The sequence below is a fragment of the Camelus ferus genome, chromosome 8 (assembly GCF_009834535.1).
Source record: "Camelus ferus isolate YT-003-E chromosome 8, BCGSAC_Cfer_1.0, whole genome shotgun sequence".
Taxonomy (NCBI): Eukaryota; Metazoa; Chordata; class Mammalia; order Artiodactyla; family Camelidae; genus Camelus; species Camelus ferus.
The window spans coordinates 66,415,358-66,703,715 of NC_045703.1; the positions used below are offsets into that span (position 1 = coordinate 66,415,358).

At 45.4% G+C, this 288,358-nt stretch overlaps 4 protein-coding genes, 1 long non-coding RNA gene and 1 pseudogene across 16 annotated transcripts; 3 read left to right on the top strand and 3 right to left on the bottom strand.

The window, feature by feature from the left end:
* Nucleotides 1–5,665: 5,665 nt before the first annotated feature.
* On the top strand, nt 5,666–75,956 carry TMEM181 (transmembrane protein 181). Of its 2 annotated transcripts, none has more exons than XM_032485269.1 (17): nt 5,666–5,811; nt 37,072–37,175; nt 44,950–45,005; nt 46,802–46,892; nt 48,164–48,279; nt 51,832–51,942; nt 61,140–61,220; nt 62,992–63,091; nt 63,493–63,623; nt 63,875–63,966; nt 64,768–64,825; nt 67,624–67,726; nt 68,282–68,333; nt 70,098–70,180; nt 71,244–71,333; nt 72,138–72,204; nt 72,614–75,956. In XM_032485269.1, the coding sequence occupies exons 1-17, from the start codon at nt 5,681–5,683 to the stop codon at nt 72,690–72,692; spliced, it is 1,545 nt and encodes a 514-aa protein (XP_032341160.1). In that variant the 5' UTR covers nt 5,666–5,680; the 3' UTR covers nt 72,693–75,956. The 2 variants fall into 2 exon arrangements, with proteins under 2 accessions (XP_032341160.1, XP_032341161.1); XM_032485270.1 differs by lacking the exon at nt 5,666–5,811 and adding an exon at nt 25,274–25,427.
* Nucleotides 75,957–76,957: 1,001 nt separating this feature from the next.
* DYNLT1 (dynein light chain Tctex-type 1) lies at nt 76,958–84,209 on the bottom strand. The gene is made up of 5 exons (XM_032485271.1): nt 84,095–84,209; nt 81,273–81,314; nt 78,166–78,289; nt 77,693–77,770; nt 76,958–77,401 (listed from the first exon to the last, which is right to left on the bottom strand). The coding sequence occupies exons 1-5, from the start codon at nt 84,119–84,121 to the stop codon at nt 77,331–77,333; spliced, it is 342 nt and encodes a 113-aa protein (XP_032341162.1). The 5' UTR covers nt 84,122–84,209; the 3' UTR covers nt 76,958–77,330.
* A 143-nt stretch (nt 84,210–84,352) lies between these two features.
* SYTL3 (synaptotagmin like 3) lies at nt 84,353–162,599 on the top strand. 8 transcript variants are annotated; one of them, XM_032485261.1, is made up of 16 exons: nt 84,361–84,617; nt 99,996–100,625; nt 102,361–102,579; nt 112,293–112,357; nt 128,470–128,521; nt 129,552–129,621; nt 131,008–131,086; nt 132,391–132,515; nt 138,943–139,077; nt 148,792–148,970; nt 153,896–153,998; nt 156,509–156,679; nt 158,906–159,011; nt 160,004–160,109; nt 161,035–161,240; nt 162,275–162,599. In XM_032485261.1, exons 2-16 carry the CDS (start codon nt 100,516–100,518, stop codon nt 162,382–162,384), a joined length of 1,836 nt encoding a protein of 611 aa, XP_032341152.1. In that variant the 5' UTR covers nt 84,361–84,617; nt 99,996–100,515; the 3' UTR covers nt 162,385–162,599. The 8 variants fall into 8 exon arrangements, with proteins under 8 accessions (XP_032341157.1, XP_032341152.1, XP_032341156.1 ...); XM_032485265.1 differs by having other exon boundaries at nt 138,946–139,077; XM_032485262.1 differs by lacking the exon at nt 84,361–84,617 and adding an exon at nt 87,012–87,028.
* Nucleotides 162,600–162,889: 290 nt separating this feature from the next.
* EZR (ezrin) lies at nt 162,890–209,530 on the bottom strand. The gene is made up of 14 exons (XM_032485272.1): nt 209,377–209,530; nt 208,305–208,394; nt 184,975–185,058; nt 180,373–180,468; nt 179,247–179,521; nt 178,670–178,753; nt 177,536–177,682; nt 172,449–172,545; nt 167,868–168,031; nt 167,368–167,498; nt 166,515–166,675; nt 166,135–166,227; nt 164,417–164,668; nt 162,890–164,284 (listed from the first exon to the last, which is right to left on the bottom strand). Exons 2-14 carry the CDS (start codon nt 208,314–208,316, stop codon nt 164,120–164,122), a joined length of 1,761 nt encoding a protein of 586 aa, XP_032341163.1. The 5' UTR covers nt 208,317–208,394; nt 209,377–209,530; the 3' UTR covers nt 162,890–164,119.
* Nucleotides 209,531–214,604: 5,074 nt separating this feature from the next.
* LOC102523134 lies at nt 214,605–215,612 on the top strand (annotated as a pseudogene).
* Nucleotides 215,613–215,747: 135 nt separating this feature from the next.
* LOC116665459 lies at nt 215,748–254,857 on the bottom strand. Of its 4 annotated transcripts, none has more exons than XR_004322093.1 (6): nt 254,306–254,857; nt 253,244–253,357; nt 251,168–251,323; nt 244,710–244,888; nt 218,467–218,703; nt 215,748–218,092 (listed from the first exon to the last, which is right to left on the bottom strand). It is a non-coding gene; the product is annotated as an uncharacterized LOC116665459 (long non-coding RNA). The 4 variants fall into 4 exon arrangements; XR_004322091.1 differs by having other exon boundaries at nt 215,748–218,098; XR_004322092.1 differs by lacking the exon at nt 244,710–244,888 and having other exon boundaries at nt 215,748–218,098.
* Between the last annotated feature and the right edge of the window lie 33,501 nt (nt 254,858–288,358).

The following is a 288,358-nucleotide window of genomic DNA, read 5'->3' on the forward strand; positions in this document are numbered from 1 at the left end:
CTTATTGTGGGGTTTCTTTGAAGAGAAGAGAAAGAATTGTGTATTTGTGATTCAGCAGTAATAAATTATACCAACCATATTCATTGTCCTTCTCATCTCATCCTCTAAATAGACTTTCTTATGACTATTTTATTCCTCTCAGAGGATGAAAATGATCTGAAGAGTATTTTTGATTTGATGATTCGTTGCCAAGTCCCTTATGCTCTCAGAGGAAACAATGCCCTTTAAAATCTAATTAGCAAATAAACAACCCAGTAACCACTGGGAAGCCTTACAGAATGTAAATGCATGTCACTCAGAGGTCTCTTATGATCTCATATTTCAAAAGACAAGGATGCAAAGAATTAATTTTAATAGATATTTCTTCTTTTTTGCTACCAACCTTTTAAAGAGACATCAAAAATGAAGATTTACAAACTGTAAATTCAGTTAATTTTCATATAGATGAACGATGTATTTCACTTAGACAATGTATAAAAAGTTGCTGGCTTCAAATCTTTTTTCAAAATCTCATTAGCATCCTGATTTTTAGAAGTTAAACATTGGGGCAGAAAGGGAGCACTTTTAATTTTAATTTTAATTTTAATTTTAATTTTAATTTTAATAAACACTAAATACCCATGATGTCCCAGGCAGCCGTAGGTACTGAAAATTCAAAATTGAGTAAGAATCAGTTCCTGCCTTCTAGGAGTTCATAGTCTTGTGGGAGAGACACATATGTAAAGAGATCCCAAAGATGTGATTAAGTCTAGAGGTCTCCCCTGTCACTATCATAGGATATTTTCACCAGGTTTAACCAAATCAAGAAAGGAGCCCAGTAACTTCCTAAAAGTCTTCAAGAAAGCACTTGTGATTGATGATATCGTAATTGGTGAGTCTGTGTCGGTGGGTGAAGCCTGTTGCTGGATCTCCCCATCCCAAACGTGAGGCTTGAGTGTTGTCTGGGTGGAAAGAAAGCTTATGGCTTTGTACATACTCTTACGTGCTTCTGTGCTCAACTTCCTGGAGTGGACTTGAGTTCCTTTTAATTATATTACAAGTTAGATACTAATCAAATTTGACTTTCTTTATGCCTACAGACTAATTTTCATTGGTGTTTGCATAATTCCTTTTTGTCTTATTCCTGGCTGGTTGTCTCTTTTCAGGTAAAGTTCAAAGCATGTTATATTATTTTTTTCTTTCTGAAAGCACATAGGAGCTTCATTTTGCCCACAGTATGACGTTTCAAGATTATTTGGTGATGTTCTTATCCATTGGACCTGACTTTTAGAGCAAATCTCCCCCTATCAATCCAATACTTCAGTTTGGGGAGATTTTCTTGATTGTTTCCCTGCAAAGTCTCTTCCCGCTGTTTTCTCTATTATTTCTTTCTGGGACTCCTATTAGTTGAAAGCTGGTCATGCTGAACCAGTCCTCTAATTTCTTTACTAGTTTTCATTTCTTTATTTTTACTTTTCATTTCTACTTTTATTCAACATTGTATTCCAAGTTTTCTGTTAAGATTTCTGTTTCTACTGTGATGCTTTTAATTTCCAAGAGCTTTGACTAGTTCACTGAATATTAATTCTTATAGATCATCCTGTTCTTGTTTCATGGATGCAGTGTTTTCCCTCCCTCCATCTCCTTCTCCTCCTACTCTCCCTCCCTCTCTCCTGCTCTTTCTCTAATATTCATGACAGTTCAAAATATGTATCCTTCTCCCTTTATAATCTACTTTCTCCAAGTTGCTCTTTACTGCTTTGTTACGTCTCTTTCACATTAGAAGCTTTTTTCAGACGTCCAGTGACTCACTTTAATGCTCCTGTTTGAGACTGGAGCACTAACATGCTTGGAAGGGGCGTGTGTGTGTGTGTGTGTGTGTGTGTGTGTGTGTGTGTGTGTGTGCACTTACTTAGGGAGGGAGGGGACTTTGTTGGACATAATATGGCTGAGCTATTTCCTTGAGGAATCCCTGATGTCAATACTGTCAGGTCTTTTCTCTTAGATTGGACTCCAAAAGGGCACCCTTTTGTCATGTGACTGAGCCCCTTCTCCCATCAAGGGACAGAATCCATTTCTCCTTACCTTGAATCTGGGCTGGTTGTGTAATTTGCTTGGACAAGTCAAATGGGTTGGGAGTTACAGTATGTCTTCTGGCCCTAGGCCTAAGAGGTATTGCACCTTCTGTTTTTTCTTGAAAGCCAGCCTGTGGAAGCCAGTCTGAGCTTTCCTGTTGGAGGCTGTGTGGAGGGAACCCTGGAGGATGTGAACTATAGGGAGAAGAGCTGAGCTGCTTCTGCCAACAACCAGCACCAACTGCAGATGGGTGAGCAAGGCCATCTTGAAAGTTCTCAGCCCCAGCCCAGCTCTCAACTAGAGGCAACCACATGAATAAGACTGAACAACATATGGAGCAGAAGAAATGCCCATCTCAGCCCATTATACTGACAGACTCATGGTATGTTGATGTTTTAAGCTATTAAGTTTTGAGATGTTTTGTTTTGCAATAGAAAACTAACACAACCAGTCCAACTCCATAGAGAAGGATTCTTCCTTACTGGAAAGAGAAGAACTGGTTGCCAGTATTCTGGGGGCAGAATGGAGGAAGAAGGATGGGAGGGGCCCTTATGCATTTAATATTCATATTCACCTCATCCCCCTTATTTTATCTATCTATTGCTATGCTGCAAAATTAGTGGCTTAAAATAAACAATCATATATTCACTTATGATATTGCAATTTGAGCTAAGCTTAGCAAAGAAAGCTTATGTTGTTCCATGTGACATTAACCTGGGTGGCTCACCCAGCTGAAGGACCCAGGTCCATGATGGCGCATTCACATGGCTGGCAATATGATGCTGAGAACTCAGCTGAGTGTTGACAAAGGGTCCAACTCCCTTCCATGTGGCCCTCTCTGTGCAGGTGCTTGGGCTTCCTCACAGCATGGCAGTAGGTTCTCAGAAGGAGACAGTGGACCTGACAGGCCTTCTTAATGTCAGTGCTCGGAAGTCCCAGGACAGCACTTTCTTTGTATCCTATAGGATGAAGCCGTATAGATCCAGCCCAGATTAATGGAATTCACAGGACTCAGTCTCTTGACGGGACCTGCATCATGCCCCTATAGGGAGGGGGGATTGTTTGGGGCCATTTTTAAGATTATCTTCTAACTTAAATATAAAACAGAAACAGACTCACAGACATAGAATACAAACTTGTGGTTACCAGGGAGGTGGGGGGTGGGAAGGGAAAGAGTGGGAGTTTGAGATTTGTAGATACTGACAGGTATATATAGAATAGATAAACAAGTTTATACTGTATAGCACAGGGAAATAGATACAATTATATAAAAAGGATCAGGATTTCTAATGGCTTCAGACTTCTCAATAGTAACTCTAGAATCTGAGAGACAATGGAGAAATGCCTTCAAAATTTAGAGGGAAAACTATTTCCAATCTAGAGTTCTAGTCCTAGCCATACTATCAAGAACGTGTAAGGGTAAAAGAATGACATTTTTCTACATTTAAGACCTCAAAAATTTTTCCTTGCATGCCTTCTTTCTCAGAAGTCCCCTAGAAGATATGTTCCACCAATAAAGAGAGAAACATGGGATCCAAAGAACAGAGGGTAGAGAACCCCCAAGATGGTGGTGAAGAGATCGCTCAGATGACAGCCCTGTGCCAGGCATAGGGCAACCAGTTCATAGCTGGTCAGAAGACAAAGAGAGATTTCACAAAGATGAAACTGATAGAATGCATTGTTTAGAGGGGAATTAGACAATTGGTGGGGTACCTGATGTTGAATTAATAATCATACATAGAAAACTAAGCAATAACAAATACAATTATTAATTCTAGAGGAAATAAAATGTACAGAAAAGGAAAAGTAATGACAGTATACTATACCGTTTCAGTGTGCATAACATCTACACAGTTGTTACATATGTGTATGCACATATGTGCATGTGATATTTTATCTAGCATTTTCAGCTCTTTGTGATGAAAGAGGTAACAAAGTAGATTAGTACCCCCACAGTACTGGAGCCAGAAGATTTACATTGTCTTCTACGGGCTACAGTGGTTCAAAGTGGGGAAAGAGCTTAGGCTGGAGAGGCTAGGGGAGGATTCCTGGAGATTTTTAAAGTGTTCTGGGATATCTTTGGGGTTAGTGAATATTTCCCCTAATGATAATCTCTCTGTAGCCAGTCATGAAATAATTGAAATATGGCATATGCTGGTCTCATAATTTCTACTACATTACAGAAAACAAATCTGCACATATGTTTTCTGAAGGATCTCTTCTTAGTGTGTCTCTCTTCACTGTATTTTGGATATAGCAAGCTGTGAGCCCCTTTCTTTGTCTTCCTGAGATGATTAAATACTATGCTCATAATATTGAATTAGGGCTAAAACCTAACTGTGCATAGTGCACGATGATCAGAAGTTACGGAAATATTGCAAGGCCAGCCTGGAGAGCTTGGCTAGCAGAAAAAAGTTGTTCCAAAATGCACGGGGAAGGGGGGAATAAAACGTGATGGTAAGAATAAAGAGAAAGGAAGAATGAGTGAAATTAGAGCATAGGTAAAAGCAGGAAATACGGAAATTCTGAGAATATCTAAACGTGAGTGATCATTAGACTCACCTGAGGAGCTTTGAAAAGTACAGATTCCTGGGAACCATATTCTATAATTTAGAGTCAATAGTGTAATTTAGGCCCCCAAAATGTGTATTTGTAGAAGGCTCCTCTAGCACATACAAGATCAACCTCATATGGAAACCTGTACTAGATTCAGGTGGAAACTCACAGACATCATCTGGAACAACTGTTTCTCCACTTGTTTTTGGAAAAAATCACAAGACTAGATGACACCATCTTTGGATAAGTAGTCTCATGGAAGACTGTTGATTTGTGAGTTTTATTTTACACACCAGTGTTGAGCTTTGTAGAGGATGAGAAACTCCTTTGTTTGGAATTTTTGTTTTGTTTTGATGGCTATAGAACATGTGAGAAGAGGTATCTCATTCGGACACGTTCCTTTATCGTTAAAAAAATTTATTATGACAACCGTAATGGGTTTCGTTTAAAATATTTTTGCGAGTGGAACACAAAGGGAGGGAAAGCATTCTGGGAGCTGTCCGTGGTGCTGAGCGTGATAACCGGTTCCAGCCTTTGACCTTCCCAGCAAAAAGGAGCTCTCGGTCGGTCCCCAAGTCCCATTTTCCTTTCTTCTCTCACCTCCAGTTTCTTCCCTTTCCCAAAGCGAGCAGTAGCAAGGGTGGTCCTTTATATTTTTGCCCTGGGCGGCAGATGACCTTGTGTGGGACTCCCCACCCCCCACCCTTGCCCGCTCCCTGGGCGGCGACTGCTGGGCGCGGCACCCTTTCCTCCTTAGGCCTCCCTCGGCGGGGCGGGGCAGCGGGGCGGGGACCCCCATCCCCACCCTCCCAGGGGCCGGCTCCCGGAGTTGCCGCGGCGGAGCTCTGCGTGCGCGGTACCCCACCTTCCTCTGCGCCCCCTTCCCACCTCCCCCGCCACCTGCTCTTCCTTCTCCTTGGTCCCGCCCAGCGCGCTGGCAGCCCCGATCCCCGGAGCTGGCAAGAGAGAAGGGGCGAAGGAAGCAATACAAAGGGCGGAGCGGAGGGAGGAGGGGACGCCCGGGCTTGCGAAGGCGGCGGCGTCTGGCGCGGGCGGGCGCGGCGCGGGCATGGACGCCGAGTACCCTGCCTTCGAGCCCCCGCTCTGCAGCGAGCTCAAGCATCTGTGCAAGCGGCTCCAGGAGGCATACCGAGAGCTGAAGGAGGACCTCACGCCTTTCAAAGATGACCGCTACTACAGGTAGGGGCGGCGCGGGCTGCATGGCCCCCGGTGGGCCAGGCTGCGGGGAGCCGGGGCGCAGAGCCGGGCTTTGGGCCGCCCCACCCCTGCCGTCCTCGTCCCGGGCCAAGCGAGGGTGGGGGGTGGGGAACGCGGCAGGTCCTCTGTTTCTGGCAGCGGCGCTCGCATTCTGGGTGTCAAGGGCAGATCCGGGGAGCTTGGGCGAAGAGCTGTTTTCCATGCCCTAGAAACCTGAGCGAGATTCTCAAATCCTGAGAAAGGAATCCAGGGAGTTTCCTTCTTTCTTTGCTCCTCCCTTTCTCCCTTCCCTTCCTGTCGCAACCACCCCCCCCCCACCTCCACGCATTACCGCCCCCCCATGCCTACCGCCCCCTAGGTCTTCTCTCAGGCCTTGCTGAGTGGGACCTAATCTGAGGGGACATCACTCCCCCTCGAGCATAGCATGGGCAGGGCGGGCCTTGGCCTCTCCTCTAAGATACTCAGGCCTCTGGGCTTCTGTGAAAATCTCCCAGGCTGGGCTGCTGCCGAGGGTTGGGGTCAGATGGCCTCAGGGCTAAGCGGCACCATGGGGAGATGCTGGGGGTAGCTATGAATCAGCACCCCAAGGAGCTGTTGGTTTAGGCTTGTCTTTGTTCATCTCTGTCTCCTTCTCCTGTAGCCAAAGTGAGAGCTGTGGGGCCCTGCACTCCCTTAGCACCCGCACCTTCCTCCCTGTACTTTGCTGTTCTGATGGGAAAATATATCCATTGCAAATGTCTGCACCTACCTGGCCTATTGCAGGGTGATGAAAGGACCCTTCAGGAGTCCTGAGCCTGGAGCCTAGATTGGTTTTGTTACTAACTATCTTTGTGACCCTGAGAAAGTTAATTGCTAACTCTGCACTTCAAGCTCCCTCATCTGTAAAATGGGAAGCTTGAACCAAAATGTCTGTTTAAAGCAAAGGTCCTAGTGATGATTCACTCACTCTGTGCTCAAGGATGGCAAGCATATTACACAGGTATCTTTGAAGTGGTGGTGGTCATTTCTGTGCAGTCCACCCTGGGCTAATAGTAGTATGTGTGTACGTACTCAGAAGAACATGTGTCACACTTGTCATCAGACTTTTTTCAAAAGTTTAATGGCTTCCTTGGGGCTAGTCACCAATATATTGCTGACCAATATATTCATCAGTATCTTGCTGACCAATAATTGCTGACCAATATATTGGTCACTATTATTACTGAGTGAAATATTACTGAGTGAAAATTCCATTTAAAGAGTATAATCTCAAGACCACATGGTGTAGCTTTTAGATGAACCTCACAAACTATGGAATTCAGCCCCCTAGGAGACTTGACAGTATGGTACAAACAAACACTGATAGTTTCAAATCTTATTTTTGATGTATGTTCTCACTAATTTTTCCCTGCTTTTTTTTCCTCTATATTTTGTTCTCTTGGGAACACTTCTTTGGCAAAGGAGCTATTGAATAGCAAAGTGGTCTTAAATCAGGTAGCAGAGAAGAAAACAAAAACTCATCATTGTTTAATCCATAATTAGGTCATCCTTATTCATTCACCTATTTATTCAACCAATAGTTACCGAGCACCTACTTCATTCTAGGTGTTGAGGATACAGGGTCCCTGATGTCATGGGGCTTATAAGCAAGTGATTACATATTGTGATGCATGCTAGGAAGATAATAAACCAAGTGACATGCTAGAGGGATGGGTTGCTACTTCAGAGAAGGTGGTCAAGGAAGGCTCTTAGAAAAGGTGATATTTGAGAGGTGAAGAATGAATTGCCTACTATATAATGATCTGGGGAGGAAAGTTCCAGCAGAGGAAGAAAAAGTGCAAAGCCTGAGGCCATAGTAACACAGCATGTACAAGGGACAGACAGAAGACCAGTGTGTCTGGAGCATAACGGTCAGAGAAATAGGCAAGACCAGTCCTATAGAGCCTTGAAGGCAGGACTAAGGGATATGGATTTCATTAGAGTTCCAATGTGAAGCCTATCAGAGGGTGTAAGTGGGGTGGTGACATGAGCAGTTTGGTTGCCTGCCCTATACAAGTATTTGAATCTTTGCTCCAGGAGCAACTTCATTAGTTGAGTTGGATCTTAAAGACTATGAATTCACTATAGGTGGAAGGGGACCCCTCCTGCCCCATTGGCCTGAGAACAAGTTGACTGCAGAATGTTTTATCATCTTGTGAGTCAGCAGAGCACTTAGGCTGAATCACAAAGATTCTTTTATAGTGAGGAAATGTTTTAGGTCATTGAACTATCTTCCGCTGCTCCATTGAATTTTTATATCAATGGGTTGTACCTTTACAAATCTAGGTGAAATTCTCCTGGGTTTCTAAGTTGGGAAGCTGATGGTTACAGTTCCTGCATCTGTCTAGCTGGAAGATGAACTTGCTACTATAATTTTTGCTCCTGCTTTTCTCACCATCTTCATTTCCTCATTAGTGATTTATGACTAAAAATCACCAGCTCATTTTTCCCTGGAGGACCAGGGATTTGCCTCATGTAGTTGACAGTTTCCTCATAACATGGTATAGAAAGGAGACAGCTGCTAATGCTCTATTTTCAAAAGATGGCTAGGTGGCATGGCTATTTGCATATTAGCTACATAATTTGGCATCACTGAAAAATGGCAGCTGTGTAATCAAAGGACTCACAGTCATTTTCATGAAATGAGAGATGACAGTTGTACTGCCTGCGAGGAAAGGGGGTGCCATGCGTGCAAGTGGAAAAACTGGAGGTTGGGCGTCTGAAATCCCAACTCTTCACTTCACTAACTCCCTGGCCTTGGGGAAATCATCGAATTTCACTGGTGATCAGTTTTCACATCAGAAAAATGAGACAAGGGTGTTGTGAGGCTCAGGTGCTTTATGAAGATAACACTAAAGATGGCTTTCCAAAACCGATAACAGAAGTACCAAAGCAACCGGCCTAAGCAATAAGGTAACAGACTGAGTTGCTGATCCAGCAGCTTAATGACATCACTAAGTCCTTTCTTTTTCACTGGATAGCAATTGGCTGCAATTGGCCACTAATAACCATTTGGGCTATTGCTTCTCATTCATATTCATGGGGAGAACTGGGTGGCTTTCTAAAGCTCTCTAAAAGAGAAGGAACGACTTGAAGTCCACAGCAAAACTCCTTGAATCTCCTCTATAACCCCACCAAATGGTGTCAATGAAGAAGACAGACATGTTAACAAGGACATGAAACTTCCCCACACTGCAGATGGAGAGTAAATTAGTACAATCACCATGGAAAATATTTGCGGTAACTACTAACATTGAACATACACATCCCCTTTGGCCCAGCCACTCCTCTTAGGTATGTCTGTACACATGTCTTGTCAACAGACATGCACTAAAATGTTCATAGCAGCCCAACTTGTAATAGTCCTAACTGGAAGGCAGCCAAATATTCATCAACAGTAGAATGGATAAATTTGGCTTCTTCCGTAATGGAATATGATACAATAATAAAAGTGAACGGCTTACAACTACACACATCAATAAGGATGAGTCTCACACACACAATGTGCAAGCAAAAGAGGCTGAGTACAAAGAATACACACAGTTTGATTCCACTTATATAAAGAAATTTGAAACAGGCAGAATGACTACGCTGTTGGAAGTCAGGGTAGTGGTTCCCCTTGAGGGGACAATGACTAGAAAGGGGCAATGACTGGAAAGCCGGCATGTTGGCTCCCATGTTGTTTGTTTCTTCACTTATTTCATAAGGGGGGCAGGACCTGCTCTGGTCATACCATGACTTCTAAGAACTCCTGCTTTTTGTTTTGGTTTTGGGACAGTGTCTTGATGCCAGCTCAGCTTTCTGGGTGCTTGTTACACAGGTCAACTCAAGCTGTACACATGACACATGTACTTTTCTGTATTTGTGGTATGCCTTATTAGACAGATTTAAGGAACACCAGCTACTGTGCCTCTGACTAGATGGAGGCCACTTGTCCTTTCTAGAGCACAAGCTGGCAAAAGGATGGAATTAGACTCAGGCAAATCAGAGTGCCTCAGGAGCTGAGGGTGGAGCCAGTTTGCCGAAGACACAGGTCTTCAAGGGAGGAGGGGTAATTAGCTGAACCAAACTGGGGTTCTGTTAGGAAGAAGATATAAGGAATGGATGTTGGATAGGCAGTCAACTATGTCCATGGCATACATGAAAAAGAGCTAAAGAAACATGAAAGACAAGAGATACGTTCATTTAGAGCTCAGCTCTTGGAAAATATGTGGCTGGCCATTTTTCTGATCCATTTTTTTTTCTCAGGTTATTAATTTATCTTTGTGAAATATAGGAGCAATCAAGTTGGGCTTGAATTTTCTTGGCCAGTGAAGTGATCGCAGGGGTGTCCTCACCCAAGAGTCTTCTAGAAGCAACATTTCATCACCTTGGTGAATTTGTCACCTTGGTTAATTCGTCAGGGCTCTGCAGCTGGCCCTCATTCTTGCTGGCTTCTTTTAACCAACTCATTGAGAGAAGAACTAGTTTTCAGTGAGGCCTTCACATTAACCAAGTTCTGGACTGCTGTACAGAATCCAGATGCCAGTTTATTTAGTTAGCTGATGCAGACCCATGAGAACACAGGCAATGGTGGGCCTGGTATCAGAGCCAGGTGAATTAGTTAGATCAGAGACTCTCAATGCTGGCTGCACATCAGAATCACCTTGGGGAGATTTTGAAAATTGAGATGCCCAGGCTCCAGCCTCAAGGATTCTGATTTAACTGGTCTAGGCTGCTTCTCAGCCAGGATGCAGAACCCATGGGTGTGAGGGGACTGTTGATGAGCATCAGGCTGAGAGAGCCTGGTGCCGGCATCTCTTCAAAATTTGAAGTCTTAGGTCAAGGTTCCCTCTCCCCTACACAAAGCTGAGTGGCTTAAATACATAAATATGTAAAGTGCCCAGCAGAAAACAAACAAACAAACAAAAAACAAAGCTGAGAGGCTGCCGTCAACAGTCACCTTGGCTGATTCTCCATTTACCAGGCGCCCAGGCTGACCATCCTTCCTCTTGGGATTAATACCTCTGGTCAGGTTGCTGTCAGGTTTAAACCATTTCTTCTATTTAAGGCAAATCTGCATATCTTTATCCTGTCCCATCTGTCCTGATTTTAATGTTAATGTTTCAGCAGGCTGACTTTCTCCTTGTTTTCAAGTTCCTGGAGACAACTCTGTGACTTCTGAGCACTGATGTCTCTGTCTTTTCTTTTTTGGTGGGAGGAAGTTATAAATATCCCTGATGAGGTTGTGAGTTTTAGAACTAGCTTCTCTGTCTCTATTATTTCAAAGGTAAAAAAATAATTTCATTACACTCACATGCTTGAGAACTTGGAATTTGGCACAAATCTGGCTCAGTGAGGGAGGCGGTGGTGTTGTGTTCCATCTGGGACAAGATGCAGGCACCAGGTGGGCCATGGGTCAAGGACCCAAGCAAGCACAGATATGAGAGGCCAGAGGTGGACGCTGGGGCAGGTCAGCTACCCCCAGGCTCACCCCTACGGCTCCATGCAACTTCCCCAGGCAGCACCCCTCCCCCATGACTCCTGATGGCTCTCCTCTCCCTGCTCTGGGATCTTCCTCCATCAATGATCCCCTCTTGTTCTCAGGTCATCTTCCCCTCCACTCTTGACTCCTTCCAATCTGCTTAAACAGACTTCCCTCAGCCCATCCTCCTTTGGGAGCAACCAGGCTATCTTCTTCCACATCTGTTGGTCTGGCTTCTACCCCTGCCCCCTGCCCATGTTGTTATATAAATGTGTTAAAGGTTAAAGGTGGTCTCGGCATGTTGGCTCCTGTGTTGTTTGTTTCTTCACTTATTTCATAAGGGGGGCAGGACCTGCTTCTGGTCATACCATGCCTTCTAAGAATTCCTGCTTTTTGTTTTGGCTTTGGAACAGTATCTTGATGCCAGCTCAGCTTCAGGGACATTTGGGGGTGTTCTCAATAAGTGAAAAAAAGGTAAAATATACCAAAACATATGGGGTACAGCTAAAATAGTGCTTAGAGGGAAATTAATAATTGTAAATGCCTGCCTTAAACAAGATGATCTCATCAATACTTAACCTTCCACCTTAAAGCACTAAGGAAAAAAAGAGCCAGCTAAACCCAAAGCAAGCAGAAGAAAAGAAATAATAGAGATCATGGTGAAAATTAATGAAATAAAAATATAAAAACAATGGGAAAAATAAGTAAAACTAAACATTGGTTCTATGGAAAGATCAACTAGTTTTATAAACCTTTAGCTTGACTTATAAAAAAAGATTCAAATTACAAAATTCAGGAATAAAAGAGGAGACATTAGTATTGCCCTTACAGAAATGAAAAAGGATTGCAAGGGAATGCTATGAACAACTATGTGTCAACAAATTAGACATCTGATTATATGGACAAATTCCTAGAAAGACACAAACTACTGAAACTTACTCAAGAAGAAGTGGAAAATCTGAAAAAGACTCGTAATAAGAAAAGAAATTGAACTAGTAATCAAAAAGCTACCTACAAACAAAAGCTCAGAGCCAGATGGCTTCACTACCAAATTTTTAAATGATTAGTATCTGTTCTTCATGAACTCTTCCAAAAATTAGAAGTGGAGAAAGTACTTCCCAACTCATTCTATGAGACAATATTACCCTGACACCAAATCAAAGACATCATAGGAAAACTACAGATCAATATCTCTAGTGGATAGAGACACAACATTCCAAAAAAAAAAAAAAAAAAAAAAAAAAAAAGAGAGAGAAGGGGAAGGAGAAGGAGAAAAAAATCTCCCAAACCAAAAAACTAGCAAACTGGATCCAGCAATAGGATTATTGGGGGAAAAAAAAGACTATTCACCACTACCAAGTGGGATTTAACCCAGGAATTCAAGATTGTTTTAACATTAAAAAATCAGTTCATATATAATACATTATATTGATAGAATAAAGGGTGAAAATCATATGAGCATCTCAATAGACGCAGAAAAAGCATCTGACAAAATTCAATACCCATTCATGATAAAAGCATCAAATTTGTAACAGAAGGGAACATCTTCAACCTGATAAGGGGCATCTGTGAAAAACCCACAGCTAACATACTTAGTGGGGGAAGACTGAATACTTTCTCCCTAACATCAGGACGTCCACTCTTGCCACGTCTATTTAACATTGTACTGGAGGTGCTAGCCAAGGAAGTTAGGCAAGAAAATTAAGATTGAAAAGGAAGAAGTAAATTTGCGGATGACATGATTTTGGGTATAGAAAATCCTAAGGAATCCACTAAATAACTATTAGAATAATGCAAATGAAAACCATAATGACATACCGCTTCACACCCACCCAAATAAAAGTGACAGATAATAAAAAACATCGTTGAGGACGTCGAGAAATTGGAATCTTCATCTCCTGTTGGCAGGAATGTAAGATGGTGCATCTGTTTTGTACAACAGTCTGGCAGTCCCTCAAAGATTAAACATCGAGTTGCTATGTGACCCAGCAATTCCACTCCTAAGTATATACCCCAAATAAATGGAAACTTGTCTACACAAAAATTTGTACATGAAGGTTTGTAATAGCATTGATAATAATCAAAGAGTAGGAACAACCCAAATGTCTATCAACTGATGGATGGTTGAACAAATGTGGTATATCCATACAATGGAGTATTTACAGCCATAAAAAGCAAAGCACTGATACATGCTACAACATGGATGAGGTTAGAAAACTATGTTTAATGAAAGAAGCCACTCTCCCAAATCCGCATATTGTATGATTCCACTTATATGAAATATCCAGAAGACACAAATCCATGGAGACAGAAAATAGATGAGTGACTGCCAGGGTCTAGGAAGAGGGGATACAAAGAGATACTGCTAATGGGTAGTTTCTTTTGGGGTGTGATGAAAATGTTGTAAAATTAAATAGTAACACAGCTTTGTGAATGTAATAACAAACACTGAATTGTACATCTTAAAATAGTGAATTTTATGATGTATGAATTACAGAGCTGTTATTTAAACAATAAAGAACAAGAATAAGAGTAAAGAGAAGGGCTTTTCATGTACTCTAAGGCCGTGACAATAAACACATATGGTTTTGGTCAAAAATAAACACATAGGCAAACAAAAGTAGAGTCTAGACATTGACCCATGTATACATGAGTGTAATATTCAATTAAGGTAGCATCACGTATCAATGATGAAAGGGAGGATTGTTTTGGATGGTGCTGGGGAATCTTGCCCAAAACATGGAGAAAAATGAAACTCAATCCCTACCTCACACCTGTGCAAAGGCGGAGTCAAGGAGAAAGCCCTGAATGGGAAAAGTAGCGCTCTGAAGTAAATGGAGGAAAAGGTAGGAGACTGTCTTTGACACCTCCAGGGAGGAAGATACTTCTTAAAACTATGAAGTCACAATTCACATGGCAAAGGGAGTGGTGGGTCTGATCATACCACAATTGGGAATTTTTGTTCCGCTTAGGACCCTATGAGACAAAGTTTTAAAACAGTGAACTGGAAAATACAAGGTGTTTTCAAGATCGATTCTTTATAAAGAAACACTATGTAGAATATATGAAGAAATCCTATACCACCACCGCCACCACTTCCCTTGGCAAAATATCCCCAAGTGGGCAAAGCATCAGGATTAGGAAATGCAAAAGGCATATGAAGAGATGCTCCAACTCAGGACACAGGGAAATGCCACTTAAGAAATTAAAACTAAGAAGTGGGATGGACAGTCAGTCTGGTAAATACAGCACTGGAAGCTCTGCTTTTAAGCATCACCAGGATCCTGGTTGACACCTGATGCACGAAGGCCCAGGGGCTGTGTCCCAGCAAGGGGCTGACGCCACCCCGCCAAGCCCAGTCTCTCCCTGGCCAGCCATGGGCGACGTCTCCCACCATCACATCACGGCCACTTTGTTCCTCTCCCCGTCACGCTCTGCACCTTCGTTATGGATTTCCAAACATGTAAGGGTACCTCCTTAGCTGCAGGGTTAAGCCCCCCTTGCTTTAATATTGGAAGAATGATTCCTTTCCACAGAGCACAGGTTTCCCTCAGGTGCTTGAGTGCAACCCCAGGAGGCCTAAGAGAGGGGCAGCTTGCTGGCGGTGTGAGGGCTCATCCCCGTGCTGTGCATGTCTACACGTCCTGCCCCCTGCTTCTCGCTTTCTTAGCTGGGACTTCTCTGCTGAACAGCTGTCTGCTCTGTCCCCGTCACTGAGGTACGATGAAGGTGTGATTAGGCCCCGGGGGAACGGTAGCCTTGTTGGACGCACAACACCCACCAGTCCCGTCTCACCACGCTTTGTTCATTCATCATTTGGTGTTTCCAGGTGGCACAACTCTGTGCCTGAGGGACGTCCAAAATGCCTTGAATGGGCTGCCCATGCTTGTGGAGGTGCTATATGCTTGTCAGGGCTCTTCCTGGTGGCTCCCCCAGGCCTAATGGTTTTTATGTAGGTCTTAATGTAAACAGAGCTGTGGCCCATGCAGCAGAGTTGTTTGGTTCTTTTTTCTTCACTGCTACATCTCATTCTGAACCAAGAAGAAAAGATAAAGCCACTCATTTCCCAAAGAGCAGAGCAGGTGTAAGCACCCCATCTGTTCTCTGGGCCCCAGAGTAACAGGGCTGCAGCGATGACCCAGCTTTGCAGCAGAAAAGCACCCCTTGCCCGGTGAGCCTCCGAGCTGGGGCAGGACACCCCAAACCTGAAGCCTCGTCCCCGAAATATGAAAGCTGGGGCTCTGGGTTAGTGTCCAGGGCCATCATGACAAAGCGCCACAAGCTGGGGGCCTTAAACTACAGACATTTTATTGTCTCACAGTTCTGGAGGCCATAATTCTGAGATCATGATATTGGGGGGTTGTTTCCTCTGCAGGCTGTGAAGGAGGACCTGTCCAGGCCTCTGTCCCAGCTTCTGGTGGCCTCACATGTCCCTTGGCTCATAGGTGGCTGTCTGCCTTCTATGCATGTCTGTCTCTGCATCCATGTTTCCCTTTGTTATAAGGACACCAGTCGGATTGGATCAGGGCCCACTCTTGACCTCATCTTAACTTGATCATCTGCAAAAACGCTATTTCCAAAAGACTATGTTCACGGGCACTGGGGGTTAGGACTTCAACATCTTTGGGGGAGCACGATTGCCAGAGGGCTATGGATTTAGGTTCCTCTCTGAGAATACTTTCTAAACTAGCAGCAGAATGTTTGATGAAAAGAGTCAGGAGGACTGAGTCCTGACGCGGAGCCATTGCTACCGTTTTGGAAGTTAGGTCTGTGCATCTTGCTGAATGATCTCAGGCCCCTCCTGGCTCTAAAGCCAAGACAGCTGTGGGTCTGACGCAGGTGGCCAGTGACCGTCTCCCCAGCAAAGCTATCCATGATCTGTTCTGTGTTACCTGAGCTGCCTGGGGTTTATCCTGTTCAGGTTGGGAAAGGTGTGTGTGTGTGGTGTGTGTTTATGGTGTGTGGTATGTGCACAGGGCAAAGGAGGATGTGGGACACTGGCAGAGGACACAGGCTCTGGCCCGGCCTTCCAGCAGAGGAGGAAGCCAGCTCGCTCAGGGGCTGTTGGGTTAAAGGTAGGATGACCAAATCGTCTTGGCTTTAGCACCGAAAGTCCAGTGTCCTGGGTGATGCCTTAGTCCCAGCAAAATTGAGCCAACTGGTCACCCTAGAGGTGAGAAACGGCCTGGAAGTGACCAGTCCACAGGGAGTGACTCCAGGTGGAGCTGAAGGAGGCAGGGCTGGAGGCTCTGTAGATGCGCTGTCCTCTGGGAGTCGCCTGTGTGAGAGCTGGGGTCACTGCGGGGTGGTGGGCAGAGGTGACAGGGGCACACACCCCCTTGTACCTCTCCACTCTGGAATGGTTTTCCCTCCTCGTTAGGCTCTCTCATCCTCTTGGCCTTCTTTTTGCCTCAGCCCTCGCCCAGCCTCCCCATTCAATAGAGACAGCATGGCATCCGAGCCTTTGGGCCGTGGTTCTCGAAGGAGAATCCCCACAGGGCAAAACCCCTCGAGGCCCTTTCTTTAACAACAACTCTTTTGGAGCACTTCCTTTCTGATCCTGAAACAAAATTCCTTGATACTATCTTATCTGCTCCGTAACTTAAGAAAAAATAACTACCCTAAATGGAATCTAATGAAAATAGCCCGAGAATGCTCCGGCAGTTCTCTCAAAGGAAATGCATCAGGAGGTGGGATTTTCAGAAGCTGCTGCTTCAGGCCCCTCCCAGCTCCTCCCAGGATGGGTGGGTGCCTGGCGGCCCCTCTCAGGGCCTCTCTCTGCAGGTCCTCCTGCCCCCACTCCGGGGTTGCTCAGCCCAGACTGCAGGGCACTGCTTCCTGTCTTTTCTATACCAGCCTCCCTGCCTCTTCCTGCCCTGCTCCGTATTTACTTGAGTTGTGTAGTTTAGGTCACACCTAGGAAATCAGGATAAACCCCCTTGCCCTGTATATTCAAAGCCAAAGCAGAAGATTTCTGTAGCCCAGTGACCCCTGACCTGCAGCTGGACAAGGACAGCCCCATCGTGGGTCCGAGACTGACCCACGCGGCATTTACCCTAACTTGCAATTAATGGCAAATTGTGGACCTTATTTGAGCAGCTTGGTCTGTTGTGTGGGGCGCGGCTTGGGTGGAGGGTGGTTCCCTCTGGAAGCCGAGCTCTGAAAGTGAGAGGTGAGCCATGCACCCCCAGCACGTGCTGCACACGGATGTGGGGAGTGTGGGCAGGTGGAGCCTGGCCTGCCCGCTCTGTCCCCGAGGCAATGAGGCAACCTGGGAACAACATTGCTCAACCCGGGCCAGCTGTGCCCTTTCAGTCCTTCAGACACCCACGTGGCTGGGAGAGTGCCCTGTAGCTGTATCTGCTGGCGGTGCAGCACACCAACAAAGTCACGCTGATGTCTAACCACCAAGCCTGTGAGGACTGGAAGACAGGGCTATGTTTCTATGTGCAGATTGGTTTCCCCTGGTTGATCCATCCAGCATGATGGTGGATCTAGTGTAACTCGATGCCTTGAGTGAAGAGAGCCCTCAACTTTGGATTCAGGCCAACAAAGATTACTTAACAGTCAACTTGGAGAGGGCAGGCATGCCTACTGCCCAGCAGTGAATGATTCAGGCGCCCAGGACTGGGCATCCTCCCAACAGCGGGCAGGCCTCAGCTCCTTCCTGCAGGGCTACAGGCAAAATCAAACACCATTCCTTCCGGCCGCAGTAAGAATAATAACTTTACTGTAGTTCTCTTTGTTGAGAGCAATGTCAAGGACACTCAGAGACATTAATGGTTACTCTATTGAGATACGGCATTAAAGCATTTAATATTGTTGGTTGCAAGTATTAATTTCAGCCAAAAAGAGGGAATTTATTACAAAGATACAGAGGTAATTCATGGAAACAAAGAGCAAAAATGAAACTGGATCTCAGGAAGGAGCTGGAACTGATTCTGCATAGATTCCATTTTCTTAATCTCTCTTCCCAGTGCCCCAAACCACTGGTTATCAACTTTGCTGCACTTTGGAATCCTTTAGAGAGCCTTAAAAATGACTGATGCCTACAGCGCCCTACTTCAGATTCTGATTTAATTGGTTTGGGGTTCAGCCTTGGCACTGCAACTTTATAAAGCTCCCCCCCAAGTGATTTTGACTTCAGCAAATTTTGAGACCCATTGTCTTAAATTAATTTGTTCCTCTGTCCCTTTGTCTCAGCTGCCTGGGAGCCCCTAGTCTGATCAATACCAAAATAGTCTGTGCTCACATTGCTCATTTGCAGGAGGAAACCACATCAGGCAGGCATTAAAGGAAGTCACTGTTAGTATGAGATCACGGGCCTTAGCTGGGGCCTCAACAAAGCCCCCAGATCCTGCTAGGTTTCCCAGGCTGCTCATTTCCCTAGTCTTTGCAGCAATGATTTGAAACCTTGTCCATCTCTTTGTACTGAATGTGGTTGACAGGTCCCCCAGATCGGTGAGCCCTGCCCCAAAGCCACCATCCCACCCCAACTGTGGCCCCTGGACTTGCTTCCCCACCTGAGCTGTCCTGTGAAGGTTCACAGAGTTCCCTACCCCGCTCCCTCTGCCCCCTAGACTAAGGAGCCCCGGGACTGGCAAGGGAGGCTCCGCTGACTGGACAGGTGCCCCCACGCTCTGGCTCCCGGTGGCTGCTTGCAGGGCCCAGAACATAACCTGGATGTGTAGGTCAGACTCTGGCCTGTGGGAGACAGATGGCAGGACAGAGCCAACGGGTTCTTCCCAGACATGGTCAGACCGCCCATCTCCCCGGAGCTAACCTGCAAGACAGCTTGTGCTCCCTTGAATTTATCCTCCTGAGTCCCTGCCGCACTTAATTCTCTCTTCTTGTCTCCCAGAGGTTGTACCGGCTCCCCACCATGTTAGCATGGAAACTTGTGCCTCAGGTTCTGTTTTCGAGGGAACCAAGCTAAGATATTCTTTAAACATTAAAACAGTTTTGCCCAGTAACTCAGAACATGTACAGGCCAGAAGCTGGGTGACCCACTGTCCTGGGCTGCCAGGAAAGTCTCAGGAGAACTTAGGCCAGCAATTTGCTTAAGCCAGAAGGCATCCCACCCCCCAAGGGATACACTCACTGCCCCTGTAGCCCCCTTCCCTTTCCTTCCCCCAAGTCTCTCAACTATTAGAAAACACCCTGGTGTATTACCCATCAGCTAACAAATCCCACTGAGTCATTTGTTCAGTACATGTGTGCAGTTGTCTTTCTGTCCCAGGCTGGGTGCCAGGTCCTGGAAAGCTGAGGACAAACAAAGGCCAGCAAGGTGAAGTCCTAGGAGATGGTGGTGGGCAGGCTTTGCTGGAACAGTGAGAATAAATTTCTGTCTAATCAATTGGGGCTGATTCTTAACAACTCTCAATCTATCAAAGGCAGAGGATGTGAAGGGTAAGGTATACTGGATGCTAATTCCTGGTAAGTGGGAACACGTGGGGCCTGTGCGTGATGGCTGTGTGGTGTGAGAGCAGGGCTGGGCACCGGCAGGCTCGCTCGCCTCCGTTATTGCAAGGACCAAGAGGTACCGAGGCATAAGAGGGCTTTTGTTTTACTCGTTGCTTAGAGGGCAGAATGAGATAATGTATGTCAACTCCTTAACCCAGCAGTAAACTCTAATGTGACTCTGAAAACTCTGTGCATAGTTTTCTTACCTTTGGAGACGAAGAAAAGAGAGGAAGCAAACATTTTCATTTATGGACTTCAAGACGATGGTAGCCAGTCTCCAAAGATGGTACCTCAAAGAGCCACTCCTCCCAGGATTCACACTGTTCTGTTGTTTCTTGCTCTTGGAAGTGGGCTGGCGCTGGCTTTCTTTTTACCAACAGGACGTGGGGTAGTAATGCTGAATGATGCCCGAGGCTAGGTGGTGGCAGCCCTGCAGCTTCTGCTTAGGTATCTCAGAGCATCTGTCCCAGGAGAAACCAGCCGTCACGTGTGAAGTCCGACTTCCCTGAGACTGTGAGGAAGCCCAGGCTAGCCATGTGGAGAAGCCAGCCCCCAGCTTCCCAGCCATCCCAGCTCAGGCCCCAGACATGCAAGTGCAGATGCCATTCTGGATGTCCAACACAGTCAAGCCTTCATATGACTGCAGCCCCAGATGTCATCTGACTGCATTTGTAAGGGAGGACCCCCCCCCTGCAGCAAGAACTGCCCAACTGGGCTCAGGCAACACGCAGAACCATGAGAGAATCGACTGCTGTTTCAAGCCACTGTAGGAGGCAGCTTCTACAATGGCTCCCAGTGACCTCCCACCTCCTGGTATTCACACCCTAGTGTGATCCTCACTCCTTGAGTGTGGGATGGACCTATGATTTGCTTCTAAAGAAAAGAATAGACTCAAAGGGATGGGATCTTGCTCATGAGATTAGGTTACAAAAGACTGTGCCTTCCATCTTTCTCTCACCCTCTTGGGTTCTCACGTGCTCACTCGATGAAGCAAAGCTACGTGTTGTAAGTTGCCCGCTGGGGAGGCCCACGTAACAAGGAACAGAGAGCAATGTCTAGATCCTGCCAACAACCACAATGTGAGCCTGGGCGCAGATCCTTCCCCAGTCGAGCCTCGAGAAAACTTCAGCACCGGCTGACACCTTGACTGTGAGAGAGCCCAGGCCAAAGGACCCAGGTAAGCTGCACCCAGATTCCCGACCCACAGAAACTGAGAGATAATAAGTACCGTCTCAAGCCACAAAGTTCTGGGGTGACTTGGGATGTGGCAATACATAACTGATACAGTTACCCCATGTTGGGGCAGTTTACTATGCAGCAATAAAAACAGGAACCGTACAACGATAAGAAAGCAACAACAACAGCCTTATGTTATCAATACCTGCCAAGCAGAAGAATGTGCTCCAGGTGTCCTTGAACTTGATAAGCAAGATAAAGCATCTGAACCAAAAAGAGTCAGACTCTTGCTTCTAATGATCAGTTCTTAGGAGTTAAGACGACAAAGGTAAGTAAGCTCCCACATGTGATGCATTACGTGGGCTGGGAAGGCATGAGCCCTCCTGCAAATGACGGGAGGGGGCCCTGGAAGGCAGCATGGTGACAGGACTGAACCGCTGGTGGAAGTACCTCTGCTTGTTGAGAGAAGATGAGGCAACAGCACGTGGCTGTCCAGGGCTGTCAAAACCACAGGCCAAGAGATGTCATGAACAGCAACTGTCATCAACTGTGATCATGCTTAAAGCAAAGTCAAGACTAAGATCTGCCTGCCTTGGAAAAAAGAATAGGCAATTAGAGCTGGCACTGAATTCTTCCATATTCTCTGCACTTGCTACTTCAGTTTTCCTTTTTAAGAAACCTTCCACTGAGGACAGTTATGGAGCGGATTTGTGTATTCCCCCCAAATTCATATGTTGACGTCTTAACCCCCAGCATGGCTGTACTTGAAGTAAGGAAGTAATTAAGGTTAAATGAGGTCATAAGGGTGGGCCCTGATCTGAAAGGATTATGTCTTTGGGAGAAGATACAGGAGAGAGCCTGTGATCTCTACCCCTGAGGACACAGCAGGAGGGTGGCTGTCTGCAAGCCAGGAAGAGAGCCCTCACCAGAAACTAAATTGGCCAGAGCTTTAATCTCGGACTTCTAGCCTCTAGAGCTGTGAGGAAATAGACTTCTACTGTATAAGCCACTCACTCTGTGCTTTTTGTTACGGCAGCTGGAACTGCCTAAGACAATAGGTTAGGGAGAATTAGGATAAGCTGTGGAACAAGCTGTTTCTGTTGTTTAACTCTGCCCAACCGGAGCACGAGTACTCAAATTAGTCTTATTAATAAGATAGGAGAGAAAGTCACAAGAGTATACCTACAGAATGCTGGATGAACGTCAGTTGCTAAATTGGGAAGTGAGTTTGAGTCTCTTGGAACAGACAGCTGGTTTCATGGCATATCAGCATTTACAGCTGTTGCCGTCAACTTTGAAAAAGAGCTGTGACTAGGAGTCAGCAAGCTGCAGGTGGGCTTGACTTTGGTCTTATTCTAGAAGGAAATTATTTAAGAGGATGGTTTGTCGGCCTTTTGAAAATGAAATGAACATTAGACATGAGTAGGGTTTTTCTAAGAATAAGTGGTGTCAGACCAATTCTATTCCTGACATCTTATCCTTTTTGAAACAAGGCAGGGTTTCAAATACATACCTTCTCACTTACCCATGGGTCAGACTTCCCAGTTAAATGGGATTGCTGGGGAATACTGTGGATGCAGTAGAACTGGATTTTAGAAGGTTTTTAAATAAGAACAAAGTTGATAAATGTGGGCTGAGTGTCTTTGTGGTTAGACTACAGCTGGTGGCCCATTTGCATCTGCAGTTCTCTGTGGTTAGAGAGACTCGAGCTGGTGGCCCACCTGCATCCAACCTCAGCTCGTCACCATATCCCTGTCATATTCATCAACACCAGCATGGTGACACCAACACTGGAGGTCCTAGGTTAGGGTCAGGTCATCCTGGGTTCTTCCCAGTAGTTCCTGAGAAAATCACTTAACCTCTTTAGTCCTCAGTTTCCTACTATAATTGAGGACAGTGACCACAGATGATTCAAGTTGTTAAGAGAATTCATCGGCTCAGGCCTTGGGCTTTGCAGGGTGCTCAGCAACTGCTGGTTTTCCTCACTGGAGAGCACGACCCTGAGCGGAGAGCCGAGGGCACGATGTGAGAATAAAAAAATGGGCTGAATGGGCTGAAGGTGCCAGCAGACGAACTCACTCTCAGGCTGATGCGGACCTCACCTGGAGCATGTTCCGTTCTGAGCACGATGAGGAAGCTTGCCAAACAGAAGCATGCTTAGGGGAGGGGAGCCTGGAGGTGGACGTGGAAGAGCCTCACATGGGAGATGGTGATGGATCAGACCAGTGTCCTTGGAACCCCAGAATACATGGGTCCCCCTCCCTTGGTCACACACACTGTCACAGCCCCGTCACACAGTTGTAACTGTGTAATTATTTGGTTAATATTTGTTTGCTGGCTGTGTCCTTCATTAGAAAGTTAGTCCCAGGAGGATGGGGACTTGTCCATGAATTCACCTGGTGTTTCCAGCACTGAGAAGAGTGCCTGGCACATGCTGAGAGCTCAGTTCATGTTGAAAAAACAAATCAATCGGGACAAGAGTGATTTAAGTGATGTGAGGCAGTGGCTCAAGGGAGGCCCAACTTCCTGGAGAAGTTACCAGGAGGCTGATTGGGCCTCAAAGATGTCAACTCTTTTAAAACCTGGAGTCATATGAAAACAGCAAGGGGTCTGTGGGGATGTCTCGGGAGGGGCCAGGCGTCTGGCACAGTCCTTGGAGCAGGCATTTCTATACCAGATAAGCCTGCTTCAGATGGGCAGTAAAAACTGACTGCCTGTGGGCAAATGCAGCCAGCAAGTATGTTTTGTTTAGTCCTCAGAGTTTCAAATCTTTTTTTAATTCGTCTTCCATGTCTTAGAATCGGAAGGATGTCACATGAAAGGTCATATCTGAGTTCAGACTTGTTCAAAGCGCTGAGTGACAGTTGCCCCTTCAGATGTTGCACTCCCTGGTCCACAGTGCCCGCCCGTCCCCCAGGTGCTGGCTTTTATGTTCCCTGGACTTGTCATGAAGAGCCCTTTGCCTCTAAGGTTCTAGGAAAAGAATTCAAGAAATAATCTTTTGTTATTCCTTTAGGAATTGCTATTTTGGATTCAGAATGTGAATGGAATTTCTTGTTACAATTACTTGGTATTCAGGCTGTTGCTTTGCCTGGTTTCCCCTGCCCTCTCCAACTTCCTAACCTCCACTTCACCCCGAGATCAGCCGAGACATTACACATCCTCTCCCGCCTTCCCCCCTCCCCACCCCAGGTGAGGTGGGTGCCCTAACCTCCACCTCACCCCAGATCAGCCCAGATATCATGCATTCTCTCCTGCCTTCCACCTTCCCCACCCCAGGTGAGGTGGGTGCCCTTCCTCCAGGCCCCTATAGCAATCTGTGCTTGTCACACCGCGCTCTGGTACCTTACTCTGCCTGTAAATTTGCTGTTTGTTGTTCATGTTGGTATCTTCCCGCTAGTTCCAAGCTTGTTAACAGCTTAGTGAGTGAATGTGAATACACAAGGAAGGCAGCTGGACTTTTATTCCCCTCATTCAGATGGACTTCAAATAAACCCACAGTAACATTTCAGGACCTGCAGGGGACAGGGGACACTTCAACCAATGCTCCAAAGAGAATCGAAATATCCAAACTGTGGCTTCACATCTGTTCTTGATTATAGAAATTTAGAACTGTGAGCCAAGATGCTAAATCTAGAAAGTGCTTTAGGTCAGCTGGTGTCTTCACCCAGCATAGACACAACTGCTCGGTAATTGGTTACAGATACTTGCTCCTGCTGCAGAACCTTCGAAGAACCATGACCTGCCCCATCAGTTGTCAGCCCTGTGGGTTGGGGGATGTGGGATGCGCACCACATCCTTCCTGAGGGACAGAGCTTGGATGGGGACAGAAAATCTGCACGCTATGGTAGCTGTAGTTTAGAAAAGGTTTGCAGGTGAAGCTACCAGAAAGAGCTGGGAAAGCGCTCCTGCCGTCAGCACTTGGGGGTGTCCGAGGTTTGTGTCCTGGCTTTTCATGTCTTTGGGAATATGGAAAGTGGTAGATCCTCTCCCCTACAAAATGCAGACAACTGTAGGCCTTTCAGACAACGGCAGGGCACTCATGGACTCCCAAGGCTGTTCCAATGCCCTGATTAAGACGCTCTGGGAGCGGGAGGCTGAATGAATTAACGCACTATCCCCTGGGCTAGGGACGGGGAGTGAGTCAGGCCCTTCGTTCTATCGTGAACCCTTTTCTGACACCACCGCCCCTCCCCAGGGCCGGCCTCCGTGCTCTCGGGGCGCAGGGGAGGTGGGTGCCTTCCCCAAGGCCACGAAGCCCGGCCTGCCCGGCGCGCCCCCTCCCCCCGCTTGGACCCCTCCCCCGCCGCGCGGGCCTCTTCCGTGCACGTGACCGCGGCCGCGCGTCGCGCTCTGACGAGTTTCAGGGAGCCGGCCGCTCCTGGGCCGCTGTCGCTCCGGCTCGGCTGCGGCTGCTGTGCGGCGCCGGGCGGGCTCGGGCGCGGGCCGGGCCGAGGCGGGGCGCCGCCATGGAACCGTGAGTGCCGGCCTGGAGAGGCGGGCGAGGCGGGCGAGGCGGGCGGGGCGGGCTGGGGTCCCCCGGGCGCCCCGGCCCAGAGTTGGGGCTCCGGCGTCCCGCTCCCGGGAGTCCTGCCGCGGGGCCCTCCGCCCACGTGGAACTCGGGGGACCCGGGAGGGAGCGCCGCCGGGCTTCGTGGGGGTGGCTCGGCGCAGGGACCCCCGACGGGCCTGCCAGCCCCGCAGGAGTTAGCAGTGGAGACGGCGTCCGGGTTCCAGGATGGGCCTCGGCCCGAGCTCATCCCAGGAAGGCCCTGCGAGGCCAACTCTGGCCCTGCTCGCTCCGGGGAGCCGAGTGACCCTCGTCCTTCCCCAGGGCAGCTCCATGGAGCTGGCTGAGGAATGGTCCGTCTCTCCTGAAGTCCATCCTCCCCGCCCCGCACAGCCTCCTGGGTGGAAAGACGGTGACCCCTGCCCCTGGCAGTGGCCCTGTTCATCACCTCTTTATTAAAAGCCCCCTAGGCGCCTCACTGCTTTTTGTGACCTAGCCCAGCGCCAGGTAGAGAGAGGCGCTCTCCGAAGAGTTTTTGATGATGTTGGCACCTTGGGAGCCTGCCACACACAGCCTGGTTAGAGCTCGTGGACACCAAGGTTTATGAGTTTTACTGTCTGCTGACTTTGGGCCTATTACCTTTGTGAAGTTCAGGGGTTTTATTGAGGAAAAACCTGTCCAGGGCCTCATAGACGCCGTCCCTAAAGCTTGCTTTTGACACAACAGTCACCTGGGTGTCCCCCCCAGGGGACGTCCAGAAAAGGAGAGAGAATTAAAGAGAAGTTTAGCACCTGAGTTACAAAAGAGTTGAGGGAAGGGATGTCTGAAGTCTCTCTGCCAGGTGGAGCAGCGCCTGTGATTGGAGATTTGGAGGGCAGATTCCCACAATTGAACGCAGCCTTAAGACAGGACTGTGAGTTTCTCTGTGTATTTGGGGTTTTAGAGGCTGAAAGGGTTTGCCTTGGATTTCTGCTGATTTCTCTGACTGTAGACATAGAGACACAAGATCCGGGGATGTTGCCTGAATGCAGACAATTGTGATGGAAAGGAAGTTTTTTCCTCCTGCTTCTAAAGACATTTCTGACTTCAGCTGATCACTTTTGCACAACATAGGAAACCAGACTTGGATAAAATGTCAGACCCAGGTGGATGCTTTAATGGTCTTTTTAGTGAAGTTCCAGACGGAGGTAGGCTAGCAGTACTGCCTCTGCACAACTCCGGGGGACACCGTTCACTTGTGGTACGTGTGAATAGCACTGCTTCGAATACCACATGAAGGGCGCCATCTGGAGTTGTGCTAAGCGGTGACCCTGTAGCAGAGGGATAAGTTGCATGTTTTAGGAAGTCCTCACATACCGAATCTCCTTTAGGCCCGCACGGCACGGCAGCCCTGTCGTGTTTGGTGATGTTACTCCTGGTCCTAGGACTGAGAGCAGAGAGTTTGAAGTGGTGTGGGCGTTAGTCCACGTCTCCTGCAGGAATCCTGTGCTGTCTGTTACATGGCAGAAGCAGACCAGGCAAGAACTAAACAAGTAGCTGCAGAACCACTGCTTGAGTGAAGGGCCTTGGTGGAGTATTCCAGTCGCTCCAGCTGTGGAGGGTCGGCCGTGGGGATGCCCTCCTGTTGAGCAGGGGCGGAGGTGGTGAGATGAGCTTATCTAGAGGTCAGCCAGCCACCATCGTCCGGCACTCAAAACGGCACAGACCTGGAAATCAGAAAGTCTTTGGCAGCAAATACAAATCCTACCAGAAAAACAAAACAAAAAACCCTGACTAAGGCTAAAAACCTGGAGCGTGCATGGGACTTAGGCCCCCGGTAGGGTCAAAGTGCTCTTGGCCTACGTGACAGGGAGCCCCGTTGTGACAAGGAAGCGGGCAGAGAAGCCAGGAGAAAGTGGGCCTGGAGGAGCACGCTGAGGGGGAGCGGGACTAATGCGGTCTGTCCCACGGACCTCCCTGCCCAGCCTGTACTTTTTAAAAGAGCAGGAGAGATTGCCATCAAAGCCAGTCAGAATAGGGGGAGGGAATCGCTCAGTGGTGGAGTGTGTGCTTAGCATGCATGAGGTCCTGGGTTCAATCCTCAGTACCTCCATTAAAATAAATAAGTAAACCTAAATGACCTCCCTCACTCAGAATTTTTTTTAATTAAAAAAAAATGACTTCTAAAAAAACAGCGAGAATAAAGAGTTCCCAGTTCTAAAAACTTTATGCTTTAGTTTCCTGCAGACTCCTTTCCTTTTCTGAAAATGCTGGGGAAGTGAGAGATGCCGGGAGTTCAGGGGGAGGACGGAGTAGGGTCTGTCTCAGACGGTTGCTGCCATGACTAACAGGAACGCCTGTTTGTGCTGCCGGGCTCCTCGTAGTTGAGGTTTCTCAGGGCCACTTGTTGCTTAGCTCTCACGGCAGAATTTCTCTGCAAACGTCTATCAGGTTGCCTTTTGCGTGCAGCTCGCCTGGTACTTAGAACCAGTTTTTACAGAGTGTACTTTACATGTCTCTCTCATCCTGGGTGCGCTGAAGTATAAAAATATATTATTTAGCCTCCTTTTCTGCAGCAGCAGAGGAGTGGCACAAATTAGCACAGTGGGGCCCTGCTGTGGTTTCTGTGTCCCAGGCCTTCTGAGTGTCCCGGTGCTTGAGGGGACAGCAGACCTAGGTCAGTATCCTGTTCTTGCAACCACAGAGTTATTTAGGATTGCATCTCTTAGAATAATTTTTTTTTTCCTGAACCAGAGTGATCTCTAGAGTTAATGAAAGATAACAGAGCGTTTACCGCGTGGCAGGTACTGCTCTGAGCACTTTGCGCACATCATTTCATGCAACCTCATAGCCGCCCTTCCCGTGAAAAAGTTTCTCTTAGTTTTACATATGAGGAAGCTGAGGTGCAGAGAAGTCAAGTGAATTTCTCCAGGTCACAGCTGGCATGTCACACAGATAGAAAGGAGGATGGAAGCCCGGGAGTCGGCTCCAGAGCCCACAGTCTTGAGGTAGACATCCTCTCCTGCCTCTCAGTAACAGCTGGCCATGGCCGAGCATTAGCACGGCTTCCATGTCATAACTCACTTCACTGTCACAGCATCCCTTGGCCCTGGGCTCCCTCAGTTTCCTGAAATTTATAGTTCAAGAGCGAGAGGCCCTAGGAGGTGAAGTGGTTCCCCCAAGGTCACCCTGGTGGAGGGGCCTTCCAGCCCAGGCAGTTGGCCCCCCAGAGCCTGCCTTCTTGACCACCGGACTGCACTGCCCTGAGCTGGGCTGGGCGCCGCCCAGAGTGGGGCCTCCTTTGCTGTTCTGTTTGCCATGGGACAGGTTTTCAATGACCTGACTAGCGTGCTCCTGGCTGTGAGTCATTGGGCTCGCGGCCTGGCAAGGATACACATGAATTCGTGGTTCCTCTGGAGCTTAGGATGGCGTTCATTAAAATACATGTTGAGGTTTGAGCCTTGAATGTTTGCATCATGGCGTTTTTGAAGAACTGAAGATACATTTTTGTGATGTATTCAGGTTGGTTAATGGAAATTTCAGAATTCTTATTCTGTTCTTTAGAGTTTCTCCTTCTCAAAACCTATTAAATGGTAGGTTATTTTAAAAGGAAAGTTTGGTGAGGGGGCCAGAGTGAGGGCGTGGTGGGCCTCCTTTCTGCCCCCGACCTTGTGGGTTTCAATCCCACCCCCATCTCCTGCTGACTGAGAACTCAGTGGGTGTATACTTCCCCCAGCCTCTATTTTCCCATATGAAAAATGGGCTGATAATACTTGTCTCACAGAAAAGCGCCTGGCCAGGTACTAAGTAGATGCTTAGGGAATGTGGACTTCTGTCCTTCCCTTCAGTTGGTTGGATTCTAAACCAGAGGAGGGGAGATTTTACACAGTGGATCTTCAGGGTTAGAGGTTGGATGAAAACTGAGATTTTTTTCAAAAAAAGAAAAAGTAGGGGGAGGGGGCAAGCACAACCACTACTATGAAGGACTAGCTCAATTGCGTTCTTCCTGTGCACTTACTACACTGTTCTCAGCACTTCAGTTTTCGTTTGTGCTCCCACCGGCCCTGGGGATTATTCTGCCCATCTCTGGTTGGCACCAGGACTCCGAGGCCCTGAGAAGTTAGCTGTTTGCCCACAGGCATCTGTCTAGGAAGTGGGGGAGTCGGATTTGAATCCAGCCCGACAGGCACCAGGCCAGCACTTTAGGCCACGGGAGATGAGTTGATTTTTATACAGATTATGAGAAAAAGAAAATCTAAAATATGAGAATAGACTGAGAGATCTGAACTGCTTTCCACTGCCCAGATTCTCATGTTTTAATTCTAAAGTGGGAAATCTGGGTTTGAGGTGAACAAATAGCAAAATGTGTAATCCTGAACTAGTTTCAGTCTTATCTGCCTGCTGTACTGTGACTTTCTGAGCTGAGATAAAATATGTAATTCTTTGGTGTCACAAAGATGCATCAAAACTGGACAAGATCCATTATGGCATTTTCTGGGGAAGCAGTCTTCAAACTGAATATATATCAGTGCTTGCTTTGGCTTTCAAATAGGAAAGAAATTTGATTCTGAGAGCCCTGCAGCTTTTCTGTTGTTTTTCCCTCCTGGCTGCGTGTGCTCGTGGCCGGAGGGGCTTGGTCAAAGGCAAAGGTTGTTGGTGCTGGTTTCCGCCATCTGTCTCTCCCCATCACTTAGGGATGGCCCCTCCAGGAGTTTTCTCTGGTTCTCTGCTCACCCAGGTTCTATCCATTTCCAGGTCTTTCCGCTCCAGGCCCATAAAGAGGCTCATTGAGTGCTCGCCTCCCCCACGGTTCTTTCTAGTGCTGTTTTATGAACTCTTATGAGGCTCGTGTGGGAGGGAGAAGTGCTGAGTGGGAGAAGGAGTGTTGGCTAGAGGCAGTTGGGAGCTCCCGGTGGCCCTAATGGGGACACGGGCTTTCCGGCTGGCTGAGCGGAGGCAGGAGCATCTGACCCAGGGTACGCAGCCCAGGGGAGTGCGGTGCTGGGGGAAGACCCTTGCTAGGGGCTGTTTTGGGCAGTTCACAGACGGCAAAGGCTAGAGCCACAGAAAACATTATAAGATAACATTGGAGGAAAAAGTGAAATTTTGATAGTTGATCATAGCAGGGAAAATGTTAGAACATTGGGGAAACCAGGGTGAAGCCAGGGAAGAACCAATAGTCATTGCATACCTGCCATTTGTCAGGCACAGCACTGGGCACCAGGAGGCCCTAGGGGAGCTCCAGGTAGGGGGAGGCGTGGAGGTGTATGAACAATTGTCACCCATGGTGACATCTGGGAACGGGTGTGTGCCTCCCGTCCTGCAGAGAGGAGACAGTTGCTTCCTTGGAGTGGTTGGGGGCGGCCTCACCAGAGCCAGGACCTCAGCTGGGCCAGGAAGGGTGGGCGCTTGGGGGCTGTAGGGAGCGGGGAGGGGACAGATGGAGTGGCAGAAGTAGGATGGCAGTAGAAAGGGCAGCGCCTGAGTGGCATGGATGGCTGGTGACTGTCTCACATTGTGAAAGGACAGTTCTAGATGCCTTGAACCAGAAGTTTTCCCTGTCTTCATGACTTAGTACCTTGAATTTTGTTTTTAAATATTTTGGTTTATTTAGGTGTGTGTATCAATGAGAAGCTTTTAGTTCTAATAGGCTATCTCATGGAAAGTGGCCTAGACAAGGGGGCGGTGGGGGCCAAAAGCTGAGGCAGGCATGTCCAAGGTTGACTGGGCGGCTCCGTGGCCCAGGTGACCCTCCGTCTTTCTGCTCTCCATCCTGGACCTGTAGGCAGTGTCCACCCACGTACGAGTGTTGTCACTGCAGCCGCTTGGGCCACGCTTACGTACACCGTTATGTCCATCGGAGACAGGTCTTTCCTCTCATCCACCTCTTCGTTAGGCAAGGAAACCTTTTCTAGCAGCACTCGGCTGATGTCTCTCAGATTCTGCACCGCAGCAGGGAGAAGGGCTGGGAAGATGAGGATCTGACATTTTCGGCCTCTGTTTCCGGGCCTGGTCTCGCTGGCAGGGGACCAGGGTGGGAGGGGCAGAGAACAGTGGTGCTGCAGCCCTAACCCAGAGACAGTCCCTTCATCTCCTGCGGCTGCTCTTCCTCCTTTAGAAGCGGGGGTGGGGGGAGGGCTGGGGGAGAGTTGTGTCCCAACAGATACATGCCCATAAATGTGGAACAGGCGTGCCGACGACAGTTGGTTGTGAAGTGCTTGGCTGTTACTCTGAGTGACAGGGGAGTCACCAGAGACTTGAGAACGAACACCCGTGGCTTTCATGGGAGTGACTGGGAGGGGAGCAGAGTGTGGGGACCGAGGGTGTAAGCAGGAAGATGGGGGTGTGCAATCCAGTGAAAGGTGGCTGAGGCTCAACCAGTGAAGTGAGAAGGGCTGAAGTCTCGATATATTTGGAAGGTTTTGTTGATCATCAGATATGGGGAGTAAGGGAAAGACTCCATAGTTTTTGGCCTGAGCACTACGGTTGGAGCTGCTGTTTCCTGAGGTGGGAAGACTGCAGGACGGGCTCAGTGGGAGATCAGGAGTCTGGGTTTTAGATGCATCGCACTTTGAGATGCCTACCAGATACCCCAGCGGAGATGTCGAGTAGGCGTTTCCTGTAAGTCAGAGTCCAGCTGGGCTGAGATATGAACGTGGAATCTCATGTGCTTTGTCTCTAAAGCCTCAACCAGGATGAGATTACCCAGGGAATGAGAGCAGAGAAGAGAGAAGGGAGGATGCCAAGAGCAGCATCATGTGGATGAGCCCCTGTAAGGTGAGAATGCTATTCGCCTGGAGAGACCCCTACAGAATAGTTTTCTAGCCATTTTCTCATGAGAATTGCTGTCTTCACAGACTTCACCTTCCTTGGAAGCGGTCCCTGGGAGCTGCTTATGAATATGCATAATGAAGGGAAGGCAGGGCTTCCAGCGATTGGGATTAAGGCTGCGATTTTGAGGGTTGGCTTTCCAAGAAAGGTGTTTTTAGTTTCTCTAGGAAATATGTCTATGCTATTTTAAATCACACATGAAACTGAGATTAATTTAGAAGGGACCTAAAGAGTCCAGGCTGATGCTAAGGTGACAGTCTGTTCCATTGCATTTGAGAGGTCTTCCAAGGGCCTGGGGCTCCAAAGAGACCAGAATTTTTGAGTGTGTGTTTTAGATGCCTGAGTGTGAGAAGATACGTGGACCTGGAGAGGAAGGCTGATGTATGGGTCCCCTCAAGAAAAGACGAAGAGACACTGGTCATGGGCTGGCAGGGTTGTGTAGGAAGTCTTCCTGCCCTAGGGTTCATCGGCTGCTGTGCCGACGTGGCCAGGGTGTGTGGGGAGATGGGGAGCCTTTTCCCTGTCCCTAGTGTCTCCCCACCAATTTGAGGGAACTACTCACTTTTGAGGAAACGATGAAAGTTGAGTGGAACAGATGTTTTCTGAGTGCATGCTATGTGTCTGGAGTCCATGAAGATAGATTGATACTTTGTCTTCAGGCACTCAGCTATGTAGTGCGGGCCGCACGTGTTGTAATGTTTTAAAAGGTGGGCAGCCACGAGAGGTGGGGAAGTGAGGGAAAACCTCATGGGGAAGGTGGGACATTCAGGTGAGCCATAAATACTGGGCCAGATTTAGATGATTTGGTGGGGAGAAGAGAGAGCATTTCAGACCAGGAAAGCAGTATATGAGTGGGCTAGTCTGGAGCCTGGCTGGACCATGTTGGGAAGCTTTATAGAACTTAAGCCCTAAGCCCTGGAGTCTGATGCTTGTGTTTGAATGCTGCCTCTGCCAGCATTAGTAGCTTTCTAATCAGGCCTTTCTAAGCCTGAGCTTTTTCATCTGTGAAATGGAAATGTTAATATTCCCTACTTCAGAAGGCTGTTGTGATGACTAAGGGAGGTTGTGATTCATGTAGGATACGTGCAGGGTGTTAGGAATTGTAGGGGAAGATTTGGGAGGGCCTTGAGAGCCAGAGGAGGAGTTTAAACTCAGTCGAGTTGGCTGTGGGAACCACCTAGGCTTTCTGTGTAGGGGAGTGTGTGAACAGTGCCATAAAACCCGCAGAGGAGGCTGCCTCTGGAAGGCTGCTGCAGTAGTTGTGTGGGAGGTGTTGAGGCTGGACTGCAAGACCGGCGTGCTGGGAATGGGGGGGAAGGTAGGAAGCTGTGTGGGACGAATGAGAGCAGGACATCAGGGTGACTCTGAGGCTTCTGGATGTGGGGGTGGACAAAGGGGAGAGGCAGGAGACGGGCAGTGGAAGCGGGATTTTCATTTTTGTTGTTTCGTTTTTTAATGGATTCTGTCTTAAACCTATTGACCATAAAGTGATGTGGGACTTCTAAGTGAAAATGTCTTGGGAGCCACGATTTTTGAGTGGGGTCTGGGGCAGGCGGGAGGTTGGGGATGGTCCTGGAGGCGGGAAGGACTGTTAGAGAGGAAGCAGGTCTGTGAGTGTTGGAGGGTCCAGAGCGTGGGGTCCCTAGTCTGGGCTGGAGAGTGCTCAGAAGAGGATGGGCGACAGTAGAGGAGGCGGGTCCGAGGGTCCAAGGCCCCTCGGTGGTCGGCTGCATCTGTTTTCTGCACCACAGTCCTGCCTCTGAGCATTGGCAGAGATACTTCTGTGGGTGACCTGATCGCAGGACATAAGGGCTGTCTGCTCAGTGAGACTTGCCCAGCAGGGGGATCGTTTAGGGTAGCTGGGTTGTTAGGGCCAGGCTGGCATTTCAGCAGGGAGGTGGAATGGGAAGTAGGCAGAGGAACTACTGGGTGTCTGGAGGCCTGCCAGAAGGCCGTTGTTGCGTTGGGGGTGAAATGAAACCCGTGGGCGGGGGTAGGGGCCGCCCGAGCTGAGTTTGCTCTGGTAAACTGCTTTTCCTGGCTTTTAGTGACACGTTGTGAGCAGGACCATGGAGAGGGAGGCGTTGTCAGCCAGATGCTGTGGTCTGGGCACTGTCCCCCATGCACACATGACACCAGTGTCTTCCCAGAGTGAGGATGCCTGGACGGGTGTCCTGCTCGTCAGGCCGAGAAGGACAGAGGGAAGCGAGACCTGCTGCCCTGTCCCCAGCAAGCCTCGGTCAGCGGGGGTGGTTGTGATGCTGTTTTCTCAAGCAGGGGCTTAGCTCGCCTTCTCTGTGTCTTTTTTCCATCTGGTTGGGTGAGGCCTGATGGCTGAACCAAGAACATTTCTAATAAAATGGGAGTTTTAAGGAAGGGGAAACGCTAGGTCTTTATTCCGTCCCCAAGGAGAAGGTTGGAGAAGCACCCTGGGTGGCTTGTGTGTTGCTGGAATTTGATCTTGTGCTGTCATCCCCTTTCTTCACCCTCGTTTCTCAGCATTCCTTCTCACCTGCTAAACAAGTGCTTTTATAACGAAACATTGATAATGTGTTTTATTTACAAGATGTTTTAAACATCATATTTTAAGTATAACTATTCCTATTCTGTTTTCCTTTGCTTCCAAGTCACCTGTTCTGTCCTTTCCCGCTGCTGGGGAGCCCTGGGTGCTCCTCAGAGCCCCGAGTGGCCCGAGACCAGCAGAGTTGGAGTGCTGTGAGGGACTTGGTAATTTTTTTAAGCGACTTTAGATTTACAGAAGAGTGACCAAGACAGTGCAGTGTTTCTGCACAAGCTTTGCCAGGCTTCCCTCGCGACAGCGTCCTGGACCCCTGCACACTTGTCGGAGCGAGGTCGGCATCGGGGCAGTGCTGCGAACTCCCGACCCTGTTCGTGTCCCCGGCGTCTAGTCCATTCAGCTTTGCATTGCTGTTCACAGTGAGGATGCCCAGCGTAGCTAGGAGCATGCCTTCCCTCTGCAGGGTGTGCCGAGGCCTCTCACCCGGGGGTGACAGGGAAGTGACACCGGAGACCTTCTCCTGCCAGCCCACCCGGCTTCCCCAGAGGCCTTCACAGAGGGGCCCCTGCTCCGTCCTGCTCCCAGAGCCGCCTCCTGGCAGTGGTGGTTACTGCCAAGGGCAGAGCTGTGGCATCTTGGCCAAGAGTCCTGAGGTCTCTGGATCTCGGTTTCCCCAGGTGCACGTCCAAGGGGCGGGGCTTCCTCCTGGAGGTGATGACCAGTTCTCATGTTTTAAGACTCTCAGGCCTCTTATGATCTTTTGGGTCCAAAATCTGAGTTGGGATCAGGCCACTTAATTCATGAGCTCTCACTGCCCATGCACAGTAGTGTCTTTGGTGGTTCGGCCTTCAGACCTGGGTCCCCGAGGGAAAGATGGAGGCACTCATGCCTTTATTTCTTCACTAGTCTCATCGTTCTGTGAAACATGGGGATCTGACAGTTCACTGGCGCAGGCTGGGCAGTTCCTGCTGGAGAGTGCTGACTTCGTGTAAGCAAAGCCACGTCAGAGTGACTAGGGCCACCTTTGCCCTGAGATGCCACCCAGCTGGTTTCCTGCCTGGGAGCAGGGCTCTCCAGCCCAGGAAGAGAGAGGGTGTGCGTGCGTGCAGGGCCATGTGAGCTTCATACTGCAAGAGCAAACAGCCTCTCCCTCCCTTTCCGGTCCCAAACCTGTTTCTCTCCCTTCCTGGGGGTGCTGTCTCCTGCCTGGGAGGCATGAGAAATTCCTTCCTGCCCTCTAAGCTCCCCAGACCAGGAAATGCTGGGCAATTTAAAAAAACAAAGCAAAACAGAAAACCCCACTGGCTCTCATCTCTGGGTTTGTGGGTCTCCTGGCCAGGTCGTAGTGTGGGGGCTGGTCTCCCTTGTAGCAGCTGAATTGGAGCTTGGTCAGGCAGCTGCCTTACAGCCTGTCTGGGGCTGCTGGTCGGGGCAGCAGTGAGGGCTTGAGACCTGCCCCACCTCGAGCACTCAGCATCTGGTACTTCACAGGTTTCTCTGTGGTTTGCCGGCCCCTGGGGTAGGGAGTTCTGAAAGAGAAGTGATACCTACCCCACCACCGTATTATTCTGACCAAAGGATAAAGTAGGGGTGAACAGGAGGGATCTGATGGGGTGGGCATTAGGACGGATCTCCTGAATTCATTTCCATGCCAGTGTCCGTCACAGAAAGCTGCTTAGTTGCATCAAAACCAGACCCCACAGGCAAGGCCTGGCTGAGCTTCACCAGGATGGGTGACGCAAGTGAGGGGCCTTAAGCTGCGAGGAGCCCTGGGCAGGAAACTCCAAGCTGGATAGCCAGAAGTTCAGACAGAAAATGTGGAGCTGGTGGCGCCTGGAACCCCCCATTCTGGACCGGACTGTGGCTGCCAGCCTGCGTCTGTGTGTCTTCGTGTGATCACTTAGGGTCCTCCACGCACTTGGGCTCTACTCTGGCCGCTGAAGGTGGGGTGTGGCAGGCTTGGGCCCCCACTGCTGTGGACTGGTGATGTGTGCCACAGCGCATTCTCCTGCCGCGAGGAGTGGGTTCTTTCTGGCCCCGTGCAGAGCTGGGGAGCCATGTCCACAGAGTGCTGGGCCCAGGACATACCGGGGTGGCACCCACCCCAGCAGTGGTCATTGAGGTTATTTAGACGGTTTTGTCAGGCGAGTCACCTGGTTTGAGACTAGGTCCTCCCCTGAGGTGAGGGCTCACAGGGGCAGGGAGGCCTGCTGCAGCCTGTGCATGGCTGATGGGGAGGCCTTGGCCCTGCCCGCCCACCGCTCACCCGGTTTCTCCCCACAGGCTGGCGCCCATGCGGCTGTACACGCTCTCCAAGCGCCACTTCGTGCTCGTGTTTGTCGTCTTCTTTGTCTGCTTCGGCCTGACCGTCTTCGTCGGGATCAGAGGTGAGGAGCAGTTTTTGCACCTTGTCATTTACAGTTACCTGGGGCAGCGCCAGTCCGCCCTCGCAGCTGTACCCACTCACTCTCACCCGCCAAGGGACCCATGGCGGAGGGGGACGCCTGGAGGGGTGGCCCTGGTCCTGCCGTGCACAGCGGCCGGGGCCTGCGCTCAGCTTGGCAACGCCGGGTGGCCTGGACCGAATACCTTCTGTTGGGAGAGTCCATTGTGCTCCAGGACCTGCCTGAACGCTGGGGAATCCAGAACATGCTGGCAGATCGGGGAGACAGGCCACGCGAACGGTTCCAGGGCAGCAGGTTCCGGGAGGGCGCAAGACAGCGGTGAGCCCAAGGCTGGGGTGGCCTCTGCTGTGGTAACACTCTGGGCTCTCGGCAGGAAGGAGTCTGCAGATGCTGTTTGAGGGAAAGAGCCACACCGTGAGGATGTGAGAGTCCAGAATGCCTTTGAAACCGTCCAGAACAGCCCCCTTTCACCCAGATGGGAAACGGAGAACCCAAGTCCGCTTCCCAGAAACCTGAGTCTCTTCAGTCCCACCCAAGGGCTAGGAGACCCGGAGTTTCCTTAGGCTGTTTCTTCTTTCCTTTCTCCTAAGTGTCTTTTCAGTGAGGCTGGTTTCTGGCAGGTGTTTATTTAATTAAGGCACTTAACAGTAAAGTGTGATGACAGTTGGGCTTAGCCTGTCCCAGGGGGCACTTGTGCCTAAGAAGGCTGGTTTCTCAGCCTAAACTGAAACTTGGGTGGTGCCTGGGCTGAGGGGCCGGGGGAGAGGGTGGAGGTTTAGGTGCTATTTGCCTGCTGATGAAGATGATGATGGTGACAATAGCAACTGTAGCCAGCCCCCAAGGGGTCACAGTTACAGGCAGCACACTGTCCTTTAAGATCCGTAGGGAAGGCATGAGTATTCTCGTGGTCTCCAGTCTCACGGGACTTCAGCCAACTCTTGTTTCCTTAAGTCACTGTCTGTCACAAACATCCATGATTACATTCAACCCTCTCCACTCTTGCAGAAATGAAAAGTGATGTACTAAGGCTGAGATGAGGAAAAATATGTCAAGATTTCCAACCCCCTTTCCTTCTTCCCTAGGGCACTAGTGTTAGCAGGTTCTCCAGAGAAATAGAATAATATCTATACATGGAACAGAACCCATAGGGCACGTGTAGGTACAGAGATACAGATTCGTCATGAGGAATTGGCTCACATGATTATGGAGGCTGAGAAGTCCCCAGATCTGCAGTCAGCAAGCTGGAGACCCAGGATTGCTGGGGTGTAAGTTCAATCTGAGTCCAAGTCCGAATGCAGGAGCAGAGGAATGTCCCAGCTGGAAGCCAGTCAGGGAAGGAGAGCAAATTCTCACTTACTCAGCCTTTTTCGCTCTGTTCAGTGGATTGCCCACCCACACTGGGAGAGCAGTCGGCTTTACTCAGCTACCGTTCAAACATAAATCTCATCCAGAGACACCCTCAGGACACAATTAGAATAATGTTTAACCAAATTATCTGGGCATCCCATGGCCCAGTTGACACATAAAATTAACTATAACAAGTCCATCACCTGTCAACTTGGCATCTGTACGCATCTCCTTAAACCACACATAATCTCCAAATAAAGACCATAACAAGGTCATTAGTCCTTCTGATGTGGTACAGCTATCCTGCATGTAACCAAAAATTCACTACCCTTCCCCAGAAGAGGAGGTAAGGTCCTTGAGTGATGTTAATTCTTCTCCTCTGTATCCTGTAACTTACACACTATGATATAAAGTCAGTAATACATCTTATGTTACTTGGTAGGGGAATGAGAGAGGGAAGACAACAAAGATGTTAGCTTAGTGTATATCTTTATGCACACACAGAGGCCTGTTCAAGACGAAATGAGGAGGAGATACTCATGAGCGTTAAAGTCCTCTTTTCTGTAACTAGTTGCGTGGTCACAACAGGTGTTCATAACTGACTCATTCCACCGCCTGTTCCGTACTCCCTGTGCCTTCAGCAGGCACCTCAGGCGGTCATGGTTCTTCACCTGGTGGGATGACCCGAACCTGCACCCCTGAGGAGCCTGGGCTGTTAGTGTTCCTGCCCTGACCTGGGTTGTCATTTTCCACTGACCTTAATCCCAGGTCCTGGTAATACTGAGAGATGCCCTAAGGGACCTCCTCAGGTGTACTCCTCCCTACCCCAGCGTGGAGTAGAGTCCAGTTCCCCGTGGTGGTCAGGGTCAGCCACCCCAGCCAGCACAGGAACCCCCTTCTTTGCCTGTTGATTCTGAGGCACAAGGAGCCCAAAGTGGCGGGGTGGCGGTGTTAACTTCCAGTTCCGTGAGATCATTGCCGTGTCTTGGGGTGGAAGCCTTCCTCCCTGTGGAACTAAGACCTCTAGGCCAGCAGAGCACAAGATCACAGGGACAGGAGTCGGTATTTTGCTAGTCACTGCGGGTAATAGTGAGGGGCACCACGCCCATTTCCGCCCCTTGACTCTTGGATCTGGGGATCAGGCTCTGGGAAAATCAGCACCACATATTGGATGCTGACTCGGAGCATATGCAGCGTCCAGGGAGCCCTGCCCCAGCCTGCAAGGTATTGCCACTTAGCTGGCGCTGTCACTGAGTCTTCTAAAGGCCATTCCACCATTCCATCAAACCAGCTGCTCAGGATGGTGGGGAACGTCGTAAGAGCAGTGAATTTCATGACTGTGGGCCCATTGCCACAGCTCTTTTGCTGTGAAGTGAGTTCCTTGATCAGGAACAATGCTGTGTGGAATAGCTTGACTATGGATAAGGTGTTTGGTAAATCCATGAATGGTAGTTTTGACAAGAGCACTGGGTGCAGGGAAGGCAAATCCATACCCAGAGAAAGTGTCTATTGCAGTCAGGACGAAACGCTGCCCCTTCCACAATGGAAGTGGTCCCGTGTCATCAACCCTGCCACCAGGTAGCTGGCTGATGGCCCTAGGGTATGGTGCAGCGTCTCTGCTGCTGGCAGTTGGGCAGCTCAGGTCACATGGTGACTTGTTGGTCATGGGCACGCGTTCAGTCTCTCCCAAGGCCTGGTAGCAGGCCAAGAGGTGTTTCTCGAAAGGAGAGTAGTTGTGGAGGGTGGCAGGCTTTGCTCCAAACCCTAAGGGCCTGCCCTGAGATCCACCTGTGGGGCCTGCCAAAGGCTCCAGGCAGCACCCCTTTCTGCCACTGATGCTTCAGGCACCACTGGATCTGCTGGACCACGTGAGCCGAGCGGCGGAGCAGCTCCCGCGGCAGCCTGACCTGTGGGCCGCCTTCTCTTGTTCTGGGCCCCACTCACAACCAGCAGCTTTTTGGATCACTAGGTAAATAGGCCACTGTGTCACACCCGAATTAGGAATATATTGCCTCCAAAGCCCATAGAGGCCCCCTAGGTGTCATACCTCCCTTTTGGTTGTAGGGTGGGCCAGATGCAGCAACTTACCTGTCACCTGAGAAGGCGCCCACCACGGGACCCCTAGAAATTTTGCCAAGGTGGAAGGTACCTGAATTTTAATTGAATTTATTTTCTACCCTCCTGACACCAAATATTATGCCAATAAGTTTAGAGTAGTTGCTACTTCTTGCTCACTAGGTCCAGTCAGCCTCATCTCATCAGGGTAACGGCCCAGTGTGATAGCTTGTGGAAGGGAAAGATGACCAAGAGCTCTGTGAACTAAGTTGTGGTGTGGGGCTGGATAGTTGATACACCCCTGAGGTAGGGTAGTGAAGGTGAATTACTGGCCTTGCCAGCTGAAAGCAAAGAGCTTCTGGTGAGCCTTGTTGTTAGGGATGGAGAAAAAGTCATTTGCCAGGTCAGTAGCTTCGCATCAGTTACCGGAGGATGTGTGAATTTGCCCAAGCAACGAAACCCATCTGGTACAGCAGCTGCAGTTGGAGTCACCACCTGGTTAAGCTTACGATTATCTACCGTCATTCTCCAAGATCCACCTGTCCTCTGCACAGGCCAAATAAGTGAGTTGAGTGGGGATGTGGTGGGCGTCTTTCAGGTCCTTGATGGTCACACTCATGTCCACAATCCCTCCAGGAGCATGATGCTGTTTGGTTGACTGTTTTCGTAGGTAGAGACAGTTCAAATGGCTTCCACTTGGCCTTTCCTACCGTAATGGCCCTCAGTTCACAAGTCAGGGAACTAATGCAGGGATTCTGACAGCTGCTGAATATATCTGTTCAAATTGTGCATTCTGGAACTGGGGAATTAGCATTAGAATTAGAATGGGTTTGCGGACCCACTGGGCGCATTGTGACACATCCCTGCGCTAAAACCCCATTATCACCTGACTTCTATAGGTCTCTCCTCTGGTAGACTACAGTGATTTTTTTTTTTAAATGGAAGTATGAACCCAGGACCTCGTGCATGCTCAGCATGTGCTTTACCACTGAGCTGTACCCTTCCCCCAGCAGTGATGTTTTGAGTCCCTGGAAATTAGCGTCAGTTCAGAGCCAGTGTCCAGCAGTTCCCAAAATGTCTGATTTTATTCTCCCGGTGCAGTTGCCCTGGTAGAAGGCCATAGATTCCTTTGGGAGGATGATTAACAGTATAAATTTTCAGCAGTGTACTGGGGTGCTTTCTTAAGGGGACCCAACCTTCCTTTCATTCAAGGGCCTTTATGTCTGTAAACTGGCTTAAATCTGGAAACTGTTGATGGGTTGTGACTCTCTGTTTTTATGATGCAGGTTAGACTTTTGTTCACTTGACCTAGAACTTTTCTGCTTATGCAGATCAAGTAAGAATTTAGTAGGCAGCCTGTGTGTTTCACTTCTAGGAACAGCGTGATCGATTAGCTGAGGCCGTAGGTCTGTGCGGATCAGACTGTTCTGCTTGCTGCTTTAACTACTGTGCGTTCCGGTGACCACACCCACCTTGCCTTTGGCAGTTGCACGCCACCACCTGGCCCCTGCCACCTGTTAGATCCAGTTACTCCTGTTGCATTTTGTTTTCCGAATTCAGTGGCCGTAGTTCCCACTGTAAGGCCTGGGCTGCAGAGAAGGCAGCCACAGAGCTCTTTAAGGATGCTAGGGACTCCCCTCACAGATTTATTTCTCATGGTGGTGAAAAGTTTGTCTTCTGGAATCTCCTAGTAGGTCTTAAATGACACATCCACCCTAGCATACGTCTCCCCAAGCCTCCTCTGCGTTAAACCTAAGCAGGGGCAGCATTCACTCATGGAACCACCTTTTAGTCCATGTTTTAGCTAATCAACCAGCCAAACTATTACGATCCTTTCCGACTCCCTGAGCTACAACTGTCAAGGCAGAATCTCTGCCTTGTGAGCCCACAGCCATGTATTTGGCCTCATTCAGCTTTATGTTCCTTCCACCATTATCCCACACATGTTCCCTGGGTTTCAGTCTGCATAAGTCAGAAAACTCGGGAAAACACCTCCTTTTGGGTCACAATCTGTGTGTCACCTCTGGGGTCTGCTGGGACTTGAGCTGGGTTTAGGTCTAGAGGCCAGAGGGGTGCTGGGGTGGGTCCTGAGGAGAATCAGCATTGTCCTGTGTGGCAGCTGCCTTCCATGGGCAGTGCAGGGTTAATCCCTCAGAAGAGGGTGGAAAGGCCACTTCCCCCAGGAATGGGGAGGACTCTTCCCCTGGGAGAGATGCCTCCTGAGAGTTTAGCGGCTCTGTGTCCGCAGCTTCATGGGGATCTTCCTGCACGTCCCAGCAACAGGATCCCGCTCTTTCCCCGTCAGCTCACTCACTTCAGCAGTGAGACGCCCTGCCAGGCTGGGAGTTCAACTCGTGTTGTAATTCAGCCAGTTACAGGAGGAGATTCAGTTTGATTTTCAGCAGTCTCAGCCCTGTGGCTGGAGGAAGTAAGGGCCTCCTTCAGGGCACACTTAGAAGCTTTCAGATTTTCTCTGCAGCCCTGGAGCTGGGAATTCAAACCCCTGAGCTCGTCCTTTTCTTTCACCACTTTGTCCAGCTGCAGTAGGAGCAGCCAGCCAGCCTCGGTACGTTTATAGTTTTCCAAGAATGTTCTAAAGGACTGTACACAGGGCCGCTTAGCTCCTCGCTTCTCCTCGGTGGTTGAGGAGGAGTATCCAGGGAAGGTATGGTGTGTATTTTCACGGACTTTCCGTGTTCTCTTTGCTTTTGGACATACGGTCATTAGCATCTTTAATCAGATTAGAGAGCAGGTTCCAGCGAGCCCAGAACCAATATAGAAAACTCATCCTTAGCATGCTGCGCCTCTAGAACCACTCTCAGCACCAAAACCTGTGCTAGCCAGGGTTCTCCAGAGAAACTGAACTGATAGGAGATACACACATATACAGGGAGAGACAGAGACAGAGACAGAGACACATGGTGGGGGGAGGGGAGAGAGAGAGCAATTCATTACGAGGAATTGGCTCTCATGACTGTGGAGGCTGAGAAGGTCCGCAGTCTGCGGCAGGCGAGCTGGAGACATGGGAGGGCCTGTGGTGTAAGTTCTGGTCTGTGTGTGAAGGCCAGAAGGTCAGGTGGAGACTGAGGGGCCGGCCCGAAGGTGGAGAGCCCAGGCAAGGAGAGCAGATTGTCCCTCCCTCAGCTTTTGCTCTATTCAGACCTTCAACAGTTTGGATGCGGCCCACCCACACTGGGGAAGGCAGTCTGCTTTACGTTAGTCTACTGATTCAAAAAGTGATCTCACCCAGAACCACACTTACAGACACCCCAGAATAATGTTTAGCCAAATATCTGGGTACCCTGTGGCCCAGTCAACTTGACACAAAGTCACCATCACAAGTCCTCTGCTCCCAGTTACTTTATATGGTAAAGTTATTAGGATTTCAGAGTTAGGAGTGCCTTAGGGACCACTGGGATAGTCACCCTCACTTTGCAAATGAGGAGGTGGAGATCTGAGAAGCTGTACTGGCTGAGGCTAGAATCTGGGCTTTCCTGACTCCTAGTTCTTAGTTCTTTCTGGGAAACCAGACTGCCTTACCTCCTGGGCCGGGCGTGCACTCAGATTGAGAATCTGTGGGTACAAGCCTCCTTCCTACGCAGAGATGTGTCTGCTCAGCGTGCGTAACATGCTCCAGAGACGTGCTCCTGCCCCGTTGGCGTGTGCGCTTGTGTAGCTCCTCCAGGGGGAGGGTCGTGGGCAGCAGCCTGGGCGTGGCCACTGAGGCAGCCCCGAAAACTGGCGCTATGAGCTGAGGGGACTTTGCTTTAGAACAAACCCAGTTCTAAATTAAATTAAAAGCAGGTTCACAGTGTTTCCTTTGACTACTTCTTATAAGACCAAAGCGCTGAAACATTGCTAAGGTTCTGTGAATATTTCCAGAAAAGCCTTGAGTGTATATTGTGTATGTAATGCTTTTTTTTTTCAATATCCTCAACTTAATATTTTTGGAAGACTGGATTAATTGGATGAATAGATCGTGTTTTTTTAGCAGAAATCTTCATACTTTACAAAATGTATAGACAGTGTCTGTGTCTTGAATGTTTTTTGGATCCATGCACTACAGCGAGAGCCGTCCCGGAGAGCAGAGGAGAGGGTCTGCACGTGCAGAATCCCATGGAAACAGTGCATTGTGTTGGGTCATGTGAGGTGCAGCAGAGTAGATACTGTGTATCTGTGTTTGTATGTTTATATATTTTACATATTTATGTATATAACCTCCAGAGACAGACCAGGAAAATAAGACCACATCCATCTAATGTATGAGTCTTCCTTGGCATTTGGAAAAAAAAATCAATACATTAATTATCAATGTACTTATAACTTGCTTTTTTCTTTCTCTGTTACACTTTAGGGCCCAGAGTGATCCAGACTTCTGCAGCTAATTTTTCACTAAATAATAGCAAAAAGGTAAGTCAGTCTGGGTCTAAGTGGTAGCCGGTGAGTCCTGTAAAGTTCTGGGTCACTGAGAAATGGTCCTGCTTTGAGGGTCATTAAGGTAGACACCCCCTTGCCCTGCAGCTCGCTTCTCAGGCAACGTACATTTCTTACTCCACTGTTAGCCGCTGGCCACTGAGTCCTTGTTTGCTAAAATTACCTTTTCTGCTGTAATGGTTACCTCAGTACTGAGAAAGGGTGGTGGTGTTACCTCTTAAGGAACCACAGTTCCCTTCCAGTGCCTGGTTAACTAGTCCTGCTTCCTCACGTGTGCAAGTCTTAGTAGATTTTAAGTTCTGACAATGCTCACTTAAGTATCTGACCCTTTCTTCTTATATTGGCCCAAGTTAAGACGTGGTCTCCCTGCCAGGTTTCTAACAGTAACAGTTCTTTCTAGTGATTGTTTGGTATTTCTTACATGCACTCAGTTTAAATGGAAAATCCTGTTTCTTTCCTTTTTTTTTTTTTTATATGTGCCTTGATTCTTTACCATCTTTAGAGAAAAACAAAGAACCTTCAGTTGGAGAATTTTGGTATTTAATAAATGCTGACTTGTGAGAGCCCAAACAACTGAACCTTTTCTTTTTCTTTGCATCAAACATAGTATCTTTGTTGTAGACTGAACACGATTGTCCCACATTCTCACTGTATCATAACGTGTGTGGCTTAAATTTAATTACTTGACCCTAAATGCTCCCTTGTCTTCTTCATTCTCCTGGCCCCCTGCTTGGTTTCCTCCTACAATTCTCAAAAAGGCAAAAAGGAGAACAAGGAAAACTTAACTCTGTTTTTTTGCTACTGCTAGTTTGAGAGGGCCCTCGCTTAGCCTTTCATCACTTTTTTTTTTTTTTTTTTGCATTTCTTTATTTTCTTTAACTCTCAGGCTAAGGATCTATTTGAAGAGGTGCTACCATTGGGTTTCCTGACCATAGTTTGGTCTTTTAAAATTTCTGTCTCTGGCTGTAAGTCCTTGTTTGACACCAAAAATAACACCTGTCCCATGGAACTAACTTGTTTTCAAAAGATCATCCTCACTTCTGAAAGGTGATGGGTCATCCTCCAGTAGGGTTTCAGCACCTCAGTGGCTTTTGGGCAAGTCTTCGGTCACAGGGCATTTCACTGAGGCCTCCCAGAAGCATTGAAACACAAACCCCACCCATTTATGTTCAAAGACTCTGCATTCAGATAGTGCTGGTCTTTGGAGCTAGGGATGGGCTCAGACCCCTTCTGTGTCCAGTGTTGTTTTGGACCAGTGTTGTGTTTTTCAGCAGACACCACAGAAGCATCCCTGGCAACATGGTCTCCTCTAATTTTTCTCTTTAGGGGTGTTAAAGCTGAAAATACCAGATGTCAAACAGTGACATGCCTGGCGTATTGTTAGTGAAAAAATGATTCTTGTGCATATGAAAATATTTTTGTGTTCTTCATTATCTTATTATATGTATCATCATATACTGTTTAATTTTTTCCCCTTTTCTTGGTATTTAAGTAAATGTATTGTCCCAAGGCTGTAGGTGGTGGAAACTACCTGCTTAGAGATTTTCATGAGAGACAGAAGTGAATTGCAGAGGAAAGTTAGTCCTTTCTTTTTCTGGAAGGTGGAGTTTCACTTATATCATCTAAAGGAAAACTGCATGGTTCTGTCTCAGAGCTGACACTCAGACCTTTTTTGTAAATGTAAACTTTGTCTGTGAAGCGGAGGCATTTGGTGGACTCAGTTAAAATGGTCACGTGGATTATGTAACTTCTTTTTTTTCTTTCTGTCTCAGCTAAAACCAATTCAAATACTTGGAAAACCACTGTCTACATACAACCAGCAGCTGTGGCTGACATGTGTTGTCGAGTTGGATCAGTCAAAAGGTATGAAGCCTGACATTTTAGAATGAGTTTTCTTTGTACAGAGCACCGCATTTTAAAGGTCGAAAGAGCTTTAAAATCTTTCAGCAAGTGCGCAGAGATAGATTATAGGGATGGTCATTATTCTTTTTAGTAACAACTTGGAAGCTGCTTCAGTGCCCGCCAGGGTAGGTTATGATGCTGTGCTCAGGGCACCCCGTCATTGCTCAGGGACCTCCAGTCGGCCCTCGGGGATACTGGCCATCCTTCAGGGTGCCGGTCAGCTTAGCTTAGCGGCTGCGTGGTGTAGGGGCTGCAGTCGCAGCCTTTTTCAGTGGGGTTCTGGGAGAGAATTAAGTCCCGGTGCCCTAAGGCAGTGGTTCTGTCCCCCAGGGACACTTGGCAGTGTCTAGTGACGTTGTGACATTTTGGCTGTCGCAACTGGGGAGGAGGGGATGCTAGTAATATCCCGTGGGTGGAGATCAAAGATGCTGCAAAACATCCTAAAATGCAGCATTCCGCACAGTCATGAATCGTCTGGCCTCAAAATACCAGTGGTGCTGAGGCTGAGAAACCCTGCCCAGAGCACCCACCGTTGGTAATCACCTATTCTGTCTGTCTCGAGCAGCGCTGGTCCAACATCTTCTCTGAGAAGATGCCCCACGTCATGTTCTGTGTTCTGTGATTCAGACGAGACACTTTGGTTGAAAGAATTTGGAAAGATAACGCAATGACTGCAGTAAATTAAAGGGAAAAAATTGCACATTACAAAAAAAAAAACACCCTTTTCCCAACATTTTAAAGAGCACAAATAAACTGATATCACTATATACTTGTATGTCTATAAATGGTCTGGAAGGAGGGGCCCGAACATGAAATTACAGTTTTTCCAGGTGGTGGATTATAAATGTTTACTACCATCTTTGTATTTTTTTGTTCTCTGACTTTTATTTTTTAGCAATGAGCATATAATCAGAAAAATAATAAATTATATAATCACAAAAAATAAACCTATTTTTATTTTGGTACAAAATTAATAAAAATTTGTGTGGGAAATCAAAAAATAAAACTTTCTTAGCCATGAAATAGTTGCCCTTTTGTGAAATGAACTTTTATGGAGGGTCAGAAGCGGAAGTGCATGGAAGGGCTTGACTTTGCCACCAAGCGTGAGGCTCGCAGATGTGCAGAGGCTGCTGGGTCGCGGGGCCCTCCTGGATAACACACGGCCAGGCAGGCGCTTTTGCAGATGTGACAGCCTCTCGTGGTCTCTGACACTGGATTTCTTTCTTTTGTAGAAACATCTCTTCAGACGAACTTCCTCATGACTGTTAAGGTCGATGGTGTAGCTCAGGATGGAACCACCATTCATAACAAAGTTCACAATCGGACAAGGACCCTCACATGTGCAGAGGTGAGCGCCTCCGCCTGGTCTGTGATTACTCACCTTGCTGCACTGTCGCCGAGCTGCTTTCTGAGGCAAAAAAATTGAGTCACACCAGCAATGGCATGGGAAGCCCATCTAACTGTACACACCGATAACATAAATTCTTATGCATGTGCACACGCAGTACACACATGCACACTCATGCACACACGCACATACACCTGCACCCTGGTGCCAGTTGGCACTGTCTGTGTAACCTTCTGCATGGGTGTCCACAGATGACTGTTGATGGGCTGCCTGTCTCACGTGAAGGTCTGCCTACTGCTGTCCCATGGTCTTTCCTGACTGCTGAGGCCTTGGGTCGTTTGCAGCTGTGGGATGAACGCCCCGATCTGTCTGGGGGGCCCTGGGACCCAGGCCTCTTAGGAAGAGTGCCTGCTTTTTTGAGTCTACTCCAGGGTACATTGTGTGGCCCTGGGGTAGGAAACCGGATGGCACACAGTGGGAGAGGAGCCCTCACTCACTCCAGATTTTGTTAGCGCCATATTCCGCCAGCACCGATGATCAGAGCCAGGTCCCTGCTCTAGCAAAGAGGCTCCGTCGAGACTAAATGGGTCTTGGGTAGTCTAGACAGCACCGGGTGCATCCAGAGAGAAGGCGTTGGTTAAGGGACTAGGAACGTGGCTCCCTGCCAGGTACTCTCCATATATGGTCTTGTTCAGTCCCCGGAGCAAGCCCACAACCAGGAACTGTCATCCGAGCCTCATTTTATACAATAAGAGACTAGACAGCTCAAAACACTTGTCCAAAGTGACAGATCATAAGCAGGAGGGCTGTGATCTTTTATTCTGGAGCTTCTGCCCTTAATACCCACACACACACTGCCTAGTTAATCCCGGTGAGATACTAGGCAGTTTTTCCTGGTGAGAAGGACAGCAGATAGGAAAGGATTCCTGTCCAGAGGCTGGCTCTGGTCCCACTTGATTGACGTCTGCTAGAAGATCCTGAAATGGGTCAGAACCATAGCCCAAGGGGGTTGGGCTATAGGAAGGGTGTGCCGGCAGTGCCCCCTCCCAGCACAGTCATCGCAGCGTCTCCTTCCCACCCTGAGCTGTGCCTATGCCCACCTGCCCTCCAGGGCCTGTGGGATGGGCCTTGCAGGTGGCTCTGGGAAGCCCCAGAAGTGACGGGACTCTCATTCTGCCTCCCCCGTTTATCACCCAGGTGAGCAGGGCTGGGCCAGTTTCTCAAGTGTGTTTTCCTTGTCCTTAAAGCGGAGGTTACACCTTCTCAGGGTGTCTGCAGAGAGTGGTGAGGATCAGGTTGGATCAAGCCTGTGAGACTTGCACTGTTCGAGCCAGTGGGAGGGTCCGTGGACCCCCAGTGCCCGGGGGTACAGTAGGTGCGCTGTCAGTTCTGCTGAATAAATGGGAGGGATGACAGGCGTGGGGTCTGAAAGGACCACTGTGCATGCTGCATCCTTCTCCATCCCCGGGCCGACTGGGCCTGGAGTCCAGCCTCAGCTGGTATTTCAGCACCTGACATTGCTGGTTCTCAGACCGAGCAGGTGATGAACAGGTGCTTAGTGACTTTATCCTGAGACCAGTGTGACTGATCTGCCTGGTTTGCCCAGGCAGAGGGATTTTCCAAGGTGGAAGATTTTGTTTTAAACCAGGGGAAGTCTCAAGCCAGCTGAGATGAGGCGGTTGCCCCACGTACAACCTGTGCTTGAATAGGGCCAGGCTGCCCGAGAGGCCACTTGTCCTTCCTTCTCGGAAGCGCCTGCCATACTGTGCACCTTGACGGTGGCCCTTCATGGCTTCTCCGCGCCCCTGTTGGTGGCCCTACTTCAGTTTACTCTGTGCCACCCTTGGGGACTTCTCTGTTCTGTTTGTCCCTCTCTGCTCCAGTCTCTCCTTGACCATTCAAGGAACATTGCCCTGACTTTAAAAAAAGATGGAATTTTTGTTGCAGGGATATTGGCCTCCCTTTCATATTGCCTTTCCTTTTTGTTTTTTTGATGTAAAGAAGAAACTTTGTTTACTGTAGGTAGCAAGGAGGTCTGACCTTCAGGTGAGGAAGCTAAGGTGCTCTCGTGAAGTGATTCTCTAAGGTGCATTGTAATCAGTGCCCAAACCACGGCTTGAACTTGGGATCCCCAAACTCTCAGGTGCTTTCACTGTAATTTTTTCAAACTTGAAGATACATATATTCTGAGGTGTAACTCTTTTGTTAATTAAAACATCCCCTGAAAATCCAGATTCTTATCTTGTAAGAAGTACTTATCTGAGCAGCACAAATCTATTTACTAATGTAAACCTAAATCCTTCCTGGTCACACTGGGTCCTCGGCTGCCCCTCTGCACATCGTCCTGTGACCAGCTGCAGAGGTGAAAGGTGGATTCGGTTTTGCTGAGACCCGGGCCCCACACTCATGTGCCCTGAGGGCTGGTGGCACAGCCGGGGAAGGCTGAGCGGGTGGGAGAGAAACCACAGCTCAGATGTGATAAAAACAGCAGTTGGCTCGTGCGTCAGCCGGGAGAGCAGGGCCTGTGGTCGCCAGAGCCCCCAGCCTCTCCATGCCTATCGCCGAGGGCCTCCCACTCACCTCTCCCACTCTCTCCTGTCCCCTAGATCAGTGCCTTCTCCCCGCCGGCCACCCTCCTGTCTTTTTAAGCCTTCTCATGTGACACCGAGCTCTGTTTTCCTGCCCTGACCTCAGACATTCCTGGCTCGGGAAGCCTTTGATCATCGGTAGGGTGACTCTGCACAATTTAGAGCCACGGCTCCAGCAAGTGCCACGGAGCGGCCGGGTGGTTGTGGGCAGTGGCCGGACTCCTGTGGCGCAGGGTGGGCACGTTCTGTCAGATCCCGAGGAGGCTCTGAGGGGTGTGCTGGCCTGGCTACTGAGTACGGTCCACGTCTGCACTGAGGCTTGGTGCCCCTCTCCTCTCTGAATAGAAAAGACCCGAGTCTTCATTCTAAAGGACAGAAGAGAGGCTGGGCCGACCAGTGAATGCACACACCACACGCCTACAGAGCCTCGCCAGCTCCTGTCCACACAGCCTGTGCCCTGGATGTGATCCTGACCTCCTAACAGGCTGCAGGGGGCTCCCCGTGGGCAATAGGATAGTGGAGAGACGGAAAATCCATAATCCACTCCATGTCGTTACAGCAAGTGCAGGAGTGGGCCAGGAAGCACAGTGTGGCCAGGGCTGGGGTTTGTTGTGTCTCAGCCAGGGTGCCCCGCCCACCTCGCACAAGTGTGTTTGTGGAAACATCAGGTTTGTGTTTCATTAACTTACCTTTTTATGCAGGTGATGTACTATTTTGAATCTTCCGAAGTAGAAAGGTTTTAATGACTGTAAATCATGTATTATTTGTTTCTAAAAATACTCATTTGGTTCTTTCTTTCTAAGAACTGTTTTTGGCTGGCATCTGAATTTTTCTGGGCTTCTGGCTGGTTCCCTGGAGATGATCGGTCCTGATCATCTGTTGTTGGAACATGTTACTTCATGGGTCAGTTGGTGGGAGAGTCTTGCTTGCTTTAAAGACACAGATCCTCCTTGTGTATTTGCAGAAATGTGCAGAAATCATTGTGGTTCACCTTGGCTACTTGAATTACACTCAGTATACGGTGATTGTGGGATTCGAGCACCTGAGTCCACCCATCAAGGAAATGAACTTCACCGTAAGTATACCACAGTGTTTCCATGGCTCATTTGTTTACTTCCATTCGATGCTGGAATGGCTGAAATAGTCACAGCGTCGAAATCACGTTACTTTGGCCAGTGGACGACATGTACGGTCTAAAACTATGGAAAAACCATAGTTTCTTACGTATATGGAACCAGAAAGAGCTTACAGAAACAGCATGGAGTTGGAAAACCGTGGTGTTCTCTGAGATTTAGAAGAGAGAAGAGCAGCCTTCTTCCAGCTAGAAGGTAGCCCGGCATGTGCTCCTTGAAAGCCAGGACTCCCTTCTCCGGTACCTTCTGCAATGGGCGGTCTTCAGACCCTGCCAGACCTCTGGTGAGGGGCCTGCCCGTGGTCACACAGCTCTGGTGGTCAGACTTCCCTGTCTCGCGTCCAGCTGAAATCAGCCTCCTTGTTCCTGCCACTTGCTGGGAGTCAGACTGATAAGCCTGGTGACTAGGAATGTGGGTTTTGGATCTGACAGAAGAGCTGGTTCAGATCCTGGCACCACGATTAACTGTTTGACATTATTGCACCTCCATTTCCTTATTGAAAAACCACTCCCTCATGTAGCTGGGGCTATTAAATGCTGGTGCCTGTGCATTTATTAAACTACACTTTGTTGAGATGTCATTCACACACGAGGGAAGCCTGTTATGCAGCCATGTCCCGCTCCTCCCTCCCCTGGCCCCCCAGGCAGTCACTAATCTGCCCTCTATGTCTGTGGGTTTGCCTGTGTTGGGCATTTCGTAGGAAAGGAATCACTTAGCATGTGAATGACGTCTTTCACGAAGCAGTGCTCTCAAAGTTCACCGTGCTTTGCAGGTATCAGTACTTCATTCCTCTTTTCGCCAAATAGTATCTCATTGTGTGTTTGCGGCCTTTGTGTATCCAAGCATCAGTTGATAGGCATTTGGGTTGTTTTCGTTTTTTTGACTCTGATGAATAATGCTGCTTGAACAGGTTTTTATTTGGACATGTGTGTCCCCTGTCCCACGAGGTCATGGTGTCTGGTTCCCTCCTGTGCCCTCTGTGGTTTTCCCCATTTCTGGGAGACCCGGCAGGGTTGGTGCCCAGCACCTGCTTGCTGTAGGTGCTCAGCAAACGGCAGCTGTTGTTAGGGTCACACTGCTTTTTTCCATCCTCTGTCTCTAGACTACCTCACACGAGCTTTTCCTTTGTCTGCCTGACACCTGTGCAATGTCGGAAGATGACCGTCTCATCCCCTTCTGTCCTTCACGACGCCCTGGGGGCCTCCAGGTTTCCTCCCCAACCCCTCCGGCAGCCAGGCCAAGGTGGGGGCCCACCGTGGAGGGAGCAGGCGGCCCCCCCAGGTGTCGCTGGAGCCCTGACAGCCGGCTCCCGTGGAAGCTGCAGCGCCCTCGGACCCCCCCGGACTTGTCCTCTGTCACTGTGCGGTTTGGGCCCCTTCGCTCCCTGCCTCTGTGCCTGGCCGCTCTTGAACTTCCTCTTTGCTTTTGGCTTCCTGCCCTAGCCTCTCCGGATCTTTGAGTTTGGCTCTGGATTCTGTTCTTTGTTGTACGAATGGTTTCCTCGAACTTTGTCCTCAGAAAATCTGATCGGCGTTCTGCCTGTGTCCTCAGGGTCTTGACGCAGCAGTGGAACCCCGGCAGGGCCTCAGACATGTGCCCTGAGCGCAGGCGCACTTTGGTCTCACCCTGTGCCAACCGCCCTGGCTGTAGACTTTGCTCTTTGCTCATCCTTCTGATGGAGAATGCAGGACCTCTCCTTCCTGTCCTCCCAGTCAGAACACCATCTCCTGAAAGCCCTCTATCAGAGTTCTCAGCAGTTCCCCCTCAAGGTTTGTTTCCTGGGTTTGTTTGTTTTTGATTGGGTTCTCTCCTTCCATCTTCTATATCTGTTTACATTTCTTCTTAAACTTATTCCTAAGTAGTTTTATATGCATTTCAGATCAACTTGTCTCGTGCCATTTTGCTGTTGCTAACGGAAGGCAGGTGAAGCGGTCTTAGTCTGGGCACAGTAGGGAGGCTGCCGTCAGAACAGCTCGCCTGAGTTATGCCAGCCCCCAGAGCTTCACTTTGGTAGCCCTCTGCAGCATCCAGAAAGCTCAGACTCAGGACCCTTGGGATTTGCGAGATTTTTCTTTTTTCTTTTTTTTTTTTTTGGTATATTCCTGTATCCCCAGTACCCAGCAGAGTGCCTGGCAGCAGTTATGTTTGTAATAAATAGTTATTGGTTGAATTGAAGAATAAACACCGTAGCACTTCACAAAATAAGGAATTCAGATGGCCAACAGACCTATGAAATGATGTTTTTCTTTGCTAAGAACCAAAGATGTAGAGAGTACAAGACGGAATGTCTTTTTTTTTTTTTTTTTCCGCCTATCAAACAGTCAAAATACCAACAAGAAAAATAACATCTAGGGTTGAGGAAATGTAAGTTCTCTCACACAGGTGAATGGGGATATAAATTGAACTTCTGAGACCAATTCAGCAATATACCAAAGCCTCTGTGGGTAAATTCTTTTTGACCCCGTCATTCAGCTTCTGGGAGTTTATTCTAAAGAAATAATTAGAAAGGTAGATTTATTTTCAAAAGTGTTCCTCATAGCAGGAAGTTGGGAGCAATCCGTATTTCAGCAGTAAAGCTCTGTTTAAATAAATAAATTAGGTCTTCTGTGGCTGGTAAAATAATAAACTGGTCACAAAGCAGGATGGATAGAACAAAACACATACTGATTTTTTAAAAAAGGAAAGAAAATGTATGAATTAAAAGTGTTAATTAAAATTTTATATGATAGAAAACTGAAGGCTATCTCTGGGTGGTGGCATTAATGTTTAATTTCTTTTTTTCTCCTCTTTTTCATAAGGAGCTTTTATTAATTACATTTATCATCAGGAGAGAAAATTATTTGTTTTTCAAAAAGCTCCTAAGAAAATTGATATTTGAAAGGGGAAGTCTAACATACAGTCTAGCCGCTCACTCCAAAAAGTTCGGTTATCCAAGAGCTGCCTCAGAGATTCACAAGGTAACATTATGTCTAGAAAGGAATTTAGATATTAGAGAACCTTCTGTAAAGTGTTTCAATGTTTTTTATAAAATTGCTGCTGAAGACAGTATCCCTTACGCTGCTAACTCTGATCTAAACCCGCAAACAGGATTCCTCTGACCATTTGTTATGGCTCCATTTATTAGCTGTGCAGTCATCACATTTCTCTTTTGGTATTAGCTGCTAGACATTTTCGAAATAAGTTTTATGCTGAATTGTAGTAATTACTAACATCCTGGTATGTAGGTTGCTGGTATAATTACCCTCTTTCTTTATTGTTTTACCTTTTTAGAATCCTTTAAGATTGTTTCTGTCAAATCTGGCTTTTTATTATAAGCTACCTTCATTCCTTTTTGGAAGTAAACAAAATATAATTAGTAAAATATATCTTCAGAGTATTTTAGTGATACTATCATACACCCACCAGAATGGTTAAAATAAAAAATGCAAAAAAAAAATGCCAAAGTTGGTAAGGATGTGGAGCAGCCAGAGCTCTGTACCCTGCTAGTGAAAGTGTAAGTTGGTGCAATGGAAATGCAAAATATAGACCAAACATTTAAATTTTCATATCATAGCAACACAATTCTAAATAGCTCCCAACTGTAAACTACCCATCGACAGTAGAATGAGTACATAAATTGTGGCATCTTCCTGTAATGGAATATTATACAGCAGTGAGAGTGAGTGAGGACAGCAACATGCAACATTGAGGATGACTTTTGTGAATGTAATTGTTGAATAAAATATGCCAAATACAAGATAGAACATAGTGTGTGATTCCATGTGTATAAATCACAAAACCAGGCAAAATGAATGAATCCATGCTGTTACTTCCGGATCAGTATTACTCTTGGGTGGGTAGTGACTTAGAGGGGGCGTACAGGGAGGGGCTTCTGGGGGGATGTGATGGTATTTTTGAGCTCAGGTTTTGACCGTGAGAAGCGTGCTTCCTCTCTCCTTTTTCTCTCAGCCCCGTGTTCTGTGGACTTCCAGTTCATGGACTTCTGTGTACATGTTTATCTTTCTGAAGGACAGTGGCAGTCCTTCTGTCTCTTCTGTCAGTCTGCTCCTTTTGGCTGTGTCTTGCCCACCTCCCATTGCCAGTCAAGTCAAGACCACCTTCCAGGTCCTGCAGGGACTTACCAGGTACTGCTTGTCTCCTGTGTTTTCAAAGACGTTTGTTCCCTTGGCCAGGCTCCGCACATGTGATGGAGTGGAGACTTCAGACCCCCGCCGACTGCTTGCACTCACTTTTCCATCATTTTCTTCTGAGCGTTGCGAGCACCTTCTCTGCACATGTCACATCAGCCCCCTGTGTTGTCACAGCTGATCTGGGCATTGTCCCCTCTGATAAGTGATTGATCTGTTCAGGTCAATTCTTGAATAACATCCTGTAGACATTGTCCATTTTTCATTTCTTCCTTTTTATTCCTAAGCTGTGACTTTTCACTGGGGGATGAGATCAAAACCACAACCCACGTTCCCGAGTGCTCTGGTCTTCTGTCGGATGGCTCCTCCACTCTGCTCCACTGGGAGTGAGAGGCCTGGTGGCAGGCAGTGCTTTGAGAAGGACCAGTGGCTTCTTGGCTCAAACCTGATACGTCGTCGTCACAGGACAGATTACAGGGCCGTGTGCTAGGCTCTTCCTCCCCTAACATTTCTGTGTGGCATCTTTCACATCGTGTTTCAAGCCTTGGAAACCAGGCTGTGAGTCTGGCTGGGGACCTCATTCTGGGGTCGCTTCATGCTGTGCAGGTTTCTGTGCACGGTGCGGGGCTGAGCAGCCCGCACCCGGTCCTCCCTCCCCTGTGTTCTGCGGCTTTCCCATTCAGGGGACTTGCTGAGGATGGCACAGAGTACTTGTTCTCTGCCCCCAAGTTAGTCAGCTCCTGGAGTTGTTTCTACTGTTTTTTTCCTCCCCTAAGTTCAATTGTGTCACGTCCACACAGGGTCTAACATTGTATTTGCTTGCACATGGTCAAAGTAGGTGCTCAGCGAATGTTGAATGGATGTGTGGAGGAGCTGGACCCCAAACCTGTAGCTTGTAACGAGGGGGAAATGACCCAGGGCATGAAAGGGGCCCTCGTTCCCAAGGTCAATTCACGAATGACAGGTGAGCCCATCTCTGGAGGGACAGAGGCGGCTTTGTGAACACTGCGGGGTCGTGATGCAAAAGCCATGAAGGGATTGATAGCTCTTAAGACTTCAAAGAAAATGTCTAAAACCCAAGGGTTTCCTGGGATTATACTGTTCTCTTTTACTTACTTACTTTTTAGTTTCAGATGCACACTTTGGCACCTAAGAATAAGTGCGCAGACAAGCCCCCGTAGTCTGTGTTGGGTCCGTACAGCGGCCACTCTGGTTACGCCACTGCCTGACAGTCCCTGGGACTGTTACCCCCCGCCCCAGCCCAGGCATCACCGGACCCATGGCGGCTGGAGGGCCGCTGTCTGTAGCAGGGGGGCCCAGGCCCTGTTCTCCAAGCTTCACACCTTCTTCTTGGGCTCACTCAAGGAAAAGATAGACTTTCAAACCCTTGGCACAGGTGAATGCCAGGTGGAGCCGTGAGGCTGGTCTGGCCTCAGAGGACACAGAGGTGATTCTGCTCAGCTGCTGCAGACAAAGACGGCCTCCCAAGTGCTCGTGGTGGGAAGTTTCCCGTGTCAGGAAAGGCGGTGGAAGGTACCACAGGAGCAAAGTAAGACAGGGTCCCGGGTGCCCGCTGAGCGCCAGGCCCCAGCTCGAGGCCCAGCACTGGGAGCCAAGCGCAAGCTTTGTTTTTCTTCTGGGTCTCAACTGCTCATCTTTCTCCTCTCCTCCTATTAACTCACATTTTAGAGTTAAAATATGGATTTTAGGTTAAGCTATTCATTTATTGAATAGAGCATTATTTTCTAGTGCTGATTTTGTAAGTGAGCGAGTTGATTGTTTTGTACTCCTGAGACAGTATCCCCTCCTCCTGGGGGTCCGTGGTTATTTTCTTTCCCAAGACTTACAGTCCCTTGAGGGTAGAAATACATACTTTCTTCACTGTTACTTTAAACATATTTTGTGAGTCTTTTTCTTGTAGTAACTATTCTTTTTTCTCTTCTTGATTATGCCTTAGAATTTGTTTTTTTAAACTAAGGTATTAGACTTCTTTAAATATTATGTTCACATCATCGCTCATAATCACTACTGTGATCATTTTGTAAATAATACTGTTGTAAAATGTAAACAATATGGCAGTAGTCACAATAGCTGTATGGCTTCGGATTTAGAAGAACAGCATTATTGTTTACTGGACTTTCATGTTTGCCAGGCGCTGTGCTACAAACTTCTTCCATGCATCATCTTATTTCATTGTTATGAGAATTCTACAAAGTAGCTAACAGTATCCCTACTTTATGGAGGAGAAATCTGAGGTTTGATGAGATTGTCAGTTGCCCAACCAGAAGATGGAAGAGCAGGGATTTGAACCTGAACCTCTGACTTCACGATGTGTGTGCTCTTCATCCCTGTGGTCCCTGCTTTCCCGTGAGCATCAACTGTTAATAGTTGGTTTCTGTTTGATAGGTTGATTTGGATGTAATTGACATAGAGTGAAGTGCACATGTTTAAAACATAAAATCTGATATATTTTGACATGTGTGAATACCTGGGAAGCCACCACCATGATCCAGAGTACAGCCTCCCACCCCTAAAAGTTTCCTTGCAGCCCTTCCTCCTGTTAGGTTCTCATCCCCAGGACCCCTTCCTCCTGTTGGGGTCTCATCCCCAGGCCAGCACCAATCTGCTTGCACTGCGGATTCATTTGTATAAAGGAGTCATACAGCACGTCTGCGTTCTTTCGCTCAGCATAGTTATTTTGAGATTGATTGACGATGTATCAGTAGTTCCTTTCTTGGTGGTGCTGGGTCATGCTCCAGTGCGTGGACATAGCACAGTTTATCCCCTCATCTGCTCGTGGACATCTGGGTGGCTTCCAGTTTGGGGCTGCTATAAATAAAGCTGCTGTGAACTTCTGAGTACAAGTCTGTGTGGACATGAGCTTTCACTTCTCTTGGGTAAATACCTACGAATACCCTGGCTGGTCACACGGTAGGGGTCGTGTAACTGTTTAAGAAGCTGACACACTGGGTCCCAGGGTGGCTGTCTTGTTCCACGTTCCTGTCAGCAGTGCCAGAGCCCCGGTTGCTTCACATCCTCGTCCCTCGGTAGCTTGGCCTTTGTAATTCTGGCCGTTCTAATAGGTGTGTAGCGGTATTGCATTGTTAACAGTACTGTGAAAATAGTGGTCTTCCTGGCTTGCATTTTTTGACCAGAAATCTATCATCCTTATTTTTATCCTTTAATAATACCCCTCCCCTCCTGCCCGCTCCCTTACTCCCACTTTTAAGATTTTTCTTTTACTTATGAAAACAGTTTGATTATGGTGTTCCCTGGTGACTTTTCTTCATATTTATTGTACTTAGGGTCCACTGAGCTTCTTTGGTTTGTGAGTTTATAGTTTTCATCAAATTTGGGAAAATTTTGGCCATTGTTTCTGCAAAGATTTTTTTCTATCCTCCTGCCCTCTCCCTGCCAATAGAAATTCGAGGACTCCACTTGTACACCTGTTAGGCCACCTGAAGTTGTCTCACAGCTTACTGATGCTCTGTTCATTTTTGTTTCATTTTAGATCATTTCTTCTGCTCACCTTCATGTTTGTTACCCTCTGTAATGTCTCCCTCGAGGTCTCTGTCTCACCTGTTCAGTCTCTCCTCTGCCCCCTTGGTGTCCTCATCCACTAATTCTGTCGTCTGTGATTTCTGGGTCAGTTTCGATTGATTAGTTTTTTCCTCATTAGGGTTTATATTTTGTTGCTTTTTTACATGCCTGGCATTTCTGATTCAGTGCCAGACATAATATTGACTGTTAGAGTTTTGTATTCTGATAAACATGAGCTTTGTTCTGGGATGTTGTTACGTTACTTGGAAGTGGTTTGATCTTTTCAGGCCTGATTTTGAAGTTTACTAGATGAGACCAAAGCAGCATTGAGTCTAAGGCTGATTTTTCCCCACCACTGAGGTAAAAGCATTTGGAGTATGCTGCACAGTACCCATTTGTGTGTTTCTTCTCACCGCTGTTACTGGCCCTCTGTGAGTGCTGGTGACCCTTTGAGGGTGGTTTGCAAATGCTCCTGCACTGCTCAGCATTCAGGTGAGGATGGGGAGAGGGCGGTGTTTGGCAGGTGTCCGGAGCTCGCTCTGTGCTGCCCTTAGTGCTTGTCCTGTGGGTCGTAGCTGGTGGACTGTGGCCCTGCACTCACAGCGGTGTGTTCACGACTTGGGGAGACCACTGGGTTCTGCTTGGGGTTCCCCAGGGCTTGGGGTGACCAGAGGGTACACCTCTCCCCCATCAGCCAGAGATTGTGGCCTGTCATTGCCTTGTGTCCTCTGTGTGTGTGTGTGTGTACATTTAATGTTTCAGGCAAGTAAAATCTAGTGTCTGTAGCTTTCTCTGCTCTGCACAATTTTTAAATTGCTCAGATGATTTTAATTCAATGCATATTCAGTCCATGGAAATGATGGGGCTTACTGGCCTGGTGCAGAGTGGATGAATCTGGCTCGAGACCGAAGCTGGAAGGGCTGCCCTCCGCCTGTGGTCAGCACGTGGGGCATCTCCGCTCTGTTAGGTGTGTACTTGATGTGAGTCACGCTCCGCACGAGAACTGACAACTGTCACTCCACTGTGGTTTTTTGATGTCAGATTTATGTTTTTATGTTTCACTTAGTCTTTTTTAACAACATCACACCTGTGCACATTTTTGCATCTTTTAAAAATCTGTTTCTTTTAATGGAAAGTATGGCTTTCTAATTAAGGGATTGACAGTGTTGATCTTTGATATGAGATTTAAAAGCGAAATGCTCTTATTATTATTTTAGAATAATTTATCTGCCAGATTCGTCATTAGTATGCCATTATTTAAAACTATTTTCAATTTTGGTACGATGTGTGTGTTCCTAAATATAAAACTAAAATGTACTAAGTGTTAAAATTTTAGAATATGTAAGAAAAGTATAGGGAAAGAGAACATTTTAAATTACATGTTGTCCTGTGCTTAGAGGTAACCGTTACTGATCTGGCGTACTTCCTTTCAGATGCATTTTTCCAATTTGTTCTCCTGCTTTCCATTTTAGTGGAAGACTTATGACCCTGCATTTTCCAAGTTGGAAATTTGGTTCCGATTCGTCTTTGTGGTGCTTACCTTCATTGTCACTGTAAGTACCTTTCACCTGCCAGAATATGTCGGAAACCTAAGAAGGGCAAAGTTAGTTTATGAATTATGATTATTGAAGTGTGAACTACACAGGAGATTTATCTGAACTTGGAGACACTCCACCCAATGAGCCGACTCCATGTTATTAAATATCCTGTATTTCTGCTAGGGTGCTGGGTGCAGGAAGAATGCTGTGGTAGCTTTAGTAAGGACTTCTGCGTAGTACATAGTAATTACAGATCACTGACTTGTAAGTAAATTCTCGTCGATGTGTAATGACAAATGTCATTAACCTATGCGGAAGGAATTCTGCCTTGTTTGAATGACCTTCTTTGAGTGCAGAGTACAGCACATTCTTGGGTTTTTACCTTGGAAAATGGGATCAGACCTTTCAGTCTTTGGGCTTTTTCTGGAGTGAGGCCACAAATGAGGGGGAGTGGACATGCAGGCTGTTGGCTCATTTGGGATCCGAGGTCTCTGTCCACAAGTGCACTGTGACTCTGGGGGATGGTTACCCATGGAGTACAAGTGGTTTCCACAGAAGCCGAGCCGGAGAAGGTGGGAACTTATAAATTGGAGGAGGTGTACCTGAAGGGTGGTATCCTGCCCTCATCGGCTGCTTGCCCCATGCCAACACAGAGGGTGTGACATTTAGGAGATATGTCCACTCTCTGTAGGGGTGGCCACTCCAGTTGCCACCCAAGGAACTTGTTGCTCCGCCGACTAATTGTATACAGAAGGAGCCAGGCTCACAGGGGACACATGAGGAAAGTGCCTGATGGCAGTGATCTGGGGCCTGAGTGTGGACGGAGGGCAGGACGTGGCCACAGAATACGCAGAGAGCTGGGCTTGCCCGGGGCTTCCCCTCAAGAACTTACTAAGGGAATGTGGAAAACTGCCATTCATATTTGGTCTGTCAGAAATCCTTGCTGTTTCTTGAGGGATTTCTGTGGCCTGGGAGTCTGCTGTCACACTCTGGGGCCCCAAGACCTGGCCCCCAGGGCACCATGTTCTCAAATAAGGGAAGTGGGCCCTACCATGCATCAGGTCCTGGGTTCAATCTCCAGTGCCTCCATTAAAATAAATAAATAAATGAATGATTGAATGAATGAATAAATGTAATTCCAACCCCCTCCAAAAAACAAAAAAAGCTCAAGAGAAGTGGGCCTGATCCTGACAGACTAGAGGAAATGGCCCATCAGCCCAGGACGTCCAAACTGCCTAGAAAATTATTGGCTTATGTTAGATTGCAGAAAAAACAAGAAAGCAAAACAAAACAACTCCTAAAAATCACAAATTGTATGTTTTAAAGAGTCTAAAGAAATTTCTCCTAGAGGCCAGTTCAGCTTCAGGAAGGCATTTGAAAATAAACACATTGTCTGACCATGGTTGTAAGCCTCGTTCCCTTGGCTTATCCTCGGGGAGCCCTGGTGCCTCCATCTGTGAAAGTTGCCCCTCGAGGAGCGTGGGGCCTGTGCCCGCAGACGTCCTAACCTGCGGCCCCATGGGGACCTGGCCAGGAGGAGGTGGGGTGGTGGCCGTTACACCCCTTGTCCCCTCCAGCCCTGGGGAGGACAGCTGTGACCGTCTCCTCCGTGGCTCCTCGGCAGCAGTTCAGCACCGTTTCCCAGTTGTCACTGATGGTGTCGGGATAGTTCAGCCAGGAGTTAACTCAGCAGGTCTTGGCTGGCACCTAGATGGTGGGTTCAGGGAGAGGGAACGTGGCGCATGAGGGGTGTGGCGGACAGTGACGGGCCTGGTCTGGTTCGCAGTGCCTGTTCGCCCACTCCCTGCGGAAGTTCTCCATGAGAGACTGGGGGATCGAGCAGAAGTGGATGTCCATCCTGCTGCCTCTGCTGCTGCTTTACAACGGTAGGTGCCATTTTCACTTTGGAGCCTTCCCCTTTAACATTTAAAGCTGGAAAGCATCCTAGAGGTGGCCTGGTCCTGGCGTCTCCAGAAGCTCCCAGGGACCCCTGGAGGAGTAGGTGGCAGCGCTCCCATGTGGCGTGAGTGATGCGGTACCAGGAGACGGCAGACACGGCCACTGGGGACGCGGCTGAAGGGAGCAGATGGCGCTCCGTTGGGATCACTGGAGCCACCTGTTCATTGGCTTTTAGGTTTTAAAAAATAAAACAGCCTTCATTCACTCCCTTCCCTTTGGCTCTGACCGGGGAGAAGGCGATCTGAGTTCCGCTCTCACACGGGACGGGCGCCTCGCTGGGTGCTGGCGAGCCTGCCTTCAACAGGCCTGTCTGCCTTTCGCCTTGCAGACCCCTTCTTCCCCCTCTCCTTCCTGGTGAACAGCTGGTTCCCGGGGATGCTGGACGACCTCTTCCAGTCGGTGTTCCTGTGTGCGCTGCTGCTCTTCTGGCTGTGTGTGTACCACGGCATCCGGGTCCAGGTGAGCCGACAGCCCTCAGCACTGCTGGGGGAGTCAGGGACTCAGTCCTTCCGTTCCGGACTCTGGTGGTAATCCTTAAGATGAACTTGCCTTTGAGGACTGTCTTCAGCCTCGTGGTCAGCAGAACGCGTGCTGTGTAGAAGTGATTTCAGTACCTGTGATCCAGTGTGGTCTACTGGGGGGAATGGTTTGCTAGAATTACTAACTTCTCTATTTCTTACTCTTTTTTTTTTTTTTTTTTGCTTTTTTAGGGAGAAAGGAAGTGCTTGACTTTCTATTTGCCTAAATTCTTCATTGTTGGACTATTGTGGTTGGCCTCTGTTACTCTTGGAATATGGCAGACGTGAGTAATTTTACTGTGTGTGGAACTTCAGTCTTAGCGTTTAACAAGGGCAGATAGACCCAAAGTTGACTGTTTTGTGAACTCAATCGGAAAGGAATCTGTCACTTAGTGTTTCAAGACTTGGTAGTGTGACTTGAGCTGAGGATTCATTTTCGCTTGAATGGCATGCAGAGATGTACACGATTCTTCTAGTCTAGGGTGGACAATGAAGAAGACCAGGTCGTTTCAGATTTCTCCTCCCAAGAGGCAGAGACTTCACGTGCAGGAATGACACTCAGGTCTGCTCCTGGCTCACCACTGTCCCCAGGCGTGGTTTCTCCTTTGGCTGCATCTGTAAACTTCCTCTTCCTTTCACTAGCTTTTCCACGTGCCTCTCCCCACCCACCTGTCATCTCTGCAACCCAGTGTCATTTTGAAATGAGCTTCGTGAAGTTTGTACTTACTTTTATTTGTTTCTTTGTGTGCTCATCTATTTCTTAGTGCCCATGTACGCCATTGAAAAGTGCTTGGAAGACATCTCTTAAAACTGCCAGAGAAATAATAGTATAGGGGTTTTCATAACGAAAAATACTGCAGCTTCACAATACTGATGCCTGTGGGCAGTTAAGCTTCGTTATGTGCTCTTTCAATATGAAATTAGGGTGTCTCATAAAGTTAGGATCACTTTTTAAAAATCTTTTACTCTTGGTCAGCAAGTAGTTTATGTTAATAAGTTTTTTTTTAAAGCCAAGTGAGAGAAAGTGTAAAATAAAAAGTAAACTAGTTATTAACCTATGTTTTTTTATAACATCTTATTTTTAGAGTTAATGAATTACATGATCCAATGTACCAGTATCGAGTTGACACAGGAAATTTTCAGGTAAGGATTGTTGGTGAAGCCTGACGATTTTTTTTAAAATGCTGTTTTAAAAAAATTACTGAATTCAGTAACTTAAATTGTACTGTTGACACAAGCTTGCTAACTGGTTGTTTGGGAAGGACTGTAGAAAGTTCATGGGTGGAAAATTTGGAAAAATGTATTTGAATAGTGTGAAAAATAAAATTTTAGATACTATGTTGTTGCTCCCCGCCCTTGGTTTATGGATGCAGTGCCAGGGCGCAGACGTTGTGTCAAATTCTAGGAACCTTGCAGAACAATTAGGAACACGTTTTGTTCATGTAATTCTGTGAAGTAGTGGGAAGGTGTCCTGGGGCCGGGGCCGGCTTCGTGGGCCTGCAAGGCCTGCGGCCACAGGGCCCTGCGCTCGAGGTGAAGCTCTGCTGTCACCGTCCTGAAATTTTTGGTCCTTTTTAAATGAGGCATCCAGCATCTTTATTTTACGTGGAGGCCCACGAATGGCAATCAGCCATGAGTGAGGCCTCCTCTCGACCGTCCAGAGTGTGTCCCATCCCTCTATGCCTCACAGGCAGCCCCCTCTGGGCGCAGCACGCTGCCGGGCCCAGGCGTGGAGGTGCCCAGTGCCAAGGGGCAAGGGGGCCCTGCCAGGAGTCTAGGAGTCATGCTCCCAGCGCAGGGCAGTCCCAGAGGCACAAAGGTGAATCCTGACCTTGGGTGACATCCAGCGTTTTTCTGTATGGCTTTGCAGAGAGTGAGCAAATCTGTAGTTCTTTGTGGGAATGGCCTCTGAAAAAGAGGGGAGTTTAGTGAGTGATGGTTTGTTGAAAAGCTGTGTGTCATAGGAAGCGGTGTAGGCGCCTGGTTCTTAACTGGAGTGCGCTAGCCCAGGGCCTGTGGCCTCTCCATTCCATTATTTATCAACGTGAGGAGTTGGCAGGTCACTGAATGTTTGCCTTATGAACATGCTATCGTGACCTTTGCCCTCAGAATATGTGACCTTGTCAGGGAGAAAAGACATAGAAAATAGAGACCGATATTCCAGGGTGCAGGGCCCTGCCAGGTGTGTCTTTGTGGACCTCGTGCCCAAGTTCCTGGGGGGTGGCGGGGAGGGGCGTCTTTCTTTGTGTTTTGTCCTCTGTTTTTGTCTTTGAATTAGCCTCATAATGCTTTCATAAGTTTGTGGGAGGGGCTGCACCTTGAGCTGGAGAGGAGGGGCAGGCATCCTGGGCCAGGGAAGAGATGCTGTTCCGAGAAGCGTGGGGACGACTCTGAGCAGGGAGACCTGAGTCAGGGTGTACCCTGTGGGGGGCTGTGCTGGGAGGGAAATATGGACGTCCTGTGAAGGCTCTGGGCCACATCATGTGAGGGATGAGGCCTCAGGGGAGGCTGTTCTTCTTGGGGACAGGGACACAGAAGGAAGGGAGAGGAAGGCACACATTCTCAAGGAAGATTCTGCAGACCCCAGTGACAGATCACATAGGATGGTGTTGGTTGAGTGTAACTCCCAGATTTAGATAAAATAACACAGATTCCTGCTAATCTACTGTTATCAGAGCTTCTGTCCAGCACAGACCACTCATTTTTCATGGGAGGACACAGGTGGTGACAGTCTTGCCTGAGGTCACACTCCAGGACCTGTGCTGTGATGAGGCTCTCTGGCCTGAGGGTAAAGCCCATGGTCCTGGGTGGCAGCCATCCCTCTTTCCTGTCTTTTTCGTCTGTGAGGTAGGGTAATAATGGACTCTTCCCTAAAGAGTTGCTGTGAGGGTCGAGTTAGAGAAGGAGGGTGAAGAATTTAGCTGGACAAGGAGCAGGGCAGGGTCACCACGGCTGTGGTTGTCTGTCCCCTTCTCAACCTGGTGGTTGGGGACACCAGCCACAGGGGCTCAGGAATCCTTGCAGCCTCCCTGGGAAGGACAGATGGAGTGGCTGAGTCTGTGACTACAAGAAACCTATGAAAACGTTGACTTCTAGAAAGCCGAAAATAGCTAAAGAACCCCACGACTGATCAAGTGCAGCCCCTTTACATCACAGATGAGGAGACTGAACCCAGACTTCAGTCACAGGTTCCGACGAGGTAGAGGCAGGTTCCTGGCTTCCTGACCATGGAGGGGTTCTGGCTCTGAGAAGAAGCAAGGGCAGGGACGGGAAGACGGGATGGGGTGGGATGTCCGTGCACAGAGACAGCCTCGAACTCCAGCGAAGGTTCTGCGAGAGCAGCATGTCTCTCACTGGCAGGGCACCCGGTGGGGCCTGGCCTTCGTCAGCCTCCTTCCCTCTCACTGCTGACGGCAGAGGAAAGTCTTCTGTGTTTTCTGTAACAAAATTACAGAACCGTGTGACTTTAGACCCACTGTCTTCTCGATGATCTAGTTTAATTCCTTCATTTCACAGAAAAGAAAACCAAGGTCCAGCAAAGTTGAGATCCAGGCCTGGACACATACCACTGTCCTCATGAGGGGAGCCAAGCCCTCACCCCCGGGAGAGACAGGGAGGAGCCATTGCCATTAATTGAGCATGTGCTATGTTCCAGGCCCTGTGCTCAGAGCTTCCTGGGTGCCCTGGGAGGCATCTGCTCGTCTGATTAGCAGGGCTGGGTGTCCTGCAGGGGGAGCCGGCCACCTGTGCCCACAGAGAGGCTAAGCCCCATCAGGAAGGTCAGAGCACGATCTGGTGCCATTTGAGCCATTTGAGGCTGTGACCTCCAGGGCTCCAGCTCCCTTTTGGAAAGGGTTGGCTTTCCTGCCTGCAGTGGTGTTGGAGGAAGAGGCGGCGCTCAGACCCGGTGGTTATTCACGTGCTGTCTGGTGTCGCTGCAGGGAATGAAGGTTTTCTTCATGGTGGTGGCCGCCGTGTACATCTTGTACCTTTTGTTCCTGATAGTGCGGGCCTGCTCCGAGCTGCGGCACATGCCGTACGTAGGTAAGTGCCACTTCACAGCCCCCGCACCTGCTGCAGGCTTGTGGGGGGCGGTGGTTGGAGCCACCAAGCTGGTGGCCTGACCCCGAGGGGAGACCCAGGGCCTGGGCCCGTTCCCACAGGCTGGGGACCAGCATCTCTGGGCCCTGGGGAGCCGCAGCAGGGCTGCAAGGGTGACTCTGGGCCATTCGGACAGGGCCTTGGCCAGTGCTGGAGGGAGGCCTGCAGGGTGGAAGCCAGCTGGGACCCTGGGTGCCAATGTGGCCGCTGGAGCTGCCTGGGTCCTTCTGGAATCGCACCTTACAAGTCACTTGACCTCATAGGATCTTGTCCCCCAGTCTGTCACAACCAAATAATAATGGCCATGGGCTCTCTGGGGGACCCCAGACTCTGGGAGGTGAGCCGGCATTTCTCCTGGGCTCCAGGTACTAACAGCTTTAAAGTCCAGAGGGAAGAAGGGCTTTGTTCAATGTTTGCTTTATTTCCAAGGTCTCTGGGATGATGGTGGGATTTACTTCCAGTCTGGCGGCTTAATGGGAATGTTTATTTCTTTTTCAGATCTCAGGTTAAAATTCTTGACCGCACTGACTTTTGTAGTGCTTGTCATTAGGTAAGAAGACTTTATCTCTTGAAAGAAGCAAAATGTGAATTTTAATTTTACTGTCATGAATATATTTTGTTCCCTTTTATGGGGTTAATTTGGTGCTTCTAGCCAGTGTATCCATTAGGGGGAGACTTCCTCCCCAGGGCGGGGCCCCGACGTGTATGGTGGCTGAGGGAGTGCCCGGGGGAGGGAGGAGTGTTAATAAAGACATACTTCCAGCGCTGGTTGTGTCTTTGGATGAATTCCAGGTAGTTTTTTGGTTGTTTATGGTTTGTCTCTTTCTGCTAAAATCAGAACTCAGAGGAGGAAAAGCATGTAGTTACCTGCATTTCTTTCTTCATTGTTCGGGTGGCAGATAAATGGCTGTCAGCCCTTTTCCTTGGTGGGTGCACCCAGTGCTCTGCGGTCCCAGCCTTGTTGACTGGAGGACCCTCGCAGGCACCTGGGTTCGTTCCTCGCCCTCCAGGAGTCGTGTGCCTCGCTCAGCAAAGCACGCGAACCCCCCCTGGACTGCAGATGAGCTTGAGTTTTATTCAGCGTCTAAATTCACCTGAAAATAGAGGTGCATGTGTTGTAACTTAGTCTCTCTTCAGCACTAAGTGTGCCCTCACCTGCTTTTACACATGCAGCACTCCTCCCATCTCCTCACAGCCCTCCTCTCTCTCACACGCCCCCTCACACACTCCCACACACCCTCTCTCTTACACACCTTCACCTTCGCCCCACACACACACCCTCACGCACCCCGGTCCACGGGGGGAGCTGCCGGCTCCTTGTGATGACCTCTGTACAGTCTGTCTGGAAGCGGTTAGGCTTTTGTGATCTTTCTTCATAGACGTTTCAAGGGGACTCATTCATTCATGCAGTAAATACTTACGGAGTGGCTGCGCTGGTCAGCCGGCAGACAGGCTTCTCCTTGTGGCGGCACTGATATTCCAGTGGAGGAAGATAAAGAAGTAAATAAATAACATGAGTGCCATGGTGAAATCAGTCGGATGTGAGGACAGCAGGAGGGAAGTGGCTGTTTCAGTAGGGTGGGTGGGGGCACCTCTCTGAGGAAGTGACCTTTGGCCTGGGGCCTGAAGGAGGGCCTGAAGCTGGGGCTCGGGGACAGCAGCATCACAGGAGATAGGGACGTGAGGGAGGGTGACCGCTGGCTGGGAGGTCAGGTTGGGCCTCGTAGGCCACCGTGAAAAGCCTGGGTTCTTTTCTCAGCGATGGGAATCCTTGCAGGGTTTTCAGCTGGGAGGTGAAGGGATCTGATTTACATTTGATTAAACACTCAGTCTGGCTGTGACTGGGGAGTGGATCACAGGGAAGGGAGGGGGCTTCCTGTTACCAGAGCCGTCTGTCGTCACGCGCATCAGTGGGCGGGTGTCAGAGCAGAGGTGTGTGGGCCCCTGCGCGAGGAGGGGAAGTAGGGCCAGGAGGAGCAGACCCTCCCCGGGGAGCTGGTGATGTGTTGGAGGAGGTGGTCCTGACAACATGACTGAGGGAGTAAGAGACAAGGAGGGGCCTGTGCCCGGGGGGCCGCAGGGCCCCGATGCCAGGCTGTGACAAGGTCCACATCCCAGCAGCTGGGCCGCCTGGATCTGAGACCAGGAACCAGCGGCAGAGGCTGTGTGTGCACGTGTGTGTGTATGTGTGTTTGCAGGCGCACGAGTCTCCATGCAGAAATAATTGTGACTGGACTAAGTGAATGTAACAAGTTCTGTGAAGCTGGTGCTGTTTCTTGGTATATTTTGACATGTTGGCCCCTCTTTTTTCCAGCATCGTCATCCTCTATTTAAGGTTCGGAGCACAAGTATTACAAGACAATTTTGTAGCCGAACTGTCCACTCACTACCAGAATTATATCCTTTTGTGGAAAGACGTCAGGCACACACCCTAGTGGAGGGGGCAGCGTTCCAGGCCTGAGAACATCAGGAAGCGGCAGGTCACCTGTACGGCGTGCCCTGGGGGCTCCACAGCTGTCGGTGCTGAGCAGGAGGTGGGCTTGCTGTCTGGCCCTCTGAGACCCCGCAGGGCACGGCAGTGCCCGAGGTCTCACCAGGTGGGGCCAAGCCTGCAGCGCCCACAGCTGCTCTCCGCACTGTGCTCTCGCTCAGTGGCCCGGGGACTGGAAAGGACATTCCAAGCCTCATGTCGGGCCAGGGCTGCCCGCCCCTCTCTGCAGAGCATGAGGAGAGGCTGAGGCCTGCTTCCAGGGTCCTGTCTCCCCCAGATGGCATCTCTTACTGTCCCCCAGGTGTGTCCAGCGGTGGTTTACCTGTGTCTCCAGAGAGGGGAGGCGAACAGCGGGACCTCCTTCGGTTCCTCGAGGCCTGGTGCCTGGGCAGGAAACCCTTTCAGATGCTTGATCAGGTTGAGTGCATGGCCCCTACCTCCCTTCCAGTGATGGCTTCCATCAGGGGATGCTTTGGGGCTAATCCTTCACATCTTGGGTTCTTTCCATGGGGCGCCTTACCTTACTTACATCCATAGAATTAATGCACAATTTTTCACATATTTGTGACTGCATTTCACACTAAACTTTTATCAGTTTCTTGAAGGGGTTTGTAACCCAGAAAATGTGAAGAATGATTAAGAGTCTGTTTCCAGTTCTCTGTTTCATTCTTTATTCACCCGTATCCATGTGGCCTTCCTGCCCTTTGCGTATAACTTGATCACATCAGGTTCTGCCACCCCAGAGGTCTCCATGGATAGGAGAGAGCACAGTTCACCTGTGATTTACAGGTGCCCATGAACGGTCACTGTAACCTCTGGCAGGGGGCTTGCCCTGTGGCATCCTGACGTCCGGGTGTGGACCCTGGGTCCTGGTGGGCGGTTCACAGTCACTGATGTTAGGAGCAGTGGCCGGCTGGCGTGTCCACACAGACCATGTTCTGGGACAGCTTATTCCCTTGACTGTGTCACCAGCTGAATTCTTATCTTTCTATGGCTTGTTGAACTTTTACCTCTACACTTTGGCCTTTGTGTACTCACCCTCGAAGAACGCCCTTTATGGTAAGCTGCCCCGGGGCCGGCTGAGGTTCAGGACCCACTTCCCGGGTTCCCATTAGTGCTGGCGCTGTAATCCGCAGTCCTGCTCTTTAGCAGAGAGAGACAAGGTAGGTTTAAACAGCGAGCTCTGAGCTGCAGTTAGAACACAGCATGTGTTGTCATAACAGCCCAGGATGGAAGGATGTCTTGTGCCGGGGTCCTGACCCAAGCATTACATCTGTCAGCCCCACGAATAAAGTCTGTTGAATACTAGTGCTGGGACCGTTCAAAAGAAAACCAAATGGACCCCCCACCCCGCCCCGAGCAAACCCCAAACAAAGCAGAGCAGCCCCCGTGCAGCGGGGTGAGAACTCCTGGAACCTGGGTGGTGCGTCGCATGTCAGGGCCACCTGGCTTTCCGTTCAGGGAGTTCCCAGAGCACCTGCATGGAGGGTCCTCTCGAGCCTCACAGCCCCTCCTAGTGAAGGTCATTACTCCCATTCACAAATGATGGACCAGAGGCCAAGAAGCTTCCTCAGGCCCAAGGGTGGGAGGGAGCAGGTGGGCAGATCCAGGTGTCTGACCTGTTTGTCAGCCCTGCCCCTGGGGTGGACCTGGGAGGAGGTAGCTGCTCCCACTCCTCATCATGGCCCCGGCTTGTGGACAGGAGAACACGCTCAGGGACAGAGTGACTCGTTCTGGTCACACGGATCATAAATGGTAGAAGCTAGGATTTGAATCCAGCTCTTTCCAACTCTTGTCGTTTTTCTGGGACAGCCTCCTGCCTCTCCCGGGTAGTGACATAAAAATGCTTGCGTTGGTTTTCAGAGTCCCAGCTGAAAGACAATCCTGCGTTCTCCATGCTGAATGACTCAGATGATGATGTCATCTATGGGTAGGTCACTGTCTCCTTGAAGGCTGCCCTCTGGGGGGTGCTCAGCCTGATTCTGCATGTTTATGGAAAAGGCTGTTAATCATTCTGAAATGATTTTCAAGGTATTGTCGCGTTTCTTTCACCTGGGAGCATCACGTGAGCCCCTGGTTTTCTGTTTGCTCATGACTCTGGCTTAGATGGGGTGGTGTCCCTTCTTGCTGGACACCGGCAGTGAGTGGTGACCATGGGAAGAACAGTTCCTTCTGGATGACAGGCCCCGGAGATCAGTGGGTTGAAGGAGTGGGTGGTATCAGTTGGTGATAGAAATGGAGATCGTGAAGCTGGGAAACGAGCTCATGTCAGTGTGAAGAGAAGCCTAAATCAAGTGCTGTCGAAAGCCGAATGGTATCAAAGTTCTCTTTTGTAACAGGAGTGACTACGAAGAAATGCCCCTGCAGAACGGCCAGGCCATCCGGGCCCAGTACAAGGAGGGGTCTGAGAGTGACTGAGCCCCCGGCCGCCCTGCTGTGACCGACCGCTTCCTGGCCTCCCCTCTACCTGCCTGTCTGCAGACTTGTCTTATAAGCAGAGATTTCGTGGTCCTTATTTGTTTACGTTTGTTTGAAGGAAAACTGAAACTGAGGACAAATTTAAATATTAGGCCAAATTTATTGTTAGACTGACTGCATTTATTTGGGAAGAGAGGCACTGACAAGTTTAAACAGCCAAATCGTTTTTCAAAGATTTAAGATGAGAGAGAGCATATCCTCAGTGGCGAGGGAGAAATTACTCCTGTTTTCAATAGAGAAATTACGTACTTTAAAAAATTTACTAATTCCAAGTTCCTGGAAAGCCCTTATGAATAAGGGCCTCAGCATGGTGGCATTTCTCTTCCTCCTCCTTTTCTTCTCTGCCCCATGGAATCAGTTTTTGACCCTTACACTCAAAGGGAAGCCCATTTCTGTGGCTGCCTCACAAAGGCAGTCCTTCCCCACTGAGTGGCCTGTGGTCTGGATGACCCCGCATCTCAAGTGATGGGTAACTGCTGTGAAATGCGTGCAGGGGTAATGGCACTTTAGGAAAAGGGAGATGGGTGGGCAGGTTGTAGCCTTTCCCCGCCATCAGAGCAGAGCCAGTGTCTGGAGTTCTGAGGAGGGTTTGGTAAGGCTCATAAGGAAAGGGTGAGGGTGATTGACAAGTTGTCAGCTCCAGTGGGGAGTGTTGCTCCCACACAGTTTTCCAAGGCCTATGTGTGTGCACATATGTGCATGGGTTTACTGTGTGTGAGCATTACATACATGAACATGAATGATGTCCCTGTGGCTGGGGAGGAGGGTACCCGTTACTATCCCAGTAAGCAGTAGTTTCTGCAGCTCTGTTAAAGGTGATACCCCGTAGAGCTCTATTTTTTTTTTTTTTTAAATAAAAGCTAAACAAGTGATTGATGTAACAATTTTTTCATTATTGCCAAGTTTTTCAGTTTCACATTTGGAAACTAGATGAAAGAAAGTAACACGTTGTAGATGGCTTACGGAGGAACATCTCTGGCAGAAGGTAACTTGCTGGGAATCATTCCCGCCCGTGGTGGTCGAGTGACCAGATGAATTGCTCTGTGGAAGTCTCCTGGAGCCGCTGAATCTGCAGCATTGTAGAAAGCCCTGGAGATTTCCACTTCCTTTCTTTTCATTGACTAAGTATAGGAGTCTGGTATAGATACCTCCTTTGCTTTTCCTTGGACAGGCACAATAGTACCCCTCTTGAATTGTTTACATGTGATGGTTGCAGACATCCTGATCAATGCCATCTTGGCAGAAACAAAGGTATGGGATGTGATTATTCCCCTCTGCAAACAGCACCTGCATTTTCTCCATCTATGCATTAACTCTCAAGTCACCACTCATACCTAAAGGTTCTGTTCCACTGTTGGTAGTGCTGGGAACTCCTGGAGGTTCATGAGAGACTACTCATTATGACTTCGTATCTTTCTTTTTAATTAAAATTTTAATGCTAATGTACCTTTAATATGAATTCCATTTATATTTGTTTTTAAAACCTTGTAAATAAGAATGTTTGAATTAAAACAACTGTATTATTGCAAGGGTAATTCAAGTTTACATGGTTTTTACATTTGCAATGATGTGATTACGTTTTTTGATTCTGTGCATCCAGAGGTATTGAAAAAATTTTCCATTACCAAATTTTACAGCTTATATTAACTATAAATAACTATGTAAATTGATGAAGACTTACTTGTGCTGATTAATGTATTCTAGTATAATATAGTTTACAAGTTTTAATCATTATAAAATAATTGTCCATAATTTGGAATGCTGTTACCAGTAAATGTAAATATCTGAGGCATTTAGCTGTACTCACTAGGCATTTTTAAAGCTTGTCCTTGTCCTGTAGTGTAATTATTAACTGATGACTGATATCTTCACACATTAATTCTTAATGGTATCAAGTCAGTGAAATGAAAAATACAGGTGTATTTATTTACTTTTTGTAACTAAGTTGGAAACAATGAAAAATTCACAAAAGAAAGTAAGGGGGGAATGTTTTTTTATTAAGTCATGCATTTTCAGTTTCTCTTCTCTGGTGTATCATATGTATCAACAGATTACACCTTCCATGTAAAAATTTGCTTAAAGTATATAGCATTTAGCATGTATTACATGTGCCATAGATATTAGGTTAGAACACTAAAGTCTGCCAGAAACTTCAGATAGTAGCAAGAATTTTTTTTTTTGTCTTGCAGGGTATCAAAGTTTTGCAAAGTTAAGTTATAAATTCAAAGGGCTGACTTTAGTTCTTCCATGGTAATGGCTTGAATAACATCATCTTTGGGATAATTTTTATGCTGGTCCAGTCTAGGGGAACCTGGAAGATGACCAGAGGCATTTCAGTTTCCCTAGGGAGAGCTTCATTATCCATGTGGATAAAGGTCCTCTTGATTTATTATTAAATCTTTAAAGCAGTGAAATGATGGCAGTTTTCTCTTTTAAACCCCATTTGAAAGGCTAAAGAAGGGGGTATAAAAAAACATATTCAAGGTTTGTAAGACTGCTCCTGTACATAATTACAGATTGCAATAAAAGTTTCAATATATTATGTAAACCCAACCTGCTACACGAGCAGGTTACAGGATGAATGTCACCAGCCTCAGGTAGTCCATGGACTGTTTACTGAAGGTGCAGTTATGTTCAACAGGTTAAAATGTGGTCACTTCTTTCCTGGAATCCTTCTCACAGGGGAAAACACAGACGCTCATAGAAGGGATGATTAAGAGGGACGTTCAGTGAAGACAACTTAAAACACTAAAGTATGTTTATTTATTTTGAGGGTTTTAGAAACCAGTTGCCTTAGAGGCTAGACTTTTGAAAAACAAAGGTACAACTCTTTTCTGCAGGCCAAGGGGAAGTTGCTGGAGTCTGTCACATCTTATTACCCTGTTTATCTTGATTTGACATGTTTCAGATAAACTGGTAACACAACCATACTATGAAAGAGGATTTTCTGCTACTGAAAACTGCCTTTTTACAAAAAAAACTGTAAATATTTGTAAAGTAACTCTGAACTTTAAGCTCAAAAGGAAAGATATGCTATGTATGAAATCTTGGAACTGTGTCAGTGAGCACAGTAACACTTGATCACAGAATGATCATTATAATCAAAGTAAATAAATGTTTATTTATGGCAAATTTACACTTTGGGAATGGCTTCATTAGGAGACTAATTTTCTGGTAGGTGTTAATAAAATGTTTAATATTTGATCTTTATGTATCTTATTTTTGTCTGCTCTCTGTACATGGAGTTAATTCGACCATCCAGGCAGCAAGAGCAGGGCTTTTTTCACTTTTGCACGTGGATGCAAAAGTGAGTTACTGCTGTGTTAACATGACCCATGGACAAGCATAGAAGATGAGGTCACAGACCCACCTCCCCACTCACTGGGATGTGCCTTCTTTAATTGAAGTATGTAGTTGATTTACAATGTAGTTTCTGCTGTACAGCATAGTGATTCAGTTATACATATGTATATATTCTTCTTCATTGTTGGTTATTACAAACGAATATAGTTCCCTGTGTTACACAGGTAGGACCTTGTTTATTTTATATATAGTAGTTTGTATCTGCTAATCCCGAACTCCCAATTTATCTCTCCCACTTTGGTAACTGTAAATTTGTTTTCAATGTCTATGGGTCTGTTTCTGTTTTGTAAGTAAGTTCACTGGTGTCATTTTCTTCGATTCCACATGTAAGTGATATACTTGTATGTTACTTTAAATCAGTCAAGTAACCTCTAGACACCTTTTCTGATGCATAAATAATGGCCTAATTGTTGTGGACACAAAATGAATGATTGTGAAAGCACTTTGTAAGCCCTAAAGTACCAAAAATTTTTTTTTAACTGAAAATTAGAGAACGTGGGAATAGAGGTTATAGTGTTGCAGGTCTGGGTTGAGTGTGTGGGTTAGCGTGCTCCAGCTAACGGAACACAGCCAGCTTGTCCACTTCCCAGCCCTTAAGCTCTGGAAGAGAGGCACTTGAGAGTGAAAGGTACTATGTCCAGGGGCAGAAATCCGACCAGAACACAGCCAAGCAGTCAGGATCTGGTCCCATGGGTGAATTAGCAAATCACTGTATTGGAACGGACCAAAGCTGAATTGTAACTTTTCTTTTCCTGTTTTTTAGTTTTATAGATTCTAAAGCCAGTAACTAAATATGGAGAGTTCATTTGTGACACTATTCAGACTATGAAGAAAACACAAACTTTAAATTGGAATAATTTATTATTCTAACAAAAGTACAAAGTATGGAAAATTAGTGTATTTGAATCATTTCAGAAAGTAGAGAAAGTCCACACTAGCAGATGTCGGCTTTTAGCACCTTTGGAGAGAGATAATCAGAGTTAAGACGAGCGGCAGTCAAGGCTCCGGCCTGCCTCCAGTGAGCCAGTCCTCTGACGTAGCTGTGCTGCTCACAGAACAGTGCAGTTATTTGGTTTTTTCTCTACATTTTGAGAGTGCCCAAAAACACACTTAAAGAGAATGAGAAAGGGGTTCAGTGAATAGATGGCTGGTGGTTAGAAGGTGGAGGAGAAAGGCTGAGACAAAAGGAGAGCGGTCACGGGCTGGGCGAGGCGGTCAGATAGACAGTCCGAAGGCGCTGACGATGCAGTACATGGTCTTGTTCTCCCATCGCACGGTGCAGCTCCCTGCGGGGAAGAGGCGGGCGGGCTGAGAACTGGGAAGAGCGGGGACTTCAGATCTCTCACAGGCTAAGCATTCAAGCACCTACCTCTCTGTGGCAAAGACTGGCCAGTCTCTTCAGTAAAATGTTTTAAAAGGTGACTCTAATTAACATACATTCAAAGACATGAAACATCCAAGCACACACTTCATAAAACACTGCTTTGAATAATCTAGACCTCAGCAAGGTCCAGGCACTGCAGAGCCTCCAGGGAAATGCCCACGACAAGCCGCCACAATAGGAATGAAAACCGTACCGTCAGTAGAGCTGTCCCAGAAGCAGGAACTTGCCGTGTGTAACCCCGCTCCGTTCTTCTGCATGATAACACAGGTCACTTCAATTAAAACAAACTTTTATTAGAGAAATCTACTTGGCAACACAAATTTCTTTTTGTCCACTTTCAGGGTGTACGTGTAGATCACGTGGCTGACATTCATGCTAAAAATGCTAGGGGTAGAATGCCTGGTCCTACGACATTGACATGTCACCACACTTGTTCTAAAAGCACCTGATCTGAAATGCCGCGGAATCCAGCAACGTGCCCTGCGGTGGTTCCAGCAGCCACACGGGCGGTGGTCGTGTGCACAAGACAAGTGACCTGCTCCTACCAGGAGCTTCCTTTGAGGTCAGGCCCTGTGCTGCCACACTGCTGTCTCCTGACACCACACACTCCTCTGACCAGTATTTAAGCACCACCACCAATACAAATGAGAAGCAACATTTCATTACCGATGTATTTGAATGGTTTCCCCAGCTTGGTGAGTTGGCTTAAAGTTTGTTCTACTACATTTGTGGTCCATTGATTCACTTTGCTGTGTTGATAGGCATTGCCACCGATGGCACTTTCTATGGCCTAGAAGACAAAGCACGGACATCCCCGTTAGGAGGACACACCCAAACTCTGACCTTGCAGTGAGGACTGCGGGCGGTACACTTGGCATCGCCCCCAGAACTGCTCCAGCACAATTTGCATACAGTGTAAGGTGCTTTGTAGCTGTGAGGACTCCTTCACAAATACACCTTTTTCAACAGTGCTGTATTTTATTTAAGTTTTATATTCATTTTTGAAACACATAATTATATAGCATCTGTCATTTTTTAAACATTTTGACTATTTAATTTTCACTGTTGTGATTAGTATCTGGAGATAAGCAATGCATTTTCTTCCTACTGAGGCTAGAAAATATTTTCCTTTGCCCAGTCTTTTCTTAAAAGTACAGTAGAAAGAGGAATCTTTATTGGTTGTACAACTAACCATGTACAAATCTATCCGAATAATCTTGTATTTACAAATACTTCCTTTATCTAGCATTTTCTGGGAATATGTTATCACAAAAGTACATTTTTCAGAAAACTAAAGAACTTCTCTACACATTCCAAAACTTATTTTAAGTTGGTGATGATCTTCTTCTTTGTTATGAAGTTCCTTGTCTTCCTTTCTGTGCTGCATTCTGGGGAGGGTTCACACTGTACCACTGTACGCTTCAAGAGTTATTGAGGAATACACGTGGTTCCTTGCCGTACTCCTAGTTCAGTTGGTAGTGACAATATTCCCATTTTATGATTTTCTGGGCCTTTTATGTTGATGCCAGTGTGCCTGCTTCTAAGCAGCTTTCTTCTCTACCCCTTTTCTAACTTGTGCTGAAGCTGGAAAATAGTTTTTAATGATAATTATGACCTAAAATAACAACATTCAGTGAGGGCCATGTTCTGTCCTCAGACATGTAGAAAAAAAGTCCCAGGATCTGAGTTGTACACTATGGTGATAGATTGGGGTCTACAGCTTGGGGCCTGAGCCCAGTGATCTGGGTTTTGAGGAACAAAAAGCTACCTACAGTCACACCCTGATTTTTACCTGTAAAAATTCCTAGTCATCCTGGGACTCTGAGTGGTCTCTGGCTCTCCATCCCCCATTATCACAGCTCCTTCTTCCCCTTCTTTGCCTGTCTCGCCCCCTCCCCAGCTCGGAGCTTACCGTGGGGCTGGGGCACAGGAGCTCCAGGTTCCAAGGGACCAGGGTATGCACTCAGGCTAAACCTCTAACTGGCAACTCTCTCCACACACACTTCGGAATGATTGTTTTTCAGGGAGGGAAGAAAACCCTCCTCTAATTTTGGACCCATCCGAATTTACTATTACCCAACACTTAAAATAGTACAGAATTAATCTATTGCCAGGAGCCAAAAAAAAAAAAAAAAGCTGTTGAGGCTGGTGATCATGTGAAAGTAACACTGCAGTATTACTCCATGCTTCCATGGAGACTTGGAAGGTCTGCTCGCGACTGTACTTGCTGCCTGGGAACCAAGTCAAAGATAATTCAAAACAAGTGAGGCCCGAGGAGATGTCGCAACCAACCAACTCTACTTCTCCCAGGCCTGGTGCAATTCACCCATCCTCCTGCTGTGTTTGCATGAAACACCAGTTTTTGTTTGTTTTGTTTTGAATATTTATTATCATAATTTATTTATTATTTTTAACACCTTTTTTTTGTGGTATGATTCCTGTACAGTAAACTACACATATTTCAGATGTACAATCTGATGGATTTTGATAGATGTATACACCAATGAAACCACCACCACAATCAAGATAGCTAACACTTCCATCACTCTCCCAGAGGTGGAAATTTCAAATTCCCAATTTATCCCTTCCCACCAGAAACACTGTTTTTTGAAAAACAATGAAAAGGAAATGTTACAGACCCTACAAAGCAACTAGAAAATCATGCCTGATGTTGAATACATATGGTAGAACAAAACCACTCTGCTTTTTGATGATATTCACAAAAGTAGGTTGTGGTTCTTTATTACTCTGGCATTAGTCAATAGTTTGTATTAATAATAATCTGCATTAAAGTCAATTCCAAATCACATACATAACCTCAAATGGTACTGTTAACCTTAGATCATCTAAGGGCTATCTTTTAGCCACTGGCTTCACTGTGCTCAGACTTCACTATCTGTGGTCAATGTAGGGATGGGGGGGACTGACTAGGAAAATGTTTCTGGCCACGTTCCTGCCCCAGGCTCCCCCAGCGCTCTGCACTAGTCCAGCCACATCTACCTCGTTCCAGTCCCTCACACACACCAGGCACACTCCGGACCACAGGGCCTTTGCATTTGTCCACTGCCCGGAATGTCTGTCCCCCTCTTTTCACTGAGTTAACACTACTTCTATTTTCTCCAGATTTCAGCTCTGAACTAACTAGCTGGGTTAACCCCTCAAAGCACCATATACTGTGCCAGTTACCATCAGGGAATGCAGGTTTACATTTTTGAGTGTAATTATTTGATAAACGTTGGCCCTCCCCTCCCCTATTCTGTAAACTCCCTGCACGACAGCCTCCTGCATGTCCTCTTGATACATATTTTTGAATGAGTGAACAACAGCCTTTTTTGACTCCTTCTCATCATCTAAGGGAGGCACCATGTTCGATAAAGTGGGTGGTTTAGGAATGTAAGAAAAATAGGCCCCAACTGATCATGGGTCTTGAGTAAATGGAAGTTGTTCAGTTTTTTAATAGTCACTTTTCATTAAGCACTAAGAACATTTATTTGTATACCATGCACCTTTTATGCTAAGAGGTTATAGAATCAAGCCTTAGTAACATTCAGCAATAATGCTAGCAAAATTTCCTGTCTCATTTAAAATATATAATTTACATAATATGGGAGTAATTCTTATCTAGATATTCACTGAAATAAAAACTGTTATTTGAAATGACAAAACACAGGCTCAGTTGAAACAATTCCAAGACAGTATTTAAAACACATTATTTTCACTCATACAAGCCATTAATCAAACACTCCTTTTTTAGGAAGCGTTTCTTCTCTTACCTCTTTTACAATGTTGCTCACTTCATCAACAACAAAAGCGGTCTGTAAGGAAGAAAAGTAGTTCAGCTTGATTGATCTAAAAGATCCTTTTCCACTGCATTGATCAATGCAAATTTAGGTAATGAACATAATTTAGAAATTAAGACCTTTGAAATAATCTAACCAGGCTGTTCATTTTACTGAGGAAAACATTACAAAGAGACTCAAAAACATTAAAGCAGCTCTGAGGACCACAGAGCTAGTGAGAGGCAGTCAGGAGACTTAGAATACATATATATAATTTAAATGGTTTTTGTTTTGTTTTAATCATTCCATGACCCCAAAGACTGACTTCACTTTAAACTAAAATTCAATCCCTCTGTCCATTTCAACTGGCTGCTAGGATCACTGATACAGAAGTTTAATGAGTTACTTGACTTTTGCATAAATTACTTTCTTTCCCTGATGTAAACTGATCAGGAAGCTTGAAACTTAAGATGTTTGGGTTTTTTGTTTGTTTGTTTTTAACCACTATTAGTAGTAAAATTCACAATGATTTTACTATTTGCTGTTAATATTTTCCTTCTCAGTGCTGTCCTACTTGAGGGCCACACAACCAAAGGCCAGCACAGCAGTTTCGCACCAGCGCGTCAAGATGAGTTGGACTGCCAGCAGAAATCTGGTGCCAAGAGTTTATAAACAGTTTTTTTTTCCTTTCTTTTTACATATGGTACATCTGAGTGGGTACAAGGTACCTGGAGTCGTGGGAACTTCCTTTCCTGAGCTCTGGAAATGCCTTTCAAGGGGCAGCCCCAGGCCCTCAGTCAATGTGCATCCAGGTAGAATACAGGCAGAGAGCCCCACTTCTGGTGGGGGTTTTCCTTCCTGCTGGGCTGCTGAACACTGTGGCCTGGTTCTAGCCATGCCCCTTTCTTTCCAGGAGGAGCAAGAGCTGACTGCCTGAAGCCCCCTCGCTTGCTATACTCAGAAGTCATACTTGGGAGACAAAGCCAGCATACCAAGTTAATGAAAATTAGCATTATCTTAAAGAAATTGCATTATTTCTTGAAGTTTAAAGGATCCTCCCAAGAGGCTTCAGTGATCCTAAACTATACAGGAAAGCCCCTATAACTTTCCATGTGGTTAAAACATGGAAAAGGGGTGAGGGGCATTCCTATAGACAAAAGTGGAAAGTACGGCAGCGGTACAGAATCCACTGGGCAGTTTCAGCTTCTACAGGAAAGATGAGCAATGAGCCGAGAGTACAGTTACAAAGATCCAGGCATCTACCTGAAGTCAGAGGACGCAGAGGCTGTTAGGAGGAGTGGCGTGAACTAGCAAATACCTAAGGCAGGACTACTAGAAAGGTAATCATGGTCTCAGTCTCCCAGGGCTTTATCTTGTGTAAAACACCGATCACTCTGTTCAGCCCCTTCATTTCTCAGATACTCAACTGAGATCTGGAATAATGAAGTCACTTAGCCACCTCATTGGTCAGAGCCAGAATTAGAATGCAGAGTATTAAAATGCCGGTGTTAAGGGCTTCCTCTACATTGCCATTTCCTTTCTTAAAGTTTTATTCAATATTCCTAAAATACAAGCCATTTTCCAATATTATATTCGTTTACAGGGAAAAGCTTTTCCTTAGCTAGTTGCTCCGGAACCATGGTTTCTCCTAATTATTCACTTGGTTGCTACCAGTATTCAAACACTGATGCCACTGCCAAAGAAAGTCTGTGCTAGTTAGGAAATTAGATTAAAAATGAAACTCTAAGATCAATTCTTAAGCTATACATATATGTGTATATATGTATATTATATATATATATATTTCCCCCCTGCAAAACATTCCTGCTTAAACTAAATTTCAAAAATAGTAAAATATCAAACCTTATCAAATGATCTACGGCTTTTATTTCTTACAGGCTGCATAATACCTAGGACTGAATTTGTATTTCAACAACAAGTATTTATTTAGCAAGAAGAAAATGGGCAACTATCCTGCAGGACCCATCAACTATATTCCCTGAATGCTCGTAAGCTTGAAGGAAAGCCATTTAGCAGCACTGTTACCATGAATGTATTCCGCTTGAGGCAATAAGAGATTATTTTTTTCCTCCACAAATAGGAGCTATCTTACTGACATCTCAAACTCAACTGAAATGTAAGTGATGGGGCCTTGGTGGGAGTGAACACAGTGCTGGAGAACAGGTGTGGGATCCAAGACAAAGGCAGGTTCTCCTACCGTACACTTCTGCACTTTGCCCACAGCCTGAGCATCAAACCCGTGACTGAAGGGACTTGAGATGTAACTGTACGTGTGGGTCCCGCATGCATGTCACTCGAGAGTCGCGTGAAGGTATCTACCAGCAGACGCACGAGCGGCCTTGAGTCTCCCCAACCCAAGGCGGGGTCTGCACCGCGGAATAAAGGGAGCGAGTGACGGCGCTCCGCCGGGGTCGGGGGCGCCGCTGGCCGGGGGCCCCGGGGGCGCGAGAGGGCGCGGCTGGGGGTGCTCCCGCCCGGGACCCCGGAAGATCGCGTCCCAGGGCTGCGGAGCCGCCTCCTGGAGGAACCAGGGGCGGGCACTGCCGCGCAGGGAGACCCCTGCACGCCCCGCCCCCGAGCCCCGCCCCGGGCAGGGCGACGACGCCCTGAGCCGGCCGGGCTGGGGGTCACCGCGAAGCGCCTGGCAGGGAGCGGGTGCCGTCAGCCTGCGCCGGGGACGGCCGCCGCCCTCGGCCGGACGCGGCTCGGGTGCCTGCACACGCCCCTGGCTGCCGCCGCCCACCGCACCCGGAACTCCTGGCCTCCACCCTTCCCGTCGCCGACCCGGCAGTTACCTCCTCGGTAGCCTGGTAGTCTTCCATCTTTCCTCCTGCGCGTCGCCGCCGCCTCCCTGAGTAGAGCCCACTGCGCAGGCGCACTCAGACCCCGCCTCTCGTGCGCGAGGCGGGCCCCGCCCCCCCAGGGCCCCGCCCACCCCCTCTAGGGCACCGCCCTTCCCTTGAAGGCGGTGCTGCCCGGGCGGGTCCCGGCGGGACCGCGGGATTAACTCCTCCCTTTTCGGTCTCCCGGGCGGAAAGTTCCGGCGGGAACCCGCCTGGGTGTCCCGGCAGCTCACGAGACAGCAGCAACTAAAACAAAACAAATGGACAAAGCGAGTCCGGGAGAGAAAGGGTCGTCTATGGCCCCTCCCTCCAGTTTGTACTGTGCGGATTAATTTGAACATTCAAGCGGGTTTGGACACCTAGTAACAAATTGTAAAGAGATTTCTGAACCTGATGGGCAGTCTGAGATATTTGCAGTTCTTTGGGGATCCAGGATTAGGAAACTTTAGCTCTGAACGAAACGTTTCTTATGGAGGTAAGTTTTCCATATAAATGAAATTTTATTTTTCCTTCAAGCACCATTAAAAAACTCATTTTGGATGGAAAATTTTGTAAAATGCTGCACACTTCCTGGCTACCTTAACCAGAATGCCATAGACTTAACTTGTCCACAAGGGTTTTTATAAAATTAGTAATTGCACTGGTCTCTGGTACAGCGCTCTCCAAGAAGGGCAGAGTTAAGTGTGCTGCCTGTATGTGATCTGAGTCTAAGACCTTTGACTTTGTGAGCTACTTTTTCTGGTTTTACCACGCCCACGAAGTAAGCTTTGTTACTTATTACCTCTCCAAAACCTAGCAGGTAAAATCCACTTCCCATCCTCCCAAGATGGGCTGACCATAGGATCCCCAGATACGGTAGAAATAAACTGCAGAGACCGCATTCAGTCTATCCGCAGCCCTTGCTTCTACCGTATAGAAACTAAGTTCCATGCTGGAAGAATCCGTTTTATTCGCTAGTTTATCTCCTGCCTCTTCAGTTGTACATGGCACCTAGTAAGTGCACAGTTAAAAATTACTGAATGATTGAATGATTTCCCCACATATTATTTCTGCCTCATACTCTGTTGCAGAGAACTGGGAGTAGAGGGAGATGCAATCGCCTGCCCCCTTGTGGGAAGGAAGAGGGGCAGAGGAACACAGGGTGAAAGACACAGGGCTGCCCTGCCCTGGACACCTGACCTGAGCAGGGGGACCTGCTGAGTGGGGACAGGCTGCTCTCCCACACCTGGTTTCTGCTCCTCAGATTCTAAACTCTCTTTACCTTTTGAGTTTGGGTGTATTTATTTTTTAAATTTCTTCCTTAATGGAGATACTGGGGATTGAACCCAGGATCTGGTGCATGCTAAGCACATGCTCTACTTCTGACCAGTATCCCCCCTTTACCTTTTGAGTTTTGTTCCCTTCCTAGTGTTTCAGCCTTGAGCTTCAGTCTACATGTGATTCTATGTCTGGCATTTCTGTTTCATCTTCCTGACATTCCCAACTTCACCTGAAAATCCCATTTTAGGTGTTCTCGGTCACTTGACCCTGCCTGCCCGGTTCCAGGCCCTCAGTGACACCACACTCCAAGCCAAGCAGGGGCCTTCTCATTCTCTTCTCATTTTCTTCTGCTCCCCTGTGGTGGCCCTGGAGGCCCACTAGCTAGGCATCTTAGAATTACGTGCAAAGCAAGAGTGAACAGGTTCTGAGTGGACACCTGGAATTGAAGACTGTGAGGTTTGGGACATCTTTTCTAAATTGCTTCAGCCTTTAAGGAATATCGTAATTCAAATGAGTGTCCTGAATGGCTGCTGGGATAGTGCGTTAGTAATGCTTAGACCTTAAATTATATTGTGACTGAAAATCACCAGCATGTGTGTAAATCAACAGAAAACATGTAAATGTAAATTTAAAAAAATTTTTACGTAACTTTGTCTACATTGGGTATCACTCTCCAATTTTAACTATCAAATGATCATGATACATGTCATTTTGACTCTGCCCCAGAAGTGGATGAATTGGTCTGTTTATCTTCAGAACAATTTGTTCCTTACTCAGTGTGCATATGGTGAGCACTCACTTTGCAGCAGCCTCTGAGCTGGAGCAGAGGCTACAAAGTTGACTAAGATATGGTCTCTATGAAAAAATTTGAAAAGCAAATTTCAGTCAGTGGGAGGATTTGAATTCTCTAGGCTCAGTGATGCTGCAGTGCTTGTTAAAATGCAGTGCTGTGGTCTTGTATTCTGCCGAATTGATGTATGCCCTGGAGGGCTAAGGAACTTAAATCACTAGGACGTTTGGCAGTTCACTAACTGCCATTCCAGCATCTCCGCTCTGCCAAGAATGACTGCCCCTCAGCAGTCCTGGGGTATACGCACACCGACTCAGAACTGCTCACGACTCTCCAGGATTCAACCAGATTTTGGAATAATGTTTCGTTTCTGTGTAGCGAGTCAGTGGAGTGGATCTTGGGTTTGTTTTTCAATTTGGGTCTTACCTGTAGCTTGGCAGGTGTTGGGTGCTTACTTTCTTCGAGTTGAGTCTCTTAAATACACTCTTTAGAAATGGGATTGGTGTTGTCAATGCCTTTATTTAGCAAATGTGGGCCTCATAATTGTAGCCTTGTCGCCTCCACAAATGATATCCCCAGCCCCAGTGGGGTCTGCCAGTGCTGGCCGTGCTCTGTAGCTCTTTACCCCCTAAATCCAGCCCCGTGGATGCTCGAGTTTTCCTTCCTTTCCCTGTGCTTAGGAGTGTGTTGCTGAGTTGTACCATGGAGACATGCTAAGCTGACAATAATAATGATGATACGGTGATGAAGATGGCAGTTGCAAAACACTCAAGTCCGAGAAATTTAATCTCGTAATGGAAAAGAAAATAAACTGTGGCTGACACATATCTAAAGTGGTAAGAAATTACATGCTCAGGAGATTAGCTAAGAAATGCCTATATTTAAGTCTGCTGTCAGCTGGGACGCACAGGCACAGTGGGGCTGAAATACGTCTGTACCAACTGGAAATGGCTATTACTCTGAGCCCTTTAGGTCCCTCTTCTTCCCAATCCTGGTTCCCCCACCCCTTCCCTGGAGCCTCATCCCCAAGATCCAACAACTAAAGGATAACTCAGGGCACAGCAGGGGCATTTCTTCTGATTGGTTGGTTTTCATGCTGTGGTAGTGATTAAATGGTTTATCAGTTCTGTTTCTATGAAAAAGACGCACACCCTACATCAGTCAGCATAGGCTAGGTTAGTTGCTGAAACAAATGACGCTAGACTCTTGGTGGTTGACGACAACAAAGGTGTATGTGTTGCTACATGACCATTGAGGGTCCGCTATGGCTCTGCCCCATGTCTTCTCCACACAGGGACCAGGTTGGTGGAGCATCTTGACTCTGAAGACTTTGAGGGAGAGGGAAGGGCTGGGGGATGGTGGCCCGGGTCCTGGTTAGGAAGGTGCTGCTACCAGTAACACAGATATAGAAACAGAAAGAAAACTTGTAAAGAGTAACACCCTGACAACAAGTGCTTTTTTCTAGCAGTACTGTTAACATTTTGTAAGTTTGACAGTATTTGTTGTTGGGTTTTTATTTGGTTTTAGTTGTGTGCTTTTAATTTACCGAAATTAGTAGCTGCAGCTTACCAACTGCACCAACGTTCTCGATTCTAGGGGCCCAGCTTTAGTCATTTGCACATGCTTCTGAATAAAACAAAGCAAAAAAACCAAAGCTATACTTTTGATCTATAATAGCTCAATAACTTTGTCAAGGAAAGCTCTGATATAGGCAGTGATGGTTTTTGGAAGGGTGTGGCAATTTTAAATTTATGTTGTCTGTGATGTTCCAATAAAGTGATATCTACATCCATGTGATGAAAAAAACAAACAAAAAAATGTGCTCACATTTCATTGTCCAGAGCAAGTCTTGGCCAGCCCCAGTTTACAGGGCAGGGACATTTCCTGGAGAAGAATGCCACAACCTGCCACACACAGCTTTCTGAAGGTTTCCCCTGGTAATTTATCTTGTTCACTCTCTCTTTGCCTGACTCCTGCCCCCTCAGCAACTTGGCCACTTTCCTCTTCCACTGCTACTCTGCTCTAACCCCCAGGCCAGCCCTGGGTCACCTCACTTCAATTTCAGCTGTGATCTAATTTATGCCTGCTCAATTTCAACACCCAGGCATCTTTGCCAACTCTTCCCTGCTGTCGCCACTGTAGCCTGGGGCCTTAGGTCACTGGTCTCCAAACTTCTTTAATTACGCCCTTCTGGCAGGAACCATTTTTGTGCAGGTGTCCCAAAGGTATGTTTGTTTCAACTATGACGTATTAAACTATGAACCCATTATTAAATAGTAATAAAGTTTAGGTTTTAGCTTTTTAAAAAATAAATGTAGATAGAAGTTCTAATGCTAGCATGCCCTACTGTTATGGGCTGAATTGTGTCTCTCTCCATATTTATATGTTGAAACCCTAACCCCCTTGGACTTCAGAATGTGACATTCTCTATTTGGAAATAGGGTGTGTTTGGAGACAGGGTCTTTAAATAGGTGGTTAGGTTAAAATGAGGTCATTAAGGTGATCCTGATCCAATACAGCTGATGTTCTTATAAGAAGAAGAGATTAGGGCACAGACAGGCGCAGAGAAATCATGGGAAGACACAGAGGTAAGACAGCTGCCTACGGGCCAAGGGGCAAGCCTCCAGAGAAAACCAGTCCTAGAAACACCTTGCTCTTGAACTTCTCGGCTCTGGAATTGCGAGAGCACACACTTCTGTTGTTTAAGCCACACAGTCTATGACATTTCGTATTTGTTGTAGTAGCCGTAGCAAAGTCGTACCTGCTTTGGAAATGATCCTTCTGGCACACCCTCATCTGAAAACATTTTCCTCCAAATATCCCTAAGTGGAGTCACTGAGTATCTTATGCTACAAAACAGTAAGGCTACTGCTAAATTGACAGCAGTTACCATTTATTAAGGATCTTCTTAGGCCGAGGGTCCTCTACCACGATCACCCTGGCCTGACGAAAAAGGTGCACAATCAATGTTTGTGAGTGAGTTGAGTGAACTGTAACGTAAGAGGGAACCCTCGGAGAGGCCAAGTGCTTTGCTCAGGGCGACTCAGGTCTGTCTCACCCCAAAGCCTGCCCTCTTAATTCACTCTTCCCACTTGTCATTTTAACCCTCCCGCCCACGCCTGCTCCGCACCTGGTAGAGTTCCCCATCCCCTGAGTCATCATCCTCAGGTCACGGAGGAATGAGATTTCAGAACCAAAGAGCCAAAGGGATGATCAAAGTGAATGTCATTTACAGCCAAGGAAACTGAGGCCCAGGAATATTCTGAGAGATCTAGTGACTCCCAAGGCCACACAGGGCACCTTAATCTTGGTCAACAGCTGACTTGCCTGAATCATAGTCTCTCAATTAGAGTTCATACTAGTTCACCATCACGAGTGAGTCTGAGGGCCTCAAAAGAGCCCTTTGGGGGGGGCGTATAGCTCAAGTGGTAGAGTGCATGCTTAGCATGCAGGAGGTCCTGGGTTCAATCCCCAGTACCTTCTCTAAAAGTAAACAAATAAATAAACCTAATTACCTCCTCTCCCCCCCAAAAAAGAGCCCATTAAATAGCTGACAAAGGACTCTTATCCTGAATATATAAAAAACCTCTACAGATCAATAACAGAAAGATAACCCAATAGCAAAACAGACAAAAGATGTCAACAAGTCCTACATCAAAGTAGATATCCAAATGACCAATAAACATATAAAATGATGCCGAATTGCTCAGCTACTCTATACATCAGGGAAATGAAAATTAAAACCATAATATGATACCACCACGTACCCACCGGAATGGATAAAGTAAGAAAGGCAGATAAAATCAAGGGTTGGGGAGGACAAGGAGCCCCCAGAACTTGTTGGTGGGATGTAAATCGTTCAACAGCTTTGGGAAACGGTTTGGCAGCATCTGCTAGTGTTGAAGATACACCTAACCTGTGACCAGCAGTTCCACTCCCAGGCACGGAACCAGCAGAAACCTGTGCAGATATTCACAAAAGAGACTATATGAGGAAGTTTGTAGCAACACTATTCATAGTAGCCAACCATCATAAATAACACAAAGGCTCGTTATCAGTATGATAAACAAACACATTTTTATTTATTCATACAATGAAATAAGACAGCAATGAGAATGAACAAACTGTAACTCCATGCAGTAGTGGGCATAAATCTCATAAACATGCTGAACAAAAGAAGCCAGGCACAAAAGAGTTAACATTGTATGATTCCATTTACAAAATGTGCAAAATCAGGAGACCTAATGACCGACATTAGAGGCCAGGATAATCGTTCTCTTTGGGGTGAAGGCATTGACTGGAAGGCGTGCGAGGGGCCCCTGGTTTGCTGCCTAAGTTTTGTTTCCGGGTAGGGAGGTGCTCACTTTGGGGAAATTTATCAATCTGTGCTTGTGGTTTGTGTCATACTCCATATGTAGGCTGTACTTCAGTGAAATGTACCCCAAAAGAGTCCAGGTCAGTCTTCCTATAAATCGATTCTTGAGTTAGCAGCTGTTCTTTGAGACTCAGTTAGTCATTTACACTTGAGGTCAGTGAGAAAGCCCTTGCAAATGTGGGAACATTTGAATATCTGAAGCCTCTGGTCTCTTGGGGTTTCCTTGTCAGGGTGAAACAGTGCAGTAGCGTCGGTTTGGTCTTTCTAAAGAGAAGACCTCTAAAAACGCAAACTGTTGGCAGACCAGAGCTCCTGGGTGTGGTTTCGGGTGGCTTGCCCCCCCACCTCGCCCCGGTCCTTGATGATGTGGGGTACTAGTCACAGAGGCACACAGGGCCCACCCACCCGACAGGAAGAAAAGAGAAAGACGTCAGTTGTTCTAACATGAAGAAAAGTTGACTTCCTTCTCCAGAACGAGCTCTCCTCTCTTGAAGCTGAGGCACAGGTAGGCTGAGCATCCACGTCTAGCCGTTCTGGCAGGTTGTCTTGAGGGTGGGGTGGGTAGAGATTACAGTTACTATAACTTCTCTTAAACTAATAACTTTGAAAAGGTGGGAAATAAGAGCAATGATACATTAGACAAAGGATGGCTTGTAATTTTATTGAATAGCATACATTTTAAGTGTAGGGTAAGAATGATTTACATGGAATGAAGGAAGTACTTTAGAGTTAGTTAAAAAACCAAACCAAGCCAAAAAAACACTATCCAAAAGTGATAATGGTGTGAATTTTTTCTAAGGCGGTGGTGAGTGTTGTTTGATTTCTTTTTTGGTTTGTAAATTCTTATACGCACAGTTTATTTCTGTTTTGCTCTGAATCTGCTTTACAGATTCAGATTTTTTTGATCAGCCATAGTCTCGAGTTTGGAGGTAGAACATAAATGCGATTTAAAAATTTTTTAAATTAAGTTAGCTAGGGTCTAATTTAAATTTCTTTCAATTTAGCCTCCTTAACTCCCTAACAAAATTTCATGACAAGAGAAGAGGTTATGAGAAGAAAATGCAAATTAGAGATTAAGGATCTACTAAGAAGTTAGAATTGGTATAGAGAAAGACTTTTTTAATATGTATTTTTATTGAAGTATCATCAGTTTATGATGTTGTGTCAATTTAGAGAAAGATTATTTAGCCAGGATAGTGGAAGATTCTAACTTCTTAACTTTTCTGCCTAAACGAAGCTTAAGGCTTTGGAGTTAATCAGGCCCAGTTTAGAGTGTGACTTTAGGTAAATTACTTAATTGTTCCAAGCCTCACTCTCCTCATCTGTAAAATGGGTGTCCTTACTTCACCATGCTGTAATGAGGACTGAGGTAATATGTGCAGAGTCCATGTCAAACTGGCCCAGAGTAAGTGCTAAATAAACAGTAACAGTTGGTACAACAAAAAGTATAGCAACAATTATGTGTAGTACCATATATATAAAACAATATATTAATTCTCATTTCTTTACCCTTCCATGAGAAAAGGTCAAGTTTAAACCTGAAAAATCATGGATTTCTATTTTACTTTAACTTTGATTGTAAAAAGGCATTTTGGGGTTTTTTTTGGTGGCGAGATATCTACCTGAATGAGAAAGAATAATTGGAATCTACAATTTCAGGGATCTTTCTGGAAGAAGCACTCTTTTGACCTTCTATCTTGGGTTAAGTGTCAAGTTTTCTAGACTTAAGCCCACATACACGCAACGTCACATATTAAGGACAGAATTTTGAGGGACCTGAAGCTTGTACGACATCTGGAGACTTCTTTAAGAAAGTAATCAAAAACCAGGTATGGGTCAATCATGTGAGGGGTCCCAAAGCCGGAGTACACTGGCATCCCAGGAAATTCACCTCTGGTTCAATGACCAGACAAATAAGTTGTAAAAGTTCATGTCTACTTCCGTGTCACATTTCCTGATGGACACACAGGCAAGTTATCTCACCTTAGCGAGAAGGAATCAGCCAAACCTGTGGGTATGCGCCTGCCTTGAGCTGGGACCACAGAGACAAGAGCCATCCTTGGTTTGCCTCCTTCCTTAGGTGGATGGGCTGGTGGTCCTCGTGGCTGTTCCAGGCGTCCATATGGAAGGTAACGGAGCAAAAAAAGAGGTGACCTTTTCAAGTAGAGCTTCAAGGTCCGTGTAGTCACTCAGCTTTTCCCCTGTGTTCTAGGCAGAAAGCATTTTGGCTGCACCCTGAAAAAACCTGCAGTTTCTCAAGGAAATGGCTGTGGTAAAACAGCACAGCAGCGGGGGATGCTCTGAAGCGACCTGGGCTGTGAGCGTTGCTAGGCTGTGGCTTTCAGCCTCCAGCACGCTCCGTCATCTGCCTCGAAAGTCTGGGCGGCGGCGACAGTCCTGTCCACACACACGCACATCCTGCGATCTGCTGCATTGCCTCTCATCACAGACAGGTGGTGAAGCAGTTAGTCCTTTGATCTGATGACCAGCTGCTGAGATGAGAGATAATTAGATGAAAGGATGAGAGGACTCCGCCTGCAGATAAAGAGCGTCTCCTTTCCTGTCCTTTTCTCGCCCTCCATTTCATGTTTCTTGGACTTTTTTCTTCCTGGTCAGATCTAGAAAGCCACAGTCAATCTTTGCAGTTAGGCTAGGAGAGCAAGCAAGTGTTGTTTCGAAATTCCAGCACAAGATTGAATATTTTCATTCCCCTGGCAGAGTGGTCCCACATATTTTTCCCCTGCCCCCTGCTTTCTCCGTATGGAGTGAATCATTCTCCTCTGTAGGTGCTTGTGTTTTTAAACTCATCCTACCGTGTTGTAATTTATTTGTTCGCATGTCCATTTTCTGGCTAGAATGTGAACTTTTTGAATGCAGAGATTGGCTCCCATTTATTTTATGTCCTCAATACCTGGCACATACTTGGCACACAGAAGGCCAATGAAATTGGTACCGTGAGTCAATGCTCTAACCACCACAACCAAACTGTGTTTGTCTGGATGCAGAGTTCCACTGGCATACAGCATGGCTGGATGCAGACAAAATGGAAATACATGGATTGAAGCTCTGTGCTGGGTTTAGGACGGGACCCCCACCCCTGCTGCCTGCGTCCCTGCTGGTCCCAGAGAGATGGCTTGGAGTCCTGCTTTGGGGCCTGCCTGAAGGGGAAGGCAGAGAGCAGAGGGGACTAGTTCTGAGTCCTACTGGCTTTGATCCAGCTGTTGCTCTAGGGCTGGACCCAGATGATTCTGCAGTTGGGGTTTGATCCCATATTGTCCAACACCCAGACCAATACTGAGATGGAACACTTTGCTGTGGAATGCTTCTCTAAGTGGGAGACTTCTTCCTTCTGAGTGATGCTATGGTGTAGGTTTTATTTATTTTTTTAATTGTTAAATGAAATTAGACGGGGTAGGTGGGATGTGGTAAAACAAAGGCAGTCACTGGTACAAAATCACAAAAATGCAATCGAAGAGAGGTAGGGTAGTTCCATGTGGGTGAGGACAGAGCCTGAGTCCAGTGCTTGGGACAAACTAAAGATAATTTAAGAATTTGTTGGTTGTATAAGAGAGTGACTAAGTGTCATCACAGAAAAATGAATCTAGATTTCATTATTCAAGCTTTGAAATTGTGAATTTCTGCATGAGATCATTAAGACAAAATACTTTTGAGTGTGCTCCTCGAATTCTGAAACGACTTAGATTTCTCTATGCTTTCCAGATTTCTGAAGGCTGGAGCTTTCTGGAGCGAGGGCTTGCTCACCTGACTAACCTCACTTCTGACTCTGCTTGAATTCATACTTCCTGCTTTGGCAAGTAAACCCGCATGTCGCAATATTCAGGTTTCTCAATTCCAGCCAGACATGAAGGATCTGTTTGCTGGGTGATAAGGAAACACTAAGATCCGATGTCACCACTAGAAAGGACACTTGAATACCAGCTGGAAAGAAGTCGGAGTCATGATAGAGAAATGTACAAAGGACAAAGGGGTTATAATGAAGGAGCAATTCACTTTGATCGTAAGTAAGGAGAAAGGTCCTGAATCAGGTAGCAGTTAATCTGGACCTTGAAAGATTAACAACAATAATAATGATACTATGACTACTACCATCAATTACAGGTAACATTTATCCCTGGAGTATCATATGCTCGCCACTGTGATCTGAGAACTTCATATGTATCAACACATTCAATCCTCACGACGGCTCTAAGAAGTGGGTGCTATATTCCTGTCTACTTTATAAAGAAGGAAATTAAATCCTGGGGGCTTCTGTGACTTGCCCAGCGTCTCTGTAGTTAGTCAGGGGCAGAGCAGAGCTAATCACCCAGTCAGGCTCCAAACCCTGCTTTCTGGACTGTTCCCCTCACTGCCTTCAAGTTAATTCGATTGGGGTCGGGGGGAGGGAGAGCAGGGGTGAATGCATGGAAAAAGAAAAGTGTGTGATGTGCTCAGGGAATAGTCTAGAATGTGTTCAATACAAGTGCATTGGAGCGTTTTGTGGGAATTAAGGATGGACAGTCAGATCAGGGACCAGTCTGTACTTTAGAATTTGTTTGCAGGCAGTGGCGAACCTGGGCTTCTTTACTAGGGGAGGAATGACATATTCCCCGCTCAGTGGGGTTAAATGTACTGTCCTTCACCCAAGATGTCCTCTCACTCCCATTCCTCAGACCAACAACTCTTCTTCCAGTCTCAGCCGGTGTCATCTCTGCCATGAAGACTTTCCTGTCTTTTGTCACGAGTCTCTCTCTCACTCACCACCCTTTCAGTGCTATCCCCACTGTTCCGTCGGTTGCCCGCAGCCATCTGCATGCAAGCTAATGGGTACAGCCAGCACTGGACCCCATCAGTTGCCCCTGCTACCCACTTTGTGAGTGTGACGGATGCCATGATCACACTCACTCTGTCATCCCAGACAGTAGTACATAGCGTAGTGCAAGGCACACGCAAACTGACTTTAATAGGTGTCATGTAATTCTCTTACAACCTCCATTTTTGACTCAAAAACATTACAGAAATCTAAAGCCTCCAAGAGAGAAGTATATTTGTTCTATCTATGTTTTGAAGAATTTGAAAAATAATCCAATGTGGCTTCTAATTTCTTGTGAGTGTGGGTGACCAGAAATGGAATCTGTAAAGGTGTACCTTGGTTTGCTAGTCCACCAGCTGAATGGCATTCTGTCTGACTTTCTTGGTATTTACCGTGGGTCTGTGCTGCTTGCTAATTAACTTCACCTGGTGCCCTAGAAGCCTCTATTGACTAGGAAGAAGTTTACTAAATTAATTAATTAAATTAAAAAATAGTAAGTCATTGCCATGGTCTGGGGGCACCTTGTCTTGGATAAATAGATTATAGGCTAAGAATAATTTTACTGAATCATTTTTGAGTGATTTGAAAGATGGATTTCAGCGCAGAATCTCCAAATTGGCTGTTGATATAAAACTTACAAGAATTCAAATGCCAGCCTAACAGAGATAAAGTGAAGAAAAAGCTCCAGATTCTGTTCAAGATCCAGTTGAAATAAATTAAATAATTGTTATTGAAAGAGAAACTCTGAGCTCTCAATTATGACCTGGAAATCAGACCTGGAACTGCATAAGCAAACAAACCCACAGTTAAACCCAAATCTCCATACAACTTAAAACAACAAAAACAACAGCCAATCCTCTATTTTCCCCACTCCATTCTCTTAAAACCCAATAGCATGTTGAAAAATGAGCAAGAGAATAATACACGTCGTTTGATTTGTAAGTGACCTGAGAAATTACTGGACGTGGACAAATGCAGACTTTTTCAGTATATGGCCTTAGTGATTCAAATACTATAAGAAATGGTGCCCTCAGTCATGCAAATTTCTGAAATGATAAACAGCTTTTGTTAAAGTTCTAAACAAAAACTTCCTTCAAATTATACAATAGTTGCATTCTAGAAAAGTCAGAGTATATTAAAACCCTGAAAAACATACTTTATGCTTATATGAGTTAAATTCTATTATCAGATAATTATAATTTTCCCCTTGTTGAATTATCTGGTAACATAGGGTAACATAACATTTGTAGGGGAATGCAAGATAATTCTTTGTCACTGTGACAACTGAAAACACCCCACAAATTTCTAGAGGGAAGTATGGTGCTGACCCCCCACCTTGAAAATACTGAACCAGTCCCAATATGATGAAGCATATGTGGCTCAAACGTGTGGAATGTCTAAGCCACCAAGCCAGATGGGTTACCAGGACACAGGAAACCAAAGAGAAAACATCCCCCCAGGTGTTTGTTAAATCTCACCACGAACCACCCTGGGTGCTGCTCGCTGCAGTGCTGATTGCATCAATTCGAAAAGTCACCCTTGTTTAGAGAGCATCTGAACACAGATCCTCCAAGTTACAGAAAAAGGTACATTTCAATCCAACAATCGAAGGATTTACTCTTAGTAGTGATCAACGAAATGCTCGAGTAACTGAAGGTTTATAGAAGCCAGAGTGAAAATCTCTCGGTCAAGAATAAAAGCACAGAGGGATGGACCTCTAGTTTTCTGAGCTTTATCCCTGTATCACCTTGGAATACCAGAAAGCACCATGTTTTGGTCTCTGAAATGCTTTCGATGAGTTACAGTCTGGTGCTGCATCCTTAGTTAAAGGGAGTCAATATAATGATGCTACATGAAGCACAGTTTTGCATGTTCTGCCAAACCACTGCTCAGGTGATCGACTACCTTTACACCCTGAGAATGTCCTTGTTTTCAGTTCACTGGGACTAGACACTCCACCGTGATTTTTGGTTTTGTTTCGATCTGTTTCGTTTTGCCTTGGTTACTAGGAAGGTCAGAGATACATCTGATGCCCAAGTATAGTGACTGTTTCACTGAAGGTTCCTTGTAGAAATTGTCTGCCCCTTTCACTCTGGCTGCTGCCGTTTCTCTGACTTTAATTGTCCTCTGTCTGTTTTTATTGTGAACTACGTCATATTTCTGTTACAAGTAGGATAGGGTGTAAACTAACAGTCACTAAGTCAGGTACCCTAAGCACCTGAACAGTGCCTGGCACATTTGGGTGCTTAGTCAATATTTACTGTATAAATGGATGATGCATGAATCCCAGAAAGGAACTGATTTTCACTTTTCTAGGACTAGCAGTGGATGGCCACTAGGGGGAGGAAGAGCTCCCACTCATCCCTGCAAAGGGCTTGCTGAGGCCACAGGCATGGGTTTGGTAGAGGATAGCAGTGTTTTTAAATAACTGAATCTTGTATTTCTGGAATAGGTAAGGCCTAGACACCTGAAGGAGTGAACACTGAGTACCCCAGGGGTCGCCCAGTGAGGCGTCATTTCCAGCCCAGTGCTGCACTGGTCCTGCCTCACTGTGGAGCGGAAGACCAGGGCCGGACAGCAGAGCCCAAAGGCCATGTGGAGAGAAGGCTCAGTGCACAGATCGCATGTTCTGAGCCAAGTGCAAAACTTTTCATTTAAAATACTTAAGATACAGGGAGAGGGTATAGCTCAGTGGTAGAGTGCATGCTTAGCATGCACGAGGTCCTGGGGTTAATCCCCAGTACCTCCATTAAAAAATAAATAAATAAACCTAATTACCCCCTCCCCAAATACTTAAGATAGAAACAGGATAGTTCTTGGCCCAGCAAGTATAGTTACTAGATTAGAAATAAGAAAAAACCAAGAAGAACCAAGGGGCATGTTTAGAAGAAATAGACTCATGCAGTTGTTGACGTGGTGGCAGTTTGCACGTTACCACTTAGCACTTGGGTGCACCCCGTTTCATTTCACTTTCCTCTTTCCCAGAGGCTCAGAGCCTCGGGGAACTACAATCTGCATGTTCTGTCTGTTCCTCTGGAATCCGGGGCCCGAGGAGGGATGAGCCTTTGTCCCTGACTGGCTGGAGCCCCAAGTCCTTGTCACTGTCATTTTCCCACCGTCTACACAGGAAGCCTTTTGGGATTGCTTGGGATTGCTTTCCTGAAGATCAGAGACCAGCCCTGGCTTCCCTCCTCTTGGGCAACCTTGGCAATTTGAGTGAGCCGTGTATTTCCACTTTATCCTACAACAGAGAAACTGACGAAGTTCAATCCCTTACACCAGGGGTCCTTAGCCTTTAGGCCCATGAACTTGGACATGAGAACAATTTACATCTTTATTTTCATTAACCTGTAACTAAAATTTAGCATTTCCTTCCAGTCTTTTTTTTTCTTTTTATTTATTTATTTGCTTATTTATTTTATTGAAGTATAGTCAGTTACAATGTGTCAATTTCTGGTGGAAGCATTTCCTTCCACTTGGAATATAAGCATCAAACCACAGTAGAACTATCAGGACTTGTGGCTGATACCAACCAAAATTGCAGATGTTTTCATGTCACATTGTATGTTGCAGGTACCTCAAACTATTGTTTACAATCATCGCTACTCTGAAGTTACGGTAGTTGTTAGATTCCTGCTGGATCTTACGCGTCCATGAACGCGTATATTACCATATTATAATTTTTTAAAATTTCAGTATAATCAGTTTTCTTTGTAGCTAATGTATTTTATTTTACGCGTTTAAATATACAGGCTTAGCAGATGACCAAAGATTAAGGGAAAAAGGTTAAGAATCTCTGCTTAAAGAAAATGATCCCTTAGGGCTCTATTAACCTCTCATTCGCTGATTTACTATGGATCATAAATTAATATAATGTGGGTTTCTGTTGATGCTGAACAAAGGGAGTTTAGCTTCTGAAGCATTGAAATGAGGTATTATTACTAAAGGAGTCATGTAGATTTGATGACAAAATGTCTCTATAGGAAAGTATATCGATTAGATCTACATTTTCTGCTTTTCATTGATATGCATCTATCCAGTGTTTTATTAATTCAGTGCTGTCTTCTTGGTTGCGGGGAAGAGCAGATTGGAGGTGATGTGTGTCCAATGTCACCAATGGAAAAGAAAGTAGGAGGCAAGTATGCAGAACCGGCCAATGAGCCTTAAACAGAAGCAAGATCCCCATGCAGGAGGCGCTTGCTGAAAACCATTAAACACCATAAATAGTTGGTAGATTGAAGTTGTGGTGACATCCTTTTATACATCCCTAATTGATTAAAAATTTTTTTTGAGTTTTGAAGTTAATAGTAAAAATAACAGCAGTTGAGAACATGATTCTTCTAATGTATTTTCAATGAAGATGATGTACACTAAACCTGGACCTTTATGCATCTGGTCACTCAAGGTACAGAATTTGTATTAGAAAAATTCAAGTGTGGGAGCTTGATGCTTTTAGAAACATGAGAAAGCCAATTTAATAAAATTTAAAATCCGATGTTATCATCATGGCAGAAAATGCAAAGACCTGTCCGTGTAGAACATTTTGTCTTTTCTGAACAAACACTGCGGAGATGCACAAGCCAGGGGAATGCTGCCATGCTTGTTGTCTTTTCCACAGGTATTGACCTGGCTGGGCTTTTCATGATCATCACTGCTGACCTGAAAACATCTAAAGGAGAAGTTTAGCTTCTGGAAGTCGTCGATACTCTTCTGACTGCTGTTTGTAAAATCGCCTCAGATTGGGGATTATTTTTGCTTTGCAGAAATTATCTGCTTGGAGCCCTGCATAATTTGTAACAATCTCTGGGAAAACCTCAGGAAAAAAGATATGCTTTTGACTTAGACGGATGTCAGAGGGTGCGGCAGGACCCAGTGAAAGGGCTCCTCAGGTGGCGGGAGGCTCTGAGAGCGACAGTTTCAGCCGAGGGACAGCTTCTTGGGGACTTTCTTCTCCCAGGAAGGTGACAGTCTAAAAGAAAAAAAAAAAAAAAACAAAACCACAAGCAACATAGTTGCCAGTGAAATAAGAGAGGGAGTGCTTCACGCGGAGCTGCTGCTGGACTCTCGGCGCTCACCCGCGGGGCAGGAGCACAAGACCATGGAGTGACCGTCAGCGTGGGTCTGAGGAGAGACAGGAGATGGCTCACGAAGTCACCCTGAATTCCCTCCAGGAGTCAGAGCGCGAGGTGATTCTCCAGGTCCTGTACCGGGACCGGGTGGTTCAAAACATCGAGGAGGAAAGGATACGGTAGGCTGCCATTCAAATGGGTGGAATTCTTGGGGACTTTGGCTTTTCCTGCTCAGAAGCTGCTTCTGATCGGCACATTGCTCCTTGCTGACAGCACTGCCGGCCTCCCACTCAGCCTCTCGGCTGACAGGTGTGGGAAGGGAGGGCTGTGGGGGGGAGATGAGCTCTGCTGTGTAACTTAGCATCGGGGATGGTGAGGGAAATCCTGCCTTTGTTTTTCCTTAAAAACAATGCCTTTTGGTGATAAGGTTGCTGCCTGCCTGTGTGCCTGTCCAATTGCCTACTTTGCAGGAATAATTCAAGGGACACTTTCAGACTTCTCATACCCCCTTCCAGGGAAAGCCCTCTGGCTGAGGATTTTCCTAAATTATTTTTGGTGGTAACTGAAGGCGCAAAGAAAGCACCTTAAAAACAGCAAATCTGCTGGAGTCCCTTCCTGTCTTTTTCTTCGCTCACTTTTGGTTCCCAGCCGGCTTTGAGGGAAGGAGGGGATAAAGTCTGAACCTGCCCAGCCTGCTCCCTGACCGATGTGTCAACAGAGAGCTTCTTTCCTCTCTGCCTCTAAGCTGCACCCGCTGTTTGACATTGGTTAACCCTTAGTAAAGCAGGGCTGGACCATCAAAACGGTGTCTGTTGTTAGCTGTCAAGATTTGTCTTTAATATGGTGATGGTTTTGTTTATCGTGTTTGTGGAGGATGGGTGGGCTAGAAAATAAGTAAACAGAGTAGGCTTTTTGGTTTGCTTTTTTTTTTAACGGCAGAACTCTCTCAGAGTCTGCCAGGAAAAGTAAACATGTAAAAGGAAACTTTGGACAACTAAATGTTTGAGGACTGAGAGAAAATTTCTGGTTAACCAGAAGGTACAATCTATCCTCCCCAGTTATCCCAAAGCTCTCTAAGTGTACTTAGAATTTTAATCCACTAAAAAAAATAAAATACACTGAACAAAATGGAATTTTCTTTGATGAGTAACAATCTTTCAGTGACTTAAAAACACCATTTTCATTATTAACAAAGAAACATGGATACTGTGGTAAAAGGTTTTGCTCCAAAGGGTACTGATTCTAGGGCAAATCCTGAAAGTTGGATGTCAGTGTGTTTCTTGGGATTAACTTCTCTCTTCTAAAAGTGAGTAACAGAGACATTTCATGAGAGAGTATTTTGTTAATGATACCTTTTGGGGTCCAATGTGTGTCCCTCTGCACTAGGGCTGTTGTCCTGGGGAAATGGGGACTGAAAGTAACTGACTACCCTTAAAAAACAGTAGCAAGCATAGCATCACTTAAATAACTTTAGGGGGTAACTTACAACAACAGCAGGCGTGTGTACTGTGTATTTACAGATCTTTCCCTGCCTTGCATATTAGAATTGATGCCATTATCTGTGTTTGTCCTCTTTTCCTGTTCTTGCTTACCATTATAATGCCCTTTGGGCATGAAGGGATGAACAGCAGCTAACTCCTGTGCCAGGCGTAGTGCTTATGCTTTGCCAGTTAATCCTTACAGCAACACTGGGAGGTAAGGCTTTCACAGTCGAGAGGACCTCTGAGCCTCGGCTCCGAGAGGTCGTGTGAGATCCTGGTCCACACGGCCGTGTTGGAACCTGGGGATGTTGGATGCCAAAGTCTTTCTCTTTTGCCACACATGGTGCTGTTGGGGCCCTTGCCACGTGGGAGTTTATCTGGCGTCTGTCCTCCCTCTCAGTCGTACCTTATTATTTAACTCCCGGGGCCACAGGAAACTGAAGACGCACCTGCAGCATCTCAGGTGGAAAGGCTCGAAGGGCGCCAGCCAGGAGTACAAAGAGGAGTCCTGTGCCCGCTGCCAGCGGGGCCTGGGGCTCCTGCTGAACCGGGGGGCTGTGTGCCAGGGCTGCAGCCACCGCGTGTGCTCCGAGTGCCGAGTGTTCCTGAGGAGGACCCGCGCCTGGAAGTGCACCGTGTGCTTTGAGGACAGGTGAGGATGGGGGGCGTGGAGATGTGGGGACAAACCGTTGAGAACGACAGCTGTCCCCGTCAAACTCTCTCGCTACAGTTTTACCCAGAGCTAAATATGGAGCTGCCTTTCTAGATGTGGAAGTTATTGTAATTCAAAATACATTTGGTTATATGAAAAAATGTTTTTTTTTAATTTACAAAAGTTTGTAATGGCTAAGGATCAGCTAACCTAGGAGTTAAAATTCATTTCAATTTCTTAACTAGGTGTCTTATTTTCTTAGAGCTTAATTTATCTCTTTCAGGAAAAGTGGAATGAATTGTAACATAGGGAGTATCAGAGTGGTCCTGGGCAGTTTTTTATAAAGCTTCATAAAATAAGGCTGTTTTGAAGAAGGCAAGCTGACCTGTATTGGATGCTCTAATAAAGAAATGGATGTGCTTTTTTTTTTTAATTTGCACTCTTTTTTATTGAAGTATAGTCAGTTTACAATGTTGTGTCAGTTGCTGGTGTACAGCATAATGCTTCAGTCATACATATATTCATTTTCATATTCTTTTTCATTAGGGGTTACTACAAGATATTGAATATGGTTCCTTGTGCTATACAGTAGAAACTTGTTTATCTATTTTATATGTACTAGTTAGTATCTGCAAATATCGAACTCCCAATTTATCCCTTCCCACCCTCTTTACCCTCTGGTAACCATAAGTTTGTTCTTTATGTCTGTGAGTCTATTTCTGTTTTGTAAATAAGTTCATTTGTGTCTTTTTTTAGATTCCACGTTAAAGTGATATCATATGGTATTTTTCTTTCTCTTTCTGGCTTACTTAGAATGACGATCTCCAGGTCCATCCATGTTGCTGCAAATAACATTGTTTCATTCTTTTTATGGCTGAGTAGTATTCCATTGTGTATATGTGCCACATCTTCTTTATCCAGTCATCTGTTGATGGACCTTTAAGTTGTTTCCATGTCTTGGCTATTGTAAACAGTGCTGCTATAAACATTGGGGTGCATGTATCTTTTTGAATTATAGTTTTCTCTGGCTAAATGCCCAGGAGTGGCATTGCTGGATCATATGGTAAGTCTATTTTTAGTTTTTTAAAGAACCTCTGTACTGTCCTCCATAGTGGCTGCACCAATTTACATTCCCACTAACAGTGTAGAAGGGTTCCTTTTTCTCCATACCTTCTCCAGCATTTATTATTTGTAGGCTTTTTGATGATGGCCATTCTGACTGGTGTGAGGTGAAGCCTCATTGTAGTTTGATTTGCATTTCTCTAATAATTAGCTATGTTGAACATCTTTTCATGTGCCTGTTGGCCGTCTGGAGAGATGTCTATTTAGTTCTTTTGCCCATTTTTGGATTGGGTTGTTTGTTTTTTTGATACTAAGCTGTATGAGCTATTTGTATATTTTGAAAATTAGTCCCTTGTCAGTTGCATCATTTGCAAATATTTTCTCCCAAGGAAATGGGTGTGCTTTCTATTAGTGATCGACTCAGTCTACATTTATTCTAATCTTTTGGTGTTGTGAGGTTTGAAAAATTTTTTGAACATGGCATTGGTTTTTTTAACTACCCATTTTGAAAATGATAAAGAACATATTTGGCTTGATCTCACAGTGTTTGGGCTGGTCACTGACTGCCTGAAAACACGGGCGGTGTTTCTGTTTGTTGGGGAAGCGTGTGTACAAGGACATCACGTTACTTGTGGGAAGGGAGAGACGTTTGCCTGCTGCAAGTCCAGGAGAGTAATCAGAGACCCTGCCATCTGAAAACAGCTTCTACATGTTGCTGCAGATGCAGAGTGCCCCAGGGGACAGAGACTGTGAGGGGTGCTGACACAGTGTGTGCCTAGCTGCTGGGTTTTCTCTCCCCCTAAATCAGGAGAACTGTGTTTATCAGCACCCTGATGTTAATCTCCTTAAATTTCCCAGCCCTTTGCAGGGCTTCATGGATCTCAATCAGTCACTCATTCAAAGGTGAGTCAGTCAAGCAGATTTCCTTGCTCCTGATGGGGAGGCCTCCCATCATGAAACAGGCCAAGCCCCACCCACGTGTATCAAGGTTACCTCTGGGCATCTCATGTTTCCCCGGTTTGCCAGAGCCAACGCCAGTCAGGCTTTTCTTTGCTTGAGAGGAAAAGACAAAGGCAATACTGTTGTGCTCAGGCAGTTCTGGGCTCTGGAGAGAGTAGGGAAGGCCCTGAGATCTTCATCCCCTATTTCAGTCAACCAAATGTATTTGCTGTCTAATGATAAACAGTGCGTGATAAGGTATTAAACTCTTCAGCCTTTTTTCTTCTTCTAACTATAACTTCTATATTCTTCTAGTTAACTATAAGCTAAAGATCAAAACAGGAGGACAGGGCTGAGGCCACCTCCCAGGAACCCAGTCCTGTTGATACCTCCACGCCGGAGGGCACGGTGCCTGGAGCGTTGTAACTTCACCCCTGTCAGCACACAGTGTGATTTCTAAAACCCCAGCTTCCTTATGTTGAAATAAGGATGCTTTTCAAAATACCTAAGATAATTGCGTTGCTCTGAGTGAACTGGCACAGGAAACCATGTGGGAGAGAGCTCATATATAATTTATAACAGCACATACCCCCTGTCTTTTTTCTCTGTTTCCTTTCTTTGAAGCTCCCTGCTCTCTGTCCAGTGTCCGCTCTGGGCTGCCAAACCAAAGAAAAGGCTTAGTAAACTTCAGGGTGTTTGAATATATGTATGTATATACATATATATATTTTATATATATATGCATGCCTGGGACATTGTGCTGTATGCCAGAAATTGACACATTGTAACTGACTGTACTTCAATTAAAAAAAAGAAAGAAACTTTAGGGTGTTTGACTGTCACAAATGAGCAGCAACCTGGATGGGGTTTTGACCCATTTTCCTCCCTCTTCTTTCTCAGCTGGAGGCTTGTTCCTTAAGAAACAGATTTGTTATGGGAACAGGAGGAGAAAATAGGTTTTAAAATCAAGAAAGAGGAAGCTCTAGGGTAGCTTTTTTTTTTTTTTTTTTTTTAATCAAAACCGATGTAGAGATTGCTGCAGTCAGTGTGAAAGGCCTGTGACCAGCGCTGGCCTTGAGCTTGTGTTGGGGTCCAGGAGGCCCCCTAGGTTTCTGCTAAGGGTCACGGGAGCCCAGGGGAGGGAGAGGTGAGGGAGGGCTGACTTGAGGTGACTTCCCAGATCACCCACGGTGGGAACGTTGCTGGAAGTGGGCCGGGGTTAGAGAGGAGACGGGCATCGTCAGGAAGAGGGAGCACCATGGGGAAGATGTGGACCACTCACCACGTGGGAGGCTGTGCTAAGCATTTCTTTACATAAGTGTTTTATTTAAATCTGAAAACAATCGTACATGACAGCTATTACTATTACCCCAGTTTTCCAGGGGAAGAAATTGAGGCTTAGAGACACAGGCTAGATAGTCCAAGACCACGTAGTCAGTGAGACTAGAACCAGATCTCCCTTCTCCGCCCTCTCCTGCCTGCTGGGAGACTCGCCCCAGGGGACAAGGTCTTAAAAGTCACTCAGAAGAGATTGGATTGGAGGCTGTGGGAAATGGGGCGGGGGTGGGGCGAGCATACACACTTCACCAGAAGAAAGCCACAGAGAAGTCCCCCCGTGCTCTGCAGGGTGGACTCAGGAGGGGACAAGGGAGGTGGACTAGGCAGGTGAAAGTCTAATTGTCTTTGAAGCCTTACATTACCAAACACAGAGTAAAAAAGAAATTTCAAGGATGCTTTTTGAAAAAGTTTATTTTTGAAAGGTGTATCTTGTGCTTGCTAACAGAAATGTTTTCACAGTAGTTTGAGTATCATTCCTTTTGTTGAAGCTGAAATTTCTTCTGTGGTCAGCACTTGATTCGTCACTGCGGGTCTTGCTTTTAAAACCTTTTTGAGATGAGTAAGCTTTCCGCATCCCGAAGTCTTTTGTTCATACTTGAAGTTGTCCCCTTACTCAGTTCAGTGGAAACGCTTTGCCCTGCAGGAAGGTCATTGCCAGGAGGCCGATTCCCCAGGCTGGCACTGGGCGTGGTGGTGAAGTCCCACCTTCGTAAATGCTCTGGGCTGAAATAGAGGCGAGAGTTGAGGGCACTGGGGGTGTCGGGGTACCAGACAGACTTGTAGGTTCTTTCCAGTCGTTTGTTCATAGAATTTCTGCAACAACAGACCCATGTCCACAGACCAGATCAAGAGTGTACTCCAGTGCCAGACAGAAGTCACGGGTGGATTTACTGTCGTTAGATGATTCAGCTCCCGTACTGTCTCACGAGTGCAGATACCTCTGAGACCATGATTTCCCAAATTGCAGGTTCTTTATTCTGATTCATTTTCTGTCAACTAAAGTGCCTCGCCAAAGAATTTTTTCCCGGAAGAGCACATGGGTAGCATGTGTTCTAAGCCGTTGCCTATTTGAGGCACCTCCCTCAGGTGCCTTCCCTCCTGAGTAATGACTCTGCTGGGTTTTAAAATCTCGGGGCCCCAACTTTTCATCTCAAAGTTCAGTTAATGCATATTGTTGTCTTTTACAATTTAATGTGACAGAGACATCTGAGGCTAGTTTTATTTTTATTTCTTTATTGATCATGTGGATTTTGTGGGGTTTTGTGGGGGGAGGGAATTAATTAGGTTTGTTTGTTTGTTTTTTATTTAATGGAGGTACTGAACCCAGGACCTCGTGCATGCCGAGCATGCTCTCTACCACTGAGCTATACCCCCACCCCGATCATCTGGATTTTATGTACTAGATTCATTGTTTTTTTCGTATCCTTGTAATTAAAAACAGTTTCTAATACACTCCTGGGTCTGAGTTTCTCCACATTGATTTGTATGTAATAAGGAAAGTTCCTTTGAGCTGCCTGTCTCTTGGATTTGCTTGTTTTATTTTTTTAAAAAATCATTTTTAATTGTGGCTAAGTAGGCATAACAAGAAATTTGCCATCTTAGCCATTGTTAAGTGTACAGTTGAGCAGCATTAAATACATTTAAGACTGTGGGTAATCATTGGTCAAATCCATTTCACCTGCTAATCAAGGTCCTTTACAAAAGACTCGCATGTCCTTCAAACAGCAAGTGGCTTAAACAGTAAGATGCTTGCCCGAGTTGTTTTCCAGGAACTTGGAGTCAGCTGCATCTAGTTTTAGCTGAGCTGGTTAAGACTGGATGCGACCACTGCCCCTTCAGCTGGGCATGCATGTGTGTCTGCTCCGTGACTGTTCGACATCAGAGGGCAGAAAACTCCACCCTCGGGTCAGGCCGAGCACCTGTTTTCCAGCGTGCAGAGGCCTGTAGCCCAGTGACGCCTGCGCAGAACGAGGATGCCAGGCACCTTTTTCCAGTCACTTTTCCCCAAGCTCCCCTCGCTCAGACCTGCCCTTCTTCTTTATTCTTCATCCCATCAATACCCTGAGCCCCTTGCTTTGGGAAGTGGGTCTCAGACCCACTCCCTGTCGTTGCTGCAAACCTGGGCGTCTCAGCGTTTCAGCTTGCTGTGCTTGGGGCAAACGAACCTGGCTTGGTAATACATTCATATTGTTGTGCTTGTTCTTTTATGAGGGGGTAATTGGGTTTATTCATTTATTTCTATTTGGAGGAGGTACTGGGGATTGAACCTGGGGCCTCGTGCGTGTAAAGCATCCGCCCTACCACTTGAGCTGTACCCTCCCCCCCAGAACTTCTTCATCCTGCAGAACTGAGGCTCTGTACCTGTTAGACAACTCCCTGTTCCTCCCTCCAGGCCCCTGGCAGTACCCATTCTACTTTCTGTCTCTATGAATATGACTACTTTATGTCCCTCATATAAGTGGAATCACACAGTTCCATCTTTTTGTGACTGGCTTATTTCACTGAGAGTACTGTTTTCAGGGTGCATGGACCCCCGCTCCCACCCGCTTAGAGGGAAAGACGCCATCAGACCTCATTGCCACCTTGGCTCCACCGATGTCGGTCCTGCCTTATCCCTTCTGTCCTCACGGTGCTCCCTGCAGCGGTGGGAATATTCACTCACCAACCCACAGGTATTCGCCAGCCCCACCCTGTGCCTCAGTTGTGCTCGGGGCTGTAGGATGCAGCACTGAATATGGTGCGGGTGGGAGGGGGACCCGCCTCCCCTCTGTGGTCAAGTAAAGGAGTTATTCATGTTTTGCAAGAAATGGTGGTAGCAGCTTGATAAAAATCATTTCTTTATCTTCATCTTGATTCAGACTCCTCTGCTCGTTGCCTCGGATTTAATCACAATGATCAGTCTTTTTTCCTGTAAGAACATTGAAATCAGATCAACAGAACTGGTTGGGGTGGAAAGAAACCTCAACTGTTTTGTCTGTAACTAAAAACCGTCTTAGATGCAAAATTATTTGAAGTAAAACAAATTTGTTTCAGTTGTTTGGGTGCACAGGACTGTTTTAGCTGAGAATTACCAAGCGGTTGGACAAGCTAGTTAGAAGTTGGGTTGATCTCAGTTGTATAATATTTGGCTTCTTCATTTGGAGCTTCTGCAGCTTGTTGGTAAGCCACCAAGGCTTTCTTGAGACTTCTCTGCCATCAGGGCACTGGTTGGAGAGCAAATCTACGTGGGAGATGTGTGTCTTTAGGCTTTCAAAGAATCCTGGTGTGCAGACCAACTTTTCTACCTCTTGTTCATTGAGTGGTGGAAATACATTAAGTAACTCTAGAGAATCATGCTGACTTTTCTTGGAGCATAAAGCATGGGTATGATAGCGTACCCACCTGCAGAAGCCAGTACTTTGGATGCAGAGTAACAATGCATTCCAGCAGGCTTACTTGGCTCACTGCTTGCTGATAGTAATGAGGTCAAACTATCTTTCTGTTAGGGTCCTCCACTCATCGTATTACTACTGAACATTTGTATGCTAGAATTTGCAAAGTGCTTTTCAACAGTTATTTCTCTTTTGCTAATGGAATGACAGCATTAGCAAAGTTCAGGGCTATGAACATGGATGCTGGAATCTCCAGAAGTAAGAGCCATTGATGCACTGAGAGCTTGGCATTGATAGTGATGACTCAAGCAGAGTCAGTGGAAAGTCAGACACAGAACTCAAGTCTCTGACTGTATCTTCTGCTCTCTCCACCACTCTTGGATTTTGCTTTCTGGATGTATTTATCAATTGATAAAAAACGTTTTAAAGAAGCCAGTCCTGATTCTACTTGAGAAATTTTAAGACATTAATCTGTTGCTGAGCTCAGAAAAATTTCCAAGAAGTTTTTGTAGCCAAATTCTGATTGAGTCGTCAGGAAAGAAATAATGCTTCCTTTGGTCCCTGGGAGTCAGGCTACCCTGTGTTGGCCATAATGAGGACAGAGACACTGCAAGGGGCACCACTGCAAGATCGGCTCACCTCTGGCTTAGACAGTTAGCCATAAATGATCCTCCTTATAAGACTTGGGATCTGTGTGGACAGGGAGCCCTTGTGAATGCTTATGAAGCAGCTGATTCTGCAGGAAGGATTTATGGGGAGCAAATCTAGTTCTCAAAGGAAAGAGCCTCAAATGCAAAAAGTGCTTGTCATTGTGTAGTTGAGGACCGGGGTGCTTTCATCCTTCCATCCTTTCGTCACAGATAAGCCCAAGAGACTTGTGGGTTTGTGTCCAAATCTGTCGCTGCTGAGTCAGCTCCTGCTTGAATTTCACAGGTAATCAGTTGGGATTCAATTAGATGATTAGATGGTTACGTCAGATGATCAGCACTAGGAGACCAATATTTTAATTTGCCTGCTTCTTGGATAGGCTCTGAAACCTGGGCTAGAGGACTTTGCAGTAAAATGTTGATTTATTCAGGTGTTTTCACCTTCCTCTCTCCCCGCCCCTTAGCGGTTCCACTCTTCCGTGACTGTGTATTTCAAAAACAGGTGTGTTTACTCCTCCGTGGTGGCCTGTGTCTGCCTAGCTCAGCTGACCATAGAGAGAGTCATGGTTTGCTTGGCTGCTGAATTCTTAGCTCGGATCCCTTTTCCGATCTGAGACCTTGCCCCCTCCTAGCACCTGTCTCATATATGGAAGCTGTGGTCACAGGGTAACGGGCTGGAGCGTGTGAGAGAGTCGATTCGTTGAAAGGGTCACCACCCCCAGGGAAAAAAATCAGAAAGTGAAGTTTATTATCAGATGGAGGCCTCCTTGTTTCCACATTTGATCTTGCTCTCCTGATGTAATTCTTAGACTTTGTCGTGCTTATAAGGATGGATGGAGCATCCTCAGAAACAGAGCAGTTGGCAGGAGTGGTGCTTCAGAGGAGCATGAATTCACCACCCTGTTAATCTCGCCAAACTTTCTTGGTTTTTGATCCTCTGCTTGTCTTCAAGTACCAGAGGGGAAAATGTCCGTTGAGATGCTGAATTCTCCTTCAAGGGTTTTGTGTCAATTCAGTGGATTAGATATCCAAGTTTCTGATTTTATGGATGGAAAATTTTCCCTGTCTCTCTGGAGACATATCACAGTTGCACATTTTATGTATTTTTGACTCTGAATGATAGTGACTGATTATCAGAATTCATTTATCAGAATTAATAAATGCTCTGCATATGTTTTCCTTGTTCTAGTCACTAGGCACCGAGAATAATCACTCACATACTAATCAGAGAATGTAAAAGTTTCTAAGCAGATAAAGGGGAGGATGTTGGTTGATGTCTTTTGACAACTACTAAAGCCCCACAGAGAGATAGGATACTTCTTTTAAAAAAAATGTAGATTGGCATATATTTGTAAACTTACCACTTTGTAAGCATTTAAAAATTCCATTTGAGTTCATATATGGCCTAAAAGAACCTAATGGAGAGTGTATTTTAGTAAGTACTTTATAGAAGAGAATTTGCCATAAGTTGAAGTTTTAATTTTTCTTAAACTTGCATAACCTAGGAATGGACAAGTTTTATGGCACATTATTTTAAGGGTGTTAATAATTTATAGTATCTCTGTGTTTAACTATTTATGTCCCGAAAGACTGTTGACAGTTCTGCCTTTCTGAAGTTCTTTGAGGTTGAGGGGGGATTTCTTCAGAAATTTGGAAACTCTCAAGAGTAAAACATGTTTGGGAAGTTCAGTTTCAAGCAGTGAGCTCACAAAGGGCTCAGCAGGGCTCTGCCTCTTACTTCAACGGGAGGGGATGCAGGGATGGAGCGATGCCCAGGGAGCCACTGTCAGACCGGCTGCCCCACATGAGGTCCCCTGTTTCTCAAGTGGCCCCTGAATCTCCAGTGAAGCACTTTGATCCCATACTCCAGAGCTCAGGTCCTCCCAGGAACCTTCTTAGGTGAATCTGCTCTGTTGGCTTTTGGTAAGTGTTGCGGTTAACTCCACCTGACCTTGACCCAGCCCGAGGATGCTCTCCCTCTTAACCAAGCAGACAGCAGTGAGTTTTTGTTGATTATCCTTCATGCCGTTGCTCCCCACCATAAACGTAAGTTGATCATTTTGATGGCAGTTTTGTTTCTCCTCATATGTTTATTATGTCGGGCACACACACAGGTTAATATGTATGTTATATACATATTACCTCTGGGGTAAGGTGTGCCCAAGCAGAACCTCCCAGGTTCGCTACTTACCAGGCAGATCGCTCAGCCTCTATGGGAATCTGTCAGGATAGGGATTGGAACTCTGAGGCCCTTTGCCAGACTAATATTTCGTGGTATTATCTCCCCACCTCTTATGCGCCAAATACAGCCCCGCCCATCTCTCTCTCTCAGGCCTCCTTTCTGCTTGTTTTCCAGAAATGTGAAAATAAAAACTGGAGAATGGTTCTTTGAGGAACGAGCCAAGAAATTTCCAACTGAAGGTAAATGCTCTTAAAAGTTTACTAAAGTAAAATGATATAGCCCCAGTTTAAAAATACTTGGTGTTGAGATTTTTGAATGTGAAAAACTTAACAAGGCGAGGTATATGGGCCTCTGCCTCTGGTCAGTCCTCCTCTGGTCAGTCCTCCTGTTCCTTTTGTTTAAACTGTCCTATCTCTGCTCCTCAGCTCATGCAGTCACCATCTTTGCTTTGGGGGCTCCCTCTGTACCCCCATTTCTACCTGCTGAAATGCTTCTGTTCTCCGTGAAGTTTCCCTGACTTCCTGCCTCTGGAAGTGACGACTCCTTCCTCTGAAACACCGCTTTGTACATCTCTTCCACAGTTGTTGAAAGTTCCTCATATTATATCATTACTTATGCCTTTCTCTTTTTCTTCACAAGCAGAAACTGCGCTTTTAAAATCTTGTTAGCTCCTTTCAGCACAAAACCTTGTTCATGATCAAAATGATTGAATAACCGAAGACCACAGTGAGTGAACTGTGTTAGGGTTTAGCAGATATTGATGATTATGAAGTGAAGCACATATGATTATGTGGGTGGAAGCATGTATTTGGTCTGTGTACCACCAATGTCTTATGAAGTATTTGCAAAGTTGATATAACGGTGTGATTAGTCGCTGGGCCCCAAGGCCATGGAGAGGATACAGAAGTGCCGTGTCGGAGGATGTGAACTGGACAGATAAGAGAATGACTTATCCCCCAAAGGTGCACACCCGTGTTATCACAATCAAGTGGAGCCTGCATGCTCTGTAGTCCCATCTGTTCATGGTGGTGACATGGGTAGCCACCTCCTCTGTGTTGTGTGACAGTGGGGACTGCACACAGGAGAGCCTAGACTGACTCAGATGGAATGGGGTGGCTGGAAACACCTTTAAAAATAGTGACAGTTTAAGATGAAGAAATAAGCTATTTTGCCTCAACCATAAATGTGTGTTGGCACAGAAAGGAAGCCATTCATTTGAATGTCGATGTCCAGCTTTTATAAAAACACTGTTAATCGAGGTCTGTGCTTAGTCGGTGGTGAATTCTCCCCTGGACTATAGCCCTGACTCTTTCTTACTCAAGGAGAGTGATGTTTCTGCTGAATTTATTAGGAATCTGGAGGGATGCTGAAGACTGATGGGAGTGCTCAAGCAAAAAAAAACAACAACAAAAAAAAAACAAACCAGCAAGTGTGTATGATTTTATCCAGATCTGTGCTTCTTAATCCTTTTTTTCATTAGTTCCCTCTCTCTGGTCTCCAGTCTTGTTAACACTTTTTGCCTAAATATTACCTGTCCATGAAAGTTTCACATCCCAGATGTCTTATATACCTGTTTATGTTTTGAGGCCTTTTGGAGCATACCACAGACCATTGCGACATCTAAGATTTCTTTTATTGAAATGTAATTGGTTTACAATGTTGTATTAATTTCTGGTGTATAGCTAAGTGATTCAGTTATAAACATATATCTTTTTTGATATTCTTTTTCATGTAATAGTCTATTATAATTCATTGAGTATAGTTCCCTGTACTATGCAGTAGGACCTTGTTGTTTATCTACTTTATATATGGGTTTATCTGTAAATCCCAAACTCCCAGTTTATCCCTCCCTACCCCCTCCCCCCCATAACCATACATTTGTTTTCAATGTCTGTGAGTCTGTTTCTGTTTTGTAAATAATTTCATTTGTGTCATTTTTTAAAAGATAGCACATATAAGAGATACCATATGGTATTTTTCTTTCTGGCTTACTTCACATAGTATGACAATCTCTAGGTCCATCCATGTAGCTGCAAATGGCATTATTTTATTCTTTTTCATGGCTGAGTAGTATTCCTGTGTGTGTTTGTGTGTGTGTGTGTGTGTATACCACAACTTCTTATCCAGTCATCTGTCGATGGACATTTAGGTTGCTTTCAAGTCTTGCCTGGGTCTTGGCTAGTATAAATAGTGCTAATATGAACATTGAGGTGCATGTATCTTTTTGAATTAGTTTCCTCTAGAGATATTCCCAGGAGTGGGATTGCTGGATCATAGGGTAAGTCTACTTTTAGTTTAAAGAATGTCCAAACTGTTTTCCATAGTGGCAGCACCAAACTACATTCCCACCAACAGTGTAGGAGGGTTCCCTTTTCTCCACAGCCTCTCCAGCATTTATAGTTTGTGGGTTTTTGAATGATGGCCATTCTGACTGGTGTGAGGTGATACCTCATTGTAGTTTTGATTTGCATTTCTCTGATAATTAGTGATATTGAGCATTTTTTTCATGTGCCTCTTGGCCATTTGTATGTCTTCATTGGAGAAATGTTTGTTTAGGTCTTCTCCCTATTTTTTGATTGGGTTGTTTGGGTTTTTCATTACTGAATTGTGCAATATCTAAGATTTTTTTCATTCTCCAAGTACCGGTTTTTGCCCTCTTGGGACTACCGTCCGCATCCATGTGGTGCAGGTGAGCAATGGCAGCATGGAGTCTTCCTAAATGTTTTATTGTTTTGTTTCTTTAAAATGCTTTTTTGCCTGGAGGCTGGGGTCTTCAGGTGGTGGATAGATTTGCGGTTTTTTTTTCACTTCTAGTCCTAGTTCAACAATAAGACTCTCAGGAGTGAAATTTCTGTTATTTCTCAATACCAACTCAGCAAAGACGTCTCCTGGAATTTTTAAAATACATCGTTGGAGGTTTTAGTATCATTATTTCCATTAGAGAAATTAATTTGCAGGCTAGAACACGTGTGTGCATGTGCATGCATGCCCAGGAGTGGTACCACCTCGTCTTTCCCGCACTCTTCTGGGTGAGTAGAAGTAGGTTATCCTGCAGGTTTACTTGCGATAAAGGGAGGAGGAAAGAACTGAGACCAACTCACTGTGTTTTCCTTCCTGTCCAGTGACTTTCCACAAGAGTGAAGGCATCAGTAAGAAAAATGAGAGGAATGAAATTCAGCCCTCAGCATAAATCATTCTTTTCAATGTCTGTTGTTTTCCTGAGGTGTAAAACAAGCAAACAAAATTTTAAAAAATCCTTCCTTCTCTGCAAGACTTCCTCAAATGCGGCAATGCCTCGTTTCCTTATTGCCCAATTTTAGCAAAGTTGGCTTTTAAGGTTTGGAGAGGTGAAGAAAAAAGCCAACTTGTTGTAAAGTTAGAGAATTTCCAGTTTTGCTGTTACATTTTAGGGAGTTTATAATGTTATTAAAATGATAAATAAAAGTGCAATGAGCACACTTGTAGATAAATCTTTGGCACATCTCTGAATATTTCTAGAAACAGGTCAAGAGGAAAGGTTAAAAACGTTGCCTCCAGAAAGGTTGTACCTTTCTCACCAGTAAAAATTATCCTTTAAGACAAGCAACAACTTTGTCAGTTTGCTAAAACCCCGTTGGTGGTCCAGAATGGTCACTTACTGTTTTCGTTTGAATTCTAATGACTAATGAGATTGAATATTTTCCACCTTTTTGACCTTCTGCAGATGTCCTTCATGTGTTAAGGCTATTTGCTCTTCTTGGTCATATTGGTTACTTATGTATCTTTATGTTTATTAACATACAGAATTTTTTTTCTTGGTGGGTAAATCTACCCTTTCCTATATAATTTCTTTGCTTTTATGCTTAGAGACACCTTCCTTATCCTGCCATCAGTTGTATATCCACATTACTTTCTTCTAATTTTTATGATTTATTTATACTTAACCCTTTTCAATGCATCAGGAGGCCTGATCTAATTTTGTTTTCTTCTCCTAATCATCAGTTTTCTCAATTTGTTCTGCAGTTACTCCCTTTTCCATTGGTTTATAACCCAGGGCCAGTGATTTGCACAGCTTTGGGGCACTGCTCACCTGTACCCAGCCCTGAGCCCCAGGGAGTTGACCATGTGGATACCACACCCAGATTTTGAATTCTTTGAGGGTGGGAACTATGAGCGAATGAATAGTGAATGAATGAAGTAAGGCTAGAGCTGTTTGAAGGTAAAAGGTGATGTCATGCGTAGAAGTACCCACTGTACATGGTGGCACCAAGTAGGCACCTAAGAATGAAAACTTAGCATTCTTTTCCTTTTTGGCATCCAGAAACCTACAGCTAAACATAGTGTCCAAGTGAAGTAATTCCAGGAATCACTATGCCCTCTGTCACCCAATCGCTTATATGCTTTTACTTATCTCTTTTAATGGTCCTGTTGGATGTGTACCGTTTAAGATAAATGCTCCCCAGATTTCCTTGAAAATAAATAAGGTGTAAGTAAGAATCCAATGAAGAACAATAGATATTAATTGTGGCATTTTGTTGTGCTAATTTTCTAACTATTAAAAAGATTTAAAACATAAAAACCCATGAGCCCCAGTTCTCTATTTTGCAGGGAGATGACATGAAAAGTATTTAAACATTTTGCTTTCCTAAAAAATTTCTTTTTCTGGATTACAGACTGGCTTTTTTTTCTTTTCCTGTAAGATGTTATAATTTAATATTTAGTTGTCTTGTCTTAAAATAATTCCTTATATACCATTGTTGCAGTTCATCTGTTATGCCTCAGAATGACCAAAATGCACAGATTTTCTAGGGCATCCAGGGCGTCTTTATGCTGCTCCCTGACCGTTCTGGTACCATAGCCTCCGCCCCTTCACCCTCAGGCATTTGGCAGTCTCTGTACAGAGGGTCTTATTGTGGCTTCTGAGGCCCCTGCTCCAGGATCAGCTGAGAGCTATTTCAGATTAAAGTCAAAGTTCCTGATTCAGTGGGACCAGGTGGGGCTGGGGCATGTATACAGACGTCCCTCGATATCCATCGGGGATTGATTCCAGGACCCCTACAATACCAAAATCCAAGGATGCTCAAGTCTCTTATGTGAAATGGTATATTATTTACCTAACCTACACCCATCCTCCCTTGTACTTTAGGTTCCTTATAATACCTAAGACAATGTAAATACTAAGTAAATAGTTGCCAGTATACAGAAAATTCAAGTTTTTCTTTTTTGGAACTTTCTGGATTTTGCGTGTGTGCATGTGTGAAAGTTTTCCATCAAGGTTGGTTGAACACAGTTGTAGAACTGATGGACATGGGGGCTGACTATATTTAACAAGTCCCCAGATGATTCTTTTTATTCACTTTAAGTTTGAGTGGCACAGGCAAAGGAGCGAATTTAATGAACAATTGGGGTGGAGCTTTTCTAGATCACTAATAACTAGAAAGCAAACTGAAACCTAACTGAAACCTATCTTAATCTTTTGGCGTCTGCTAAGCACATAAAGAGAGTGCCCTCTTCTGGCTCCTTGCTGTACATGCATATGGTTTACTTCATTTTTTTTCCCCTTAATTTTTACAGCCATGACATTTTATGACTTGATATTTGAGCTTAAAAGCAGAAAGATGGTCTCAGTGATCCACTGTATACTTAACCAGGAAATATACATATTTCCCTTCACTATGTCTAATAATTATGAAGGGAAATAACTTCTCTTTCCCCCTCCCAGTAGTGAGCATGATTAGTTCTTTGTGTGACTTTTCAGAGTTTTATTCTTGGATGTGGTCCATCTGATCATAGGGCCATCAGGACGGTATCCGACTGGCTACGTGGGCCTGAAACACTCAGGCTCGTGAATTAAGAGAAGTGGGTACCAGTAAGTACTGAGACACTCTACCTTTATCGCCTCTCTCCTTGTGGGCTCAGTGAAGTCCCCCCACGCCCTCCGCCTGCAGTTCAGACAGTCCTGCAAGGCTGATCTGTACGTTACAAATGCCTAGGGCTTATTTTCATGAGAGAGTGTCTTTATGAAATTATGTTTATTTCCAGGTATCAAATACTGTGTATGCTTTTGTCTTATTTAAAAAAAAGTGGCATCTTACTTTGTTGAATATTTTCTTCTTACTACTCTGCTTAGGAGGGAAAGACAAAAGAGACGCCTGTGAAAGGGTGTGTGCTGAAGTGATGTTCAGAAGCAGTGATTTTTCCCAGCTGACTGGGTTGCTTGTCACAGCCCTGACAGATTTGTAGATGGTGCTTTTAAACCGGTTAGAACAGACCATCAAGTCAGACTATGATGAATGCAGTGAAGAAAGTCCTTCACCTCCAGCCTTTTGTTTTCACCAGCGTTTCAGGGTAACAGTCTTGCGGAGGCAGGTTCCCGAGTTCAGTCAGCTTTGATTTCATGATGCCTTTGGCTTTGTCCACAGCGGCAACGCAAAAACTGAGCTGTTTAGATTGCCCAAGTTTCTTTGAATCTATCAATTCACCCCAGATTTATATATTTTGTATCTCAAATATTTGCCAGGAGACTAGAGTCCGCCCCACCCCCGGCTTTCTGAGCCCCTGCGTTCCTCCCAGGACCACTTCTGTGTCTCTGCCTCTCCCGCTGTCCTCTGGGCTCTGTCCGCCACCCCGCGGTGATGAGGCCGTCTTAGGCAACCCACATCTTTGGCCTTAAATTATCATGGCCACGGCACTATCCATCATCATTTCTCCTACTTAAATGAACAGAATGGAAAATCAAGGTGAAATAATTGAACTGAATAGGACTTCTGAATTAAGAATTCCCGGTTTACGTATATCACTTATATGTGGATCTAGAAGACAAATGGACTTATTTATAAAACAGAAACAGACTCACTGACAAAGAAAACAAACATGGTTACCATACGGAAAGGGGGTGGGAAGGGATAAATTGGGAGTTCGAGATTTGCAGATACTACCTACTATGTACAAAATAGATAAGCAACAAGTTTCTATTGCACAGCACAGAAAAGGCTATTCAATACCTTGTAACCTTTAATGAAAAAGAATATACGTATGTATATGTATGACTGAACTGTTATGCTGTACACCAGCAATTGACACAACACTGTAAACTATCCTTCAGTAAACAAATAAAATAAAATAAAATAAAATAATGCATACTTAAAAAAAAAAAGAATTCATGGTTTGTGTGTTTAGACCAAACTACTGATTAGGGTAGTTTCCAGGGAATATTGTGATACTTGGATGTTCAGCTATCTGTTTATATGAATCCGTTTTTTAGAAAACCACTTATATACTTAAACAAATCATTTTAAATTGAAGAATTCCACATTCTTCTTTTCATTTTTGTAAAATACACATCATATAGCATTTACTATTTTAGCCATTTTGATGCGTACAGTTCAGGAATTAAGTAAATTTTTGTTGTTCTTTAACCATCACCACCATCCTTTCTCAGCTTGCAAAACTGAAGCTCTGTACCTCCTCCGTACAACAGTTCCTCTTTCCCCTCCTCCCCCCATTTGCAGCCTCTGACAACCACCTTTCTACTCTCTGTCTCTCTGATTTTGATCGCTCTAGGTATCTCCTAAGTGGAATCAAAATGTATCTGTCCCTTTGTGTCTTTATTTCACTTACCATGTCCTCAGGGTTTATCCATGTGGTAGCACGCGTCTGAATTTTATTCCTTTTTAAGACTGAATGATACTCCATTGTATGTATGTCCCACATGTTGTTTATTCATCCATCCATCAGTGGGCTCTTGGCTTTCTTCTACCTTTTGGCTGTTGTGAATAATGCTGCTCTGAGCATTGAAGTACAAAATACCTGTTGAAGTTCCTGCTTTCACTTCTTTTGTGTTCATACCCAGAATTAGAATTGCTTGATCAGATGGAAATTCTATTCTATGTTTAACTTTTTGAGGAACTGCCATACTGTTTTCCGTAGTGGCTGCCCCATTTTACATTCCCACCAGCAGTGCACAAGGGTTCTAGTGGCTCCACGGCCACGCTAGCACTTGTCTTCTGCTTTTGTTTTGCTTTGCTTTGTTGTTCTTGTTTTATGAGAGGCATCATCGTGGGCGAGAGGTGGTAGCTCGTTGTGGTTTTTGTTGGTCATTCAGTCAGCACTTACTGGGTCTCTACAAACCTGACATTTATTCAGTTCTATGAATGGATTCTTTTTTTTGTGTTATTTGATACACACATACATTGCAAAATGTTTATCACAATAAGGTTGGTTAACACCTTCACCTCACGTAAGTACCATTTTGTTGTTGTTATGATGAGAACGTTAATGCTCTACTCAAAGCAATGTTCAAATGTACAATACAGTATTGTTACCTAGGGTCACCATGGTGACCATACTTTACTTGTAGACTTTTTGATAATGGCCATTCTGACCAGTGTGAGGTGATACCTCACTGTAGTTTTGATTTGCATTTCTCTAGTAATTAGCGACATTGAGCCTCTTTTCATATGCCTGTTGGTCATCTGTCTTCTTTGGAGAAATGTCTGTCTAGGGCTTCTGCCCATTTTGACTGAGTTATTTGGTTTTTCCCCTTATGTTGAGTTGTATAAGCTGTTTGTATATTTTTGGAAATTAAGCCCTTATCAGTCGCTTCGTTTATTCGTGAATATTTTCACTTGGTCTGCAGATTGTCTTTTTCGTTTTGCTTATGGTTTCCTTTGCTGCACAGAACTTATAGATTAGGTCCCATTTGTCTATTTTTGCTTTTATTTCTTTTTCTTTGGGAAACTGACCTAAGAAAACATTGCTATGAATTTATGTCCAAGAATATTTTGCCTATGTTCTCTTCTAGGAGTTTTATGGTATCGTGTCTTACATTTAATTCTTTAAGCCATTCTGAGTTTATTTTTGTGTGTAGTGTGAGGGAGTGTTCTAACTTCACTGATTTACATGTGGCTGTCCAGATTTCCCAACACTACTTGCTGAAGAGACTGTCTTTTCTCTATTGTATATTCTTGCCTCCTTTGTTGAAGGTTAATTGACCATAGGTGTGTGGGCTTATTTCCAGGCTCTCTGTTCTGCTCCATTGATCCATATGTCCTGTTTTTGTGCCGGTACCACACATTTTGATTACTGTAGCTCTGTAGTGTTGTCTGAAGTCTGGGAGGACAGCCAGACTTAGATATGACACCAAAAGCACAAGCAAAAAAAGAAAAAATAGATAAACTGGACTTCATCAAAATGAAAAACTTTTGTGCATTAGAGGGTACTATCAGCGGAGTAAAGAGGAAACCCATGGGGTAGAGAAATCATATATCTCATAAGGGATCGACACTGAGAACCTTTAGGACAGAGCACTCTTAAAACCCACATTCAATTTTTAGAGAAAATCGAAGGCTGTGGAAAAGCAGTTTATACCCAACTGTCGCCAGGTACTCACCAAACCCGGGCCAGTTACCGCCAACCTTAAGTGTATCTTTGTTGGAGAGTCACTGCCCCGCCCTTGAGGACTGTTATTGACATAGAAGCCATCCAGAATTTCTGCTGGTAGAGTGTAGGGAGCTTAATTAAAGGGAAAAATTGTTTTTCTTTCTTGCAGCTAAGCAGAAGAGTAATGTCTAGTGGCGGAAGGACACCAGATGAGATATACCGTCTGCCAACAGGACTGTAAATCTCCCATATTAAATTCAGTTCTTCTGGAAGGCATGGGTTGCAGATTCACAGTCATGTACTTTGTCTTCTTTCATCTGTGATAGTGTCTTAGCCCCAGTGCTGTCTAAGCTCAAACTTCTCTAGGGACTACAATATACTTAAAAAGCCTCTGAAACCATTTATGACAGGATATCATGATTCTTTACATTCTGAGAGATCTTTAGGTCACACTTTAGGAGAATTTTTCCACTTGGCATAAGTGAGCCAAAGATTGGTTTAAAACTTTATTGTCCTAGGAACCTTTTCTTTCCTGTGAAAGAGAAAAGTCCTAAAACACATTATAATTGTCCTACACCTCCCCCCCACCTCTCTCTGGTTGTTTATTCATCTTTTTCTAGCATTTGGAGGATACTCAAGCTCCAGCGTGGGTCGACCTTCAGGACTGTCAACACAGTTGTGCAGGTTGGGCACTGTGCAAGGGAGCCACATGTGAGAGAATACTGTTTACATCATAGACATCCTAGATTTGTGTGTTAATTGTGATGATTTTTCTGGAAGATGCAACAAAATACATTGTTCTAACAAAATCCATATATTATGATCAACTCCTAGGAGTGGACAAAAGCATCCTGAGGAAGGGGCATGTTTGCATAGTCCCAGGGAGGCTCTGTGTGGGCAGCCCTACCTGTGCTTTGCTTCAGGTCACACCTGGAACTCGAGAGTATGGTTTCCTCCACAGGATGCTCCTCCCATTCCATGGGCACAAGCAGAGAGGCGGCTGTGGACCAGGCCACCCTTCCACTTGACCACCCTGTTAGCTTTGCAGCAGTCCCACACAGCTGTCTGGGTGTCCCTGACTTTCCTGAATGAAAGGTTTCTGTGGGGCCCTACAGTGTCAGAGGGCAAGTTCAAGATCATGTCTTAGAAGATGACTAACCCACAGAGATCCTGCAGCTCAGGGCGGGAGGCCCCTCAGCCGCTTATATCAGCTTGATTCTGCTGGTTGACTGAGTTGTACTGTGACATTGCTGGGAGTCTGCCCTGTGCCCTCTCTCCCGTGAACCATGGCACCCCAGAGAGAGGTGTTTGGGTGGCTGGGCGTGGCACCTGCTGCAGGACCCGCGGTCCAGGGCGCTGGCTGGTAGGCAGCTGGTGTGCTTGGCCAGCGACACAGGGGAGCCTGGCTTAAGATGGCCTCTGTTCTACAGGATTTTTTATGAGCACTTGAAATAGGTTGCCTTATCCATGTGTTTTCAGATGGAGAAATAGATGCATAGATGTACAGACATGCTCGTGCCAGGTGAAGGTTGGTTTTTGGTCTAGAAACCTCAGCTCTGTCCTGGATTTCGTGTGGGTCCTTGTAGCACCCAAAACTCCTGCTTATGAGCAGAGGTCCCCCTCATTCTTTGTGAAGTGTTTGTGTGTATTATATTATAATCAACATGAACGAATGGATGAAACTTACATGGAGGCCCAGTTGTGAAAAAAAATGACCTTGTTTTCATACATATTTGGTATTGGGCTGAAATGAAGTAATGCTTATTGTTAAAGCAGTGTTGGTGTCTGTTGTCATATTTATAACCACGTCTGCATGGCAGGCCCTCTGTTGGGTGCTGGGGACACTACAATGCATAAGATGAGGCTGGTGTCTTCAAAAGGTTCGCTACCTAGTTGGGGGAAAGATGGATATGCTCGTGATGGCAGCACCGTCAGGAATTTTAAAGCAAGTGTGCACGGCAGCCGTGAAGAGACCAGCCTGGTGAGAACAGGCCCAGAATCCTGGAGAATAAACTCCTAAAAGGAGCATGAAGACATGTAAGACGATGGCGTGGAGGGAGGGCAGTCTAGCGGGTGGGGGCATCCGGGAAGCTCACCTTCCCCAGGACCTGCAAATGGGGTAGGGTGGCAGAAGGTGATCCTGGAGAGGTAGGTAGGGGCCAAATCACAAAGGGTCTCTGGAGTAGATTTCTCCAGCTGCTGTCACAACGTGCTGCAACCTGTGTGGCTTCAAATAGCAGAAATGTGTAGTGTCACAGTTCTGGAGGCTGGGAGTCCAGAGTCACGCCATCAGCGGGACCACACTTTCTCTGCCCGCTCTCCGGGAGAAGGTTTCCCTGCATCTTCTGGCTCCTGTGGGCTCCTGGCTGTCCATGTTGCTCCCCGGCTTGTAGAGACATCACTCCAGTCTCTGCCTCTGTTGGCACATGGCTGTCTTCACAGCATCTTCCCTCTGTGCGTGTCTGCGTCTTGTGTCCCAGTTTGCCCTTTTGATGAGGACACCAGTCACAATGGATCAGGATCCACCTGAATGACCTCGCCTGAACTTGATTGATCTGCAAAGGCTCTCTCTACAGATGAAGTCACATTGGCAGTTGCTGGGGGGTAGGACTTCAGCAGATCACTTCTCAGGGGACACAACTCAACCCAGAGCAGCTTTGTATGCTGGTTGAAGAAGTTTCTTTGGTAGCAACATAGGCTGTGAGTTGCAACCAGAGGACAGGACGTCGTGTGTGCTCTGGAGGGTGGGTGGAGGTGGGGGAGCTGAGCCAGGCCAGGCCTTGTCCTCCAGGTCCTCACACCTAGGCTGGATGCCCCAAACACAAGTGCACAGGCCTTGTTTCTTTCTCTTTTTTTCCTTCCTCCGTTCCTCCCTCCCTCCCTCCTGCCTTCCCTCCTTCCTTCCATGTTGTGTTAGTTTCTGTGTACAGCAAAGTCACTTAGTTATTCGTACATTCTTTTCCGTTATTGTTTATTACAGGACACTGAGTATCGTTCCCTGGGTTATACAGTATGACCTTGTTTATCTATTCTGTGTGTAATAGTTTGTATCTGCTAATCCCAAACTCCTAATTTATCCCTCCTCCCATCCCCTTTAGTAACCATAGTTTATTTTCTATGTCTGTGAGTCTCTTTCTGTTTTGTAAATAAGTTCATTTGTATCATTTTTTTTGATCCCACATATAAGTGATATCATATGATGTTTGTCTTCCTCTGTCTGACTTACTTCACTTAGTATGATCATCTCTAGGTCCATCCATGTTGCTAGAAATGGCATTATTTCATTCTTTTTTATGGCTGAGTGGTGTTGTACATATAAAGCACAACTTCTTTACCCAGTCATCTGTTGATGGGCATTTAGGTTGTTTCCATGTCTTGGCTATTGTAAATAGTGCTGCTGTGAACACTGGGGTCCATGTATCTTTTCGAATTCACATTTTCTCCAGATATATGCCCAGGAGTGGGATTGCTGGATCATATGGTAACTCTATTTTTAGATTTTAAGGAATCAAGTGGCTGCATTAATTTACATTCCCACCAACAGTGTAGGGAGGGTTCCCTTTTCTCCACACCCTCTCCACCATTTATTATTTGTAGACTTTTTGATGATGGCCATTCTGACTGGTGTGAGATGATACCTCATTGTCATTTTGGTTTGCATTTTTCTAATAATTAGTGACGCTAAGTATCTCTTCATGTGCCTATTGGCTATCTATATGTCTTTGGAGAAATGTCTGTTTAGGTTTTCTGCCTGAATTTTGATTGGGTTGCTTTTGTTTGTTTGTTTTTCTACTGAGTTGTATGAGCTGTTTGTGTACTTTGGAAATTAAGCCTTTGTTGGTTGCATCATTTGCAAATATTTCCTCCCAGTCCATAAGATGCCTTTCCATTTTATGTATGGTTTCCTTTGTTGTGCAAAAGCTTCTAAATTTGATTAGGTCCCATTTGTTTATTTTTGCTTTTATTCCTATTGCACAGGGCTTATTGCTTGACTTGAGCAGGATAAGATACACCTAATAAATATGAACAATTTATAAAATTAAGAAAGAAGAATTTTCAGGGAATCAGTCATTGCTTAATGTATGGTGGTTTCTCCTTGCTTTTTATTATGAAAACTTCATAGATGAGCAAGAGTAGAGTGACTGGTAACCCCCTCGTACCACGACCGGCCTGCCCACCCTCACTTATTTACGTCTGGCTTCGTAGGCCAGTCGTGGCATGAACGCCAGCTTTGTCACGTAGCGTGGGGCCCATTGCACAATGTCCGCGAGCCTCGGCTTTACTTATAAAATTGGGATGACACCTGATGATGACTCAGAGAGCAAATGCATGTCAGGGGACCTGCACAGCCCCTGGCATACAGTTGGCTGCTAGTAAGTGTCACTGTGCGTTTCTGAATGTGCCCCAGAAGCCTAGGACCCCAGGGCCCTGACCCACAGCTGTTCTTGGTCGAGCCTAAAGAGGTAGTCGGAACAGGACAAGCGACCACTTGTCAGGAGACCTCGGGGGATGTCTTTCCACGAGCATTTCCTCGGAGTAGTTACATAAGTTAAAAAAAAAAGTTAACAAAAAGTAAATACTTAGTGCTTTTTAAGGAAGCCTCTGGTAAGAAATGGCTGGGGAATAGAAAAGAAAAAGAGGGAAAGTGGAATAAACAGGGACTGAGCCACAGGGCAGCGCTCCCCAGTGAGCAGAGCCTGACTGCAGGGCTGGGCTCGGGCCTGGGACTCTGCATTGCTCACAAGCTCCCAGCTGGTGCCACTGCCGAGAACCACCGCCCACACCTGGAGTAGCCAGGACATGGGGCAAACTGGCTTCCACGGGCCAGGCTCCTAGGTCTCTCTGCCCCTTTTTGTACTTCCTGTAAGCTGAGACTGGGTTTCACATTTTTTAAAGGGCAAAAAAGTTGGAAGAATAGTATTCATAACATATTTAAAAAAATGTATGAAATTCAAATTTCAACGTCCAACTTTATCAGAACACAGAGACACCCCCTCTTTACTGTTGTCTGTGGCCTCTGTCACAAGTGCAAAGTTGAGTGCGTGGGACAGAGAAGGTGGGGAGCCCAGAATATTTACTAGATGGCCTTTACAGAAAGGGTGTGTCCACCTGGTAGAGCTGCAGGGCCCAGGGAAGCCAGCAGGGGGCAGCAGAGGGCCGCATGCGGCAGGGCCTCCCAGGGCTCAGGATAGGTATTTAGAAATGTGACAGCGGGAGGCGGGGGACTAAGCTGAGGTTTAGGAGGGAGGTATGGGCCAGAGGTAGAAATGCCCGGGCAATTAACATGGGAGGTGAGGTGGGGCAAGTGAAGTGGAGAAAGCCCAGGGTATGTAGGACTTACATAAGGAGCTCTTCAAGGGTTGGTGGGAGAGGTGGGTCCAGGGGTGGTGGCCCAGGGACGCCGGTGGGGCTTGGACTTCAGGCAAAAGCAATAGGGAGCCACTGGAGGGATCAGGCGGTGGAGTGATAGCATGGAACTGAAGGAAGGGCCCATAGCTCTGGTGGCTGGGCTCCCAGGAAGCTGTTGCAATGGTCCAGAGGAAGGGGCCGGCAGCCATCTGAGCCGTGAAACAGCCCATCCTGCAAGAGGGCTCGGAACGCCCCTTCCCTTGGAGTCTGCATTTTCTCCCAGGACAGGCCAGACGAACAGTGTCTTTTCCCTTTCCCCCGTTTCCCTCCACTTTCAGCACAACCACAGTGCACTTAGGGGGGCTCTCTTTTTGCTTCTGGCCTCCCTGCTTTCTTTCCTGTGGCCCCTGCAGATGCGGGATTTCACCCACTCCCAGTTGGTTCTACTCGATTAGTGCTCAGCCTTTGCTTGAGGCCTTTTTTTGCTTTTAAAGAATTATTTCTTAATGGGGCAGAGGCATGGCTCACAGACTCCTTTAGAAGCTGGCGAACACCACATGAGCCCCAGAAAAATGAGCACAGGCAGGTGGACTCAAAATCTGAGATATGATTTCAGGGCTCATGCACTCCCCAAGCTCCCAGTTTAGGAGCACTGGCTTGGGGCTTCAGTTCTGGGTCAGCTGGAGGTTAGCTGTCCCTGGCTTTAAGGTTTGGGGCTTCATATCAGAGACTCAGTGCCAAGACCTCCCTGTAATTCCTGATTTTCTTGGTATCCCCGTCGTTCCTCCCATCTTAGGGAGATGGTGCAAATACCTAAGTCTGTCTTTGGAATGGACCGAAACCTTCGCACACAGAGGACAGGAGCTGCACAGACCACCCAGGACGGCAGGTCTGGTGGTTCTCGGCTGTGTGCTGGGCGTCGTGGAACCCTCTGGGAACTTCCCTGAGCTGGAGAATCTGCATCTGGCCTCTGGGCTGGGCCGGTGGGCTGACCTCTCCCTATGCATTGGGCCAGGAAACATTGTGTTCACTTGGAGAGTTCTACTGGGGATCTTAATACATCGTAAAATCCCCTTTCCTTGCAACATAAAGAGTACTCTATCAGTTGCAGTCTTATTTAGGAAATTATTTGCCTCTATAACTAGAAGTAAGTAGATTACATTTTTTAAAAGATTAATTCAATCTCTACAACAAGGAATGTTTAAAGGAATATAGTCATTCCATTGTGAAATGTTTCTAAAGAACAGATGGAAGCTTAGAAATTTGAACTATTTTTCAAATTATCCAAAATTTAAAAATCTAATCCAGCATCAGCTTTTCATAAAAGCAGTCATTTCCAGCAAGTATGGTGTCTTTGTGTGTATGTGTGTGTGTGTGTGTGCGCGCGCGCGTGCGTGTGTAATAACATCTTCAGTGGAATACAATTTATATAACACAAAATGCACCTATTTAAATGCACAGTTTCATTTTGGTGAACGTACAGAGCTGTGCATCACCCAATCCTGGTACCCCAAAATGGTCTCTTACTTTTTAATCACAAGATGGGATATTAGAAAAATAATCTTAATCGATTGCACTCTGTATTTGCATCATCTAAGTTATATTCCTACCAACAAATGACCTTTGTTGATATCTCTTCCAGGCAAACATGAGACAGCTGGAGCAAAGCTCTTGCAATCTTATCAGGCATTGAGGTGAGTGTTTTAAAAGGACAGGCCGTCCTGGGCCCTCCGGGGCTGGGGTGCGAAGGACGTGCTGAAAGAACTGAAAGATCCCTTGCCTTTCAAATATCACCGCTTTGGAATGTAACTTTTTTAAAAAGACGATAAAGTGCTTGGAAAAGTTTCAGAGATGTTTCCAGATTCTTATGCAAAGCCTTCTCGGAGCTAGCCTAGTATTTTCTCTCAAAGTGTTTTGTTTCTTAAATCCTCCTGCAATGTTGTCAGGAAACTGAACGTTGTTTTTGATGGCATGTGCAGTGAAATTCTAAACCAAGTATTTGCTTTTATGAATCATTCATATCTCCAACATCTTGCCCAGTGCCTGACACCTTAGAAACATCTGTGGAATAAACATTGGTGGTTTTGAAAAATAGCCCGAGAGATAGTAACGTTTTACACAAAATTCTAAATACCTGGCTCCCTTGAAGCTAGCAAGCGCTCACACACCTGACTGCGCTGAATTTATTAAAGTGCACTGTGTGCTCCCCACCAGCAGCTTTTTTTTGGCTCATGATGAGATTTTCTAATCTCAGGACTTTTTCATTTTTTACTCCTCCGTTTTTCCCCCCTACTTCTTTTAGCACAAACTTCTAATTCCTCTTGTGGTCAGTTTTGAAATCCATGGCATTTTGGGAATTCTGCTTGAACACTCAAGTCTGGAGTGTTCTGGATCACACATGTGGAGTCCGGATTTCAGAACAGCCAGGCCGCAGAGCGGGTCCCGAGCCCCCAGCTCTGTGTAACCCATGGCGGAGGGCCCTGCGCACACCTCAGACCGCGTGACGCTCGTTTCCCACATTCAGGTACCAGGGGATCATGCCCTCTGCAGAGCAGATCCAAGCAGCCTGCTTGACCCTCTTCTAAAAAGTGAGGAGGTGTTTTTTTTTTTTTAAAAAAAGGCAGAGAGCTTGAATTATAGGATGATGCAAATCTTGTGTGTTTCTAAGACTAACACTTGCACAGCTCACGACCCATTTCTTATCCCTGTGTTTTCCCTCGGCAGCAACATATCCGTGGTTCCTCCTACTCCACCTCCTTTCAGTGAAAGCCAGTGCAGTGGCAGCCCCGGCAGGGTAATGTTACAGTTCTGTGTGCCTCCCTGGGAGGGGACAGGGAAGGGAAGCAAAGGGAGGTGGGACTGAGAGCCTCATGGTCAAGGGTGGAGCAGGTCTTGAGGTGAGGAGAGTAGGGGGCCCTGATCGGAGGTTGGGACGCTCTGGACCCTGCCCTGTGTCTGTGCTTCCATCCCCTCCTCGTCAGTGGACTCGTCTTCTGCCTGCATCCCACGTCCCCATCTCTTGTTCTTGTCATTTTGTTGGTTCTCTCCCCAGCTGTGCCCTTGAGTGTGGGGGTCTGGATGGGCTGCAGTGTCAGGGGTCTCTGGAGGTGTAGCAGGAAATACAGGTTGATTCACAGGTGTGGGGTTCACAGATGTGGGAGTGCCCATGAAAATGTGTGTGCATCTTTTGAGTGATACTAACATAAAGTAGACGAGGGCTGTTTCCACCCAAGGAAGTTAGCCACGTGATCACGGGGGAGTGACCCCGGGCTCCCACCTCGCTTGCCTCCCATGGCAGTTGTGAAAAATTAACAAAATGATGGCCATGCTGGTACTTGGAAACTGTAAAGTGTCCTGGAAACAGGTGGTCTTGATGATTTTCATCATTATTACTTTGTGTATTAAAAGGAGTAACTCTATCTGTACATGGGATATCCACGCCTGCTGGTGAGACAGAGAAAATATATACATTCTTGATTCAATTTCAAACTGAGACCCTGGAGTGACCATCAAAATCCTGCTCTACTCTCTGCTTGAGAGAGATTTTTAATTCTCTGAAGTTATTTGAGCACAGATGTGCTCAAGACATTTTACTGAGATGGATGGATGGATGGATGGACGGATGGACGGACGGAGGTGACTTGCAGAGGAGCATGATCTCATTTCTGTTGTTTCTCTCCCTCTTCCTTCTCTCTTCTGTGTTGGGAGAGAAGGGACTAAGCCTTGGCTCCATCTGCTCACCTTGTACCTGATGCCACCCTCAGCCCTGTGTCACGTGCTTTCTGCCCATGTTGGCGTCCCCTCTGCATGGACCTGGGGTGGGGTCATAAGAGGAGGTTAAAGAAGCAGGAATTTCCTTGGGTAGAGCTTTGAGCCATGAAATGTCTGTCATTATTTCTGAGAGGTAGTTGTTACCTTGCTAATAACTGGGTGATGAGGTGGTGGCACTCCTTCCTTTAATGTGGGTGTCAAATCTCAGAGGGGAAAATCTGCGTGAGGAGGACCCCCACCCCGAGAGGACGGTGCCCTCTACTCCCGCATGCATGCTCACGCACCAGCACGCACCCCGAGATCCCACGCCCGCACCTGCCGGGGTCTGGGAGCACAGCCTGGAGGCTGCAGGGGCAAACACGGGATGGCAGACGTACTCTCATTCTCTCTCCTTCTGTCTCTGTTTTAGTTACAGGAACTTGGTCAGTTTAAAGGATTTCATAAGTCCGTGGAGAATTTGTTTCTGTCTGTTACCACCCACGTGAAAAGTAAGTGGATGCCTCTCCGCATGTCCTCCCACCACCGTCCAAGCCAGCCATGTTCACTGACCAAGGCCTGTCCGGTGACCCTGGCTGGGACAGGGCCACTCTCTCTGTCTCTGGCTCCTGGGGAAAGCCACAGCTCTGAGCCCTTTACCCCTCCAGCTGTGTTTCCATCAGAGACAGCTCTGAGGGCCTGGTGTGTGTCAGGACCATTCTAGCTGCTGGATGAAGAAAGATGCCCCAGAGTTTACAGACAATTGACTTGGGAACAGGGGAGGCTCCGACATGCTGGTGGGAAAGGTGAACACCCTGGGGCTTTGAGGGGGGCGTGTATGGGGTCTCCTCTAGAGAAAAGAGACCATCTACACATTTACCCCAGGAAGTGCACGCAGGAGATACTTAATAAACAGCAAAGCAGAAGGATTCATGCAGTAACACCTCAAGGGACGGATCAGAGGACAGAGGGTGCCCTGGGGCTGCACTGTCCAGTATGGTGGCCTCTAACCACATGTGGCTCTTGAAATGTGGCTGGAGTGAAATACGCATTGAATTCTAGAGACTTAATATTGAAAAAAGAGTGAAATTTTTCATTCATTTTAATATTGCTTATATATTTTCACAATATTTTGGATATATTACATTAGATGCAATATAATATTAAAATAATTTTACCTGTTTGTTCTTGCTTTTTAAAATGTGGCTACTAGAAAATTTGAAATGACGTATATGAGCTGAATTCTGTCTCTAAAGATAGTTTCACGGTCCATGTTTGAGAGAGACAAGAATCTCATGGGAAAAGGAAGGTACTTTTAAAGAACACAGTCATCTTTGAGGTGGCTCTCCTTTGGGTGTGGGGTCCTTCCTTATATTATACTGAAGGAAAAGATTAAAGTCATCTTTTCAGGGTTGGCTTACTAAAACGGTTGTAAGGATACCCCAAGTCTGCTTTTACCTCGAGAAGTAGTATTCAGTTGTAAAGTCTTTGTAAGGAGCCGCTGACTAGCCAGCTGGTTTGTTCAGCTGCCTTCTTTGTGTGTGGACAACCGCACACTCGGGATGTGTGGCTGGGATGCAGAGTAACTTGGGTTGGAAGGTCTTCCTTGCGCTCCCGCCCTGGCGGTGGCTCTGGCTGCCGAGGTGGGTGGTCACCTGATTCTCCCTCAGGAGCCAGCCCCTCTGTCCTGGGCAGGGGCCCTGCGTCCAGTGCGCGGTGCCCCGGAGCTCGGGGGGCTGGGGTCCCGGAGGACGGCTCCTGTAAGTCTTGGCCGAGCTGTGTGCTCTCACCTGTCACCCTTGTATTTGTTTTCTAGAACTCTCCAAGTCCCAGAATGACGTGACCTCTGACAAGCAACACCCAGCTCTGGGTCCTGGGCCGTGCGCAGGCCCGACGGAGAGACGGAGCCAGTCGGACACTGCGGTCAACGTCACCACCAGGGTACCCCCGGTCACCCCTAGATCACCTTCTAGCCCCTTTTCTCTATAGATTCTTTTCCCTTTTATTTTATAGCTAAACATCAAGCAGTCTGAAAAACATAATTATAAACCCCCTCTACTGGGGCAGGGGGCGCTGGCCCAGTGAAGGTTAAGAGTCAAGGTTGATTTGGAAAGTGGTTCAGAACAGGGAGCGGCTCCCACCTCATTCCAGGCCCCTGGGGCTTCCACGTGTCCTCCGCCACTCCTTGCTGGCCTCGAGGCCACGCCAAAGGCAAAGGCTGCCCTCAGGCCTGAGCTGTGTCTTCGGATTCGCTCACTCAGTGCCCTGAGGCCTGCCTGTGTCCTGCGTCCCACAGCCTCTGCCTAAGACCTGTCCTGATTCCTGCAACCACTGAAACCAGAAATGCTGCATGCTTAGGTGACATCGGGAGGGGGACCCTCCAGGTGCCTAAACCACGAGCCATCTCACCTAGTACGGGCCTGTAGGAGGGAATCACTCTTTCCACCAGCATTAACCATTCAAGACGCAGAAGCACTGGAGTCTGAGGGAGAGTGGACTTTAGGACCAGAAAACCTGGGTCCTCATGCAGCAGAGGGGACCTGGCTCTGGCAGGTGCCCCCACCTGGCTGTTTTCAGGGTCGATGTGACAGCTCTGCTTGGCTGGACAGGACAGGTGTCCCTTCTGCACAGTGGTGGGCTCCTGTCAGGATGTCCCCAGCAGACTGTTCTGTGGGTGGAGCCGTGAGCGTGAGCCTCGCTCACCTGCTGGGGCTTCCACACACTCTCAGGATGTCAGATTCCACCTCCATCCGCACATCATGTCATGTGAACTCCCCGAGCATCAGACTGAGTCCCCCGAGCTCCCCGGGGAATGAATATGATGATACCTGTCCCGCCCAGAACTGCGCAGTGTTCTTGTGAAGCTCCCCTGAGATAACTTAGGTCACAGTTGAGATACTGTGTAATCGAAATATAAATCTAAATTGCTGGCACTTGTTACTGTGTGCCAGGCTCTCACCAAAAGCTTTACCTGGACTCTCACTTTATCCTCATACCGCCCCGCGGGCGGTGGATACTGCATGCCACCCTGCTTACACTTAGGGAAACTGAGGCTTAGACAGGTGCGAGCACATGCCCCTGGTTCCACAGCCAGAAATGGTGGGCAGTCTTGATTTGGAGGCTGAACTCTGGAGAGGAGATTCTCAGCTTTAATGTGTCTGTGAGTCATTTGGGGATTGTGTTGAAATGCAGATTCTGAACCAGTAGATGGGGGTGGGCAGCACCTACACGTGTCCCAAAGGAGCCGCAGGTGAGCAGGCGCTGCTGGTGGTGGTCCTCAGACGTCACTAGCATGCCGAGGGTGCGTGATGCGCACTTAGAAGGTCTTTGAAGCTCTGAAGTGCAAGCAAGCGTTAGTTCCCGTCAGCTTCCCAGTGTCCACATAAACTCCATGCTAAACCATCGTTCCCGAATCCACAGATGGAGGAGAGGGTCAGGGTGCGCTTAGGAAGCGCTGTGTTCCGGGCGGATGGCAGTGTCTGTTATATACTTGATCACGTTTCATTCTTAGAAAATTCCTGAGAAATGTATTGTTATTCCCATGATAAAGATCTAGAACCTGAGTTTTAGTGAGCGTTCCACCCTGTCTCACAGCACAAGGCTCACAGGAGGTGGAGCCAGGAGCAGAAACCAAGTTCATTATGTTTCTAAATTATAATCTCTTAACCTCTTTGTTATATGCCCCACGTAAGGAGGACAAATGAGGGCCACTGAAGGAAAAGGGCTCAGGAAGGGGATTCTGAAACGCGAACGATTCCCTTCCTTGCCTGGGTGGGATGGAATCACTGTGGCGCTGTCGCTGAACGCGGGCTACCCGTGTCCCAGGAGCTGCTCTCAGTGCAAAGCCCCTGCAGGCCTTTCCCTCTTTTAATCCTTAAAAGACCCCTGTGAGGTCTGTGCTATTACTGTCACGTTAAAGCTGACGACTCTGGGACCAGGAGACACCCCGGGGGTTATGTGGTCAGAGTGGCAGGGCCAGATAGCGTCTGCTCCAGAGACCATTCCTGTAACACCTGCTAGGAGATGCCAGCAGAGTTTGTCTACCGGCATAGTTCCCACTTCTGATGTCATGTGCCAGGGGATGGGGCGTCCCCAGTATCCATAGGCTTAGCTCCTGACATTCTGAAGCTGAGAAAACGTGGCCTCCATGGTGCTCACCCTCCTGGGCTACACGTGCACAGGAGTGGGCCTGCCGGGCGATTGCAAGGGCCAGCGGTGCTCAAGGGTAGAAAGGAGGAACGGGGACCATGGCTAGAGAGCCCCTAACACATAGACCCTCTGTCCCCTGTGTGTCCACTTCGCTGCCACGCTCTTGGCAGGGCATACTTACGACTTTTTGTAAGCATTCTCTGTCCCTACTTTATTTGAAGATGTGGCTGTTTTAAAGAGCGATTTAGCCAGATGTTTATAAAGTACTCAGTAATCATGGCATGATCTATAAAAGCCAAATAATTATTGGGCTGTAGTCTGAAGAGTACATCTTTAAATAGGACGTTGGTCAGACTGCAGTTACACATGCCGTGGCTGGTGAGCTCACACAGTTCCACTCATTTCCACTGGGACACTGCGGAGCATCCTGCCAACATTAAGGACGCTATGCGGTGCCCTTTATAAGTAGGGGATGTCGGTGCCCACTTTGCCGGTGGCTACACTGAGGCACAGAAACAGATAACTGTCTTAAAGCCACAGGGTGACTCCAGGACGTGAACTGAGAAAATAGCTCAGGATTGCTTCCGTGTCACTTCTCTGTCCATTAAGCTTGAGCTGCATGTTCTGAAGTTGTGCAAAAATTCTCATGGGAGCATCTGGGCCACGATTCATTAAGAAATTTATTCTTCTTACCTCTCCATTGAGGTTTCATGTGCATTCCCAGTGGGCTTTCATTCCACGTCTTATTAATGTGTGGTTGATGAAACACTCACAGCTGTTAACTGGAAGGAACCATAGAGAGCTGTTAGGAGGACTGATCTCCGAGGAGAGGGCCTGCGGACAGAGGTGGAGAGAAAGACTGTTTTGTTCTGTATCCTGTTACGAGATTTTCCTGTGGATGCCTGGAATCTAGAGGAACAACCCACCCTAGGGCCTGGGGTTCCTGCACCTCTTTCCCCGCCTGCTGGCTGCACCCCAAAGGCTGAGAGAAGGAGGGAGGCAGCAGTGTTGGGCTTCAACCATTGAAACACTTGGTCCCCAGATTTCAGGGCACTGGACCCTTCCGATGGTCCCAGGAGAGGCGGGGTACTGTTCAGCTGGGATTTAACATGACTCAGAGTGTGTGTTAATCAATTAGCCAAGTCCAGCCCGGGTATTTTTCTGACACCTGAGTCAGTGCTTAAGTTAAAAGACAACCCTGAGTTGTTGTCTCAAAGGCAAGAATGATTACTCTTCTCTAATCAGCAAAAAATTCCAAACGCACGTATTTTGTGATCCCAGAGAGTCCATAATTGATGAAATCAAACCTAATGTTTATTGATCTCTCAGCACGTAATATTAAACTGAAGAACTCTTTGCAGAGTAGACCTCATTTAGGGCAATATTTCATAATCTGGCCCAAAATAGATTAAAAATCACAAGGGGAAAGAAAAATGCCTGTCTCAGTGGCATTGACGACAAGCTGCTATTTGGATCTGGATGACCATCAATCTGACAAAGTCGTCCAGGTCCTCCAGAATTCCCTGGGGCAGAGGTAAGCACACAGATTTCAGGTTGGGTTCCTTAGTCAGTCCATGCCGGCATGTTCTTCACAGTAGTACTGTCTTCTCTAATAATTTTGAAATATTTACACTTAAGCTTCGTTTAAGCTCTCCGAAGTCGTGACCTGTTCGAAGCAGTCTTCCCCAGCTATGACTTTGCCCTGGCGTGTGGTCGCTACTGTAAAGATAGTTCTATTTGTTCCTTTTTAGAACTCTCTGCCATCAGTTTCTCTATGGTTCAAAAACTATTTGGCCTTAAAGAAGTGGTTATGTATTAAACGCCTAGGAGGTGCAAAGCTTCACATAAATATTTAGCTCCGTTTTAGCCTTTCTTTCCCTGTCTATTTACCAGTTTCCTTACACAGTGTTCCAAATGGAAGCGTCCACATTCTCCAAGACCCCTCCGGGCCCTGCATGGAGGATGGAGGTGTGTCTCTGGATGGGTAGCTGCCCTTTCCTCCTGCCTCAGAAGTGGACGTTTCTTCCTTCGGTGGAGCCCTCTGCCAGGCGTTGGGTCTCCTTCCTCTTGGCTCTCCTCTGGGACCTGGCTCCATCAATTTGCAGCTTTTCCCCTTTCTGACCACAGCCCCTCGACCTACAAACGTGCCCTATCTTCCCCACCTTAAAAAATAAGCACATCTTTTCAAAGCTTCCCTGTGAAGCTGCTCTTCCGTTTCTTCCTCATGGCCCCAAACTGGGAAAATGTCATCAACTCTTGCTGTCAGTCTTCTTGCCCGTCGTTGCCCTCCCTCCTGTTCATGCCCAGCACCCCTGTGGGCTGCAGCCCCCCTAACCAGGTGTGACCCTGCCTTCCTGGGAGCCCCCAGGGGCCGCGTGACTGAGGGGTGAGGTGGCTGATTTGCAGTCATCCTTTTCAGTCACTTGGTCGCATTTGACACAATTGACCAGAATTCTAGTCTTTAATTTTAAAAGACTTCTTTTCTGTGTATTGAACCCTGTGACTACTCACTAGTGAAAACTTAGGAAACACAGAGCCTTGGGCGTCAGCTTATTTTACAGAAGTGGCATCTACTGCCGTAATTCGCTTTTGAAAGAAAATCTAACGTGTTTTAATTCTTCCTGTGTGGATAAACATAGAAAGTCACTTTTAACACCTCCTTTTTAGGGCTTCTAATTCATGCTGCCGAATTGCGCTCCTCTGATGCTCCCTCAGTTTACAGGACCACTGCGAGTGGACTAGCTGTTTCCAGCACTCCTACCAACACTGAACTGTTTACTTGTTATTTTAGTATTTGCTAATTTGATAGGTCACTTTAAAAATCTGCATTTCTTTCACTTCAGCTGAGCCTTTTCTCATACTCTCCTTCTTGAGCACCTTCGCTCCTGCAATCTTCCCCTGGCAGCTCTGCCAGCTCTGTCTGCTCCCCTGTGCTCCCGCTTTAGTGCCTCCAGCTACCTGTCCTCTGGACCCCCTCACACATCACTGTGCCTGTCTGGTCTCGTGTCCAGGTCTCTGCCTGGCCTCTTGCGTCTCTGCAGGTGCTTTGGTCTCTAGCAGGTCTAGGAACACGCTCCAGACCTGACTGTCACGGTAGCCCCTCCACTTGGGACGCCTTACCTTTGGGTCTTTCCCCAGCCAGCCTTCGACACCCAGGTCCTACTCCCACTGAAGATCATCCCAGATCCCCCTTCTGCATAAGCTGTCTCTTTCCCGTTGACTTGGCTCGTGCCTCCATTTTAATGGCGTCTATTTCCCCAGTGAGCTCCAAGTGGGCCCTTGGAGAACAGGCATCGCGTCTTCTCCTTCCTCTGCTCCTCCTCTTCCACCCCCAGGGCTTAGAGAGGCACCTTGAATACAGCGTCACTTAACAAGCGTCTGATGGAATTGAGTTGAGTTGTGGGAATCGAGAGCATGAACAATGATTGGAGGTTATCACGTCTTTCCCTTGTTCTATAATCATCTTTATTTTTTATTCTGAAAAACTATGACCACAGTGTAATTGTTTATATCCCAGATTCTACTTCCACCCCAGTGTCAAAACCTAAAGGCTCGATTTGGAAACCCTGTCCTTTCAGCCGGAGAGAGATTTTCCCTCTTTGCTCTGTATGAGCACTGTCCGATAGAACTTTCTAGCCACTGCCGCACATGGTTACTGAGCACTTGAAATGTGTCTAGTGAAACCAAGGAGCTGAATTTATTAATTTCATTTGATTTTAATTCATTGGAATTTACATTTAAACAGCCATGTGTGGCTGGTGGCTACCATACTAGAAAACACAGTCTGTACACATTATAGAAGAAGCACCATCTGTTAAAATATTTTTATAAATTTAAAGACCTATTTTGATTTTTTTCCTTTTTCATGAGCATGTAAGAGACAAAACTCTGTTAGGCTGAATATTACATTCCATGTGATTAAATGCTTGCATCATTATTAAGGTCAAATGCGGACTTCAGTTTCTTTAAGGCTTTTGCTAACCCATCCATCACTATTCACGAATGTCCCGAGGCTTGATGGTGTCCGCCCTGGGGCCCTCAGGGGTGGGTGTGGGTGTGGGTGTGGGTGTGTGTGTGTACGTGTACGTTTATCCCAGCGGAAGTTTGCATTTAGGGGCACCAGGTAATAGATGCAGACTGTGCTTGCTGAAGTCATCACATTTGAACAGAATCAAATTGGATGCAGACTATACTACTAATTCTGTGTTTTCTTTTCCAGAAGGTCAGCACACCAGATATTCTGAAACCTTTCAGTCAAGAGAGTCCCAAACGCTCTACCAGCCCTGTTTTGAAGCAAGAGGGTATCTCATCCAGTCCAACGCCCAAGACGCTGTTCTCAGGAGGCTTGAGACACGTGAGTCTCGTCTAATACCCTTGACATATGCCGTGTGGTCGGTGTGATGTCCAGTTGGATTTGTAGGCAAGGGTACGAGTGGAGTTTTGTCTTGTGGGGCTGACGGGGGCCTGATGCAGCTCAGATGGAGTATTTTACTTCGATTAAGAGCTGGGAAAACCTGGCTATACTTCGATGGTGGTTTTCTTCTTAACATCTTACTGTGAACACTTTCATACCTACAGAGGGTAATTAGTAAGTAATGGTGTCTTTGGATGAGGGTTCTTAGTTTTGATGAAGCCTGATGCATCACGTTGTCCTTTTACAGTTATATCTCTGTCTTACCCACCCACAAGTCGTGAAGCTAGTCTCCCGTGTTTTCTTCTAGAGGTTTTACAAAAGTTTAGCTTCTATGTGAGGTCCATGCTCTAGCTCATTAATTTTCATGAATTGGGTAAGGGACACGCTGAGCTTCATTTTTTCCCCATAATGAGTACACAGTTATTCCCGCACCATTTGTTCAAAAAGAGAATTTCGTTTTTCCATTGACTTTGGTGTCTGTGTTGAAAATCAAACGACCATATACATGTGGATCCTTTTCCCAGGTTCTCTCTTCTGCTCTGCTGATCTCTTTGTCCTCCTTAGGCCAAAACTACACTGACTTGATTACTGTGGCTTTGTAGGAAGTCTTGAGGTCGAGTAGTTTGTCTTCCAACTTTGTTCTCAAACAAGATTGCTTTGTGATGTCTTAAATTTAGTGTCTAATCATAGGCAGGTCTTTTTATTCATTCATTCATTATTCAGAACATTAGATGAATGTTTACTCTGTGCCTCAACACAGATACGTGTAGGAATGTCAGAGCCTTGGGTGAGGGGCCCTATGGCTTCAGTTCCAGTCATAGCCTTTTCACTTATTAAATGATCTTAAGCAATCTCAAAAACTCTCTAAATTTCAGAGTCCCCATTGAGGAGATGGCATCAAAGTTGTTCTCTTTATTGCTTTATTGGCTTGCTTTGGGAATCAAACAAATGCACACGTTTCACGGCGTCTTGTAGTGGTTAATGACTCATGTCTAGAAACCCATGTCTCAGTTCACGTTGCAGCTCCTTTCGTGGCAAGGAGTTAACCTCTCCGTGCCTTGGGGCAGTTGTGCTTTTTGTGGAAAATTGTGTTCACTTCAGAAAATGATAAACTTTTCCTCCATCTACGTGAATGTCCAGTGGAACATTCAAAAGTCATGGCAGAAGCAGGCCAGACCCATGCAGTGAAGGATAGCGGTCATCCTTGATTCAATCCACTAAATGTTTACAGCTCCCAACCCATCCTTTGGCTCCAACCACTGGCTCCCGGGGGTGGACCTGCCTCCATCAGAACCACTGCTCTACGCCCTCACTGCTCAAAGTGTGGGGCCCGGCAGCGTTGGCATCACCTGGGAGCTTGGAAATCAGAACCTCAGGCCTTACCCCAAGGTTACCTACTGGAGTCGGAATCTGCAGTTTAACAGGAGCCCCAGGAGGTTCAGATGCACAGTGAACTTTCAGAAACACGTGGGCTGAGACCTAGCAGTTTCAGACTCGAGTCAGGTAAGTCATTTGTCAAGGATTCTTTAATGGTCTAGGGCTGTGCTGTCCAATGTAGTAGCCATTAGTCACATGTGGCTGTTAGGCACTTGAAATGCGGCTAGTCCGAGCTTAGATACTCTGTGAGTATAAGGTATCTACTGGGTCTGGAAGATTTTAGTGTAAAGGTAAAATGTCTCATTAATAATTTTGTATTGATATGTGTTGAAATGATAGTATTTGGGATATATTACATTAATAAAATATGCCATTAATTTCACCTATCAATTTTTTTTAAAAAATAGTGACTGCTAGAGAATTTTAAATTACCTATTGGCTGGCAATCCTTCTATCGGACAACCCTGCACTGGATGCAGTGACTGTGTGCCAAGGAGCAAGTGGAGTAGCAGCTCTCTCCCAGGGCCTCTGGAACAGTCTCCAGAAGGTTGTGTCTGTGCCTCTGGGCACCTTCCTGGGGAGAAGGAAGTGTTTTCACTCAGTTCTCAAACAGATCTGTGTGTCCACACTGGTCAAGGACTGAAATGCAAATTTATGTCACGCAAGTCCCCTGGTGGGGCCCTCCCCACGGGGCCGAGGGCAGCCCTGGCCCCGGGTCTCACAGCGCGGATGTGGAGCTGGCCAGATCCAGCCACATCCAGCCACACCCGAGGCCTGGCTTCGGCTTCCTGGATGCCCCAAGGAGCGGGGGTCCAGGGTGGCCGTGCCAGGATGTCTCAGACAGCTGGCGTCGGAGGGTGGCTCAGCACCTTCCGGGTGCTGTTTATGTTCGAGAGTGGTTCAGAAAGGGGAGGAAGCACTGTGGAAACACTTCCCCGGCCGGGAGGTGAGCAAGGGCAACTCTAGAACATTCTCTCCTGGGTTTGAACCCTGTGGTGAGTACGAGACAGGGAGAGCATAGGGGTGGCCTCTGGTTGCTTTTCCAAGACCCAGGGGAAGGCTTATCTCTACCGTAGGTGACATACAGGCTCCATGACGCTCCCAGCCACCAGGGCCTTTGTAAGGCTGACCCCGGAGGGTGAGAGGAAACCTTCCTTCCGATGGAGCCCAAGGGGCAGTTTCCCCTGCACTGTCCAGGTCCCACTAGATCGGACTCTAAGCTCCTCTGAGGGCCAAAATCATGTCTTGTGTGCCCAGAAACCGACCTGGAGGCAGGCATGCAGACTAGGATCCACCAACAGTGGTCCTCGGGGCCCTGCATGAGGTGGGACCTCTCACACCTGCCCCCGTTCACTCTGCTTCACCTCACTGACCACCGGAATTTGACCCCCAAGACTCACACCTGCCCTGGGCTGTTCCTGGGGCTGTTCCCTCTCCCAGGCACCAAGCTCATTCCCTCCCTTCCTTCAAGTCTTTGCTCTAAGGTCACCTTCTCAGGGAGGTCCTCTCCTGGCCCTGCTCCCACTGCCCGCCCTCACCTGCTCTGTGTTTATCTGCTTTCTTATCACCTTCTACAGCTGTATAATTGGCTTATCTGTTGTTTATTGTCTATTGTAATTCCCAGGTGCCCAGAGCAGTGCCTGACACTTAAATGGCACTCAGTAAATATTTGTGAAATGGTTGGGTGAATTCTTATCAGAGCTGTCAATTATTGAAAGCCTACTGTGTGCTAATTACAGAGCTAGGAACTTCACCTCTCAGTCATTCTCGCCATGATCTTGTTGAAGGATGCTATTATCCCATTTCACAAATGGGAAAACTGAGGCTTACACAGGTTGCTAAGGGGTTACACAGCTAGCTAAGGTCATAACTGCTAACTCTGGTTCATCCCTTGGGGGCCGTGTGAGGCAAAGCCCAGGCTTTCTGTACTATCCTAGGGGATTTGTTGAACTCTTAAACTAAGTGCTTTCCCTGAGGCTGAGTCACACCTGGAAAACCTTCACATGTCAGGGGGGAACGATGTTGGGGTAAGGCGGTTCAGTGAGCATATTTATCCTGCTCAGCCTGTTTCTTAGCAAAGTTCCTCCAAACCATTGTGCAGATTCAGCCGGGGCTCTCGTCTCCTTTTCTTCTAAAGCCTGCTCTGAGTTGTGGCCTTAACATGTATCATCGCCGGAGTGAATCATTATGCGTTTAATCCTAACCTGTTCCCTTTAGACTGAAGCAGTGTTTGAGGAAAACTGAACTCCCGCAAAGCGAATAACAGTATTACTTCTTGCCCAAAGATGTTGCCTTCTCTTCTGAGAGACATTTATATTCTCTGAGAAACAAGAAATTGGAACTAGAAAAGGCGTCTTACATCTCTGCTTATTACAAAAGTAGAAATAGAAATGGGCAATAAATAGGGGGCACACTCAACCTCCTAAGTAGTTAAGTCAGTGCAAAATTAAAGCAAATGCTATTTGGGGACCATTTTAGCAAATTTAAAAAACGATGCAGCTCAGTGTTGGCAAGCATGTGGAGCAGCAGGCATTCTTGCAAACTGCTAGGGTGAAATGGAGGGCAATTAGCAACGTACATCAAAGGCTTTAAAATGCAGGCTCTCTTTAATTCAACAATTTTAGTTACAGGAAATATTCTTTTTAAAAAATCATGACATTGCCAAAAATGTGTATACATGGCTGTCCAGAGCAACATTGTTTATTATTTTTTAAATTTGAAAAATTGGGAATAACCAAAATGACTAAAATAGAGCAATGGTTCAATAAATTATGGTACATTTATTCAGAGGAACCCTTGCGACTAATAAAAATAATGTAGTTAAAGAATACTAATATGGAAAATATATATTGATAAATGAAAGTATAATTATAAAATAGTATTATAGTAGCACATATTTATAAAAATAAAACGATTATACTGTGGATGTTGTAAAACAACTGAAAGGGTTCTGCCGAAAGGTTGACCCTGGAATGGTGAGCTTATGCTGTTTTCTTAAGTTTTTTTTGTCTTATCTGTGTTTTCTGTATCTTGTCCATAAACATGTAATGCTTTTTGAGAAGAAAAGCCCCACTTTGTTTAAAAACAACAAAAACAAAACAAAACTCCCATCGTCAGGAGTTAGAACTTGGCAGAGTGAAGACATACATGGTTAACTTTTTAGCATCTCCTTGGGAGAAAAAAACCATATCAGATTTCCTGTCCAATTTTCAATTTCGTTTTTACTTCTTAAAAAAAAGCCTGAAAAGGAATGCATTTATACCAATGTTTTCTTTGTTGTTGTTGTTTTTGCTTTTTTTTTTTTTTTTTTGATGGAGGTCCTGAAAGTTGAACCCAGAACCTCATGCCTGTTAAGCGTGTGCTCTACCTCCGAGCTCTGCCCACCCGCCGCCATGTTGATGTTTCATGCCGTTGATGTGTCTCCTGCCAGCGAATCTGGGATTGGCGAAGTAACCATCTGCAGCTCCTTAGACACTGGAGCTCCTCAGACGTGGATGGGCAGGAGCTTGGCATGTCTGAGGGATTTTTAATCTTTGAAGAAGTAAAAACCCAACTCCCTAGTTGTTTCCCTTAAACATAAATTTGAGATGTGGAACAGGCTTGTGGCATTTGGGTCACTTCTAAATAGGGACTGGCCCAAAATGTCTACCCCTGTCCATCACCCAGAGTTCACTGGGGTTTTGGAAACTTCTATTTTCCTTTGAATTTCTAAACTTTTCTGGTTACACTCATTTTTTTAAAAAGAGTATTGTATTTAGCTATCTACCCATATCAACCTATTTTTATTTCAAAAAACAGTAAAAAGTTATAGTAGAGTGATCTCTTAGAGACATCTCTTTAAAAAATAATCTGAATGATATAATATTTAAGGTTTTGCCATGCTTATTTGAAAGCAATATTGCAATGATCAAAGAACTTTGAGGTTTCAAAAACATTAGTATGTGTAAATGTCATGAAATAGCTTAATAAACATGTATACAAATGCTTTTTCATGTAAAAAAATTAAAAATTAAAAAACATAAGAAAGGATAAATATGTTATGGCTTGTTCATCCAATGGAACACTGTTGGGGAGTGATGATGGATGTATTAAAACTATCCCTAACCATAGAGATGAATTTTATTTTATTTTATTTATTTTTATTGAACAACAAGATGAATTTTAAAGATATAGTATCAAGAGAAAGTAAATTACTGGAGAAATATGTACACAATATGATTCTTATTATATAAATTCCAAAATTAGTCAAAACTAACTGATAGATTATTTGGGGGATATATACATATGTAATAAAACCAAACAGAAAACCAAAGATGATTAACAGAAAATTCTGGTACAGCATTGACTTGGGGACAGGAATAGAGATCAGACGGGGAGGGGCCACAGGGCACTTCCAGGGTCCTGGTTTTGTTAGTTTTCTGACATTGAGCAGGGAGGATATGGATCTTCATTTAATAATTATTATTTATTCCTATTCATTCTATGGACTTAATATATTTCACTGTAAAAAAGAAAAAGATCAAAGGGCAACCACATTGTGTGGCATTTTCAGAGGATTAATAAACTTACTAAGCACAGGCACGGTTCTCTTTTTACATGGAGAAACCAGTTGAACCTTATACCAGTTCTGTACAATAGACCCCATTTTACAGATGCAGAAACTGAGGCTATGGAGGGCAAGAGAGCTGCTCTAGATCACACAGCCACTAAGTGTCAGGGCCCTGAGGGGAAGTCTGTCTGGCTCCATTGCAGGCCTGACTTCCCCACAGTAATACTCTCTGTGTGCTTTTGGGGATCAAGATTTTTTTTTTTAATTTTTTTAAGAGTAGGTGTGGTTTCAGTGGACTTCTCACTTTCTGCTTTTGTAAGAGAAAAGAGCATCAGGCCTTGCTTGTGGTTACGGTAGATAACTTGTGGCCTTCAGGGAAAGTCACTGAACGCACCCTGCCTGCCTTACATAGTTCTCCTCTTTCAAAACCAGACAGGGCCAATGGCTCTAATACCAGTCAGACTGAGCTCTTAGTTGCTCTACTGGGCGGGGACCTCTTGGTCGACTCTATTTGCTGCTCAAAGTTACAACTGCCTTCAAAATTCTGCTCTGTCTACAGGGAAAACAGAAGCAGAAAACCCTCTGGGGGCAGTCAGTGGTGGTGGGGTCATAAGTTATATCCAAAGGAATGCGGTGGACTAAAGGACGGGCTCTGCGGGCCTTTCAAGTTCCGTGGCTGCACTTTGCCCGGCCAAGCAGATATGCAGTTGATGGCCCAAGGCCTTAACAACCCAGGTCCACCTCCAGCTCGGCTTCTGATCTGCCGTGTAATTTGGGGGTGGGTCTCAACCTGTCTTGACCTCTGCTTATCTTATAGAATGAAGGACGAGTACTTCTCATGCCTCCTGGATGGTTTTCATTTTGGGCGCCAGTCTGAATGGACCAGCCGTGCACCTTCTCTGTACCTGCACCTGAATAGCTGTGCACACAGTAGGGCAGACCTAACACCCGTCATGGGGGTATGGGTTTAGGTATGTCTTTTGTGTCAACAGCTCCAGATGCCCCCGAGCAGAGTCAGCAGCCCTGGTGACTCAGTTCCCTGCTCTTAGGACAATCATTTCACACTTTCTTTCAGTCTTTTTAAACCTCTTCAGAACTTCTCCCCGCTCTTCTTCCTCATTCTCCACAGATAAACCTCTTCCCACTTAACACACACAAAAGAGAATCAGCTTGGAATCCTCAAATCCTCCTGATACCAAAATTAACCTCCCGAGCCTGCACCCGACCTCCGCTCGCCCCTGCCCCACGGCAGATGCCAGCCTCCCCAGCAGCGCTTCATTCCACCCTCTTCTGCCCATGTTGTTTCTGCCGCGAAGGTAACATATCTTTTTTTCCTCTGTTTTTCAGATGTCTCTCTTTGTCCTGGATTTTCAGCAATTTTTATTATGATGTGCCTACATTTGGTTTTATTTTCAAATATTTTCCCTCCGGAATCTTCAGTTAAGGGACTTAACTTAAGTCATCCAAGGTTAGGATGACCCTCCCCCCATCCCTAGGCTTCTCACTTCAATTCTATTGCTCCTTCAGGACAGGACAGCACAACCCCTCACACCATACTGTTTACAGAGAAGTTTTCTTTTTAATTAAAAATTTTTAATCTAATTTTTTCTAACGGAGGTACTGGAAATTGAACCTACGACCTGATACATGCTAAGCATGCACTCTACCACTGAGCTATTTCCCTCCTCCCAGGGAGAACTTTTAAAATCAAAACACTTCAAGTGCTTTCTTTATTCACTTCATCAACAGTTATTGAGGATTTACCCTGAGGCAGGCACTGAGCTGGTGCTGGAGATTGGACAGAGGGCAGAAACCTGCAAGGTCACTGCTGTCCCCGAGTTCCCAGTTGAATGGGAGAGATGGATCTTATCTTCCTTTAGAGAGACCTTGCTTTTGCTCCAGCAGAACAGAAGTCTAGGATGGAGGCCAGTAGTCTTTGCCCACCTGGTGCTGAACTCCTTCAAAGCTGGGTTTCGGTCTTTGTGAGGATGGTCCACTGCCCGGGGGCGGGTCCTCCTAGGGGAGAAGGCCTTCGAGGGGTCCCAGCTGGAAGTCTGGATGTTTACCAAGCCCCTCTGAGGTAGGCCTGAACTCCATTTTTTTTCTCTCTAGTAAGATGAATGAAGCTTCTCAGCCTCCCGGCAACTGCTTCCGACTCAGAAAAGGCTTTGCGGGGAAGCAGCATCCAGTGTTGCTCTCACCTCACCGCGTTTCCCTTTGCTCTGGGAGCTGAGCTCCCCAAGCTCTGTCCCCCCACAGCCTGGGACCAGAGGTCTGTCACTGTGCTCGCCTTCTGGCCTCACTGCGGCTGCGTTTAGCGGGACCCCAGCCTCCCCGCCCTGCGCTGCTTCCCTCCCTGTGGACAGAGGCCATGAGGGCACCCAGCATGGGATGTCAGGCTTGCCTCGCAGCGCTTCCCTTTAGCATCCTGGACCCGTGCACCCTGGCTGCCCTGGTAGCTCTACGACACCTTGAAACAACTTGTTCTTTAATTCAGCATTCTGCGTGTTCTTGGCAGGAGTTGGTGTAGTATGACTTAGTCTGCCCTAGCCTGGCGTGGAGGCCAGTGATGAGTGCCAGGTTAATTACCAGAACTTTCTAGCACCTCCATTCATACACCTCATTCTTCTCTCAAGCAGCTCTCACACCTTTTGCCAAACTTCCCTCCCTGTGATCTTCCAGCCTCACCCTCTTGTACCTCCCTTGTTCCTGCTGTCTCACCACTCCATGCCTTTCTCGGTGAGTAAAATTTCAAAACTGTTTCCCATCTCAACAGCTGTGTGGGCGTTGGCGGATAACATTTTTCAGGGTTGGTGACTGGGTGTGGTGACATTGGTTGGTTGGGTTCTTGGCATGAGTTCATTCAAGTTCGGGTCGCTCTGATGAGCTGTTGGTTTGGTCTGGTTTTGAGCTCTCTCTAGTGAGAGAGACTCAGGCTTTCTTCTGAGTTTCCTTCCAGGATGTTTTGCAGTCTTGAGGAGCCAACTGGGAAAGTGTAAATCGTGCAGGGTTCCCTGTGTCTGTAGAGTCAGCAGTGAGATTGGTTGCATGCAAAGTTGGCAACTATTTAAGCAACTTGGATGGTGATGAGGCAGTTTGTTCTGTCATTTAGTGCGACTGCTCTACGGCGTCTCAGCTTAGGGGGCCCTAACTTATGGTGGTGGTTTTGTTTTTCATGCTAGGAACCCATAAAAATTTAAACACAGTTTATTATTGTCTTTGCATATTTTATATACTTTATTCCATTTACTCTTTACCATAACTCTACGAGAATAGTATTAATTTTTCCATTTAGACTTTGACATGGCCGATGGGGAGCAGAACCAGAATTTGAGTCCAGCTTTATGTGATTCCCAGTCACTTGGCACCCACCCTGTGCTGCTTCCCACAGCGCTATTCCTGCCATGGATATGATCTGCCCTTGGAGAGCCAGCTTTGCAGAGTTGCATGGAAAATAGCCTACTTCTTCCCCAGTGATTTGCGTTCAAGAATGAGATTGTGTAACATTTATTGCTAGGCAGACCCATATCTGAGGATTTCTCATCTCCTTAGGACAGTGTATGTGGCAACTTGTTTTGCAAACGACAAGCTGGTGCATTATTAACATCACGTGAGCCAGGAAGTGTGCTCTGTGTGAATTTTGATTTATCTGATACCTTGAAATCAAAACTGCAAAAAAATTGACTAACTGTGAAGTAACTCATTCTCTCTGTCCTTTTTGATTTCAGGGAAGTTTAATTAGCATTAACAGCACTTGTACAGAGATGGGCAATTTTGACAACGCTAATGTCACTGGAGAAATAGAATTTGCCATTCGTTATTGCTTCAGAACTCATTCTTTAGAAATATGCATCAAGGCCTGTAAGAACCTTGCCTATGGGGAGGAAAAGAAGAAAAAGTGCAATCCGTAAGTTTCTTTGTCTAAGTTCTGGCATAAGATGATAAACGTACTGATTCTAAAGTTTATGTGGAAAAGTGAGAGTTCAAGAATAATCAGGACAGTTGTAAAAAAAAAAAAATCAAAAAGACTTATGGCAAGAATTACTATAAAGCTTAGTAATTCAAACAATGTATTACGGAAGCAGGGATAGACAACGGGGTCAACAGAGCAGAACTGAAAGTCCAGGTACAGACCTTAGCATGTATGGGAACTTAAATGATCAAGAGGCTATTAATCAATGCAGAAAAGATGGACTTCAATAAGTGGTGTTGGAAACTTTTGAGTATTCATGTAGGAAAGATAAAATTAAAATCCTGTCTAACACAATCCAAAAAGAGATTAATTTTTCCCAGTTGACAGATATGAATGGCATCTCATCATTATTTTAACATGCATTTCCCTGATTAATAACAAAACAACTTTATATATGTATTAACCACTTAGGGTTTGTTCCCTTTCTGTGAACTCCCCATTCATATCTTTTGTCTATTTTTCTATTGAATTATCATTTTAAAATTACAAGAGATTTTTTTTTTTTTATTTACGGGAGTTTTTTTTTTTTAAAATCCATTTAAACCCATTTTCAATACAATTCTTCATTGGTTATACATATTTTACATGTCTTCTTCTAGCTGTTGCTTGTAAACTTAAAAGGTTTTGCACAGCAAAGGAAACCATAAACAAAACAAAAAGGCAACCTACAGACCAGGAGAAAATATTTGCAAATGATGCAACTGGCAAGGGATTAATTTCCAAAATATACAAACGGCTCATACAGCTTAATATAAAACAAAAACAATTTTAAAAAAATGCACAGAAGACCTAAATAGACATTTCTCCAAAGAAGACATCCAGATGGCCAACGGGAATATGAAAAGATGCTCAGTATTGCTAATTATTATAGAAATTCAAATCAAAACTACAATGAGGTATCACCTCACACCAGTCAGAATGGCCATCATCCAAAAGTCTATAAATAATAAATTCTGGAGAGAGTGTGGAGAAAAGAAAACCCTCCTACACTGTTGGAGGGAATGTAAATTGGTGCAGCCACTATGGAGAACAGTACCAAGATTCCTTAAAACCTAAAAATAGACTTACCCTATGATCCAGCAATCCCACTCCTGGGCATATATCTGGAGAAAACTCTTAATTCAAAAAGATACATGCACCTCAATGTTCATACCAGTGCTATTTATAATAGCTAAGACGTGGAAACAACCTAAATGTCCATTGACAGATGACTGGATAAAGAAGCCATGGTATGTATACAATGGACTACTACTCAGCCATAAAAAAGAATGAAGTAATGCAACTTGCAGCAACATGGATTGACCTAGAGATAATCATACTAAGTAAAGTAAGTCAGACAGAGAAAGACAATATCATATGATATCAGTTATATGTGGAATCAAAAAAAAGATACAAATGAACTTATTTACAAAACAAGAATAGACTCACAGACATAGAGAACAAATGTATGGTTACCAAAGGGAGAAGGGCAAAGGAGGGATAAATTTGGCTTTTGGGATTAATAGATACATACTACTCTATGTAAAATAGATAAACAACAAGTACCTACTATAGAGCACAGGGAACTATATTCAGTATCTTGTAATAACCTATAATGGAAAAGAATCTGAAAAAGAATATATATATACTGAATCACTTTGCTGTACACCTGAAACTAACACAACAATAAATTTATTAAAAACCCCATAAATGTAACAACAGCAAACCGTGAGGAAGGGGGAGAATTTGATTTCCAGAGTTAACACATTATTAGACACATATGTCCAGTATTCAACAACAACAACAAAAAATCACAAGGCATATAAAGAAACAGGAAATGAGCAGGACTCATTCAAAGGGAAAAAATAAACCAACAGAAACTGCCCCTGAAAGAGATCTGATGGCAGGTTTACTAGACAAAGACTTTAAAACAAACAACTGTCTTAAGGATGCTCAAGGAACCAAAGAAAGACATGGAGAAAGTCAATAAAATGATACATAAACAAAACAGAAATATCAATAAAGAGATAGAAAACCTAAAAAGAAACAAAAAGAAATTCTGGAGTTGAAAACTACAATAACTGAAATGAAAAATTCTAGAGGGATTCAAAGGCAGCTATGAACAGGTAAAACACAGAATAGGTGAACCTGAAGATAGGATGATGGGAATTACTGAATCTGAGAGACAGAAAGAAAAAAGATTAAAGAAAAGCAAACAGAACCTAAAGGACCTTTGGTATACCATGAAGTGGACCAACATATGCATTGTGGGAATCCCAGAATAAGTGAGAGCAAGGAGCAAAGACTTCTTGAAGAAATAATGGCTGAAAACTTTCCAAAGTTGTTGAAAGACTTGAATATAAACATCACAGAAGCTCTTTGAACTCCAAGTATGGGGAACCACACTGAGACACATCATGAACAAATGTTTGAAAGATAAGGAGAGAATCTTGAAAGCAGCAAGAGAGAAGTAAGTCGTCACGTGCTAGGGATCCTTAAGAAGATTATCAGCAGATTTCTCATCAGAAACTTTAGAGGCCAAAAGACTGGGTCAATAAATTCAAAGTGCTAAAAGAAAAGAAAAGAAAAGAAAACAACACAGCAAAACCATTCTTCAAAAGTGAGAGAGAAATTACAACAGAATCAGCTAAACAATGGCTGATTGAGTTCGTTACCACCAGAGCTGCCCTGCAAGAAATGCAGAAGATTTTACCTGCAGGTAAAATGAAAGGACATTAGACAGTAACTCAAAAACATGTGAAAAAATAAAGGCCACAACAAAGGCAAATGCACAGCCAATTATAAAAGCTAGAATTATTGTAATAGTGGTAATTCCACTTTTTGTTTCGTATGACTTAGGACACTAATGCATTTTAAAAGATGATTAGTCTCTTATTATTGTAATTTTGGTTTGTAACTCCACAGTTTGTTTTTGACATAATTTAGGAGATTAATGCATTTAAAAGAATTATTATCTTGTTTTTGGGTCACATGTGTATGCAGACATAATTTTGTGATGTCAGCAATAGGAAGAGGTGAGAACAGAGCTGAGAAGGAGCAGAGAGGTCTTATATCCTATTAAAGTTAAGATGGTAAAACTTAAAGTTATAGCTTTAGGATATTAAATGTAATCTCCTTGGTAACCACAAGAAAAATAGCTATAGAACAAAACCAAAACCAAAAAAAAAGAGCAAGGAATTTAAAAATTTCACTACAGAAAATCAACTAAACACAAAAGAATACAGTAATGCAGGAAGTGAGGGACATGAAATCTATCAGGCAAGAGAAACAGCAAATGACAGAAGTGAGTACTTCTTATCAGTAATTAAAGTAGGAATGAGTTAGACACTCCAATCAAAAGACAGAGATCGGCAGAGTGGGTAAAAATGTAGGAGCCAAGTATATGCCATCTACAGGAGACTCACTTAAGGTCCAGTGACACAACTGGAAGGTACTCCATGCAAACGGTAACTAAGAGTGAGCAGGGGGTGGCCGTACCAATATCAGGCAAAACAGAGCTTAAAAAAGTTTACAAAACAAGTTTATACTGTAGAGCACAGGGAACTGTGTTCAATATCTTGTAGTAACCTATAATGAAAATGAATATGAAAACATATGTATGTATATGTACAACTGAAACATTATCCTGAACACATTGATCCAACATTGTAAACTGACTATACTTCAATTAAAAAAAAGAATGCCAAAAAAAGGTTAAAAAGATAAAGGGTGTTATATATTAATAAAAACTTCAATTCATCAAGATGATATAACAGTTAAAAATGTCTGTGTTCCTAATAACAGACCATCAAGATGTAAGACGCAAACGCTAACAGAATTAAAGGGAGAAGTAGACAGTTCTAAATAATAGTTGGACAAGACAGTAATACTCCACTCTCGGTAACAGGTAGGACACCCAGACAGAAGATCTGAAAGGAAATAGAGGACTTAACACCATAAAGCAAGTGGACACATGGGCGTGCATTTTACTGTAATGCTTTAAGCTCTGCAGATACGCTGTACATCTCCTGTTTTACATGTGTGAGGGCTCATGATGATCAACAACTTAAGAGTAAATGAATAGTGAGGAATCAGTGACAGTGACCTGTGACGGTACTTTTCCAAGAGTGTGAAAAAGAGGCCTGAGTCTGGGGAGGGAGGGCTCCGGCTCTTTGTTGCTTTGGGAAGGTTGAGCCTCTTTCTAGCCTGTGGGGATGGGACCTGGGCAAGCAGTGTCACTGCCATCAGTGAAGCAGCCAGAGGAGCAAGGGAGGGCCGGCTCGGGACCCAGTGGAGGGATGGCCTGGGCACAGGTGGCGCCTGGCACGTTTCCTCTGCGGAGAGGTCCTCTGCAGTCGGGACGGCAGTGTTTGAGGCCCCACAGGGAAAAAGCACAGTGTGAGGTGTCCACTTTCCACTTCCACTTGTTTTTCTTGTGGGTTGGGGGGACAGAGGTAGGCGGAGGGAGGGCCAGATGGTACACAGCCTCTACATCCAGGCAGTTTAGAAACCTGCCCCACCCCACGGAGCCCTGGGAGCCTCCGGTTACCTGGTTGTCACCCCGTGGCAATTGAGTAATTCAGACTCCAGGAGCAGGGCATGAGGCCAGCTGGGGGGAGCGTCAAGCCCCCAGGAACATTCCAGAGGATTATGGCCGGAGATGGTATCGACCAGGAGCTGTGCACACAGCACTCTCCTATTCATCGTCAGTGGCAGGGCCACTAAGCCCTTGCAGTCAACCCCAAACGCAGCGGGAAGCGGGAAAAGAAAACGCTGACGTGTGATTCTCCTCCCGAACCCAACCCCCACCCCACCCCACCCCACCCCACCCCACCCCCTGCCCCCGGAAACGCTGAGTTTTCACCTCGTTTGGCCACTAGGTACGTCAAGACTTATCTGCTGCCTGACAGATCCTCCCAAGGAAAACGCAAGACTGGAGTCCAAAAGAACACAGTGGAGCCGACCTTCCAGGAGACCTTGAAGGTACTTGCTGGACAAATATTCACATACTGAGTCTCCCCCAGCCCGGGCTGGGCCCCTGGGGCCGGAGTCCAGCAGGTGGTTCTCCCAAACCCTTGAGTCAGTCAAATGTAAGTGCAGATACTCAGACGCTTCTGCAGGGCTCTGTCAATCAGTGGCAAGTGGGTAGAAAATAAATTTCAGCCTTTGTACAGGAAAAATGCAGAGTCTGTTGGACTTGAGAAATGGCTTTTGATTAATGATTTGTGAGAAAATGGTGAAAAAAACTGGCTGCCTCCCAATTTCTTTTTTTAACATTTTATTTATTTACTGTTGTATTATTTTTTAATTATTTTTTTATTTTGGGGGGAGGAGGTAATTAGGTTTATTTATTTTTGGAGAAGGTGCTGGGGATCGAACCCAGGACCTTGTGCTTGCTAAGCATGTGCTCTACTACTTGAGCTATTCCCTCCCCCATGCCTCTCAGTTTCTAAAATTGGTTTGCCCTGTTGCACTTTGATGACTATCAGAGAGGTATTCTCAAGCAAGTTACCCTATAAATGAAACCGCTGAGTTACTATCTTTGTAAAAATACTTCTTCATCAAAGTATCTGGCAAACCCAGGTTTCTTCTGATTTTATGAAAAAAATAGTAATTTTATGAAAAAAAATTCTAGAGGAATTGTCTGGGTTTTCACTTTCTTTGGCTCTAAGAAATGTGACTTGTGGTTTAGAGCAGAGATGAGGGAGGGACTGCCCCCACGCTGGGATTCAGGATGGAGAACTGGAGATGATGTCTGGTGAAGTCAGAGGTCTGGAGCTGAAAGAATAGTCCAGATGCACAGAGATGGGCAGCCCAGGGATCCCATGTGTCAAGCCCCAAGCCCAAGGAAGGAGAACGCTTTGTTTGCCTTCCTTGGAAAGTCAGGACATTTGTGAACTCCCAGCCAGGGGCCGTCTGGGCAGCTGGCAGAGAGACCCATTCAGTACATGAAAACAGCGATTGTTTTCTGTGCTCCTGCTGTGGCCAAGTGCTCCGTGAACCCTCTGAGCCCTAGGTATTAGAATCCTCATTTAGCAACGGGGAAACTGAGGCTTGGAGGGTACTTAGAAATACAGCTCTGACCCACAATGGACTCACAGTCATTCACAAAATTTATGTTCGTAAGGCCTCCCCAAGGGATTTTTTTAAAACAGATTGTGACTCAGCAAGTGTCGAGGAGGCCTGAGGTGTGCCTGTCTGGGGCCAGTCTTGTGATGATTCCCTGGAGGCTGGTCTTCACGTGGTTTTGCTCATGTCCCTGTTCAAAAGAATCTTGAAAAGCTTTGTGCCCCCTCACGCATTTTAAACTGATATCTAAAATTACTCATCATGGGTTTAAGGTATTTTGTACTAAACAGGAGCAGACAAATATTTCACTTTCACAAATATTTCATTTTATGAATTGAGACAAATGTGAGGATTGGCTATATTTTAGATAAATATTTAATTACACAGTTTGATTTTTAAAGTTTTAACTACCTTATTTAAAATGTACCCAGTATCAAAGAAATCACCTACAACTTTTATCCATCAGTTTTATCCAGTATATTGTGAATATTTTGGTTATCCTGAAAAACTTTCCAGGTACAGTGAAAAGAATCAGTGTCTTGAATCTATTCTAAATGTAGAACATCTCAACACAGGCCCACCCTTAGCCTTCATAGAAATATATATAAGACGGAAAAGTTGGGAAGATGAAGGAGGTGCGTGATCATTAAGAGTTTTATGGAAACCAGTATTTCAAACTCCCCCTTTGTTTAGCTCGCTGGAGGTTGTACCCCCGGGGCAAGGCACCAGAATGAGATCCCGGGAGTGAGAACTATCTTGGCCAGTTTTGAGGAAAGTGCATGGGAAAGTGGATGATCTAGAAATTGACCCTCCACGTTTCCAAGCTCCCACCCCTTGGGAAGACCACTCCGTGGGAACCCTGGGAAGGATGAAAGGAGACACCAGATCTGGGTGACGCTGGCTGTTGGCTGACTGTTCTCTGGTGCTAGTTGCCCGTAGTGACTCGCAACCCAGGGTCTCTGGCACAGCCCTGTGGGCCTAACGGGGCAATGGAAAATTGGTCTTATTTTAAAAAGTGGGTTCAGTCAACCAAAAGGCCCTCCTTTTCGTCAGGAAGGGGCCACCAATCAGGACCTGAGGGGAAGCAGGCCTGTGTTTCCTAAGAGAATCAAGGAAGGCTGCCCAGAGATGGAGGTTATGGAGCTGCCTCGAGGAGGGCAGACCTGGAGAGATGGCTTCCCTCCCCGTAACGGCTCGTCCTGAGGGAGCAGACACAGCACCCTGAGCTGCTAGCCTGGACTCAGTGGATGGGGCCTGTAGCCATGAAGGAAATAACTAGATTAATTCTGAAGTTAAAGACAAAGTAAGGGCTGAGGCCCAGAGTTGGAAATGGACCATAGACTTGAGGAAAAACAGACTAAAAATCTCGTGGGAGCTGTGGGCCCTGGGAGCCCCGGCTGACGGTCTCTGTTCTGCCTCCGCAGTACCGGGTGGAGCCCGCCCAGCTGGGGACCCGGCGGCTGCAGGTCTCCGTGTGGCACCTGGGCACGCTCACCCGGAGGGCCTTTCTTGGAGAAGTGATCATCCCTCTGGCCACGTGGGACTTTGAAGACAGCACGACCCAGTCTTTCCGCTGGTATCCTCTCCGGGCCAAGGTGATGTCTGGTTTGGGACTGAGCAGCCCCTACTGCCCCGGCCCAACAACTTGAAGGGATCAAAGAAGAGAAAACCTACCAAGGAGCCTTGGGGCCGGGACATGGAGTGCACCTGCCTGCCTGTGACTCCGCTGTAGGAGCTTCCTGGGGGAAGAGGCTCACGGTTGGGCTCTCTGGGTGGGGTTGGGCTAAAGGATTCTTACCGGCTCAGGTTTTGTTCAGGGACCCGAGTAGTCCCACCCTCGGTGTGACCCAAACACGAGCGTGTGTTAGGCTCGGGGTTCAACCCTGTGGGGACGATCTGGTGGGTCCACGTGCCTCCCTGAATTCAGGGTCGCTCGTTGTCAGCTGAGGAGGCCTTGACCTTCTTGGGCCAAAGTCCACACCTGTGGCCAGTCAGGCTGCCCCGCAGCTGGGACCCCGCCTCAGACATGCAGGTTATCGAGTAGTGTTTTTAACGGAAGCAGTGGAAGCAGCATTCCCCAGGCAGTAGTAGGTGAGAATGACCAGGCCAAATGCTCTCAGGAAGGCAGAGGCTGCCCTGTCCGGGCGGATGTCCACATCAGACAGGCCAGAAGAGGCGGAGCTGGCTGGTGGCTCTGCAGGTAACAGAAGAGGCTGGGGAGGAAGGTTAGCATTTCTTGGGGCAGCTGCTTTGCACATTTCTATGCCAAGATCCGAGACTGGGAGAAAGTACGTATGAGAGTGAAGGAGGAGACAACATAGGCTCCAACACCTCCTAAGAAATGGTGAGGGGAAGTGCCAGTCCCACCAGTGAACGTCTGATGGCGAGTCTGAGTCTGTACCAGGCCTGGACCAGTGGACCAGGGCCCATGTGCCAATTTACCTGTTTTCCTCTCTAAAGCCAGGGCTCTGAGTCACAAGGCCTCTGCTTAGAAATGTCTCTGGTTTCTGGCCACTACGGGGTTAGGCCAGGGTCTGGAGCCTGGGAGCTGTACTGTCCCCCCAGTTCCGTGGTCTTTTCTCTGTGGGGTCAGGGCAGCCCCCCCACTCACCATCTGGCACCCAGCACTTTCTCTTCTCAGAACCTTAGTCCATCTTCAGACCTCTGCTTGGGAATATCCACTTGGAATGCTTTCTCTCATCTAAGGTCTGCCCAAGATGTTGCTTAAATCTCACCTCCTCCATGAAGGCTCCCCTGATTTTCCCTGCCAGATGTGGTCTCCCCTTACCCTCAGGCTCCCATGCTCTTCCCACATTCTCCCTGTAGGATCCCCTACTCCAGTCAAGACAGGCTGCCACCAAGGCTGGTCATCTTTTGATAAGCAGGCGAGGAGCAGAAAGCACCAGACTGAAAGGCATCCCTCTTAATCCCAGCTAATAGATAGTGACACCCGGTGCTGGATCAGGGTGTCTGCTCACAGGCCTGCCCCCACCTTGGCCCTGATAGGCAGAAGCCATGGGGTTGGCAAGGGTTTCTGGAAGCTGAGGGTGGAGGCTGCTCCTCCCGCCATTGGGACTGAATGAATCTAGACCTTCCCCAGTGTCCTGCCTCTACCCCACTGGGGGAAAGGTGATTGAATTGCAGAGTCACCACTCTCTGAGCACCTCCTTCACTTTCTGGCAAAATCACGGGCGACCAGAGAAGCCACCTGGGTCCTCCATGTGGAGGTGTCCTCAGTGGGGGGCCTGGGCTGGGCGGGGCTGACTCTCCCAGACTAGAGAGCCACCCCTATGCTGTGGGCACCAAGCCTGGGGCCCCATCCTCTCCCACGCCTGCCTCAGTCCCTGGCACGGGTGGGCAGCTGGAATCTTTAACAACCTGGGTGGTGGAATCGGCGGGGCGCTTGGTTTTATTTATTTTTTCAGACTCAGATTGGGTCCAGGTTTTCTGAGGACCATCCTGTGGGAATGTGCCAGGGCCTTTGAGGCCCTCTGCTTCCTCGCCCAGCTCCTTCTGGTGGGCTGCACTGGCCGGGGTGGGCGGCCGCAGTGGCAGAGCTGGGGGTGGTGTGGGTGTGGGTGTGGGTGTGGGTGTGGGTGTGGGTGTGGGTGAAGAGTCACCATAAATGGAAGAAAGACCAGTCCTGCCACAGGAGTGTCCACTCTCCTGGGGCTCTCCCAGGCCTGCAGAGGCTTCCCAGGTGTTGAGGAGCAGGGGGAGGCTGGAAGGGGACATTTATGGACAGAGCTGAGGCAATGGGTGGAGCCCAGAAGATTCTGGGGGCCAGGAATCCTGCCTCTGAGCTCTGCCTCTTCCCACAGGCAGAGAAATACGAAGACAGCGTTCCTCCCAGTAATGGGGAACTTGCAGTCCGGGCCAAACTGGTCCTCCCGGCAGGGCCCAGAAAGCTCCAGGAGGCTCAAGAAGGTAGGTGGCCTCCAGGCCAGCAAACACTTGTCTTTCACTGTGTCACTGTCCCAAAGCCTGGAGCAGCAGGAGGGCTGAGAGGTCAGGCAGTGTTTCCCAGCATTTCCTCTCTGCCGCCCACTGATCCCGCACTCCAGTAACTCTTCTCAAACCTTGAGAAGCCGAGCCTGGGAAGCGGGTTCTCTGGAACTCTGCCTGGAAAGGAAACCACTGACCAAAATCAGGCAAAGCCTGTGATGCCCACTTTACAGGCTCTTTGGACACCTGCCCTGAGGTTTTCCTCGCAGAGGGCAGGCTTACACAGTCTCCCTGGATTAAGTCCCACTGTGGCCCCACCCTTGAGGGCTGACCACCTGTGTTGGCAGTTTGGCTCCTTAGGAACCAAGAGTCTGTTATCTCCAGGTAAGGGTGCCTGCAAGGCTCCGAGTGACTAGTTCCCGGCCCCTGGGCCACGTGAGCAGCTGCAGATCAAGGTCCCCCAGGAACTTACAGGGTTCCTTGTAACTGACTAAATAACGTGGGGCATGTGAAGAAGATGAGGGTGGAGAGCGAAGACGGGAGAAGGAGCAATTCCATGATGTTACTCGTGATTCCCTATTTGACAGAAGAGGGAATTCTGCTGTCCAAGCTCACAGGGCCACCAGCAGACCAGCAGCAGGCCCTGTGATCATCACCAGTCTCCTAGAACAGAGGTCTTTTCCCAAACTCATCGGCTGTAACTGACTGAAACGCCTGCCTCCTCCTCTCCTTGGCTTCCCCATTACTCTTAGCGGCTTCCATTTCCCTAGGATTTTAGCAGCCCTTCCGTGCTGTCATGCTGACCGTCCAGCAGAACCTTCTTATCGTGGACGTGCTCCTCCTCTTACCTGCCCTCTTGGGACCTGAGGGCTGTAACACGTCCTCTGATTAAGCTGTCAGTTTTGGGGTGATGGCACTGTGTGCTAACGTGATGTAGAACTAGGGTGCACAGTAAATGCTGGCTTTCCTTCCAGAGATGGGAGATCAGTCATCACGTAACGGTCAGCTCTGTTTGGTGGTGCTGGGAGCCAAGAATTTACCTGTGCGGTCAGATGGGACCTTAAACTCATTTGTGAAGGGGTAGGTATTACATTTAATCAAGTATGATTTATTGATCACCCATTACACATATGGCACAGTCCCTGTATGGGACTGTGTGAGCCATTGTAAACTTGTCTTAGTTTAGCTTTCCTATGAAAATCAGACAGAACCCAAGTTAAAAGACTGGCTTCCAAGAATTCATGAGATTTGGGGCTGCTGAGGTTGGGACTACCACATTTTAAACTAACCCTCAATCTTATCAGCCCTTCTTTCATCAGTAAATCAGCATCTTCTGGCTGAAATGGAGCATGGGAAAAATCATGTGTTTAATAAATATTTCCTTAGCTTAACATCTCTTGGATTAAGAGTAAGATGGATGACTCTGCATTTCATTTTTATTCACTACAGGTGTAATGGTATCTCCAAAAGTAAAGTGAACACTTAATTACCATATAGAACTGCTAAATCCCGTCAGTGACATAATCGAAAAATGATGGCTTGGTCAGCCAGACAGAACTAAATTCTGTCCTGAACCCTGCCACTTACCTGTATGGCCTTGAGCAAGTGACTGAGGCTTTCTGAATTTATTTTCCTGAGAACAGGGTTAAATGAGATAACCTGTGAGCTGAGTCCTGGTCTCTGGGTAGCAGGTCTGATGAGCCTGGCTGTAACCTGGTGGTAGTCATACCAAGGAGGCAGATTAAGATGAGGGCCACGTGGCCTGGAATCCTAGAATCCCACTCTTAATACTCAGTGCAGAATTCTGCTCTTAGAGAAATTTGGAGCATCCTAGAGAGGGGTCATGTAGCCATATCTCAAGATTCCCATTCTTCCTGGCTGACAATTTTTGTTCTGTGGTGGCACTTATCTTAGCACTTACGGGCCTGCCGATGAGCCAGTCCTGATGGGGAGAGGCCGTGTGGAGGGCAGAGATTATAGGGTTTGAATCTGTTTCCTTGTGCAGCTGTCTCACTTTGCCAGACCAGCAAAGGCTGAGACTGAAGTCCCCTGTCCTGAAGAAGCAAGCCTGTCCCCAGTGGAAGCACTCCTTCGTTTTTAAAGGCATAACCCCTTCTCAGCTGAGGCAATCCAGCCTAGAGTTAACCGTCTGGGACCAGGCCACCTTCGGGGTGAACGACCGTCTGCTGGGAGGAGTCAGGCTTGGTTCCAGTAAGTCTGCTTATTGGGGCAAAGCAGCATGGTTGATCCTTAGTGACTGTTTCATGGGGATACCGTTAAAAGCACCTCAGTGTGGCCATGACAGCAGGTGACTTAACTGGCTTTGAAATTGTCTAACCCACCAGAGATGGAAAATTACTTAGTCCGGTTTTTACTTTACAACTAAGCGGTAATACAGCAAAGCATTTCAACTATTTAAATCAGATTTAGAGTTGCTAAAGAAACAAAAATTACAGGTCTCAAAACAGGCTGGGTACAGTATTTGCTTTTGTTTCTGGCATCAATCATAACAGGATTATTATTTTATTTTTTTAGCTGCTCTCAGCGTTCTTGAATTCAAAATTTGATTTCTCAGCTTCAGATTAGTAAGCATGCATTTGTATCTAGGATTATTTTCTTAAAGAATATCTTCTTAACCCAAACAAGTGGCAATTCAGAAAGTACTTCGTTAATAGAGGGCCAGAGGGCGATGCTTCTCAGTGTCACTCAGCAGGAGTGCTGCTGGCTTCTGGTGGGGGGCAGCAGGGCCCCCCAAACACTGGGACCAAACACCTGCATACATCCCTAGGGCCTCCAAGACCACTCAAGAGAAACAGGACTTACCACTAACTTACTGTGTTTTAAGAGGAACATTGTCCAGAGCACACCCCTCCCTCTAAGGAACTCCTTTCTGTGAACAAACCTGACCCTGGTCTGGGATGGCTTCCTGCCGGTCCACATGTTAAGACTGTCGACCCCCTTCTTGAGGAAAACAGCCCACCAAAGCTGTCCTCTCCTCACCTCCAAACTGAGGCCTCTCAGTCCGCGGAGGGGGCACGTGGGCACATCCTGTTCTCAGGTCTGGTTTTGTTGGGGTGGGGGGGCTCTCTCTTACTCGCGGTGCACATTTTAATACAGTCTTAAGTTGAGGTTCAAAGTTACTTTGTACTTTGCTGCTGGCCCTCATTTTTAAGAATCTGAGAGAAGGGACAGGGAGAGGTATGCTGACCCACTGTCACTCATCTGTCACTTCGCTCCCACCACAGAGGAGGGTCCAGCTGGCGGCGCCGACTCTTGCTCACCATCAAAGCTCCAATGGCAGAAAGTTCTTTCCAGCCCCAACCTGTGGACGGACATGACCCTCACGCTGCACTGAGGCCAAGGCCCCGGGTGCTGCGGGGTTGGCCCTCTGGAGTGTGAACACTCCGGTCTGCAGCTCCGTCCCGCAGCTGAGACGTTCTCCCAGATCCCTCTGTGTGTACTTAAGTTAAACAGAACCACTGCCATGTTACGTTAGGAAGTCTCAGGTAGGTTATCTGTGCTTTGAGAGACGTGGAAAATGACCAGCTCTCAATAAATGTTCAACAGTTACCTCGGTCTCCCTGTGCTTATTTGAGTGGAAATTACGGCCTTGTTAGGTGCGTTTCAAAGAGAAAAAAGGAAAACCTGGTGGATATTCGATTCCTCCCATTCTGTTGTGAAAACCATTTCTGGAGGTCAGCTAACCATGGGGGCGCTGGGGGACTCCTATTTCAGGCGGGAAAGCGCTAGGGTCCTCCCACGGGGCCCGCCAGCCCCACAAAGCATGCTGGCGCACCTGCGCAGTTGAACGTGAAGACGCCCCCCCCCCCAAGCGACGCACGGAGACACCCACTGCTACGTCTTGCTTTGCCGATGGTTTATTTCCGAAATCTGTGCTGCAGGCTTCATCCACACAGGACGTCTTAACCGAAAAGGAAAAGGACTGAGCAGAGCTTAGGAGGTGCAGGAACAGAACCGGCCGCGGTGAGAGCTGGCATCTGAAGGCTTTTCAAGGACGTGGGGAGACGTAAGGAGGGCAGGGCAGGCTTCCCCTGTGGAAGCACTGAGATGCTAACCAGGTCAGAAGGCCATTCCCGGCTGGAGTCTGAATGAACAGAACAGCGAGGGTCTTTCTCCAATAAGCTCGGATAGAAAATTACAATGTGCGTAATCAATTACATGCGCAAAGAACGCTGTAAGTAAACAAAAAGCCTTTTTTTCCAGATCTGATTACTGCAGTTGATCCATTTCACTACTGCCCGTCAACATGAGATCAAGTGTCATGGTTACATGATTTTTAATATGTAATTCTTTTTATTCTGTAAAAGGTAACAAAATATACAGAATGAAACGTTCCCTTTTTTAAACTAAAGTTACAAACCCTATTATCACTTACATATAAATATTATACTCTATAGCTGATCATTATTTAGGTGTCTAAGTCCAACAATGCAGCTCTAATGGTTAAGAAAAAAAAAAAAAAGGAAAAAAAGAAAAATTTATCCAAGCGTGGAGTATATCCTCCTGCACTGTTTATCCTGAATGATCACAGGATTTCGTCAACTGAAGGCCTGGAGGAAGGAAATAGTGCGTGCGTGTGTATGCGTGTAAGTGTATTTTAGACTCAACTTTCAAAATTTTCACCCTTCAAAAAGCAAATATACAAAGATGGATCCTTCATTGAAATCAAGAAGAAATCAATTTCAGCTAATTTCAAATATAGAAAAAGTATGGCACAGAATATAAGCCACGATGTGGTTTTAATTTTGCTGAATCTTGTATCACACATGCCAGCATGGAGTTATTCAGACTTAACAGGCATCTTTCCTTAATTGATTCAGTCCTGTTCCAAGCATAAAACAGGAAGTAATTTAATAATAATAATAAAAATCAGGCCTGTTTGGCACTATGATACAATTGGGAAAAATAAACCAGGGACACTTCCATTGGTCCCAGCCCCAGAACATTCCCACTGAAGTAACTACTCTTTATAAAGGACGTGGAGGACAAGGGATGTGGGTGCAGAGAACTACGAGTAGGCGCTGAAGGCAGCCTGCGGCCTCCCTCCGGAGCCGGCACGGCTGCGCCCCTCACATGGCCTCAAACTCGTCGATGCGCTGCTTGGTGTTGCCCTGCCGGATCTGCCGCAGCGTCTTGTACTTGTCCCGGCCTTGCCTCATGTTCTCGTTGTGGATGATGTCGTTGTGGGTCCGCTTGTTCTCGTCTCTGGCCTGGGACAGCTCATTGGTCAGCGTCTGCAACACGAAGCAGCGTCAGTCGGCTCGACACCTTGCACACACACAGCCCCTCCCTCCCAGGGCAAGGGTGCCGGGTGGGCCGGAGCCCCCAGGCCCGAGGAGGGGCGCCTGCTCGCCGCCCGCGCTCACCATCAGCTGCCGCTGCACGCGCTCATTCTTCTCGGCTTCGGTGATCCGCTTCTCCTCGTTGCGGTCGTCCAGGATGCCCTCGCTGGACAGCTCGGCGCTGTAGCCGGTGTACTCCGTGCCCTCCTCCTGTGGGCTCTCCCGGACGTGGTAGCTCACGGGCTCGTACACAGGGGGCGGTGGGGGCGGTGGGGCAGACATCACCAGGTGCAGCTCCTCCTTGGTCTTCACCAGGTCATCCTGTGCTTCTTTGGCCTTTGAAAGCAGGTGAGAACAGGCAGGTGAGAACTTGGAACACACAACCACTTTCTTAAGAATCATCTGGTCTTTAAAAGAAGGCCCACTCTCCTTGCCAGGAGAAAGATTCTGTAGCCTGCCTCCCCCCACTGCCTTTCTCCTGGAGGCTGGATGCCGGTGCCCTGAAGCAGCCCAGAGCCGAGGGCTGGACTGCAGCTGCCCTGGCGCCCCTGTTCACAGTGGGAAAAATCCTCCTGGTCTGGGCCCACAGCACCAAGAAACTGTGACGCCAGGACTTGACATTTTCCTAAGTACTGTAACTTCATGTCTATAATCCTAGTATGGGCTCATTGTATATATTTTTGAAAAAAATTTATCAAAGAAACTCAAACCCTTGAGCCACCAAACGGCCCTATAACGTTCTGATGTTCGGTTTCTACCCTGTGTGGCCACTTTTTATCAAGCTCCTGTCTGCCTGCCAGGACCTGGCTCTCACACTTTCTTACCCAGCACCCATAATCCTTCCAGCAACTTCTCGGGGGTACACACACTCAATCCCACCCACCTCATCACCAACCTGACCCTAGAGATGAATTTAGCTTGACCTGCTTTGTAACCAGCTTCTCACTTAATACTCTGTAACGATGAGCACTTTCTCTAAAAACCTAAGGACTGCAGTCTTTTGCACATAACTTGGGTTGGGGTATGTGTGCAGGGGGTGAGGACAGGGGTGGGGTGGGGCCAGGTGTCCCAGAAGGGGCCACGGCAGATTGGAAATGTGGAAAAGGGCAGGCAGGAGGGTTGGGGAGGCGAGAGGAACCTGGATGAGGTCTACACTCTGAACCTAACCCACAGCCCCCCTAGGACCACGCACTCCTGGTGGGAGTGAAGACTTGTGGAAGGAGATGGGCTCTCCGACTCCAGAGTGAATGTGGTTCTCAATATTATAGCTACAGTTTACTAAACCTCTGCGGGGTCCTTACAAGTCAGTGTATTACTCATCCCAATCTGTGACAAGGAAACCGAGACTCAGAGGTGAGGGCACCCACCCCGTCACACAAGAACCAGTGGCAGAGCCTGGACTCTCGCCAGGTCTGGGGACCCCCAGGGTCCAGGTCTTCCTGCCATGCCGTGCTACGGAGACCAACATTCCAGGGCAGCAGAAGGGCTTGTTTCGGGGGCTGTGGCTGAGGCTAGGTACCATCCACATAATCCGATTTAAAGCTAGATCCAGAGGGGCCTTCCCGGTGGGCAGAACAGCTCGGGGGCCCAGAGCACAGTGGGTGCAAACCAACAAGAGGCTCTTTGTTCCCCCGTTAATCCACTAGCATGCTTGCCAGTACGCGGGACAAGCCCCTTCCCGCGGGGATCTGTGTCTGAGAAGGGTGGCAGTATCCACTGTGCGACCGGGCAGCGTTGCAAAACGCTCCCAAGGACCTGCTCGCCTGGCCCAGGCTGCCTCACCCGGCACCCCGTACACTCACCCGGAGCTGCCACTCCTCCACCTCGTTCTCCTTGCGTCTCCGCGCCTCTTCCAGGAGGGCGATCTTGGCTGTGTACTCCGCGAGTTCCGTGGCCTGGCAAAGGAGTCAAAGCTGAAATTATTTCTGGAACGCTTTCAACAGTCCACTTGTGAATCAAGGGCCACGTGTTTCGGTAAATGTCCCCCCTGGCCAGCAGTGTGTGGGGCCGCCACGCCCCACCCTGGCCGCCCCCACCCACCGCACCGCCCCCTCTCCACCAGCCACTTTACACCCTCCCCCCTCAGGCAGGATAGACATTATCATAAAGCAGGTGTCGCTTTTCCGATCCCCAGAGGCAGCCTCTCCATAATTCAGCATCGTGAGGCCCAGGCAACTCCTACCAGCTGCTCCTGGCTCTTCATCTGATCTGCCGCCTGCCTCTCCAGCTCCTCCTTGGCTCGCAGCGCGGCCATGCGGTCGGCCTCCAGGCGCTCCGCCTCCTCCTGCGCTCGCTTCCTCTCCTCCTCCAGCCGCAGGGCTCTCTGGATCTGGTCCGAGAGCTCTAAAGAGAGCACAGAACCAGAGCTGCTCAAAGGGTCCAGCCAGGGACCCTGCAGTCTTGCCCTGAATTCCCACCCGGGGATCGGATGGGATCATGAACTGGAATCACACCAATGCTGCAAAGAAGTGGAGCCAGTTACAGGTTAATGAGGCCTCTTCTCCCAGTGACACTGAAGGGAACACTGGACGGCTGGTCCCCACTGTGTTTACACAACAACGTCCTTAGGAAGGTTAAACCGCTGCACAGAGCTGGTCAAGCTGCCCTCTCCCAGCCCGGGCCAGCTGCACACACGCCACTGTGCGCCTGGGTCTTAGCTTATGAGGTGGGGACAATACCAGGGCTCAGGTGCTCACTGGCAGTGTGACCTCAGGCAAAGCATTTTACCTTACTGAACCTTAACATCCTCATCAGGAACATGGGGATAATTCGGTCCTTCCCTCATAGGATTGAGGGGAAATTTTAAAAAGATAATGTATGCATTTGGCAAAGAACCAGCACAGGTGTTACTAAAGTTCAGAGTGATTTTCGAATCCAAATAACCATCCTATCATTCCTCTCCCGCAAGCCTCGACTTTGGGCATTGTGTTCAACTGAAGCGCTATTCCTGGGAGTTTCCTTCCCGGTCTCTTGTGTGCTGTCTGTCAGTCCCTCCCACCACAAACCGGCCCTTGTCTCCCACAGGCCCTGCCCACCTCTCTCCGCCTTCCGGGTTTTCTCCTCGTAGTCTTGCAGCCTGAGCATCAGTTCCTCCTTCTCACGCATCATCTGCTCTTTTTCTCTCTCAACCGTTTCTCTCCGTTTCTTCTCGGATTCCAACTGCTGCCTGTTTCGGGAAGGGAAGGGCCGCAAGGAGGCTCAGACTCCCCAACACAGCAGCCTGGCCATCCCAGCAGGTGGCCCAGGCTGGAAGCCAGCCCCTCACCAGCCCAGCACCTGAAGGGCGGCTGAGTTGTGGTCACTGGCTGTCTCCAGCGCCGAGACCAGGCTCTGGTCCGTCCACCCAGCAGAGGACACTGGTGACAGCACTGACCCCAGCTCTGCCACTGCCCAGCCCACAGTGAGGCAGCTCCGAGGGCCCAGCCGGGCCCTGCAGGTTGTGCTCCACCAGCCCTCCCGTGGGGATCAACACAGGCACCGATGGCCGGCCGGCTGGCCTGCCACCAGAGCCCAGGATAACGCCGCCCTGGCTCACCGCTCCAGCTGCTTCTGGTGCTTCTCCTCCCGGGCCTGGGCCTTCATCTGCTGCACCTCGATGGTGTCGGGCTTCCTGCGGCGCATGTACAGCTCGTGGTTCCCCATGCAGAGCTGCAGGATCCGCTTGTTGATTCGCAGGCGGGGAGCATAGAACACAAAGTCCTGAGAACAGAACGGGGTGGATTCTGACTCGGGAACGGCTTCCTTTGGCTTACTTCTTCCAAACCGAGCTTCCCCCGACTTCACCAAGTTCGAGGTCCCTTTTCTAAAGGGACAATCGTAGCAGAGAGTAGGGGGCCAGAAAGTGGCTTCAAGGGAAAGCCACTGACCATAAGTGACAAAAATGAGATGCTAAAACTAAGTTCTCGGCGCCGTGGGGTGCACGTCCTCCGGGACAAGCAGAGGGACAGCGTGCCCTGGGCACGTGGGTGGCTGTTCCTGTGCCCCGCCGCCCCGGGCGCATGCGCGCTGAAGACCTGCGGCTGGACCACCAAGCTCCTCCAAGCCCAACACCGCCGAGCGCCTGTGCAGTCCGACCTTCAGGCTAACATCCTTGTCTGTCCTCTCCAGCCCCACAGTCACTGCCCCCGATCCTTGCCTGGACAGCACAACTTATACTGGTGCTGCCCATCTCCTTGGCCTCAACCTTTGCCTCTCACCCTGCTACCAGCACGTCAGTCGTGTCACTGCCAGACCTTTGATTCTGGCCCACTGGCTCCAGGACCAGGTACTAATGTGAAGGCCTTCTGGCTCCCGCCCAGCCAACCCCTTGGTCCCCTGAACTGTGCTCTTTCATCCCTGTGAGCTCATCCTCAAACGGTGCCTCCTACTTAGAATGTCACATCCATCCAATCTCTTAACCCGAGGGCACAGCACTTCCATGAGGTGACGTTAGAGCCCACAGCACACCTTCTCTGTGGTTGGTTGTCACTCCTTCTGTGTGCCCCATGCTTGATGGCAATGTCATCCACGGTGTTGCTAGCATTTGACCCAGCTGACTTGTTCTGCTCTCTCCCCCACTAGAGGACCTGCTCCCTTGAGAGTAGGGCCATGTTCATTCATCTCTACATTCCCAGGACCAGACAGATGCTCAGTGTTCACTGGTGCCCAGAGAACACCTGCCAGGTGACTGGGACAGCTCATGCAGCACTGCCACAACTGACCCCATGACCTTGGGCAAGGCACTCTGTTGCTCTCAGCCCCGTATCTTCAGCTATACAGTTAATGTGCTTGTGAGGATTAAGTTGGAAAATGTTTATAAGGACTTAGGCATCTGGCATAATGAAAACTGACTCATACACAAAACTTCAGGCTGCTTTATGGAACCGCTAGTAGGGAGCCTTCTTAAGGAGGACCCAATCGCAGCATCCAAGAGCTTTATGACTAGTGATGGCATGTGTCTGAGACATGGAGACACATGAGCTTGTTTCCTAGCTCCTGGCTGCTGTGTGATTAAACCATATTGCCCCTTCTGTCACCTGTGTTAGACTCTTGCTAAATGGTATTTAAAAAGGCTGACTGCTGGAACAGGGAAGGGGTGGCTGAAACAAAGGAACAGTGTTGCACGTCCCACAGCGACTCTGGAAACCTTCCGGAATGCACCAGGTGAGCTGGTCAACAGGAAGGACCTACTTAGTGTCTTGGCCTGTAGGTCTGTCCAGAAACACTGGGAGGGAGCAATGCCAAGCCCAGGAGCCCACAGACTTCCTGGGTGGGGCTCCCCTTGGGGTTTCACATACTTGTTATTAAGTCATCAGGTTTCCCAGGGAGGTGTCTGCGGAGCTGGGAGAAACAGGTATTTTTATTACCCACCTATCTATCTCTTCTTACACGAGAGAACAATCTTTGCTCTGGCCACACAGGCGTACTACCCAAATAGGTCTTGACTGTGGTTCCTAAGTATTTGCAAAGAAACTCTAATCAACACTAATTCTTCTTCAGAAAAAAATGTCAGTTTAAAAAATCAAGGGACAAAACTGCAGCTACCACCACCCATGGCATCCAGTCTCTGGGAGATGGTAAGAGCGTCCATCCTACGAGCCCACGGCTTCGAGGGAGGAGGAATAAATTCCTTGTGCTTCCTTGGAAGGAGGCCAGTTTCTGACTTTAAGCAAAAAACAAAAACTAAAAACTAATATTTATTTAGAGATTTCTAAATCCAAGTCTCCAGTCCACACCCCCTGATGAGACCCGGGCAGGCCTTTCTAACTCTGGCAGAGAATTATATCCTAAAACTGCAACGAGGCATGAGGGAAGCTCGAGGAAAATGAATCCAAGTTCCCAAGGATACAGCAGAGAGAGGGGGGATCCCCCGGCCAGCCGTGCAGATGAACATCGGGAGCCCCTGGGGCTCCATGTGCCCCGATCCCGGGCTCCCTCAGGACAGGACGGAGAGGGCCAGCCAGTCAGGAAGTTTCCAATTCTTCAACACTTCCAAAGCTCTTAAATAGTTTGCGGCCCGAGCCTCTGCCTTTTTCATGAGGCCGTAGGAACAAAAGGCCCTTTCTGCAGGGGAGACAGCCCCACTCAGGGCCACCCTTTGAACGCTGAAGATGCGGAGCTCCCATCACAAGAGTCAGAATGTGGCCCCAAAGTGCCTATCCACGCCAGCCGGAGGGAGGAGAGATGGGCTCTGCTGAGGGAGATGCCTTGCCTGTGAGTCAGTGTGACCTTTGGGCTTTCCTTTTCTATCTTCTAAGTACAAGTTTAAACTTGGAAATTTCATTTCCTACTGCCCAGGGAGCAAAGCCTGAGTCTGGGCAGCACGGCTGAGAAGCGGGAGGTGGGGGGCAGGCAGAGCAGCCCTTGGGGATGTGGGGGCCCCAAGGGCTTGTTCTCACTGCACACACCACCCTGGAATCATGCCAGACACGCCGCGTGCACCCACAAATATTTCTCTCCCTTTCTTCCCCTTTAAGTGACAGCTTCAGGTAAAACCAGTATGTAGTCAAAGTACACTTGGCTAATTCAACCAGATGCATTCTAATTGCCTTTGCTTGGGATTTTATGATTATAAAATATTCTTCAGCTTTTCCAAAGCTCAACTTTAACCAAATTTGAAAAAAAACCACACAACTTAATTCTTAAACAGTCTCCCCAGAATTCTCGCCCCGTCAAATTTCTAAAGAAATGTTTTGAACAATCAGTAACATCGCAGGGCTGTAGCCTACCCAAGACTGCAGGACTGTCTTGCTCTCCTAACTGCCCCAGTCTCACTGCCCACGTAACATGGGTACACTATGACCCTCGGTTCGTGGTGCTGCATGTTAATGTGACTTGTTACTACGGAGCTTGAAGAGTCTGTATTAACTGCTGTTTACCTTAAACAAGCAGGAGTTGAGTCTGCCGACAGCAGGAAATGCTTTCAACAAAGGTAATACTTTTACAGTGTCTAGGCCTCTAGTTTTCCCTCTGGAGGGACGAATGCCCACGTGGGAGGAGCAGCTTGACAGTAATGCCACACGCTGTCCCCTGAGCATTAACCGTCACCAAGAGGACCCTGAGCCCAGGAGGGCTCCCAGACATCCACGGCCCGGACCGCAGGCCATGTTTGCCTCTGTAAGCCTAACACTGTAACTGAGGAACACGACTTACACAAGATACAAAAGTCCTTTCTGAACTATAATTTTGGTAATATTCAGAATAGGCTCTAAGAAGAACAAGAGAATTTCTTCAAGTGGCAGTTTTTTAAAGAACAGATTTCCAATTAGAAAACAAACTCCTCACCCATTCGGCCACACTACAGTACGTGTGTGTGTCTTACACCTTCCGAGCAAACACAGCGGAAAGTTTCAGTAACTCCCATCACTCACTGGTCTTTGCAGCTATTAGCGAATAATCAGTATCCTTCAAATTCTCAGATAGGAAGTCCTCCCAGGATGATGCCCAGCAGGCTCACCTCTGTGAGGGCCGTTTCCCACATAAGCACCACATTGAAGATGCCCACATGGAACCCACCTGGGGGCAAAAGGCACTTAGAGAAGCAAAGCACAGTCTGTGTGAGGAGGTGAGGTGGCCTGCGGGGCCAGCAAGGCTCTGTCTGGGTGCCAAGTCTGATGTTTCCCAGTGTGGGTCAGTCGCAAAGACCGTTGCCAAGTCCAACCCTGGCCCTGAGGCTTGGCAGTGGTGGTGCGTGCTGCAGCAGGCACCTGAGCGATGCTGCTGGGAGCCCCCACACCCTCAGCATGCCGCCTGGTTTTCCGCGTGAACGTGAACATTTCCCAAGCCCAGAAATGCAACATTTTGTGAAATGCTTATCATTTGGCAAAGGTCAGTGACTTAGAATTGCCCTTTTCTTCATAAGAAGTGAAGACCATTTGAAAACTTAGGTGACAAGTTAGGCGAGCATCTGACAGACACCTGGGCTCCACCACAATGTCCCGCTGCAGTTGTCAGTGGCACGGCCCAAGGGGCCTTGACCCTCAGTGTAACCTACTGGCAACCCTTCCCCCCAACATTTAAATCATCTTGAGTATCACCGGCTCCTTGTCCCACAGACAGAAATCTGTTATCCTGGGAATGCATTTGCTGCAAGAATGGAAAACAGTAACCACTACACAGAATCCCCACATGAACTTACAGGCGCCTTCTTGTCGATGGGCTTAATGACAAACTTTTTGTCATTGAAAGAGATGTTCCTGATTTCACTCCACGGGAAGCCAATCTTTGGGGTCAACCTAAGGTTAAAAAAAAAAGTGGCATAGATGTGTACTTGGATTGGCTACGAGTTTATGAATCTATTCTTAAATTATTTTAGTTCAATTTAAAACAGTATAAAGCTGGCCCAAGAAGCATAATATATAATACACATCATTCGCTAATAGTTGCTACCTGTGCTAGGTTAGGTTAGGTGGCTGTAAGGGCCAGGCCCTAGGAGACCTTGATACCCTCCCACTTACATCAGTCTTTCTCCGTTTCGGGCATCTCACTGTGTCCTGTCATCCCAGCTTGCGATCTTGAGGTCAACTTTGATTCCTAACCACGCACATCCTTTCATCCTTTGTTGGGAATACCTCTCACAGCCATGTTTTGCAGTTCATTCTGACATCACCACCCTAATTCCCCCTCTCACATGCCAGCAGCCTAACCAAGTTCTTTTTACCAGAACCCCACTTCCAGTCTGTTTAATTAACGTCCCTTTTAGTCAATTCATTCCCCGCTTCATAAATGTGAACACTCCCCCCACCCCCAGTTTCTACAAGATAAAATCCACGGTCCTTAACTTAGCAACCAAGAGCCTTCTAACTTAGCCCTTGCTGCCTGCATCAGCCCACCCTTTCAACACGGGGTTTCACTGTCGCACTTAACCCGGGAGGGCCTCCTCCCCACTCTCTGGACCTGCACCATCCGGCCAGCTCACCCTGCCTCTTCCAACTGCCTTTCTCCTCTCCACCTGCAGTTCCTTATGCTACACAAATTATTCTCTTCATGTTATTTACATCATTGCATTACTATTTAGCTCTCTGAAAACCATGCAGGTAAGCGTTCTGATGGCAAAGATCACATCTTACGTCTCCTATACATGCTATATTTACTAAGGGAAAAGGAAAAGGGTTTGGTATGGTTCAAGTCCAAAGTTTCCTTGTTGATTCTCTCTGGATGATCAATTCATTGCTGAAAGTGGGGTGTTAAAGTCAAAAACCCTATTAGGATGTTTACATGGTTTCACAGTATCTCTCCTAAACACACATCAGTTCTGAAGGGGAAGATAGTAACTTCACAGAGAAGCTTAGCAGCTGCCACCTGGACCTGTGATCAAAGTTAACACCACCAGAAATAAGATACTCTGATATCACGTGCCACCTGGAAGGGCAGGACAGCACGTCTGTGGGATTATTGCCAAAAGTGCAAACTTCGAATCTTATCATGGGAAAATATCAGGCAGATCCAAGTTGAGGGATTTTTCTCAAGAGTCAATGGCCAGAACTCTTCACAAGCATCAAGGTCGTGGCAGACAGACCGTGGGGCTGTCCGAGATGGGAGACTGGGGAGGTGTGGCAACGAGCTGTAGGTAGGATTCCAGGTGAATTCTGGGGCAGAAAAGGGACCTGAGTGGACAACTGATTAAAAAGGGACTACAGTCTAGAGATTGTTATTAGTATCATATCAAGGTTAGCGTCCTGTTTTGATACTTGGATTGTAAGCACATGGGAATTCTCTGTACTTTCTATTTTTGGAAACTTTTTCAAGTCTTAAATGATTTCAAAATGAAAAAAATGGTTAAAAAATTTAAATTCAAAACATGCAGCTGAGGGTGAAAATAATGTTCTACATCTTGATAGAAATTTGGATTTTACAGACATACTTGTCTAAAGTCAACAAATAAATACTCAAGAATTGTGCATTTCATTGTATTTAAATTTTACATCAAAAGAAAAACAAAATATCTGAGCTCTAGTAAATAATATGCATTTTGGGGAAAGTATACAATTGCCTGCAATTTACTTCGAAATGTGTCTAAAAGGGCGGGGGAGGGGTGGGGGTGGGACAGAGTACAGTGACATGTGGACGAGGAGAGACAGGCTAATGGTTGTAGGTACGTGGGATTCACTGTGAAAATCCTTTCCATTTTGAAGTTTTTTGAAAATTTTCCTTGAAAGAGTTTAGAAGGGTCTGGGGTGGGGGGATGGGCTAGACAGCATGATGTGCTCACAGACGGGGAAGGGCCCAGTCACCTCCCTGAGTGACAACCGCAAAAGCTCTGGCCACGCTCTCACGAAGGAAGGAAAGACGGTTACCAGGCCTTGCCCTTCCGCTTTCAGGAGGGGCCGACCCCGGGGTCCTCCCGCATCTCCGCAGGGCAGGCCCATCAGAAAACTCTGCCCGCGCCCCTTCTCTGCCTCAGGAGGGGCCCCGGCCACACTTAAAGGACACGGTGGCTTCTCCTTCTCCTCGGGCCCTCCCACCACATGTCTAACACGTGTCCAAACTCTCTTCTCTGCTGATCTGGGGTGGGCTTCTAACTGGAGCCCCTGCAGTAGCACATTTCTGTAAGAAACTAAGTTATTCAAAGAATCCTGTCTATTCTATGTTCAAGGTAGGGCACCAAAAACCGGAAAGGAGAGGATGGCCTGACAAGAGTGAGTCCGACATACTCGGTAAAACAAAACTCAAAACAAATCAAGAGAATGGCTTTTTGCTCTCCTCTGTGATGCAGGCAGGCCACCAACGATAAGGCACAAAAACGTAACACCACCTCCTACCCCCTCAAAAAAAAGAAATCTGCCGTGAGCATAATTTTAGAAACTGGAAAAAATGATGCATTTAAATGGTTGAAACATTTCTAATGCTAATAAAACAGAAATGTACATCAGAATATGTGATCTACAACCTTGGTGAAGAACTTATAGGAAAAGACACCTGGCCCTTGTTTCAGCCCCGCCTTGCCTACGGTCCTTTCCAGCATCTTCCCTGCTAGAGTCCTGGGCCCGTGGCACATCCAGAAACGCACACCTACAGCAGGACTAGAGAAGGGAGCCCTCGGAGGGAAGAGAGCTACGTGGGACTGGAGAACTTGGGGCAGGATCAGGCCCCTCTCATTTTTGTTGTTTGTGGTCTCAGGATGCCAAGCAGAGTCACAACCCAGCTAAATCTCTGTTCCCCAGCTAATAACGGCCTGCAGGGAAGGGTCTGCCCAATGCCTCCCTCTCGTTTGCTCCTCTGTAAGGGATGTAAAAGTTTACAGAAAGGAAGACAGTTGCTTCCAGTCCTTTGTGCTCCCATGTAATTGTCATGTATACAATGAAAAAGGGATCCCAAGAGACTTTCCCAATCAGACCATATTTAATACTAAAAAATACTTTTTAGTAAAATAAAAGTATCTGTTTATCTGCAGGGTGCAGGAAGTCTCTTATCACCCAGTACACACACGACACAGCAGGTTTCTCCCTTGAATAGTGCTCCACGTGCGTGTGGTTCTCCACTGTCAGCTCCACTGCTAGGGGTCACCATTCAACACCTAACACAGTTAAAGGATGCCACAGTTTTTCTCAGACCTGAGTCACAATCTCTTGCTCATCCCGGTGACTGAGTTGTCAGTATTTGTTTGAAAGGAGAAGAATTTGAGCTACTGATTGACTGAATGTCTGGGCAGGTGTCTGGCCTGCAGGCGAGGGAGGAGACCCCTTTCAGAGGCCTGCCTGTTCACTGCTGACCTAGGGGACGGAGAAGGAGCCGAGGGAGGACCAAAGGAGCCCTGGGAGGGAACGTGCATTTACGTGGGTTGGGGACGGTTACAGGATGATATCACCAAGTTTGGGCCTCTGGCTGTATCCTGCAGCTTGAAAAACCTGTTTGGACAGCCCGGCCATGGCTATGTTACAAAATCTGCTCATTCAAGAAATGAATTCAAAGACAGAGGTGGTTCCCACATATAATCCCACGAGGCCACCGCGTTCCCTGACTTTGTGTGCTGCTCCCCGTGCGGCCCTGCAGACCAGCCACCATCCTCCAGGTTGGGGGCCTCCAGAAGGCCTCTTACCCAGTCTGTTCCTGTTTGTCTATAGCACTGGACCCTGCACACGTGGGGAAGAAGCAAACTGAGAGTCCTCGGTCACTCACTTCGGGTTCTCGGCGGACTGCCTGGCACCCTCTGATAAGCACACCGTGTCCTACATGCGACCAGACTCGGCACTGACTGCACCGTGCCTTCCAGTAGACTCTCCGCCAACCACTCCAGGCACTTGGAGGGGCTGGGAACAGCTGACACAGGTCCCTGCCCTGCCCACGTGAAATGTACCTGTACTTTGGGTGCTGGCAAGAACGCAAGTGGCAGGGATTATAGGTGAATTCTTTGTATGAGATCATCTGTCTAAAGCAATGCCACGACCCTCATGAATGCCAGCAAGGGGGTGGGGGAATCTGGGGTGCAGGGGAGCTGAGAGCACTAAGGTCTCAGAAAGATGGGCGAGGCACAGGTAAGAGATGCAGGAGAGAAGCACTCCGAGGAACCAGGAACCACCAGGGAAAACCTGCCCCCGCCAATCAAAATGACGTGTGTATCTAGCTCCTTGACAGAAAAAAGGCATCTGTGCAGTGTTGGTAACTGCAGGGATGGGCAAAGGAAGCCAATGGGAGGCCGGCTTGCTTGCTCTCACCCCGCCTGCTTTATCCTGCTGGAGACCCCCCACCAGACAAGCATAACTAGTGTGAGGCAATTAGATGCCTCCCACAGGTTCAGAGGATTTAGCTCAACTATCTGTACATAAAGGCTATTGTTTACAGAATCTTAAGGTCTCTGAAGCACCATAAATACTCCCGGTCGGATTAACACAAACCTCAAGCTGCCCAGCACTGCCAGGCTGCCTGGGTGGTCGCCATGGGTGTGCTGGTACCAACCGGGGGCTGGTGGAGGCCCCAGGGGAAGGGGAGGGGGATGCCTTCCTGCACGTCTGCTTTCTTTTCACAAGCCCCAGAGTCTGTGAGGTCACGGACCCTTGAGGTCCTTGTACTGGGCCCCTCCACATGTGCTAATAAAAGGCTGAGAAATAACAGGAGAGAAATAACACACACCTCTGAACCAACCTCCAGCATAGTTCCAAAGCCCTGAAGAGTCACATGCTAGGCCAATTGCTAGAGAAATACTTCAAAAGTAACCCATATGCATAATTGCCATTGTTCCCAGGCCCGATACCCCACCAACTAAAGATAATAGAAAGTTCAACTCACTTATCATCTTTCTCATAAATATTTAGTCCAAGGGCATCAACTCCAAGCCAAAGGTCTGTTCCTTTCTTATTTTTTATCTCAAAATAGTTGATTCCATACATTTCCAGGTCCTGGGCAATCTTCAGATACTCCAACATAGCACTGTCTCTGGTTGGGGAGAGTAAACACCGGCGTAACCATCAGCATGCGCCACACCCTCAACAGGTGAGCCGCCACCGGTACCCGAAACGTTAAGACAGCCCCGCAGGACCGGCTGACAGCACGTGCCTCAGTCACTGTCCCTCTGCCAGCCGTCCACGCCTGTGCCCAGTGGGCCCCCAGCTGTCCTGGACACGGGCCACGGACGTACCTCACAAGTTAGTAGAGAAGTGAACTGACTCACGCTGGTTCCTCTGGACACAGAGGATTTCCCCTGTCAGCTTCAACGCTGGGGATGACCCTTCTCTCTGGCCTCCATGGTGCTTCGGGGAGTCCACCCTCTGCCTCCCCAGGGGCCACTGCTCAGGCTTTGGGTTATTTCCCTCCACAGAATATGCTTGGGTCAGACAGGAAATTCTAAGGAATTAAAAGTGTCTGAGGCCCAAACTGCAAATGAACTTTCAAGGCAGGGACGTCACACAGAGCTGCTGCCAGTCCCCAGATGAGGATGCTAGGAAGAGCATCCAGCCACGTCTTAGACTGAACACCACCTGTCCTATCGGACCCCCTCCACGCCTCACTGGTGCCTCTTTAATAGCAAGTGTTTCTCACTTGGGATCTGTCTTTTTACATTTTACACCTTATGAAGACAACCACTGTATGGTCAATGAAGTCGGCAACTCTGTGACAGGGTAAAGAAAATAACTGAGGCTTGTGGCCAATGGTCCTGCGGCCCCGGCTGAAATGAAGAGTTCTAGACGAGACTTTCTCTCCTCTGAAGTGAGGGGAGAAGGCTTTAGGGCCTAAAGGCATGAACTCAACAGCTTCTGACCGTGGGGAGGAACACTTGGCTTTATTTAGGAAGAAACCTCACTTGCAGCTCGTTACCTCCTTGCCCTGCCAGGCCTGGGCCCGGGGTCACCTGGAGGACCCTCACTGGAGTCACCCACAAAGAAGACAGGTCGGCAAGGCGGAGCCGCCCAGCCCGGCACTCACTTGAGCATCCCGCGGTGCTCGGCGTGCCACACCTGGATGCGGTCCTCCCACTGGTCCCTGGTGAGCTTGTGCTGGTCCATGACTCTGGATTGCAAAGAAGAGGGCACAGCGTCATCACCACAAAGGGCTGTGAGAGGTGCGCGGTGGCCACTGCCCACCCTCACGCAAACCTTGGCCTTTCTTTCAAATAAAGTCACCGAGAATATGTGGCAGTTCTATTTATGACCATTAACATCCTGGAAGATTCAGAACCTGGAACAAACCCAAAACCCAGTCTTGCTAGAAAAACTTTAAGAAGGTATTTTATTTTATGCGGCCTCTTCCTCTAAAGGGGGTGATTTACGTGACCACCAGTAAATAAACAGAGCTACTGGGGCCGATTCACCCCACACCAGAGAGAGCTAACAGGTCCGATTCGTCACGGTGTCCTCAGCTCCGGTGAGGGAGGCCCCCTTCCCTGCTGAGTTTCTCTACTGCAGACCCGTCAGGTGGTCAGTAGGGCCCCGGGGAAGCGCTGGGCCCCAGGGAGCATGCGCCCTCCACGAAGTCCCCAAGCCCCCAGACCCGGCTTGCGCACCTCTGGGGGATCAGCCGCTCGTTGCTGAGGTACCCGGCCTTGTGCAGCTCCTTGTTGTAGTCTCCGAACTTGGCCTGCACGGCGTAGGAGCCCAGCAGCACGGCCGTCTCGGGCGGGCAGTAGATCTCGTCGCTCAGAATCCCCTCCTTCACTTGCAGGAAGAAGAGCTTCTGCGTGATGTCCTGGATGAGCTCCTCAGACACGTCTTCTGGGTAGAACTTGGCCCGGAACTTGAACAGGAGAGGATTCTCCTTTCTGAGCTCCTGGGCCGACACCTGGACAGCAAAAGCCAAGCTCTCACTGCAAGTTTGCCAAAGACCTGCCTTCCTGGCACAAGTTCTTAACAACTCACTCAGAAGATTCTTTCAGGCCGGTTTTCAGAAGATAATCTTTATTCTGAAAGTCACTTTTTTAACACGGAAGCCAGAAGAGGCCAGTTGGAGGCCTGCCACACTCTCATGCTTTGCTGGAATCTGGCCACGGCCAGTCAGTGACCCGCCAGGACACCAGCCCCAGCCCTGGTCTTCCGGGGGCGATGCTATCAATTTCAGGTTGTGACCCATGAACCAGGCATCTTATCCACTCGGCCAGTCTAGCCCTGGACCAGGGACTCACTCTCTGTACCTCCTCTCTCTCCTCGCCTCTTTCCTGATGTGCATAGTAACGTGGGAGGAAAGGGGGGGTTTGGGAAAAAGGACATTTTTCAAATTGTTTGGCAAAAACACATTTAGCTTATTGCTTTTCTTTACAATTGTGAATGGAATTATCCAGTCTTTAGAGTTGGAGAAGAATTTATCACAGGTTCAAACAAAGCAGTAACAGGTTCTCACCAAACAGTGGATGATTCATGGTTTATAAGATTAACAATCTCATTGGGAAAAAAAAAAACAACTAAGGTCAACTGAAAGCTAAGCAAGTAAGCATCATACGCTCCAGTTCAGGAGCAGTGAAGAGAAATACGAGGATCTAATTTCCAACCACTATCCCCACTTACTAGAAACCTGCAATCTTTCTGTCTATAAAAACTTCTACACAAATACAAAGGAACAAAAAACAAAAGAGTTTCAATGTCAACAAAGGGGACCAGACCCAATTAATAGCCTGTAAATAGTTAACTCTGACTTACCTTTTTATCAAGTTTCAACCAGGTAGGAAATCCTTTATTATCCACATACTGGAGGCCAAAGTACCACACTTCCCGAAGGCCGATAGTCTTAACCACCTGTTGAAAGAGACAGAGGGGCCCAAACAGTCACGAGGAGCCCTCCGGATGGGCAGTGGCTCCGAGGCCACTGTCACGTGGTGCAGCAGAGCTGCCAAGAGCCGGGCGCCGGCTCAGTCATGCTGGGCAGGCTCCCCACACCGTCTGTTACTAACAGAGGCTATCACCCCAAAGCCACAGACCATTTATTTTTAATATAACCTTGAGCAGACTCAGTGTTAACTTGCAATCTTATGCTATCTCACTCCTTCTCCTCTGTGTTCCATTATTTCCTGAGTAAAGGCAGCCAAGGGGTCACAGTGAGCACACAGAGAACAGGGCGTGACCCAGATGCACCAGCGTGTGTCACAGCCGTGAAGGTCACCTGTCAGAGTGCCCACGTGAAAAGGGGGCTGAAAGTTACCACTGTGAAGCAAAGGGGTGCGTGGGCCTCCTCTGGCTGCCCGTCTCTGCTCCTCAGGCAGCTGGCCCGGGACTCTGTTCAGCTAGGACCAGGGACCCAGCAGCCCCTGCAAAGGCAGGAGGCAGAGGGCCGGAAAGCCCCAGGGAAGGGGGCAGCACCCAGCTGCACACATGCCAGGGTGACCAGCATTCTTTCAACCTCCAGAAATCTGAAATTCTCATACAGGAAAGTAGAATTCAACCCTAGGTCATAGCAAGAAATTTCACATTTTAAAATTCTCTACAGTACTAGGAAAAAAGTTCCTGTGGTCCTTTAGAGAGAGAGCCCCTGGCTGGTTATTCTTGTGTCTTGAAGCAGAAAAGCAACTTGCTGTGGACACTTGTTGAATATTGTCAAATATGAGTCCCAGGACTTTGCTGTACAGTTTTAAATTCCATGACATATAATGTTAAGCCTCAAAAAAAAAGGTTACCATTCTTCAAATATATGGCTTCTATCGTATTTCAAGGGAAAGAGGACTGAACACTACAAGTGACAAATCAGGTATGCGGAGCACTTGGTTAAAACAAAACCTGAAACACCAAACTCTGCTCTGAGGCTGCTTCCTCCTCCGCTGGGGGCCAGGGACATTCCAGGGCCCCAGGAGTGTCTGTTTATCGCATGCTGAGGACTGACCTGTTCGTCTGCCGGCCGTGGTCACCCAAAAATGGGGAGGAGAGGCCATAACCAAGACTGGGCAGCATGGAAGGACGGGGAAGACGCTTCAACTCTCACCAGTGCTTTACCCACAAGTCTTTTGTGAAGCCCCGTGTCCAGTTTTTACAGCATCTCGTGTGGAGAAAGCAGATTCAAACGCCAGGTGTTCTGCACCCAATCCTGCTAATTTCTTACTCTGCACAAATCTCCATCTCAACATCTGGGTGTGAAAACTGCCCTGCTTTCCTCTTCGTGTTGTTTCAAAGTTACACTAGGAGGCCCCACATACGTAAGCAATTCTACCTTTCTGGTCTAGCCTTTCCACTCCATCCACCCAACTGTAGCCTCAGGCTGGGTCTAACCAGTCCTGAATGAGTTCTGGTCCCTTTGGCTCCTCCATCCCTGTCAGGCCTTGCTGATCTCAGTGCCACAGCCCAGATTCCTCATCTCTGTCTGCATCCCCGTGACCAGCCCCCTCTCACAGGGCAGGCTGGACCCTGGAGCCATGCCACGGACCTAAAGCAGGAGCCTCACTCCCTCGGTGGAGGCCTGTCTTGGGTGCCCCAATCTGCCATGTATCTTTAGGGCATGAATCTTCCGTTTCCAGGATGACTGTCCTCAGCGTGTTTCAAAGCCCTATTTCTATCCCTATGGATTCCCCAAAACAACACAGCAGAATTCAACAGCCTTCCTTTCTTCAGGCCGTTTTAAAAACCAACCAGCCCTCTCCACGAGGGAAACCCAGCGTCCCTAGAACACACACCTCACGGTCCCTTCAGCGTCCCTCCTCACCTACAGCTGATACGCTGCACGGAGCACATGTGAACAGGTGTGGGGACTAGTCCTTCATTTCTGCCTGTTTTAAGTGGCAGATTTTTGGAAAGGAAAAGGCAGGGATGTGTCTACTTAATCTCCAGTAACAGCTGGAAAATGCTACTTTTTGATGATGAAAACAATGGGCACAGAGTCACAGGGCAGAACTCCCTTCCCCCAGCTCAGCGGCTTCAGGGGTGGGAAAGCAACGCGGCCCCTCCAGGAACCCAGGGCACCGCGGGGTGGCCGGCCTCTGTCACTGGAGCCTTGGCTTAGAATCTAGCCACAGACAAAGTGACAGCACTGGGCAGGGGCTGGGGGACATTTATTGCAGAAGAGATTTAAGGAATCAGAGGGGAGAGACGGGGACAGACTGACCTACCTACCTTCCAACCTAATTCATTTAAAAACCACGTTTTAGTGACTGGCAGTCTGGTCTGTGAATGAGCTTCCAAGACCTAGAAGGGTATCAGATGGCAGCACAGAGAAAGGATGCAGAGTCCTGTGCAGCCCACAGCCCTTAGCAGGTGTCAGGAAGTAACATGCCCAGAGGGGCTGAGGGGTGAAGGGGCGGTGCAGGTGAGGACAGGACCTTCACATCACAGCTACCTCAGAAGGAGAAATGAATGGATCTTCAGAGTGAAGTGTAACACAGATGGAGCCAACCTCTGCTCTGGCACGAGCTCGCTGTACGGCCCCGAGGTTCCCTCCCTCCCCGAGCCCCGGGCTCCCAGTTATAACAGACAGACCGAGCCAGGTGCCCGGTCTGCCCCCACCTCCACGTTCTCAGACCGTGCAGTGTTTCTCAGCAGGAAACACATCTCTCTCAGAGACCTGGTGACCTAGGTCCTGTCACTGAAGGGAGGGAGGGAAGGAATCTTTTTGTCGGCTATGACTTTCATCTCTCTGGACTCTGGCTGGGGGTGGAACCTCATCACCCATCTCAGAAGCTGGCTGAGTTTCAGGCGGGAAAGACGGCCTGGGAAGGGTGGTTACCATGAGACCGCCCCTTAGCACGCGGATGCAGGGACTGTTCTCTGTGGTGGGGAACAGCAGTAACTGCGCGCTGGCCCAGGATGGCTGAGAGGGGCTAATGAGCTTCAGAATAATTCAGGGGCTGAACTTATCAAAACTTGGCACGTGGACTGGATTTATGTATTTATTTAGCATTTTTAAAACAGTTGTGGGTCCACAACTGAGTGCAGGGTCCATTTCTGTACACCTGTTAACCCATAGCTCCACGTTACTGGCGAACAGCTAATCTCATATTAGAAAAATACTTGGCTCAAAACCAATGCAAATACTGAACTAGATACAATTATTCAGCACTGAGGAACACGTGCAGTTCTGTCAACACGGCGCCGGGATCAGGAAGCTGAGACCATCACGTGAGGTGTGCAGCTCAGCGCCCAGCACGTACGTGCGGTCAGAAGAGTGTGTGGAACTGAAACTGGCAGGTAAGGTGCCTTGAGACACCAGGGCGAGCCTCTTCCTCTCCCCAGCCCCACAAAGGGCCCTCCAATAGCAGAGACAAGGACCTCAGAAGACATAAGGAATCAGTATCCTGCAGCGTACATAATGCAAACTCTTCAACAGCCCCTGCTATTGAAAAGCCACACCTGAGAAGAATCTAGAAGTAAGGGAAGCCGAATGGATGATACATCGGACACCAAAAATGCCTAACTACCCTGACACAGAGCTTCCGTCTCCCATTTTAAAAATCTGCTCAGAAGACAGCCCCCACTCGTTTACAAAGACTTTGCCGAGTGGGGGCCGAGCGGCTGCAGGCAGAGCTGACCCAGCCAGGCCTCCTCCTGCCCCCCGCCCCGGTTCACTTACTTTGGGATTATCTTGCAGGAGGAACCTTTAGATTTTCACCCTAAGTCCAGCCCCACCCAGGGCAGTAAATGTCTCTATCCTCATTGGGTGAGGCCCAGCCAGGGAATGGCCTCAAAATAACAGCACAGGGAGGGCGGAGGCCCTGTCTGCACCCACCCTTGGAGGCTTCCGCGCTGGGGCCCTGGCGCCTGGGGCTCCAGCTGGGGGGTATCCACCTGCCTGGGCTCACCTTCAGTTTGAAGGGAGACCCGATCACGCACTGGGGTGTGTGTGACCTAAAGCTTCTATACCTGCCAAATTCTGCCTCCCGGGTTCCTGATCAGCACACACTCCAACTGGCAGGTCTGCTGGTAGGATGAGTTCCCCACTCCCCCAATGGCTGGGCCTCTCAGGACCTCTCAGTGACCCCACTCAGGACAGAAGCATCGGCTGACCTGGGAGCCAGCTCAGCTGAGTCCCTTGGTCCCCCTGGAAACCATGGTGACCTGGCGGGACAGCCGGCAGCCAGAGCTTTGGGTGAGGCACTGGCTGGTCGAGATCCCACAGCAGCCCCCAGACTCCTTCCTGGGGCTGTGGACCCGGCTCCACCCAAGAGTGTGTCCAACGACGTGATGCTGCGGTGGGGAAAGGCCCACTCCACATGGAGGAGCCAGTGGCAGACCATGGCCATAAATGTGCTTGGCAAACAAAATTATTCGGATGTTGGGAAAATTTTTTTTCTAATTGAGAATTCTCTCAGGTTCACAGAGACCAACCTGATCAAAGAGCTGTTTTCCTGTTGTATTTGGCTGGATGGCGAACTCCAGCTCCGCATCCATGGTGGTGACTCGGACATTGATCTGGAAAACAGAACAAAACAAACTATACTTAACTGAGCGTTCTTTTAATAATCTCCAGGGCTTTCCATTTCAACTCAAAGGTCTGAGCAACGTGGCAAGAGTATGTACCAACTCCACATCCACTCCCATCCAGGCAGCACACCCCCCACACACCCACCACCCCATGTCCCCCACACCGCCCCCCACCCCCCACATCACAGACACACCCCCACCCCACCACACACACACACTCACCCCACACACCCCAGCAAACATACCACCTCCCACCCTACTGCACACACATACACACACCACACTCCCCCACATACACACACACCACACACGCCCCAGATGAAGAGTTCTGCAGTGTGCACAGTTTGGATTCAAATATGCACCCTCATGGCTTTAATAAAGCACACTCACGCTTAGGTCTAAGCTGTTTTTCTACAAAAATACTTTGATAACTTAATATATTTTTCCATATACCATCTCATTTTGACCCTTAAAACAGCTAAGTGAGGCACCAAGTGGGCAGCCACAGAGCCTTCATACCAAGTCAGTAAGTACAAGGAGGGGAGAGAAGGGTCTGCAGAGCAGAATGTTTACGGCAACCTGAGAACCACCTAAATAGTGAAGAGAGAAAAGGCTAAATGACTCCAGACACATCAAAGAGGACAGAATATTTTGGAGTAGTTTGAAACGGTAATTATGAAGATAGTAGAAACATGGAAAATTGCTTTGAAAATTAAAAAACATAGGAAGCAAAACGCTACAGGTGAGATCTATCCAGACAACAGATGAATGTAAAACGCAAAAACGTCAGCATTACTAGGACAGTAAGGTCACAAGAAGCTGAGGCGGTAGTAACGGGGGGACCTGAAAACCGTCTCCAATGTTGCCACACAGTTGACTGTTTAAAAATTTTTATTTCAAGGTAATTTTCAAATTTATCACTTGAGAAAACCCAGAATTTACTAACATAGGAAAAACACACATCTAGCCACTTTAATATCACTATCCCCCCCAAAACAGCACAGCAACTATAATGCTTAATATTAAGAAATGCTTGCTTCTCACTTTTCAAGTGAATTTTATAACTAGCTGGATAGACACATATTCCAAATTCTTCCCAACACCGATATAAATGTAATGAGGACACAGATTAACTGTGTTAACACTTAGCTTCCTGATGTAAGAATTAACGTGCAGTGAGTTCTGAATGTGTGTCACGCCTTGTCTAGATACTCTGCTGAACAAAAATTAGTCTTCAGAGTCACTTTTGTCCTAGCACTCAAGACTGTGATGACTGAGAGACACTTATATACATCCAGTATATCTAAAAGGTTCTCTGACTGATACAACTTGCATGGAGAAGTGAGGCGCAATCTTCCAGATTTTAAATAAAGTTTCCCCTCCAATCTAATCTCAGTCTACAAATTAAAGAACTGAAGATTACTGAGAAGTAAGACTGGGCATATTTCAGATTCTTCAATTATATTAAAATACAAAAACCTAAGTTTCTTCCTTTTCCTGCCAGCAATATTTTAAAGAGATCATAAAATGGTTGTTAGGAAGCACAAGATAAAGCAAGTCTCCTCTCTCAATTACAGCTCCAAGGGCACACATTAGGGGTGCAAAAAGCGGCCCCAAAGTCCAATATTCTGTAACAAACACAGCCCCAAATTACACTCGTAAGCCCACAATGAATATCATACTCAAAACTAACGGGGGGGTGGGAGGGGCTGGCCTTAGATGCGTTTTTCTTTCTCTGTTACTTACCGATTCAGATTTTGAACCACCAAATAATTTGTAACAAATGCCACTACCCTGGTTAAGGTTAATATAAAAGACCAGAGGTTCATGCGTAAGAGATTTCAGACTCTAATTTCTACAATCTCGATCACCTCCTTTAAATTTGAGGACCAAGAAAAAAAGTCACCTCCCGAAACCAAAGCTAATCATTAATACTGAAAAGTAACCATCACACCATTATTAACCATTTTGCAAACTGATTAACAGGAATTTAGAAAAAACTATTTTAAGGTTCTGAATCAGGTTCATATTTGACTGCAAGTACACACTCTGAAAAAGCAAATCGCCAGTAAAAGAAATAATTTTGCTGAGGTTGGATGTAACAAGCCAATAGTGTGTAAAGTGAACTTCTTAAAACTTGAGCGTATGCAGACGGTCCGCACAGCCTGCGTCAACTGCACCCCCCATCACAGGACGACGCATCAGTGGCCCTGACACCAGACACCTGGCCAAGTTTACCCGGTCTGGTCTCTCCGCAGACGTCTTTCCCTGTGCTCCAACACCCCCGGGCGGTCACGCAGTCTGGCATATAGCCTCAGACAAAGCCGGCGTGCCTGGAGAGCAGGTTGAGTCCTTCCCGCACTGCAGGCACCAGCAAGGCTGGGACCCACAGCGGGAGACAGCAGGCTTTTCCCCCATTGTGCGGCCGACCAGCCTGTCCCAAGGAGCAAGTTCCAGTTCTGATTTGGGGGTGCACCAAAATTTTCATTTGCAGACACCCCCTAAAATTAAAAAATCAAGGTAATTTTAATCAATACACGTGTATACTCTTTCACACTTTATAATCTTTTTCCTGATATTAATTTATTTGGCAAATATACATTATTCTTAAAACTGAAATTTTGACAATTCTACATAATCTTAATATTTTCCTACTTCTGTAAGACTTTAAGGCATATAAAGTTATCTCATTCTATGGAAAATTATCCTTGTTTCTATGTCTCACGTCTCATATTTGCATTAAATTTCTATCATTTATATATTTTTGTATTTATTTCTGCCCATCTAGGGTGCTTTTTAATTATTTTCTATATCAAGAAGCTCAATTGCATTATTCTGGTCAAATATGAAATATGTGTTTTGCTTCGGGGATTTGTTAAATATCCTTATTTTAGTACTTTTTTGTTGCTTTATTTCCAAGTTAAGTTTAGTCGATATATGTGTATTTCATATACAGTGCACGCTCTCCAACCTTGAGATTGAGGTTGAGACGGAAGAACTCATGAAATCTAAACACTCGAACACGTTAACGATCCACAGCCAAGCTGCCCTGCGGGACCTGGCGTGAGTGACACCTGATGAGTTGTTAACTCTCCCAGTGTTTCTCACTAGGGGTGCCCCGGCACTCTGGGCAGCAGGAGCTCTCTGCAAGACTATCTCAAGTACTGCAGAATGTTTAGCATCCCTGAACCCACCCACTAAACACAGATGTCCCCAGTCATCTAAAAGTACCTTACCAACACCTCACACATACCCACACACTTCCAAATGCCCTCTGGGAGAAAGGGGGGCTCCCACCCTGAAAAGGACCACAGCATGGCCCTGCCTTAATCAGTAGCATGTTAAACAGTTCCATGTTTAGAAGGACTATAAAGGTTCTTTTAAGCTTTACAGATCTTTAATAATGTACTGAAATACAATATACTTTCATCAACGTTGAAAATGAAACATTTACTCAGATGACAGGACCATTTATATTCATGTTTTGGTCCACTTATCCAGGGGCTTTAAAAGAAATCAGCCGTTGGCATATTAAGGAAACATCTAAATCCCAACTCTCCTTTTTCTTATCCTGTTACGTTTCCATGGTAATCAATTGTTTTTAGTGAACTCGATGTGCACTTGGATGAAAGCTAGAACTTGTGTTTGCAATGGTGCTGCAGAAATAAAACGGGATTATATGGTTATGCACAATAAATGTGAGGATGGCGCCACAAAAAGACGGAGGGTCCACGGTTTTAAACATACAAACCCAAACCACATGCAAAGGCTGGAGAAAAGTGCATGGTTTGCAATCTTTATTGTCTTGCTATTTCCCCCTTTTATCAAAGGCCACATTCGTTGAAGGCAGAAAAATCCCACAGTAACGTGCGGCGTAGGTGTGCTTATAGTATGCAGTTAGTCATTTAAAGTCTACCCCCAGAAGGGCAGTGTTTATCCCAGGCTGGTCAAAATACTAAAACTCTTTCTAATATTCTGCTTTGTTTGGAGGGGGCAGTGGTGATTAAAGTTTAATTCTGCTCATGTTCCCCCCACCCCGACCCCTTACATACACACAAAGACCCATGTGGTTGGTGTGGATGATAATTTAATAAATCATGTCTCCCCTCCAAACGCTACTCCATTTGAAGCTGCGGCGCAAAGCTGTAGTTAAGAGTTCTGAAGTGCTAAACCCTAAAATCACACTCCGCTGCGACAGGAGCTCGCAAGTTCAGTTCAGATGTGGGAGTTACATTAGCACTCTCATAGTTAAAACGAGGTTTTTCTACAGCTGTATATACTGGGTCAGAATTGTAGAGTGAGATAATGTTATCTTAGACACAAAACCTGGTATTGAAGATGTCTGAACCCCTTGAGAAAAATGAAGTTCTAATGAATATTTGTGTATTTTTCACACTCACCATATTTAGCAGAAAAATTTTTCTTTTTTGCCTGATAGTTAGCGATGTTTTCAGTTCAATAAGAGGTAAATTTCTGATCTATTACTAGACTATCAGTTTTTGCAAGAGACAAATTCCGTAAAAACAAAAACAGGAATGAATTTAATTTTAATTCCTAAAAAAGAACTCTTAAAACTGGCCAGAAAAACTTCTTAAATTTAAGCAAAACGCCATGCACTTCTTCTTCTTCCTGAATAGAATGACTGGAGTTTTGCAGGCGTCTGCACCGGCCCACCTGACTACATATAACACATGTATTATTTAATATCAGGATTCAACCCGAAACCTACCTTTGCCTTAGCTAATGAAAATGATAAACAGCTGATTGTAACAATCCCTATTCTCCCTCTGATTAATAATCTACCTGTTTAAAAATTCTATTTGCTATTCTTATCGTGGGTGTGTTCAGCTCAAAACTGCCACGTTATACTCAGATGACCGTAACAGCTTTCATCTTCTGCAGTTCCCCCGCCCCAGCTGGTGGGCACTGGGCATGCCTGGGGGGCTTACTCCCTCCACAAACACCAATCAGGGCCTCCTGGGGGGCACCGATGCTAGGGGTGTCGGCGTGGGGAAGGGGGTGGGGTAGAGTCGGGTGGGGCTGCTGCTTATGACATAATATAGGTGGACCTCAGATAGCTGTCACACACTCAGCTGTTCCCGAGTGGGACTAACAATTAGAATTCCCCAGAGCAGCTTTTCAAACACCCAAGTTCCTGGGCCTCAGCCCAAGAACCTGTATTTCTTAAAGCCACTCAAGTGATCTCAAAGCCAAATGCATGGATCCCTGACAGTGGGCAAGAGCATGGGGGCCCAGAGGCCTGGGCCCGAGCCCTGGTGCTGTGACCTGCTGAGGACTCGCTCCCCCTGATCAGCAAAGAGAGGGTCTGGCTAGGTGGTCCAAGGTCCTTTCCAGCTCTGAAACGCTGGGCCCAGAGTCCAAAGGCCCAAGGTGAGATGCTGGATGTGCGATCAGAGCTGGAGCTCTGGGAATACAGCGAGATGGCTCCTCCTTAGGGGGGCGCGCCGCACGGAATGGGAAGACTCATGAGAAAAGAGCTACGTGACACTATGACCAGCCTGCCAGGAGGCTGTTAGGCTGTTTTCACGGACAAAGGAGAAGCTCACACCTGTTTTCACATTTCCGAGGAGGGGGGATGTAACTCAACAGTCCAGGTTTTATTGCTTCAACAGTCCAGGTTTTATTGCTTCAATGCAACTGCATCTCTTTTTCCAATAAAAAAAGAGAATTAAAGTTGTTAAACCCCAATCTGTTTTTTTTTTTTTTTAAATAAACTCAGTAACAGTTCACCCTATTAAAACGAAACAAATCGACCATCCCCTCTGCTCATCCCCCGGCAGCTGAGCAGTTACCAACACGGGCCTGACAGCAGGTGGTGGGCAGGACCCCTCGGCCTGGCACCCCGGCCATCCCAGCCCCAGCACCAGCCCCAGGGGGCCCCCAGTCTGAAGGAGGCCACTTTCCTGCTCGTTTGTAAAATGAAGTAATTAGGAGCAATTTTATCTGTAAAAGAACTTCCAACTCTAACATTCTGTAACTTAATTATTTGAATGGCTTCTGATACCATCCAAATGAGTGGCTGTGCAGTTTCTGCAAAATGATCTGAATTTAAAGAGAGAGGGACACAGAGGTGACACATGGGGGGCAGGGGAGGGAGTATTTTGAGGTCACATAGCTTAAGGTTCTCTTTCTTTTTTCTTTAACTGAAAGGCTTTGAGCGGCTTTGCCACATTGATGCACATTGTGAAATGTCAGCAAGGTGCCTTAGCCTAGGTTTCCCAGATCGTTCTGCCCACGAAAGTTTTCTTCCATGGACTATCCCAAAGGACCAGCATTTTTCAAAATACACTTTGGAAAACATGATTTTTGAGTCATCTTAGTTTAATTTTATCAAAATGGTATCTAAAATGCCTTCCAAGAATCTGAGAGATGAAGAAAAGATACCGAGTTGACAATAAAATACCAACCACATTTTACTTCTAACCCATGTATGATCGCTGAATTTTTGCTGACAAATTATCCCCTTCATTATTTCCCTCATTTTGGTAAATAAATCTAGTTATGTAATTTTTCCTTTGAGAAATGTCTACTTCCTCCTGAAATACTTGAAAGGTGGTTTAAGATTACCTCTCCAATCATACTTTTCACAGAATAAATCCACACCATCCTGAAGACCAAGACAGGAGGGAAAAGCTCGAGACCAATTCTTCCACAAACTTTACAGACAACCATTTTACATCTTCTTAGACAAACCAATCAGGTTTAATTTTAGTAGCCAGAACACTACAGGGGAAAGTCTGCAGTGATGTTCCCATGTACTCAGGAATCAGGAAACCCATTCAAAGACAAGGAGGTTCAAATGTTTGAATTTCAGGCCATGGATGCAATGATAACAGATTAATCCTTAGATTACCACACCCGCATTTACTCAAAAATTAGTCTGAGGAGAACTGTCTAAGCACCACCAAGATTATATTGAGAGCCCAACCTTTCATAATCATTTAAAATGTCAATGCTTTTTCCAACATTCCAGCCTTCTTCCAAAGGTGCCACTCAGCAACTTCTGCAGCTTTCAAATATTTGGATAAGACCTTCCAAATACCTAGAAAGGCTCTGACAGGAAGTAGTACAGGAAACCTTCTCCCACAAATGGGGGAGAAAAGCAGGGGAGGAGGACGAGGAAAAATTCTCACAAGTGAAGCAAATTACAAAAGCTTTTTCAGATGCTATTTTGGCTCACTTAATTGAATAATTATTGAGACAATATTGTATTTTGATTTTCATCCCTGAGTCATTACTCTTTACAATGGCTTTGCTGAAATGTAACTCACATAGCATAAAATTCACCCATTAAAATGTGCAATTCAGTGGTTTTTAGCAACTTCACAGAGTTATGCAACCAATCCCACTGTCTAACTTTAGAACATTTCATCACCCTGAAAAGACACTCCACGCCCAGGAGCAGTCACGCCCATTGCTCCCTCCCCACCAGCCCTGGCAACCAAGAAGTACTTTCTGTCTCCATAGATTTCCCTATTCTGGACACTAACAGAATTATATAACTTGTGGTCTTTGGAGACGTCTTTCTGTCACTTAGCATAATGTTTTCAAGATTTACCCAGGTTGTAGCATGTATCAGCATGCCATTCCTTTTTTATTGCCAAGCAATACTTCACCATCCAGAGATACCACTTTCGTCTCTCCATTCACTGTTTTTTTTTTTTTGAGGGGGGAGGTAATTAGGTTATTTATTTACTTATTTATTTTAATGGAGGTACTGGGGATTGAACCCAGGACCTCTCGCATGCAAAGCACGTGCTTTGCCGCTGAGCTATACCCTTTCCCTACTCCGTTCACTGTTGATGGCCATCTGGGTTGAGCATCTTAATACTTGCCCTGTTGCTTTAGTGACTGTAAATATGAAACAGCTGAAAAATAAGTCATTGGCGCTGGACTACAGTCAATTTGGTATTCAAACTGAAAAGAAAAAAAAACTTTAGGGGCAGAGATGAAAGAAGATGAATTTTTTAAAACTAAAATTCAATTTAAGCTTACTGTTTCAGTTAAGTTGCAAATGAAAAGATTCTATGTTCAGTAAGAAGGTACCAGCTGCCAAATTGATGCGAACACAGTAGAAAACATTGACTCCTCCACTCCCACGCTGACTCTCTCCTGAAGTCAGAAGTAATCCTGGCCGTGAAATCTAGCTGACGCCTCCACTTTACAAATGAAGAACCAGCCCTGAGGCACTGCCCTACCGTGCGCGGCAGCGGGGAGAACCTGGACTCTTGTTCAGGGTTCTCCCCAGCAAATCACGTTCTTTCCCCTAAATTTTAAGCAGCAACTGAATTGTTTGTCTCACATTTAACTCCAAGGGTGCTGAGCATGCCACAGCCTAGCACTCAATTTCAGTACCCCTCCCCCCAAAATTGTTTTTTAACTGAACACTACCTTTATACTTTCTTGGGTTAACATAAATCCCTCCAGAGCCCCGTCCCCTGTTGCACAAGGAAACGGGGCAACACCAGGCATGTTTCATGACGTCTGGTGCCCCTGAGCAATCGCTTAGGAAATGCGGCCAGCCACATTCTCCTGGGCTCTCAGTGCTTTAGTGGGTCTCAACCTTTAACATGCAAACGTACCTGGAGAGCTTGTTGAAACAGCTTCCTGGGCGCTAGGCCCAGAGACTGACTCAGGAGGCTGGGATGGGCCCAGCTCACAGGCGAGGCCACACCTGGACAGACATTGCTCTCAAGGAAGACACTAGTATCCCCAACATGCAAAAAGCCACAACTCCTTTTGGCAAGACGAATGTATTTAAATACTGCTACTATTTATACTTCATTATGTGAAAATATCTCTAGACTTTGGCTCAGTCCTAGGGTACAGTTACAGACCTCACCTGGCAGAGACAAAGAAAGGGGCTTTTCTTAATGAAACTGTATCCCAAAGGTGGACTCCTATTTTAGTACTCTTTTAGGATCCTGATCTCTTTATCTTTAGGTAAAAATCAGTGTCTATGAACAATGCTCCAACTTAAATCACAGCATTTGCTATGACGCACAGTGGTCATTCACAAATGCTAACAAATAACTAACCTCTGTAAAACATTACCGTTAACTCAGCAAACCTGAATCAGCTTAGTGCAGAAACGCAGACTAGTGACTTTAGCCAATGTAGACGGCAGGGTGGGGAAGCCCCAAAGGCGAGTGGATTCTGCGTGTTTTAGCTCTTCCCCCCTCCATGTCACTCACCCTTTTTAGGCTGTCACAGAATGGCTAATACATTAAAGAGGATTTTGTTTCTATCTATTACATGAAATGAATGCCTGTCTCAGTTAAATGTGCAATGCTGCTCTGAGTAACAGTTTATATAAACAAATTTCAGTTGCCACTGAAAATTCAATGACCATATTTTACATCTAGTTCCTAGTGAGCACACATGCAGAAGTCTCAACTTCTAATTCCAGAAAGCCAGTTGAGAAGCCACCATGTTGTACACCATTCTTTTAAGGATAGAGAAATCAAAATAAAAACCAGTATGTCAAAATATTAAAATGTTATTGTTCAGAGAGAAAACCAGTAAAACAGAAATGTGGTCCTTAAAACACAATTTTTCACTAAATGGGGTCAAGTCCATATCAACCTGACCCTGTACTGGCAAAGACATCAACTCCACTGTCAGTCAAGAGGGAGGCCATGGTCTCTCTTGAAAATGCTGCCAAGAGCAGTAGTCACATGCCACCATGTGCCCGAAGGCAAGCTGGACTCATAGTTAGAAATTTCAGGGATACATGTGTAAGCTCTGGCTCTGAACACTAGACTTCTTGAGGTTTACGGACCTTTAGAGAAGGTATTAAAAAACAGTATAAACTTACCTTACTCATAAAATAACCCTATGGCAAATCTGACCACCAGTGGATAACTTTTTTATTATTCCTTTCTCTCAAGCTCCTATGTATCTTAAGTTTAAATTAACCAAAACACATCGTTTTATAACGTCTTCTTTCTCAAGGTTAAAGAAGAAACAGAGGGAAGGTGAAGAAACTGGCTTGAATCTTGTGCAGCATCATTCAGTCTGCAGCACAAACCGAGACAGATACAAAACTCATATTCTAACTCAGTTTCCATGTACCTGTACACCACTAGGACAATACACCAGCCTTTTATTGCCTAGTAATAGGAATAACAAAATCATAAAATATTGGATCTGACAAGGGTCCACTCGTGACAGCTCCTAAGGTCAAAGTGCTGGCCTGTAGTTCTCGGTCACTCCTCACGCCCAAGGAATCCGGGATGGACTGTAACGCTATTCCTGGGACTACGAGGTTCCGAAAGTCACTGAGAGGGACCTGTGTCAGCCGCTCCCTAGTCTCCTGGTGTCCATCCCGGGGTCCTGGATACCCCATCCCTTGTGACAGTGCTCATTTCCCCAGCAGGAGAATCCGTCAGTGCCGACAGTTCATGGGAATGACTCCAAATTATCTATCAAGAAACTTAACCCACCGCAATCAAGTGCCTCAGGCTAGGTCATTATCCTTCTGGATTCAAACAATCCTTCTCCATGGAGGTGTAAAAAAGCAGCCACTGATGAGTGCCTGCCCAGGTGCTAACTGATAATAAAAAGTAAGGGCAGAACCACAGAGTTCAATGTCAAACAAGCCAATGTGACTATTATAAACCAAGGAACAGTAAATACAATTTCCAGTTCCCGTCCCCAGGGGGTCACAACCCCACGGGGTAGGCACCTTCTCCATCTTACAGAGAGCTGGGCATCAGTTTAAGGAGTATGGAAGGTAACCTAGAGTTAGTCACGACAATCCACACTCATCTCCTTTTCCAACCTGCTCTCCTCTACCCCCATAGGCTAAGCCTACGAGTAAAAGCTAAATTCTTAGTATGCTGTGGACAACAGGGCAGAGTCAAACATGAAAGCTGGGTCTTGGAATTTACCAATAACGTTTATGTTGCAGGTAACTATGTTATATTTTATATCCTATTTTTATGTTATATAAATGCATTTGTTTTAAGCAGAGCAATTAAACTAGGAAAGGTAACTGTTTCTCGAGGTGACTATAGATGGGTATTGCTTGCTGAGAGGTAAAAAGTTATCCCAGTCTGACTACCTTTTCTAAAGGCTGAGAAACTGAGGCTTGCAAAGGTTTATGTAATTTCCTTAACTTCTGGTAATCAGCTACTAAAAAATTCATATTTGTATAGCTCTTAAATGTTATTTTTAAAGCTGTATGTTTCAATACAAGTCAATGATTTGAAACTTTGGAACTGAAAAGTTTGTATTTACAAATTCCAGGGTGAAAATTGTATGAAGGTACACATAAATATATGTGAACAAAGAGCCCAGATCCACTAATGTCCATCGTGTAATTTCAAGAACATGAAATCTCAAGTCTTTCTAAATAAATAAATAGCTCCTTTCGCCCCTGAAGCCACTAAGCCACTTCCTGCCCCCAGACCCACTTCCTGTCAGCCAAGGCTGCTTAACACGACAAAAAGCAGACAAACCAGTCCTGTCTGTGCTCATTAGAACTAGGGAAAATCATGACCTTAGAGCTGGAAGGGAACCGTCTGAGCAGCCCCATTAAAAAGAGGGTCATTTCCCTCCTCTGCTTTAAACCTGGGCTGGGAACAGTTTGTGCTGAGTCTCCCCGCTGTTCCCCAGCTGAGGCACTGCTTTCCGAAGGAGGAAACTGAGTCAGTAAGAAACCGCCTTCCAGGCATCTGACAAATGAAAGGATCATCACTCTTACCCAAGTTCCACGTCTGTGCTGCAGGGTGACACTGGGGGAAACTTTCCGCTAATGGCATATAAAAATTATATCCCTGATACCTACTGGCTGTTGATTTTCAAGATGTTTTTGGGGAGTACCTGTAAGCAGGAACCAGCTTCTACACTGGGAATGACATACACCCTGTGTGTAAATTTGAACCAAAACACTTAGACACTACTTTCCATAGAAAAGGTAAATACAGAATCAGAGAATGCTACGTTCTGTGAAAGAAACCGTTCCTTTCCAGAAACATAAATAATCTAGACCCCTCTCTGGCAAAATAAATGATCTTTCAAGCTCACTTTCTCCTTATCTAATGGGCCTGTGAAGTCCCGCTTCTGCAACATGTCATTTCAGTTTTACTAGATGCATCACACACACTTCAGCACCAATTGAGTTCACTGAAAAGTGAAGGTTAATTATATCCACCAACTTAGGATCCCATAAAAGACGAAAAGGGACAGGGCCAAGATGGCTGTCACACGCCACGGTGGTTCTTAATTCCAGGCTCATAAAGCACAGGAAGTGAGAGGTCTACAGACTAAGCTTCATCACCCACCCGGAGTGCACTGTTTTCTTTGTAAATTTAGAAGTCTGTGAAGAGTTTTCTAACGTGGTGGGGGAAAAGTCTATGAAAGAATGGAAATGTCAAAATAACAGTAATTCCTTCACTAACCTGTTGCTTTAGGGAAGGGCATATAAAAAAAAAGCCACATTGAATCTTGTGCCATTTATAAATCTCTGCCCCTAGTTAAGGTCCCGTGTATATGATCGCTCACACAAATACAGGCCACGTTCGCTGGAAAACTCTGCAGTGTTAAAGAACATTTCTCCTCTAAGGAGCTTAGACAAGGTGTATTTGAACTTGACCAAGAAGTCTTCAACAAAAGCCAATTTCAACAAAACTTATGCTTTCAAACCACCCTGTGTTTCCTAAATTATAGGAAGTTTAAAAACAAAAACCTCTTTAATTTATACTTTGTCACAGTCAAGTAGGTTCCACCCGGAATGGTATCACAATCACGCACATAATTACTTGATGGGGAGTAAGAAGACCTGGCGCGCCCTCTGCAGCAGCCTGCCATCCCGTCGCCCACCCAAGCCCTGCAGCTCGCGGTCTGCTGCATTTCCTTCAGGTCTCACCTCCTCCCACCCCATCCGCAGTCCCAGCACAGCACAGACTGCACACTCATCTCTTAAAACGGCTGCATAAAATTCCACTGAGTAATGCCCCCACTTTAGTGTGCTCACTTCCAATGTTCAGCTCTGAGAATGCTGCTATTGAGACAATGACCTATTTCTAGCTGGGTACCCCCTCCCCCTCCACACACAAAAAATCGTGGGAATACAGTCATAGTGGACCTAGCTGGGAACAAACAGTCCTGTGTGTTTCCAAGTCAACGGCAATGCTGAGTAGAGATCTCCTTCAAAAAGACGTGCGTGGAGGGTGAGACGCCCCAGGTGGGATTAAATCAGTCACTCATCTGACCAGAACACCACAGGTCTCCCAAGAGACTACGGCTCTACTCCAGGATCCATGGCGAACTGCCCCCCAGGACCCAGCAGCGGGCAGCGGGGCTTCCCGCAGCGAGTTCTCAGCCCGAGTCCAGGACTCCAGATCCCAGGGGAAGGAGATGTCCCTTCCCGCCTTCTCTCCCTAGTGACTCGGATTTGGTGACCCGAAAAAGTGACAGCATCTTTCCCTTTCACCCCTATAACGTGCTTTTAGAAAACCATCTTTTTATTTTGGAGAGTTTGAAATAGTCACAGAAGCAAAGAGAACAGCAAGGTGAGCCCAGTGGACCCTCCATCCAGCTCCGACACAGTAACTTCTAGCATTCCTGACTCAGTACTTTTTGCCACTTAAGCTTTTTTTTTTTTTTTGCTGGCACATTTTAAGGCCATCATATATCATCTCACTTGTAGAAAGGTCAGCATGTAGCCCTAATGGACTTAAATTTATTTCAAGCTTATATACATACAAGTTACCTGTACATACAGAACCACCATACTGCTATTACATCCAACACAATTAAAAACTATTCCTGAACGTTTAAAGTTTAGCCAATATTCAGTTGTTCCCCATGGCCTCAAAAATAACTTTTTTAGAGTTGATTTGTTCAAATCACATAATGCCCTTTGCAGCTCTGTCATTATTACATTATATTTCCAAACTGCTCTGTTTGCTCAGTTTCTTAATAAACATGAAGTTTTCCCCACCTTATCTCCCCATCTAAGTCCCACTTAAGTGTCTCACCCAAACAGCAATGTATCATGTAAGCAGACACCTGAACACCCCAGCAGCAACATCCATGATTATTTAACAAAGGCAATGAAACCTCGTAACAAGAATACTACACTAATATATTTTCATAAAGAAGTGGTTCCAATTTAAAATTGATGTTCTAAGCTTTTACCAAGTGATCTGTGATTCAGTGTTCTCTTTAAAAACCTGAGGAACAAGGTTAGATATCTTTCTAAGACCTATTTTACAAAAAACCAATAGATGCAGTAATGGTGCAACAGGCAAAATATTATTCAGAAAGTATACATTTCACTGAACCACAAAGCCTGAGACATGATGGAAGAATCCAAGCAGGTATGTCAAATGACAACCTACTTGTCACCAAACCTACATGGAAACAAGTCCCGGGAGAACCATCATTTTGGCTCATTGTCCAATGCAAGAGTGATTTACCAAAAAACAAAAAATAAAACCATGTCATACTCTGCCCAGTGGTTTGAACTCCTGACCCAAAGAGTCACTGAAAAGAAAGGCGCTCTACGTCTTGGCACAGCCGGGATGAGAACTGCCCGCAGCCCCAGCCCTGCCTGACAGCAGGTATCCGTCTCCACCACAGTGCGGGCTTCTGGAAAGCAGGTACTGCCGCTCCCTTTCTGTTCACGCAAGTATCCCCAGGACCTGAAAACCTAGCACATGGTATGTACTCTATCTGTTGAATGAACAAATGAAATTTTTCGGAGGGATGTGGTGGTCTCCACTATGGGAGCAGGAGAAAAGGGAGGTTAAATCTACTGCATTATTAGACTAAGTTAGGAAAAAAAAAAAAAAAAAAAGAATGCCCATCATGAGATACGAAAGCTTTTAATCAGATTACAATTCAGTAGTTACAAGTGGAGTTGGCCGTGTTTGCTCTGTCCTCTGTGGTGACAGAGAAAAGAGACGGTGCCAGGCACAGGGCCGGGAGCTCCCTGGTGCTGTCCCGACGGGCCTCATCAGAACCTCCCAGGCAGGTTCTTGGATCCTGTTTCCAGATGAGGAAGTTGGGCTCAGGGAGGTTGCGATGCTCGCCCAGTATCACCCGCTAAGAGGCAGGCATGTTTACCTACTGGGACATCCTCCTTGCCTCTATTTATTTGCCAATAAAACAAGAATTTCAAGTTTGTTGTAGAAGAGACAATTAATGCCACTTTTTCCTCCCCTCAGACCACTTGGCCTCTCAGTTTGCTTGTGGCCAGGAAAGATAGAAAGCAAAGAAACGTTGTGGGGAGAAAGTTGAAGTAAACAAAGCAGTAAGGGGTGGACAGCGGAGGGATGGGGGTAGATCATGGTTTATGGTCTTAGATAATGTGGTCTCACTCAAGTAGGGACTGAATTATAAAACCACCTACACTCAGACATCCAGATATAGACAATAGTAGGTCAAAGTTAACTTTAAATGATCAGTGATAAAAAAGCAACTCATTTATATAACATTCTCTTTCCAACTCAAACATCAGGTACAAGTTGCTTTCTTTTAGCATACGCCAGAAATCTGTCATTATACAATGGCTTAGCAAATGTGACATAAGATGCTACCACTTTCTCTATAGAAACTAGACCCGCCAGAACCCCAGCCTCGTCTAAAACATGACCTCAGCCCCAGCCATGCCTGCTCCTTGGTGACCACACTCACGGTACCTGTCCAAGCTAACACTGGCTAACCAGATTCTTTGCACTTTGAGAAAATTTTAAAAATTGGAACCAATGGGGTGGATCTGCTTCCAAATACTATGAGGTTAGTCAGTAAATATATGCAAGTTTTAACAAAGGCTTAACAGCAATTATTTTCATCCTAAAGCAGGAGTTGGCAAATTTTTTTGGTGAAGGACCAGACAATAAATATTCTAGGCTTTGTGGGCCATATTTGACATCTGCTGCATATTACTGTTCTTGTTGTCTTGAAAAATGCCTTTTGAACTTGTAGAAAGCAATCCTAGCTGGCAGCCCATACACAGACCACAGCCAGACGTGGCCCTTCCCTACCCTGTCCTAAAGTAAAAACAATTGTGTACAATATCTGATATGACAAGTTTTGATACAGTTTTAAGCTTGAACTTCTCTCAGGCAAAAATAGAAAAGAAAACCAGGTTGTGGAAAGTGACTTTAAACTTAACAAAAACGTAAGCAAATCTGATATGCTGGTTATTGTAGTTTCATCCTCAAGTGGTATTTATTCCCTTCTTCGTAAAAGTTAGATCAAGGTCAGAAAGTTTTCATTTTTCTTTAAAGATTTGTTTTCTCAAATTTATTTGATTAAAAAGATTATGTTAATATACTTTTCTATTTCCTTTAAAACAGCATTACCATGTATCTATAGGTGTCAAAGACTTGAGGAATGGAATGTGAATCATAATCCAAGGAAAATAGAACTGATCATCACTTCTGCCTGAAATGCCCTTCTGCCTTTGTGCATGGGTGAGCTCCTATGCATCCCTCAACACCCACTGAAGCATCCCACCATCTGGGAGGCCTTCCCTGGCTCTCTAGGGCACACAATCTTCTGCATCTCTATTACCACACTTACCATATACTACACTGCAATTCTTTATTTACATATCTGAGTCCCCTATTAGACTGAGAATCTCTTCAAGGCAAAAACTTGTCTTATTTTTACAGTCCTGACATCCAGCACATAATGGCATATAAAAGGACTTCAATAAATGAAGAAGGAACCCAGGTGGCCTACAGGGGAATTCTGACAACTAGAAGACACAGAGGATGAAAAGAAGATAGAATATTCCTTTTTACTAAATAACTCAAGTTTATTTCACATTCCTGTTTCCCTTGGAAGACCTATCGATGAACTTTATCTGGTTTAGAGTTACTCAGGAACTAAAATCTTTAATTTTAGCTAGAGGTAGCACTGAAAAGTTTGTAAAATATGTTTCAAGGGAAAAAAAAGCACACAAGAAATAAAGCTTACAGCATCTAAAGATAAACCATTTGGATTTCATAAGTATAAGCTTTGCCTCAGTTTATTTTATGCAACATTCTTTCCATGTAAAAACTTATTTAACTCCCATTTTACAGATGATAAAACTGAGGTTCGCAGAAGCTAAGTGGCTGGCCAAAGTACAGGTAAGTAGTAAGTTAATCATGAAATTATTCTTTTTATGAGTTCTTTTCTTTTTTATTTTATTTGGAGAAATTGTGTACATCAATTATATGTTAAGCATTCTATTCAAAAGTCCTCAACTCACATATAGCACAATGTTTTCTTAAAAAAAAAATTTACAGAAGTCTAGAAATAAGACCTGTATTCTTTAATGAAAAGTCATGGATGGTAAATATGTCAGAAGGACAACAGCGCAAGCTTGTGGTCTCTTCAATAAATACTCCATATTCAATCGGTAGTGGCAGACACACATTTAGTGTTTAAATTAAAAACTGACTGGAGTAGTTGGAAAATCCCAAGTGTAGTTACTACTGAAATGGAAACATAAGGGATAATTCAAAACACACTCACTGATTTTGAAAAGACTGACTTTTACTGCTTCAGATTAGAGCAGAAGTCTAAATACTGTATGAAACAGGCATATTGAGTCATCCTGAGAATCTCCAAACCGTCAGATTCACAGAGGTTTATGCCTAAGCTTAAAAAAAAAAATAAAAAATTAAAGAATTAAAATAATTCACTAAGAACAGTCAGACTGCTTTCCTTTCCCAATTTGTTAAGTACTAATGAAATTATTCAAAAGTTTATTAGAAAGCACAATATTGTTATTAGGATGGTAACTACAAAGAGAGGCCAGCGTGGAAGGATAAGAGAAAAAAGAAAAGAGGAAAAGAAATGGGATCTCTTTCTTCCCTGCCATTCAATAGGAAATGCTGGCCTCTTCCCCTTCAAAAACAAAGAGCCAAAATTTGAAAACTCATTGGTTCTGCCAAATTAAGCACTGGGACTGGACTCCCTGCAGAGTACGTTCACATCCGAGAGTCCACTGGGTATCTTAGCTGGAGCCAGAGCCCCAGCCAGCCATCTCCCTCCTCCCACCCCAGCCCCGGTCCAAATACCAACGAAGGCACGGGTGGCGGCGCTGGGGCTGGGTTTCCTCTCCCAGGCCCGTGAGAGCCTTCCCTGAATGGAGGCTCCGGAATCGCACTGGGCTTCGCTGCTCACACACAACCACAGTATCAACCCCACCAGGCGGGCCCCATCACACTGCTGGGGTCCAAGAGAAAGGAATATATAAACACTGCCCTTTTGCTATGAAATCATCAGTTCCCTAACTCCGGGATGCATCAGAACAGCCTGCGAATGTATTTAAAGTACAGGCGCCAGGTGCTGCTTGCCCCAGAGATGGGGTTCAGCAGGACTGTGAGGAACCAGGAATCTTTACACCCCTGGATAATCATGCACACCCAAATCTGAGAACACTGGACTAAATTCGTCCTAATTTTTAACTAAATGTATGTGTATAGTGTGAACATACACTCAGGAGAAACATAAGGAAGCTGCTGGATCACTTTTACATTATGTGGGTTTAAGAATATTCTAATAAGGTTGGTATCTGTATATACTCTGGCTGGGGCAGTGGTTATAATGATGAAAGAAGGCAAGGAGCTCCTTCATCAATCACACTCACAAATTTACTAACAACAAGTACATACCAAACTCTTAACCTTCCCTCCACACCCAGGTCTTTATCCAGGCTCCTTATCTCAGTGAATGGCCCCACCATCCACTCAGTTATGCAAGCGGGACACGAGAAGTAGCCTCGACATGGCCCTCAGCTCCTCCACACCAATCCATCACCAGGTCGTACCAAGTTCACCTCCCAAAGTAGCCTCAACACCGCCCTCAGCCCCTCCACGCCAACCCATCACCAGGTCCTACCAACTTCACCTCCCAAAGAGCTCCCAAATATATCCAGTTCTCTCCATCTGCATCCCGCCCTTTGGTCCTAATGGCCACCACTTCTTACCAATAGTAACTTACTCTAACAGTCTACCACCTTGCCACCTCCTGCCTCCTATGATTCTCGCTGCAGCTGCAGTGACCTTTCAAAAGGCAAATCTGATCAGATCACCTCCTTCCAGTCAAAACCCTTCAGTGCTTCCCCCTAAGTTAAGCCCCAAAATGCCCATGTCTGGCCTATGTGACTCTGCGTAACTGGCCCTTTTTCCTCTCTCACCATACTGGCCTTTAACCACAGGGCCTTTGCACAAGTTGTTCCTGCTGCCTAGTATGTTCCTTGCCTCCCTCCTTCACCTAGAGAACACCCCTTCATTCCTTACATTGCTCAGCAGTCAAGACTTACTCAGGGGTGTGTTCCTGACCCCCCTGAGAACTCGGCCTACGACCACCACCATATATATGTCATCAAATACACTCAAGTCACTCTATGACTATTTTCTGTCTCTCTCACCAGACTGTAAATCCATGACGACAGGGACTATTTCTGCGTCTGCTCATCTCTGTGGCCTCAGCATCTCACTAGTAACTGCTGAACTAATGGATGAACGTACAGACAGACTCACTGTGTCCAGTGTGACAATGACAGATGACTAATTCCAGCCAGTGCTTCTCACCCCCACACGGGAAGATCATTGCTGCCTAATTCACCATCTGCCCATGGTGAAGGAGAGGTATGCAAAAAACAGATCCCACGTGTCCTCCTCAATTGGGAGGTGGAAAGTCTATCAGTATATTCAGTAAATTCTGACCCTGTTAAAATATTTAGTGGAAAAGATTATGTGTCCCCAGGGAGGCAAGGTCACCTCAGAAAGTACCTTAAAATTTTGGCCCAGGGCAGAATCTTGGACACTTTCAGAGTTTTCCTCCTGAAGGGAGAAAATCTACTTTTACACCAGAAACTTTCATAGCGACACTTTAGGAATGAATGGCTAAGACGTCCACGGGCGCCACTTAAAAGGAAGTTCAGACTGAACTTCTCAGAAAACAGCTTTGAGAGCTGGGCCTTGAACATAACACCCTCCTCATGCCTAAGCCGGACTGCAGGGGTTTTCCTAAGGCCCCAGGTGCCCCACCTCTGTCACAATGAAGAAAGGAGGTGTAGGGGGAAGGGAAGGAGAAAAGAGCCCACAGGTCACCCTCAGCTGAGCCATGGCCCTAAGCACAAACTCCACCCCTCTCCCCAGGAGAGGACCACCTAACGCCAAAAAGCAGAGGGCAGGGTATCTTCTGGACCTCAAACCCTCTTCCTTGGAAGTCGGCCAGTAACAGGAGTTGAGCCCAAAGCAGCTATGGGAAAAGCAAAACCAGACAGGGAACCGCAGCAGTCCCTTCCCTGGAGTGCCTGGGGTGGGAGGGGGGATCGCCCCGTGGCCCTAAGCAGGCCTTCTGGGTGAAGTCTGCCCACTTCTGCATCAGATGGTCTTCCTCCTGCTGTGTCCCACTTTACCTGAGCCTCTTTCCCTCTTCGACGGCTCTCAGCGAGTTTTCCAGCTCCTATTCCAGTGTTTGTCTGTGCCTGGGCTCAGGTCCCAGACTGTAAGCTCCCCGAGGACAAGGTCTGTTGCAACCACCTGTGCGGTTCCCTGTGCCTTGTGCATGGAGCTGGGCAACAGATGCTCCCCAAATGGGCGGACACCCAATCTTTTTAACAACTGGTGACCAGAGAAGCAATGTTAAGAGAAAAAGCAGCAAATAAATATTTACGAATACAATCGCCCACTGACTCTGTTTAGACATACCAGTCAAAAGTACTTTGTGTGCAGAATTGAAGAGATCAGGAGGCCCAAACCCTGACTATGCGGACCTAGCCATCTTTATTGTTTGCTCTCAATCCTGTTGTTAAAAATTATCACAGGAAACCACGTAACAAAATCCTTAGTTTGGGCTTGAATAATAGGAATCAGTAACGCTTTGTTCTAAGGACAAGTCTATAGAGCTTGCTGGTGGAGCCTTCAGTTCTAACATCTGCGGAGGAAGCAAAAAACGAACAAAAACTAAAGCCTCAGAAGTACCATATCAGCCTGTAAGCTCTTCTCAGTGACTGTGGGGTGGCCGTCACACAGCGCAGGTGGAGAAAGGCTCAAGTGTATTCATTTTACAAGGCAGAATCTCCAAGACCCTCCCCCACCAAAAAGGGGTCAGGCAGGAACTTCCAGTGACAACAGCTGTGGCTCACATAAAAGGAGGGAGACCTCACAGTTTCCACTAGTTGGAAATAACTGTAAATACTATATAAAACATGGTCGTTCAAAACCTTACTCTGGATATTGGGACCGTAACATACAAGGATGTCACAAGTTACAGATGGCTACTATCCTGTAGCATGTTTCACTCTGTCAGAAGAACATTTTCTGAGTTTCTGATCCAACATAAAAGACCTTTAAAGCCAAATGAAGTGAAAACATACCTGCTGTAAAAAGCAGTCTTAACAAGGGAGGACATTCTGACACAGTACAACACAGGAACCTTGAAGACACTGTTCTAAGTGCAAGGAGCCAGACCCAAAAGGACAAATACTGGGTGATTCCTCTTACTGAGGTCCCTAGAAGAGTCAAACTCACAAATAAAGTAGAGGGGTGGTCGCCAGGGGCTGGGGGGAGAGGGAAATGACAAGTTAGCGCATAATGGTGCAGTTTCAGTTTGGAAAGATGAAAAAGTTCTGGAGACGGATGGCAGTGATGGGTGCTTTACGGTATCAATATACTTGACATTAGACTGTACACTTAAAAACAATTAAGGTGGTAAATTGTATGTGATAAAAATTTTACCAAAAAAATTTTAAAAAATTACAGATTATGAGAAATGAGAAAAGTAGTGACAGGAGACAGGTTTACTGACTTTTTTCTGACTGATATTTTAAAAGATGAACTCCGCATCTTTTCTTTTAGTGAGAAAAAGAAGAAAAAAGAAAAACCACACCAGGAAAGGTAATCCCCGATCACTGCTCTGCATAACACTGCACAGGGCTGTGCCCTGAATAAGGCGTGATGTTTAGGACAGTTTTATCTCACAGGAATTGAAAAGCTTGAATGTCACGTGCCGCTTGCAAATTTGAAATGAAAAGAATTTTGTGTAGGAAAAAAATTTTCTGCATTGTGCATGAGTCATCTTGATGATGTACTTAGGCAAAAACTCTATTGGCTTTTGAATTTTTTAGCATATTAACATTAATTTATTTAACCTAACAGTAAAATAAGACTTTATTAATAAAGAACTCCTTTCACAGAACCTAAAATTTAACAGTAGAAAACACTTAAGCACTGACTACAGAACCAACTTGTTTGAAAAACTATAAGTAAATTCCATACATATCTTTTACTGCGATTTTTAATGAATCCAAACGTTTTCTCCACCATGAATGAAAACTCAAAACTCTTCTCCCCAGTGTCTAGACACCAGTTCACCTGTGTTAGAGCAGGTGGAACAGATACAACCTTCTAAGAGCCTGCCTTATTCCCACAACTTAAATGGAAGCCATAAAGCCTCAGTCTGGCCAGCAACCCAACCGGGATGGCAACATCATCAGATTCAGGGGGACACAGGTGTGGGCACAGCAGTGCTTCGGTCAGCTGATGTTTATGATGACTATCAGGAGGGCAGGACTAGAGAGCCCCAGGAGCCTCCTTATCACAGTCCGGGGCTGCCTCCCTCCATCTGCAATTCAAGTTCATCACTAAACCTTTCAGAGAGAGGAATCCTGCTGCCACCAGCAAATTCCCGGGGTTAAAAGAGCACAGCTACACGGGCCTGTCGTAAAATGGGACTGGAACGAAGCTGCCCCTAGAAAGCCACAGTCTACTCTGCCAGATGCCCTTTAAAGCGCCAAAGGAAGATGTGGGGTGCGTCTGGTTCCACACACTTGAAGGGACTCGGAGTTGGTGCACTTCGTCCGAAGCCACCTGACTCTCCATACGATTTAGACAACTTTTCTTTTTAAGAAACTTTCAAGTTGCATTAGAATTCAGTTTTCAAACAGACCGAAGCTGTGTAAAAGATTTTAATTTTCATGAAAGACCCTAACTACGGGGGGAGGGAAGGGGCGGGGGGGGTGGCTCGCAAACAAAAAGACTAGAGAGAAAAGCGTCAGAATCTACTCCAAGAGTTCCACAAAGGACCGACAAATAACAAAGAGGGGATACAATTCCCTACTCCTGCGCTCTCATCCGTTTAGAAGAGAGCCCCGCTCTACAAAGAACTGCTCCAATACCTCGCCCAGGTAACTCCACTTGAGAATAAAGCCCGAAGCATCCGACCCAGCCCAGGAACTAAAGTAGGTTACTTACTGGTTTCGGCATTTTCGGTTCCTGATGGGTTTTCCTCAATCCCCTGGAAACACACTCTCCAGCAGCGCTGAAACGGTTCTTTCTCCCGACCTGGATGGAGGCAGAGGAGACCCCTTTAGAACGCACAGCAGCCCTCCTGCTCCTCCCGCTGCCGCGCCCCGAGACTCGGCGCCCGCCCCGCGCTGCTGCTTAAGAACCAGCCGGGCGGGCGCCAGGATGAGTCACCGCCCAACCTGCAATTACCGCGGGCCGGGCGGGCGGGTCCTGCGCGGAGGGGGCGCGGGGGATGGCGGTGGGGAGGGGCGGGTACCCGGGGGGAGGGGCGGGTACTCGGGGGGAGGGGGCCGGGTGGGCGGGCCGCGGAGGGCGGGGAGGGGTCGGGGGATCCGGTGGCGAAGGGGTGGCCGGGCCTCGGGGGCGGGGTGGGGCCGAGGGGCGGGGGGAGCGGAGCCCGGCGAAGAAGGGTGGAGTAGCGAGCGGCGAAGGGGCGAGGGGGCGCGCGGGGTCTGGGCGGCAGGGAGGGATCTGGCGCGGGAGCGGCCGGGGTGGGGGTCCGCCGAGGTCCTTCGCGGAGCTTCCAGGAAGCCCGCAGGGAGCTCAGAAGACGGCACGTTTCACTTTGTGAAGCAACCGTTTGCCCCAGGGCTGAAACTGCAACCGTCAAGCCTTTGAGAAACACTTTATAAAAACTGTCCCCGGCCAGTGGATGCGGGAGGGGCGCGGGCAGGGGACGCATCCACGCAGCTCGGGCTCTGCTGGCACTTTGTTTGGAAGGGGGACCGCAGGACACAGAGCGGAAAGAGGAAGGTCGCGGAGCAGCCGGGGCCGCCACGCGGGCAGGTTCAGCTTCACCTGCCGGGTATTTGCGCCGCAGGGGTAACTGTGCTCGGGACCGCGAGCCCGGCTCCCCTTGGGAACCACCGGCCCGGGGCTCGCTCGCCGGCCGCCCTTCCGCCGGGCGGGCCTGGCACACCTGCCGTCGAGTTCCGGCCACGGTTCCTTCCGCGGAGCGCGCGGCGCGAACCCCCTCGACCCCTCCCCCCGCCGACCCCGGGCCGCGCGGCCGGCTCACCCGCGGCTCCTGCAGAGGACGGCTGCGCTCCCCGCTGTCGGCGAGTCCGTGCAGTGTGCCCAACGCCCGCGCTCCCAAGAGTCCCCAGCGGGGCGGGGTCCCGGGGCCGCGCCCCTAACCGCCCCGCCCGCCTTGCGAGGTGCGCCTCTCGCGCAAGATGGCTGCGTCGCCTCCTAGGCCCGGGGGTGCTCCCAGCTTCCGCCTGCCCAGGCCCCCGCGCCCCGGAGGGCCGCGGAGACCCGGGCAGGGGACGCCTTCCGTCTCCCAGCCGCCCCGCCGCCTCTCGCCCTCGTAAAGACCTTTCCCTCTTCGCTGCCTGTCCCTTTGCCCTTGGAGAACTTTGCCGAATTTGACTCAGTTCCTGAGAATAGATGTTAAGTGTGAGATTGTTCCGTTGTGGACAGAGGGAGATCAAGAAAATGTAAGCCTGGTGGAGCCAGCGGTCCCCGGGGAGGTACTGGGCCGTTTGAGGTGGGGCTTGCCCGGTGGTCAGGTCATTTCGTTGTCCTTTCGCCGGGACCGATGCGGGATTCTGAGAACCTGGGACCTGGCCGCTGTGTCTCCGCGCACGTGGCCGGTTGGTCTCCGCGCTCAGATTCCGTGGAGAACGACTCAAGCCTAGAAGACGCTCCATCCCCGAACGCTCTGGTTAAAGGACACATTTTTGGCCTCGTTGATTTGACGAAGCTAACGGGGAAATATCTCCATAAGGATTATAGGAATTATATTAAATATTTTTTACAAATGGTTCTCAAGAGGAATTAAACACACAAACACACGGACTTCGGTGGCCAGTAGGATTTGTTGCGCAGAGATTCGAGAGTTAACTCTAGAGCAGTGGTTCTCAAAGTGTGCTCCCCAGACTAGCAGTAAGTAACAGCATCACCTGGGAACTTGCAGAAATGGAAATTCACAAGTACTTCCCCCGAAACCTACGGAGTCAGAACCTCTAGGGCTGGGGCCCAGCAGTGGGAAACTTCAAGCCCTCCAGGTGATTGTGATGTAGGTTGAGACCAGAAATTTTCCTGAATTCCTTTCCTGGGCTCACCACTAACTCCCTGTTTGAGTTGAGTGAGTTATTTAACTCTTCCACATCAGTAAAGTGACATAATTATGACACCTGTTTTCTAGGGTTGTTATGAGGATTAAAGGAGTTAATACATGCAAGATGCTTAGAACAGTGTCTGACACATAGTAAGCACTCAAATCCATCCTGGTACGGAGAGTAACCAATGACTTCAGACAAAGCACCAAACTCCCGAAGACTCAGTTTCCCAATTTGTAGAACAGAGATACTAGTAACACCCCTACATGGGCTCATAGATATTAAATGAGATAATGCATGCAAAGTGTTTAATCAGGCCTCCTAGTAAAACCTAACCTGTCACAGGGATGGACTGCTTCTGGGGTACTCTTCATCACCTGTGACCTCTGACCCCCTCCCAGCTGCAGGTCCAGGGCATTTCAGAGGTCCAGGTGAGGAGGGACGCCTTTCCTGAGATTTGGCAGTCCTCTATTTGAGCAAGTCTGTTACCTCTTAAAAAAGAAAGGAAAAAAACTTTCTTTCAAAAAATGTAGATGTAAAGGGACCTGCAGTAGGAAGGAAACTATGAAAGATATTTCACCTACAGTGAAAATGGCTCAGATTGGGCATGTCACTCCTCGCTCACTCTATCTCCACGTCTTATCACTGCCTGGAGCCTTGGTAGCCATTTTTGATCCTCAACTGCTGATAGGATATGCCTCTAATCTAATGTTTTATCTTGCCCAGTTTTTAGTATATTGTCTTAACTGGATGCTTGAAATAGCAGTAGTCCAAAACCTGGAGCATTTCTGCACTTTATCCTTCAGGGGAATGCTAAAAAATGAACTGGCTTGTGACAGTGGTAAAAAATGAAAAGATCACAGGTTTCAGAAACACACAGGGCCAAGTCTGAATCCTGGTTCCAGCACTCACAAGCTGGTCACTTTGGGCCAGTCTCACCCTGACTGAGCCCCCACCTCTCCATCCATAGACTGCAGATAATAATACATATTTCATGGTGTTTTTGTATCACTGAGTCATATAATGTGAGCATTCAACGTAAATTCAACTTCTACGTATACTTTTCTTGCATAAGTTATGATAGTGAAGAGTCATGTTTTGTGTATGCATTCCTCATGTCTCGCACTACTGGAAGCACGCATCACACGGTATACTGCGTGCTACTCTGCAGGTTTTTATCCCCCCACAAAAACATTTATACTATATCCTATGAGTGTTTTAAAAGGATTTTCCAAAGGTAATTTATTTTCACCTGCCGTTAGAACCTAAGCCCCTCCCCAACACACACACAAGACAGAACTCTAAGGAATCTCTACGACAGTTGCTTAGGATGGTGGTGCTGAATCAGGCGTGCATTAGTATCACTCACAAAGCCCCCTCTAGAAGTCATGGTGAACCCTGGGATCTCCGTCTTTAACAAGTCTCTGGATGAGTCTGATGTACCCCAAGACTGGAGAACCACTGATGTAGGGTGTGGCAGGATCTTGCCTCTCCCTTCACCCTTTTGTGAAGTTATTCCCCCATTTTGTAAGTCATGGTTCTGTTCACATATGATAATCAGTGCCCTGGAAGGAAGTAAGGAAACCTGGAGCCGGGAATCTGAGATACCGTTCCCTGCCCTCACCTAGACTAGCTATTGACCTTGAGTAACTTGCTCCTCATTTCATGGTTTCAATTTTTCAGCCAGAATGGGGAAATCAGACATCTACCCATGAGCCTAGGTGAAAGGCTGTTGGTAAATTGCTCAAAGTTCTTCAGGTAAGGTTACAGGAAAGTGAGTTCACGCAGCCCTCACAGTCGCTTTAGACACAGGAAAGGCCAAGAACTGTCTGCCCAGAACATCCACATCCCCTGGTTGTAGGCTGCCTGTCGGGTCACCTCGGAACCTGTCTGCATGCTGGTGCCAGGCTAATCTCAGCCAAGAATAAAAGCTCACAAATGTTAGGACAGTCTCTAACCTCTGTGGTTCAAAAGAACAGTCAATAGGCAATAGGGAAATATACAGCGCACCCTTGGCAAAACAAGGATTTGTGTTATCTTGCAGGACTCAGTAACCTCGGATGAAAACTCGGGACAGCGGGTGAAAGAGCACGAGAATGAGGAAGGACTCAGGCGGCCAGAGAGGTGGCCCCTCTGCACTGTGCCTAGAGATCATTTTTAAGGGCCTTCACCGGCCAGTAGTCTGGAAGGAGACCCTTGGTACCATATTGAGGGTACAGCTCGTATAATTTGGGTCCACTGAGAAGAATCCTGGCCACTAGATAGTCCATTTTAAATGTTTCTTTGGCTTATTTAAAACTTTGCATAAATAACCTTAATTTTTATGCAGAAGAATATTAATGATCACACTTGTTTGACCAATAAACTCCCAAATATCATAGCTTCTTTTATTATAATTCTTTTTACCTCTGATCTTTTATGAGTTTTAAAAAAAATTTTTTTCCAGCTTACAAGTGTGTTGTATGTTGAGGTAGTGGATTGGACCTTAAACAGCATCTGTTCTGATACCCACATTTTACAGAGGAAAGGGACCCGCAGAGATTGAGCTGTCTTCCCCCCCTGCACCCAAACTGCGGCTGTCAAGGTAGCCAGTGACGTCCGTCTTGCTAAACCAAGGGGCCAAACTTCTCTTCCTCATCTTACCCTTCTAAGCAGCCCTGGACACATGTAGCACTCCCTGGGAACATTCTGTTCTTAGGCTTCTGTTTTTTTCTCTCTCCCCTCTCCTGGTTCCTTCTCTGAAGCCGGCTCTCCCCTCCTGTTCCTCCTCCCCCAGCCTCTCACTGCAGGCTTAGCTCTGAGCTCATTCCTGGGCCCTTATCTGTGTACATACTCTTCCTGGGTCATCTCATCTGATCCCAAGGCTTAAATAACATCTCCAGCTCTGACCTCTCCCTCGAGCGACAACTGTGTACTTGGTGCCTCCAGTATTCTTGATTTTTTGAAAGCTGCCCCTCTTCCAGCCCTCCCCTTGGCCCTGAACCTAGAGGTCAACCTGAATTCCTCTCTTTGCCTTGGCCCTACTCCATGCTCCATCCCTTGGGCAGGCTAGCAGGTTTTAGAGTAAAATTCAAGCCCCTTCCCTGGCCCCTTGTGGTCCGGCTCCTTCCTGCTTCTCCCGCTCTGTCTCCCATTCTGCCCCCCCCATTCTCCCCCCACCCCCCATTCTCCCCATGCTCTGCTCCAGGTGTTGCATGATTTGTTCTGTGCCTCAGGGGTCTAGGACTTGAGGTTCCCTCTTCTTGGAATGCTCTTCCCTCATCTCTGCCACCCTGGCCTTTTCTAGTGTTCCAGTCTTTTGCCCAAATACCACTTCCTCTGAGAGTACTTCCAACCTCCCCCTGTGAAATGCTACCCCTGGGATCATTCCTTGCCACTTCACCTGATTTACTGTGTTGAGAGCAGTTAGCACTCTCTGCTATAGACTTGCTTGCATCCTTATTTTTGTCTCCAGCACAAGAATTGAAGCTCCGGGCTGTCTTGTTCCCTGCTATGCCATCAGTAGCTGAAACAAGCGCCTAATAGTTGTTTAATAAATATTTGTTAGATAAATAAATGAAGGAATGAACACTGCTAGTTAGTACCAAAGCCAGGTAACTCAGATTAGTTTTCTTTCCAACATAGCATACTGCTGTCTGCTGGACTGCTAACCATGGAAACGATTCACTTACCTAGATCCACCTGCCAGATCATCATCAAAAACTGGATAATGTGGGGGAAAAAGCACATGCACACACAACGAATTCATCTATTTAGAACCTTTCTAGGTTTCTCTTAAAGTTTATGCATTCCGATTTTAGTTGGGGTTCTCACTGGTTTGATTAGCTCTATTCTGGGCCCAGCAGATTAGGAGGGAGGATGCAAGGGGCACGCAACCACCCTGACAGCAAAGAGGCAGAAACATTACACACAACAGGCAGTCATTCAGAATACAGCCGCCTGGGGTCACGCAGCCCAGGGACACACAGGTCCCCTCAGGAGTCTGGAGGGCACAAGGGAGAGCCTAGGGCATTGACTGGTGTTCAGAAGGGTAGTTTTCTCAGGAAAGGGGTGTACTGATGTTTGGTCTATGCTATTAGAAAGCATGTTATTTTGTAACTTAAAAAATTATAAAACGTGGAACTCTACCCAGGGCCAAGAAGGATTGTTGCCGCGTGTGGAGGTTCACCTGTCCCCAGGCGTCATGGCGGTCCACGCGTCGTTCGAGAACAACTGAGATCAGTTGCTTTGCCAAACTTAACCAACACCTAATGCCTGGTGGCCACTGAAGGATCAGAGAACTTTTACAGTGTGTTCGAGGGCGAGCTTGCTAATACCATCCCTGTGGTGCACACATCCATCACTGGCTGCCACTTCATTGGGCACATGTGAGTGGGGAACAGGCATGGTCTCCTGGTGCCCAGCACCACTCACCAGGAGCTGCAACACATTCGCAACTGCCTCCCAGACTCAGTGCAGATCTAGCAGGTGGGGGATCAGCTCTCAGCCCTGGGCAATGTCACCACCTGCAACAACTATGTGGCCTTGGTCTACCCAGACCTGGACAGGGAAACAAGAAATCCTGGCTGATGTGCTCAAGGTGGAAGTCTTCAGACAGACCAGTGGCTGACCAGGCGCTAGTAGGAAGCTACTGTGTCTTTAGCAATCAGGGAGGGCTGGGACATCCCAAGACTTCAATTGAAGACCAGGATGAGCTGTCTTCTCTCCTTCAAGTCCCCCACGTGACGGTCACTGTGAACTGAGGCAGTGGGGTGATTGCCGCCGGGATGGTGGTAAATGACTGGTGTGCCTTCTGTGGCCTGGACACAACCAGCACAGAGTGGTCAGTGGTGGAGAGCGTCTTCAAGCTGAACGCAGCCCAGCCTGGCACCATTGCTACCAGCATGCAGGATTCCCTCATTGACAGCCTCACCTGAGTCACCTTCCATGCTGTTCTGCGGGCTCCTGGCTCTGGACTCTCTCCGCCTCCCACCCAGTCTGTCTCAGATGCTGACAGGGCGGTGGCAGAGAGCTCACTGGGACTCAGTGGCTGGTGCCCAGCCCTTCTTCACCTGTGCTCATCTCCTGAATCTATAGTTACTGCTAGTTACTGCAAAAATCTGTCAAATCATGCTGGCTGGCAGGCCCTCTGGCTTCTGGCTGAGCGCTCTTCTGTCCTGCGCCACTCCATTAAAGGGCAGCTTCCTCTGGCCAAAATAATAATAATAATAATAATAATAATAATAATAATAATAATAATAATAATAATAATAATAATAATAATAATAATAAATACAATGTTTTAAATCTTCATAACATAACTCAATAGACTACTATGTACCCACTATCCAGATTTAACAAATGGTAATATTTTATCACATTATTTTCAGATTTTTTTAAAAAAGAAAAAAAAGAGAACACTAAAACCCTCCTAGTGCTCCCAGGAAGGAGCCTTCCTTCTGAAGTTGCTGTCTCCTTTACATGTGGTTCAGTGTCTTACATGAAAAAAACCCACTTATGTGAAACAAACTAGCTCCCAAATAAATTAGATTTACTAAACAGGTGTTTAGTTGCAGAATATAAACAATAAACATTTTTAAATCACCATGAATTTTTCTTCCTTCTTTTCTTCTTCTGCTTCGTTTTCTTTTTTTCATTGTCAAAAGCTAACTTAATAAAGCAGTTAATGTGCTGGAAACATGTGGTTTGAAACAGTTTCTGTGGCCGTTTGTACAGTTGTCCACCATCCTATGAGCTCCTTGAAGGCTGGGCCGGTTGACACTGCTGTCTCAGTATCTTGAGCAACTAGAAGAGAAGCTTGCACATGGTAGGAGCTCAGTAAATATTTATTGGACTGAACTGAACATGAAGGAGTCCTGTGTGTTCTCTGTAGTGACTACACTATCTGAGCATTAGAGGTCTGGATCCTAGAGATTTGACATGTAAACTGGAGCATTGGCACTTAAAAAAAAAAAAGCTATTTGCTAACAGAGCATACAAATTTCTGCAGCAGGTGATAAATGTTACCTCGCCCGGCTGGATCTTACTGAAGAGCAATGGACTCGCTCTGGAATGAACTTATCTTTATATCATCTTGAGCAGTGCTTCAGGCTGAGACATGGAACACATCAGCTGACAAATTTTTATTGAGCTCCTACCCTTTGTAAGGCAATGAGCCACAGGGGGAGCAAGACAGATGAAACCCCTGAAGTTTACACTTAAACTTGGCCCTTGGCTGTTTGGAGTTTACTAGATTTCCTATGAATTTCTATAAAATTGGCATTGTCACTTGGCCAATCTGCAACTCCAAGCCACTTCTTCAGACTGGGTCCTCAAGTGACCCCCAACAACTTGATTCAGGAACAGGGTTGTGGTGGAGACCAAAGACAACTCTACAAGCTGGAGCTGATGCCAACCCCGCCATTAACTGTGACGGCTGCCATGTCACTTGGGACCACACAGCAGACACAATGCTAGCAGAGCAGGCAGCTCAGCCACAGGAGGGAAGCAGCCAGCCTGGAGGAAGGTGGTCACTGCAGAGGAAGGGTGGCCTCGCTGCCCCTTGGCTTCTGTGGATGGCTCTTGCCATGCTGGAGTATGGGCCCTGCCCTGCCACACTCTCACTTTCAAGAAAAGTTTGAAGTCTGATTTTGATATGAAATTTCCCAATTTAGAAGTATCAGCAATGAGTGGAAAAGTTGTTCAAAACACTTTGCAAGCCAGACAAACCGTGTCCGCGGGCCGGGCCTGTGCTCAGTTGGTGGCGTCATTACCTCGCACGCGTGGGTTCCACACGCGCCGCATCACGCTGCTCAGCTCCCAAGTGCTGTGCCTGCAGCTGTGCTCCTGCACTGCGGCGACGCTGCTGGCTGGGGCTGCTCACCAGTCGTCTGGACGTGGAAGAAAACACACAGGCCAGTCCCAGGCCCTGCCACACAGTCTTTCCATTCTGCACGTACATAGAGTCAGGTCTCGGGGTTGCGCTTTCGATTTTGGGAATTGTCATTCGGTAGCTCAAGGTCTTACACTTAAGAGATGTTGGAGGAAAAGGTCCCCTCGTTTGTGCTGGACACTGTGCCCTGAGCAGTCCCCTCTCTGAAGGTGCCCCGCCCCTGCTCTCCCTGTCCCCTCAACACACTCAGCGTAAAAGAGGGGCTTCCGGTTTCCTCACATTTCCTTGCAGCACAATTGTGTCTTGTGTCTAGACTAGTGATGCCCCACAGCCTTGTCACCCGCCAGCTCCTCTGACGCTCCTCACTGTCTCTGTGAAGCCTGTGCCCAGAGACGACCTAGAACACCACCACGTGGGTCCTGGGGGCAGAGTCACAGTCACTACAGGTGGCTTTCTTCTTCTAAGACACCTGACTGGCTAAGGACACGTTTCTCTTCCTGGGCCCACCAGCAGCAAGTCTGGGATGGTAGGCATGCATTTCCTAAGACTTGCCTTCATTTTGAGATTATTTTTAATAAAGAAAAAGCAAAGCAGCTCACTCGCAATCCAAAAGCCATTTTAACAAGTCTCAGAGTGGAATTTATGGGGGTTGACGTCCTCTATTTCCTAGACGTTAGGGCAGGTGCCAAGTGTTGGTTGGGGGTGAAGCAGGTAGGATCGCTGAGCTCCTGAACCTCAGAGCTCTTGTGTCATCTGTTCTCTTCCCTGTGTCCCAAGGCCTGGCCACCGTCTTCTAGAACCTGCAACTGAGAAGACCCCATAACTGAGGAAGATCCTGCTTTCATATGGAAAACAGCCTATTTCCTTGTCTCTGAGGGACAAGGGGAACACGTAGGGTTTTCCTGTGACCCGATAGAAAAGAACTCACAATATCTGACTGGTGCGTTTGGAGGGAGAGCTGGTCACACACAGCTCTGTTCTGTGTGTGTGTGTGTGTGTGTGTGTGTGTGTGTGTGTGTCCCCAGCCTACCTGTAAAAAGGACTGCGCTGTCCCTTCAGACCATACATGTGATAGGACCCAGCCATGTCTGGGAGAGCTGTGTGGTACAGGGCTGTCTCTGCGAGCTGGCACATTCATCTACTCCTGTGGTTTGCTCTTAGAATGTCCACTCACCAACAAATCGAGGCCACACTCCCCAATAGTGGCTTTATCAGCAGTAAAGCTTTTGGGTTTGTCTCAGTTGTTTCAGAACCAGGATGGGGAGAGGAGCGATTTTTATTACAAACAGCAACATGTGCCTCTAATCTCTCTCCCTCAGGCTTCTCTCTTCCATGCGAATTGAAAAGAATGATCACCCCTCAGATGTCATCTCAGTGCCATAAATTTCCTGCTCCTGTTCTCTTTGTGTCCCTGAAACAAATGAAAACTTTGTTTTATTAACGATTTCCAGGTGCTCTCAGCCAGCAAGCCTTTTTATCTGAATGTTTTTAATCCCTGCAGTATCTGAGTGCGAGTCTGGTCTCTGTTCTGTCCAAGCATGTCCCCTGCCCCCATCCCCTGCCCTCCCATCCCTCCTACCGCCCCTGGAAACACCCCCATTCTTTCCTGGCTTCTCTCATTTTCTCTACCAGAAACTCCCATCTTCAGCAATGGCATCTTTCCCCTCTTTTAAAACACTGCTAGGACTCAAGCTTCCCCTAAAGAATGAACTCCATTCTCTCTAAATACTGTACCAACTCTCGAAACGTTTGAGCTAACACTTACTTGGTTCTGTTATGGCTAGTTACATCAAAGAGAATTTTTCATTAGTTAAAAGTGTTTTAATTTAAGGCAGGAACTTGGTTATAGCACCTTGAAGACATTTTTCCTTATTCCCTGGTATCTACTTCAGTGTCTGACACACAAGACTCAATCAATATTTTTATTCCGTTACTGTGGTTGAATGGACCAGGATGTTTTCCTTTGCAGCTCCCCACAGTGCTGAGTTCTTAGCAAACAGTAGCAACCAAGATGTCGCAATGGGTGACTCACTGAACATTTATCCCAGAAACCTTTTATTGAAGAGTCTACATATTATAATGTGCACAGCTGATCACATGCCCTGGGGACCCTCCGCCCCCAGCTGAAACTCTCCAGGGAGTTCAGGGTTTCTGGAGGGGGTGATGAGCTGCTAGTTCTCCTTGTTCAATCCAGCAATAGACCTTTCTCTGCTCCAGACAAACAAACAAAAAATCCAGCTCTTTATGTTGTAATTACTCTTTTTATTCCCATTTTCCGTTTCCTTATCATCCTAATGTGTTTAATGTGTATCTCTTTGTATATATGTATTTTCTGCAAAATGTATATTGTTTTACACACACATACTTTCAGTTTTATAACTGATAAATAGTTGTGTATCTCCTTCTGATTCATTTTTTTCCCTCACTCAGCACCACTATTATTATCCACCCATGTTGCTGTGGGTTCATCTAAACCCTTGCTCCTTGCCCCTGTCTAATCCTTCATGTGCCTATCCACCACGTGTCACCTGTCCTCCCTCCCAGGCTGGACATTCAAGTTACCTCCACGGATGCCACAAATATCGTACTCAGGTTTCTTATGGACCTGAGAATTTCACTAGGACATGTAACTACAAGGAACTGTTGGATCCCAGGAAGGTGGCCTTATAACTTATCATCCAAACAAGGACAATTTAGAGAATGACAGGGGGCACTATTAATAATTACACCAGGACACCAGGTTTGCATAACTGTCTCAGGCAAACTGAAATGTGTGGTCATCCTCGTCGAAAGGCCTGAGCACTATGTATAAATAGACCACAGATCCCCAGAATGGCTCCCACACCTGCACGCCACCAACAGGGCGTGGGACCTGCATCTCCACATCCCACCACGCTGATCTGTTGCCATGACAACTACAAAATGCCTCAGTACTGTTTTAATCTGCATTCCTCTCATCACTAACATGTTTGGTGTCTACACGTTTGCTGCCTTTCGGATTTCCTTATTTGGAAATTGTTACTCCCCTTTGCTTATTTTTGTTGGGGTTTTCTTGTTTGCAACAAGTTTGCAAAAACTATGTTTTCTAGTTATTAATCCCCTGTCAGTTTTAGATATTGCAAGTATGGTCTCCATCAGCTAGATTAATTTTGTCCATGGTGTTTTCTCTAACCAAATTCATCAGGTTTTTTGCCTTTGTAATTTTGTGTTCTTAACATTCAACTTTAGAAATATTTTCCTTCCCCTATTTCAGAAAAACATTCTCCTTCATTTTCTTCCATTAACTTTTGAGTTTTACCTTCCACATGTAGGAAACGTAGGCCACCCTTTCGTGGAATTAAAAGCGATGTAGATTAATTTTTCTCCATTCAGAGAGCCAGCTTTCCCAGCTCATTGGCTCCATGATCCTGTTGATTTGTGGTGTCAGCTTTATGGTGTGTGACGTTTCCGTGTGCCGCTGGGTCTGTCCACCCAACTCTATTCTGCTCCCTTGCTCTGTGTACGCCTGCATCTTGCTGCACGATGGCTTTGTGCTAAGCATGACTTAATAGCCGATAGGGCAAGTTTCCCCTCCTTATTCCTATTTTTTCCAGCGTGGATCTTCTTGAGAGCCCATTAAAAACAAGTGAGACTCATAAAGGTCTCTGCTGGGCTATGTCCAGAATAGGTGGAGCTCCATTTAGATCTTTTATCTTAACTTTCGTCTCTGACTATCGTGGTCATTGTTCGATCATTACATGTGAAGGATTTTCTATAAATGTTAAGTTTTTGTTTTAGAATTCAGAGGGGTATTTCATTTCTATTCAGTTAGAATTGTGCACGTTTTTAGCAAAAACCTCTGAAAAAGTGAATGCAGCATGCTGTGTCACTGAGAGGGGCTCCTTTGCTGCCAAGGGACCCGGGCACGCGGCCAGGATCGGGCCTGGCTTGCCCGTGTGGATAAACAGGAGAGCAGCCTAGCCTTCTCCGCACCCAGTGGTACAAGAATCCTCGCTCCCACTCCAAGGCCTCTGCCCGCAGGCCATGGTCAGGTTACCCCTGAAGGCACCCAGTGCCCCCGAGGCACTCATACTGGTTACAAATGCCTGAATCATCCTCACTTCCTTTCCTCCTTCCCACCATGTCTTCTGGCCTAACCCCTGACAATTCTACTCTCACCCACCCCTACTTCTCCAGCCTGACTCCCACCGCGATTTTCCCAGCGCAGTTTCCATCCTTCAAGGCCCTTTGCTCCCACAGTTAGAGCCACTGGATTCACACTAGCCCTGCAGACCCAACAGCCAGTGTGGACCCAGCACCTTGGGATTGGGCACAATGATATGCATCTGATAGTCCAGCTGGCCTTGCTCTCATGTGGCACCCCAGATCTGGTCACTCATATGGGTCTTCTTTTCTCAACCATCTTTACTTAGTAAATGCCAGTCCTGGGCAAGGCACTGGACTGGTCCTGTTTATTGGAGCCTTGTTTTATTTCCTGAGCCTGTGTTCCTGCCATGTAACCCCCTTCTCCAGGTGTTCTAAACCCTTGAGAACCTGGGTGATGCCTTATTCTTTTGATTCCTCTTCCAAGGAATCAGAACCTGGGGCGAGGGTCCCACCATCCGCCGACCCATTTCCTGGATGCAGGTCGCCACAAACATTACAGATCACCTGCTCCACATTGACTCTTCCCAGTTACTCTGAGAGGTGGATGTTAATAACACCGTGGGGAGGAAGCCAAGGCTCAGAGGTGAGGCCACTTACCCAAGACACTGGCCAGAAGGCAGCAGAGCCGGGACTGAAGCCAGACTGTTGAACAGCAAAGCCCTCACTCTCCCCACTACATCCTGGCCCCCTCCCCCCCAGTCCCCGCCTCACTCCCCAGTCCTGCTGCAGTCTGTATCTGAACCAGGACAAGGCCCCACTGAGGTACCAGTACCTCCATCCTGGACAATCACTGGAATCTTCACATTGTTTCCCCTTTATCTGTTCATTTACAAAACAAATACTCATTAAGCAGCCCACTCCTGCCAGACCCAGCTTCCACATGATCTGTTTTTCAGTTCAGCACTGACGCAGCAGCCGGAGCTACGGTTTGGACCGTGTCACGCTCCAGCTCACAAACCTTTGGGCTCACTCAGGGCAGAGCCTGCTGGAGCGGCCAGGACGAGCTGGGACCTGGAACCAGGCCATCCACGGGGCCAGAGAGGCAGGGCCAGCAGGGCAGAGGGCACCGCTGGGCGGGCTGGTGTCCCAGAGGCTCAGTAGAGGGGTGACAATGGTTGGGAGGGTGCGGGTCCAGGCTGGGGCTGACCAGACTGAGGGAAGGTCCAGGGCCCAGATACCAGGTCAGAGGAAGGACTTGAGTAGCTGTGAGGGGACCAGCAAATGAATGGAAGGCCCTGCCCCAGAAGACCCAGCTACTAGACTGAGCAACAAGACAGAGACCACAGAGCAGGGCTGTGCCGTCATAAAAACAGGCGGAAAGCAGGCTGGATCGAGGTGAGTGTGGTAGAAGAGAGGTGGGTCCTGGCCCAGAGGGGACAACCTGGGCCCCTCACTGAAAGGTGCGTGCTGGGCAACGCTGGGGGCAGACATAGCCTGACAACTGCTCCCCGCCAGCTGCCGAGCTCCACATCACCCCACTCAGCCTCACTCACACAGGCCCATCCCAGACGCTCCTTCCTCTGGGCTTGAGCTGTGCCTTTCCACTGGCCAGCTGTGCCCTGCAGCCCCTCCGACCCCCGCCTTCACTTCCGGAAGCCTACTCACCCTTTAAGACTAGGGACAAAGGCAGCAAGCTTTGCTTTCCCTTTCCCAGGCCTGCCCAGTTTTCCTATATAAAAGACAAATTCCCAAGGTACTTGCTATAGGCCTCTGTGAATAACCACTCTTCATTCTACCTGGAATATTGTGTTCCTGGGGCTGCCACAACAAAGTGGCGCAAACTCGGTGGCTTAAAACAGCAGAAATTTCTTGTCTCACTGTCCTGGAGGCCAGAAGGCCGAACTCCAGGTGTCAGCAGGGCTGTGCACCCTCAGAAACCTACAGGGAGGATCCTTCTTGTCTCTCCCAGCTTCTGCTGTCTTGAGCATTCCTTGGGTTGTGGCCGCATCACTCCATCGGCTTCATCAACACATGGCTGCCTTCTTTTCTTTGTATAAGAACACCAGTCATATTGGATTAAGGATTCAATCTACTTAAATCTGATCTCACCTTACCTTAGTTACATCTATAATGACCTTATTTCCAAATGAGGTCACATTCTGAGGTACTGGGGATTAGGACTTGAACATATCTTTCTTTGGGGGGTGGGGACACACTTCAACACGTCATACCTGGTATGACAGTTAACTGTATACAGGCCAATAGCCTTCACAACATCCCAGCGCCCTGCCTACAGCTGGGTGGTTTTTCAGTGAAACAGACCAGGGTTTGTCACTCACACTCTTGTATAAACCTGAGCAAGGTCCTTAGGCTATTTGTCCTTTCTTGTCTATAAAATAACTACAATACTTAGAGTTACTGTGATTTTTATTAGAGTCAGTTCACATACATAGTGAGTGCCCAGGAACCTGTAATGATTATTATTAATATTATATGTTGAATAGAGCAGATACCCAATAACTAAATGCTAGTCACCACTTCCTCTAATAAATATTTACTACACTGGCAGGGCCTGCAGACCGGGTGAGTTTTCCCAGGGGGAGGGAGAAGCAGGGGCCAACAAGCCCTGGAGACTAGTCCAGCACCGTGGGAGGCGCCGAGGTGATGATGTGGCAGCCGCCCATGCCTGCTGGGGTGGCAGGGAGATCCTGGCTCCCACAGCACGGAATCCTGGCTGGCCCTGTGGGAATGTGAAGGTGGGGAAGGCAGGGACTCCACACCCTGCTCTTTGTTCTGTAGGCTGTGTGTGTGTGTGTCTGTGTGTGTGTGTGTGTGCGCGCGTGCACACACATGCACTGGGGAAAGGCCTGGGAGACAGGGGCCAGCAGTGCCAAGCATCTTTCTGAAAGGCTACATTCAGGCTGGAATGAAAGTCTGTGACCAGAGCACGACCTCCAGCTCTGGGGACCTTCGTGATTTCTGTAAAGACCAGATTCTCCTCCAGAAAGAGGGTGGGTGGTGGGCACAGTCAAGGAGAGGGAATCAGAGACCTGTGCCAGAAATAGAACTCTCCCTTGGAGTAGCTGGGGTGAACTCGGTGAACACAGTTTTCTCTTCTATCAAATGGGGCTGCTAAAATTTGCCCTATCAAATAGGAATGGGATTCCCATGCCAGCTGTGGATACATATGTCCCGTTGTTGCCAGCCCTTGAAGATGCATTTCCAGGGTATGTCAACATTTACAAAGCACTGCCACTGTTTTGCTTTGTTTGATTTTCATTTTTATGACAAAAAATGTATAAATTACTATTAGAAATAAGAGAATATGACTAAGGCTCAATGTTCCTCTGCCACAGGAGCGAACATGGCATCCCTTATCCTCCCTTATCCTCTGCATATTTCATTAACCCCTGAAGTTGTATCCTTCCATTTCAAGGGACTTCTTTTTCTTAAGAACAAACACTGGCTTCCTTAGACTTTAAACAAGACAAATACTTCCCCCATAAAAACGAATCACCAACTCCTTGACGTTTATGAGGAAATTGTTTCAAGGAGATGATATACCAAAGTGAGCTGCAGATTTTTAGGAAAGAAGAAAATGATGGAATTTCATCCAGGAACCACACACCTAAGAGTCAAACACATCTTTGCACCTGGAAACATGTGTGGCGATCAACACTGAGAGACACTGCAAAACATGGGCAGTTTTATTATTAAATTGACATCTTCCAGCATAGCTGGTGAGGGCAAGGATAAGATGCACACAGATAAGCAGAACACAGCACCGATGGAGGGGACCTCTGTGAGAGGTACAGAGTGTGATGAGGTCAAAAAATAAAGAACTCACATCCTTCCGGGGCCACAAGAAGAGTACCTCATGTCCTTTTTCCAATGTGGGAGAGATCAGGGCTGGATAAAGAGAAGGGAGAATGTAGCAAGCAGGTGGATTCGAGGTAGAAAAACAAGCGCTAACTAGTGTGGCTTGGATCCTAATTTGATTGCTGCATTCAGTTTCCATTCTGGTTCATTTATTTATTGCATTTGCATTTACTCAGGTAAGGCAACTCTGCAATACAGGGCATGCAATTATCTTGTCTGGTGAGCTATGTAACCTTTCCAGAATGTTGTAAAAGTGCTGAATTCTAAGTTAAGAAGCCTAGATAATTATTAGCAAAAGCTGCCCAATAATTTCACCAATAATCCATATGACTAAGGCAGGGACTATTGGAGAGCATTTTGTAAAAAAAAGTACCTAAAACTTCATCTACAGTTTGAATGGCAGCCAGAAAATAGACACTAGTGCTAACAGGTCCTCACACCTAAAAAATTGATAAACATGGCAACTCTTTTTAGAAAATTATTTCAATATATTTTCAGGACTGAGCCTTTATGTTGTTACTTATAACTTTGTGATCTGAAGTAAACTAAAAACATAAATAAATAAACCCAAACTGTTTAAATCTTTCATTATCTGCATAATGCAATTATGCTTTAGACTTTGAGAAAGTTGAGTTTCCCATTTGAGTTCCACAAGGTTCATTAGATGAAGGACTGTCCTCCAGTCTTGGATCTCTCTGGGAAATGATGTCATAAAGCTCCTCTGCAGAAAATCTCCAGGATTCCAGGACCTCTGCTTTCTAAAACAGTACATGCCACTGCAGAGGACCATGCCACCATGCCACTGCATGGTCCAGCCAGGTGTTCACTATAAATGGATCTTGGAAGATGTTTCATTTGATGGGGTTCTGGACTGAGCAATCAAAGACAGGAATGGGCTGCGGAGAAAACAACTTATTTGAGAACTTCAGTTGTTAAGTCTTTTTAAGACATGAAGATTGGAATTTATTGCTGCTAAGTTCAGAGGCTAGGTTTGAGTTGCCTGAAGTTCTGGGAAAAAAATCCAGCAAGAGACTGAAAGCACCTCAAAAATGATTCAAGCTTAAAGGAAAAGACCATAGTAATTTAAAAAGACAACAGCAATAAAAAAAAAAGAACAAAAACAAACTCTGAGGTTACTAAAGTACCAGGACTTTGAGTACAGCCAATTAAAACACACACACACACACACACACACACACACGCATGCATGCACACACAGAGACACTTTTCTTTTAAAGTGAATGACTTGCACAGCACATGAAATGACATGAAAATATAAAAATACAAAGCTCTCTGGTAAAGGTAAATAGACAAATACAAAATCCTGTAATAAATGATAAAAGCATAAAAAATAACTAACTATAAAAGTATGTTATCAACACAAAATATAAAAAGTTGTAATTTGTGACATTAGTAACAAAACTGGGGAGAGATATAAAAGAGTAGAGTTTTGTATATGATTAATATTAAGTTTTATCAGTTTAAAATAGCTTGTTATAACAATAAGATGTTTTATGTAGTTTCCATTAATCACAAAGAAAATATCTACAGAAGATACACAAAAGAAAATGAGAAAAGAACTAAAGCATGTCTCTTCAAAAATATCAATAAAACACAAAAGAAGGCACCAATAGAGGGAAAGAGGGAGAAAATAACTAAAAAATACACAGAAAACAATTAACAAAATAACAAGAGTAAGTCTTTCTCTATCAGTAACTATCTTAAATGTAAATGGATTAAACTTCCCAATCAAAAGACATAGTAAAAGGAAATAAAAAACAAGATCCAACTTTATGCTGTCTGTAAGAGACTTACTTAAGCTTTAAGGACATACATAGACTGAAAATGAAAGGATGCAAAAAATATTCCACATAAGTGGTAACCAAGAGAGCAGAGGCAGTAGCTGTATTAAATCAGACAAAATAGACTTCAAGATAAAAATTGTCACAAGAAGGGGGGAGGGTAAAGCTCAGTGGTGGAGTGCATGCTTAGAATGCACAAGGTCCTGGGTTCAATCCCCAGCACCTCCATTTATAAAAAAATTAATGAATGAATAAATTTAATTACCCCCCCAAAAAATTGTCACAGGAGACAAAAGACATTACAGCAGGAAAAAAGGGCCAATTCACTAGGAAACTATAACAATTATAAATGTATATGCACCAGATATATGAAGCAAACAGAATTTCTGACAGAATTGAAGGGAGAAATAAACAGTAACACAATAATAGTAGGAGATTTCAATACTGCACTTTTAATAATGGATAGACCATCCAGACAGAAGATCAATAAGGGAACAGAGGACTTGAATAACATTATAGACTAACCAGATCTAACAGACAGATACAAAACACTCCATCTAATAGAAGCAGAGTATATATTCTTCTCAAGCACACAAGTAACATTCTCTAGCACAGATCACATGTTATGCCACAAAACAAGTCTTAACAAATTTAAGAACATTCAAATCACACCAAGTATCTTTTCTGATATGCAACAAAACTAGAAATCAATAGGAAATTCACAAAAAATGTGAAAATTAAATAAAATTTTTGAACATTCAGTGGGTCAAAGAAGAAATCACAAGGGAAATTAGAAAATATCTTGAGAGAAATGAAAATGAAAACACAATATATTAAAACTTATGAGATGTAGCAGAAGCAATATTAGAGGGAAGTTTACAATGGTAAATGCCTATATTTTAAAAAATGATCTCAAGTTAACAACCTAACTTTACACCCTAAGGAACTACAAAAAGAACAAATGAAACCCAAAGTTAGCAAAACAAAGGAAATAACAAAGATTAGCAGAAATAAGCAAAACAGAGAATGGAAAAACAATAGAAAAAATTAACAAAACTAAGAACTGATTTTTGAAAAGATAAACAAAATTGAAAAAAAGACTTCAGGTAGACTAGTTAAGAAAAAAAGAGGTAAGAGTCAAATCATAAAAGTCATAAATGAAAGATGAGACATTATAATTGATGCCACAAAAAGAAAAAAGATCATAAGAAACTATTACGAACAATTACATGCCAACAAATTAGGAAACCTAGAATAAGTAAATATATTCCTAGAAACAAACAAGACTGAATCATGAAGAAATAAAAAAAATCTAAACAGACCTATAACTAGTAAGGAAGTTGAATCAGAAATCAAAATGCTCCCAACGAAGAAAAGCCCAGAAGCAGATGGCTTCACCAGAGAATTCTACCAAACACTGAAAGAAGAATAAATAATAATCTTTTTTAAATGCTTCCAAATAATTAAAGAGGAGGGAACACTTTCAAACTGATTTTATGAGGTCAGCATTACCCTGAAATCCAAAACCCAACAAAGATACTACAAGAAAGAAAACTGCAGACCAATATCTCTGATGAATACTGATGCAAAAATACTCAACAAAATACTATCAACCAAATTCAACAGCACATTAAAAGGATTATACATCATGACCAAGTGGGATTTATTCCTGGAATGCAAGGATGCTTCAACATAACAAAATCAATTAATGTAATACATCGTGTTAATAGAATGAAGAAAAAACCTAGGTGATAATCTCAATTGGTGCAGAAAAGCATTTGTCAAAATTCAACATCCTTTCATGATAAAAGCACTCATCAAACTACAAACAGAAGGAAATCACCTCAACATAATAAAGGCCATATATGAAAAGCTCACAACTAACAGCATATGCAACAGTGGAAAATGAAAATTTTCCCACTAACATAAGGAAAAAGGCAAGGATGACCATTTTTGCCACTTGTGTTCAACACAGTACTGGAAGTTCTAACCAGAGCAATTTGGCAAGAAAAAGAAATAAAAGGCATGCAAATCGAAAATGGAGAGGTAAAATTATCTCTGTTTGAGATGACATAATCTTATACGTAGAAAACCCTAAAGATTTCCCTCAAAAAACTATTAGAACTAATGACCAAATTCAACAAATTTGCAAGATACAAAATCAACACACAAAAATCCATTTCATTTCTATACCAACAAGAACAATCTGAAAAAAGAAGTTAAGAAAACAATTCTATTTACAATAGCATCAAAAAGAATATAGGAATAAACTTAACCAAGGAAGTAAAAGACTTGTACACTAAACACTACAAAAGATTGTTTTAAAAAAAATTAAAGAAGACACAAATAAATGAAAAGGCATTCCATGTTAATGGATTGGAAGTCAGAACACTGTGAAGATGTCCATACTACCCAAAGTGATCTACAGATTCAATGCCAAAAAAAAAAGAAAAAAAAATCCCAAGATCCATCTAGACTCTTAAAGGATTCTGAATAATGAAAATAATCTTGAGAAAGAAAAACAAAGCTGGAGGCCTCACAGTTCCTGACTTCAAAACATATCACAAAGCTAGAGTAATCAAAACAGTGTGGTAGGGGCATAAAGACAGACACACAGCCCAATGGTACGTAATACAGAACCTAGGAATAAACCCTTATGTATGTGGTCAAATGACCTTCTACAAGAGAGCCAAAGCTACACAGTGGGAAAAGGACAGTCTCCTCAACAAATGGTGTTGGGAAAACTGGATAACCACATGCTAAAGAATGATGTTAGACCCTTACCTTACACCATATACAAAATTAACTCATTAAAGCCCTAAAGGTAAGATCTGAAACTATAAAACTCTTAGGAGAAAACACAGGGTAATGCTTCATGACATTAGATTTGGCAATGATTTCTCAGATATGACACCAAAAGCATAAGCAACAAAAGCAACAAGACAAATAACACTACAGCAAACTTAAACACTTCTTCACAGCAAAGAACAATGAACAGAGTGAAAAGGCAACCTATGGAATGGAAGGAAACACTTGCAAAACCACATATCTGATTAGGGGTAATGTCCAGAATCTATAAGGAACTCCCATAACTCATCAACAGAAAAAGAACCTGATTTGAAAAATGGGCAAAGGACTTGAATAGACATTTCTCCAAAGAAGACATACAAATGGCCAACAAGCATATGAAAAGATGACCCACTAATAATCAGAGAAACACAAATCAAAACCAAAATGAGATATTACCTCATACCCATTAGAATGCCCTCTAACAAAAAACAAAACAAACCAACAGAAAATAATAGGTGTTGGTGAGGATGTGGAGAAATTGGAACGCTTGTATACTGTTGGTGGGAATATAAAATGGTGCAGCTGCTATGGAAAACAGTATAGTGGTTCCTCAAAAAAATCAAAAACATAATTTACTGTACGATCCAGCAATCTCAACTCAGTATACACATTAAAAAAAAACTGAAAACAGGCTCTCGATGAAGTATTTGCACACTGATGTTCACTGCAGCTTTATTAACAATTACCAAGAGGTGGAAGCAAGTTAAATGTCCATCGGGTGATGTATGGATAAAGAAAATGTTGTATATACATACAATGAAATATTATTCAGCCTTAAAAAAGAAGGAAATTCTGTTTTGTGCTACAACATGGATGAACCTTGAGAACCTTATATGCTAAGTGAAATAGGACTGTCACAAAAAGATGAATACACATAAGTGACTCCATTTAACTGAGGTATCTACAAGTAGTCAAACTCAAAAACAGAAAGAATGGTGGTTGCCAGGGGCTGGGGGCGGGGCGGGGAGGGCAGTTGTTTTTCAATGAGCACAGAGTTTCAGTTTTGCAAGATGAAAAGTTGTAGAGATCTGTTGCACAGTGATGTGCACACAGTTCACATTACTGTACTGTACTCTTAAAAGTGGGCCAGATGGTAAATTTTATGTAATGTGCTTCTTACCACAATTTTAAAAACCTCAAAAAATAAATAAATAATTTATAAAGTTACTCTCTAATATTAATGGCTATATTTCTTGTCCTTGTCTGTTTTTTTTCCGTCATTAAGTGCAAATATGGGTGTATTTAATTCTGTCCTATGTTTGGGGAATATTGTGTCCACAAACCTACAAAGGAATCTTAATAGCTTATAAATGTTAGATTATTTCAGACCACATTTATGATGCTTAGTGTGCCTTAAAGAGAAACAGGAAGTGGTATGAATTGAAAGTAAGTAAGCCTTTTAATAGCACTCATCTCATTGTTACTTCAAGTAATAACTTGAAGCGTTCTTGCTGGTATCAACTACAATTCATTCACTCAAAAATCATTTGATAAGTGCCAGATATATGCTAGGCATTGTCCTAAGTAGAAAATCAGGAGGGAAGAGGCGGCCATAATCAAATAATCATGTTCCCTTCTTTTAAGGAGTTTACAATCTAGTAGGGAATAGAGAAAAAAAAATGACAAAACAGTGTAATTAGAGGTGTTGGATACACAAAGTACTTTTGAGCTGATCATGGACGTTTCTTGATTTTAGTTACCCACCATCCTTTCCCACTTCTTCCAGTAATACAACCAAAACTTGCCTTGGACATGTGTTCACTCCCCATCTTGGTCCATGTGGTTTGGTGAGCTGACACAAACCCCAGGTCTAAGTTTGGGCATGTGGTCCAAACGTGGCCAACGAGAAGGTGGAATCCCTCTGTCCACGGTGGTTAGTTTCAACAGTGATCCTTAACTCTTCCAGTGGGACTCAATTCTCAGTTATTTTATTTATTTATTTATTTAAGCTCTGGAGAGACTTAGAAATGGACTTCCAACTATTAGGATGCCAGCTTGGCCCAGCTGAAAATTAAGTAAAAATGGAAGACAGCACAACCAAGGGAAGAAAGAGAGGTTAGGTCTAGATGACATTGTTTGAGCTCCTGGGACCAGTGTTGCCAGTCCCCCTGGATCTTTCAGTTAAGTGAACTAAGAAATTCTCTTTTCTTTCTTATGCCTTTTTAAGTTGGGTTTTCTCCCACTCACAACCAAATATCCGAAGCCGTACCCTGCCTTTAAAATTCAGCAAATTACAGATCACTGTGACTGATACTAATCTGTATATAAATTTGGATTAGCATACTACCACTGAAACATCAGCACATACAGAGCATTTCTGTAACCTTCTTTTAAAAATTCGAAACTGTGATATGTAAGTAATATATCTTGTAGCTTCTATGAAAGAACATTTAGAATGCATATCAGTGCTTTTATTTTTCAATAAAATAAATACAGTATTAAATAAAATAGATACAGTATTAATTTTAAAAGAATCCTATTTTGCCAATACTCCTTCCATTGCTAGGGCATTTGAAGGATAAAGTAAGCTCATCCTCTAAAAAATATTCTAGACCTTGAATTCACCAACCGACAATAAAAATAAGCCTAAATTTGCATGGTACTTTAAACCTTTCTACGTACCTCACACACACTGCTTAAATGGGTGTACAGTCCAAGCCTAAGATCACCTGTGCTGTCCTTTGGATTCCATCATAATCATTTTTATTCCTCTTAGCAAATAAGTTTCCTAATTTATAACTGTGCTCAGATTTTGATTAATTTGAACTATCTGAGCAAACAATGACTGAGCAGTAAGACAAACTTTTAAAAAAGGCTACAACTCATTGAATATTGATTACATATTATCTAGAATTTCCAAGATTTTTCTAGAACATTATGCAGAATTATCTCAAAGTGCTATGTGGGCATTCACAGCTAGATTCTCATCTCACACACTTGTGAGAACAGGCTTTAATTCCTCACCCGTTCATACGTGGAAAGTTGTGCAAAGACAGCTTTCAGAATTAAACATGACAAAAGTGCTGTAAGTATCTACATATATACACCTTCAGTTTTATAACACAGGAATCGTGTTACACCACTGAGCTGCACTTAAGACACTTGAACAATAATGGGAAAGTTGGGTCTGAGTCATTTTCATCTGCAGATGTTAAAGTTGAACTCTACGGTCAAGATCAGTGTTGTCAGGCTCCAGGGCCCCCTGCTTCCAATACAAAGGACTCTTCCCTAGACCTTGTGGAAATTAAAAAGAACGAGATTCCTTTTCAACAACTTTCTCCTTCCTGGTGAAGTACAGCCAATGAGTTTTGATTTAGGGGCTAATTTTTTTTCAGTAACCCCCCTGCACATTCTATTAATAATCAAGTCCACCTTCAAATCTGGAAGAATCCATCCCTGTGTAACGTAAATGAGTCTCTCTCTTGGCTGAGAGTAACAGAACACCCCACAGACTGGCTTAACACGTCAGGTTTCTTTTGGTTTCTTCCCCACAGACAAGAAGCCTGTGGACTGATGGTTCTGGGGCATCAGGGCAGCCCTCAGGATCCTGGGCTTTTTCTAGCCCTTCTGTTCAGCAATCCTTCAGATGTGACTTTTGTCCCTCATGCTCGCTGCCAGGTGGTTGCAAGATAAGTGCTTTGCCTCTAGCATCATATCTGTGTTCAGGATAGGAAGTGGGGAATGGTGCAGGGCAAAACGCACATGCCAGGTGAATGTATCCCTTTTAAGGGTCCACCCAGAAGCTCCACCCAGAAAATTCTGTCCCTTCTCACTGGCCTGAATTTCTCCTGATGCCCTGCTCTCCTGCACACATTCACACTAGCTGCTGGAAGGTACAAATTAGTAGAAAATGAATGTTTTAAGTCTCTCTGGGTAGACAAATCTATATTGAGCTCCTCTCATAACTAATGAATCACTGAGTAACTCACAAGCTAAAGTATGTTTTATGCCCTTTGAAATGAATTTGGAATATATGCTCTTAGTTTGATTAAAAAAGAAAAGGTTTCTGCACACTGGATCTTGGGCATACTCCTGTCTCAGTGCCTTCACGTTTGCTCTGTCCCCTGCATAGGACAGTCTTCCCCTATTTAATGGCTCTCATGTCCTTCAGGTCTCCAATTAAATGTCAAATCCTCAGAGAGCCCTCCTTGTTCATCCTATTTAAAACATCATCTCTCATCAGCTCTGACCCCTTCCTCTGCTTTTTTCTTCATAACACTCAATGCCAACTAGAGTTGATGGTTATTTGTTTATATATTTATGGTCTGTTTTACCTACTAGAATGTAAGTTCCACGAAGGCAGGTACTTTGCCAGCTGTATTCTCTGCTGTTTCCCTAGAGCCTAGAACAGAGCCTAGCACACAGAGTGAACTCAATAAATGTTAGTTGAATGGGTGAAAGATTGAATGAATGACCATTTGGCTTATCACATAACTCTCTACGTATGATTGGCTAAAGTGTCATTGCTGGGGCCCAAGGAAACAGCCACCTAATGAGCAAAAGAGGCCATAATCCACCAGCAGGTCACCTACTTAGCTGCCTCTATTCTCAGGAAGTGGTGTCTTTTGTTAAATAATTACATAACAAGAAAGTCTACTTTCTATAAATTATGAATGCAGATACTTTATAATAGTTTTACTTGCTAATATTTTCAGAATGTAATTCAACCTGATAGATTAAAAAATATATCAGGTTAAAAAACAATTTTTATTGTTTTTCATCTGAACAATTTTACCAATGGGGGTTCAGAGTAGAAGCAGCTAGTAATAAATTATGCTTGTAGTTAAAAGAAAATTTGTGTTGACTGGGTTAAAATTTTAATTCACTATCCCAATTTGTTTAGATAACTGCATTATATATACTCCAAACCTAATTGAAAAACTGAAACTGTATCTTGAGATTCTGGCTTCCCTACTCACTACAAACTCTTAAATATCTATATAGGGTATTACTTATTTTGTATTTTTAAGAAAGCTAGAAATCAAGGAGGATATACTGAAAAGTCAGGTGATTCAGCGAATACTAATTTGCCTCCCTTAGGGAACCCTGTGCCAAAAGACCAACCATAAAGTGAAAAAACAATTATACACAGGGGAAAAGGCATTGGCAGACAGAGGAAGGGGGAGAGATGACAAGAAGAGAGGAAGTGATTTTTCTCATGAAAGCTAACAAAATAAGGAAACACATCAGCTTACTTTTGCTAAAAGGTAAGGAAGGACGAATATAAAACTGTTTGTTCTGCTAACGAAAAACGGTGTAATTAAGTCTTGCCCTGTTCAGGATATTTCCTTCTCCAATTGTGATTCTTAGTGAAATGTGGAGAGTTGGGGCGATTGTATAAATCTGTATTTTCCATGTGCTGGGTAGGGTTCACAGCATTTTGTGCATTCCTCTGGCAGCACTTATCTTGCTGCACTGCAATATCTGTTTTCATTTGTGTGTCCTGGGGTAGATCACCAGCTCCTCCAGGCCTGGGCCTCTAGACTCATACTCTTCTTTACGCCAGCAAAAGCCAGTAAACGTTTGGTAGATCGATTATTGAGCAGATGCACCTTTGCTCTATAGTCCTTCAAATTCAATATTCAACTAATTTAAATTAAATGCAGAAGGCCTAGAAAAACCTTGGTCTAGCAGTGAAATCTAGGAATTTGTCACCAGTCAACTGGTGTCCAGCTGTTTAGAAAGAGAGGATTAGAATTACTTAAAAATTCTCTAAACATGTATGAGAGTTTTTTTTAGTGAATAGAATGTTTAGTAAATATATAAGAAATCTGTTCAAAGAGTAATAAGAGGAAATTCACTTTCAGACATAAGAAGAGCTTCTTAATATCAACTTTGCAAAAAAATTATTTCCATAATAATACTCAAATTTGTACTGACTTTGCTCACATTCACTAATACTTTACTATTTTTCAAATACTATAGCTTGTTTCCCAAATTGGAAATTCTATAGGCGAGTATTGACCCACTCACCCATTTATTCATTCAGTCAATATTTACTGAGCCCCAGCTATGTGTCCAAGCATTGAGAATATTAGTAAACAGATATAGACACAACTTCAGAGAGCTTACATTTATCAAACAATCGCACACACACACAAAATCTCAACTGTGATAAGGAGATAGATGGACATGGTACTAGAGTTATAAGGGGTAAGTTGGGTAAGGAAAGCTCTCTAGGAGGAATGATGACTAGACAAAATCTGAAGGGAGGTAGATTGACCAGGTCAAGAAATGAAGGAAGATGGATTCAGGCAGAAGGAACAGCAAACCAAGCTTCTTGAAGGAAAGGCCAGCGTGGCTGAAGCAGGAGACCTAGTTACGCTTGTCTTGGGAAAGCGGAAAGTCCACTGAAATGCTTTCAACCAGAGAGGGATGGGGTGGGTTGAGTTGTGGCAAGACTGGTTTGCCTTCCCGAGACTCTGATCCTGTGTGGAGGAAGGACTGGGGGTGTCTAGACTGGAAGAAGAGTTAGGCAACTAGGGCTGGAGGCAGGACTCTTGAGGGAGGCTGAACGTTTCCCACACCTCATGGAAAATGACTCCTTCTTAGCAAAATTAATGTTTTGCCACTGAAGTAAAATAAAAGCAGAAAACATATTTCCCAACCAACAAGGAAATGGACACTAGACACAACAAACCCACATGATTTTTAACATAATTGCTTCTCCCCAAAGTCTACAAGCTTTCTACAAGCTTTCTACAAGGGTAGGAAGGAGATGTATGTTATTCATCATTGTGTCTTTAGGTCTAGTGCACCATAAAATTGGATTAAATCACTGTTAAGTAAATGAAGGAAGCGTGGTATATTAGTCTGCAAGGACTGCCATAACAAAGTACAACTTAAACAACAGAAATTCATTTTCTCTCAATTCTGGAGGGTAGAAGTCCTAAATCAAGGTGTCAGCAGGGCTGGTTCCTTTTGAGGGCTGAGGGGAGGAGCTGTTCTAGGCCTCTTTCTTGGCTTGTAGATACGTCTTTAGATCATCTTCCTAACGTGTGTCTCTGGTTATGAATTCCCGCCTTTTATGACACCAGTCATACTGGATTAGAGCACACCCTAAGGACCTCATTTTAAACTTGATAACCTCTATAAGGACCCTGTCTCCAAATTAAGGCCACATTCTGATATACTAGGGGTTAGAATTCCAACATATAAATTTGGGGGGAACACAATTCAACCCACAACACATGGGGCTGTGTGTTTCGGCAGCTGTTTGGTGTGAGACGATTCCATTCAACAAGGCAGCTTTTGTTTGCTCCATTTAACAGTGCCAGCTCCCTCACGTGCCAAGCCCTGCAAAGCAGAGTTCAGAGTGTATTGAGCAGACACAATTTCTTTCCCTGGTCTCTTCAAAACTTATCCCACTTCCCTGAAAAGCCCAACTAAAGCATGTAGATTTTTCCAGACTGTTATGGATTGAATTGTGTCCCCTCAAAATTCACATACTGAAGTTCTGACCCCCAGCACCTTAGCAGGTGAGTGTTTGCAGTCAGGGTCTTTAAAGAGGTAATGAAGTTGAAATGAGGTCATCAGGGTGGGCCCTAACCCAATTCAATTGATGTTTTTATAAGAGGAGGAAATTTAGACACAGATACACACAGAAAGAAGACTGTGTAAGAGGCAGTGAGAAGGCGGCCATCTGCAAGCCGAGAAGAGAGGCCTCAGGAGAAACCAACCCTGGTGACACCTTGATCTTGGACTTCTGTCCTCCAGAAGGGTGAGAAAATAGATTTCTGTTACTGAAGCTACACCATCTTTAATATTCTGGCGTTCCTAGCAAACTAATACACAAACTGTATTGGCCAACACTCCTGTTCTTAATACCCAGTTTCACTTAATAATTCCATACAATGGTTCTTCTTATTAATAACAAGTAACGTTTCCTGAACCCTTACCCTCCGTGTCAGGCGCTATGCTGGAGCACTGTCTGTGTTATCTTATTTAATCCATACAAACCCTTAGACGTGAGGACTAGGATCCTAATTTTTATGGAAATGAAACCTAATTGTAAGAGATGTGAAGTAACTTGCCTAAGGCCATCCAGCAGGAAAGGGCACAAAGTCAGGGGTCTCCAAGGCTGTGTCCTCAGCCCCTGAGTCACCTTTGTGCCAGCCAGAGGACTGTTCTGGAAGGGGGAGCTTTCCTGCACCATGGGGCCTGAGGCACAGCTGCTTATCTGGATGGTTAGGTGATGAAGAGACTAACTTACCCCTCACCACTGCTTTCCTTCAAAAATAAGGAAACAAACAACCTGACTAGAAGTTTGGCCAAAGCCTTAATAGACACCCCACCAGAGAGGACATACAGATAGCAAATAAGCACATGAAAAGATGCGCCACATCGTCTGTCAACAGGGAAGTGCAAATTAAAAAAAAGAGATACCACTACACACCAATTAGAACAGCCAAAATCCAGAACACTGACAACACCAAATGCTGGTGAGGGTGGGAAGCAGCAGGAACCCTCAATCCTCACCGGTGGGAATGCAAAGTGATACGACCACTTTGGAAGACGGTCTGGTGGCTTCTCACAAAACTAAACATATTCTTACCACATGATCCAGCAACTGCACTCCTTGGTATTTACCCAAAAGAGTTGAAAATTCATGTGCACACAAAGCTGTGTACAAGAACGTTTATAACAGCTTTATTCATAATTGCCAAAACTTGGAAGCAAACAAGATTGTCTTTTTCAGGTGAATGGATAAAGCGTGATCCATTCAAACAATGGAATATTATTCAGCACTAAAAAGCACTGAGCCATCAGACCACGAAAAGATGTGGAGGAAACTTAAATGAGTATTACTGAAAGCCACCAGTCTGAAAAAGCCACATACTGTATGATGCCAACTATATGGCATTCTGGAAAAGGCAAAACTATGGAGGCGGTAGAAGGTTCAATGGTTGCCAGGGCTTGGGGTGAGGGAGGGTGAATAAGTGGAGCACAGAGGGTTTTTCGGGCAGTGAAACTACTCTGTGTGATACTATAATGGTAGATACATGTTATTATTATATATTTGTCCAAACCCATACGGTGTAAAACATCAAGAATTAACCCTAATGCAAACTAGGGACTTTGAGTGATGATGATGTGTTCATGTAGGTCCATCAACTGTAACAAATGTCCCATGCTGGCAGGGGATGTTGAGAAGCGGGGAGGCTGTGCGTATGAGGGGCAGAGGGTAAAAGGAAACTCTCTGTACCTCCCCCTAAATTTTGCTGTGAACCTAAAGCTGCTTTAAAAACTGAATGTCTTTTTTAAAAAACCCTACTTTCTTGGGTCAGCTTGTGACTCTAGATTCTTCTTAACTCCTGCAGAAATCACTTGCCGTCCATTAGCAATATTAAGACTGTACTAACATTTCAGAGCTCAGATGAAATATTTTGCCTTTGCTGTTTTATCACAAGTTGTTGGACTCCTACTGCAACTGATCTTAAGCAGAGAAAAGAAGATTGGAAGAAAATGACAGATCATCAAATCACAAAGAACTTGGGGGACTATGTCCTTGATGACTGAAGCTGAAAGTTTTCCTACTGATGTCACACTGGTGTCCCTGTTTATTTGCACAAGAGAACTTTTACAACCATTTAGATGGGGCACACACAGGGCAGGTATATAGACCTCTCCCTCCTATTGAGGCCTTTGGATAGCATGAGAGGTTTAAGACCTTAGAGTGCTGACAAGACAAACACACCTTACATGTCTGCCTCAAAAACGGTAATAAATGGAATGGGATAACATGCTTCATCCCATGGAATATTGAAATTTTCCCGAATGCAAAACTGCTTACATAGCTAGAGAGGAAAGTTATTTCAGTTTTTATGTCTAATTGCTGAACTGCTGAGATTTGCATTTTCCCATAATCAGTGCCTGGTGATGGCTGAAACATCTTGAGAAACAGCTAATCCAGCTCTCAGGGGAGGTGCCCCCAAGAACCACCATCTTCCCTAACCAGCAGTTTCTCCCACAGACACTTCTGCTACCACTCAGAAATGAGAGTTCTAGAAGGAGGAAGGCAAGTGAAATTTCCCCGTACCTGGAAGGGTTAAGCTCTGAGTCAATCTATAGCAAATGGCACACCCAGTTTGAGGTCCATGAGGGTGAAGTAATTAATCTGTGAGTCACATCACTGAATACATTCTATTCCACAGAATGTTGGTTAGCAACTCACTTCCAAACATCATGTCCACCGGCTCTGTGATACCCACTGTTTGAAGGTGAGATGAGCTGCTGATTTTGACTTAGCATCAGGCAATGAAACAAATCTGGCATTGAAATGGATTTGGGTTTTCACCCATAGATTTAGACTCTGAAAAGAAGTGCTACGTTGCATGATTCTATTTTCACACTGAACATGAGAGCCAGAGGGGAAGGACCACCTGGTACCCCTAGCTGAGGGGCAAAGGAGAGGCGCTTCTGAGAAACTTTCAGTGTAGGAAAAAGAAGGAAGGAAGGAAGGAAGGAAGAGAAGAAGGAAGGAAGGAAGGAAGGAAAGAAAGAAGGAAGGAAAGAAAGAAAGAAGGAAAGAATGAAAAGAAAGAAAAGACAAGGAACCGAGCTCAATGGCCCTCTTGTTTTATTATGTCATGGTTCTTTCAAAGGCTCTGACTATATGATTAAATTCTTAGCAACCGGCAGGACTTCATATTGATTGGTGTTTTTAACCACAGCCTTAAAAACCCAGTTATCATAACTACAGATCCTATTAAAAGAATCCTTTGCTTGTACGTCAGGAGGAATGAGCAGGCATGAGGGTGAGGCTATGTGTGTCTATCGCTGGGAGACAGGTGTGATGAGTTGCTGTTTTGTTGCTAGGCAATAGGTTTTATGTGACAACTATTCCCTTCCTCTGAAGAACTGAGTGCTCTTTTGTTTCATGAAGGCAGTGCATTTTCCTAGTATAAGAAGTACACACGGAGTTTACATTAATTCATAAGATTATAGTAAACAGGGTTTATGAAAGGGAATGCTATTCTATCTTAATTCCTTTGCTTGCTTTCCATTGCCACCTGAGAAATCTTTTGCTTAAAGAGACGTGCTTCTTTCCTTTCCTTATCTGATGACCATTGTTTGGCTTGTCTGGCTGTGGTTCGTGTGACTGTGAGTCTCTCTAAGCCTCTAAACTCTCCAGGTCAAGTAGTCAATTATGCCTCTGAGCTCCTCAGCAGAGCACATGTCAACATTTGGAAGTGTTATTAAATTTGATTTGATAATTTTAAACTAGTTAGCGAATCCTGATGTGAGCACTTTATGGTCTCTTCTATAGTCCTTCTTCTTTTATTGATTCTATCCTAATTTAGCATATGTGTTTTGTACTGACTATAGTCTCCCCCAAGGTAGGGCCCTAGATCGCTTGCATCCTTCCAGCCGTAATAGCGTCTAACTTGGGATGTAGTAGATGCTTAATAAATGCCTATTGAATAGATGAATGAATAGATGCACAAAGATTAATATAGTGTTGCATTTTCCAATTACATAGATTTTCAATAGATTCAAGGCAGGCTCCAAAAATAGTGAAGTGGCGATTGATTTATTATAGGTACTGTAAAAAGAGGCAGAAATAGAAATATGCTTTGTTTAGAGAACTTTCCTCCATAAAACCATACATTTTACACAGAAATACCAATCAAAAAATCTCAGGTATAGATTCAGAATATTGATATTCTTCTAATTTTAGTAGACCATGAAGTTAATTCCCAAAATGGAAATGGCTTGAGAACCAGCCCTGGGTTCCCTAAGGTAAGGTTTTCTCCTAAAGCAGTTAGGGCTTTGCTAGTATGTTACAATATAATCTTGAAAACGTATCCCTGACAACAGAAGTGACGTATGTGCTGGTCCTCCTCTTTGCCAGTGTAGGAAAACCTCTGGATGAAGTTTGTCTTTTGGGTTTCAGGAGATTAAAATGCTTCCCCCGCCCTATCCCGGCCACCTTCTAGGATGTCGATCTTTGTTCCCAAAGTATAACGGTTAATACTGACTGAGGGCCAGCTGCTGTTCTAAGCTCTTTACGTGAATTAATCTCTTTAATCCTCACCACAATTCTGTGAGGTGGATGTTATTATTGTCCATTTTATAGAGAAAGAAACTGACACACAGAGAGGTTAAGTAACTTGCCTAAGGACTCTGCATCTAGGATGTGGCAGAACTGAGTTTGGAACCCTAACTCCACTCTCCTAGCCCTTCTGTGACACCAGCTCTGAAACAGAGAAGGGGAAGGAAGTCCGAACACATGAATCATCACCACACCAGGTGGCCTCTCCACCCAGCAGCTGCCTTCCACACCTGCCCTCTCCTTGGCGTTGTTCTGGGCCGGTCCAGGGCTGATGGCTCACCTGTACCAAGGCGCAAGAGTCTTGCACATGTAGTGAATGCAAGTGTCAGTTCAGTCCCAGAGCTCCCTGTCCCTGGACTGAGCCTATGCTGTGGCTGAGCCCCGCTTCCCTGGGCTTGACTTAAGACTCACGCCTCCAGACCTGCACTGTGAAAGCCTGGGACTGGCCTTTGTGGAGAGCCAGGAAGGCACCCTGACACCAACTGCCTCAGCTGCATCCTTACAGCCTCAACAGCATCTAACTTGGTGTCCACCAAGAGGAGGTGCAGTCCCTGCAAGGGCAAGCCTGGGGCTACACCCAAGGGGACGTGCTGACTCGCATTATAGAGAGAACATCATGGCACTCCAACCCTGCCAAAGGCTGCCAGAACATAACCCGCCCTCTCCTCCCAGGGGCGGGGGGTGGGGGGCAGGCACACACCACCCCTCACATACACACACTCACTCACTATGTGCTTTTATGTAACAGGGTTGCCTTCTCACAACTCTCTTTTATCAGCAAACACTCCTGAAGGTACGGCCCATACCTGCATTCCAAAGACCACGCAAATCACTTCCCTCCCTGCTAAAGGCCCTCACTCCCAGAGTGACTCACAGCAACTGCCAAAGAGTAGTCAGCGGTGGGCCCCACCCTTCCCACAGGAAGTGAGAAAGGGTATATAATTTTTCTCTGGGTGCTGCTGCACATGTTAAATAGGTGATTTTAAAAAGTGAGAGCTGTTTAAGAGGTAGTGACAGCTCTGAAGTACAGAGTCAGGGACCTGGCAGTAGCCTGGTAGAGGCCACAGGATTCCTATAAACTCTTTTTATGAACAGGGCTTTGAAATTCCAGAGCCCGCAGGAGGTGGCTCCCTCTTTGATTCAGCGGTGCTGTGCCACCAAGAATGCACTGAGGATTGGGGCACTCGGGACACCTGAGATGTGGGGTCAGAGAGGCAGCCCCAGGGGAGAATTCCAGAGCTGGGGCTGGGTTCTTTTAGCATTAAAAAAACAAAGTGTCATTTCTTCCAGGAACCTCCTGGTAGAGCCCTAAAACCCCTACTAAACAAGTGAACGTTTATGCACCTTTGGGACCCTAACAAAAGTCAGGGGGAGGCCATTTCTGAAAGGCCACAGGGGTCCCTGAGATAATATTGATGTACAAGCTACCATTCAACGGCGCTCATGATGTACCCCAGATCACCTGTTTTATTCCAACTATCCAGCTTAGACAGTCTCCAGGAATTGGGGCAAACCAATATTCCACTTATAATCTCTCCAGAAAGATGAAGGGGCCACCTACAAACAGCTCTAGAACCACACGAGACCACTGATACATGAGGAAGACACAGATCACGGTGCTGTAGTCACCCGGGTCTTGTTAAAATGCGGATTGGCCAGGGGGAGGGTGTAGCTCAGTGGTAGGGTGCCTGCCTAGCATGCACAAGGTCCTGGGTTCGATCCTCACTATCTCTGTTAAATAAATACATACATAAATAAAAAACCTAATTACCGTCCCCCACTAAATAAATAAATAAATAAAAATATGGATTGCGGGTAGGGTCTGAGGTTCCGAATTTCTCTCAGTCGGTACCAAGCCTGCTGGTCCGTGGATCACACTTTGAGTGTTGGGGGTACTAGAGAGCACTTGGGAAGGGGTGGTCAGTGGACCCTGTTAGACTTGGGGAGGCTTCCTGGTGCATGAGGGGCTGAGAGGGGTCCTGGTTGGATGGGGAGAAGAGGAAGACACCCCAGATCCACCTGAGGGAAGTGAGTGACCTGGAGAGTCCTCATCGTATGTGGCAACTGTCCCCTGTCACAGACAGGATCAGCCAGACATATATCCTTGGGGGAGTGGAAGTGTGTGAGAGGCTAGGAGCTTGGGGACTGGACTCTGCCATTTAGCAGCTGGGAGACTAGGCAGGTTTGAGAAGTGGGGATAGTAACACCAATCCCCTAGGACTGGTGTGAGGATGGAATGAAGCTGGACAAAGTGCTTAGCACAGAGCCTGGCACAGCACAAGCAGTCAGTAGATAGAATACTTGTTGATATTATTATTATTATTATATTATTATTATTATTATTATTATTATTAACATCTGAAAGAGGAGGGTTATATCTCCTGTTTATTTCTGAGCCTTGGGCCAACATATCCCAAAACAGATGGCTCCCAGCTGAAGCAGGAGCCCCCCTTTTTCATGAATTTCCCTTGGGGTGTAGGGCAGTCCATGATGCTGGGGTGGATGGGAGACTTGCACGGCCTTGATACCTTGACAAGAGGGCAGAAGGGCCTTGATTCCAGGCCCTAAGGAGGCCCGAGACTGTCCCTTTTCCTAGACATGAACAAGGAAAAGGAGTTAGCATACTCAGGACTAATTTATTGGTGGAAAAATTTACTTTAAAATATTCTAAATAAGCCTGTCCTGGCATTGAAATGTCACCATATGGCAGGCTCTCAGCCACACGGAACCAGGACACGTTCTAACCTGAGATGCAGCCAGATCCAGGATGGGGATTTCCTAGTGTCAGGTTTTCTGATGCCGCATATCTCAAGGGCCCGCGAGGCCACACAGCCCGGCCTTCCAGGACAGCAAGAGCTGCGCTGAACGTAGTCACCGAAGCACCTTCAGCAGAAGTGCGGTGTTCACTTCTCCCAAATATTTCCCTTTGAGAGATAAACCAAGAGATAAATGGAAGGTATCAGGCAATGTCAAGCTCCAGCCAGGCCAGACCTCTCTGGAAGAGCAACTGGGAATGTTGATGAAATGGGCAGAATCTAAACAGCTATGATTTATTTCCCACAATATCTGGCACTTTTTAATCCTTTTTTTTCCCTCCTCCCTTTCTTTTTAACAGGGCAGAGCAAACAATCTTAAGGCCAATTGGCTGAGCAGTGTGTTTTTCTCAGATGGATTTGTTGGTGAAACGATGAAGTTTTTACATGGCTGTTATCAGTGCATCATTGCCACTCCAGTTCCTTATCTTTTCTTTCAAGGATTTAACCAACATGCAAAGATGACACAGGCCACCTCTTGTGCCCCTTCTTTTCCCTGGCACTGGCTGGAGAGCCCTAACACCTCTGGACTGTTTTCCTTGCCCCACACTTGCCCCACCCTCCGAGGTGCCCAGCCTCAGAGCGCCCCCCACCCACCCCGGGAGGCTCCCGCAGTGGCCTCTGGCTGACCAAAGATTGCTAGCTGGGAGCTCCTCCCACTCAGGGCCTTCCTGATGTCAGGTCTCAGGCCAGGATGACAACTGAGTCATCTCATCCTTGTTTAGGGGAGGGAGGAGGCCTCCCAGAGGCTCCCCACCCTTACCTGGGGTCACAGATGCATTTTAGGAGTGTATTTATCAGTTTGGCCTGGCAGAGATTAAGCAGGCAGTTAACAGAATACTTGTAGCAGCCACACACCAGGCAGAGTGTCAGGGTGTTGGCTCTACAGAGATGAGCGAGACATGGTCCTTGCTTCTGGCTGTTTCCAGGCCACCATGGATGGCAGATAAAGAATTCATGGTTAAACTGGAGGTGATGAAGGTAGAAGCAGGCTCTGGGCCCCAAAACCATGTGAGGGAATGGCCGACTCTGCTTCTGAGAGGTGGAGGCCTCCCAGAGGAGGTGACATCTGGGCTGTGCTATGGTCTGAATGTGTCCCCCAAATTAATATGTTGAAACCCGAACCTGCAAAGATGATGGTGTTAGGAGGTGGGGCCTTGGGGAGGTACTTAGATCATGAGAGAAGAGCCCTTGTGAATGGGTTTATTTAGCGCCCTTATAAAAGAGGCTCCTCACCCTTTTACCCCACGAGGACGCAGAGAGAAGGCACTAGTGCTGAACCAGAAGGAGGGCTCCCACCGAACCTGACCATACCTGCCCTTGACCCAGGGCTTCCAGCCCCCAGGAGCTGTGACAAATACACTGTTGTCATTTAGAAGCCACCCAGTCTGCAGCACTTTGTTACACAGCCGGAGCAGACTAAGAAAGGCTGTTTCTTCAGGGCTGAGTAGAAGTCTGCCGGGGGAGAAGAGGAGAAGTACACATGGGCCAGCGAGACAAGGATGTGAAGGCAAAGAGGTGGGTGTGAACCAGATGTGGCCTCTTCAGGGGCAGCATCGGGGTTGGCTGGCATGAAGGAAGGAATAGGACCAAGGGAAGGTGAGGCTGGAGAAGCACCATGGAGGTTAATGTGAGGGGCCGATGTGCATCCAAGGGGACACAACCTTGTCCGTGGGCAGTAAGGAGCTAACTGAGGACCACGGTGGCTCTAATGATGGGACCCTGAGACTTGACAGGAGGCATGGTGGTGTCGGGGAAGATCAGGTGAAGAGGCAGCTCAAGGGTTCCTGTTGAGAAGGGCCTGTAGTATCTAGTGCAGTACCACGCACTCCCGGGCGCTTGATAGGTTTCGTGATGTAGGTGACACGCCCTATGTGGTATAGGTGAGAAAAATATTGCAGTGAATGGTTACTCGGCTTAGCAGCCTTGTGACATTCTCCAGAGTGACTCTGCAAATTGCACTGTAAGTAAAATCCACTATCATTCTCTATGGCCTTATTATATGACTTGTGTACATGAAGTATGACCTCAAAATAAATGGGTTTGCCTGGTGAACAACCCATGTAATCTCTGGCATCTCACGGAACAATCTCCTTCACATGTGGGTACAGTCATTCTGTTGATACCAAGAGGGTACGTCAAGGGGACAGCCCAAACCAAAGCTTAGGGTTATCTGGAGAGAAAAGTCCTAGCAGAATCCTGATTCACTGGGTTTAAAAGACGCTGCCACAGAGGAAGTCACTGAGTCAAGAGTCAAGAGACTCTTCTGAATAGGTGGGTCTGTCTGATTTGTGTGGAATCAAGGGTGGATTTCTGGAGAAAATGGGGCATGAACTTTGAGCCCCTCACTTGCATGGTCTCCTTCCTGCAAAGGTCCTGTGCCAATTTTTTAATTTGTAATTTTACATTATTTTTCTTGGAGAGGCATAAATAAAACCTAAATCTGCCCCCGGGTATATTTCCAATCCGAACATGACATTAATCTTCAGCAGTAAGCAATTAGAGCCATGGTAATATTTAAGCATTTTATGATTGGAGATGGCTCCCAACTGTAAGGATGCCTTAATGGAAAGAATGAGGGGTTGTGTTCACGGTGCTGTAGATTCTGACTTCAATAGACACTTGATCTCAAAAAGTAAATTTGAGTAGGGGAGAATATAGCTCAGTGGTAGAGCACATGCTTACCATGCATGAGGTCCTAAGTTCAATCCCCAGTACCTCCATCAAAAAAAAAAAAAAAAAATTACTCCCACCCACTGCCAACACACACACACACACACACACACACAGTAAATCTGCATTGCCAGGCCCAACTTTTCCAAATTCTTTTTTTTTTTTAAATTGGGCAAAACTGGCTCAGTAAGGGTGACTAGGCAGACTGCACTGCACTAGTGGATGCCTACTAAATGTGGTACTAAATTGTGGTACAAATATATTAGTGCTAACATGCTTGAAGTCCTTGGGGTTTTGTGTTGTTTTAATAATTCCAAAACACAAAACTGTTGCAAGAATAATTCAAAGAACTTGTTAGTTCTTGAACAATTTGAGAGTAAGCTGCAGGCATGATTTCCCCTTACCCTTAAAAACCTTCATGTAAATCGCCTACCAACGAGGATGGTCTTCTACAAAACCACAATATAACCATCAAGACTAGGAAATCAACACTGGAACATTACAACTATCACCAGCTCCATTCCATTTTTCACCAATTGTCCAAATGTCCTTTATAGACAAATGATCCAATACAGGATTAGGTACCTCACTCAGTTGTCAAGTTTCCTTAATCTCCTTCAGTCTGAAGTGGTTGCTTGGTCTTTCCTGGTCTCTCAAATCATTGACATTTTGAAGATTATAAGCCAGTTAATTTATAGAATGTTTCCCAATTTGGATGTGTCTGATACATTCTCGTAATTAGATTCAGATTAGACATTTTAGTACGAATTTCACAGAAGTGATTTGCGTTCTTACTGTATCCCATCAGGTGACATGTGATTTGTCCCTTTATCAACGTCCCTTTATCAATGATATTAATTTCTTTGACAGCTCCTGCCTCAGGTTTATTGTACAAATAGCACAGGAGGACACCAGCTTCATGCAAACAGCAGTCCTTCTTTCCTCATATTGGCACATGGAGACCTTTACTCCAGGGCCTTCATGGGGCACAGGCACTTTTAGGAGGCCTGAGCGGCAGCTGGAACTGGAGCTGGAGCTGGACCTTAGTTTGAGTCTTGGCCTTGGCCTTTGGCCAGCAAAGCTTGAGACTCTTGGGGCTGGAGGCACCAGCATTGCATCCTGAGCTTGGGGGAACAATGTAGGCAAGTCAACTGAACTTGTGGCTAATGTTCTTTGGGATCTTGGGCTTGACCTCCTTGGGCTTGACAAGTACCCTGAGAGCCTTGGCATGTACACTCATGGCCTTGGCACTGTTGGCCTGCATCATCTTCAGACTCTTCTTATGCTTCTTGGCAAAGCACATGTTCCTCACAAATTTGAAGTCTTAAGAGTCATACTTTCATAGTTTCTCAATGCCATTTGTGTGCCATTTTCAGGACTGGTTGTGCATGGTGTGGTTCTTGGATGTGGCATGTCTGCACTGTAGCCCACCAAAAATGTTAACTTTGATCATCTGATTCAGGTGTTATCTGTGAGGTTTTTCACCATTAACTTACTAATTTTCTCTTTGTTTGAGACTATGCAAATATCTCATTCCTCATCAAACTTTTGTTCACTTGGTTTTAGCATCTGTTGAAGTTTCTTGCTTAAATTAATTATTACTATGATGAGTTACCAAAAGGTGATTTTATAATTCTATCACTCCATCTATAGTTACTGATTGGCATGCTACTAGAAGTCTGAGGTGTCTCTTCTCTCTGCCTATCTATCTATCTATGGCAATATTACTTTATAGGCCAACAAGATGTTCCAGATTCATCTTATACTTTCCCTGATTTAGCTGTGGAATCAGGGAACCCCAGTTGCTTTCAGTAAATAATGGGCTTTAGAAAACAAGATTTTGGTGCTAGGTGTGCTCATTGCTATTGGGGGTCTGTTTTAGGCTCTCTCAATAGTCAGAAGTTGAAATTATAGGTGTACATATACACACACATATATTGAAAACCATCAGTACATATTATCTCTAATTTCAATGCAATACAACATGGTTCATTCTAACATCTCCCCTTTCCATATCTGTAACTCCTCTTTTCAACAGTGAGAAACCTGATTGCCATTATCCTCAATATATGTACTTATTTGCTCATTCTTCTTGCATGAAAACAGTCTCCTGACTCTGCCAGATCACTGCCCTGCTTAGCACACCTTTGTGTGAGCCACTGATCCCAAGGGCTGTGAAATTGAATTATTAAAGGAAGGCAGGCCTTGGTTTCTTTTTAAAATGGGAATATGATGGATTGTGTATACTTCACGTTTGTAGACTGGCAGTATCAGCAACATGGATCAGCTTAAGAAAGTGACTTCGGAAATTCTGATTTTATGTCTTTCACTTTTCACTGGTAAACTTTACAAAAAACTTTATCTACAGGGATGAAATCCCCAAACCCCTGGGTTACTGAGACCATCAGGTCTTGGTAATTTAAATATGCATTTAAAGGGAAATCTTTCGTATTTTATCTAGTATTTTCAGATGTTTTGTAGTAAGAGTGTTTTCAAATTAGATTGTCTACCTTGTTACCAGAAATTTCAGTTCTGAACACCTAGTTTGAAAACACCTTGAGTAATTACTCTGAAAGGTACACTTCTACTGGCAAGTAAGTTGCTATGTAGCCAGGCCAAGAATGTATGCCACTGGCTCCCCTTGGAAACCTCCAGCTTTGGGAGAATGCCTGGGAAACCTCTAGACAACAGTAAAATGTCAGGCTTTTTCAAAGTCTGCCCATCTTGACAACCCATCCCTAGTGGTGTGAAACAGCTCCTTCCTAAAAGGCTTTTCATGCACCTGGGAAGCTGCCCTATCTATAATCTGTCTATCTATCTATCTGTCTATCTGTTTATCTATCTATCTCCCTTTAGTCAAGATTCCCACAGCAATCACCACAATGTTTCAGCCAGTCTTCTGTTATCTGGAGCTTTGAGAAGGGGCTTGTGACCAAGGACTAGGTGAAGGCATCTAATGATTGCCGACATTAGCCAGAGAAGGGTTTATCTTTCATTCTAGGCATTTTTAGGATTCCTGCTATAAAATACTACCATCATGAACCATCCTGCCCTGCCCAGATCCACCCAATGTAGTGTAACTCTTTAGTTTTACTGTCAAAGGAATAATCAAGACTCCCCAGTGCAAGGCACAGTAAATGGCCAGGAATGTTTCTGTATTTTAACTTGACAGATTTTGAGTTACATAGTCTTTGGATACAGCCATTATAGAATCAGTATCCAGCACCTTTCCTATTTCAGGTGTACCTCGGAACTGATCTTCAGGTGTTCTTTCCATGGTGTGCATTTCTTATGCTCCACTGATTGTTTTGGCAGGAACATTTAGCCTCCATCTTATCAATAATGTTTATGTTAAAATGTGCCCCTTTGGTGACTGTGGCATTCTGTAACAAAGATTTGCTGGCTAGGACCTTGTACAAGCAAGCCATTATTATAAATTCCCAAATAAAGCAGAGAGCCTTGGCATGCGTTTCATAGTAAAGTGAGCAATGTCAGTAAAAAAGAAAAAAAACCCTTAAACTTGCAGTTTTTAGACAAAAGGGCAAGTCTAAACATATTAGAATGCTGTGTGTATTAAATGTGGCAATTATCCCCCACGCTGCTGGAACCATTTGTTTACTATCAGAGAACAAGGACTGATGTCTGGTAAAATAATTTCCCTAAAAATTCAGCTGAAGTTCTAATTCTGGGCAAAGCAGAGATAGTAAAATACCTTACCACGGCAAGTAACAGGGGCAGTACCACCTCTCAGAACTGTTCACCAGATCCAAGGCCTCCATTTTTCTTCCTTTAGAACAGCACGGAAGGCCTGTCTGCAGACTCCAGGAAGCAGCTTTTCCACATCGTCTTAACTTCCGTTAGGTTCCACACTACCTGCAGGATGGGGATCAAATGCTTTAGTGTGGCTCTCAGGCTGCTGTGTGCTGACTGCCTGCATCTCTCAACACTCCCACAGCCTAAGCCCTTGAGCTTGGTGTTGCCTACAATCTCCAGAGCCTTCTCCAACGCTGCACCCGTGCACACAGACTTGCATTCCTCTATGGTAGGAATTAATTCTCAGCTGCCTTGTTTGCTTGTTCAGCTCTTACCTCCTCTAGACTGCAAGCCACTCACAGCAGCTACCATGACTAATTTAAATTTATGTGTATGCTTGGGGCATAGAAAGAGAGCGAGTTATTTGTTGAATGAATGAACTCTTCAAAGGGGCCATGTAGATTCTCATAGGCTCAGATTCCAGGGTGGAGGCTGTGTTCACTTGCTTCGCGATATAGCAGAGGGCACTTTCATTACCTGCTACTACTTGGTTCCTCAGTTTTGTCAACAGAAGATGTTGTATTGAGGCAACAGTAAAGAGTCAGGGGACTGGCAGGTTTTCAAAAGCAGCCCTTTATTGGAGCAAAAAATTATCTGAGCCAATCACACCCTAAATTACTCTTGCTGGCAATAAAAGGAGTTAAAAGGATGAATCAAAACCATTATATTAAGCTATATTGGCATCCAGCATCTATTATATTACATGCTCAGTTCATATCACTGCATTTTTGTAGCTAATAACTTACCAGTTATTTTCAATAACTGATTTTGTATGTTATGTTATATATTAATTTCTTATATCATATTATGTATAACTGTATGTTTATTTCTTACCCCTAAGACACAAGTTCTATTAAAGACTGTTAGGTCTAAAAGTGTACATTACGGTGATCTAAAAAAGTGGGTATGTCTTATTTCTTTTCTGTTGAATTGGCTGCTCATTGGACTGAATCTCATAACCCAAACAGGTATTTGGGTATCAAGTACATGTTGCCTGAGATACATTTTTGAATTAGGAAAAAGTAGCCCCACCTTAATTGCATTTAATGATTTGCAAATTTCTGGAGATTCAGTTTACTTAAAACATATTGGGATCTGTAATGGTTCGCAAAGTTAGCATTTCTGTAGTAATATACACCTCGCTGTGCAAGACACACACACAAACACACAGCACATTTTATAACCTTATATTTGAAAAGAAGAATTAAAACCTTCTCTTTCCCTGACTAGCAGTAATGAGAACAATCGGCTAATTGATTAAGCAAGATCAATCAACAAAAACGAACAGCTTTAAAAGGTGAAAACATCCTCTGAATTATATTTTAAAAGAAATGCCTTTAATTTTTATTAATGCCTAGTTGTTCCAGTTCTTAGTTTTTGTGTTTGTTTTTCTTTTCTTTTTTGTCTTGTCAGACCATGTCATTCTCAATAAGAATAAAGGTCAGAGTTGGAGCTTGGGACCAGTAAGAAAAAACAGCTTATTATTACCATAAAAGCAAAGGCAATTTCCCTAATGCCTGCTTGTGAACCAGGCTCTTTTTGTTGACATGTTTTCAGAAAGCTCTATTAAAGAAAAATCAATCCCTTATACCTAATAGATGTTAAGTAACTATTTGTTGAGTAAATGACAGATACCATTAGAGCTGAAGCTGATATTTGGAAATGATTGTTTCTGAAGTTTCAATAGGGATGTTTAAAGTTATAGGTGATAATAAATGTCTTACTGTGAATTATTCCCTGACTATAAAATTTAGTACTGTCAATGTAGCCCTGTAAAAGGAACAATAAAGGAATAATCATCACAGCTAGGTGCTTTCCTTCTTAAACGTTCAAGGAAAAGGGCAAGAAAGATAACCAACCTTTTTTAACATCTATATACACCACACACTAATCCAGGAACTTCAGAGATCTCACTTAATCCTTGCAGCAAAGTAGGTTACAGATAAGGAAAATGAGTTTCAGAGGAGTTTAGAAACTCACACAACATCCAACAGAGAGGGAGGGCTGGGGATTGCACCCAGGCCTGTGTGACCTGGGGCCCTGGAGCCACTGCAGTGTCTTGCATTTGGAACTTCCATCAGGTAGTTCTGGAAGCTGTATAGGGGAAAGTGTAGAGAAATGTTTTGAGTCAGTCTTAAGACCAATTTGCTTCTTGGTTCCTAACCAACTAAGTGGATCTAAGTGAGGCCGCTTTGTAAACAATCCAGTCTCCATATCAACAGGCACAGCACAATCCAAAATCTTTCCCAAAACTTTGTACTACAGGTTTAACATGGTCTGTTGTTCAGGGGAAATAGACTGTTAAGACCCCTGGCACCATTATTTTCCCTTCCTAGCAATCCTTTTCTTAAGCCAGCACAGCAGCAGGACAAACACCTTCCTGGGAAATTATGACACTGACTGATTGATCTCATCTCCTTTTGTGCCAGACAAGACTGAATTTCCAGTCAGATTAAACAAGGAAAAAAGAAACTACAGAGCTTAGTACTCAAGGGCACAAACGTTGAAGTCAGAACACGTGGCACTGCCATCATGTTAATGTGTGACTTCAGCCAAGTTATTCAAACCCTCTGGGCCTTAATTTCCCTTTCTGTAAAATGGGAATAATAATGGTATCTAAGTCATGGGAATTTCATAAGGACTAAGTGAAATGTCTGTTAAGCATTTAAATGCCTGGCTTACTGAAAATACTTAATGAGTGATAATTTTTATTGATGCTGTTCAATAGTTACTAAGTTATATTCTACATACCTAACCGCAAAAGATCTCATGGCTGTGCGCTCAAGAAATCTCAAAGGCCTTTATTTCAGGGGCTTTGCAACCATAAGTGAACTGTGATTCTTGGGAGGAACACAGAACTCTTGACTAGAATCCCTTTCAAGCTAAGTTCTCATCCAATAGAAAGTGATGGTTTCAAATAGTCCTTTTCGCTTATCTTTTTATGTATGGTAGGACTTTTCGTGAATCACACGTTGCATTTATTCAGTAACTTTCAAACCAAGAGAAATGAAAGAACCTTGAAATTCAGAGCAGTAATACCACCTGATTGATTAACAGCCAGGAAGCAGGGAAGGCAGACGTGGCTCTCTGATCACTAAATGGAAATGCGGTGGAAACAAGATCCTCCTGCGACGTCTAAGGAGTGTTCTGTTCCTTTGGCTTCAGAGAAGGGTAAATGATAGCACCGAAGGGAGAGAGGAAAGGAGGCCCGGGGACAGCCGGACGGAGAAGGCCTCTGAAGGCTGGTTTAGCAAAGAGCGAGGTAAGGGTGGCAGAAAGGCAGGTCTGCAGAGGGAGCTGACAAGCGCTCTAGACAGGAAATGCCACCTGAGCGGCTTCGGGCTCGAGTCGCGTAACGTTCATGCCGTTTCTGTCATGTGGCTTCTGAGTGTCGGGCCATCCGGCAACTCCCTCCCAGAGGCGGGAATTAGTTCGGCTATCCACAGCCCCTTTCGGCCATACAAGCTCTTTCATTAAAATATAACCCAACTGACAGATTGCACAGGGAACACGGCGGCCCCAGAGCACCCTCGGAAAAGGTCGGGGTCTCGGGACGCCAGAACGCAGACCGCCTCCGACCGAGAGGCCGCAGGAAGCGCCCCTCCCCCGGGGCTCACCCCGCCCCGCGGCGCGCAAGCGTGTCCTCACCGGCAGCCGGCCAATCAGAGCGCGCGACCTAAAATAGCGCCGTATAAATGCGCGTGCGGCCGGCGCCGCCAGCTCAGAACCGCGCTGGGGTGGGGTTGCGCGCGCAGGTGAGTGGGGCGGGGTCGGGCCACCTGCGGAGAAGGGCGGGGTGGGCCCCCGCGCACCTGCTTCCGCCTGACCTGGGCGGGAAGGCAGTCAGCGGGGGCTCTCCAGCCTTGGCAGAACCTGCGTTTCTAGGGGAGTAACGCGGGCCGGCCGGACTCCACTTCCACAGTGCTCATCACTACCTCGTCTAACTGATTTCCTCTTCGGAAGGAAGCACCATCCGCAACCTGCAGGCTTGCTAAGTCGAAGGACTCGTTCAAAGAGCAGACCGCAACCGAGTTTCCGGTGGCGACTCCCTGTCCCGCTCATGCAAAAGTTAACTTAGCCGGCGCTTAAGCCCCGGAAGAATGGACGCGTTACACGCTCTGAGAGCAGGCTCACAATTGTGGGTGGGAGACAGAAGGGTACCCGCCCAACTGAGGCCGAAAGTGATAAGATAGACATCCTTCCCAAGAAATGATCAATCTAGGGAGGCATTTCTAGGGTTCACCTTTCTAGGAGGTGACTTGAGATAGTAGGTGGGAAAACAAAGGCGTTGGCGTCATACACACATGCGTTCCAACCTCTGAACACTTAAGCAAACCTCGAGTGGCCCCATCTTTAAGGTGCAGTTAACAGTACATGCCCCATAACATATTTTTGAGGAGTCCCCCCCCCCATGATCATGTTCATTTCTCTCTCATTTTCCTTCCTGTCTTCCTTCGTATTCTCTCCTTCACTTTCTTTTCTCCTTCATTCCTTATTATTATTATTTTTCTAATTGAGGTATAACTTTCACATAATAAACGGCACAGATCTTAAGAGGACAGCTGGGTGAACTTTTACACATGTAATCAGCTCCCAGATCAAGATGTAGGATATTTTCATCACCCCAGGTTTCCACCTGCTCCTTTCCAGTCATACTTAGGTAACAACTATTCTGACTTCTATTACTGTATATTAATTTTGCCTGTTCTTAAATTTAATATGATTGCAGATAAGCAGTGTACCCTTTTCTGTCTGGTTTCTTTCACTCAACATAATGTCTGTAAGATTCATCCATGGTATTGCACATATCAGTAGTTTGTTTATTACTAGGTAGTGTTCTGCTATATGAATATACAACAATTAATTTATCCATTCTACCACTGATGGGCATTTTGGTTTTCAGTTTTGGGTTATTATGAACGAAGCTGCTGTGAACATTCGTATGGTCTTTTGGTGAGTAAGTGTACTCAATCTTGGGTACATACCAATGAGCAGAATTTTTATGTCTTAGGATAAGTGTATGTTTAGTTTTAAAAGACACTGCCTAGCAGTTTCCCCAAAAGATTGAATTGATATATGAAAGTTAGTTACTTCACATCCTTGCCAGGAGTTGGCATTAAGAGTTTTTATTAAAAAATTCTTGGTGAGTATGTAGCAATACCTCCTTGTAGTTTTCAGTTGTATTTTTCTAATGAATAATGACTTACTAACTTACCAGCCTTTTGGGTTATGTAATTTTGTGATATGATTGTTTAAGTCTCCTATTTTGTATGGGTTTGTCTGTCTTTCCCCAACAATTTCTATGAAAGCTTTATATTTTCTGGATATGAGTCATTTGCTAGGCATATGTATCATGAATATATTCCCCCCACCTGTGCCTTGCCTATTCAGTTTTTTATGATGTCTTTATTTTATTTTGTTTTTTAAAATGAGCATACAATAACTTTTTTTTTTTAATTTACAGTTCTGGGAGATTTGACACATGTCAGATTTGCTGAGACTGAATTGATGTCTTTGGAAATAAGTTACCCTCAGTCCCTCCAAGGGCCCATGTCAGACCATGTAGTCATGTAGGTGCCCACAAATGTAAAACTTTTTTGAGCTGTGCACTTAAGATGAGTGTTCTTTATGCACTTTATTGTCTGTATATTAAACCTCAATAAAAAAGTAAAATCTTTCTGTCAATGTGTCCTATTCCCCGCCTCCAAACACCACTACCATCATACTGGAGCCTTCAGTATGGTCAGTCACCTGCTGGTTGTCTGGGGGAAGAGTGACCAAGTGGTGGTCTGAGTGGCAGCTGAGTTAGCACCTGGGTCTCCAGCTTCTTTCAATCCATGTTCCTCCCTGAGCTGAGCCCAGGGCTGCATGGACTGCCCTGCCCTTAGAATCCAGTGAGGATTTTCCTTAGGCCACTGGCAAGGTACAGCTTCACACTGAGGCTCGGCTTGGTCTCTGTCCCTACGCATGTGAATGACCCTGTCTTAAAGTGTCCTAGGGTATGAAAAAGGCAGCGAGAAGACTATGCCCCAGGAGAGGAGAGGCATGGAGGTGAGAGGTGGGGAGCACAGATACTGAAAGGACTGATTCACAGAATTCCTGAGTAGAGACAGTGGTTAAATACCTCCCACTGTGAAGGTATAAAGGAAAGAGGGAAAGGAGGAAGGAAGAAAGGAAGCAGCGAAGGAAGGAAGGAAGACGGAAGGGGAATGGGGGAAAGGAAGGAAGAAGGGAAAGAGAGGGATAGAAGGAAGGAGAACAAAAGACTTAAAAGATACACACTAAAGTAGGATAGAATTGTGGACGATTTAAAAAAATTTTTTGCTTGTCTGTATTTTCTAAAAAAAATTTTTTACAACAAATGTGCATTATTTTTGCAATGATATAAATAGGTTGTTTTGTTTGTGCTTTATAGTGCCTAACTACATGCCATGGTGGGAAGTGTGTACTCAACGGTTCCCAACAGGTCCTGTTCTATTTTGACCTCAGGTCAATCTGCCCTGGTCTTAGGGGATTTCAGGTTGACTCACCCTGCTCTATGATCATCTTGGGTACTTTATCATCTTTAGGATGGTGCGAGAACATGATTTTATTGGGAGCCTTTTTTCTTGAAAATGAATTACTAAAGACATAGCCAAGAAAGAAAATGAGCCTACCACGTGTATGAGCAGAGCAGGCTGGGTTCTCTCCAGGGCCCCACACAGGTGAGTCTTGGGCTCAGAGCTGCGAAGGAGTGGGTTACCTCTGGCCACCAGGGCCTCAGGTTTTCAGGCTCCTCCTCCCTTTCAACATTTGTTCCCAGGAAAGGCTCTGTAGTCTCCTTCATATTGAATTTAAAAGCACTTGGAGAGAGACCAGAGCCCTCAGGGGGCTCAGAATCTAAGATCAGAATCTAAGCAGAGATGCTCTATGTTGTAGATTTCTGCCAGAAGAATCAATTGCTGCACAGGTGTTTTCATGATAGAATGGGAAACCTGTGTAATGCTTTTACTGCGAGTTCTTTAACACAAGCTGCCACCAACTCTGCCACTCTAAGACCCTGACCCAACCCCATTTCCCACCCCAGTCCCTGCTCCAAGGTCCCTGTTCCTGCTTGGAATGGTCCATGGTTGTTGCTACATTTTAAAATCATGTCATCATTGATTAGACCTCATTTGACACTCAGTTTGGTGACCAGGTGCTACTGAGCAGAAGGTTTGAGGTGGCCTGCAGTGCTCCAGGCCCCTTCTCTGGGGGAGGTAGGCTTATCATGTACCAGAAGGATGCAAGCACAGGCGGTCCCCGACTTACAGTAGTTTGACTTATGATCATTTGACTTTATGATGATGCAAAAGCAACGCATGTTCAGTAGAAACTGTACTTCACATTTGGAATTTGGAGCTTTTTCCAGGCTAGGGATATTTGGGACCACCCTCTCTCATGAGGCTGGGCAGTGGCTGTGAGCACAGCTCCCAGTCAGCCATGCAGTCACGATGGTCAACAATCAATACACTTATAATCACTCTGTACCCAGACAAGCATTGTTTTTCACCTTCAGTACAGTAGTTAATAAATCGCATGAGATATTCAACACTTTGTTATGTAAGATAAGCTTTGTGTTAGATCATTTTGCCCAACTGTAGGCTAATGTAAGTTATTCTGATCATGTTTAAGGTGGGTGAGGCTAAGCTATGATGTTCGGTAGGCTAGATGTATTAAATGCATTTTTGACTTAGGATATTTTCCATTTACAATGGGTTTATCGGGATGTAACCCCAGTGTAAGTCAAGGAAGATCTGTATTTGGGACTGGTAGGGAGACAGTCTGCGTAAGGGATTGGAGGCCAGACAATGATGAAACTCATCTGGCTGGAGCAGAGACTTCTAGGTGGAACTCCTTCTCCCCAGAGGCTGGAGTAGAAATTCAGACACACCTATTGATGGACAGATGGGATGGTAGGATATCAAAGAGTGAGCTGATTAATTTGTATTTTATCTTGAAAATGATAGGGAGTCAACCAAATGGTTCTGAGCAGCCCATTGATAAGTTGAAAATGTACTTTAGGAAGATATATCTGTAAGATGGATAAGGAAGGGAGAACTGGTGATGAGGAAGCTAGGCTGTAGGCTACTTCCAGGAGAGAAAGCGCTTAGGAGCCAACCACAAAAACAGACATTGTGAAATAAGAGTCATTGGACTTTAATGCCTAACTGGGTGTGAAGAGTCCAAATGAGGAAAAAATCAAAGACAGTTCTGACATATAAACCTGGGGAAATTTGTTTCACTCCCCTGCCTCTTCCCATTCATTCATTCACTGAATACCAATTAAGCACTTACTGTGTGGCAGGTTGTGTGCAAAGAGCTAGAAATTTCTAAAAGATGGGTGAGAGAGACAGCACCTACTCTCAAGAAGCTCATAGCCTAGCGCGAGAGAAGGTAGAATCAACAGTTAGAAAAATGATGCGGAGCTGCAGGAGCTGCACTTGGCTCAGGGTACTGCCGAGCTGGAGGAGGGTCTTTAGTTCTCACAGTAGGTACTGCCATCAGCACGAACACTGCTCCCCGACGCTGGCTCATTCTATCATGACTTTAGATAGAAGCAAAAGAGTGGAGAATTCCCAAGGGCTGGGGGTGCGATTGATGCAGGAAAATGGACGTGGGGTGTGAGGAGGGCTGTATCCCAGGTCTCGATTGAGCCCCTGGAATGTGCCCTGCCAAGTGTGGGTCCTTGGGTTCACACAGGAAAGAATTCAAGTGCAAGCCATTGTTGAATAAAGGTAGATTTATTTAGAGAGATACACACTGCATAGAGTGTAAGGCAAGAGAAAGGCAAAGAAAGATGTGTGGGAATTGGGTGCTCAGGTTAAAGTAAAAGTCGATACACACTCCATAGACAGAGTGCAGGCCAACTCCCAAGGGGAGAGAACGAAAAAAGGCCACTAGGCATTGTGTTGCCAGTTTTTATGGTCTCAGTATCTTCACATGCCTACAGGGGGGGATCAATCCAACTGCCCTGGGGAAGGGGCTGGGATTCCCAGGGATTGGGCCACCACCCATTCTTTGGCCTTTGACAGTTAGCCTTGGGGCTGTCATGGCGCCTGCGGGCATCTTATTTGATCACGCTGTTACAATGAGCACATAATGAAGCTCAAGGTCTATTAGAAGTCAAACCTCTTAATCCTCAAGGCCAACTGGGAGTTGAATCTTCCACCATTTTGGGGTTAAATTGCTGTCATTCCTTGAGTGGCTGTGCCTTGCCCTCTTCCCTCCTGTCTCAAGATCTCTGAGACCAGTGAGAAGGAGAGCAATGCAGATGGGAAGGAGCCCCAGGAAACCTGTCTCTCCTTCCTGAGCACAAGGTGTGATGGGTGGACTCCAACAGTATGTACCAGGTCACCACATTTGGTTAGATCTCTGCTTAGGTTCTTATCTACTTTCCTCTCACTATTTGGCAGATAATGCTGAGAATCCTGGATGCTGGGGCTGGAAAAGATAGTTTAGTATACACCACCTCCTCATTTGTAAGTGAGGAAACTCCCCTAGCAGTGTTCCTTGTTCTTCATTCCTTTGCACTTGTTCTCTCAAACAAGGCTTAATGATGCTGGGTCATTAGAAAGCTAAGTGATAAATACATAGTGTGTATTTATGTTTTAATGAAGTTGCAGAATGGTGTTAAGAACTGGTAATGACTTAATAATGTGTTTTTCCTTCTAGGGTCATTTACATTTTATAACAGAAAGTTCTTAAACACCCTTAAAAAAAAAACCCAAACAAACAAAAACCTATACCCAAAAGACAAAACAAGACAAAAACAGATGAAGGCATGCATGTTCCCAGGTGGACTGTATCAGATTAGAGCAGAAGAGGGTAGATGGGCTATCTGCAGAGGGAGTAGGAGCCTCTCAAATTTCACCTTCCAAACCCAGGTTGCTGCCTCCTTGGCCTTCTATGAATGCAGTTGACCCTGTACATACAAATTCTTCTCACATAGACCAAGCTGATGGATAGAAAGGGGCAGATGGGAGATAACAGTGATGAAGGCAAGAGGATGCCAAAAAACACAAGACATGAGTGATGATAATTCCTCACCCCTCTCTCCTAGTATTGGGATTTGAAATTATTTCACAAGCAGTGTAAGGAATGTAATGTCAGCTGCATGCCAGAGATTTAGATTGGTGATTTGGGGTCAGAATCCCTGGGAATCATCAAAAGACCAGCCTTCTATTCCCAGTGCTGACGATGATGAACTGGGACCTACCTCCCCGCAGCAGGTTGATTGTGTTCTCCAGTCCTCTGGCCTGATTTGCTTTCCAAACAGTGTACAAATGTCAGCACTGCAGAGGCCCAGCCAAAGGGTCAGAGAGGCTGAAATCTAGCTCGTGGTTGGTTGAGCCATGGGTCCTAAGTCATGACCAGGTCTACACAGTGGTGGCGAAGGTACGGAGCAACTGGAACTCTCAGACATGGCGACGGGAACACAAAACGGTCCTCTCTGGGAAACATTTTGGCAGATTTGTGTACCTTTAAACATATACTTTACAAATAATCCAACAACCCTCTCTTGGGTATTTAATCTAGAAAAGTGAAAATGTATGTTTACACAAAAACTTGTAACAAATGTTTATAGCAACACTAATTACACTTATTAAAAGTGGAAACAACCCCATTTTTTTTTTTTTAAGTGACTAAACAGTGGTACATGCAGCAACATGGTTGAATCTCACAGGCATTATGCTGCGTGACAGAAGTCAGACTCAGAAGGCTACCCACCATACAATTCCATTTGTATAACATTTGGAAAAGGCAAACTATAGCCACAAAGAATAGATGAAAGGTTTCCAGAGGTTACAAGTAGGAGAAGGAAATGACTACAAAGGGACAGCACAGGAGATGTGGTGTGACGGGACTGTTCCGGGTCCTGACCATGGTGGTGGTCACACTCTCCGTGGGTCTTGCTCCCGTATGATGGTAGCGCTGTTTGGGGACAGGGAATGGGACACACTGACAGAAAGATTTTACTTTTTTATTCAGGTTTAACATACAGACAATAAAGTGCATAAAGAACACTCATCTTAAGTGCACAACTCAAAAAAATTTTACATTTGTGGGCACCTACATGACTATATCCCAGCTCCAGATATAAAATATTTCCAGCACCCTGGAAATTTTCCTTACGTTCTTTCCCAGTCAATATCCACTTTCCTTGCACCCCTACCGTTCCCCACACATGAAAGTAAACACCGTTTTGACTTCTGGCTCCTTTTGTTCAAAATGCTGTCTGTGAGATTCACCCATATTGTTAGTTAATATTTTGAAAATACTTTATCAACTTCTTATTTTACCAAAAATGGAATCCTCTTATGCACAGTTTATAACTGATATATTTTCATTTACTATATTTGACAACAGTTTCCCTTGTTATTTGCATTCTTTTACTATAGATTTTTAAACATCTGGATAATGTTCTATATTATGTATGTGCCATAATTTATTTGACCAGCCCTCAATTGTTCAACATGAGATAAGTTCCTTTTTAAAAAATAAGACAATAATTCGATAAACATTCTTGCAATTAAATCTTTGTGCACACCCTTAATTATTCCTTTAGAATAAAAACTCTCAGAAGTAGAACCACTAGGTCAAAGGTCATACACATTTTAAATGTTTTTTCGTCCAAAAAGTTTATAGTAATTTTATTTCAACAGCAGCAGTGAATGACAGTATCTCTGCTTCCTCAAATCTCTGCCATTATTTGGGCGTTATATTTTGAGTATTTGCTAATGTAATAGGTGAAAAGTATCTTTAAAAAAAACAGTAAGAATTTTTTTGAACTGTATCTTGTTTTTAGCTGCATTTCTTCAATTACAAACATGACTGATTCCTTTTTTTTTTTTTAATATGTTTAATCACTCCTTCTGTCTCCTGACGTTTGTGTCGGGCAGGGTTCAGTTGGAGATAACAGAAACCACTCTTCCTACTTTAAGGAGAAAGAGCGTTGACAAAGCAAATTAGCTTCTGACAAAATCACTGGAAGAGCTGGAGAAGCAAGACCTACGTGGGGTTTCCAAGAAGGGTTCTGAGAACAACACCGGAGCTGGCGCCTCCGGCGTGCTGCTGCTCTTGCCCCCGTCAGCCTCACTCCAGACTTTGGGCTACTGCTGCCCCAGCTGATGAGCTTGAGCCCTGCGACGTCTGCTAGAGCTTCACCAGCAAAAGCCACTGCCCTGTGCCCGGCTCCCAAGACACACCATGTTATCAGCTAGACTGGAACCCCTGCTAATTCTACCACCAGAACAAACAACAACAAAATCAAAACAACCCAAATACAAAATACCTAGAAATGCCAGGTTAAGGTAACAAATATCCTTTCAAATACTTAATTGAGGTCAGAAGAAGATCAAGGAAGTTCCCAGGGGTCACAAATGGAAAGGGAGCTGGAAATGGGAGTTGCTAAGCAAATGCCGAAGCTACTGCCATGCGGCGGGTATTTGCCAGTCTGGTAACCTGTAAGCTTGGACGGCCGTGTGGGTGGCTTGGCAGACAATGCCCTGGGAGTGCGTACAAACAGTGAGATGAAACAGAGAACTCCACATAGTTCCAAGACCCTCAAAGGGCTACGACCCCTAGGAAAGAATAGACTGAGAAAAAAGAAAAAAAATCTGACTTTTAGCAAAGAGAAATAACAAGGAAATTTGTCTTTGCCCATGCTGAAAGTAGCTTCCAAGAATTTGTAACCACACATCTCCACTTGTACGTGTTTGGAATTTGAGGTTTGAATCAACATTGATTTTTTTACAGTGGAAAATTGGAAAGAAATGAAATGTCTATCATCAGGAGAATGGATAAAGAAAGTGTTATCTGTTCATTAAATAGCAATGAAAATGAATGAGCTGGAGCTACGGTGCTCAAATGGAGCAATCTCTCAGTGCTGAGTGGAAAACATGAATAGCAGAAGTGTACACACGGTAAACCCGCGCCAATCTTGGGCTGGGGCAAGTGGCACCCCTGTCCTGGGTCCTCCTGTCTAGGACCTGCACTTTGGAGCACCTTCCTTGATTGTTTACCACCTCCACCCCCCACCAGAGCCTGGGCCCAGCTCTCTGGGCAGGGCATTCTGAACTTGGACAGAGACCACGGATCTGTTCTTCCTCCCAATTTCCTGCGCACACGTAAGGTTGACCAGAAGCCCCGAGGCACTCTGGACTGTGACTTCTGGGACTGCAGGCAGATTGCTCCTGATGGCTGGTGCGCTTCTTAGAGCAAGGCTGGCCTGCCAGCAGGGTGCTGACGCGCTATTTGGGCAACTCAAGGACCCTGCCCAAAATATTTGCCCAGGACCCTACACACCTTTGGGCAGCCCTGCAGTATCTCATTCAGATGAGGTTTTAAAATGTACAAAGTAATACCTAACTAGGGTTTGTAATACACACATGATCAGTAAAAGAGGAACACGGAGAGGAGGACACTCAATGCAAGATAGGAGTTGCTTCTTGAACGGAGAGAGAATTAGGGTTATACTGGGAAATGTTTGAAATGTTTTCTTTCTTAAGCTTGGTGGTGGAGAAAAAAGGTCTTGATTATATTACTTTTTATGTCTTTCTTTTCGTATGTTCGAAATATTTCATTAGAAAAAAAAAAGAAGAAAGGAAAGAAGCCACTCGAGCCCCCCTCTCCTTTGGGAGGAGCTGGTATGGGGGGGGGGCTTCAGTGGTGACTGGAGGCAGTGGCACCATCGGAGGGATCGGCCATCCTAGTCTTGACCTTTTCTCCTGAGAAGATCCCCCCTCCTCTGCACTCTCCCTCCATCTCAGCGGCTTAGGGTGTAAACAGATTCTTGTGTGACTCACCAGTGCTTTTTGTTAGTTCTTTCACCAGCAAATACTTGTTAAACACTTAAATCTTGCAAATGGAAAGAAGATTCCACAGTACAGTTAAGTATAAAAGTCATCCAGAATTCTGAAGCTTGGACAAGACTGGTGAAAAATAGTTCTACACTGAAGCTGAATATATTAAATTGAATCACAGGAAGCTTTTATTGCTTTGATAGGAATCTTAAACATTTAAATGTGAGAGTTTTCATTTGGTGATTGTTTCCAGTCTCCTGTGATACTGTTACGTGGATAGGGACGAAATCTCTAAAGATAAATAAACCACACTGGGAAATGGGCCCCTTGCTAAGTTCCCTTCTGGAAGTGATGCCTCCCCACACTGCAAACATTTTCTCCTCGGTGTGGTTTCAGTTCCAAGCCAAACCAGTTCTGCCACATGCTTTTGTACCTTTCCAGAGACTGATCTGAATCAGCTTGCCAGGGCTTTAAAATCCCTTTGCTTCTTTCATTACTTAAAAGCCTCTTTCTTTTGAAAGCCTTTGAGTGAGTCATCAAATTAACATCTAAAAAGACTTAGCAGTGATTGAGCCCAGGAAGGCTGGGGGCTTCTAAGCAACTACACCAAAACTGACCTTCTAAACAGCAGTTGGACTTGGGAGTGGGCTTTGCAGGTGGAAAAGGGGCAGTGGCTGGGAGGTGGAGGTAGGCTTAGGGGCAGTCGGACCCCTGGCCTGAGCCCCTAACTCCCGCCTCCCCCTTGGTTCCTTACTTCCCCTCATGTTCTCACAACCACTGATTAGAGAGCAGCCCTCCTCCTTTGTATTTAGTCCTTTCTCTGGCTCTGTTCTAAGCAGACATCAGCAAAGGTTTAACAAAAGAATGAGGGTAGCCTATTTTAGTTACTTTCACTTCTCTAAACGTTCGATGTCTTCCGTTAGGTGTAAGATGTTTTTGAATTTACTTTTTCGATTTGGTTTCACACATTCTATAAAATGTTAGGTGGTTGATATTTTCTTTTGTAATGAAAAAGAAAAGATTGATATTAGGATTCACACTCAAAATGTTTGACTAATCAGGACTTAGTTTAGCATTCAAGAACACTTCTGTGAGGTTTTCCACTTTAGATTTATTTTAAAAAATTTTAAAAATTTAATTATTTTTTAAATTTTATTTTTATTTTTAGATTTTTCTTTACCTTTTTTGTCTCCTGTATCTTTCCAGTTCTGTAGACTTCTTTGAGAAGAGGGCTACAAGGACTGAAGAAAGTCATTTTTCATGATCATGACTTCTGATTATTGAGTTTCTTCCATATTTAACTGTCAGGAAAAATTGAGCATACCTCTACCGTTAGAAATTCAGGTAATCCGGTGGGAGGGAAAAGAGGCAATCATGCTTCGCCTTTCCCTGACCCTGTTTGTATCATGGTCTCTAGAGTGCTCATGCCAAAAATTGCAGCTTGTAATTTAGAAGTGGAGGAGTTGGAGAGAGATAAGCTAGTCTCTTGTGGGGGCTCTGGAAGGCAGGTAGCTAGCTATCTTTGTATGTGCATTTTGTCAAGAATGACTGCTTTCTAAAGACAAACACACTTTGGGTCAAGGGTCTGGGAGGCTGAATTTGTGAATGTGAAAGATGTTTCAAAGGCAAAAATGCACTGCTTACATGATGTGCTGAGTGTCTTCAGTGGGCAGGGGAGTCTTAGAAGCAATGCAGAGTGCTGGTTACTGCAGTTAGCAGCCCGCTTCTTCCACACCGGCAAGTAAAATGAACAACGCTGGTTCTGGTTGTGCACTTAGCTCCATGTACAAAGGCACTGGGGCAAGCTCGCTTGCTGGGTGTACCTCTGGTGGCCTGGGTGCCCAGGAAAGGGGTCTGCTCCTATCTTAAGTCGTCCATGAGACTCAGACACATTAGAAAACTCACTCTAGGACTGTTTCATTCTGGTTAAGGGAATGAGATGGGAATTGGGAGGTTATCTAACAATCGTTTACTTTTATGTATTCTAATATTTGTCTGCAACGTGTGATACAGCTTCCTACCTTTAGTTGTGTTGTGAGATAGCGTGTGTGTGGGGCCTGCACCCTCAGTGGACAGCGCGGAGCTGAGATCCTGTCCCCATCACTTGCAGCCTGGCTCTCTTCTTTTTGCTGTTGGGATAAACCATTAATGCCATTGATCACTTCTAGTGCTGCCTTTCACCAACCGCACTCCCTGCTGTTTTGGGGATTTGCCTCCAAACACATTTTAGTCCTAGCTCCTTGAATTTCGGAAGAAGAAGCCAGCATTTTATAGATCTTGCCAGCCAGTGACAGTCCTTCTAGTGTCACTGGGAGAGAGCTGTCTATGAGGAGGGAGGTGGGACAAGGATTCTTTCCCTGATCAAACTCTAGCCAGGCTCTTCTGAGTTCCTTTTCCACTAGGTTGAGTCCTTGGGCAGGCCAGCCTTACATCATTCAGCCAGAACCCCGCCTTCCATATCTGATCACTCTTGATATCTGACCAAACGCCTCATCCCCCCAACCCCCAGGCGACTGATATCTGATCACCTTGGCCTGCCTTCAGCAAGACTCCTGTTAGGTTGTTTTAGCCAGATGGATGGATTTTTTGCCAGGTTGGTGGCTCAGGGCCAAGACATATTTAATCGATTTAGAAAATAGAGACGCAAACACATGTTGGGAATCCATATGTGCCAGTGTGTGTGGGTTAACACCTCCTGTTTGGCACCCAGTTTGGAAGCCTGAGATCCTGGGTTTTACTGTGCAAAGATTTTCTCCTCCTGTTCAACTACCTGCAGTTATAGATTCCAGGGATTTGAGCTCCATATCACTTTCTCCACTTGAGGCAGAATTTAGGAAACGGCGCAGGTGCTTGGCTTCCCTGTACAAATTCGGTGCTTACTTACTTGCCTCTGAACCACTAAGTTTTTATTGCTCTGTTATTTATTTTAATACTTCCTCTTCCCGTCACTTCCCTTGCGTCTCTCCTTATGAACTTCGGTTGTTTAACATGGAATTTAGGGACTAAACTATTGTGCCGTGCACCAGAAGTTGACACAACATTGTAAACTGACTATGCTTCAATAAAAATATATAATAAAAGAAACAACGTGGTATTTAGGGATGTTTTCATGCCAACTATTTTTTGTGATTTTGATTCTAGAACTTAGGAAGCAGGGGTGGTTTTGTTGTAAGGTTTTTATTCTTCTTAATTTCCTCTGCACGCTCGGAACCTTTCATGACAGAAATGAATTTGCTGTAACCTGTGTAAGTAGTAAATGCCAAACACCCGATTCTCAAAAAAGGCTGTTTATATGGAGAATAAACGAGGCCCAGAACATCGTGTCCGGTTGGTGAAATGAAATACACATTTCCCATCAGGAGACAGAGCCCTTAGTTTCAAAGGCTGAGTGGATGGTGCTTGAATGATAATTCCAGCTGTTTGAATTTAGGGCCCTGGAAAGAGTCACTGGAAAGGAATTTGCGGGCGTTGCCTCTTAGCGGTTGGTTTTGCTCTCCTCGGAGGTAGCAGTTAAACAAGGGCCAGGAATGCCCCACTTTGAGTGAATTCTGTGTTTCAGAGATTACCCTCATGTCCTTATGTTTAGTAACAGATCGCGCCAGGGATGCAATATTATACTGCACTGTGCCCTCAGCACTTGCTTTTGGCCTTCCTTTCTTGGTCACCCCATGGCGGCCTTGACCTTTCAGCTCAATTTTTAACTTTTTTGCCATAAAATACTGTCAGTGAGCCTAATGGAAAATTCCTCTACAGGGAAAATCATCTCCAATATGGGGCGGTTAACTATTCATTAAAGCTGGCACGTGCTCTCAGAGCGCCTTTCTTCAGTAACCCTGGTGGCAGATCAAGGTTGGCGCTGTGCACCTGGCGGAGGCTGCTTTCCCAGGCTTTCTCACTTCCCTTTGGGAAGGTCCTGGCCTCTTGCTCAATGTCTGTAGTGGGTGTCGTCCAAGTGAATCACTTCTTTCTCCTTCATGTTTATTTTTTATTGGGTGTTACCTCTTAGCGGTCCAAGTGCCAGACTGGCAGCTGAATACAGAGGTGATGGACTAAGGTCCCTACTCCCTCATGTGGACCACAGGGGTGACCCTGGGGCTCCAGGCAGGGACACAGCAGCCACATGCCTTACCAAGATGCTACCTGGGGCTCTAACCGTGCAGAATGGATGGGAGGTGTGACATGACCCAGGGAGTCAGAGAAGACGACACCCTCCCCAGATAAAGGGTTTCAGGTTTGAGATTCCTCTTTCAGAAACCGATTCCTTTGGCTGGCTTTCTCTCTTTGGAAGTTTTGTGGGTTTAAAATTTTTTTCTTTCTTCAGAAGTGCTAAGTATTCATTAACAAAAAAATTTTAAAAATTCATAGAGCCAATAAATCACTAAAATAATTAATAAAGTACCACACACATATGACTACTATTTATACTTGAGGTAGAAAAATGGATATATATATAGAGTTTTGTTTCACTTTTTTAATAAGTTACCCCTTTGTACAATATCCGCATTTTCACTAATTTAAATCAATTGATCCTGTAGCGAACACTTTTCCTTTTCAATAAACATGAATCTGTATCATCATTCTGTATGCCTGGCAAATTGTATTTATTTATTTATTTAAAATCTTTTTTTTTTAAACTTTTTTTTATTGAGTTATATATTTATTTAAAATCTTTATATATTTTTTGTTGCCAGGGAGGTAATTAGGTCTATTTATTTAGTTTTTAATGGAGGTGCTGGGGATTGAACCCAGGACATTGTGCATGCTAGGCGTGCACTCTACTACTCAGCTATACCCTCCCCCACAAGTTATATTTAAATAAAGAAGTTGTCTAGAGAGCCCACAGCTTTCAGCTTGAGTGAACGTCTTTTTCTATAGCCTTATATAAGCTTTATAGGGTGTAGGTCTATAAATCCTTTTTCTGTCGACTTGCTTATTTCTTTTCGAATGTGCTAAGGATTCTTGGAGAGGCAGAACACCAAACCCATGTACTCCAAGGTCTGGTGACAGCTGATGGCCACTGGGCTCAAACCAGACCAAAGCCCCACTGCCCACCTTCCGTCATGGGGTTAGTACTGGCCCCCCGCTCCCAACCTCAACACTCCCTGGCTGGAAGGCCTGTTGTGCTCCTTTGCTTTGTCCCTTCACTTCCCTTTTAGTGCAGCCCTGATTTTAAGCACAGCTTCCTGTGTGAGAATGTCAGGTGGGGCACGGAGCCCATGCTTTGTGACTGTGCAGGGCCAGGCGGAGGACAGATGGGCTCCAGAGGACACAGTCCCTGCCTTCATGGCATCATTATCTGAGAAGTGGCCATAGAACAAAAACAGAATTTAGCAAAACAGACAGAACTTTGGTTCCTCCAACAGGGACTAAATCCCTGAGCCACAGCCCGGGGCAGTGATGACCTGTGATGGGGCCGGGAAAGCTTTTCTACTGGAGACTGAACAGTTGATCTATGTTAACCTTTTCTGTGGGGATTTTTTGGAGGAGAATTCTTGGCCATATTTTAGCTTTAATCAAGACAGTGCCTGGATTATAACTTGATGTGTGCAACTGATTCATCTCCACAGCACTGGGCTTCTGCAGGTAGGGTGGGAACGGCGAACGTTTTTGTAAGTTATTAGAGCTGCTGTCCTGCTGATCCTGTGGGGCTAGGAAGGAGTGAAGCCATTTGGATGTTTACTTAGGACGTCCTGGTCCATATTGCTAAAAGAATTCAACACTCCTCTCTCACCTAATAATTGTGTACAATTTCAGCAAATTCAAGGGATCCGGAAAAACACTACTAAACACGGCATCCACAGGACTTAGTAGGATGCACCAGGCTCTTTCCCATGTGCTTTTTGCCTATTGACTTACTTAATCCTCATAAAAATCCTGAGAAGAAGGTGCTGTCATTACACCCACACAGCTGCAGGGGACAGAGGCCTCTGAGCACACAGCTCCTAAGGGACAAAGCTAGGCCTGGCGCCCAGGCAGCTGGTCCAGCCACTCCCCTGCTTTTCTTTGTAGGGCCTGTTTGCAGTCATTCATTCACCCAAGCTTTGTGTTTTCAGAACTTGCAACCGCTCTGCACCACAAAAAATATTGGGTTGGTAAAAAAATAATGGCTTTCACCTCAGACTCAGAGTGAACCTTCTTATTCTGAATTTATCCATTTGTTTCAATAAATACACAGTGGGTATCTATTAAGTGCCAGGCACTGTTCTAGGCACTTGAAATATGTTGTATTCAAAAATGTATGGACAATACATAGAAGCAAACAGACTAAGATTCCTGCTCATGGAGCTTAGGTCCTGGAGGGTAATTCACCTGAGAGCTGAGAGGTGAGGGAACAGAGGAAACCCCATGGACTAGCAGGTACTAGGCCATCATATAAGAAACCAAGAGCTTTAGAGGGGCTCCTAGCCGGGGTGGACCCCTGAGTAATTGCCATGAAGAGGTTGTACTTCTGTCCCTCTGCCAAACTCTCTAATTTTTCACTGGATTCTCGCCGTCTGCTTTTCCTGCCTCCCAAGGGGCCCCTCTGTCTTCCTGAGTTACTCTGGCTCCTGATCCCAGCACCGGGCACTGTCTTTCCATCCATTCATCCATCCAGTAAATTTCTTCTATCACTTTTCAATAACCTTTTACTGAGTTCCTACTTGGTGCCAGGTGCTGCCCTGGGTTCCAGAGACACACAGGTGAACAAGACGGTCTGTGAACCTCTGTGGGCGGGCAGCAGGACCCTCAGATGGTCACATTGTGCCTATGTGAAGCAGTCAGGAAAGTGTGATGACATATTCTGTAGGTGGATCTAAAGATAGAAATAAAACACCTGTTGACAAATGCCTTTAAAAAGAATGTCCCTGGAGAATTGTTTCTGGTTCTCCAAGTCTCTTCTGGTCAGATTGCAGCATGTCAGATCAGGAAGGGAATTTGCGAGGTCATCCAGTTCACCCCTGGTTGTTTTACAGAAACCTGAAGATGGTCTCAGACTGACAACCTTTCCTTAGATGTTTCAGAGACACAATCTATGTACTCGGCAGAGGGCTTCCTGTTGCCCAAATCAGCGTTTATAATCAGTGGGGTAGACCTCATCTCTAACCAGCTCTTCTCCATTTCACCCCTATCACTTTAATGTAGGTAAAATGGTAGGAGCTCTGAAACACTCAGTTAGCCTTAAAATTTGTGGTTTTTTAGTGCTTAATTTTCTCTTTTTTTAAAAAATACTTGTCATCATTTTATTTATTTTTTTTTCAGAGGGGGAGGAGGGAGGCTATTAGGGTTTATTCAATTTATTTATTTATTTATTTTTGGAGGAGGTACTGGGGATTGAACCCAGGACTTCGTGCATGCTAAGTATGTGTTCTACCACTTGAACTATACCCTCATCCCTATAAAATTCGTTTCCAATTAGATTCTTGGTCCAAAGAAAGAAACAGAAGGGCAGAAGATGACTGGGTGTGCTCTGGAGGTCATCTGAAGTCTTTTCTCCTCCCTCCCCATCTCATTCTCTCTGTCTCCCTCCCCCAGGGCAGAGCGTGGCCAGGAGGTCTGGGCTGTGAAACTGCACATTACTTAGAAGCTGTATTATTGCCCAGGGAAAGCAGAACTTCTGCGGCTTGCCCACCAGACTTCTGATAAGTACATTCATCTTAGATCAGAGAGGTTAAAACAACTGGAGAGACTACCCTCTTCTAATTTTACTTTTCCTGTAGGAAACATGTGGGCATGGTTGGCTGTGACTGCTAGGGTAAGGACCAGTGCTAGAAAAAGCTTTAGAGCAGTTACGACTACTGTTTCATTGTGTTAGACCATTAAACAGCCGGGTCAAATTACCCATTTGAATTATGAACTGATCTTAGGTTCATTACGAGGGGCCCAGTAGTTACTGCATGATAGGTCAAGCAAAATCAGGTAAGGGCATTTTCATGTGATCTTTACCAGCTATTTCTTGATAAGAATCTCATAAAGCAAGATCTCACATCTCTGTCTCACACACACACACCCACTTTCTTTTCCCTTTAGGACATAAAGATGTTTTAGAAGAAATAACAATAGCTCAGCTTCACAGAGGACCAAAGAATCTCACACCTGAGCTTGGGGATCAGTGACGAACTCAAAGATGGCTCACGTGTTCCCAGAGAATGTTCCTCATGCAGAAACCTCCAGGCTGCTCAGTCCAGTTCTTGCTTTAGTGGAGGGAGTGTAGGATTATGCCACATTTGACATCAGCCCTAAGTATTGGCATGTTTCCCATCCCACATCCTAGGTGTGAGCATTCCTCCCACACCTTAGAGAAAATAAGCTGTAATTCCAATCTTGACTGGCTCATTTAACAGGAATAAGCAGTTCATGTCTCAAGTAAGGACTGGACAATGAGGCCATCAGCTGGTGTAGAGATAAACTGAGGTGGGGCCGTATGATGGAACAGTACTCACAAATAAAGGAGTGAACTTTTGCCTATGCAATAACATGGTGAATCCCAAAATAATTATGCTGTGTAAAAGAAGCCAGACCAAAAGTACATGTATACCATATGATTCAATTTCTTTAAAATTTTAGACAATGCAAATGTGTCTACAGTGACAGAAAGCCGATCAGTGGTTGCCTAAGGATGGGGGTATGTGTGGATTCACAAGAGCATGAGAAAGCTTTTGAGGATGGCGGATGTGGTGATGATCACGTGGGAATATGTATGTGTCCAAACTCATTATATTGTACACCTTAAATATGTGCTGTTTATTATATGTCAATGTACCTCGATAAAGATGTATAAACAAAAAAATCTAGAGTAATCAATAGTAATTTTTAATGATAGGAAATGACTATGAAAATCTTCTGTACCACGCAGATCCTCACTAGAAAAGTCTTTCAGAAGAGTTGCAGAAATTAAAGAGCAGTTAACACAATTTTCTTCTGTAAAAAGAGAGTGTTCCAAATTTGCTAATGCTTTCTGACATGGCAAGTTCCCGGTGGCTACTTTTGAAAATCAAAACAAAATATACTCAATGTTAAAATATTTCCTTTGTCCATGGAGCGTCATTTCTATGCTGTTTTGTTTTGCTTTGTTTTTTGTTTTGGAACTTTTTCTATCATTATGTGATTTTGTTACTGAGAATGATGTGTGTCACTTTAAAAATTCTTCATATTTTCCGACTTTAAAAGTTAGAAACAGAATTTTCTAACCTGCTTAAAATGTTCCAAGTCAAATTTCCAATCCTTCAAACCATTTATTAAAATTATAAAAATGGAACACCCTCTGATTAGTTTGCAAGAACAACTAACTGAGGGGTATCAAAGAGGATTTAAATTTGTTAGCTGAATTTCAGCAAAAAACTTTTGTGTTTTGGTGAATATGATGGATAAGTGAGTATTTAATTGAATAAACACAGTTAATAAGCACAGTTAATGATATCTTTCTTCAATCTGACTCTGCTCAAGAGATACCTTTTCCAGTTAATCAAGTAATGAAATAAAATGAGCTTAAAACCAGATCTTTAAATTAGTCTCATAAAGTATTAAACCAATGCTTTAAAAAGGTATGCAAACATTTTAAATCACATTTTCTCTCTAAAAATATATTTTTCTGAGGATAAAGCATTTTTTAGTACCATTAACAAATAAAATAAAATAAAACATTATTTCAGAAAATCCATTAACAGAGATACAAGATAAAAACTGTGGTGGCCTTTACTCTAAGGATGTTTTTGAACATGTTTTCATTCTTCAGACACTGTCCTCTGCTCCATGAGTGCTATCCTCTTCCCACAATGAGTGACTAGGATTCATGGGAACTGGCCTGGCTAAGTGCTTGGACAAAATTTTGTTCCAAAGTTAGTTATGGTTTTTAATATACAAATTTAATGTCTATCTTGGTTCTATTGGAGCAGTCTCAGGTCTAAAGAATCTTCAAAGCAGTCAGTAATCCACATGTTGGTGTTGTGTTAGAACATGTGGTTATGGTTTAGTTTAATAAAAATGACCTTCAAAAACAAAGTAACACTCATGATGACTGTAAATTATTAATCAAGTCAATGTGGGCTGGGGAGCACAGGTCCCAGAAGCAGCTGACCAGGCAAGTGTTACTACAGAGAATAGTACCCTAGCTGTCCTTGTGTCAAAAAAGCAGCTCTCAAAACCCTCTTCATGTGCTGATTCAAGGAGGCCAGAGTGATTGAGGGAATACTTTGCATCCAATAAGAACAAGAAGCCTAAACTTTATAAAAGTGAGAAACCAGAATAGAAACACTGTGATGTGTTTTAGACTGCTTCTCAACCTTGGCTGCACCTTCAGGTCACTTGGAGAGCTTGTTAAAAATACTCTGGGTCTCTAGTGCCAAAAAAAATCCCCAGGGTATTCCAGTTGCAGCCACAGCTGAGAACAACTGTTTTAGAACCAGAATCATCACAACATCTGCTGGACTTCTGCTTCTGGTTATTACAGAGATACTTGCGGTAGATTTGGTCTTCTCTTGAAAACAGCTATAAAAATGGACAGAATATATGAGTTAATGGAATAAGGCAGTACAGGACTGTGATCTTGAGATATGGGAAATTCACAAAATGAATCCCACATGACCCTGGCTTTTTGCCTGCTGCTGCACAAGGAGGTGGAACTCAAGTTGAACAGTGACCTTACCGAAATGAGGAGGCAAAGACTGGGCTTCTGGGCTGCTGAAGCAGCTGTTGTTTACAGAACAGGGCACCAATGAAGAAGGCTGCTGTGCAAGATACTGGGGAGAGAAGTATCTCTGATTAAAGCAAAATAACATTATTTGTGGGGTGTACATATGTAAATGTAATATATATATGACAATAATAGCACAAAAAGATGGGGAAGGAAATTGAATTCTCCTCTGATAAGGTTTTTAGATTTCATATGAAGTGACAATATTAAGTCCAAGTGGACTGTTATAAGTATACATACTATAATCTCAGAATAACCACTAAATAAAGAGGTATAGCTAAAAAGACAAGAAAGGGATTAAAATGAAATACTAAAATATATCTGATTAACCCAAAAGAAGGCTGGAAAGGAGGAATGGAGGAACCAAAAAACCAAACCAAAACATAAGATGGATGGCAGAACTAGGATACACATTGGAAGATGGTAGACTTAAACCCAGATGAATCAATAATTAGACTTACACCCAAGTATACAATAATTATGTTAAATATAAATGGATTAAAATGTCAGTTAAAATTTACAGATTGTCAGGTTGGAAAAAAAAGACTCAACAATATGTTGTATATAAGAGACAAACTTTAAATACATACAGACAAGTTCAAAGCAAAAGGACAGAAAAGTTATACTAGGCAATCAGTAAGTATAAAAGGCTGGTGTGATTATATTAATACCACACAAAGAAGACTTCAAGACAAGGAGTATCACCAAAGAAAAAGATGGAAATTTTATAATGATAAAGGATCAATTAATCAAAGCACACCTAAGAATCCTAAATGTATATATGACTAATGAAAAAGTTTCAAAATGCATGAAGCAAAAACTTACAAAACTAAAGAGAGAAATTAAAAAATCTCTAATTGGAGATTTCTAACACTCCTCTCTCAGTAAGTGATAGAACAAATAGATAATCAGTAAGCTATAGAAGATCAGACCAACACTATCAATCAGCTTGACCTGATACCTATTGAAACAACATCCAATAGCTGCACAATCACAGTTGTCAACATCAGCAGCTTCAGCAACAACAGAGAAGAAACAAACTACCATCAAATTCAGCTTTTCTGATAATAACAACTATCTAAGGTGGAGACGGGGCTCGACCCCAGACCCAATAAATTAGGATCACCTTGGGAGCTGTGCGATTAATAAGATAATTCTCACTATGGGGAAGTTTGGGAAGTGCTGGAATTCCTTTGAGGAGTGGCTCACCTCTGGTTGTCTTGGACAATAAGAGACAGTGTTTTCTCAATGTGACAAAATTTAAAACATTCTCTTAAAACAAATGATATTTGCTTTATTCTTTAATATATCAGAACTTGATGTGGCTGAATAGGCAGAATACTTGACCTGGCACAAATTTTATTTAGTAGGTGGGGATACAGTGGATGATAATTATTTAGACATCATTTATGAAAATCCAATACACTAAAGTTAACACACTTTTGACCAAATGTTCTAATCCTTGCTTCTTATCCAGTAAATGTAGCCAGGCATTTTAATAATGTGTAAACTCTTCCTTTTGTCAGAAGTGGAGAGAGATACATAACATTATAATTTTGTGACCCGCTGAACAACATAACAAGGGTTATATCTTCTTCTTGTTATTTATGTGAACCATAGAAGCCAAACTGTTATTACTAAGAAACAATTCCTTTAAAAATATAATCAGATTGTGCTAACACACAAACAATAAAATTATGATCAGCATAGGAGAATACATTTGAGCTAGATCTGGAGTACTCTTTCAACTCTCCAAAGGGAATCAGCAGAGAATTTCTATTTGAGAAGATAACGACAGAAGCAGAGAGAGAATCATTAAATGACTATAAACTATTATTACAACCGACCATTACATCACTCACCCCAGTAATTTCTGCATTCATTGCAATTCATGTCTTTTAGCTCCTTTGGAGTCATCTGCCTGTAATTGCTAAGGTTATTTGGGTTTCAAGTATTAGAAACCAACTCTTATCATTTTCAATGAAAAGGGAATTTATTGGGAAGAGGTCAGGAGATTTCAAAGGAATTTGATCAACTGTACTTCGAAAAGGGCACTGTCTTTAAGTGACTTATACTAGTGATTGCCACTCTCTTTTTCTCTCTGTTTCTTCAAAATTCCAGCTTTCAATGTGACAGAATGTGACATGTCTACTTTGGGTCACTTGTCTTCTTATGGACCAGTCAGCAAGGGAGGTGAGAGACAGAGCACAGGATCACACATTGACAACATGGTTGTTCAGGCTGCACCATCTCTGCTTCCTGCTCAAACTTCCAAGTAGGCTCATATGGCAGGAAGAGGGGCACATGAATAGAAACACTCAACTTTGACCAACTGTTCTTTCTTATTCTTTCCTGCCTTGACACCATGTAGGAATTTCACCCATAAATACATTAGCTTATGTCTTAAAGACAGTCTCCTATATAACTACAATGCAGTTATCAGATTCAAGAAATTTAATACAACTCAACATTCATTCTGATAAAAACTCTCAACAAAGTCAGTATAGAGGGAACGTACCTCAACACAATAAAGGCTATATATGACTAGCCCACAGCTAACATTATACACAATGGTGAAAAACTGACATCTTTCCCCCTAAGATCAGGAATGAAATAAGGATGCCCTCTCTTGCCACTTTTACTCAACATGGTATTGGATGTCCTAGCCACAGCAATTAGGCAAGAAAAAGAAATAAAATTCATCCAAATTGGAAATGAAGAGGTAAAACTGTCACTATTGGCAGATGACATATTATATTAAAAACCTTAGAGACTCCACAGAAAAATTGTTAGAGCTAATAAATGAATTTAGTAAAGTTGCAGGATACAAAATCAACATACAGAAGTCAGCTGCATTTCTAGATGCTAATAACAAACTATCAGAAACAGAAATCAAGAAAACAATCTCACTTATAATTGTATCAAAAGGAATAAAACACTGAAGAATAAATTTAGCCAAGAAGGTGAAAGATGTGTACAATGAAAATCACAAGAGATTGATGAAAAAAACTGAAGAAGACACAAATAAATGGACAGATAAGTCATGTTCATGAGTTGAAAGAATTAATATTGTTAAAACATCCATACTACCTATCCAAAGCAATCTGTAAATTCAGTGCAAACCCTATCAAAATTCCAATGGCATTTTTCACAGAAATAGAACAAACCATCCTAATCTGTATGGAACCACAAAAGATCCCAAACAGCCAAAGCAATCTTGACAAAGAAGAATAAACATCATGCTCCTGATTTCAAACTATGTAATTTCAAAACTATAGCAATCAAAACAGTATGGTGCTGGCATAAAAACACAGAGATCAATGAAACAGAATAGAGAGCCCAGGAATAAACCCCTGCATATTTGGTTAATTATTTTATGACAAAGGAGCTAAGAACATACAATGGGAAAAGGACAGTCTCTTCAATAAATGATGGGGGGAAAGCTGGACGGCCACATGTAAAAGAATGAAATGGGATCACAATCTTACACCATGCACAAAAATTTACTCAAAGTGGATTAAAGAATTGAATATAAGACCTAATACTGTAAAACTAAAAGAGGGAGGCATTTATATAGGCAGTAAGCTTCTTGACATATGTCTTGGTGATAATTTTTTGGATTTGACACCAAAAGCAAAGGCAACAAAAGCAAAAATCAACAAGTGAGACTACATGAAACTAAAAAGTTTCTGCACAGCAAAGGAAACCAACAACGAAATAAAAAGGCAACCTACTGAATGGGAGAAAAAATTTGCAAATCATATAGCTGATAAGGGGTTTATATCCCAAATATAGAAAGAACTCATACAACTCAATAGTAAAACAACAAACAATCCAATTAAAAAATGGGCAGAGGATCTGAATAGACATTTTTTTTGAAAGAAGACATACATATGGCCAATAGGTATATGAAGAGGTACTCAACGTCACTAATTATCAGGGAAATGCAAATCAAAACCATAATGAGATATCACCTCATACCTCTTACGTTGACTAGTATTTAAAAAAGACAGGAAATAACATTGGTGAGACTGTGGAGAAAAGGGAATCCTTGTGTACTGTCAGTGAGAATATAAATTGGTGCAGCCACTATGGAAAACAATAACGAGTTTCTTCAAAACATTAAAAAAAAAAAAAAAAGAACTACCACGTGATCCAACAATTCCACTTCTGGGTATTTATCTTAAGAAAACAAAAACACTAACTTGAAAAGATACATGTTTATTGCAGCATTATTTACAATAGCCAAGGTATGGAACAATCTAAGTGTCCATCATGGATGAATGGATAAAGAAAATGTGGTACACACACACACACAGACACACACACAAAGTGGAATATTATTTAGCTGTAAAAAAGAACAAAATGTTGCCATGTGCAACAACATGGATAGAGCTTGAGGGCATTACGCTAAGTAAAATAAATCAGAGAAAGACAAATACCATATGATCTCTCTTATATGTGGAGTCTAAAAAAAAACAAAACCAAAAACCAAGTTCATAGATACAGAGAACAGATTAGTGGTTGCCAGGTGCAGGTGGAGAAGGGTGTTGGGCAAAATGAGTGAAGGGCATCAAAAGCTACAAATGTATACAGTTATAAAATAAATAAATACATTCATGAGGATGTAATGAACAACATGGTAACCATGGTTAATAATACTGTATTGCATATTTGAAGGTTGTTAGTAGAGAGTAGATCTAAAAAGTTGTCATCACAAGAAAAACAATTCTGTAAGTACGTGTGGTTGGACATTAACTAGAATTATTGTCTTGATCATTTCTCAATATATACATATATTGAGTCATTAAGTTGTGAACCTGAAATTAATATAATGTCTGTCAATTATACATCAATAAAAAGAAACTTCATACTGATATGATACTTTTTTGTCTAAAAGACAATCCGTATTCAAATTTTCTTATTGATGCCCTTTGTTGAAATCTTTTATATTTTTTCCTTATCTCAGATCCATCTAGGGTCACATCTTGCATTTATAGTTGTCATATTTGTCTAGTTTTCATTAATCTGAAACATTTCCTTAGCCTTTCTTTATTTTCATAACATTGACAATTTTGACAAGCATGAGTCAGTTTTCATAGTTTTCTCAATTTGGGTTAGATTGTTTGATTAGAATAAGGTTATGCTTATTTGTCAGAAGTACTGCATAACTAACCAATGTTGTGTTCTCCTTAGTGCATCACCATGGAGGCACAAAATATCAGAGAGCCCCACTTTTAATGATGTTTATCTTGATCACATGGTTAAAACAGAATTTGCCAGATTTCTCCTATGCTCTGGTTATTTCTGAATAAGTGCTAGATGTTATGTATAAAAATTTTAGAGACTGAATGATGTTATTTTCCCCCAGAGAATATTTGCTTTTGCTTTTGGCACTCGGCTGGGCTGGGGATAGATCACCTGATTTTTGTCAGAGATTGATATGATCCAGAGCTGAGCTCCAGTCTTTCTAGAGCTGGTCTACTTTTGGCTTATCCTTCTTAGGGTTCCTGACTAAAAACCTAGAGTGTTTGTAGGGGCCTTTCCTGCTGGGTAGACTCACAAGTTCAAGTTTAATCCCCCAGCCCTTCAAGTGATCAAAAACTCTGTTCAGCTTCTTAACCTGTCAGCTTGCTTTTATTTTCTGAAGGGTCAATCGCCCCAAGGAGAGAAGTGGTCCCAGATGTTGGGCTTACTTCTCTTGGCTTCCCACCTCTTTCTTATCTTAGCTCTGAAGGTGCTCATTGCCTTGGGAGATCTCTGATGCTATATTCTGTCCAGGTTTTCTAATTGTTCTTGGTAGGACTGCTGGTCCAAAAATAATCCAGTTTTGCCAGAAGTGGAGCTTTTACTATCATTTAAAAATGATTATTGATCTAACCTAAATTACATAGGCTGCGTGGGAAATCCAAGGGAAGTTTATCTTATGTAACAAATGCAATTAGAAAAGTAATAGAGAGTACAAAATGATGAAAAACTGGTCTACATATGGAAACTGAGCTTCTGAAACTTAAAATTTAAGTGAACTTCTCAGAGATAGCAAGCTCATTTTATTTGACTACTATTGTCTAATTAATAAATGTATATGAATCAATGATTTTGTCTGTATACTGGAATTGCACTTCACAAATGTGGACTGTTCTTTTACTTTTTTCATAAAGCAGAAAATCTGCAATTACTTTGTTATCAGTTAGGACTATTTTCTTCTTCTAAACTTTAATGGCATTAATTTAAATGTACATCAGGAGAGGAAAAAAAATACTCTTAGTTTTTTTGTGTTCTTTTAGGAGTACAGTGCCTCTACAGTATAAAATTCATAAAAGTTTAATTCAAATGTTGAGTAAAACTGTTGGATTTTCCAGGAAACTCCCCATTTAAAATACTGTGTCCTATTGTGTGATAACCCAATGGAGAATGTGGTCATGGAAAGTACATAATCTTTTTTTTTTTAGTTTTCCATCATCTGTTATTTTTAATTTATTTTTTAGTGTTTTTTTAAGTTAAAGTACAGTCAGTTACAATGTGTCCATTTCTGGGGTATAGCACTATGTCCCAGTCATGCATATATATACATATATTCTTTTTCATATTCTTCTGTCATCTATTATTATAGCTGATTATAGTCAATAACATTTCACATTAACAATTCAGAATGGGGGGAGGGTATCGCTCAGTGATAGAGCGCGTGTTTAACATGCGTGAGGTCCCAGTTTCAATCCCCAGGACCCCCATTTAAAAAAAAAATCTAATTACTGTACCCCCACCCCTCAAACAATTTAGAACAACAAAATGTGATTTTCCATTAGGTACTCAAGAGTCCTCCAGCGCTCCGCTTACATCATTCCTCGGGAATGTACGTGGCCACTAATGGCAGGAGGAGGACAGGCAGTGGGGAGTGTTCAACTCTAAAGCATGGGCTGAAAACCTCACTTATATTTTTGCAATTTACTTTTGGTTTCAGTTAAGAATACAAGACCAGCAACTTTCTTCACCAAGAATCTACTGACTATTTTTATTCAGTACCAGAAATAGCAAGAACTCAAACTTTTTTTTTAATGCTATGTTTACAAAATTGCTATAAAACGAAGTTATGGATTACACTGTCTTGTTGGTAGATCAGTAAAACTGATTTTATTATTTTTAAATCTGTAGAAACTCAAGTATTTATCAGTGCTTGACTATGTAACTTCAGAATTTTTGGTCCCAAAGATTTAAATGGTAGCAGCAGGGGCTCAGTTATCTGTGTTCAGTGTACTTCGTGCCCTAGGACCCTTTGGCTAGCATCCCTGGTGCTCTGCCTATGTTCTCTGTGATGGAGCAGGTAACTTACACGGGTTCTTTTGTTAACATTTCTCTGTAGATGAAATTGAATTCAACTGAATAAACCATCTGAGTCCTCTTTCCCAGAATCTCAGAGGCTCTGAAAAGGGGTTCAGGGTTGAGTTAGTGTCAGCCTAACTGCCCTGCCTCCAGGCACTGCTGCGTTGACCTGATGAAGCCTCTCTGGTCTGAAAGAGTTAATGTGCTGACTTTAGTGCCCTGTTCCCAGGGTTCCAGGGAATGTTTGGTGCAGTCTTAAGTAAGTATCAGAATATTTCAGCAGGTGGTTTACAGTGTCTTTTAACATTGGTTCTTCAGTCAGTGAACTCACCAAAGCTGATTGAAAGAACACGGGTGAAAAACGATGCCTCCTCACACTGGGCTCTGGGGAGGATCAGGTTGTGGGTAACGCCATCAACATCCACGATACTTCTAAACACTGTAATGAACCAGTTCCTACACCTGCTTATCTACCTAACAGTACAATGCCTCAGAGAACTAATCCCCCTTCCTAAGCGCAGTTATTTGTAAATGCTAGTTTTAGCTACTTAAACAGTGTAATTTGAATTTTACAAGAAGTCTTTCCATTTGTTTCCCTCTGGATGGACATACTTGAAGACTGCCACCAAGTTAAAATTCTCTCCATTATGACTTCAGTTCTCAGTGCTGGACATTGGCTAACTCCCCACCTGGGCTCCTGAGTCTGGTGTTCGTGTGCCCCCTGGCAAGCTCTGTCCCGCAGGAAAACAAATGGGAGTGGTCTTGGCACTGGAAAGGCAGGGACCCCGTCTGTCTTGTTCATTCTTGTATCTCGAAAACCTAGGAGCCTAATAAATGCTTGCTGAAGGAATCAAAGAATGAATGAGTGAAGAAAAGGAATTTATTAGTGGTCTCTGGCAAATTTCAAACACATTATAGAAACATAAATCGTTTTTAAAAATTAAGACTATGTTCTCCCCTTTGTTTGCCCAGGCAGCAATTTAAAATATATACTCAGTTTTCCTTAATTTGGAAGTTCTTCTGATAGAGATTCTGCTTTTAAAAGGACCATACTCTGTACTGAGTATGTCTTGGTACTTATGAAATAGTTTTAAGAGAACATGATACGAGGTTTTCAGTCAATAAGCTAAATGTCGGAATTGTCAGACCACTGCACACGCTTCCCACCCTGTTAGGTTCATCACAGTTTATGTACATTATCACCTTAGAAACTCATAAACCACCTTTTGTTAAAATTACATTTTCAACTAAAGCAAGTTTTGGGACATAAAAGCATTACAAGAATTATATGTATATTACAATTCTCACACTAAAATACTGATCAATTAAAATAGATACCTTTTTCTCTTTTTTTCTTGAAGTATAGTTGATTTATTTACACTGTATTAGTTTCTGGTGTACAACACAGTGATTCAGTTATACATATATATATTTTTTCTATTTTTAGCATGGAGTACTTCATTTTATTTTATTTTATTTTATTTTTTAACACCTTTATTGTGGTATATATTTTTTCATATTATTTTTCATTACAGGTTACTGCAAGCTACTAAATATAGTTCCCTGTGCTATACAATAGGACCTTGTTGTTTATCTGTTCTGTACACAGTAGTTTGTATCTGATAATCCCACACTCCCAATTTTTCCCTCCCTCCCTCTTCTCCCCTGGTAACCGTAAGTTTGTTTTCTGTGTTTGTGAGCCTCTTTCTGTTTTGTAAATAAGTACACTTGTGTCAAAATAGATAAATCTTATTTAAACTTGAAACTTTAATACTTCATTGATTTCTTTTTATTGAAGTACATTCAGTTAAAATATGTCCATTTCTGGTGTACGGCACAATGTTCCAGTCATGCATATACATACATATATTCATCTTCATATTTTTGATTTTTATTACATATATGTAATACTATTTTAACATTGCAATAGTTGCTTTGGCCAATGGTACCTGAGAATAATTTCATGACTGAATTCTTAAAATCTAGATATCTCCTAAATTTTTGAATAAAAAGGAACAATAGATTGCTGTTTTTATATAATTTATTGTTTTTGCCATTCATCAAAGTAAGTAAGATACAATTTGGCTGTAGTCTTTTTAATTATAAGACAGACAGATTTTTGGAGTTTTTCCCCAGTGGGCATGGACTCTTATCCATGCTTCTAACTGAACACTTTATGTTGCAGATGGGGTTAGTGATCACCAGATTCCCCTGGGTATCATGTTTATGGCCCATACTTCTGCCAGCCTCTGTTCTTTGGGGGTTGAGAGACTGACAGCGATGGATGGTTAGGGTCTGGTGGCAGCTCCTAATTCACTGGCTCCAAGTCTACTTTTTCTGTAACATTGGGAAGTATATTCTGGGTCAAATGAGAATAAAGAAACCACCATTTATAAAAGAACCCAGAGAAGAAACAATGCTTGGAGGTTTTCAACTTTTCCACTGTGTATATGGTGCACGTTCCACTAATTTGGGGAGTTTTAAAACAACACCCAGGCTCCAGCCCAGACAGGCTGAATCACAATTTATGTTCACTGAAAAAAGTGTTGTTTAAAAATGTATGTATAGGGAACTATATTCAATATCTTAATGTATAATAAAAAAGAATATGAAAAGGAATATATATATATGTATAGTTAAATCACTATCCTATACACCAGAAACTAACAAAACGTTGTAAATCGACTATACTTCAATTTAAAAAATATTAAAAGGACTTTAGGTGTATCTCATAATGATTATAAAGGGGCTGATGGGGTTTGCTAATCAAGGAGGGGCAGAATTTTATTTGTTCGTTTCCAGGAAAAGCGAAAGTCACGGCAGCAACTTTATCTGATTGTTCACTATGTGTTCCTAGTCACAAAAAAAGAGCCTGAAACACAGTAGGTACTGAATAGATATTTGTTGAATAAATAAATGACACAGTATAAAGACTAACTCTGTTTTCTACCCGAGGTACAGCCGTGTACTCTGGGTTCTTCCTTCAAATGTGCAGCTGACGCCTCCCCAATCATTCTGCTAACAAACTGTCGTCTGTTTGACAGGTGATATTTGCCTTTACCACTGAATGCTATCTTTTTATGGGTTTTTTTTTTTTTTTTTTTTTTGGTGAGAGGAAGGAGTAGATAGTGTTTTTCTGACTCACAAATGAAAACACAGTGTTTAAAAGGAAAGGGTTTTATGATCATCTATATTGAACAGATAAATCAACCACAAAATGGAAATCTTCACATTTTTGTTTATCCCTTCATCTTCTATCCAAAAAACGAAAACAGATGATTCAAAATGTTATGGTCAAAATATTCTTGATGCAAAGGGTGAAGAATGATCTTGGATAAAGATCTGTGAAATTACATATACACAATATATAAAAATATATAAAAATCACATTTAACTCAATGAGTTCTCTCATTGAAAAAATCCAGAGCCCTGACCAAACAATATGATTTTCTATGGGACTCATGTTTCAGGAACAGGAAGAACGACCCGGCTGAGGGAGGCTGGTGGAGATGTTAGCCTACATACCCTCAGTGGAAAGAGATGCATGATGACCTCTTTAAGAACTTACAGATCATTATTAAAGGAGTGATTAATACCTTATACATGAATAAAATTGAAGCAATTATAACACTGTAATCTCTAGATCTAAAATTATTGAATAATTTATATACGTATGCCATCTAAACATAGTTCACTTGTGACTTTGCGAGGAATTATTTTAGTAGGTACTGCACAAGAATGAAAAGTATTAGAACTAACAAATTTGTGTATTTATGAGTCCTTTGTATAGTTCATTCTTAAAGTGCTATAGATAGCTTTTATTTTATGTTAAATTTAAAAAATTTTTCCTAAATAGAAGAAGTGAGATTTTTTTTTAATAATCAGAAGTCCCTTCAGGGATATTCTGTTGCCTGTACTAATTGAAAAATGGGAACCTGAGCCTTAAGAAAACTTTAGATGATAACTTTTCATTAGACTTGGGGTCATATGGCTTGTTTACAAATACCTCTAGGAAAAAAATGGATGCATAGAAACTAAAAAAAAAAAAGGAAGCAGCACATAATGCAGACATACAATCCAAACTAGTCTGTCTTGACTTCTGGGAAGACTACAACATTTCAGAGTCATGTAAACTGTTACTTCATTTATGTGGAACTAGCTCTATGATTAATGTAATCCTGTGTGCAAATGTGAATGCAGTCACTTTTTATTTTAAAGTGATGCAAACTTTCTGAGGTTCTGTATGGTCTAAGTATGACCAGAAAGGTAGCACCAGGGTTAATCAGAAAACCCAGATACATTTTTTTTTTTTTAAAGCAGAATCAGGTCTCTCAAAAGTTAGCGAGTAAACAGAATTTCTGGCGACAAGCTTCCTATTTGCCGATTCACTTTGATGGTAATTGTGGGGCTGTCAGCGCCTAGCTGAATGGGAGGCAAGTGAGGGAGGGGCCTCTGGAGCCAGCCTGCTGAGTGCGAATCCTGGCCCTACCTCTGAATAGTTATGCGACCTTAGGACAAATTATTCAGCTTCAATGGTCTTAGTTCCCCTATCAAGGGGGATAATGGCCGTGCTCACTACATCTGGGGCATCTGGGGGGCTGCAGCACTATACTGAATGCAGGGAGCTTAGCATAGCTCAAGTCTTACCTCCTTAGCTGTTACTCTCCACACTGACAAAGCCTCACGTGCTTTTGGCTTTTTTTTTCCCTGGACGCTTGGCACCTCTAAAAGTTCTGTTACAAATGTCTCTGACTGCAGCAGTCTGGGGTCTTTTACATTTGATGCTGTGGCTGGAGTCCCATTGCACTGCTTGTCCATGTCCTGCAAAAACGGTTCCTTGGAGGGTGTTCAGGAGGCTTGAGGGAGATGACATTTATGCTGACTTTAAAAGTGGGCACTGGAGGGAAGGTCACAGATAAAAATGGTGGGGGATCCATCACTGGCTGGAGAAGGAAACAAGAGTGACCATGATGTTGTCATTCACAGTAACCAGGACTTTGGAAGAGACTTTGAACAGATTGTCTAGTCGAGGCCCTCAAAGGACAAATGAAGAAAGTGAAATGAGAGAACTGAGGGGCTTTCCCCTTCCACAGCCACTGGGCAGGGCCGAGGTCAACAGCCCAGCGCTCCTGGCTGGGCCTCACACTGCTCATCTATTCAACAGATATCTGCTAAGCACCTACTGTGTGCAGGGCTGAGCTGACAACTCGGGGACAGCACGGGCACAGCCACTGACTTGGTGCTTATGTCCAGTCCTTTCTACATTACAATGGGTCAAGTTCT

Coding starts and splice junctions, on each gene's coding strand:
- EZR (XM_032485272.1), bottom strand. Junction 177,683..178,669: donor GAGCACCGCGGGATGCTCAA/GTGAGTGCCGGG, acceptor CTCCCCAACCAG/AGACAGTGCTATGTTGGAGT. Junction 166,228..166,514: donor TGAAGAGCCAGGAGCAGCTG/GTAGGAGTTGCC, acceptor CTCCTTTGCCAG/GCCACGGAACTCGCGGAGTA.
- TMEM181 (XM_032485269.1), top strand. CDS start 5,681: ATGGACGCCGAGTACCCTGCCTTCGAGCCCCCGCTCTGCAGCGAGCTC. Junction 37,176..44,949: donor CGTCTTCGTCGGGATCAGAG/GTGAGGAGCAGT, acceptor GTTACACTTTAG/GGCCCAGAGTGATCCAGACT. Junction 72,205..72,613: donor GATGATGATGTCATCTATGG/GTAGGTCACTGT, acceptor CTTTTGTAACAG/GAGTGACTACGAAGAAATGC.
- DYNLT1 (XM_032485271.1), bottom strand. CDS start 84,121: ATGGAAGACTACCAGGCTACCGAGGAG. Junction 81,315..84,094: donor ACTACCAGGCTACCGAGGAG/GTAACTGCCGGG, acceptor TCTTCCTTACAG/ACCGCTTTTGTTGTTGATGA. Junction 78,290..81,272: donor TGAGCAACATTGTAAAAGAG/GTAAGAGAAGAA, acceptor TTTGTCTTCTAG/GCCATAGAAAGTGCCATCGG.
- SYTL3 (XM_032485261.1), top strand. CDS start 100,516: ATGGCTCACGAAGTCACCCTGAATTCCCTCCAGGAGTCAGAGCGCGAG. Junction 102,580..112,292: donor ACCGTGTGCTTTGAGGACAG/GTGAGGATGGGG, acceptor CTTGTTTTCCAG/AAATGTGAAAATAAAAACTG. Junction 128,522..129,551: donor CAATCTTATCAGGCATTGAG/GTGAGTGTTTTA, acceptor TTCCCTCGGCAG/CAACATATCCGTGGTTCCTC.